The 288,358-nt window shown below is 39.8% G+C and overlaps 4 protein-coding genes across 10 annotated transcripts in view; 1 reads left to right on the forward strand and 3 right to left on the reverse strand.

The window, feature by feature from the left end:
• Nucleotides 1-5,027: 5,027 nt before the first annotated feature.
• Nucleotides 5,028-11,061, reverse strand: RIPPLY1 (ripply transcriptional repressor 1). Its single transcript, XM_071220256.1, is given in 6 exon segments — nucleotides 5,028-5,193; nucleotides 5,750-5,813; nucleotides 6,419-6,495; nucleotides 7,419-7,575; nucleotides 10,474-10,600; nucleotides 10,933-11,061. Coding segments are annotated over 6 exon segments (720 nt in total).
• Nucleotides 11,062-44,134: 33,073 nt separating this feature from the next.
• CLDN2 (claudin 2) lies at nucleotides 44,135-47,752 on the forward strand. 3 transcript variants are annotated; one of them, XM_053917362.2, is made up of 3 exons: nucleotides 44,135-44,258; nucleotides 46,202-47,069; nucleotides 47,457-47,752. In XM_053917362.2, the coding sequence occupies exons 2-3, from the start codon at nucleotides 46,384-46,386 to the stop codon at nucleotides 47,494-47,496; spliced, it is 726 nt and encodes a 241-aa protein (XP_053773337.1). In that variant the 5' UTR covers nucleotides 44,135-44,258; nucleotides 46,202-46,383; the 3' UTR covers nucleotides 47,497-47,752. The 3 variants fall into 3 exon arrangements, with proteins under 3 accessions (XP_053773337.1, XP_053773339.1, XP_053773338.1); XM_053917363.2 differs by having other exon boundaries at nucleotides 44,149-44,254; XM_053917364.2 differs by having other exon boundaries at nucleotides 46,202-47,752.
• A 10,909-nt stretch (nucleotides 47,753-58,661) lies between these two features.
• Nucleotides 58,662-137,859, reverse strand: MORC4 (MORC family CW-type zinc finger 4). 2 transcript variants are annotated; one of them, XM_053917235.2, is made up of 19 exons: nucleotides 137,481-137,859; nucleotides 137,291-137,363; nucleotides 131,171-131,303; nucleotides 120,647-120,865; nucleotides 119,782-119,928; nucleotides 119,451-119,558; nucleotides 117,084-117,216; nucleotides 116,635-116,763; nucleotides 114,463-114,582; nucleotides 112,954-113,054; nucleotides 101,365-101,463; nucleotides 100,861-100,929; nucleotides 98,415-98,543; nucleotides 86,659-86,727; nucleotides 86,200-86,251; nucleotides 84,640-84,815; nucleotides 63,927-64,620; nucleotides 63,318-63,601; nucleotides 58,662-63,005 (listed from the first exon to the last, which is right to left on the reverse strand). In XM_053917235.2, the coding sequence occupies exons 1-19, from the start codon at nucleotides 137,580-137,582 to the stop codon at nucleotides 62,852-62,854; spliced, it is 2,991 nt and encodes a 996-aa protein (XP_053773210.1). In that variant the 5' UTR covers nucleotides 137,583-137,859; the 3' UTR covers nucleotides 58,662-62,851. The 2 variants fall into 2 exon arrangements, with proteins under 2 accessions (XP_053773210.1, XP_053773211.1); XM_053917236.1 differs by lacking the exons at nucleotides 120,647-120,865; nucleotides 131,171-131,303; nucleotides 137,291-137,363; nucleotides 137,481-137,859 and having other exon boundaries at nucleotides 119,782-119,948.
• Nucleotides 137,860-282,603: 144,744 nt separating this feature from the next.
• Nucleotides 282,604-288,358, reverse strand: part of RBM41 (RNA binding motif protein 41) — a 219,495-nt gene continuing 213,740 nt past the window's right edge. For all 4 annotated transcript variants that reach the window (XM_045188491.2, XM_053917412.1, XM_024551598.3 and 1 more), the window contains one exon: nucleotides 282,604-287,866. In XM_045188491.2, coding sequence (XP_045044426.2) covers nucleotides 287,700-287,866 — 167 coding nt within the window. In that variant the 3' untranslated portion in view covers nucleotides 282,604-287,699. The remainder of the gene's footprint in view (nucleotides 287,867-288,358) is intronic.

Genomic DNA, 288,358 nt, shown 5'->3' on the forward strand with positions numbered 1-288,358 from the left:
AACCTCTGACACACTTCCCTCCAGCCAAAACTGCAACATTTTCTCTCCTGCCTTCCAAGATATTTAATTGTTCAATAAGCCCTGTGGATTTCACCTCCTGAAAGCACTGGGCTCTGGAATCAGTTGAACCTGAATCCTGTCTTGTCTTTTATCATTGGTGTAACCTAGGCCAAGTGCTAGCATCTCTCAACTCATGGCTCAGTCATTTTATGCATTGTGTGACCTAGAGAAAATTTCTTAACCTAGCTAAACCTCAGTTTCCTCATCTATAAAATGAAGACAATACTAGTACTTTTGTCTCAAGATTTGTGGAGGATTAAATGAGGAATACAGGTAAAGTGTCTCACACTTAGAAAGTGTTACAGAGGATCTTTGGCAAGGTTTTTATAAAACCCCCCAAAACCACGGTTTCTGTATCTGTAGCTATTCCTCAGGGTTGTTACATTAAAGGAGTTAATCCATGTAAGGTACCTACACATGCATCCAAGTCTGTAGTAAGAATTTGATAATTATCAGCTATTATAACTCTTATTCTCCTAGTCACCATGTTGCCTAGTCTCTGGACAGGGAAAGCCCCCTCTTCCACCTTAGTGGGTGTTACCACCTCTAACCCTCCTACCCCAACTGTGCCTGTGTGGTTATCCAGTGGGCAATTTGTCTTCTGTCCTCCCCAGTCCTCTGTTTTAAAAATAGTAGCCCACACTCACTGTTCTGTCTTCTCACGGGCCTGGTGTTAGTTAGTGTGTTCTTGGTTTACCGCCAGCTGGAAAGTCTTGTAGCAACCTTCAGGCAAGCACACAAACCCAGGTACAAAAACCTTACTAACTCTTATTTTTCTCATTCATAAATTGACATAATAATTGTGCCTTTCTTCTAGGATTTTTGTGGTTGTAGTACATAGAGGATCCCAGCTGTATTATGAGTAGCAAGTGTCTGGCAAAGAGTATTGTAGCTACCACTTACTGATCACTCAGGTTTTTGTACTTGGGTTTGTGTACTTGCCTGGAGGTTGCCACAAGTCTTACCAGCTGGGAGTAAACCAAAAACACAAAAACCAACACCAGGCTCCTGATAGGCCAAGACAGTGAACTCAGGCCACCTAACAACCATGTCTGGGAAGAGGTTTGGTAACCAATTTGCAACAGGGACCAGGGGTGGAAGGAGACAAACTTCCCACTAGATAACCACAAAGGCACAGTTGGGGGCAGGAATGAGCAGTGGGGGTTGGTACCAACCACTGGGGTAGATGATAGGGCTTTTCTTGCCCAGAGACAGAGAATAGGCAAATTTTAATGAGCATATGTAGTGTGTGTGTGTGTGTGTGTGTGTGTGTGTGAGAGAGAGAGAGAGAGAGAGAGAGAGAGAGAGAGAGAGAGAGAGATAATAAGGGACTACAGAGGTGGTAGTGAGAGCGTTGAGAACAGAGAGCTGACCTTAACACCAAAAGGGAGTGGGCCTATCAACAGAGCCAGCAGGTGACAGTTATGGGATTTGAACCTAGGTGCTTCTGCCTCCAAAGCCCATGCTCTTAATCATTACAATATTAATTCCTGGAACAGAGTAGGTGCTCAATAAATACTTGATTAATGAAAGAATTTGTATTGCTGTCTTTTTCTGGAAAGTGTTCTCCCTCCATCTCTAGCTGGGTGCATCCTTCAAGGTCCAGTTCAAATGCAGCCTCATGCTCAACTGATTTGCCCTCTCTCTGTTGCCATAGGGTGGGGTACACAGGAGGCATCAGTGCTGGGGTAGGGAAGTATGGGACACTAAGATGGGCTAGTTAGGGTGGAGCTGGAGGAAGGACTATGGGTTTTGCACAGAGATTTTTCTCCTGAGTTTCTGCACTGTTTTTGAAGTTGTTATAAGAACTGGATACACCCAGCACAAAGTAACTCATACTGGGCTCTGATTAGTCAGAACAGTGAATTCCAATTACTTAGCAACCACATGTGCAGGGGAGGACTGGAGCAATTTTTGAGCTATGAAATGCTGGGAGCTTAGGACCTAAAACAAAGATTTTAAACAGAACACTGAACATGTTAAAATATTAATCCCCATTAGACTTCAAATCAATCTTATTTTAACCCTTGGGACAATGGCTTTCAAATAATCCTCCCCACAATCTACGGATCCTTGCAGTGCCTCAAGGAAGAGGGTAGAGAGACATAGTACACAAGAGAGAGGACACCATGGTGGGAATTCTGTGCCCCCCATTGTGGCTTCCACCAAGACATCTCCAGCTCTATTTAGTTTCTGTATTGGGCTTCTGCATTCAATGCAAAAGAAGGGTGATTCTGCAAAACACAGAAAACAAGTTTTGAAATCTCTGTCCCAAGAAACTACATTTGGCCTCTGTTTTGTGGTTTCTTTTTTAATGAGGGACAAACACTGCTTTGACTAGTAAATCATCAAGTGCCAGGGAGCTCAGGTGGAGATAAGTGACAAATCAGTCATTTGTTGAGTAAACCAGTCATTAACTGACTTGAGCCTGTAAGTTCATTTCTGTTATGAAATTAATAAAAAAACCCTACTACAACTATGACTACAACCAGTTATTGAGTGTTTTATTAAGTGCCTGGGGCTATACTAGGTACTTTACATTAAATTCCCACACCAACCCTGAGAAGAAGTATCATTATTTTCCCCATTTTACAGATGAGACTGGGGCTCAGAATGGATAAGTAACTTGTCCAAGGTCATACAGCTCGCACATGGTAGATTCTACTTTACTTATAAGCACAAACAGAATGGATTTACAAGTGGGATTATAGCAGTCTAAATTCAACTGCTTCACAGTATTAAGGAACAAGGTTAAATTTTGACCAATAGATGGCATCAGTGTGTGTTTGGTTGCTTGCTCAAGGCTGAGTCCAATTCAGGGAAGTTCCTGTGGGGCTGAGAACTGAAGTAGCCAGTCACAAGTTGATCAAAGAGGGAAATAAAGATGGCCAGCATTTTGTTCTTGAATCAGATGGTGTTACTTTGTCTTGTTTGTAGCTAAGCAAAGATATGGGAAGCCAGCAAGGTGGGGGAGGAGGGCAGGGACAGAGGCGGTTCTGCCAAGAACTGCTGTAAGACCTGAGAATCTTTGTTTCTTCAACATTTCCTGAATGCCTGCTTTGTGCCTGGCAGTGTGCTGTGCAATGAAGTCATGTCTAGATATCAAACAGCCCCATCTTATTGCGTAAAAGGGGGGCAAATGCTATGGTGAGGGAGGCACTGAATGTAATGGGGGCACCCAACCTGGACTCAGGGGTCTGGGAGGCTGCTCACAGGAGATGTGTCTGAGATAGTCTTCTTGTATGAATGGGAGTTTATCAGACATGTAAAGGTGGAAGAGCACGCCATACAGGGATTTAAAACTACAGAGGTGTTAGAAAGCATGACACATTCAAGGACAAGTAGAGTTAGCTTTAAGTATTGAGAGATGAATCTGAAGAGTCAGGCGAGTGAAGAGGAATAAGAGGTACAAACTTCCAGTTATAAAATAAGCCACAGCATATAGTGTACAGCATAAGGAAAATAGTCAATAATATCACATTAACTTTGTATGGTGTCAGATGGTACTAGACTTATTGGGGCAATCACATTATAAGGTAGATAAATGAGAAATCACTATTTTGTACACCTGAAAATAATATAATATTGTATATCAACTATATTTTAATAAAAACACATTTAAAAAAAGGAGAGCCAGTCAACAACCGAAAAATGGACAGCTTGGGATATCAACCTAAGGGCTTTATTTGTGAATATAGGAGTAGAGAAGCCATAGAGTTTCAAGAGGATATATGATTTAAGAGAAAAGGATAAATTCAACTGCTGGCGAGGTAATGAATAACCGCAGTAGGGCTTTAAGCAGGGGACACAACATGATCTGATCTGGCGGCCACTGTGGAGGATGAATTTCAGAGGAATATGCTGGAGGCATGAAAATTAGTCGATGAGTATTTGGGGCAGGGGTAAGGCATGAAGTCCTGAGCTGTGGAAGTAAAACTGATAGGCCTGACTAGCCCCCCGAAGCTCCCCTCCCCTTATGCACACACTCACTTCCAAGGCTACACTAAGGCTGCACCTCTCACCCCTGACCCCAACCCATAGCCCCACTACCAATTTTGAAGCTACACTTTGGAGCCTTTTTGCCCCCTTTGCAAAGTGTCTTTGAAGTATAATCTAGCCTGATTTCACAAGTTGACAAAGAGGACTGGCCTTGTGCTGGGCATCTGGACCTATATCCCCATCTGTAAACTGACCTCAGATAGAGCAATTTATTGGCCTTGAGCTGGTCTCTGACCCTGTGCACATGGCTTCACAGCATGGACAGAGTTCAGTTAAGAAATCAGAACAGTTCCAGGAAAAAGGCAAACATCATCTAGTTTATCTTTCTCCTGATTCATCTCATGCCAACAGAGACCCCAGTGGATGGCAGCTAGAATGAAGGGAGGTCCCCAAAGCAAGCTGATTCTCTAGAATCCCCTCCTCTTGTTGCAAAGCTCATCAAAAAAGTATCCCAACTTCACTTGGATCTGGTGTTAGTAACCCTGAAGCCAGAAGTCAGTTTTTCCATGGCAAAATAGGACTATGTGGCCACCTGGAAGGCTGAAGAGTCACAGAGCCCTGAAGAGTGACTGTTCCCCTCTACATGGACCTGCTTTGTCCTGATTTACTTCCTGGGGGCTTCAGAAAGCAGGTCTTCCTCCCCTAGAGCTCTTAGGATGCTCCAACTGTCAACACAATAACAACCCAAACAATGAGAAGCCAGAGGCCTAGGCTGACAGTCCAGTTGGATATAGCCAGGGTAAGCTACTGACTCAAAGACCCAACTTTCAATCCAGAGAACTGTGCCTGGAGATTCCTGGCTAATTGATGCTGTGGAGCCTTGCCAGGCATATGGAACCCTAATCAGACTTTGGCTCAGTTTGGACAGGTCAGGAATGGGGACGGAGGATGAGCTATGATTCTGTGTGGTGCTGACCCTGGTATCCTCACACACCCTTCCAGCCTCTTTTTATCTCCCTCCTTTTTTCCTACTTTTCTTCCTCCTCTTCCTCTTATTCTTCTTCCTCATCCTCCTCTTCTTTACTATCTGAGTCTTCATATAGATTGATGGTTGCCCGGACAGGTAAGTTCTTCAGTAAAAATTCCCAATAACCATACAGGTAGTCAAAGGAGTGAGATTTGGGCCAGAAAAGCCTGTGGACAGAGAAGAAACATTGCCCCTAACTTAGACAGGTCTTATATGTGCAGAAGGGTCAGTAGGACCACTAAAGAAGATAGCCCCTAAACTCCTTGACTTATCTGCGGTAATTGTCTGAGAAAGGAAGAAAGAGAACTTTGTAATAAAAATTTTTTGAATTGCTACAAAAGGGTCCCAGGCAGGAAGGTAGCATGGCAGGCTTATAACAGTGAGGAGCCCCAACCCCAGCATGTGTCAATTCAGATACTGATCCCATCCCCATCTCAGAAGGCCTCTAGCCAACAATTCTCTAGATTTCTGCTGTGTCCCCCACCTCCTACTAAATCTTCTTTCACTAACCAGTCCATAGGGGCTGATTCTTAGCGGATTATTACAATGCCTCCAGGGAAGGCAACCTTGGCAAAGTCCCTAATCTCTCTGGACTTCAGTTTTCTGGTCTATGAAAGAGTGATCACAGCAGTGCCTCCCTCCTCCTGCTTCACAAGGCTGTTATGAGGATTTAAAGAGCTAATGAACCTATGTCAAGTTCTGAGTTTGGTGCCAGAAGCTTACCTGACAGGATAATGAAACTTGGAGTCAGCTTTGGTGACCTCAGCATTTGTTTCCCCACCAGTGGTCCGTTCAAAGCAAAAGCTAGCATGTGGCCCAAAGCACATGGCCAAATAACTGCCTTCTCTGTATCAGCAGTCAGACGCCTGTAGATAAGATAATCTAGAAAGAGACCTTAGACACCTCTGGGGGCCAGCCTCTGCCCCCACCACCCCAAAAGGGGTCTGTTCTGGTTATGGTTGAAAAACAAATGGACAGAGTCCTGGGGGTTCTTCACTTTCCTGCCCCTGTTCTAACACCCATTTGGAGACTGTCCAGAGAACAGAGTTCTACTGGAGCAGCAAAGATGTGGGGTTGGGGGTGGGGAAGAACACTGGGGCTAGGTGCCAGGAGACCAGGATTCTAGCAGTAGCTCTAACATAGCCTAGTTTTAGGGCCTGCTCAAACCCTCCTCTACTCTGGGTCTCAGTCTCTTTATCTTTACATTTCACAGAAAACTCAGGTCTGCCTTCCTCCTAGAGCTGTTGTGAGAATCAAATGTGAGCAAGGATGTGAAGATGGTTTCCTAAAACTGAAGCCCTGGACTGAGGTCAGGGGTTCTCTGGAAAGGGACCTGGTCAGTGTGAACACACATGGCTGCATGTGAATATATATAACAGGGCCTCAAACTCACCAAATCCACAAATTTCCTCACCTGCCTTGGGGGATCACTTGAAGAACACAGCCAGGGCCTACAAAGACAAGCCCCTCTAGGACATAGAGGAGAGATCCATCAGTGTAGGAAGGAGACTGGAATGTGGACCACCTGAGATAACAAAGTCTTCCAAAAACACTTGGCTTGGATGCCATGTACTTCCAGAAGCCTTTCCTAAGGACCCTAAGCCCAGATCAGGACAGATGCCTCTCCTCTCTGCTTTAACAATGTTATCATTGCTCTTATCACAGTTTTGTAATTGTTTACTTGCCTTTGATCTTCTTAAGGGCAGATTTATGTTTCGTCATATCTGGATGCCCAACACCTAGCACAATGCCTAGTACACAGAAGCATTTCAGTAAATATCTGTTGAACTCCTTAAATGTTTGGAGGAATGAATAAAGGTTGGGTGGAGAATATCTTGCCCGCTACCTCCTGCTCCAAGAAGCAAAGGTCAGACTCTTACTATCTTCCTGGGCTGGAGAAAGTGGCCAGAAATATTCCTGGACCAACTCCTTCCCCAATAGACTTCCAGAAGTGGGGGAAACACAAGTGGAAATCTTATAGTGTGATCAGGAAAGAGATAGTCCTCCGGTCAAAGGCCTCTTGGAACTTTGATGCTCTTTCCCCCCTCTGTCACTCAGTCATGTTCAACCTAGGCTTCATGGCATTCTCCTGGGTACCTCTCACTGGACTGAGCAACTTTGCCCATGAGGGCCTGGCTGCTGAGCTTTTAGCTTCGGCAATGCCCATATCCCCAGATCTCCTCCTGTCACCCAGAGGGATTAGGTGAAAAGTCAGTTGAGATATTCCAGCCCAAGATGTGGAAGGGACAGTTTCTGAGGGCTATGGGGCCTTTAAAGGGAAAGGTCTTTACCATCACAGAGAACAGGACATCTTGGACATCTCATTTCCCTTCCTTTCCCAGGAAACCCACTAAACCAGACTTGAGCTTGCCAAAGACCAAGTTTCACTTACCTTTCACTCCCATGTACTTCTTGTCCAGGGAAGGAAAAGGGTGATGGGCTTAACAGGCCAGGGAGTGCCAGGAAGGCCTGTGGTAGAGCTGGAGCCACATTTAGGGTCAGGTGTTGGACAGGGGCAGCCACAGGGAGTGGGAACAGAAGGATCCATCCTTAGGCTGTCAAGACCAGGCAAGCTGTGAGGGCTCCTATTTTTCAGAATCGGCTGTACCCTTGGCTCTTCCTGGGAGACCCTCTGTAAGACCTGCCTGTTCTCATAAATTATTCATGGAAGTATAGAGGTGGGGGGGGCGGCTTGGGAGGAGTGAAGATTTAAGAAAGGTGTTCAAGGAAGAAGAGCTGGGTTCCTGGGTGTGAAATCTCTTCCAGTTCAATAAACAGAGAATCAGTGGCGGGGGGGGGGGGTATCTTTAACCTCCAAGTCAGAAAGGAAAACACAGAAGGGGCAAATCACACACCATTTGTGTGAATTCCCCAGGCACTAGCAGGAGGAGCGAAAAGTGGAAAGCTCACTAGTACCTGAAACCACAGAAAGGAGTCAGGCACAGCGGGCTGGACAGACATTTACCACAGCTCATTTCCAACAAGAATGACAGCTGACTTGGCTAAGGAGAATGAAGAGCTTGCCCATTATTTCAGCTCAAACCCAAAATATATTTGCCATGCAGGACTGATATAGGGTGACTGCCATTAATCATGCACCTGGGTTAGGGAAAAATGAGGTTCTAGGTGGAGCAGGTCTAGTTGCCTGTGGGGAAACCTCAAGTCTTCTTTCAACGCCTTCCCCTTTACTAGTCAGTTCATTTGCAAAAGAGCCTGAATCCCCTTTCTGGCCTCAGCAGTAAGTGGTTCAGTAAGGGATCTAAGGGAATGCAGGCAACATTGTCAGGGCTTCCAGGTCAGATTATAAATCTTCTAACTACAAAAAGTGTCTCATGGAAGATTACAAAAACTCCCAGTCCAGGAGCCAGGGTACTGAGGGAGGCAGAGTTTTGCTCAGCGGCTAAACTGCCAAAGTACCATCCCTGGCCCCAGGGCTTCACTTCCTCACATGTGAGAGGAGGCTGTGATCCCAGTGGTCCCAGAAGGCCCTGCAGCCTGAACACTGTGACAGGAGCTGGGTAAATGGGAACTGACCCCAGGCAAGCCCAGAGGCTTGAGCACAGTCCTTGGCCTTAGCCAGTCCTCTGGGCTTTTGACAAAAAGCTTCCAGTTACAACTACTGGCAGGCTCCTTATGCATTAAAAGTCTTGAAAATATTCTTCCTGACCTCAGTGTCCAACACCAGTGTTAATATAGCTTCTTCGATGTTCATCACAGTTGGCTTTGTAATGGTCAAAAATTAGAAACAACCTCAAATGTCCAATAATAGGAAATTGTTAGATTAATTAGGTTAAGTCCTTGCAACCAATACTTATCAGGCACTCACAATCATGTTCTAGGAAGTATAATTAAAAGAAAATGAAAAAAAGATCAGATGCTAACATAGGACAAATAATTTGATTCGAGGGTTCCTCTTTTCTCTGTTCACTTACCCCACTTCAAATTCCAGCTCCACTGTGTTCTTTACAGCAAAGAAAAATTGGAAACAACCTAAACATCTCATTTTAGAAACCTGGTTAAATAAATAAATCAAACGGTTATAAAATTTTGTGTTAAAATTGGCTTGGTAGGAGATTGGGGGAGAGCTAATGTACTGAAGAGTGAAAAAAGAAGCCTCTACAATATAACTTAGAGGAGAATCACATTTTGGTAAGAAAAACATAGAATATACAGTATGCAGGGGGAATAAAAAAGACTGGTTAAAAGAAGAGGAATGTCACAGTGGTTGGTTCTGGGAGTACAATTATGGTACATCTTTACTTCCTTCTTTATGTTTTCCTGAATTCTCTGAAAAGTTCCACAAGACCTGATATTATTTGGGTAATAAAAAGTAATGACACATAAAAATAAAAAGAAAGAAACACTTATTCACAGAGAGGAGAAAATTCTTGGGGAAATGGCAGCCATTTACAAATATCTGAGGATTAGACAGCAATGCGATTACACTTGATCTGTGTGACTTCAAAGCATAGGGAAGAGGCCCAGAAGTGGAAACTACCGGGAGAAACATTTTGGCTCAATCAAAGGAAAATTTTCTAATCCAGCCACCACTTAACCCAAGGACCTGGCACTGTATTGGCCCTTAATAAACAGAAGTTTATTACATGTGGTGAAATGGGATAAACTCTCTGTCCCTGAACTGTGTAAGTGCATAGTGGATCCTGGATCCTTGATCCTGGAGAGGAATATCTCTGGGGAGAAAATGAGGGCTGCTGGATCCCAAGTTTCTATTAGTCTCTGAGAGTTGAACCTCCAGAATTAACCTCCAGAAGATGAGAATTTGCTTGCACTGTATCACTGACTCAAATGAAGAGGGAGGCTGAGAGAGGAAGCCAGGTTGAAGAGATTGGGCTGAAAGACAGGCAAATGAGGGGAAAGCAACAGACCTATTGTCACACCCTGGGAACTTTTTGACCTCTAGGTGGCCATGGTCTCTGAAAATAGGCAGGAGGGAGAGGAACAGGGAGAAGAAGTTAACATTACTCCTGAGCCAAGGGCTCATGCCCAACCAGGCTTTCCCATGTCACCTCCCACCTTGAATTTGTTTTCATTCAGCCAGTCATTCATGACGGGATGTCCACAAACTTCACTCCCCTGAGCAAACAGTCCTCAAGTTTCCCCTCACACCAGCTCCCCAGCATGCTTTCCTGGAGCCCAGGCAGCCTTCACACCTGTCTCCAAGGCCCTTTGTTCTCCCTACACACCTGCTCTGTCTTGCTACTTTCCATGAATTGCCTCAGCTACATTCAGCTTGTAGGAGGTGAACTCACTGGCATCTCTTGTTGGCCTCCCTAGCCTAAAGGATTTAAGGCCTGCAAATGTTGCTGGGCATAAGTGGGGCCCTTTCCACTTAGCAAAGAACTGGAGTAAGGTGGCTTACAGGGTGGTAGGAAAGGTCTGGGACAACCAAAGTAAAGAACTTCTTGTCAGGGCAATTATGATCCTACCTGTTTCCTCTAACAGCCTATAAAGCTTCTGGGTTTTATCAGTGATTGCTTTGCCAAATCCTTCTATGAGGGCTGGGTATCTCTTCTGGGACAGATTCTGCTGGTCATTTCCTAGCCAGGGAATGGACTAGAAACAAAAATGAGCTGCAGACCCTGTCACAAGGTGCTTACAGCCTATGGAAGGAGAGAAAACCCGCACGGGGGAAGAGAGACTCAGTCAACCTCAGCCGGGCCCCAGCATGCCTCAGCTACCTTTGAGCATGTTCCCTTGTCACATCCCCAGCTCCAGCAGTTATGTTTCCCTGGGCCATATTCCAGGCTTTCTTCAGCTCCTTACCATGTTCCTGTCCCACCCCCTCCCTGCATAGAGCAACCTCTCTGCCCACTTCCTTGAGAAAACAGAGGCCTTCAAGCATGAATTACCTCAGTGCCCTGCCCCACCCCCCAAAATTGGCCTACCTTTCCAACTTCCTTCTGCTCCGGCCCTCCCTTCTCAGGGGACAAGGTACCCCTCTTGTTAAAGGATAATCTCTTCCCCTGGGCCTTGGCATCATCCACCCTTTTTGTCTGGGCCCTTTGTTCAGACATTATGCCCCTTCTCTTCAGGAAAGTTCAGCTTTTTTATACTAGCTCTTTTCTCTTCTGATTATAAACTGCGTGTTTCTCTTTTTTCACAAAACAAACACCTTCCCCCTCAGATACGTTTTCTTGCTTGCATAACTTGCTCTTTTTCTCTCCCTGAATCTCTTTCTCTCTCCCCTCCTCTCTCCTTCCTTCTCTCTTTTCCTTCCTTTACCCTCAAATTTGTTGAAAGGAGGGTCTAAACCTTAAGCTACCAGTTTTCCCAACTTCTCATTCACAGCTCAACCTACTGCAATTTGGCCCCAGCCCCATCTTCCTAGTGAAAGGGCACTACCAAAGGCCACCAATGACCTCCTAATTGCCAAATTCAGTGATCTCTTTGAACTCTGGGTAGCAAGAGACACTGTTGGCCAAGTCCTCATTTCTGAAATTCTCCTTCTTCTCTGGGCCTCCATGATAAATCTCTCCTGTTTTTTCTCCTAATTCTGGAACCCTGCCTCTCGATCTCATTTGCTGACCTCCCTTCCTCTGCCCATTCCTCAAATCTGTGGTTCTCAATTGTAGTAATGTTTTCAATAGCTCACAGCAAAATGGAAAAAACATCAAATGTAGAGTTTTTCAATAATCTAAATTTATTCAATTATAAAGGACTGCCCTTAATTCTGAAATTATGCCCTCCCCATTTTTTGGTGGCAAAATATTCTCTTTTTTTTAAATAATGGCAATGGCAGATGTTACCTTATTTCTTTAATTTCAAAATAAAATGTTAGTTTATCTATGTCAGTCTCATGAACATGTATTGAATATAAAATATTGAGAATTATGTTTCCAACCTGAAATTCTTCCTATAGGTATCTCAGACTCATTACAAAATGGAATCATTTCTTCCCCGTGCAAACCTCCTCTGTACCTGCATTGGTAACCAGCACATTGGACCAGCTATTTAAGCTAAAAACCTTAACCACTAAACCCCATTGGTTGTAGTCTTCACCATTTCTTACATCTGTCAACTTTGTGCTTTCCATTATCCCAGTTGTTTCTTCTATTATGGCCTCATCTGTTCTCTCTCACCTGGATGCCTGAAACAGCTTCCAGATAGGTTCCCCCAGCCTTGATGTAGCCTTTCTGATCCATCCTCACAGCCACCTCAGTGATCTTTTAAAAAAGTAAACATAGTCCTCCTGTACTTAAAATCTTCCAGTGAGTCCTAATTGCCTATAGGAAATATCCAAAGTCCTTTGTGAGGCAATTGAAGCCTTTTGCTGCCTAAGCCCAGCTTGCCTCTCTAGTTTTTTTCCTCCAATGCCCTCCACACGTCCTCCACTGCAGCTACCCTTGACTTGACCTGCACTCTGTAAACAGGCCATGGCTTTTCACCTGAAATCTTTTCAGGATTTAGGGCCTTTGAAAGTCTTAAGCCCACACTGTATAGGGCTTATCACAGAGAATGCTGTAGGTCATGACTAATAGCAGGGCTAAAAGTCAATTTAGTGGGTCACGACCAGCATTCATTTAACAAAATGAATGAACAGTGAATAGAGGAATCAATCACATGTGGTAAGGGCACATATTGTTCTGTAAAACCTTTGTTTTAGTCATATATCTAGATCTAGATTTAAATATACATTAAAGCATGTATTAAGACATGCTGTAAAATCTTTTTTTTTTATTTTATAAGAATTTATTTGAGCCAAACTGATAACATATGCCAAGGAGCAAGGTCTCAAATGCTCTTAAAATATATTTTTTACTGTGGGTTCCATCTGCAAAATTTGACTGCTGTAAGGGGACTAGATGTTATTTTGTGAATCATTTAGTCAGTGCTGTTCATGTCACAGTCCTTGCTGTTAAAATGGGTCTAGTTTCACTGGAGAGTGTAACAGAGGTCAGGAAAGTGGGTAATGCCAGGGAGACCTCATGGAGGAGGGGGTGACTGAGCTGAGTTGGACTTAAGTAGGCAGTGGGAAAGGGAAATGCAATCTTGGCAGGGAAAACTGGCACAGAAGCAGTAAGAGGAGAGAACATTTGTTAAACATTTATGTACTGGGCACTGTTCTAAGCATTTTGCATGGATTAATTTCTCTCACAAACAATCCTCTGAGGAAGATATTATTACAAGCTTCATTTTATACATGAGATTAAGATACTTGCCCAAGGTCACAGAGTTAAAACTGACAAGGTTGGGATTTGAACTCAGGTAGTCTCTCTGTTCTCAATCACTGCACTACACTGTACTGCACTGCCATTTGAGGCCAGTGAGAAGGGTGGGGTTCTTCAGGGAATAGTGCGAGCCTAGGCCAGTAGGAAACAGTTGGAGAAGGCTCTCAAATGCCAGATTGAAAGCCCCAGAACAGGTTCTGCTCTCACCTTGCAAAAGGAGATATTATTCTTTCCCTCCATCCTCTACCTTTTAAGCCAGAGCCTCTGTGGTTGGGGGCAGGAGGCCTAACAGGCCAGTATGGGGGCCAGGTGGAGGCAAGAAGCAATCCAGGATCTGCTCTGAGAAAGGAGGAAAGGGGAAATATCTCTCCCCCACCCAAGCCTGTCCCTAAAACAGAAATAGCAAATGGTGATGGGGATCTCTGATCTCAAATCCAAATGTCCCAAATGTGCTAAGACTTGGACCCAGCCCTTTGAGTTCTTGGGATAGGGGATCTCCTCTGGAGAACAGTCTGTTGCTGGGTCATCTTTCCTCCTGCACCCTCTGACTCTTGGCCTACCATTTGAGTCAGGGGTGTGGCCAGTATGGTATGGGACCCTCTTGGCAGAGTTCCTCGCAGCTCCCCATTTGCTCCTCATTTGGATGGCAGGAGCCTAGAAAAACAGAGCTCTGAGGAAGCAGGAGGTATGGGAGGGAGGGTGCCTGAGAAGGTCACTGCTAGCCAGGCTCTTTCCCTGACCCATTTAATCCAGTCAGCCTCATCCCTGGCTCCTTGAGCTAGCCTCTCCAGCCCCTCATCTCTGACTCAGCTTCCTTACTCAGCCTGACCTGAGCCATGGGAAGACACAGTGATGATGAGTTTTCAGTACCTTCTCTTCTCTTTTTGGTCTTGGCATCCTACTGATCCTGCCTAAGTGAAAAATAGATGCTGATAATTACTGGCAGCCATCTTCCTGGGAGGTAGATACTGACAAACTAGTAAGAATAACCACCACCACAACAAAAATAAGTAACATTAATTGATTGCTTACAATATGCCAGGCACTGTGCTAAACACTTTATTATTTCATTTATTCTTATGAACATGCTATGAGGTGGGTACTATTATTGCTCACATTTAAAGAGGAGCAGAAAGCCCTGGGCGAGTAGCTCAGTTCATAGAGCACCATTCTGACATGCCAAGGTTGCGGGTATGATCTCCAGTCAGGGCACAGACAGAAAGCAACCAATGAATGCATAAACAAGTGGAACAACATATTTCTCTCTCTCTCTTTCTCTCAAATCAGTAAATAAAAATTAAAAACAATAAAGATGACCAGGAATCTAAGGCACAGCCAGATTAAGTGATTTATCAATTAACTACTGAGTAACAGATCTGAGATTTGAATTCAGTGTTTTAATTCAACACTATGAGATTTTAGAATACAGTTGTGTGAATGAAGGGTATGGTCCATTTAGCAATTCTTCCAGGTGTCTGTCTCACTTAGGGGCCCGTGTGCTGCTGCAAAGTTAGGCAGATTGCAGAAGGGGCCAATAGAAATGGGCAACTGGTGCCACAACCTGAGCAAGTCTCTACCATAGCCATCACCAGTGGTCTGGGGTTGGCCCTCATCTGTCAATGGCACTGCCTCCCGACTATAAAATAGAGGCAGCCGCATTGCTTTCAGTGCTTCCTTCACGACAGCTCTTGACTCTGCCCTCACTAGCCATTGTGATAGAGTGGTTTAGCTACCAGTCTTCCTCAGATCCTTATCAAATGTCTATATTTCTGCAGGAGACCTGAAAGTGAAAAAGCTTGGGTTCTAAAAATGAACCTGGGTGTGTGTCCGAGTTTCAACACTTCTTTGTGTGGCCTGGGGCAAATGACTTAACCTCTCATTTCTTAGTTTTAGGAACTAAGGAACCTCTCATTTCCTCATTCCTCACAGGGTTGCAGTGAAGATTTAATGAAAAACTGTAATGAAAGATCATTCAGGCTGACACATACTTAATAATCAACGTGGCTGTTATCATTATTATAATTGTTCCTTTTTTCTCACTCCATCATGGGTTATTCAGAGCAGAGGCTTTAGAAACACTCCTGGGTTGCAATCTCTCCTGGGTAGTTTACCATCCAGGTGACCTTGGGTAAGTGACCTAATTTTTCTGAGCCTCAATTTTTGGGGAATAAAAACAATAGTACTCATCTCACAGGGCTGGAGAGGACATGAAATTAAATACTGTAGGTAATGTTATTAGTTCTTTTAGTTCCATATGCTTTCAGGTGTTTTCCACATATTTGGCCAGATTTGGCTTCCTACAACACAGCTTCCAGTCTCTTCACACATCTGCATTGGCAAACTCATGGCTGACAGAATAAGTCAGGCATTCACAATTGTCCCTGTATCTTCAGCTTTACCTCCAACTCCACCACGCTATACTCTCTCACTTGTCAGGCTTGTTATTACACTGGTCTTGCACATGATCATCTCCACCACCCTGCCTAGGTCTGTAATGCCTTCTGTCTCCCCCATGATTCAAATTCTACCTCTCCTTCCCAGGTCTTCCTTAAACCCACACTTACTCCAGGAAGCCTCCAAGATGTGTTAATATCTGCCTTCTTCCATAGCCAGTTCATCAGCTCCCTTTTCAGAAGTGAAGCAAGCCTCTCTATTGAAGTGAATAGGGAAGGGACTGCGGCTTTATCATCCCTCCTCTTTCCCATTAACACCTGACACAGGCCTGGGTACATAGTAGCTGTTCATTCCATGTAAATAGAATGCCATTTGACACAGAGTAGTTGGTCCAAGAAGACTAACATGATTCAGTCTGGCAGAACCTTTCGGCATTATGGTAGGATGGCAAAAGGTCATGGACCAAGATGGAATTCTCTGTTAGTGTTTTGGACTTGCAATATAGAGCATCCAAGACCCTATGATGGGGAGATTTGGAGGGTAGTTGTTGACCTGGCTGGGATAGATCAGGAGCAAGGCAAGTCAGAGGTAGGAAAGGGCACAGCAGAAGTCCCCAGGCGGGGTGAGGAAAGACATCTGGAAATTCTCTCCTCTTTATTCCCAGCTGCCTCTTCTATTGATAGGACATTTCTTTATTTTTTAAGTATATTTTATTGATTATGCTATTAGAGTTGTCCCATTTCCTGCCCCTCTTATTCCCCTCCACTCTGCACTCCCCTCTCACCAGCATTCCCCCCACCTTAGTTCATGTCCATGAGTCATACATATAACTTCTTTAACTTCTCCATTTCCTATACTATTCTTACACCCCCATCTATTTTGTGCCTACCAATTATGCTTCTTATTCCCTGTACCTTTCCCCCCATTCTCCCCTCTCCCCCTCCCCACTGATAACCCTCCATGTGATCTCCATTTCTGTGATTCTCTTCCTGTTCTAGTTGTTTGCTTAGTTTTTGTTTTTGTTTTTTAGATTCATTTGTTGATAGTTGTGAGTTTGTGATTTTACTTTAGTAGATTTGATCTTCTACTTCTTAGATAAGTCCCTTTAACATTTCATATAATAAGGGCTTGGTGATGATAAACTTCTTTAACTTCACCTTCTAAGCATGATTAAATTTTCATCTCCACCCTTCCACGTTCCTCCCCTTCCAGTCTTGGCCGAGACCAGCAGCCTTAAAAGTGTGGTCCAAAAGACCCCTGGGAGCCTGTAAGATTCATTCAGGGGTTCAGTCAAAACTACTTTTGTGATACTACTAAGACATTATATGCCATTTTCACTGCACTGGCACTTGTATTCAGGAAGCAAAAACAATAATGGGTAAAAGTGCTGGCACCTTAGCATGGATCAAGGCTGTGTACAAATCTTTGTTATTTCTTTTATTTTTCATGTTATTTCTTCATCAGCAATGTATACCCCATAGAAGAAATATTAGTTTTATTTTAAGAATGTCTTCATGAGCCCTGGCCGGGCATCTCAGTTAGTTAGAGCATCATCCCAATACACCAACGTTGCAGGTTCAATGTTCAGTCAGGGCACATACAAGACTCAACCAATGAAGGCATCAATAAATGGAACAATTATCGCTTCTCGGCCTTTTGGCTAAGATCAAGTGTAATAAGTGGAACAATGAAATGATCTCTCTCTCTCTCTCTGCCTCTCTCTCTACTCTCTCTCATCAATATTTTTTTAAAAATGTCTTGAAAAGCGACCCTTTGAATGTGTCTTTTCAATAATCTGTGTGATAAAAATAGGATGTATAAAGCACTTCTGCATACTAAAATATGATGTTTGCATAAGGAAAAGCACTTGTGCAATTGAATTGTAAGCTAAACTAGCCATTTTTAATGGAACACTTTGGTTGTGGGGTTTTTTTTTGGAACACTTTGTTTTTAATTAAAAGAACGAATAACAGACAAACTATTGTTATTCAGACTTCAGTATTTGGTCAGCATTTTGTTGAAAATGAATAGTGATCATTTTATGTCAAGGACAATGACTGATAGTGTTGGTTGTCAATGATAGAATTTAAGCTTTCAAGTAAGAAAGTGGAATTTTGGAAAACCTGCATCAGCCATTGTGTGCTTGAAAGTTTCTCAACACTCGGAAGACATTTCTGCCATAGCTGGTGTGGCTCAGTGGATTGAGTGCCAGGCTGTGAACCAAAGGGTCACTGGTTCTATTCCTAGTCTAGGGCACATGCCTGGGTTGCTGGCTATGCCCCCAGTAGGGGGCACATGAAAGGCAACCACACATTGATGTTTCTCTTCCTCTCTTTCTCCCTCCCTTCCCCTCTCTAAAAATAAATCTTTAAAAAAAATAAACATTTTTGATAAGAGTAGTAGTGATATTATTAATGAATGTAGTTTTTGACATTTTATAATCATGAAATGAGTCATCAATTGGAAGATCTATATAACTTCTCTGGCCAATATTTTCCAAATGACTAATGCATGATGTTACAAAATCATGTATGGATAATAAATAGATCCATTCAAAGTGCAACATAGACCAATGGATTTCAATGTCACAGAGGACTAAAGGTTCATTGATATGGTTTCAACATTGCAAGTAAACATTAAGAAACCACCACTTCTGGAGTTTAGGTATGGTACCAAAGAAGAATATCAACAGTGTATTAGTTTTCTATTGCTGCCATAAAAAATTACTACAGACTTAACAACCTTAACACAACACCCATTTATTATTTCACAGTTCTGTAGGTCAGAAGTCCAGCTGGGTTCACCTTTGTCCTCTGTTTAGGATCTCAGAAGGCTGAAGTCAAGTTGTCATCTGGACTGGGCTTTTATCTGGAGACTCTGATGGGGGAAATATTCTTCCAAACTCACTCAGAATGTTTAAAAAAATCCAGATCTTCAAGTTGTAGGTCTGAAGTCCCATTGCCTTTCTGGCTGGCATTCAAAGGCCACTATCTACTCCTAGAGGCTGCCCACATTCCTTCTCATGTGGCCCCTTCCATTTTCAAACCATCAATGGCAAGTTGAATACTTCTCACACTTTGAAACTCTGACTTCCTTTGTTGCCACCAGACAGAGAAAGCACTCTGCTTTGAAAGGACTCACATGATTAGATTAGGCCCACCTGGATAATTTCTCTTTTCCAAGTAATTAACATAATCATGCAAATGATAAACATCTCTCAAAAGAGAATTTATATACAAGGCAGTCATTTGTGCATCATTCTTAAAACTCTGCCTAAAGAAAGCTAACAAATAACCCTCTTCTTTAACCACATTTATTTGTGAGGCTGAATTATCTTCATATACTTTAATAAAAAAACATATTTCAACAGATTGAATGCAAGAGAAGATATGAGAATCCAACTGCCTTTTATTCAGCCACACTTTAAAGAGATTTGAAAAATGTAACACAATGCCACTTTTCTTGCTATATTTTCAATTTTGGAAAGTAGTTTATTTTTATTTTTTAAAGATTTTATTTATTTCCCATTCCGGCCAAGATGGAGGCATAAGTAGAAACGCTTAGGTTCCTTGTACAACCAAAAGAAGGATAATAACCAATCTAAAAACAATAAACAACCAGAAGTGCCAGAAAATCCAACTGCACGGAACTCCCACAACCAAGGAGTTAAAAAAAAAAACACTCACTGAGACTGGTAGGTGGGACAGAGAGGGCCAGCCAAACAGAAAGGACGTGCACGGCAAGGCAGTGGACCACCCAGGTGAGATGGGGCTGGCTGAACAGGAAATGAAAGACTCAAAGATACCTGTAAACTACTGTGGGGGTTGCCAAGGTGGGAGAAACTGACAACCTAACATGATAGAGTTCGTTGGAAAGTGGGGCTGGAGTGGAACAATCGAGCCAAATCGTTCCCTTTCTGAACCCTCCCCCACAGACAGCACCACAAAGGTGGTTGCTTGGCCCTGGTGAATACCCAAGGCCCTGCCCCCTTACAACATAACAGATGCACTGAGACAGGGAAATATGGCCCAAATGAAAGAACCCATCAAAACTCCAGAAAAAGAGCCAAGTAATGAGGAGATAGCCAACCTATCAGTTGCACAGTTCAAAACACTGCTAATCAGGATGTTCACAGAACTGATTGAGCTTGGTCAAAAACTGAAGGAACAAATGAAAGCTACCCAATGTGAAATAATGCAAAATATACAGGGAAACTGTGAAGGGAAGGAAACCAGGACACGAATCAATGATTTGGAACAAAAGGAAGAAACAAACATCCAACTGGAACAGAATGAAGAAACAAGAATTCAAAAAAATGAAGAGAGGCTTAGGAACCTCTGGGACAACTTTAAACGTTCCAATATCCAAATCATAGAGGTGCCAGGAGGAGAAGAACAAGAGCAAGAAGTTGAAAACTTATTTGAACAAATAATGAAGGAAAACTTCCCCAATGTGGTGCAGGAAATAGACTTCCAAGAAGTCCAGGAAGCCCAAAGAGTACCAAAGAAATTGGACCCAAAGAGGAACACACCAAGGCACATTATCATTAAATTACCCAACATGAAAGATAAAGAATCTTAAAAGCAGCAAGAGGAAAGGAGAGAGTTACCCACAAAGGAATGCCCATAAGACTATCAGCTGATTTTGTTACAGAACAGACCTGGTGGGGGAAAGTTATATATACTATTACTGAATGGATCCACCCTTGTGTTCCGGGAGTCCCCCACCCCATACTAGGTTTGCCTTGCCAGCCACCAGGGAAAAGACATCTCTCAATGTCAGAGATTGGTGAAAAGAAAAGGGATTATTTATTTAAAGAGTTATACAAAATTAAGAGTAATAATCTAATGTCTTCATTGAGATCCCAATGTCCTTTAGAATACCCACAAATGCACAGTCCTTCCTTACCCCTCTGCCCAGTGGGGATACCATATCTCAGAAAAAGAAATAGAAGTCCATGGTTCTTCTCTGCCCAAGCCTCGTGTTCCCAAAAAGACGCTGCATGGCTGCCACGCCTGGGTTTAAATCCCATCACCAATCTTCCTCTGCCGCACCATTTCCAACTCCTCCCACCATTGGCCACAACTGCCAGCATTCCCTTATTTTTCCAGGTTTACTGGGCTGCGAAAGTAAGTCCCAGCAGGTGTGGCCCTGTGGTGTGGAGCCAATCATCTCCAAGCTCTTATGCAGGTGCTGTAACCAGGGGCAGTTGCCTCCCAACTACATCCTGGGTGGAAGTCACTCCCACCTCCCTGACTCAAAGCATGGCCACAGCTATTTAACATATCTATGAAACCAGTTAAAGGCTATAGATATGTTAAACGACCATTCTAGAGGTTATCTGCAAAACTGTTGCTATGCAAAACAGCTCTCAATGGACCTGCTCCATGTGTCCCATCCCCCAGCTCAGACTTGTGGGGGTGAGGACATCCTATATATTTTTTTTTCTAATATTTCTTGGACACCGAGGTCTGGACCCCATTACAAATCCCTGTTGGGGGCCCCCTCTTGGCTGCATCTTGTTACAATTTCTCAAAAGAAACCTTATAGGCAAGAAGGGGCTGCAAAGAAGTATTTGAAGTCATGAAAGGTAAGGACCTACATCCAAGATTACTCTATCCAGCAAAGCTATTATTTAGAATGGAAGGGCAGATAAAGTGCTTCCCAGATAAGGTCAAGTTAAAGAAGTTCATCATCACTAAGTCCTTATTACATGAAATGTTAAATGCACTTATCTAAGAAATTGAAGAAGATCAAAAACTATGAACAGTAAAATGACAACAAACTCACAACTATCAACAAGTGAACCTAAAAAAATGAAAAGAAAAACTAAGCAAACAATTAGAACAGGAACAGAATCAGAGAAATGAACATTTATGGAGGGTTTTCAGTGAGGAGGGAGAGGGGAAGAATGAGGGGAAAGGTAGAGGGAATAAGAAGCATAATTGGTAGGTATAAAATAGACAGGGAAAAGTAAAGAACAGTATAGGAAACAGAAGTCAAAGAACTTATATGTACAACCCATGGACATTAGCTAAGGGAGGGGAGAATGCTGGAGTATTGGGGAGTGCAGGGTGGCAGGGATAAAGAGGAAAAATTGCAAAAACTGTAATAGCATAATCAATAAAACATACTTTAAAAATATTTTATTTATTTTTAGAGAGAGGGGAAGGGAAGGAGAAAGAGAGGGAGAGAAATGTCAATGCATTGTTGCCTCTCACACACCCCCCACTGGGGACCTGGCCCGCCACCCAGGCATGTGCCCATACTTGGAATTGAACTGGCAACCCTTTGGTTCGCAGGCCCACGCTCAATCCACAAAGCCACACCAACCACGGCAGAAAATAGTCATTTAAAAAAAATATGTTATTTATTTTAACATGCAATAGGTTTTTCATTGTGATTTTAAATTTAAAAATAGGTTTTTAATTTATCAAGAGATCAAAGATGGTGGAGGAATAAGTAGAAGCTACACTAACCTCCTCCCAGGACCAATCTGGAATTACAACTAAATTGTAGAGAAAGCATCCTGAATAACCAACTAAACACTAGCTGGAGAGAAGCCTTATAGCCATGGATAGACAGAAGAAACCAACTTCACCACAATGTGACTGGTAGGGAATGTGGAGGAAGAACAAGAGGGCTGGCTGGGCTCCCACAGATGGCAGCTGAAGATCCAAAGGGATATTTCAGCAGCTGGAGGACAAGCATAGAGTCTAAACCCCAAGCTGGGCTCCCCAGCCTACAGCACCAGAGTTGTAAAGGAGCCAAGATAATATCCAGCTCTGAAAAGCAGCAGGGTTTTTGTCTGCTTGAGAGAGACTGCTGGAGACACAGAGAGCCTCTTAAAGGGCCAATGCACAAGATTTCATTTGTAGCCACTTATCCTGGGCTCTGACAGAGGGAGGGCAGAGTGGATGAGAGACATTTGAGGAGAGTCTGGGATTGGTGGCTCTGGGGGGAGAAGTGAAGGAACAGCTGTCAGCATCCCTGTGCAGAATCATTTCCCATACCGCAGGAGCCATTTTTCTCAGGCACAGCACTCCTCTCCAAGTATCATCAGCCTAAGGGGAAGCAAGACCATAGCCCACAGCGATTACTCTGCCCCACCCTGTGGTGCTTAAGCCAAGACTCGCTTGCAGCTTGATTAGCTTAACTGCTGATTGGTTTAACAGCTGATTAGTTTAACTACTAAGGCAGAAAACACAAACAAGCAGCCAAAATGGGAAGACAAAGAAACACACCCCAAATGAAAGAAAAAGAGAATTCTCCAGAAGAATTAGATGAAATGGAGGCAAGCAATTTATCAGATAGATAGTTTATAATAATGATTATAAGCATACTCAAAAGCATGAAAAAAGACATAGAAACCATAAAAAAGGACCAGTCAGAAATAAAGAATGCAATATCTGAAATAAATAACACACTGGAAGGCATAAACAGTAGGTTAGATGAAGCAGAGGATCGCATCAGTGATTTGGAAGACAAGGCAGAAAAAGACACCCAGGCAGAGCAGGAAAAAAAAAAAAAATTAAATGAGAACTTAAGAAATATTTTGGACAACATGAAGTGTAACAGCATCTGCATCATGGGGATACCAGAAAGAGAAGAGAGTGAGCAAGGGATCTACAATGTATTTGAAGAAATAATGACTGAAAACCTCCCTTATCTTGTAAAGGAAAAAGACATACAAGTCCAGGAAGCTCAGAGAGTCCCAAACAAGTTAGACCCAAAGAGACCTACACCAAGACACATTATAATCAAAATGACAAGGCTTAAGAACAAGGACAGATTCCTAAAAGCAACAAGAGAAAAGCAGGTATTTACCTATAAGGGAGCACCAATTAGACTGTCATCTGATTACTCAACAGAAACATTTCAGGCCAGAAGGTAGTGGTGTGAAATATTCAAGGTGAAGAAAAGCGAGGACATACAACCAATGGTACTTTACCCAGCAAGGCTATAATTTAAAATCAAAGGAGAAATAAGGAGTTTCCCAGAAAGGAAAAAGCTAAAGGAGTTTGTTAACACCAACCCAGTATTGCAACAAATGTTAAAGAGCTTGCTTCAAGAAGAAGAAAAGAAGAAAGAAAAAAAACAGATGAAAATAGTCTAACATTAAAATGGCACTAAATGCCCATTTTTACCATGCATAATGCACACATTTTTTGCCCAAATTTTTGAGGGAAAAATAAGGATGCACATTATACATGGGTAGCATAATTTCTGTATCTATATAAATGTTTTTAATTCTTTTATTTATACTTATGCATTAAAAGTGTAATTCTAGAAAGAAATAACAATATCTGTATGCAAAATAATACCCTGGGAGATGGTAATTGGTTTTATTTCTAAATATAAATGAATAAAAAATTGAATTAAAAATTAAAATTATTTTTTTTCCTGAATGTTTGGACCAAAGTATGGTTTGTATCTATCAATAATCATCTTACATGTAAATGTCTTAAATGTTCCAACCAAAAGACATAAGGTAGCTGAATGCAAAACAAAACAAGACCTACATATATGCTGCCTCCAAGAGACCCACCTCAGATAGAAAGATACACACCAACTAAAAGTAAATGGATGGAAAAATATATTTCATGCAAATGGAAAAGAATTAAAAAGCTGGAGTAACAGTACTTATACCCAACAAAATAGACTTTAAAACCAAGACTATAGTAAGAGGCAAGGAAACATACTACATAATGATAAAGGGAGCAACACGACAAGAGGATAAAACCCTAGTAAATATTTACACAACCAACATAGAACCACATAAGTATGTAAAGCAAATCTTGATGGACATAAAGGGAGAGAACAACGGAAACACAGTCATAATCAGGGATTTTAACACCCCATTGACTTCAATGGATAGATCTTCCAGGCAGAAAAGCAACAAGGAAACAGCGGTCTTAAATCAATTTAATTGATGTCTTCAGAGCATTTCATCCCAGAGTAGCAGAATATACATTTTTCTCAAGTGCATCTGGAACATTTTCTAGGATAGACCACATGTTAGGACACAAGTCTCAATAAATTTAAGAAGATTGATATCAAGCATCTTCTCTGACCACAATGCTGTGAAACTAGAAATCAGTCACAAGTAGAACACTGAAAAACACACAAAGACATGGAAGCTAAATAAGATATTATTAAGCAATGAATGTGTCAAGAACAAGATCAAGGAAGAAATCAAAAGATACCTTGAAACAACAATCCAAAATCTGTGGAACAGTGGGAAAGCAATCCTACGAGGGAAATTCATAGCATTATAGGCCAATATCAAAAAACAAGAAAAAACTCAAATAAAAAAATCTAACTTCACACTTACAGGTACTTGAAAAAGAACAACAAACAAAGCCCAGAGCAAGTAGAAGGAGGGAAATAATAAAGATCAGAGCAGAAATAAACAAAATAACTGAACTAACAAGGAAAATGGGGGCAGGCTCATATATGGAGAGCAGATGACAGCTAGTGGTGGAGGGAGGTGAGCAGTGGATGGATTGAGCAAAGAGGAAAAAGGATTCATGGACATGGACAACACTGTGGTGATTGCTGTGGGGAGGGGGTATAGGGGATTAAAAGGTAATGTTAAAAAATACAATAAAGATTAAATTAAAAAGAAATTAAGAGAAAGGAAACAAAATAAATGCATAAATTTATCAATATTTATTTCCAACATGTTAAATATCAATAGATATAACCCACAAAAATGAAAGTTCTTTGGAATATTCCATTATTTTTATTTTATTTTTTATTTTAACTAATACTTTTATTTATTTATTTATTTATAAGTATATATACATGCCATTTTAATATTCTGTGTGACAAAATGTGGAAGAACACATAAAATTCATTCTTTTAGGTGCATAGTTCCATGAAACTTGACAAACACAGAGTTATACAACAATTATTACAGTACCAACACCCAGAATAATTCCCTGTGCCACGCCGCTGTTGACAATCTCTTCCACTATCCCCCAAACCTGGCAGCTACTAAATTGTTCTCCATCCCTGTAGTTTTGCCATTTCAAGGATATCATGTAAATGGAATCATACAGTTATCAGCCTTTTGAATCTGGCTTTACTCAGCATAATATATTTGAGCTTCATCCATGTAGTGGTCTGTCTCAATAGTACATTTGCTTTTATGGCTGAGTAGTATTCCATTATAAAGATGTGCCACAGTTTGTTTATCCATTCACTAGTTAAAGGATATTAGGCTGTTTCCTAAGTATTTTTTTTCTCAATAAATCACTCTTTTTATTAGTTGAATACAAAATGAAAATGAACAAAGACAAAATAGAAGCCCTAAATGTTCTGCCATAAGAAAACTACATTTGTTGTCCACAGTCAAACTTCACAGCTTTCTAGAATCTCAAACCTGTTACATTTGTACTTCTGAAGGAATTTTATCCCCAACTGGAAGGCCAAGATTTTATGAAGCTATGGATAAGAAATGCTACCATATTCTTGAGAACCTGCACCTTGAGCAAGTCACTTCACCACTGATGAATATACTACTTCCTAGGATGACTTGTTTCTTTGTTAGTTAAACAAAATATGGCCAGAACTGTGGAATGTATATGTTTTCCCTATCACATGTTTGCACATATGATCATCAACTAAGTCAATTTTCTCACAGGGAGTGACAGGAAGGTGTAGGAGGAAGGGTTCAGAGCCTCAAGGGTCTGAATCCTGAAGAGGTCACTTGCTAGCTGGGCATCTTTGGGCAAGTTACTTAACTATTCTTTATTTGTTTTGTCACCTCTGAAAAATTTTTAAAAGTGTAAAATGGTCCTAAGACCACAAATTTTAAGAGATGATGATAACAGAGGTGTCATGTTTACTTGGGAAATCATTACATGGAGGAAAGAGCTATATGTTGGAGGTAGGGTTGAAAAGATTTACACCAGATGAGATGGGGTGTTGAGGGTCAGAGAAAAGAGTGAAATTAAGTATAACTCGGGTTTCTGGCTCTAACAACTGGTTTTGACCAATGGAGGATTGGTTTTAGTTCCCAGGGAACTAAGGATATAATTTTGGACATGGTTGAGTTTGAGCTGCTTTGAGCTATACAAACGGAGAGGCCAGTATATAGGGGTCTAAATTTCAGAGAAGTCTGGGCTGGAAATGATAATTTGGATGTCATTAGAGTATACAAGATAATTGAAACCATGAGAGATAAGTGAGACTTTCTTTTTTATTTTTTTTTAAATTTTTATTGTTATTCAATTACAGTTGTATGCCTTTTCTCCCCATCCCTCCACCCCACCCCAGGTGAACCCACCTCCCTCCCCCACCTCCACCCTCCCCCTTGGTTTTGTCCATGTGTCCTTTATAGTAGTTCCTGTAATCCCCTCTTCCCACTGTCCCCGCCCCCCCACCCCCCCCGCCCTGGCTATTGTTAGATTGTTCTTAACTTCAATGTCTCTGGTTATATTTTGTTTGCTTTTTTCTTCTATTGATTATGTTCCAGTTAAAGGTGAGATCATATGGTATTTGTCCCTCACCTCCTGGCTTATTTCACTTAGCATAATGCTCTCCAGTTTCATCCATGCTGTTGCAAAGGGTATAAGCTCCTTCTTTCTCTCTGCTGCGTAGAATTCCATTGTGTAAATATACCATGGTTTTTGGATCCACTCGTTTGCTGATGGGCACTTAGGTTGCTTCCAGTACTTGGCTATTGTAAATTGTGCTGCTATGAACATTGGGGTGCACAGGTTCTTTTGGATTGGTGTTTCAGTGTTCTTAGGGTATAATCCCAGCAGCGGAATTGCTGGGTCAAAGGGCAGTTCCATTTTTAGTTTTCTGAGGAAATTCCATATTGTTTTCCACAGTGGCCTCACCAGTCTGCATTCCCACCAACAGTGCACTAGGGTTCCCTTTTCTCCGCCCTAAAGGAAAGAGACTTTCAAGAGTAGGAATGCACAGTAAGAAGGGAAGCAGACCTAGGTCAGGTTCCTGAAAACATCTATATTTAAGGATCTAGCAGAGGAGGAGGAGTCAATGAAGAAGTAGCTGGAGAGATAGGAAGAACATGAGGGGAAAGTTGTATCACAGAGGCCAAGAGAAGAAAACATTTCAAGAAGGGCAAAGTTATCAAGAGCACTGAATGTTGCAATAGAGGTCAAAGAATTTAACGACTGAAAAGTGGCTATTGGATTTGGTGACAAGGGGTCTTTTTTAACCTTGATGAGAACTTCATGGTTTGGTGGAATGGTGGGGATGGAATGTCACTAATCCTCTCTCTGCCTTAGACCGTAACTCCTCCCATAACTCTTTCACCCCTGCTTGTTTGCTCCTAGACTCTTATTTCTCCTAGATTCCTCTTTTCACAGCACTGTTTCCTCCTTCTCCCTTAAGACTTTGCTTTATAGAGACTTCTTTTAGATTTTCTTCCTCAAAGACTCCTCTCCTACCTCCTCTGCTGCTCTCTTCCTTAACCCATCTCTACCCAGACCCTCATTTTCCTCCCTGTATTTTCTTACTTCTCTCTCCTCTCCTTAACTAGATACTACTTTTCTTTTCTTCTTTCAGACCCCTTTCCATTCCCCCACCTATCCAGGCTCTCTGTATCTCATCTGGGGTCCCAGCAGATTACTAAGGAGACTCTCAGGTGGAACACTGAGGAGTTGTAGTCTTTGGCATGATTCCACCAGGATCTGACAGTGCCAACTCATAGGAAACAGAGTTTTAGAACCTAGTCCTTGAATGATTGCCAGTCTGATAAGCACATACTGCCAACACAGTACCCTTGTCCGCCCTGGCATCTGCTCCTAAAATTCTGCCTTTTCCTATTTTCAATTGCATAGTGTCAATGTAAACTGATAAGATGCCCCTCTATTACAAATTCTATCTTGCACTCAACCAGCATATTTTGTTTCTCAAAATGCTTTCATATTCATTAACCCAACCTTGGGAAGTCAGCTGGGTGAAGCCTAGAGAAAGAGGATATGAAGATTTGCCCCAGGTCACACAGTTGGTTAGAGGATTAACTTGCTATCCCTCTCACCCATTCAGTCTTGCTGGCTTTCATGCCCAAAGAATCCCCAGACCTGAGCTCAGGAGAGGCTTCCTTTTTTAGCTTGTCCCAGCCTACAAAGCAGTAGCACCCTGAGAGTACTGCCAGGTGTCAGTACGCCATTTGCAACTGCAAGACCGTTATGGGCCACCTTGTGAAAGACTATATTTTCTGATTTGCTTCACTGAATTCACACAGGGCAACAAATCTGACTGATTGCTTCAAAAACAGAGTAGAGAATAATGATTAAGATCCATCTCCAGAGTTGGCCAGGTTTGGTGCCCAGTCCTGACTTTGCAGCAGCTCAGTTAGACAATATATAGAAAAACCTGAGTACAGTGCCTGACACCTAGAAAGTGTCCAATGAATAGTAGCCACTAGTCTTATCATTTTAAAGTACATTTTATTGATTATGCTATTACAGTTGTCCCAATGTTTCCCATTTTGCCCCCTCCACCAAGTTCCCCCTTCCCTCCAGGAATACCCACTGCCTTAGTTCATGAGCATGTGTTTTGTATATAAGCATTTTGGCTTCTTCATTTCCTATACTATTCTTAACATCCCCTTGTCTATTTTGTACCTACCAATTATGCTTCTTATTCCCCATACCTTTTCTTCCATTCTACCCCCACACCCTCCCAGCTGATAGCCCTCCAAACAGTCTCCATATCTATTATTCTATTCCTGTTTTAGTTGTTTGCTTAGTTTGTTTTTGTTTTTATTTTTTAGATTCAGTTGTTGATAGTTGTCAGTTTGTTGTAAATATAATGTTCATAGTTGCAACCTTCTTTTTCCTAAATAACTCCCTTTAACATTTCATATAATAAGGGCTTGGTGATAATGAGCTCCTTTAGCTTTACTTTGGAAAACATTTTATCTGTCCTTCAATTCTAAATGATAGTTTTGTTTTGCTGGATAGAGTAATCTTGGATGTAGGTCCTACCCTTTCATGACTTGGAATACTTCTGTCCAGCCGCTTCTTGCCTGTAAGGTTTCTTTTGAGAAATCAGCTGATAGTTTTATGGGAACTCTTTTGTAGGTAACTCTCTGCCTTTCTCTTGCTGCTTTTAAGATTCTCTCTTTATCTTTAATCTTTTATATTTTAATTATGATGTGTCTTGGTGTGGACCTCTTTGGGTCCAACTTGTTTGGGACTCTCTGTGCTTACTGGCCTTGTTATGTCCATTTCCTTTGCCAAATTAGGGAAATTTTCTTTCATTACTTTTTTTTCAAATAAGTTTTCAATTTCTTGCTCTTCCTCTTCTCCTTCTGGCAACCCTATGAATAAGATGTTTGCCCTTTTACAGATGTCCCAGAGTTGTCTTAAACCCTCCTTGTTGTTTTTTTTTTTTTTTTTTGAATTCTTGTTTCTTCATTTTGTTCTGGTTAAATGTATTTATTCCTTATGTTCCAGATCATTTATCTGAATCCCAGCTTCCTTCCCTTCACTGTTGGTTTCCTGTGGATTTTTCTTTATTTCCCTTAGTAGAGCTTTCATTTCTTCCCTTATGCCTTTGTCATATTCAGTGAGATCTCTGAGCATTCTGACCACCAGTGTTTTGAACTCTGAGTCTGATAGGTTGGCTATCTCCACATCACTTAGTTCTTTTTCTGAGGTTTTGTTCTGTTCCTTCATTTGGGCCATATTACTTTGTTTCCTGATTTTGGCAGCCTCCCTGTGTCTGTGTACTAGGTAGAGCTGCTCTGATTCTATTTTAGCACATTTGTTAGGTCATATGGGGCGGAGCCTTGGGTATTCACCAGGGTGGGTAAATGTGACTCCATGTTGGGGAGGGATTGAAGAGGGGGGACAATGCCACAGCTGGCTGACTTATGGGGGCCTTGCCTGGTCCTCGCCCCATTTCCAGTCACTTCATCTACTTCCGTGTGCGACTGGCATATTTTTGGCTGCTGTCCTTGTTGTTGTTCCCAGGGTGGGTGGGTTTGCATACATTCTGGGCTCTCTGGCAGTGTCTTCTGCTGCCCCAACCCCCACTTGATTTACAGCCAGAAGTTAAGAGGCTTTCTTTCCTGGTTCTGGAGCCCTGGGCTGTGTGGTCTGGCCTGGGGCTAGGCTGCTCACTCACAAGTTGTCTCCCTAATTTTTATCCACCACATGTGAATGTGGGGCTGCCCATTCTGCTGGCTGCAGTCACCTCACCACTTCTCTGTCCCCGGCTCTACATTTCTGCCCCTCCTACCTGTCTGGATGAATACAGGTTCTTTAAATCCTTGGTTGTCATACTTCCATGCAGTTCTGGGTGTTTTTCTGGGTGATTTTCTGGCAGTTCTTGGTGTTTTTCATTTTTAAGTTAGTTGTGTTCCTTCTTATAGTTGTGCAGTGAGGCAAGATATGTCTACCTATGCCTCCATCTTGACCGGAAATCCTAGTCTTCTCATTTTTATGGAGGAATCCTTGGGAGGAAGTCAGTGTGGTACATTGGAAAGTTTACTGAACCAGACATCATTAGGCTGAGATTCGAGGTCTAACTATTATTACTCAACTAGGGATGCTGGGTAGCTCATTCATTTAATCTCACAGCGCCTAAGTTTTCTCATCTGGAAATACTAATAGCTGCCCTACTTATGTAATATGTTGTTTTGCCTTTAAAACATGCATCTTTTTTGTCCTAGCTATTCTATTCCTAGGAATTTGTCAGTATTATGTGAAAAGATTCTAGTTTATAATACTGAAAATGGAAATAAACAAAAATGTCTAATAGTTAATGGTTAAATAAATTATATTACTATATAATAGAATGCAATGCAGCCATAAGAGAATGATCCAAATTTCTTTTTTTAATTGACATAGAAATAGGACTATGTCAATGGACCATGTCAATATCATATCATTACATTATTTAGAAATGATAGGTTACAAAATTACAGGATATAATGTGATTCAATTTTGTAAAAAATATTTCTATTCATGTCTTTTACAGTACATCAAAATGTTAACAATGATTGACATTATACCTGTAGCTGGTGATGTTATCAAGACCTCTATTTTCTTCTTCAAACTTTATTTTCTGAATACTTTGCATTAATATTTAGTACATTTTTAATCAGAAAAAAACAGGAAATCTTTTTTTTCCCATTTGGAGAGGAAAGAATCTTTGTACTTCACTACAGAGACCTTGTGGAAGACTGAAATAATATAGAGAATGGTACTCCTGTGTGTGGTACAAAGGGGAGACCCATGGTTTTCACAGATACCTCTGTCCCACCTTGTAGGGACCTGCTCTTTGAACCCACCTGCAGTAAATATGTTTGCCCTTGTATCTTGGGGTGAACCTTAGGAGTGCGGTAGAGCCAGGGGCTTGTTGAAAAACATATCTGGGTGGAAGAGTCTGCAGGCTATAGGCAGCACATGGTTGCTTGGGTACCAGCTCACTGACTGTGTTATGAGGCTTACTTCCTGCTGGGCTATAAGGCCACTAGCCAGGAACACCTAATGGGCACAAGAGAACACCATCCTCTCCCTATTCCCAAAGCTGAAATGTTCCAAATTCCTCCTTGGGCTAAACTTCTCCCCCCCAAAGCCTCTCCTGGGCTCACAGAGGTCACCACACAAAAGCCCAGCTGGAGTTTTTGACAGGAAAAATACAAAACTCACCAAACTTTTTTTAAGTACCTCAATCTTCTACAGCCTCCAAGGGTTTAATTCTGATCTGTAATAAGTCTCTGATCCAAGACTGAAATTGGCAGATGGATTTTGCAAAGCTGTTGGTAACAATTAGAAATCCTTTATCACCTCAGCCTGGGGCCCCTTGCACCTTGCTCCCTTCCTTCAGATTCTCTTAAGGATTCTCTCCAGGGTCATCCGTCTCCTCCAAGTCTCTGCAAAAGAACTGCTTTGTAAGTGTCTCAATTCTGATTTATTTGCTGCCTTTTAAGCTCATTTATTGGCCTCTTGCTTCCTAGTTGCTGTGATTTTGGCCCATGGTGCAGTCTCACTGGACCGCTTTGGGTTTCTGAGGGATGGGCACAAGAGGGAAAATTCAGGTAGTACATGGGTTGGCAGTATTTGTTTCCTCAAGGCTACCAGAAAGTATCAAGTCTTTGAAACTACAGAACTAGAAGAAGCACTCTCCAAATCAGATAATATTTTCTGAATGGTGCTTTTGAGGGCAAAAGGACTAAGATAAAAGGACGGGAAGAAGGGAGCTACAGTTTACCCCTCTGTATAACTTGGGAGGTGGCTAAGGATGATTGGAAAGAGTGCTCCCTCATAGCCTAGATCAGTGCCTTCCTCAGCATGAAGGTTCAGGGAGTCAGCAGGAGAGGGAATTTGAGTGAAGTCATAGTCTCCCCTTCAAGTCCTTAAATAACTCTCCCCCACTGGTCTAAAAGTCTGTCATTAGAAATTCCTTCTTTGAAGGAAATCCCACCATTTATGAGAGCACAGATGGACCTGGAGCACATTATGCCAAATGAAATAAGCCAATCAGAGACAAATACTGTATGATCTCACTTATAGGTGAAATCTGAAAAGAAATGAGCTCACAGATACAGAGAATGCATTGGTGGCTGCCAGAGGAAGGAGTGGAGTAGGAGTGGGTAGCTGAAATGAATGAAGGCAGACAAAAGGTAAAAACTTCCACTTATAAGTTACATAAGTCCTTGGGATGTAATGTACAGTGATGGAGACTATAGTTAACAATACTGTATTGTATATTTGCAAGTTACCAAGATGGTAGATCTTAAAATTTCTTTTTTTAATATATTTTATTAATTATGCTATTACAGTTGTCCCATTTTACCCCCTTCACTACCCTCTGCCCTACACGCCCCTTCCCACCCACATTCCGCCCCTTTAGTTCATGTCCATGGGTCATACTTATAAGTTCTTTGGCTTCTACATTTCCTATACTATTCTTACCCTCCCCCAGTCTATTTTCTACCTGCCATTTATGCTACTTATTCTCTGTACCTTTCCCCCCTCTCTCCCCCTCCCACTCCCATGTTGATAACCCTCCATGTAGTCTCTATTTCTGTGATTCTGTTTCTGTTCTAATTGTTTGCTTAGTTTGTTTTTGTTTTCGTTTTAGGTGTGGCTGTTAATAACTGTGAGTTTGCTGTCATTTTACTGTTCATATTTTTTATCATCTTTTTCTTAGATAAATCCCTTTAACATTTCATATAATAAGGGCTTGATGATGATGAACTCCTTGAACTTGACCTTATCTGAGAAGCACTTTATCTGCCCTTCCATTCTAAATGAAAACTTTTCTGGATACAGTTATCTTGGATGTAGGTCCTTGCCTTTCATGACTTTGAATACTTCTTTCCAGCCCCTTCTTGCCTGTAAGGTCTCTTTGGAGAAATCAGCTTACAGCCTTATGGGAACTCCTTTGTAGGTAACTGTCTCCTTTTCTCTTGCTGGTTGTAAGATGCTCTCCTTATCTTTAATCTTGTTTAATGTAATTATGATGTGCCTTGGTGTGTGCTTCCTTGGGTCCAACTTCTTTGGGACTTTCTGAGCTTCGTGGACTTCTTGGAAGTCTATTTCCTTTGCCCGATTGGGGAAGTTCTCCTTCATTATTTTTTTCAAATAAGATTTCAATTTCTTTCTCTTCCTCTTCTCCTTCTGGTACCCCTATAATTCAGATGTTGGAACATTTCAAGATGTCCTGGAGGTTCCTAAGCTTCTCCTCATTTTTTTGAATTCTTGTTTCTTCATTCTTTTCTGCTTGGATGTTTCTTTCTTCCTTCTGGTCCACATTGTTGATTTGAGTCCCAGTTTCCTTCCCATCACTATTGGTTCCCTGCACATTTTCCTTTATTTCACTTACAATAGCCTTCATCTTTTCATATAATTTGCGACCAAATTCAACCAATTCTGTGAGCATCCTGATTACCAGTGTTTTGAACTGTGCATCTGATAGGTTGGCTATGTCTTCGTCGCTTAGTTGTATTTTTTCTGGAGCTTTGATCTGTTCTTCCATTTGGGCCTTTTTTTTTTTTTTTTTGTCTTGGCGTGCCTGTTATGTAAAGGGGCAGAGCCTTAGGTATTCACCAGGGCAGGGCAACCCACATCCCTGCGCTGTGATGCTGTTTGAGGGGAAGGGTTCTGAGAGGGAACAATGGCACTTGCTCCGCCCTCTGCCATCTTTCAGTCACTTCCCCCGCTAACCACAAGCAAAGTGAGCCCTTCTGGTGCTGATTCCCGTGTGGGTGGGTTTGTGTATGTTCTGGGACCCTATGGGTCTCTCCAACGAACTCTCCTGTGAGGCTGGGAGTTTCTCCTGCTGCCGCCTCAACCCCCACAGGTGTTTTCAATCAGTGGTTTGAGGCTTTATTTCCCTGTGCTGGAGCCCTAGGGCTGCGTGGTCTGTTTCACTTCCCCTTTGTTCCTCCCGGTTTATCTGAATGTGGGACCACCAAGTCCACCAGCCGCTGCCTTGCTGGGCAGCTGCAGCCTCGCCTGCCCCACTCCACAATCTTCTGCCTTGCTGGGTCTGCCAGCTGCCATTTTGCCCACCCCGGTCCTTACAGCCACAGCCTTGAAGTGAGTCCTCTCCAGTGAGCTGCCAGTCTTCGCCCTCCTACTGGTCTGGATGAATGTGTCTTCTTTAACTCCTTGGTTGTTGGACTTCCATACGGTTCGATGTTCTGTCAGTTCTGGTTGTTTTTTGTTTTTAAATTGTTGTTTTCCTTTTGGTTGTGCGAGGAGGCACAGTGTGTCTACCTATGCCTCCATCTTTGGATCTTAAAATTTCTTATCATGAGAAAAAAAATGTAACTATGTGGTGATGGGTGTTAACTAAACTTACTGTGGTGATTATTTTGCAATGTGTACCTAGATCAAATCATGTCCTACACCTAAAACTAATACAATGTTTTATGTCAATTGTATCTCAATAAAAACAAAAGAAATTCCTTCTTTGGATAGACATTATTCTCTTCAAGTATCTTCTTTGAAAACAGATTTTGAAACAAAACATTAACAGTATTTTAGCTGGGGAGATTGTAGATGATGTTTGTTCCCTGATTTCTTCCTTTCTGAATGTTCTAGCTTTCAAAAATGAAAGTGCTTTACTTTGATGATCAGGAGAATATTAAACTTACTTTTATTTATTTATTTATTTTGATTGAATCTTCATTGTATTTTTCCATTTTTCATTTAGCCCCGTTATACTCCATCCCTACCATTCACCACAGTGTTGTCCATGTCCATGAGTCCTTTTTCCTTTATGCTCAATCCCTCCACCCCTAATCTCCCCCATAGCTATCATCCTGCTTGCCATCTATGCGTTTATCCCCATTTTCCTTGTTAGTTCAGTTTGTTTATTAGATTCCACATATGAATGAAATCATATGGTATTTGTCTTTCTCTGACTGGCTTATTTCACTTAGCATTATGTTCTCCAGGTCTATCCATACTGTTGCAAAGGGTAAAAATTTTTTATGGGCAAGTAGTATTCCATTGTGTAAATGTCCCATAGTTGTTCTATCCACTCATCTACTGATGATATACTTAGGCTACTTCCATATGTTGGCGATTTTAAGTAATGTTGCAATGAACATAGGAGTGCTTATGTTCTTTAGAATTAGTGTTTTGGATTCGTTTGGTTATATTCCTAGAAGTGGGAATGCTGAGTCAAAAGGCAGACTCATTTTTTAATTTTCTGAGGTATATCCATACTGTTTTCCACAGTGGGTGCACCAGTCTGCATTCCCACCAACAGTGCAAAAGGGTTTCACTTTCTCCACATCTTCACCAGCACTTGTTTGTTGATTTATTGATGATAGCCTTTTTGATAGGGGTGAAATGATATCTCATTGTGGTTTTAATTTGCATTTATCTGATGGTTAGTTATGTTGAGCCTCTTTTCTTATGACTATTGGCCATCTGTATGTCCTCTTTGGAGAAGTGTCATTTAAGGTCCTTTGCCCATTTTTTACTTGGGTTGTTTGTTTCTTTGTTTTTGAGTTTGGTAAATTCTTTATAAATTTTGGATATTCACCCCTTATCTTATGTGTCAGCAAATATCTTCTTCCATCCTGTGGGCTGTCGTTTTATTTTGTTTATGATTTCCTTTGCTGTGCAAAAACTTTTTAGTTTGATGAAGTCACATTTATTTTTTTTTCTTTTATTTCCCTTGCCTGGGGAGATATATCTGATAAAAAATTCCTATGAGTACTGTCCGAGATTTGGCTGCCTATGTATTATTCTAGGATTTTTATGGTTTCAGGTCTAACATTTAAGTATTTGACCCATTTTGAATTTATTGTTCTACGTGGTGTAAGAAGGTGATCTAGTTTCATTTTTCTTCACATATCGGTCCAATTTTCCCATCATCGTTTATTGAGTATACTATCTTTATCCAATTGTATATTCTTGCTTCCTCTGGGGGAACAAGACGAGGATGCCTGCTTTCACCACTCTTATTCAACATAATACTGGGAGTCCTAGCCACAGCAATCAGAGAAGAAGAAGAAATAAAAAGCATCCAAATTGGAAAGAAAGAAGTAAAACTGTCATTATTTGCAGAGGATATGATACTGTACATAGAGAACCCCAAAGATTTCACCAAGAAACTACTAGAACTGATAAATGAATTCAGCAAAGTAGCCAGATACAAAGTTAATATCTAGAAATTAATTGCATTTTTATATGCCAATAATGAACTAACAGAAAGAGAAATTGAGAAAAACAATACTAGTGACAATTACTTCAAAAAGAACAAAATACCTAGGAATAAACCTAACCAAGGATGTAAAAGACCTGTAGTTGGAAAATTACAAGACACTGAAGGATAAAATACAAGAAAATACAAATAGGTGGAAGCACACTGTGTTCATGGATTGGAAGAATTAACATCATTAATATGTCCATGCTACCCAAAGCAATCTGTACATTCAATGGAATTCTTCCCAAGTTTCCAATGATATATTTCACACAACTAGAAAAAGTATTTCAAAAACTTATATGGAACCACAAAAGCACCCCCACACCCTGCAGCAGCAGCAATCCTGAGAAAGAATAACAAAGTTATTCTTTTGCTGTGCAAAAGAATAACTTTGTGTGAGGAACCTATGTGTGAGGAATCATGCTACTTAATATGAAACTTTACTATAAGACTATAGTAATCAAAACAGCATGGTGCTGGCATAAAAACAGACACATAGATCAGTAGAACAGAATAGAGAGCCTAGAAATAAACTCACACCTTTATAGTCAATTAATATTTGACAGAGGAAAAATTAAACTTACTTTTAAAGCATTTAGAAATTCTCTCAATCCAGTTGCAGTTCCCTGAGCTGTCACTAATCAATTGATACAGAAGGAAAGGTGAACTGTTCCAAGGACAAACTTTCTACAAGGTAGGGCTTCAAAGGAATGACTTCACTTACTACAGCCCTCAGCACCTGGGGTTGTGGTGCAAAGAGGAGAGCAAGTGTCTCAGATTCTAGTGATGGGTTATGAGATAAAGGGATGGAAATAGGAGGCTGACTGGCAGAAGAGGTTTGTGGTGGCTTCCATTACCCCCAAAATGCCACATAAGGTCTTTCCTTGAGTGTGGACACCCACCTGTCCTGTCCCACTCAGTCTTATAAAGGTGCTCCCAAAGAATGGGTTTCATTCAGAAGACTCTTGGGAAAGATATGGGAGGACTATTGGAGCAAGTGTCCAGGAAATAAGTGGTTAATTTAGAAACTGCTAAATGAAGCCTTCTTGCCCAACTTTTGGGCCATGAAAAGTGTGAGTCCTATGTCCAGAAAACAAATTCAGCTGGCAAGGCTTAGAGTTCTCTGTTACTCCAAAGTAGCCAGGTCTTGACTTCTAGGAGGATTCCTCACAGAGAGGAGTTTCTTTTAGAGCTGCCTGCTTCTACTAACAGCTGTTCAGTCTTTTATATTTGTCAAAGTGGCTTCCTGTCCCCATTAACTTACTTGAGACTCAAAATCTTGGAGATGAACACATTAGGGCCTGGAGATGTTAGGGGAATTCCTAAACACGTTCTAGAAAGAACCAAAACACACACATTTTAGTGTGACTTTCACTCTATCCTTTATGTCATCAATATGCTTAGAATACAGTTAACCATTTGTTGAGGACCTACTATCTGCTATGACCATACTGAGAAGCAGGTGTCATTCTCATTTTACAGATGAGTAAACTAAAGTGTGAAAAATTGAAGTGACTCTAGCAAGGCCATACAGCTAGAGAGTGCAGAGGCAATACCAAATCCTTGCCTGACTCCAAAGCACAGGCTCTTTTCCTGCCACACCATACTGTCTATCTTGGAGCCAATTAGTCTCAGCTTCATTCTTTTGACAGACTCATAGATAGAGAGCAGGATGACAGCTACTGTTGGGGGGAGGGTAAGCGGTGGAGGGATTGAACAAAAAGGGTAAAGGACTCATGGACATGGACAACAGTGTGGTGATTGTTAGGGGCGGGTATAAGGGGACTAAAAGGTATTAGAAAAAAATACAATAAAGATTATATAAAATACCTACCCCCCCCCCAAAAAAAAAGAAAGAGAATAGCCCTGACTGCTGTGGCTCAGTGGATTGAGTGCCTGCCTCTGAACCAAAGGGTTGCAGGATTGATTCCCAGTCAAGACACATGCCTAGGTTGCACCCCAGGTCCCCATTAAGGGGCGTGCTAAAGGCAACCATACATTGATGTTAATCTTCCTTTCTTTCACCTTCCCTTCCCCCTCTCTAAAAATAAATAAATAAAATCTTTTAAAAAAAAGAACAAAAATGCTCAAGCCAGCTCACAATAATAGAAATTTCCAAGGTGTTTTGATTCTCAGGCCAGTACTCTTTCTCTAAACTGTCTACTACTTATCACAAAAACAGAAATAGAATCTAGCCAGGACCACCACCCAGTCACTTGCCATTTTGTCCATCCCTGCCTTCCTGGACATGGTTGAAAGCTGACCTGCATTGGACCATTTCTCCCAATTGAATAAGCTTCAATAACTTGTTCTTCCTCCTTCCCAGCTATGCTAAGTCAGACTCTTTGGAGATTCCAAACCTTACTGATGGTATTTTTGACTCGGCCCTCCTCCCTGTGACAAACCACTTTCATACTTCAACTGAATCAAGATTGGGTCTGGGGAGATAATCTCTTGTTGGGGACACTGTTGAATTCCATGGAAAACTCAAACTGGGCTCTTCTGCCACCATCTCAAAAGGGCTGAAGCAGGAACTGCTTCTCTGAGAGGCAGGAAGTCTTTCCCCCAAAGAATTCAAAGTAGCTCACCAACATGCAAAGCCCAGACATAGATAGGAAGTACAAAGAAAAAGTATTTAACCCAGCCTGGGTAGGAAGAGGGGTCCAAGGAATGTTTCAAACAGAGGAGTCTTGAAGAATGGCTAGCAATTAGTCAGACAAAATGTGGGTGGTAGAATAGCATGCTTAGGGGCTTGGAGACAAAGAGAAAAGACAAATTCAAAGAAATACATGTATTCAGGTATGGCCAGAGTGTGTGTGAGTGAGTGTGTGTGTGTGTGTGTGTGTGTGTGTGTGTGGCTTGAAGCTGGGAGGAAAAGCAGGGGTCAAAAAACAGAGGGCTTTCCTGGCCTCCTGGGCTAGTAAGTTTTAACTTCATCCTGAAACCAAACAAGAGATACTGAAGCATTTTTAAGCATAACAAAGCGGTGGGGTAGCGCTTATGATTTACATTTTAGAAAGGTCCTTGACTAGTGCATGGATAATTGATTACAGAAGCAGGGCAAAAGTGCAATTACAGAGACCAATTTGAGGTGCCTATGAGATTTCCAAATGGACAAGAGATAATAGTTGCATCATTTGAACTAAAGTTTAGCCAATGGAAATGGGGGAAAAAGTGGATTTATTCAGGATGTATTTTGACAGTAGATATGATAGGACTTCAGAAATGACTATATGTCAAAAAGAAGTGAGGAATCAAGGATGACTGGCTTGGGTTATTGAATGAGTGATGGTCCCATTGAAATAAAGAACTCTATGTGAGGGTTTGGGGGTACATAGAGAAGAGGGCAGATGATTTCAGCTTTGCAATTATTGAGTTTGAAGTGCCATTAAAACATTCAGATGGGGTCATTCCATTCCAAGTGCAGATTAATATATAAATCTTGAGTTCAGGAGTGAGATCTGTGCTAGAGGTCTAGACTTAGAAGTCATTGCCATAGAGACAGAGTGGTTGAGGTCACCTATGGAGAATACGAAGAATAAAAATTCTAGAAGTCTCAATAAAACCTTGGGTGGAATAGTCAGACTTATAAAATGGGCAGAAGAATAAGAACTTATAAAGGACAATCATTTTGAGGGGCAGGGAAAACTGGGAGTGGTGTTACAGAAAGCAAGGGAGAAGACGGTTTTAGGAAGACGGACAAGGTGAGATGAGAGAGATATGAAAATTGGATTTTGGGATAAGAAAATTGTTGGTAATCTTAGTGAGAATAATTTCAATGCAGGGCTAATGGCAAAAGCAAGACTGCAAAGGGTTGAGAAGTGAGTGGGAGAGGGAAGTAGTAGAGACATCAATATTAACTGGCTTGCTTAAGAATCTTGGCTGCAAAGAGAATGCTCTGGATAAGGTAATACCTGCAAAGGGTAAATGGAGAGTGGCTCAAAAAGAGTGAGTATTTGAAGTAGTCACCTGGAGATGCTCGCCAGGGAGATGCAGAAGGACTTCCAGGCAGCACTGAAGGCCCAATGGGATGCACAGTCGAGATCGGGAATTGTGCCCCATTTAGCAATAAGAAAACCAATGCCTGGAAAGGACTTGCACAGGGTCATAGCTGGTAAGTGACAGAGCTGAGATTCAAACTAGATCTCCCTTCCCACCTCCTATCAAATGTTTACCTGCCTCTGCTCTGTACTACTGTGCATCAACATCAACATTGTCATATCCATCATAGATGAATGCCATTAACTATCAACTGTGTGCCCAATATTGCAGAGGCACAACAAGTTTAATACATGGCTTCCTCCCTCAAATTGTTTAGAGTTTGGTTGAAGAGACAAGATATTCAACAAGTTGTATATACAACACATAAAATGGTGAAACTTTTTTGTTTTTCTCTGTCTCTCTTTTTGTCTGTATCTATCTCTTTGTCTCTCTGTCACCACTCTGGGGGTTCTAAGGCACCTGAGATATAGAGATGAATAAGACACAGTCCTTGGCTTCAAGTAGCTCACAGAGTAGTAGGGAAGAATAAGGATTTCAACAAGAAATTTAAACAATTTCCTCATCTGTATAATAGGGATTTTGGTACCACAAAACGTCACTGTGATATTAATTGAGTTAACACTTGTGAAGTGCTTATAATGGTCACACAGGAAACACTACATAAGTGCTACTATTATGCTTATTACTATGATGGAGGTAAGTAAACAAATGATGTTGTAAGAAGATGGAGGAGGGACACTTGATCCTGGCTAAACAGTAAGAGACATCTCAGCTAAATGCTAAAGCATGAGAAGGCACTAAACAGAAGGAGAAGAATGCTGGGCATGCTGCATAGAAGGAACAGCCTGGGTTCAGGTTTGTAAGCAAAAGACAACATGATCTGATTGAAGAACTGAAAGTAATTTAGTTCAGCGAGAGCATAGAGTAAGAGGAGGAGAATGACAAGAGATGAATCTTGAGAGGTCATACAATACAAATAAGTTTGAACTTTATTCTTTACATGGTGGGAAGCCACTGGAATGTTTTATGTAGAGTATTGACTTGATCACATTAATGTATTGAAAGATCACCTTAGCAACAGCATGGAGTATGGATTGGAGGAGGCAAGATTGAAAATAAAACTAGTTAGGAAGTCCAGGGCATGAAGAAATCCTGTACTGAGAAAGAAGCAATGGGTATGGAGAGGTAGATCCTTGGATTTAAGGTGTAGTCAAGAGGTAGAATTGGTGAGATAGTGACAATACAAAGTGAGGGGTAAGTGTGAGAGAAGTGTAAAGAATGACTCCCAGGATTTTGGTCCAGCACAAGGAGATGGATAGAGATATTCTCTGTGCATGGGGAACCCAGGAAAGAACTATTTGGGGAGGGGTGCAATGGGGGAGATGATGATTTCCCTTTTAAACACATTGAATTTGAGCCCCAGCTTATGTGGCTCAGGGGACTGAGGCTGGCCTGCCAACCAAAGGGTCACTTGTTCAATTCCCAGTCAGGGCACATGCCTGGGTTGCAGACCAGGTCCCCAGTAGGGAGCATGCAAGAGGCAACCACACATTGATGTTTCTCTCCCTCTCTTTCTCCTTACCTTACCTTCTCTCTAAAAATAGAAAAAATAAAATCTTTTTTAAAAATCTTAAAAAAAATAAACACGTTGAATTTGAGGTGTCTATGAGATTTCCAAATGGACATTTTAAATAGGTAATTTTTGGCAGTCTTGAAGCTCAGGGGGAAAGTTTATGCTGGAAATACAGATTGGGGAATGCCAGTAAATGGGTGTGAGATTAAGTCATGGGGGTGCATAAGTGTGCTCAGGGACGAAGTGTTGATTGAGAAAAGGGATGGGCGTCTGAAGAAAATTCACATTTGAGAGATAGGTAAGGTAAGAAGAAATTTTGAAGAGGGCTAAAATGAAATAGCCACATTATGGTGGGTTGAAAAGTTAGTGGGCAGGAGGGTCTTGTAAGGGATGGGAGGAAGGATATGTCTTTGACCCTTAGTGTCTTGAACCCTGACAAGAGTAGGGGCTCCTTGAACACTGCAAAATCATGGACAGCTCTCAGAATCTAAGGGATTTACTTAGATGTTTTCCACTTACAAAATTCCTCTATTCAGTTTCCCTTTCCTCTGTCTACCCTAATAGGGAGTATCAGGGCTCCATCCAGGCCCTAGAATAACCTTTGTTCCAGAGTTGTCCCACATCATCTGAGATGTCAAGGGTTGCTGTGGCCATCTATTTGAAGAGCAGATGGGAAATGTCTGGGTGTATTTTATATGCAGGAGGCTTTACATTAGCCTGTGGAAGGGGATTTCGGCAGGTCCTGGAGGTCCTGAACTATTTTTTTTTAATATATTTATTGATTATGCTATTACAGTTGTCCCATTCCCCCCCCCACTCCACTCCATCCTGCCCACCCCCTCCGTCCCACATTCCCCCCCCCATACTTATAAGTATGTCCATGGGTCATACTTATAAGTTCTTTGGCTTCTACATTTCCTACACTATTCTTACCCTTCCCCTGTCTATTTTCCACCTAACATTTATGCTACTTATTCTCTGTACCTTTCCCCCCCTCTCCCCCTCCCACTCCCCTATTGATAACCCTTCGTGTGATCTCCATTTCTGTGGTTCTGTTCCGGTTCTAGTTGTTTGCCTAGTTTGCTCTTGTTTTTGTTTTAGGTGTGGTCATTAATAACTGTGAGTTTGCTGTCATTTTTACTGTTCATAGTTTTTATCTTATTTTTCTTAGGTAACTCCCTTTAACACTTCATATAATAAGGGCTTGGTGATGATGAACTCCTTGAACTTGACCTTATCTGAGAAGCACTTTATCTGCCCTTCCATTCTAAATGATAGCTTTGCTGGATACAGTAATCTTGGATGTAGGCCCTTGCCTTTCATGACTTGGAACACTTCTTGCCAGCCCCTTCTTGCCTGTAAGGTCTCTTTGGAGAAATCAGCTGACAGTCTTATGGGAACTCCTTTGTAGGTAACCGTGTCCTTTTCTCTTGCTGCTTCTAAGATTCTCTCCTTCTGTTTCATCTTGGCTAATGTAATTATGATGTGCCTTGGTGTGTTCCTCCTTGGGTCCAGCTTCTTTGGGACTCTCTGAGCTTCCTGGACTTCCTGGAAGTCTATTTCCTTTGCCAAATGAGGGAAGTTCTCTTTCATTATTTGTTCAAATAAGTTTTCAATTTTTTGTTCTTCCTCTTCTCCTTCTGGCACCCCTATAATTCAGATGTTGGAACATTTCAAGATGTCCTGGAGGTTCCTAAGCCTCTCCTCATTTTTCTGAATTCTTGTTTCTTCATTCTTTTCTGGTTGGATGTTGTTTTCTTCCTTCTGGTCCACACCATTGATTTGAGTCCCAGTTTCCTTTGCATCACTATTGGTTCCCTATACATTTTCCTTTGTTTCTCTTAGCATAGGCTTCATTTTTTCATCTGGTTTTCGACCAAATTCAACCAATTCTGTGAGTGTCTTGATAACCAGTGTTTTGAACTGTGCATCCAGTAGGTTGGCTATGTCTGTCGCTTAGTTGTATTTTTTCTGGAGCTGTGAAGTGTTCTGTCATTTGGGCCTTTTTTTTTTTTTTTTTGGTTTTGGCGTGTCTGTTACTCAAAGGGGCAGAGCCTTAGGTGTTCACCCGGCACAGGGTAATGCTGGTCGCTGTGCTCTGACTGTATGTGGGGGAGGGGCCAAGAGGGAGCAATGGCGCCCGCTCCCCTCTCCACCGGATCTCAATCTTTCACTCTGCTGCCCACAATCAAACTGGACCCCTCTGGTGATAGTTCCCGAGTGGGTGGGCTTGTGCACACTCTAGGCCCCTGTGGGTCTCTCCAAGGACCTCTCGTGTGAGGCTGGTAGTCTCTCCTGCTGCCGCTCCAACCCCCATGGGCGCTTTCACTCAGAGGTTTGAGGCTTTATTTCCCTGCACTGGAGCCCTGGGTTGCTCGGCCTGCTTTGCTCCCCGCCGTTCCCGGTTTATCTGTGTGCTCATGTGGGGCCATGGGGTACTACCTGCCGCTCTGCCTGCCCTGTTCTCCACCACTCTGAGTCCGGCCCTCTCGGTTTATCTGCACGAATTTGGGGCCGCAGGGTCTGCTAGTGGTCACACTGCCTACCCCGGTTCATCCCACACTCCGCCAGTCTCGGTCCCGCCACAGCCACGTGAGTGAGTCCTCTCCACCCCGGCTGCCTGTCTCCACCCCTCCTACTGGTCTGGATGAATGTTTATTTTTTATTTCCTTGGTGTCGGACTTCCTTGCCGTTTGATTTTTCTGTCAGTTCTGGTTGTGCGAGAAGGCTCAGTGTATCTACCTACGCCACCATCTTGGTTCTCTGGTCCTGAACTCTTAAAAGTATAGACAGAAGACCTTGTCTTCTACCTGCCCCTACCTGCCCCTACCTGCCCTGGAGTAGATTTTCACCATGGGCAGGGACCCAGAGCTAAGCCAATGCTTTCTAGGCCCTTGAAGATTCAAGAGGCCTCTAATAACCTGTAGTCCAAGGCTATATCCTAGGACCCGTTCCTACTGATCAATCTCCTGGAGTTTGGCCTCAGTCTGCAACCGAGGGGCCCTGTGGCACTGTTGCTGGGTAATGTGTTAAACAGAAGGCCTTGGAGATGGAACTGTTCCAGTCAACATCCTAACCTGGAATTAACATGGCCACCACAACTCCCACTGCCATCACTACCTTCTCAGAAAGCAGCCACCTGTCTGGTCCCTGATTTTGTCTGGCTGCCAGTCTAAGTCATGTGCCTTCGTGGGAGGTGATGAAGTTTTGGCTTCACTTTCAAAGTTTTGTGTTTTTTTTTTCCCTTTCTCGTGTGTTATTTCTAAAGATAACAAAGGTCAAAAGGCACCCAGCATTTTCTGGTTTCTCATAACCTTCTGGTCAATATTTAATCTGGTTTATGGATTTTTTTAGGTCTTCTAGATGCCTTCTTGAGCCTGCTTGTGGCCATTCACAGACACTTGTAAGGAGGAGAGAAGTCAGTGTATAAGAGACACTCTGAAATGAGGAAATAGAGGCTGGGATTCAAGGAGCAAGATCTGCAGCTGGAACACAAGAGAGCAAGCCCTGAAGACAATTCTACTGAGAGGTCTGACATGGCCTCTCTTGGCATCCAACTTATAGGCTATATCCTGGGCCTTCTGGGGCTGTTGGGAACCTTGGTGGCCATGCTGCTTCCCAGCTGGCGAACAAGTTCTTATGTCGGTGCCAGCATTGTGACAGCAGTTGGCTTCTCCAAAGGCCTCTGGATGGAGTGTGCCACACACAGCACAGGCATCACCCAGTGTGACATCTACAGCACCCTTCTAGGCCTGCCCCCCGACATCCAGGCTGCACAGGCCATGATGGTGACGTCCAGTGCAATCTCTTCTTTGGCTTGCATTATCTCTGTGGTGGGCATGAGATGCACAGTCTTCTGCCAGGATTCCAGAGCCAAGGACAGAGTGGCGATAGTGGGTGGAGTCTTCTTCATCCTTGGAGGTCTCCTGAGTTTCATTCCTGTTGCCTGGAATCTTCATGGGATCCTACGGGAATTCTACTCTCCACTGGTGCCTGACAGTATGAAATTTGAAATTGGAGAGGCTCTTTACCTGGGCATTATTTCCTCCCTGTTCTCCCTGGTAGCTGGAGTCATCCTCTGCTTTTCTTGCTTACCCCAGGGAAATCGCTCCAACTACTTTGATGCCTACCAGGCTCAGCCCCTCACTACTACTAGGAGCTCTCCAAGACCTGGTCAACCACCCAAAGTCAAGAATGAGTTTAACTCCTACAGCCTGACAGGGTATGTGTGAAGAACCAGGGGCCAGAGCTGGGGGTGGTGGTGGCTGGGTCTGTGGAAACCAGTTGACAGCTCTGCCAGGGCCACAGGTGAGGGACATTCCTACTGGATCATGTCAGAAGGTGCTGCTGAGGATAGACTGACTTTGGCCATGGGATCAAGAAAAGGCAAAAATGGGTGCTGGTGTGAAAGTGTCCAGGTTGAACTGTCAAAAGGCATGCCAACCAGCCTTTCCACTTCCTTCACCTTGGTCTCCTACCCCAGACTCTGAGTCCCCCAACCCTCAACTCCAAACCCATTCCCCTACTCTAGGCCAGACTCCACAAACTCCTGTCTTCCCTTTGCTTTACCTGTCAATGCATCCATAAACTCACTAATTACATCCCACAGGCTGACCCTTTCTGCGATCAAAGACCCTCCCTCTGGCTGAGGTTGGCTCTCAGTTCATCGCTGGGAGTTGGTGGAAGGAGGAGCAGTGGCTTTTATGAAGATGGCTCTAACCTCCTTCTCAAGCTTCCCGCCAAATAAACTGATTAGCCACTAATGGGCCCTGAAGCTTCCATCCCACTCTTGTTATGATTCCACAGTGTCTAGACTGATTTGTGCGTGAACAGAAATAGAGCCATCCCGCTGTACTGAGGGAACAGAGAGCAACTGGATGTAGGATAAGAGGGAGGGAAGGTAGCTGAGGACCCAAAAATACTGCCTAGAGCACTGCCTAGAGCAATTTGCAGAATTCCCTCACACTTGTGGATTAGGGATCTATCCCACAGGTAGAGGGAAGCACAAGGAAAGAAGATATGATGGAAAACTCCAGGTAGCAGCAGACTCTTACTCCACTGAGGAACTGCCTCAGAAGCTGCAGCTCGAACTTTCACTAAAGTTCTTGCCTCCCTCTGGCGCATTTGACTTGGCCTCCTGCTAAACAACAAGGCTAATGGTCCTACACAATGGTTTCTTTAGGAATGGGAAACTAGCTTTTCAAGAGATGGCCCTTGGCTGGGAGATGACAGTGTGGGAGCTGTGGGGGACTGCAAAAGATATCACTCCTTGATGATGCTGCCCAAGAAAGAATAAGAAGCTTTGTATCTAAGAAGCTGAGTGGACATGTGTGGTGCTCCAGTAAGTGTTTCTATTGGGCCAGAGAGAGTCAGACCCCTAGAGAGTCTTTGAGCATAATAGAAAATCAGCCCAAAGGCTGAGATTAGGCCCCTAGGAGTCTACCACAGAGCACACTATAGAACCTCTGAAAGACCATAGCACAGGTGGGCCTCCTGTCACCCTTCATATTCCCCTACATCCTTCACTAGACATTCCAAAGTTGCTAAAAGGCATCCAAAGGCTTCCACATGGAATAATCATGCCCAAGGTGTTTTGGCCATGATCTGAGCGATAGCTGAGCAGCTGCCTGGGATTACAGGTGAGGTGGGAAAGTACAGAATAGTCCCCAGGCAGATAGTTCCAGTTCCAAGACCTGAAAATGCTCCATTTCCTCTGGGGTGGGGGTGGGGGTTAGAGTCATAACAAACCAAAGACATTTTTCCCTCACCAGCCTAAGCATGACCAACTTCTGACAAACTCCAGAACACCTCCTCAAACCTCAGTGTCAACAGAAGGGGACCATTGATTGTCTCTAGTGTACCTTGCATGTTTTCTACTTCCTTGCCTATGTTTAAGGTGTTCTTCCAAACTGGAAAGCCTTATCCCTTTTGCCAAGTTTTCCTCATGTTTGAACAACTTGTTCAGCACCACCTCCTTCAATGAGCCTCCTATGGCCACTCCATCCCCCTCCTACTCCTCCTTTAATGTACAGATCACTTCTTTAATGCTTATCATTCATAATTTTGATGCATAGTTATATTTTCATGTGTGAATATCTGATTTTACAAGTACATTGTGAACTTTTGAGGGGTAGGGACCATATCTTAAACCTCTATGTATCCTCAAGACTTACAGATAAAGACATTCTGTAAGAGTGCTTGACATGTGGTAGATGATCAATAAACATTTGTTGATTGAATAACTGTTTTATTCATTCAAGGGGTCCCATACAAGGCAGGTATGATGGAGAGAATTGGGCTAAGGAGAGGATAGGATGGAAACTGGTCTTTCTTCCCACTGGGTGGATAGAAAATTCTAGACTTTTCTGAAGATATTAAGAAAGTAACTGAATACAATAAAAAAATTTAAAAAAAGAAAGTAAGACCCCCTCTTCCCCAGTGAAACTTTAATCTGTTCATTTTGCCCAAGGCTCCTCCTTTTCACAATAATTGCTTCATTTAAGTTCTTTACTAAATTTGCTATATGTTTATTCCTTTAATTCTCTGAATTGCTGTTGTAAGAAAGGTGAAATAGATCTGATAATCTCCATTTGGCAGATGGGAAAACTAAGGCCCACATACTTAATGAGGTTTTTCCAGGGTCATGCAGCTGGTGTTAGTGCACCAGTCTCCTGACTCCCAAAATAGGACTCTGCTGATCCAACAATATTTACAGACAGTTGGAAGCACCTGCCACAGAACCCCAAGCTGCCCAAGGGAAACAACTTATGGCCAGCAAGATAACACTGGGGACATGTAGGTTCTCCTGGTCTCCTGTGAGGGGGATCTTAGTATACCACATAGTACTGTCCCTCCTGCTATGCTGGCCTGGACCCAACTAACTGTCCCATCAGGAGAGATGTGAAGTTTGTATTTGAATAAGTCACAATACCTCAATTCCAATTTCCCTAACTCTAGAGGTTTGGGAGTTTGGGAAGCCAATGATTTGGCCCTGTTCCAAACTCACTTGGAATTAACAAAGCCCAATTCATGAAGATAGTACCTGTGTCAACACTGACCATAATGGGGCCTCACAGGATTTACCTTACCCAGCCCCTGAAACTAGTGGACCTAAGCACCCAGTAGCCTGTAATATAGGAACTACTATCATTGCACTCCTGAAGTGGGCCTTCTTTGGTGTAGAGGCTAGGACCCTAACATCCAAGCCTATTTAGAAGGAATGGCTGCAGGTAGGAAGAAGCATAGAGAGAGGGGGCTCTATGAATACAAGTTTAATAAGAGGTCAGGTCTCTGGTCTGGCACCAAGAACCTCAGTGCCCTTTTGGGGGGCCATTGGAGGTTAGAAGATGGGGTTGCCTTACTGACTCTGCTATGCTTGAGTGGGCAGCAGTCCGGTATGGGCTCTGATGCTTCACCACCTGCACCCAAAGCACTTTCAGGTCCACCAATTTCATTGCATGCTCCAAATACCCCAATGAAACAGGTTTTTTACAGGAAACAAAATGTAAGCCCAGAGAGGTAACTTCCCTAAAGTCACAGGTCAGAGGCTTAGAAACCTCCCCCAGGGTCTGAGACTCTGTGTAGAACGTATAAGAGCACCTATTGCTCTTCAAGTTCCTGCAGCCCTCTGCCTGTGTGTGCTACTGGAATCTAAGGACCTTTGAGGGGAACAGGGCACAGACTTTCCCTTCATCTTAGGAAGAGGCTGATCTGGGAAGCCCTCCTTTCTTTCTTTTTTTTTTTTAAAGATTTTATTTATTTTATTTTTAGAAAGAGGGAAAGGAAGGGAGAAAGAGAGAGAGAGAAACACCAATGTGCAGTTGCCTCTTGTTCGCCCTCTACTGGGGACCTGGCCGGCAACCCAGGCATGTTCCATGACTAGGAATTGAACAAGCGACCCTTTGGTTGGCAGGCCGGCACTCAATCCACTGAGCCACACCAGCCAAGGTCCCCCCTTTCTTAAAAAAAAAATGAGTTTATTTGAGCTAAACTGATGAGATATGCCAGGAGCAAGATATCAAGTGCTGTTCCTCTTTCCCTTTAAAAAAAAAAAACCAGTACAAAGCTGTTCTGTGTGTGGTTTTTTTTCTTTTTTTTTCACTTATCATGTGATGAGTTCACAAGGAATGGGTTCCAGCAGCTCAGGCTCCCTCCCATTGGTTCTCACCAAGTATGCTTTTCTGGGAGGAGAAGGCTGACTGTTCAGTTGAACCCAGGTACATTTCTCTTCATCTTCCTTCTTTTTCTGATCATTTTCCTTCACACGTCTCAGGAAGCTATCTCAGCTCTGGCCCTCCTTAACTTGTTTATTCAGAGCAGTGTCCACTGCATGCTGGTCAACATTATAGACTCTTCCAGCTTTGCCGTGGTAACATTGTGGGGCATTCCTTTTTGAACAGTGTCCATTCCCTTGATGTCTATACTGCCACATTTCTTTTTTTTTTTACTTTATTGTTGTTCAATTACAGTTGTCTGCATTCTTCCCCCACCACTCCCCCCTACCCCAGCCAAATCCACCTCCCTCCCTTACTTCCACCCTCCCCCTTGGTTTTGTCCATGTGTCCCTTATAGTATTTCCTGAAAACCCTTCTCCCCACTGTCCCCTCCCCCTCTCCCCTCTGGCTATTGTTAGATTGTTCTTAATTTCAATGTCTCTGGTTATATTCTGCTTGCTTGTTTGTTTTGTTGATTAGGGTACAATTAAAAGTGAGGTCTTATGGCATATCTCTTTCATGGCCCAGCTTGTTTCACTTAGCATAATGCTGTCCAGTTCTATCCATGTTGTCACAAAGGGTAGGAGCTCCTTCTTTCCCTATACTGTGTTGTATTCCATTGTGTAAATGTACCATAGTTTTTTGATCCACTCATTTACTGATGGGCACTTAGGTTGCTTCCAGCACTTAACTATTGTAAATTGTGCTGCTATGAACATTGGGGTGCATAGGTTCTTTTGGATTGGTGTTTCAGGGTTCTTAGGGTATAATCCCAGCAGTGGAATTTCTGGGTCAAAAGGCAGTTCCATTTTTAGTTTTCTGAGGAAATTCCACAGTGGCTGCACCAGCCTGCTTTTCCACCACCAGTGCACTAGGGTTCCCTTTTCTCCACAGCCTCTCCAACACTTGTTTGTTGGTTTGTTTATGATGGCCATTCTGACTGGTGTGAAGTAGTGTCTCATTGTGGTTTTAATTTGCATCTCTCTGATGGCTAGTGATGCTGAGCATCTTTTCCTATGTCTCTGGGCCCTCTGTATGTCTTCCTTGGAGAAGTGTCTCTTCAAGTCTTTTGCCCATTTCTTAATTTTTTTTTTTGTCTTCCTGGAGTAGAGACGTGTGAGTTCTTTATATATTTTGGAGATCAGGCCCTTGTCTGAGGTATCATTGGCAAATATGTTTTCCCATATAGTTGGTTCTTTTTTCATTTTAATGCTGTTTTCTCTAGCCATGTATACTGCCACATTTCTTCTAGATTCATATGTACATAGCCAAAGGGACAACACCATGTTTTCTCAAAGGCCTAAAACACATATTGCAAATGCCTCTACTGTTTCCCTTTGTGTTAGTCACCTTGGTGAATTACTGGAAGATAGTGGTTCTAGAAAAAAGAAGCTTTCTCCTTCCTTTTAACCTGGGAGGATTCTATGGAAGGAGTTAAAAATTTATCCTCAACTAGAGAAACTAGTATAGATCCAACAAAGAGCAACTGGTTGATCAAGAAAAACCTTTGACTGGTTTTCCCTTTGGCTTGTTGAGTAAGAAAAGCTTTGATCTAAATAATTTGTTAGAAATCTCCTTGAGTCTGGGTCCATGTTGAACAGCTTTCAGCTTAACCCCATTGCCTTGCATCATAAAATAATTTAGATTAGCCATAGACCAAGGGGATAGTGAAGGCCATTGTGTTTATGCTTCAGCCTAATGGCTGTGACCCTTGCACAAGGAGAGATGTTTCTGCCCTCCTTCATTCCTTTGATAATAGGGTGATTCATGTTTTTTCTTCATTGGGGCTCTGGTGACCCATGGCTATGGGATCATTAATGAAGAGGTGGAGGCTAAAACTGGTTTCTTGGTGGAAAGATAAGTTTCAACTTTTTGTGAGACCTTTACCCAGCCAGTTAAACATCCATTCAACCAGCTTTCTAGCCAGCCAGTCCACCCCAACTGAACTGTTAGTTTGTGTCAGGCAGTGTGTGCTTTGAGGGCTACAGGGGTGAACAAGGGTAGGCTGTGCCTTACGGGGGCTGATAGTTGACCTAGGGAAGATAAGACATGCATACCTAAGTGTGGTCTGAAGCACAATATAGTCTGTCTTGTAAGAAGAGGAAAGTGCTATAAATTGGGGTGTTAGGGGCTAGTTTTAAAAGGTTTGCTTTGAGGTCCCCTCAAAACCCAATTCATGAGAAAAGAGGCTGAAGCACTATTTGAGCTTCTAAGGGAAGAATGATCAAAAGAAAATGCTTTTCCAATTGAAATACCATAAGAAATAGTGAAATAGGGTAGACAGCAGTGCTAAGGAAGAAATAGGGAGACACTACTCAGTTAATCCAGAACACCTCTGTATTTACCTCACAAGATCCCTAAATGGCTCTAATGGAGAGAGTGACCCTGAGGCTCAGCCTTTTCCCCCTCATTTCCTTTTCTTGGGCAGGTCTACAGAAATTCCTGGAGGGAGCAGAGATAGTGTCCATCCAACTAAGCTGAGACATTTTGGCTCTGGACCAGAGGAGAAACATGGTGTGGGAGAAGGGGCCCTGTGGTAAAGGAAGGTAAATGAAGACTTACAGAGTCAACAGTTACCTCCCACTTAGTCCTAGGCCATGGACAGGTGATTTTTTTTTGTGTCTTCGGCTGCCCACTCTGGGACATAGAGGTCCCAGGCTGGGAATTGCCTGTGTTCCTCCTCAGCTGGCTGAAGTCTGGCCTACACCCAGCCTGGTGTCCCTGCCCAGGCAGGTTCTAGCTTTCATGAGAAATTCTGTTATCTTAACAGGGGTGGAGGGGGTAGGGGTGAGGGAGGGATGTGGGATCTTTAAACAGGAAGTCCAGCAAATTACCTCTCTCTTTTGCCTGAAGTGGTGGCTCACTGCGTGCTATGATGTGATCACTAATAAAATATTAACAGGCTGTTATCAGGCACAGCAATACAGAAGGTGTAATCTGACCACCCGCCTCCACTCACACAACCTACCACTTTACTTGGAATTTCAGCTCAGGAACTATTCTTTAACTCTTGATTACCATTCCCTGTTCTGTGCCTAATTGCTCCACAAAACAAGTCTTAGGGCTGGACAAAGCAGAAAGTCACCATATAAGGGCAACTCATCAGGTTCTGCTTTCTTGTTATCCATAAGGTCCCATTCTTCTACGATAGCACCCTTACCACTTGTCAAAGTCATTTCCTAGGAGAGCTTTGAAGAATTTTCTATTTACAAACATGGTCTTGTGCAGATAGATAACACTGACAAAACCAAATGTTTTCAAAGAGATATTAGAAAGTATAATGGGATGTGAAATTAGATGCCAAATAAGTGTGAGTACTGTGGCAAGCAACCTAGCATTTCAGTGGTTAACTCCTTTTCTCCAATAGCACTTTCAGAGTCTGTAATATTTGATAAAGTTCTGTTGGTCTGCTCAGGAGAAAGACCAGTCAAACCAAAAAAGCCAAAGAGAAGATGCTCCTTGTAGCCTTTCATTTTAATGTATTTCTGAAATTACATAATGGGATGCAAGAGGGTGTATCAGCATCCCCCACAAAAGATATCTGATGATATTGTGAAGACCTTACTCCCTTGAGTTAAAGGCACTGAATGCCTTGGTGAAAAGGTAAGTATATTTTATGGGAAGAGAAACACATTCAGACAAGTTAGCCATCAGAACCAGAATTTGCACTAGTTTCTTGGTTTAGTCTTAAAACCAGCCAGAATGAGAAGATGAGACCAATGCATTTAAAATAAAGAACACTGGTGGGGTGGAGGGATGGGGAGAAAATGCAAACAATAGTAACTGAATTAAAATTAAAAAAAATAAAAAAATAAAATAAAATAAAAAACACTGATTCAGAGACAATGGTTACTGGAATTTGGGGGAGCAGGAGACTTCCATGAGTAACATATGCACTCTTCAACTAAATGATTCAACACTTCTAGGAATAGAGACAAAGTAGAAACAAAAACAAAACAAACAAACAAAAAGCAGACAGGATGAGAAAGGTGGTGCCATCTTCCTCTTGGCAATTCCAGAGGCAGCTCATGTGGTTAATTTTACTCATCTGCATGTAATAATAAACCAGTAGGTTCTCAAGTGTCATTCTCTAAGAGACTTGCCTAACTCAGCACTCTTGGGTGGGGATTGTGGCTTGGTGGGGGGGGGGTGCAAAGAAGCTAGTGAGAACACTACAAGGCAGAGGCCAACAAGTCCAAGACTTCCTGATGGCTGTTTTGATATGAGGAAAGCTGCCAAGTGACAGCCCTGAGTGAAAAATCCGGTCAAGAGGAAATGAATGTCTATGTTGTGTGGATAGATATTTGTTACATAAGTGGACAATTTCTTGATCATGAGGGCATTTAAACATGGTGTGGGATTGTAGAAATTTCTTCCTTGGAAACTCAGTGTGGAGAAAAGCCAACCCTAGTGCACTGTCGCTGGGAATGCAGACTGGTGCAGCCACTGTGGAAAACACAATGGAGTTTCCTCAGAAAACTAAAAATGGAACTGCCTTTTGACCCAGTGATCCCACTTTGGGGCATATACCCTAAGAATCCTGAAACACCAATTCCAAAGAATATATGCACCCAAATGTTCATAGCAGCACAATTTACAATAGCCAAGTGTGGAAACAGCCCAAGTGCCCATTAGTAGATGAGTGGATTAAAAAAAAAAAAAAAGCTGTGGTACATTTAGCATTTTCTTATCAAAAGGAAGAAGAAGCGGAGACTAATCAGCTCCAAGATGGGCAGTATGGTGTGGCAGGAAACTGGGCTTTGGAACCAGGCAAGGATTTGGTTTTGGCTCTGCACTCTCTAACTGTATAGACTTGGGAGTGTCACTTCAATTCTTACACTTTAGTTTGCTCATCTGTAAAATGAGAATGACACCTACTTCTCGGTGTGGTCATGGGAGATAGTAGGTCCTGGTTAACTGTATTCTAAGCATATTGGTGACCTGATTAAAGGGTATTGTCAAAGTGATTCCAAAATGTGTGTGTCTTTAAAGATTGGGGGCAAATGATGAAGTATATTTTCTACCAACAGATCTGAATCTACACAAGCAAAGGGATATTCATTCCCAGGCCAAAACTTCTCAATATTCTTCCCAAATGTCCAAGTACTTTGAAGACATTGAATGGGCTTCTATCTTTCAGATTCCATTAACAGAAGCCAGGAGAAGAGCCGACTCCAGAAACTGGAGAGGAAAGGGATGGTCAAGGCTCTTTGACCTTTGTTCAGATCTGTGAAAATCTGAGGTGAAAAACAACCATGATCAATAATGAGATCCCACTACTAGAGAAAAGCATAGCCCAAGGAAACTGCAAAATGGGGTTAATTTTCCAAACTCAGAGACAATTGGGAAGATTTGAACAGCCACTTCCTAATTCACAGCCTACAAAGCTCCATTGTTCAACAAATTTAGCATAACCTTCCTCTTGCTGGCATTCCCAAGCCCTTGGTCCACTCTCTTCTTTATGGTCCAATTTGAATAATTCACTATTCCTCATACCCTTCCCCTCCAACTAGTCTTGTGACTTTTCTTACACTATTGCCTACACCTAGAAAAGTCTCCCCACACACCTCCACCTTCCCAGTCCTTACAAGTTTCCATAGCCCAACTGGAAGATCAGGCCTTTGGGGAACACTTTCTCACCTCCTGCCCAAAGTCATTTTGCCTGCCCCTGTGGACTCAATGGGAAGATGAATGGAATGTGTTGGCACATAGAAGGAATCTAAAACAGTTGAACTGTTATTATATAAAAGTGGGTTTGGGATTTATGGTGATACACATGAAAACTTTGGGCTTGGGGATGGAGGCAAGTAAGAAAACACATTTCTCCTGCAGATTTTATTTTCCATTACAAAAGTCACTTAATGATTAAAGCTTTTAAAAAAAATGTTTTTCTGGTTTTATTTAATTTTTTAACTTTTAAAAATTGTTGTTCAAGTACAGTTATCTCCATTTTCACACCACCACTCTCCCCCCACAACCCCAGCCATCCCCACTTCCCACCCTTGATCCTACCTCCTTTTGGTTTTCCATGTGTCCTTTATAGGTGTTCCTGAAAACCTTTCCCCCATTTTTCCCCATTATCCCCTTCCACCTCCCCTCTAGTTACTATTAGTTTGTTCTTAAATTCAATGAATGACTAAACCTTTAATATACACTCAAACTATTTAAGGCAGTTCTTTCAAATTATCTAGTTTATAAACTAAACATCTGCCCTAACTTTTGATTCAGTAAGGATGGTTCCTGCATGTCCTCTCTAAGGTAAGTCCTGAGTTAGGAATGCCCTTGTCATCAAGCAAAATTTTTCTTTTGACTTAACCTAAGCTCACCCCCTGAAGCTTTCCTGAGCATACCTCCACACTTTAATACTGTACTAATTCATAGCACAACACTCTGAAACACATTCTACCTGGACATGGCCCTTGGGAACTGAGAGCCTGACAATTAAGCCTCTGCCTCTAATTGTTACCCAAATTATTTGCAATCACTAGACACGGGCAAACAAATCTTCCTGTTCCCTGGATCCAAAAAGTATCTGACCTACTCCTCTACTAGGTACCAGTTTGTTCATCTAACAAGCATGTACTGCCTTCCTAACATGTGCCAGGAACTTATTTCCTTGAAGCTTGTTCTATCCATTCTTTGCTTGTGGATAGTTCCTCTTTCTTCTCTTGAAATGAACTGTCACTGCTCTTGGAAAAAGTGAACAAGACTCCTCAGAAATTTTTTTCTCCTTTTACTTTTTACTGTCAAGATCTGGTCTTTATAGACTTCTTCTGATTATATTCTGTAATTAACAACATTTCAAAATTGTATGTTAAAGAGCTTCCTTTTGCTGTGGCTGGCTGGTGTGGCTCAGTGGCTTGAGTGCCAGGCTGTGAAGCAGAGTTGCCGGTTCGATTCCCAGTGAGGGCACATGCATGGGTTGCTAGGTCCCCAGTAGGGGGTGTGCAAGAGGCAACCACACATTGATGTTTCTCTCCCTCCCTTCTTTTCTCTCTATAAATAAATAAAATCTTTTTTAGAAAGAGCTTCCGTTTGATGATATTCAGAATATGTGTGGTACAATACAGTGTACAGATGAAGTGTTGTAGAATTGTGCACCTGAAACGTGTATAATTTTGTTAACCAGTGTCACCTGATAAATGCAATAAAGAAAAAGAATATCTGTGGTAAAGAAAACTGATATTCCCTTTCTCCTTTGGTAGCCTTTTAAATTATTCAAAGCAAAGTTCAGCTAAATAGAGACACTAGGCAACTCCAGCTCATGCTGATTGTTCCCCCATAACTTGTAGAACTTATTGTCTCATTCTTTCATTTTCAGAATTTAATGTCCAGGATTGCTATCTACCATACTCATACTGAATGTATCCAATCCCTTTTATGAGTGAGGCACTGTTTTAGGCTCCTGAGGAAGATGGAGATATGAACAAAATAGTCCCCACCACTAAAATTATTCATTGATTACCTACTATATACCAGGTACATTTTTATGCTCAGGGATACAGTGATTGGCAAAAACAGGCTTGACCTTTCCTCTCATGAAACTTATTAGTAAAAGAGGCTGCCAGACACCACGTGTGCTGTGTTCACCACTGTATATCATATAGTAGGTAGCCCATAAATATTTGTTGAATGATTGAAAGTAAACAGCCAAATATATAACTGTAAATTGTGAAAAGTGCTATGAATTAAATACAATGGGAAATAATGATAGAATTGGGTAGAAGGAAAAATAAAAGGTTGCCAGGAAGACCTGAGAAAGTTGACACTTACAATAAAACCTGAAGGATGAGGAGTAGCTAGCCATGTCAAGACTGGAGATATGACCACTATAGGAGAGGGAACAGTATGGATAAAGAGTCTGAGGTAAGTGCCTGACATGTTTCAGTGTTAAGACCATAATCAGCAAGGGGAAAAGTGAGATACGAAGTGCTGTAAGAGAAAAAGGATAAGTAGGCAGGGGTCTTGTAGGGTATTGTAAGGAGTATAGATTTTACCCTAAGTGCAACAGGAAGTCATTGAAGGGCTGTAAGTAGGGAGCCACATGATCTGACTTGCATTTTTAAAATCACTCTTGCTAAAATGGTAAGGCAATTGTGGGAACAAGAATGCAAGCAAGCAAGGACACCAGTTAGGAGTTGCAATTACCCATGCGAGATGATGGTATTTTGGACTAAGGCAGCTATGATAAAAGTGAGTGAAGTTATACTTTGGAGTTAGAATTGACAGACTGGACATGGAAGACTAGAGAAGAGGAAAATTAAGGATGACTTTCAGGTTTCTAGCTAATGTGACTAGGTGGGTGAAGGTGTCATTTTTTTAAATGAGGAAAATTGAAGGAACAGTGCTTGGGGGGTGTCGCTATTTATTTTTAATGTTTTATTTGAGGTGCCTGTGAGACATGTAAGTGTAAATGTCAAGTAGGCAGCTGAATATGTGAATCTGGAGTTTTCGAATAGGGAAGACAGGACAAGGAAGCTTGTGATAAGAGCCTTATAAATGACACAAAACTTACATATTCAAGGAAAATGTCAGGTCTGGCTTGGTTAATCAGAAGACTTTTCAGGAAAAATAAGTCAACATGTGAGCCAAAAGAAATAGGATAAAGGAGAACATTCCAGGCAAAGGGAATGGAATAGCAAAGGTAAGGTAGAGATGGCAAAAATCTTAAGGCAGTTCAGAAATTGAAAAAATAGTTAATTTTGGATGGAACATGGTTGGTTTGAAATATTGAAAGATGAGTGTAGAGAGCATGGTTGAAGCCAGATCAGAATTTGTAATGCACTTTATGGGCACCTGAGAGCACTAGCAAGTCTTTGAGCTGAGGCATAAGCTGATGAGATTATTAAAAGCAATTTTGTGATAGTGAGTAGGGTGGATTGAAAGAGTAAGAACAGGAGGCAAGGGAGGCCGGTTAAGAATCTATTTCAATGATCAAAACATGAGATATTGGGAACCTAAATGTTGATGGCGGAAGTGGAAAGTTAAAGGGCAAATGCCAGAGACATTTGAAAGGAGAATTATGATTGTTAACCTTACAAGATAGACAGGAGGAGGTGCCCACTTTTTTCTTCTCAATGTCTTTTGCCTCCACACTGTTTCATAGGTTCTGGAAAGACTGAGTGACACTTTTCAATTTCTCCACCATGGCATTTAACATTGGTTAAAGGGACCTCATCTGGTATGATTTCATTGTAAATGAGTAACAAAGAGGTAGCTCTGGTATTGTAGTAAATAGCCTCACACAGGTCACTGTTGCTGGAAGAAGCAATATGGGGTTGGGACTAGGAAATGGACTGAAAGTAAGCACTGTACAGATGAGTTAAAATTTTCCACCTCTCTTTTTAAAGCCCAATTGTCTATACTCCTTCCCACTCTGCTCACTCACTCATCCACACCTCTCTCTCTTCTCTCACTCTCTTATACACACACACGCTGAACTTTGAATTCTCTGAATTTCTCCTACACCACCCTCTCATCCATAGTGTCCATATCTGTGCGAAGCCCCACCTTCTCACAGCCCCCATCTGAAAACATGTGTCACAGACAGAATGGCTGAATGTGCTCCTCTCCTTCTCTGAGTAATATTTAGACAACTGGGCCCTCAACATCAATAGTCCAAATGTCTGACATAAGAAATAATCATGTGGCAGGCTACAGCTGCAATGAGGGAAAGGTAAGGGGGCAGGGGATATTTTAAAGTACTTATTCTAATGGTGAAGGCTGGCTCTGGCCTCCCACTATTCCTTGCAGTCTCACTGGAATATCCATGATGGGTTTCCTTTCAAAGGAGATAAAATAAGTTTGTGAGAATCTTCTGAAGTGACTGCAGAAGAGACACAGAACAAATACCCAAAACATTCCTCTGGACTAGCTAATCCTTTTGTGATTGCTTGATCCCATTTCCCTTTTATTATTTCTCCTTTATTTTATAGTTTTCACTGTTGCTGGTTTTTATGTGTTCAATGTTCAATGTCTTTTGAAGAGTATCTTGAACTCTTTGGACAACATGTGCTATAAATACAATAAAGCAATGAATAAACAAACTGTCTACTTTTACAAGAGTGTAAGTTTTACCATTTTTGATAATATGAGATCTACCCCTCACTCAGCACTAGCCTGAAGAGTAGGTAGGTGGTATATTGTGAGGAATATCAAATAGATCTCCATGCTCTAAAATAGCTTCCCCACCGCCTGAAATCCCAGTTTGGTGATACATTATTTTTATTTTTTAATTTGGGCCTTGAAGATTTCTTTTCCAAGAATTCCTTATTAAAGTGCAAAAACCACAGAGGGAGGTGAGTAGATGGGTCATGATTTAACCTTAGTTCTCTTTACATTAACTCATCATTCTTACTAAACACATTTTTCACATTCCAGCTTTTTCCGTGCCTTTGCCCATGCTATTCTTCCAGAAGTAATGCAAAATAAACAAATTATAAATATAAAATCAACTTATAGTTTCACACAGTCTCTCATTTGATATCTAAATCCAAGCCTACTCATTCTTTTAAAAATGATTTATTTTTTCCAATGTAAGAATGACAGATTTTTATAGAAAATTTGAAAAAGGCAAGAAGATAGCAAGAAGAAAAAAAAATATTAACCATAGTCCTACCACCTAGAGAACAACTGTTTTGAAATGTGGTCCTGCTTGTTCTTTAAACAAACCTTAGTTTACCTCCCATTTCTGATATGACGCCTTCCTTGAACTTCCTCCTCCAGACCTTCCCTACCATGCTTGCACTACTCTCTTTTACAAGTTAATTTGGTGCATGTCTTGTGTTTCCAACTATATTCTTAGATCCTTGAAGGCTGAACCCTTGGGTTATACTTCTTAATTTCTCCCAGAACACCTGGTATTCAGTTGGCCAAAAAGTCCATTTAGTTTTTTCTGTAAAATAAAAGACACATTTCTCATTTTCACCAATAACTTTATTGATTTGGGTATTTTTAGTATGTCAGCTATCTCTGCCATGGTATAACGTTGATTGTTCTCAATTAATGTCTAGATTTGATGGCTGGTCTCCAACTAGTTTACCCGACCATGGAGCAAAAAATCTCCAGCACTAAACTTCACAAACCACTTTTGACACGTTTGATAAATCATAGCATCTTCTCCATATACTGGACAAATCTTTTTTTGCATTTCAGTTATGTTTTTACATTTATTGAAGTAATAAAGCATAACATGCCAAAAATATTGTGTATTTTCTTCCATCTTCAATATTAAAATGGCTATATAAAAATTCAACAATTTTGGTTAAGTTTTTTTTTTAAAGAACGCTGATATGACACCTGTCATAATACAATCTAACAAACTTGTTTGAAATGAAGTCAAAGTCAACTAAATACTATTAGAGACATCTTACAGAAAAAAAAAAAAACTTTTTGGCCAACCCAATACTTTGGATCCGATATTTGTTGACTGATTTAACCTAAATGAATACAACCCATTTCAGAAAGGATATAAAAAAGGCCAAGTATCTAAGTCATGAAAGCTAAGGCTTTCAGGTCACCTGGTTTTGTGACTATTGCATTTCTGTTGCTGGAACTCGCCTATTGAACTAGTCTCTTTCCTCACGCCAAACTGAGTAAGAAGCAGACTGATTAAGACCCAGGATTTACTCAAAGATTCTCTATATAAGGCGTAAAGGTGAGAGAGAGCATGAGGAAAAGTGGGGGAGGGAAAAAGGGAGGGGGGAAATGAGAGAGATGAGAAGAGAGGAGAAGAAGGGAGAGAAGAGAAAGGGAGAAAAGAGAAGGGTGGATAGAGTATATGGTCTAGTGCTCAATCCAGTATGTGATTTGCCTCCAGCACCGTATACAGGATCCCATCCACTTGTTCTGAGTCAAACCCGATCTCACGAAGCTCCAAGTGAGGGAGGACAGAAGTAAGGAGATAGCTGACGTGGATACGCAGCCTCGCAAGCTTTGCCAAAGCCCTGTATGATGGAGTGAGGGGGCAGGAGAAGAGATGACATGAAGTCATTAGCCAACAGAACAAAATGAAAGTCCTTAAAAATGGGCCTACATTTCTCAACAATTATGTTTCCATTAGCTACAAAGAAAGAAGAAAGCACAGTGCCACCAAGCACAGGGAGATTGGCTGCAGCTCTCTAAGAAGTAATTCCTCAATCCTTGGTGGCTTATGAATTGATTCAGACTTCCTCCCTTATCTATGGCCAGTAACTGGGGTCCTAAGAGATGCTTCCCATTAGCACTCACAAGCTGATAACTAAACCCTAGTAATTAACCTTTCTAGGTCATCTCCCTCTGGGGTCCTGTAGGAGACCTGAGCCTTCTGCAGCACTTCCAGGTGCATCTCTGTCTCCTTTAGTTTCTCTTTTAGTTCTTGCTTTTCTTCTTTGGTTCTTTCCAGCTCAGCTTTCAGAATCTGGAATTCAGCTTGGCGATAGCCCATGTGTTTCTTGCTCCAATACAAGCCTTCTGTTTCCTGTGTACTGTAGGTCACCAATTCATGTTGGACTTTCTTGAATTCAGAATGCCAGTGATTCCTCTCCTGTTCCAACTCCTCCACCTGCATTCGAAGAAATATAAATTCAATGACTACATGCTATGAAAGTGGCAAAAATTATCCCTAATATATTCCAAGTGGCAAAAATTGTCCCTGATACATTCACTTGGCGATTCCTCTGCACACATTCCTTGACTTACAAACTTTTCTTATCCCAAAATATGGGAGGGAAGCCCATTAGGGTTCACCTAATTTGGAACATACCACAGAATGATTCAGTAACTTATCTTGTTTAAAGACTTCAGAACATGAAATCATCAGAATTCTAACTCTCTGCTCCCTTGGTTACAATGACCTCTTACTCCTAGTGGTAAGGTGCTGCCCTAACCTTTTGCTGGAACAAATTCCTTTCAGCCAGAACACGTTCCAATTTTTCTGTGGTTCTTTTCAGTTCTTCTAGCTGTCTTTGGTTCTTCATCTTTGGCATGCGACAACTTCCACTCTCCTCATAGCCTCTTCCTTTCTCCTCAGGGGCTACAGCAGGGGTTATAGAAGAGGCCACAGAAGGGTAAGGCACCGGGTTCCAGGATTCCATTGCTTTTCTTCTCTCGGCAAGCTCCTCTCGGTTAAAAGGGATCAGCTGAATGGGAGCTCCTGAATCTCGGACACCTTTTGCAACACCAACAACAGCTACAAAAAGTCCCTTGTTTACTTCTTCCTTGTTTATATTTGTTCTGCCTCTGTTAGATTCTTCTGCTACCAATCTTGGCATCTGATCTTCTAATTCTTCAGGGAGCAGGGACCCCTGGTGTTGTTCTTGGGCCCCTGAATACAGAACTGAAACCCCCCTACTTTGACTGGTATTCTTGTTTGCTTCTGGGTACTCTGGGGAAAGGTATGGTGGTGTGCTTCTCTCAGAACTGGATTTATCATGGCTGTTCTCCCCTTCTGGGTAAGCAACAGCTGCGTCTACCTTCCTGTAAGAGCCAGACATGGAATAATCTAGAGGAGGTGTTGTCATCTCATTCTGGAGCTTTCTTCGTTTCTCCATAGGTTCCTCACCAAGGATCCATTTGTACTTACTGTAAGAAGAGGAGGAAATTAAATTTTAAGCTGTCAAAATATAGACCACCTATAATCTCTTATCCTTATAATCTTCATCCTATAGAACCCCTCTTCAAATTTCCCATACAAAAAACTGACTCTAGCTGTTATCCATAGCTCACTTCAAGTTAGGAATACAACTTTACCCCCAGATCCCTACTCTTTCACTTATGTAGTTTGCTGAGATAGCAATTGGTCTTAAGGGAGAAAGGAAACCAAAAGGTATAAAGAGTCAGCATCTGGATATAGCAGGACCAGGTTGACCTCGGTCAGAATTCTGAAAATAAGATTGAAATCAGCCAGACTTAGAAGTTTCAGAAATTCAAGTCAAGGAAGAAAAACAAAAAATATATACATTCAAAATCCCCTAATATGAGAACGGGGGGGAAAGGGGTCATAAAAAGCCTAGCAGAATATGTAGAAGAGAACTGAGTCTGCTCATTAAATTTAAAGTGTCACCAAAGCCTTCCAGTATCAAAGACTTATGCACATTTTTTATACTGTAATGAACACCACACAATTCTTTTACCAGTCAACTAGATTATGGCTATTGCCCATTATTCATTTGTAAAAGATAATTAAAACACAAGGCCCTGGTCATAAACAAAGAAACTGAAACAGCCAATTCAAGTCATTACCCACTGTGGCAAAAACAAAAACAAAAATAAAAACAAAACAAAAACAAATCCCATCTACTGGGATAGATAGGCATTCCCGCAGTTTTTAAAGAAAGTCCAGGACAATGACCTCGGTCACCTTCAGTTTCTGGTTGCTAAATGCACAAAAGTTTGAAGGGACAAACAAAACAACTGTCACCAGTTAAATCCATAGGCAATTTTTTAATCATGCAGTAGGATGAGACCCTCATTTTTATCATTACAACTATTCTGCCATCTCTGCAGAAACCCAAGAAATTTCAAGGTAAAGATTGCTTTCCAAATCTTGTGAAGGTCTTTCTTCAATTTTAATATAAGCCTTTACAAATATAATTTTCCCTCTGAGCATTTATTTAGCTTCATCCCATAAGTTTTTAAAATTATTTTATTGTTGTTCAATTACAGTTGTCTGCATTTACCCCTCACCACTCCTCCCACCCCAGCCATCCCCCCTCCCTCCCTTGCTTCCACCCCCCCTTGGATTTGCCCATGTGTCCTTTATAGTTGTTTCTGAAAACCCTTCCCCCCTCCCCCCATTGTGCCCTCCCACCTCCCCTCAGGTTATTGCCAGATTTTTGGATATTTTGTTTTCATTTGTATCTTCTCAAGATATTTTTAAATTTCCCTTGTGTTTTCATCCTTTACTTACTTGTTATTTTGGAGTGTGTTGTTTAATTTCTACATATTTGTGAATTTTCAAATTTTCTTCTGTCATTGATTTCTAACTTAATTCCTTTACATTTGAAGAACATCCTTTGCATAATATCAGTCAGCCCTTTCAATTTATTTAGGTTTGTTTTATGGCATAACATATGCTCTATCCTGGAGAATATTCCATGTGCACTTGAAAAGAATATATATCGTATTGCTTGAGGGTGAAGTATCCTGTATATGTCCTCTTCATTTTCTGAAGATACTTTTACTGCATTTAAGATTCTTGGTTGAAATCAATAAATGTAATGTAATACACCATATAAACAAAGTGAAGGATAAGAAATACCTGATCATATCAATAGATGCAGAGAAAGCATTTGATAAAATCCACCACCCATTTATGACAAAAATGCTCAGCAAAGTGGGAAGAGAGGGAACACACCTAAACATAATAAAGACAATATATGACAAACCTACTGCCAGCATCATACTTAAAAAGCAAAAACTACAAGTGTTCTCTTTAATATCGGGAACAAGACAGGGATGTCTGCTTTCACCCGTCTTACTCAACATTGTACTGGAAGCCATAGCCACAGCAATAAGACAAGAATAAGAACTAAAAGGCATCCAAATTGAAAAGAAAGAAGTAAAACTGTCATTATTGACATGATACTGTACATAGAGAACCCTAAATATTCCACCAAGTATCTACTACAACTGGTAAATGGATTCAGTAAAATAGCAGGATACAAAATTAATATCCAGAAATCAGTTAAATTTTTATATACCAATAATGAACTATCAGAAAGGGAGATTAAGAAAACAATCTCAATCACAATTGCTTCAAAAATAATAAAATACCTAGGAATAAATCTAACCAAGGATATAAAAGACATGTACTTGGAAAATTATAACACGCTGAAGAGAAGAAATTGAAGAAGATACAAATAAGTGGAAGCATATATTATGTTCATGAATAGGAAGAATTAACATCATTAAAATGTCCATACTACCCAAAGCAATCTATAGATTCAATACAATTCCTGTCAAGATTCCAATGATGTATTTCACAAGACTAGAACAAATATTTTAAAAATCTTTATGGAACCTAAAAAGGCCCCGATTAGTAACAGCAATTTTGAGAAAGAAGAAAAAGTTGGACAAATACCATATGATCTCACCTTTAACTGGAACATAATCAATAGAAGAAAAAAGCAAACAAAATATAACCAGAGACATTGAAGTTAAGAACAATCTAACAATAGCCAGGGGGGAGTGGGGTGGGGACAGTGGGAAGAGGGGATTACAGGAACTACTATAAAGGACACATGGACAAAATCAAGGGGGAGGGTGGAGGTGGGGGAGGGAGGTGGGTTCAGCTGGGGTGGGGTGGAGGGATGGGGAGAAAAGGCATACAACTGTAAATGAATAACAATAAAATTTTTTTTAAAAATTGGAGGAATCACCCTATCTAGTATCAAACTATACTATAAAGCCATAGTAATCAAAACACCATGGTACTGGCATAAAAGCAGACATATAGTTCAATGGTCAGAATAGAGAGCCCAGAAATAGACCCATTCCTTCATTGTCAATTAATATTTGACAGAGAAAACAAGCACATACAATGGACTAAAGATAGTTTATTCAATAAATGGTGTTGGGAAAATTGGACAGTACATGTATGGAAAAAAAAAAAAAACTAAACCACTTTCCACCACCACTCACAAGAATAAATGCAAAATGGATTAAAGACTTAAATGTCAGATTGAAAACCATAAAAAAACACAGGCAGTAAAATCTTGGGCATTGCTTGTAGCAATATTTTTTTCTGATATATCTCCTTGGCAAGGGAAACAAAAGAAAAAATAAACAAATGGGACTAAATTAAACTAAAGTTTTTGCACAGCAAAAGAAAACAATAAAATAAAAAGACAACCCATGGAATAGGAGAACATATTTGCCAATACATCTGTAAAGTGGTTAATATCCAAAATTTATGAAGTACTTACAAAATTCAACACTCCAAAAACAAACAACCCAATTAAAAAATGGGCAAGTGACCTGAATAGACACTTCTCCAAAAAGGACATACAGATGGCCAGTAGACATAGGAAAAGGTGCTCAATGTCACTAATCATCAGAGAAATGGAAAGTAAAACCACAGTGAGATATCACCTGACACCAGTCAGAATGACTATCACATCAATAAATCAACAAACAAGTTGTGGTGAAGATGTGCAAAAAGGGGAACCATTTTTGCTCTGTTGGTGGGAATGCAGATTGGTACAGCCAGTGTGGAAAACAGTATGGAGTTACTCCAAAAAATTAAAAATGAACTGGTTTATGAGTCAGCAATTCTATTTCTGGGAATTTGTCTTAAGAAATCTGAAACACTAACTTGAAGGGATACAAGCAGCCCTATATTCATTGCAGCATTATTTACAATAGCCAAGTTTTGGAAGTAGCCCAAGTATCCATCAGTAGATGAGTAGATAAAACAACTATGGAACATTTACACAATGGAATATTACTCAACTATGAAAAAGAAGAAAATTTTACCTTTTGTGACAGCATGGATGGACCTGGCAACCATTATGTTAAGTGACATAAACCAGTCAGAGAAAGACAAATACCATATGATTTCATTCATATGTAGAATCTAATGAAACAAACTGAACTAATAAGCAAAGTAGAGGCAGACTCATACATGGAGAGCAGGCTGAGAGCTCTGGGTGGGGCAATTAGGGGGTGAAGGGATCAAGCAAAAACAAAAAAGGACTCATGGACAAGGACAGCAATGTGGTGATTGCGAGGGGTGAAGAGGGGAATAAAGGGGATAAAAGCAATAAAAAGTTAAAATAAATAAAAATTAATATAAAGGACTCTTGGTTGACAATCTTTCTTTCAGTACTTTGATTGTCATCATACTGCCTTTTAGTCCCCATTGCTTTTGAGGAGAAGTGTGGTATTATTCTTAGTAGGATTCTCTTGTATATGAGTTGTTTTTTTTTTTCTCTCTCTCTGCTTTTAAGATTTTCTTTTTGCTTTTGATGAGGTCTCATATGTTTATTCTTTCCTTTATGTCCCTTGCTTTAGGGGACGTGTCTCTGAGGATGTTGCTGTGTGGAATGTCTGAGATTTTCCTGGCAATGTTTTCCTCTAGGACTTTTATGGTGTTACGACTTATATTGAAGTCTTTTATCCACCTTGAATTTATTTTTGTGTATGGTGTAAGGTGGTGATCGAGTTTCACTTTTTTGCACGTAGCTGTCCAGATCTCCCAACACCATTTGCTGAAGAGGCTGTTTTTGCTCCATTTTATGCTCCTGCCTCCTTTGTCAAATATTAATTGACCGTAAAGACTTGGGTTTATTTCTGGATTCTCTGTTCTGTGCCATTGGTCTATGTGCCTGTTTTTATGCCAGTACCAGGCTGTTTTGATTAGGGTGCCCTTGTAATACAGTTTGATATCAGGTATTGAGATCCCTCCTGCTTTGTTCTTCTTTGTCAAAATTGCTGCAGCTATTCAGGGTCCGTTATGGTTCCATATGAATTTCTGAAATGTTTGTTCTATATCTGTGAAATATGTCATGGGTACTCTAATAGGGATTGCATTGAATCTATAAATTGCTTTGGGTAGTATGGCCATTTTCATGATGCTAATTCTTCCATAAGCCAGGCAGTGAGGGACAAATACCATATGATCTCACCTTTAACTGGAACATAATCAACAGAAGAAAAAAAGCAAACAAAATATAACCGGAGACATTGAAGTTAAGAACAATCTAACAATAGCCGGAGGGGAGTGGGGAAGGGATAGTGAGGAGAAGGGTTTTCAGGAACTACTATAAACGACACATTGACAAAACCAAAGGGGAGGGTCAAGTAAGGGAGGGAGGTGGGTTTGGCTGGGGTGGGGTAGACAGGTGGGGAGAAAATACAGACAACTGTAATTGAACAACAATAAAATAATTTAAAAATTAAAAAAAAGATTTTCTCTTTGCCTTCAGCCTTCAATATTTTCACTATGATGACACATCTGGCTGTGAATCTCTTTGTAAGCCCTGTTTTGAGTTTTTGACCTTGTTGAATGTGTAGATTGTTTTTTAATCAAATTTGGGATTTTTCTGCCATTATTTCTTTGAATATTTCTCTACTCCTTTTCCTCTTTCTCTTCTCCTTTTTGTATTCCTAATTTGCATATGTTGGAGCACTTAATGATGTCCCATATTTGTTTGAGATTCTGTCCATTTTTTTCATTCTTTTTTCTCTCTGTTCTTTTTTAAAAAATTTAAAGATTTTATTTATTTTATTTTTAGAGAGAACAGAAGGGAGGAAGAAAGAGAGGGAGAGAAACATCAATGTGTGGTTGCCTCTTGCATGCCGCCAACCAGGGACCTGGCCCACAACTCAGGCATGTGCCCTGACTGGGAATCGAACCAGTGACCCTTTGCTTTGAAGTCTTCATCTGCTAAATGCAACATCAGGGTCTCTTCAGGAGCAGTTCCTATTGCCTGCTTTAAAAAAAAAAAAATCCCTATGTACAGGTCACATTTTCCTGTTTCTTTGCATGTCTCAAAATTTTTTGGTTGACAAGTGGATATTTTAGATGATATAGTATAGTAACTCTGTACATTGTTTCCATTTCCCTAAATGGTTGATTTATTTGCTTGGTTGTTTATTTACTGACTTGGTTGAACTGACTCCATGAAATCTATTTCTCCTGCAGTATCCTGGTCAGATTTCTTCTGGATTTTTATCTTTTACCTGGAGACCTAGGAGTCACCCCTGGTTCAGCATAGGCCACTTATTGGTCAAAGGTTTAGCCTAAGCCCTGTTAGCTAGTTAGAATTTTACCCTTATCACTGTATGTGTGTGTGGCTTAGAGGCTGCTATTACAGTTAAAGAAATGTATGTTTCTACCCCACATTCAGCCATATAGTAGTAGTTTGGCTTTTCCCTCTGCAATCACTGCTGAGAAGGCACAGCTTTGAGCATGCACACAGTTTTCCAGATTGCCAAGGGTATGTGTAATTTTATTTTCAGCCTGGCTTGCCAGGAGTTACCCCTGCGTCAGAGTACCTTACTGTTCAGCCAGTGGTTGTTTAGAGGTTGTGCTTAAGGTCCTACTGCCACTGAGGCTCCTGCTCTTTGTTGTTTGATCTGTGTGAGGTTTGGGGACTGCTTTCAAGTCCATTATATTCCCTGGTCTGAGAGAGTGTAGCCTTGCGCTTCTGCATGGCCTTCCTAACCCCCAGGGTTGACTATGACCAAGAGAGCTCTTCTTGACTATGTTATTTCATTGGTTCTCTCTGTTACCAAACATCTGATTACCAGACTATTTTGCTTGTTGTAACTTGTATTGTGGAGCTATGAGTACCCCCTTAGTAGTTCCCCACCAAGATTTCCCTTATTCTTGACAATGCCCTTAGGAATGGGATTCTCCATGATCTGTTACAGATAAAGTTAGTTCTTTCAGGTAGAGCTAAGGAGTTCATCTTTAAGGCCTGCCTCTCACCCTAAGGAAGAGGTGGGGGGGCAGGGAAATTGGCCCACTTCTCTAAGAGTAAAAACTTTTAAAAAATGTATTGGTTTTAATGAGAGAGGGAGAAAGGAAGGAGCGAGAGAGAGAGAAACATCAATTTGTTGTTCCACTTATTCATTGGTTGACTCTTGTATGTGCCCTCACCAAGAATCAAACCCTTAACCTTGGTGTATCGGGATGACTCTCTAACCAACTGTGCTACCTGGCCAGGGCAAGAGCGAAACCCTTTTTTATGAATAGGTGCTCAGATGGTTTCTGGTTTGCTACTTCTGGCATGAACCTATACCATAGAGACGAGCTGGGGCTAGAGCAAAAGGAGTCCAGTATTGTCACCGTGCCTTCCCTAAGTGGTGCTTTCACCCTGACTTGGGGCTGGATGGAGGAAGAGAAAACTGGCCTAGGAGAAGAGAGACCCAGTCTTCTTGAGTCTGTCTGGAATAGAGCTTCTACAAGATGGAACTGGGGGATATGATAAATGTTAGAGGCCTGCCTCTCCCAGGTGAAACCATAGCTGTAAACTAGGAACTAGGGGAAGACAGAGGCCCAACTTCTTGATCACACCTACCTGGATTAGAGGTCCCTGAGTATTTTTCATAAAACACAGTTTGGAGGAGGATAGGAGTGGGCTAAATGCCAAAGACTCTTGCTGTTCTTTCTGAGATTTAATAAATGTTTCTTCATTTTCTGCATGCCCCTAGCACAATTTCCAAGAACTCAGAGTGATTAGTTTGTTTTCGTTTAATAACTTTTTCCAGTTAAATGGTTATTTGTTGGTGAAGGTGCACACTACACTCATTTCTCCATTCTGGAAATCTCTCTCAAAGAATATATTTTAAAATGTTCAGACTGGCCCCTAAATCAACTTATTCATTAGAAAAATTGTTCTTTTATTTCTACCTCATATTTCTTGTTTTAAATATTCATTTAAACACACTAGAATGTTTCTGCTTTTCTTCCACCATTACAATGTAATTTGGATTTTTTTTGTTATCCTCTTAAACATGAACTAGACTTTTACATATAACTTACTCAAAGTCTCTCTAAATATCTAAATAAATTACAACCACCAATACTCTCCTTTGTCCATATGCTTATGCCTACTTTAGACCTTAGTTTGCACTACTCATATGAAACCTAGCATGTATTGGGGATACTTACATATAAAACTTTGACTACCATAAGCTCCTTTACTTTGATTCCATCACTGTCTTAGAATGCTGTCTTTCACACAGTAAGTACTCAAATATATGTAGAATGAGTGATCACAAAGAATGGTTTCCTTTAAAAGAAGTAAGTTGTTTTTCCCTGAATGCTTATGCCTATTTCATACTGGCTGAATCTATCTATTATCTATTGCAAGTGCTCCCCTGCCCTTGTTAGATTTATGAGACTCATAAAACTGTTTCCAACGACACCTCAGGAGGCCTTATTAGGTCATATAACCTACCTTACTGGAAATTTTAAAACCTTTCTTGGATAGTGTAGGCTTTATTTTATCTAGAGTTACAGACTTGTACTACATGACCCAAAGCCCCTTTTATCACCTTCAGGGTTTTATAATAACAAACGAAAACTCTGTAGCCCTTGACTCAACTGATAATTACATTAACATTGTTTTATCAGAAAACTCTGTATATTTCACTGAACTCTTGAGCACTTTCATTTTCCCTTATAAACAGGCAGACTCCTTCCAGTCAATATGAATCCTTCTATATATGTAGTTTGAAATGACCTTACATAAAACATATGACATCAGTAGCAACATCAATTATCAGGTATCTTTTTCTCTTGAGAGAAAATTATTCTCAAATTCAATCTACAAATGCAGAGTCAAAGTACTTTACCTGTCTTCTACAGACAAACCCAACTCTTGGCACAGCAGTTCCACAAAGACTCATATAGAAATTGGAAAATAAAAATGGAACTGACTTTTGACCCAGCAATTCCACTGCTAGGATTATACCCTAAGCATCCTGAAAGACCAATTCAAAAGAACCTTTGCACCCCGATGTTTACAGCAGTGCTATTTACAACAGCCAAGTGCTGTAAACAGCCTAAATGCCCATCAGTAAATGACTGAACAAAAAAACTGTGGGGCATTTATGCAATGGAATACTATGCAGCAGAAAGAAAGAAGGAGCTCCTACCTGTTGTGAAAGTTTGGATGGAACTGGAGACTATTACACTAAGTGAAATAAGCCAGTTTGTGAAAGACAAATGCCATATGATCTCATTTATAAAAGGAATCTAATGAACAAAATAAATTGAGAAAAACAGAACCAGAGACCTGGAAACAGGAAACAGGAAACACACTGATAGCTGCTAGAAGAAAGGGGGGAGGGGAGAATTGTGGAGAAAAGGGGAAGGGATTAGTCAAAGAACATACATGAAAGACCCATGGGCACAGACAACAACGGGGGGATTGACTATGCATATGGGGGGTATGTTGGGTGCAAGGGGTGAAGGGGGAAAATGGAACAACTGTAATAACATAAACAAGAATAAAAAAATAAAGAAATATTTTTTTAAAAAACTGCTAAAAAAGAAAGAAATCTCTATAAAGACTGATAAAGTATGCCACCCAATGGATGTATTGACATACTGCACTCATAAAATACACATGCATTTGTAATCTCCTTCAGGTTACCAAAAGTTAGTATAGAGTAATGAAAGAAACACTGATGAAAAAGGAAAATTGGTCACATTGGGGGAAAGTACAGCCTTCAACAGCCATGATACCTTGGTACTCCAGTGGCAATTCTGACACATGACCACCTCAAGGAGACTAAGGTAGAAAAGTAATAATGTGCTTCAAAAACATACAGCACTAGGGAGGTGGGAGTGGGTAGGGCAGAGGAGAGTAATGGGGGGATAATAGGGACAACTGTAATGGAACAACAATAAAAAAACACACAGAACTTTACTATACAATGTTCCCAACCTACAATGGGAGCTGGAAAACTATAGATGGGAACAGAGTAGAATTACGTTCAAGCTCCCGATATTGACTAGACTATATTTATTACCTACCCCCCTGCTATACAGTTCTATCTTAGAAATTGCTCCTACAAAATGACTCAAATTCAATCATTAGTTATTGAGTACCTCTAAATATTTGCATACAATTTCTCATTTAATTCCTTTAGAGCTTAATTAGTTTTGCTCCTAATGGTTTACTTCCTCTTGAGACTTTTTGTTCATGTTCAGGGGGGTCATGGGGTTCTTCCAATATCTACAGGGCTTAATTTGGAAGAATCACTGAATAGGGAACTTGCACACATGTAGAGATGTTTGTCTAGATGAGAAGCCGAAAAGACCCACCTAAGAAGCAAGAAACAAGGAAAAGTATTAGTAACATTGGGGAAAAAAACAGGAGTCCTTTTTACCATATCATGTATTCACTGCATCTATCCTTAGTTAAGAAGGTATCCAAAGTGAAGAGGGTCAATTGAAAGTTCAACCCACCACGTAATTAATAGTCACAGTATTGATGATTGTAGAAGTTTCTATTATTAGAGAACAGATTTACCTGCCCTAAGGCTTGGCTCTGCAAGAAGTGAGAAGCATAACATAGAGGAGAAAGCAAGTCTTATTCAAGAGTTATGAGCTCCATCCAGTCTCATGTCACTATAGGAGCACTCATATCTTTCAGTGGTTCAAATATTCCTGATATTTAAGAAAAAGAAAAGACCACCCTGGCTGGCATTGCTCAGTGGATTGAGTGCGGCCTGCGGAAGGAGAGGTCATTAGTTAGGTTCCTGGCGAGGGCACATGCTTGGGTTGCAGGCTGGGTTCCTGATTGGGGGCGTGCAAGAGGCAACCAGTTGATGTTTCTCTCTCTCTCTCTTTCTCTCTCCCTTCCCCTCTCTCTAAAAATAAATAAATAAAATCTTTAAAAAATGTATGTACCTTCCTGTTATAAAGACTAACAAAATAATATTGATGAGGAACTAGAAGATGAACAAGTAAACCTGAAAAATAAAGTTATACTAATAATTTACTCTAGGAAACAATGAACTACAAGGCTTAAAGACACGAACTTTTTAAAAACATGTATTTTATTGATTATGCTATTACAGTTGTCTCATTTTTTTCTCCCCTTTATTCCCATCTGCCCTGCACCATCCTCTGCACCAGCATCCTCCCCCTTAGTTCATGTCCATGGGCCATACATATAAGTTCTTTGGCGTCTCCATTTCCTATACTATTCTTAACCTCTCCTGTCTATTTTGTACCTACCATTTACGCTTCTTATTCTCTGTACCTTTTCCCCCATTCTTCCCACTCCGCCTCCACACTGATAACCCACCATGTAATCTCCGTTTCTGTGATTCTGTTCCTTTTCTAGTTGTTTGCTTAGTTTGCTTTTGTTTCTGTTTTGTTTTGTTTTTTTTTTTTTTTAGGTTTGGTTGTTGATAGTTGTGAGTTTGTTGTCTTACTGTTCATATTTTTGATCATCTTCTTTTCCTTAAGTCCTTTTAACATTTCATATAATAACAGCTTGGTGAAGATGAACTCCTTTAACTTGACCTTATCTGGGAAGCACTTTATCTGCCCTTCCATTCTAAATGATGCTTTGCTGGATAGAGCAAGCTTGGATGTAGGTCCTTGCCTTTCATGACTTGGAATACTTTTTGCCAGTCCCTTCTTGCCTGTAAGGTCTCTTTGGAGAAATCAGCTGCTAGTATTATGGGAACTACTTTGTAGGTAACTGTGTTCTTTTCTCTTGCTGCTTTTAAGATTCTCTCCTTATCTTTAATCTTGTTTAATGTAATTATGATGTGCCTTGGTGTGTGCTTCCTTGGGTCCAACTTCTTTGGGACTCTCTGAGCTTCCTGGCCTTCCTGGAAGTCTATTTCCTTTGCCAGATTGGGGAAGTTCTCCTGCATTATTTTTTCAAATAAGTTTTCAATTTCTTACTCTTCCTATTCCCCTTCTGGCACCCCTACAATTTGGATGTTGGAACGTTTAAAGTTGTTCTGGAGGTTCCTAAGCCTCTCCTCATTTTTTTTTTTTTTTGAATTGTTTCTTCATTCTGTTCTGGTTGACTGTTCATTTCTTCCTTCTGCTCCAAATCTATGATTTGAGTCCCGGTTTCCTTCCCTTTACTGTTGGTTCTCTGTTATTTTTCTTTATTTCACTTTTTATAGCCTTCACTTTTTCCTCTATTTTGTGACCATACTTAACCATTTCTGTGAGCATCCTGATCACCAGTGTTTTGAACTCTGCATCTGATAGGTTGGCTATCTCTTCATTATTTAGTTCTATTTTTGGAGCTTTGATCTGTTCTTTCATTTGGGCCATATTTTCTGTTTTGGCATGTCTGTTACACTGTATGGGGCAGAGCCTTAGGTATTTACCAGGGTGGGCCAACCCACATTGCTGTTTTGTGGTACTGTATGTGGGGGAGGGGTCCAAGCAGGAACAATGCCACTTGCTGAGCTCACCAACTTCCACTTGCTTCCCCTTCTACTCATAAGTAAATTGAGCCCTTCTGGTGCTAATTGCCGGGCGGGTAGGTTTGTGTAAATTCTAGGACCCTGTGGGTCTCTCCAACAACCTCTTCTGTGAGGCTGGGAGTTTCTCCTGCAGCATAACCCCTACAGGTGTTTACAGCCAGAGGTTTTGAGGTTTTATTTTCCCACACTGGAACCCTATGTTGGGCTGTCTCTCTTGCTCACAGGTTGTTCCTATCGGTTTAGCCGAACGCAAATGTGGGACGGCCCTGTCCACCTACTACTGCCTCTCTGCCCTAGCTGCCCGTCTCTGTCCCCACACCAGTCTGAATGAATGTTTCTTCTTTAACTCCTTGGTTGTTGGATATCCATAGAGTTGGATTAATTCTGGTTATTTTTTGTTGTTAAATTTGTTGTTGTCCTTCTTTTGGTTGTACAAGGAGTCAAAGTGTATCTACCTATGACTCCATCTTGGCTGGCAGTCCTAAAGGCATAAACCTCTAATGGCTATTTTTATATGTGGCCAAAATGTGCTAGGCCTTTAAAAACGTAGAATGATGGAGAAGATGGCGGCGAGATAGGTGGGAGCAGAGTCCACTTCCCCTCAGCACCAGTGAAACACCTAGCTGATCTGAGGAACAGAGCTAACAGCGAACAGTACTCCAGCATATATGAAGATCGTAGACCAAAGATAGAGGACACTGAAAGATCTGATGGTAAGAAGAGTGCTTAAGGACAATAAGGTCCCTGGGACAAGCTCAGGGACCAGGGCGGCAGAAGCCCCCAGCCCGGGCACAGGGTCTGCTGCAGAATTCTTGAGAGAGAGCCAGGCTGGGCTGGGTGAGAGGCCAGGTGCTTGTTTGGACCAGGGGGGCTTCAATAGGAAGAATTTCTCGAAAAGCAAAAGAGAAAATAGAGGCACTCAGCGGCTAGTGACAGAACTCTCTACAACAGCCGCAGCTTTTGGAGCCCCACCCCCCTCAGCCCCTGGACTGTGAAGGCGGGATAAGCATCCCCAGCACAGATCTGAAGCCCGGTTGTGTGCACCCAGATCAGCGGACTGGGCGCCTACAACTGAAACTCCCGGCAGGAGCACACCCTGATAAGCAGCCCGGCTCCCTGCGAGCACAGACACAAAAGGCCTAGGTGGGCACACACCTCCATCAGTGGCCTGGGGGCCCACACATGAAACCCCGGCTGGGCGCCCACACCTGAAATCTTGGAAGGGTGCGCACCCAGATCAGTGTTTGTCCCACAGGCCCAAGCTGCGGCTCTGCTGCGCAACCCCATCAACTGCCTGGCTGCCCAAGGGTAACCACACCTAAAACCAATGGTTCTAAACAAATCCCACCTAGGCCCTGTGCACAGAGCCCTGCAGGGCCTACTAGCTCTCTAGGAGGATGGCAAAACGCCCAGCAGAGGGGAGCTGCACGGATAGGGGAGACTGCAGTCCTTGGAAAGAGTTGACCCAGTAGGGGGCAAAACTACCCTGTAAGAGCACCAAGACCCCTAGCATCTAAGACAGCAAAGGGCAAGAAGGGGGAGTGTGAGTTGCCCTTAACTGGTGCAACTCAAGGACAGCACAACTGGTGAACTAAAGGCATAGTGTGGAGCAAAAGGACCCTGAGGAACTGAACTGGAGGCTGAACAACAGCAAAGAGTGTGGCTCAGGAAGGGAGAAAAAAGAAACCAATCCCTCCAACCACCCCCTCCCGTTTCACAGACAGGAAGACCAGCAGAACTAACCTGACTGGTTTAAAGCCAGCAGAAGATGTTTTTTTCGTCTCCTTTCCCCCTAAATTCCTTCTGCTTTTCTGTCCTTTTTTTTTTATTCCTTCTTCCTTCCATCCTTTACCATTTTTATTCCTTCTTCCTGCCTTCTTTTATTTATGTTTTTGTTTTAATTTTTGTTAAAATTCCTTCTTATCTTTCCTCCAATCTTTTTTTATCCCTTCTTCCTTTCTTCCTTCCTTCCTTCCATTCCTTTTCTATTCCCTTTTTCCCTCCTTCCCTTCTCCTTTTTTTCTCTCTTTTTTTTCCTTGTTTCTCCTTTTCCCACAATAAAACCTGGTGAGACAATAAAACCTGGAGCACTGAAAAGACCAGAGTTAGACCGTGATAGACTCAGAAAAGTCAGCTCAAGACCAGTGAGCACAGGAGATTAAGGAGACGGCACCACAGAATCCCACTGGCATTCTACCATAGAAGTTCATACCATAAACCCAGGGAGTCAGAACAGATCAATTTAAGAAGCAGAGGCTAAAAAGAAGAGTTTCACAAACTATGGGAAGACAAAGAAACAACCCCCAAATGAAAGGAAAGGAGGAAGCCTCAGAAAGAATGCTAACTGAAAAAGAGGCAAGTCAACTATCAGATTCTGAGTTCAAAGCAGTGGTTATCAGGAAGGTCACTGAGCTCACAGAGAACTACCAGAAACTACAGGGAAACTACAATGAACTCACTGCAAACTATATCAACATGAAAAAGGAAATAGAAACTATCAACAAGAGTCAGTGGAAATGAAGAATACAATTTCTGAACTGAAGAACACAACAGAAGGAATGAAAAGCAGACTTGATGAAGCAGAGGATCGGATCAGCGAGCTGGAGGACAAAGTAGAAAAAAAAACACTCAGAATGAGCAAGAAAAGAGACTCAGAAAGGATGAAGAGGGATTAAGGGAAATGCAGGAAAACATGAAACATAACAATATCCATATAATAGGAATACCAGAAGGAGAAGAAGAGCAAGGGATAGAAAAACTATTTGAAAAAGTTATGATGGAAAATTTCCCTAATCTGAGGAGAGAAAAAGTCACCCAAATCCAGCAAACACAAAGAGTCCCAAGCAAGAGGAACTCAAAGAGGCCCACTGGAAGACACATAATCATTAAAATGTCAAAATTCCAAGACAAAGAGAGGATCTTAAAGGCACCAAGGGAGAAAGAGGAAGTAACATACAAGGGAGCCCCAATAAGGTTAGCAACTGACTTCTCAATGGAATAACTCCAAGGGAAGAGAATGGCAAAAAATATTCCAAGTAATGAGAACCAGAGGCCTGCAACCAAGACTACTTTACCCAGCAAGGCTCTCAATCAAGATAGAAGGCCAAATAAAGAATTTCCCAGGCAAAAGAAGTCCAAAAGAATACACTTCCACCAAACCATCTCTGCAAGAGATGCTAAAGGGACTGCTTTAACGAAAGGAAGGAAAAGAGAAAGAGAGAGCAACACAATTAAGAAAAAATGGCAACGAATAACTACCTATCGATAATAACCTTAAATGTAAATGGATTAAATGCTCCAATCAAAAGACATAGAATAGCTGAATGGATAAGAAAACATGACCCACACATATGCTGCCTACAAGAGACCCGCCTCAGGACAAAACACGAAAGTGAAGGGCTGGAAACAAACTTTCTAAGCAAAAGGACAGGAAAAAAAAGCAGGGGTAGTAACACTCATATCAGACAAAATAGACTTCCAAAGAAGGGCCATAAAGAGAGATCCAGAAGGTCACTTCATAATACTCAGAGGAAGAATCCACAAAGAAGACATAAACATTGTAAATATATATGCACCCAACATAGGAGCACCCAAATACATAAAGAAAATATTGGAGGACTTGAAGAAAGATATTGATAGCAACACAATTACAGTAGGGGACTTTAACACCCCACTATCAGAAATGGACAAATCTTCCAAACAAAATATCAACAAGGATATTGTGTCACTTAACAATACCCTAGATGAAATGGACTTAACTGATATATAGAGAGAGTTTTTCATCCCAAAGAAGAAAAATACACATTATTTTCAAGTGTACATGTAACATTTTCAAAGATAGACCACATGATAGGACACAAAGCAAGCCTCAACAAATTCAAGAAAATTGAAATCATACGAAGCATTTTCTCTGACCACAAGGGACTGAAACTAGAAACCAACCCCAAAGGAAAAAAACCAAAACACTCCAATTCATGCAGACTGAATAGCATGCTATTAAACAATGAATGGGTCAAGAACGATATTAGGGAAGAAATCAAAAACTCTCTGGAAACAAATGAAAATGAACTCACAACAACCCAAAACCTATGGGACACAGCAAAGGCAGTCCTGAGAGGGAAGTTCATAGCAATACAGGCCTACCTTAAAAAGACAGACAACAAAGAGAGCCCAGAGCAAGTAGAAGGAAGGAAATAACCAAGATCAGAACAGAGTTAAATGACATAGAAACTAAAAGCACAATTCTAAGGATCAATGAATCCAGGAGCTGGTTCTTTGAAAAGATAAACAAAATCGACAAGCCTCTAAGTAGGCTCATCAAAAAAAAAAAGAGAGAGGATCCAAATTAACACAATTAGAAATGAGAGAGTTAAGATTACAACTGATACCACAGAAATACAAAGGATTGTAAGAAATTACTATGAAGAACTGTATGCCAAGAAATTTGAACACCTAGGTGAAATGGACACATTTCTAGAAAAATATAATCTTCCAAAACTGAATGAAGAAGCAGAAAACCTGAACAGACCAATAACAGCAGACGAAATTGAAGCAGTCATCAAAAAACTCCCAACACACAAAATCCCTGGACCTGATGGTTTGACAGGAGAATTCTACAAAGCATTTAAGGAAGAGCTAACCCCTATCCTTCACAGTCTATTAGAAAAAATCCAAACTGATGGAAGACTCCCAAGCTCTTTTTATGAAGCCAGCATCATCCTAATCCCAAAACTAGATAAAGACACAACGAAGAAAGAAAACTTCAGGCCAATATTGCTGATGAACATAGATGCTAAAATACTCAACAAAATATTAGCAAACCGCATAGAAATACAATAAAAAGATCATCCAACATGACCAAGTGGGATTCATCCCAGGGATGCAAGGATGGTACAATATTTGTAAATCAATATATATAATACATCACTTCAATAACTGCAAAGACAAAAATCACATGATCATATCAATAGATGCGGAAAAAGCATTTGATAAGATACAGCACCCATTTCTGATAAAAACACTCAGCAAAGTGGGAATAAAGGGAGCATTCCTCAACATCATAAAGGCCATATATGAGAGACCTACAGCCAACATCATACTCAATGGATAAAAATTTAGAGCTTTCCCACTAAGATCAGGAACAAGACAAGGATGCCCTCTCTCACCACTCCCATTCAACATAGTATTGGAAGTCCTAGCCACAGCAATTGGACAAGAAAAATAAAGAAAAGGCATCCAAATTGGTAAGGAAAAAATGAAACTGTCACTGCTTGCAGATGACATGATAATGTACATGGAATATCCTATAGACTCCACCAAAATACTACTCGACCTAATAAATGAATTTGGCAAAACAGCTGGATACAAAGTCAATACTCAGAAATCAAAGGCATTCCTGTATACCAACAACGAAACTGCAGAACAGAAATCAGGAAAAAAAATCCCATTTGATATAGCAACAAGAAAAATAAAGTACCTAGGAATAAACCTAACCAAGGATGTTAAAGATCTGTTCTCAGAAAACTACACAACAATGAAGAAAGAAATTAAGGAAGACACAAACAAATGGAAGCATGTACCATGCTCATGGATTGGAAGAATTAACATCATCAAAATGGCCATACTACCCAAATCAATTTATAGATTCAATGCAATCCCTATTAGAGTACCCATGACATATTTCACAGATATAGAACAAACATTTCAGAAATTCTTATGGAACCATAAACGACCCTGAATAGCTGCAGCAATTTTGAGAAAGAAGAATAAAGCAGGAGGGATCACAATACCTGATATCATACTGTATTAGAAGGCCACTGTAATCAAAACAGCCTTGGTACTGGCATAAAAACAGGCACATAGACCAGTGGAACAGAACAGAGAGCCCAGAAATAAACTCAAGTCTTTATGGTCAATTAATATTTGACAAAGGAGGCAGGAGCATAAAATGGAGCAAAAACAGCCTCTTCAACAGATGGTGTTGGGAAATCTGGACAGCTACGTGCAAAAAAAAGAAACCCGATCACCAACTTACACCATATACAAAAATAAACTCAAGATGGATAAAATAATTAAATATAAGTTGGAACACCATAAATGTCCTGGAGGAAAACATTGGCAGAAAAATATCAGACATTCCAAGCATCAACATCCTCACAGACATGTCCCCTAAAGCAAGGGACATAAAGGAAAGAATAAACAAATGGGTCCTCATCAAAATAAAAAGCTTCTGCATGGGTAAGTAAAACAGCAGTAAATTACGAAGAGAACCAACAGTATGGGAAAACATATTTGCCAATGATACCTCAGACAAGGGCCTGATCTCCAAAATACATAAAGAGCTCACACGACTCCACTCCAGGAAGACAAACAACCCAATTAAAAGATGGGCAAAGGACTTAAACAGACACTTCTCCAAGGAAGACATACAGAGGGCCCAAAGACATATGAAAAGATGCTCGGCATCACTAGCCATCAGAGAGATGCAAATCAAAAGCACAATGAGGTACCATCTCACAACGATCAGAGTGGCCAACATAAACAAATTCACAAACAAATGTTGGAGAGGATTTGGAGAAAAGGGAACCCTACTGCACTGTTGGTGGGAATGCAGACTGGTGAGGCCACTGTGGAAAACAGTATGGAATTTCCTGAGAAAACTAAAAATGGAACTGCCCTTTGACCCAGCAATTCTGCTGCTGGGATTATACGCTAAAAACCCTGAAACACCAATCCAAAAGAATCTATGCACCCCAATGTTCATAGCAGCACAATTTACAATAGCCAAGTAGTGGAAGCAACCGAAGTGCCCATCATCAAATGAGTGGATCCAAAAACTATGGTATATTTACACAAGGGAATTCTATGCAGCAGAGAGAAAGAAGGAGCTTATACCCTTTGCAACAGCATGGATGAAACTGGAGAGCCTTATGCTAAGTGAAATAAGCCAGGAGGTGAGGGACAAATACCATATGATCTCACCTTTAACTGGAACATAATAAATAGAAGAAAAAAGGAAACAAAATATAACCAGAGACATTGAATTTCAGAACAATCTAACAATAGACAGGGCGGAGTGGGGAGGGGACAGTGAGGAGAGGGGATTACAGGAACTACTATAAAGGACACATGGACAAATTCAAGGGGGATGGTGGAGGTGGGGGAGGTAGATATGTTCAGCTGGGGTGGGGTGGAGGGATTGGAACAAAAGGCACACAATTGTAATTGATTAACAATAAAAATTTTTTAAAAATGTGCTAGGCCTGTGGTAACCCACAGGGCTTCAATGTTCCTAAACTTAAGGAAAGAAACAATGCTTATCTCCGTAACTTTACCTTACTTTTGAATATCACATGCTTTTCAAAGAGTGTTCATGTCTATTATTTCATTTGCACAATTCCCTACATAATGTGTATATATAATATATAAAAAAGCATTTATCAAATGATCACCCCAAAAAAGTAAATTAAAAGGACAGACAGATTTGAAATAGTAGTTATAATGTTGCATAATTGGGGGTACATGCAACATAGAATTCTCTCAACCCAAAATGGTATTTATCCTTCTGAATTTCATGCTATACCTTAGTAAAAACATAAACACGATAACCATACCAACTTTCTTTACAGGAAAACAAGTCCTGAGGCTTATTATTGAAGAGAGACTATGTTTCTTACCCACCTGGAAAACTGAAAAACACTGGAATCCAGAGGCTTAAGTTGAAAAACAGGTGTTTTGCTTTCTTCTCCAACAGATGGAAGCCGGCTAGGGCTATCAATGTCCTCATATCCAATTGTTTTATTATTTAATTCATCCATATCTTGAATAGTAGGGATATTGAGTGGGTTAGTGAATACCTAGCAAAGAAAAATATGATGTATAAAAATCCCAATTTCAAACTAAATACCAAAGGATGTGTTATCCTTCTGACGCTAGGAAAGAACACTTGACCAAAGAAAAAGGAACTGTTTCATACACAAAACAATTAGCATACAGTAATGTACACTAGAAAATGGAACCCAGGCACATTCAATTATAACCTTATCAGTTGGAGGCCAACACACCTTCCCAACTCACTTATTGCATTCTAGAGTCATCCCACCCACAACATAAACCCAGGCCCCCTAGTCAGTGTCTAATTCTCTCTTGTGATCCAGTTAAGGCTGGATTTTCACTCTTCTTAGATCTGTGATGGGGGTACAGATGGAAGGAAGAAGCATTGCAGCAATGTGTCGGTGCTGGTTTTGGAAAAATGCATGCAAGACATTAACACTTATTCATAGTGCACGCACACAGAGACATGCATCTGGCATCTTGGGGGGCAGCCAGCTTATGAAAATAGTATGAATGACGAAGATGAAGGAATATAAAGGATAGGTAAACTGAATGAGGACAGGGCAGTATCAGGACATCTCCCAATCTCTAGATCAGACTATTAAGCCAAGACAGTAGGGCATAAAACCTGAATATTCATATACCTGGGTCTCAGTAGACTGTCAAAAGAAGAATTAGTATTAAATTGCCTCTATCCTCACCAGTCTGACCTAACCTGACTGAGTGGGTGGAAGGTGAATCTAACATGCGACTAGCAGATATCTCAGAGAAAGAGGATCAACAGGAAAATCATGCAGAAAGGCAAGGTTGTGGGGGAGAGAGATATGGGTGCTATGGTGGCTGTCAGGAAAGAAGTGTCCCTGAAAGGACGGCCAACCTTATTGCACCCTTCAGCGTCCGGAGCTGGGCAACCATGTCCGAGAGACAGTGCTCCTGAAAATTCAAAACAGCAGAGTCTTTATAAAGCCAGCCAGCCTGAAAGCAGGGATGGGGGAAGGGTACAAAGAACCACCCCTTCTTCCCAAAAGGAAGGAGGAATAATCACCCCTGCCTACTCCTGGCAGAAAGAAAACTGAGGAAAATCAGACACTCAACAGAAGCAGCCTATATGAGAATGGAACATAACCCTGAACATTCTGTTAGACTGAATGTGACATAAACACTGTTCAGAATCAGTACTCAATCCAAATCTGGGAAATAAATGATTTGGCTCTTCTGATTTTGGTGATCTGAACATCAGCAACAACAGATTAAAGAAAAATCAAAAGATCAAATGAAAAAAAATACCAGCAGAATAAATGGTTCATTATTTCTATGCAGCTTTCAAGACTGCTGCTTCCTTCAGCCTATATCCTCTGTTAGGGAAAATTTTGTGTGAGAAAAGGAAGAGAGAGAACCGTCTCTCACCTGGTGGTTCTCATTTTCCATTGGCACCTTCTTCTTCTCAACAGTTTGATCTCTAGAAGATAAAAGTGCTATTTAGTTCAGTCATGAAGTTCCTCAGTCTAAAATGGATTACCAATTGTAGATTTAGGTTTTGATATTCTTTCCAAATTAGAAATAGTGTGGGCCTCACTGAGTTCAAGGTAAGGTTGCCTTCCTAAACTCTGCCACTAAACAGAAATTCCAGTTGCCCCATCGAAAGAGACAGGGGGAGAGGAGGAGAAAGACTAAAGATAATTACTAGTTGAGAAACTCAGGAGATTATTAGAAGGAATAAAGAACTTGGGGAACAGAGAGGTGAGGAAGGAAATCATTAAAAACCAAAAAATAAAAAAATCATCCTTTTCAGACCTCCCTGCTCTATTAGGAAGGGTCAGCCTCCTCTACTGTATGACACAGAACACCACTCTAGGTATACTCAACTGTTTCTTAGCTTTGTTCAAGTACAGGTCTTCATCAGTGAGTTCTTGTTCTTCTGGAACAGAGCATCTCCTGCAGTATAGAGAAGAAATCATGTTTTGGAAACTAAATGTGTCCTTTGCTTTTACCCTTTCCTTTCTCACAACTGTGACAAGGCAGCTTAATAACCCTCTAACCTTATAAAGCTCAGATCCAACCACATTACAAAACCTCTGTGTAGGTTAATGAGTGGCAATTCTTATTTCAAGGCATAGCATCATCTAATTATTTGGGGGGTACATATCACTTGTCTCCCAAGACATTCGAAGTACTTGACAGCTACAACATTCACATTATGGCGGACAGCACAAAGCATAACTTCTAGTCCTACACAGTGAAGTTCAAGAAATGACAGACTTGCTTGAGACTCCACACAGAGAGAATATTGCTCTTGCCTCTCATTTACTAAGAAAGTAATTCCCAAGATGCAGTCTAGAAGCATGAGAATTCCTAAACCAGGTAAAGATGCCTGAAGAAGAAAATGAAAGGCTATGATAGAAAGCAGCAATAAGGAAATAGGAGCTTCCATTATTAAAAGAACAGAGGAGAGACTAGCAAAGAGAAGAAAAAGGAGGATTCTACAAATGAAAAGATATACATATATTTACTAAATGTAAAGCATGAGGAAGAGAATTTTGGAGGAGTAAAAACTGAAAGCAGTACTAGAAAAAGCATTCAATGGTCCAAAGAAATCCTAGAAACAAATAAAAATTACCAATAACTGGAAACCCTATGCTATACCCATTTTATAGGGTGGCAAAGTATCCTGGAGGCTATGTTTCCTGAACTAAGTGTAAATCCATAGGAGAGCAGGATTCAAGAAAGGAGACTTAAGGCACTCAGTCCCATATTCTAATCACAATCCCAGTTGCTCTCCATAGAGAGATGCTTAGGCACAGCTGGAGAATATGAAGGCATGCTTCCTCATTACAGACCTAGACTTTTATTTATTTATTTATTTATTTAAATATATTTAGTGATTATGCTATTACAGTTGTCCCATTTCACCCCCCTCACTCCACTCCATCCTGCCCACCCCCTCCCTCCCACATTCCCCCCCTATACTTCATGTCTATGGGTTATACTTTAAGTTCTTTGGCTTCTAAATTTCCTACACTATTCTTACCCTCCCCCTGTCTATTTTCTACCTGCCATTCATGCTACTTATTCTCTGTACCTTTCCCCCCTCTCTTCCCCTGCCAATCCCCTATTGACAACCCTCCATGTGATCTCCATTTCTGTGATTCTGTTCCTGTTCGAGTTGTTTGCCTAGTTTGCTTTTGTTTTTGTTTTAGGTGTGGTTGTTAATAACTGTGAGTTTGCTGTCATTTTACTGTTCATATTTTTTATCCTCTTTTTCTTAGATAAGTCCCTTTAACATTTCATATAATAAGGGCTTGGTGATGATGAAATCCTTTAACTTGACCTTATCTGAGAAGCACTTTATCTTTCCTTCCATTCTAAATGATAGCTTTGCTGGATAGAGCAATCTTGGATGTAGGTCCTTGCCTTTCAGGACTTGGAATACTTCTTGCCAGCCCCTTCTTGCCCGTAAGGTCTCTTTGGAGAAATCAGCTGACAGTCTTATGGGAACTCCTTTGTAGGTAACTGTGTCCTTTTCTCTTGCTGCTTCTAAGATTCTCTCCTTCTGTGTAATCTTGGGTAATGTAATGATGATGTGCCTTGGTGTGTTCCTCCTTGGGTCCAGCTTCTTTGGGACTCTCTGAGCTTCCTGGACTTCCTGGAAGTCTATTTCCTTTGCCAGACTGGGGAAGTTCTCCTTCATTATTTGTTCAAATAAGTTTTCAATTTTCTGTTCTTCCTCTTCTCCTTCTGGTACCCCTATAATTCGGATGTTGGAACATTTCAAGATGTCCTGGAGGTTCCTAAGCCTCTCCCCATTTTTCCGAATTCTTGTTTCTTCATTCTTTTCTGGTTGGATGTTTCTTTCTTCCTTCTAGTCCACATCACTGATTTGAGTCCCAGTTTCCTTTGCCTCACTATTGGTTCCCTCTACATTTTCCTTTGTCTCTCTTAGCGTAGCCTTCATTTTTTCATTTAGTTTTCGACCAAATTCAACCAATTCTGTGAGCTTCTTGATTACCAGTGTTTTGAACTGTGCATCCAGTAGGTTGGCTATCTGTTCGCTGCTTAGTTGAATTATTTCTGGAGCTTTGAAGTGTTCTGTCATTTGGGCCATTTTTTGTTTTTTTGTCTTGGTGCTTCTGTTACTTAAAGGGGCAGAGCTTTAGGTGTTCCCCAGGGCGGGGTAACACTGGTCACTGGGCTGTGATGCTCTACGTGGGGGAGGGGCCGAGAGGGAGCAATGGCGCCTGCTCCATTCTCTGCTGGATTTCAGTCACTACCTCTGCTACCCACAATCAGATTGGGCCCCGTTGGTGCTGATTCCCGAGTGGGTGGGCTTGTGCACGCTCTAGGCCCCTGTGGGTCTCTCCAACGACCTCTCCTGTGAGGCTGCGAGTTTCTCCTGCCGCCCCAACCCCCACAGGTGTTTTCACTCAGAGGTTTGAGGCTTTATTTCCCCGAGCTGGAGCCCTGGGTTACGAGGTCTGCTTTGCTCCTCGCCGTTTGTCCAGTTATCTATGAGCGATGGGTCCGGGGGGGTCTGCTACCCGCTGCTCTGCCTGCCCCATTCTCTGCCACTCTGAGTCCGGCCCTCTCCGTTTATCTGCGTGACTGTGGGGTCTGCTAGTGGTCAGACTGCCTGCCCCATTCGTCCCACACTCTGCCAGTCTAGGTCCCGCCATGGCAACTCGAGTCCTCTCTGCCCAGGCTGCCCGTCGCTGCCCCTCCTACTGGTCTGGATGAATGTTTATTTTTTATCTCCTTGGTGTCGGACCCCCTTGCCGTTCGATTTTCTGTCAGTTCTGGTTGTGCGAGGAGGCGCAGTGTGTCTCCCTACGCCGCCATCTTGGTTCTCCAGACCTAGACTTTCTTTACTTAATTTCCTCCATTTAAAACATTTTTTTCTAAAACAACATACTCTGTTTTAGTACCTTTTTTCTTTTTCTATATCTTGAGCGTACTCTTATTAAAGCTGGGAACAGTGAAATGAAGGAAGTACTTGGGATAGAAGAAACAACTGGAGAGATCCTAGGTGGGGCGGCTTTGACTTAATGGAAAGTCAGAGAAAAAGAGAGCCCTGGAGACAGGCTCAGGGGCTTAGCCCAGGATGAGCTGTCACTGCCCATTGCTCCCCTGGTTGCAAGTTTCATGGGAACCCTCAGAGTTTAGGAGATGCATGCCTGACAGGGAAGAATGGCCTTGGCTGTGTTCCTGGGAGTGAGAGCACCTAGTATTTTTTTTTCTATCAGCATTTGTCCTGAGGAGAAAAGGAATTGCATCTCCACTGAAATGAAGCAAACTGAGTTATTATTTTAAATCTATGTGACTACTGAACGAAATAAAAAAAATATCTGATAAATTGAAATGAATGCCCATGGACATGCCAGGAACTATCTAGATGTTCAATGCTACAAGGAACATACAGTGCATTAAGAAGACAAACATGTAGGGGGAGTTGGAAGATGGCAGTGAGGTAGGTGGGAGCTTAACCCACTTGCTCATGTACCCAACTGGGACTCCTAGCTGATCTTCTGAAGAACAGAGTGAACAGCAAACAGAATCCCAGCCTCTATGAAGTTTGGAGGCGAAAAATGGAAGAGGACTTTAAAAAACAGATGGTAAGGAAAGTTTGTAGGCAGACGGGAAAGTCACCAGGCTCTGTTCCTAGGACTGCAGTCTGGTGGCTATGGCCTCAGTCCCTGCTGCTATAGGACTTTTGGAGGAGAGCCGGGTCAGTGATCCTAAATTTGCAGCTCCCTCCTCCCCCAGAGCAAGGAAGCCAGTCCCGCCTAGGAGAAACCTGGATGCTTGAAGTTGCTGTGAGGATAAAGATGCAGTGGGAGACACACAGCCAGGGGCGTTCCCCACCCTGGACCCTGGTCACTAGCTTGGACAGTACCAGAGAAATTGGGGAGCAGGGAGACACCTAGAGATGAGAGAAACATTGGGCTGTGACTGACCATGACCCAGAGAGTCTCAGAGTTCAGATGGACAGTGGGTGCAGGGCAGCACTCTGAGGGCTTGGGCTGGAGGCTGGGCACCTGTGAATATTGCAGTCCAGACTGAGCCCCCATTCTTGAAAAACCACAGGAAAGGAAAAGAGCGAAGCCCAGCCACACTCTGCCCGCCCATAGAAAAAATGAAGACACAGAACTTGCTTGGCAGGTTTAACATCAGCAGGAGGCTTTTTTTCCCCCTCTGAGTGTGAGACAATAAGACCTGGAGCTGTGAAAGGACCAAAGAACCAAAGACAGAACCAGAGAGACATCAGAAAGCTAATGCCAAATGGGAAACTGAGACAAATTTCACTTTGCTATCCTACAGAACTTGCATATTATTTTTCATTTTTATTATTATTTTTTAGTTATTTTATTTATTTTATTATTTTTTTATTTCTCTTCTTTCTGTTAGTTTTCTTCATTTTGTTTGTTTAATTGCATTGTTTGACTGGTATTGTTTGTTCTCTCTTTCTCATTACATTTTAATCTTTCTTCTTTCATTTTACTTGTATTCCAATAACACACTACTCTTGGTCTTTTACTTTCTATTCTATTCTTTTTATTCAGATCATATATTTCTTGTCATATTATTGTTGTTCCTATAATTTTGTAAATAATTGTTGCTCCATATTATTGTAAATCCTACACAGCACTCCCTGGTCTTGGCCCATTTCACTGTCTTCCTGAACTTTACTACTGTTGTGGTTAACTTTATGCTCTCACACATTACGCCTAGTTCCTATCCCTTACTCTCACTATATCTCACCATCTAACCACTCACAAGTGCCCTGTTTTCTGGATTCAGCTCATATCCTTTCTCCCTTCTAATAAGTGTCTTATCTCTTTTTCAACCTTTTAAAAATATTTTATTTATTTTTTAGAGAGGGGAAGGGAGGCAGAGAGAGGGAGAGAAACATCAGTGTGTGGTTTCCTCTTGCACGTCCCCTACTAGGGACCAGGCCCGCAACCCAGGCATGTGCCCTAGATTTGGAATCAAAATGGCGAACCTTTGATTTGTAGGCTGGCACTCAATCTACTGAGCCACACTAGCCAGGGCTTCTTTTTCCCTTTTTATAAAGAGTGGCTAGGTGGGTGAAATATCACAGTAATCACTGTACTTCACCAAAGGATCTCCTAACTGTTCTCTACTCATTGGTACTGTAAATCCCATATAACACTCTCCTGCTATCTTATTCCATTTCACCTTCCCCCTGCCACTGATCACACACATAATAAGGTGAGAGTTATGAACACCAATAAACTTGCTGGAGGTGAGAATCCCCCAACAAAGGAACCACCAACAGGTAAAACTCAAGTACAACAAGAGAGCCCATATACACAAAAGAAAGGACAACCCTAGAGTATCCAGACAAGGAGATCAAAGAGACCACAACACTGAGTCCCATAGAACTCCTACCATAGAAGTTCCTACAAAGACAGCTAGCAAAGCAGAGCATCAGGAAGCACTGAAACAAACAAAAACAGCCACCTAAAATGGGGAGACAAAGAAAGAACTTGCAATCAAAAGGAATGGAAGACTCCCCACTAAAAGAGGTAAATAACATAGAGGCAAGCAAACTATCAGATAGAATTCAAAAGAGTGGTTATAAGGATTCTCAAGAAACTCACATTCAACTACAAGGACTGAGTGAGAACTACAGTAGTATGAAAAAGGAAATAGAGCATTATGCTAAGTCAAATAAGACAGGCGGTGAGGGACAAATACCATATGATCTCACCTTTAATTGGAATATAATCAACAAAATAAAAAACAAACAAAATATAACCAGAGACATTTAAATTAAGAAGAATCTAACAATATCCAGAGGGGAGGGGGGAGGGGAGAGTGGGAAGGAGGGTTTTCAGGAACTACTATAAAGGACACATGGACAAAACCAAGGGGGAGGGTGGAAGCAAGGGTGGGAGGTGGGTTTGGCTGGGGTGGGAGGTAAGTGGTGGGGGGGAAGTGATGGGGACAAAATGCAGACAACTGTAATTCAACAACAATAAAGTAATTTTTAAAAAAGAAAGAAAAAGGAAATAGAAACTATAAACAAGAACCAGGCCCTGCTAGTGTGGCTGAGTGGATTGAGCTCCAACCTGAAAACAAAAGGGTTCTGGTTCAATTCCCAGTCAGGGCACATGCCTGGGTTGTAGGCCAGGTCCCTAGTAGGTGATGTGCAAGAGGCAACCACACATTGATTCGTCTCTGTCATTCTTTCTCCCTCCCTCCCCCTCTGTCTAAAAATAAATAAGGAAAACATTTAAAAAAAAAAAAAAACAAATAACCAGGAAGAAATAAAGAATACAATTTCTGAAATAAAAAAACACACCAGAAGGAATTACAAGCTGGCTGGATGAAGCAGAGGAACAAATTAGTGAGCTGGAAGACAAGGTAGAAACACGCAGGTAGAGCAGCTGCAGGAAAAAAGACTAAAAAAAAAAATATGAAGATAGTTTAAGGGAACTGCAAGACAACACAAAATGTAACAACATTCGAATCATAGGAATATCAGAAGGAGAAGAAAAGGAGCAAGGGATAGAAAACCTCTTTAACAAAATAATGATGGAAAACTTTCCAAACTTGGAGAGGGGAAAAAATATGCAAGTTCAGGAAGCACACTGGGTCCCAATCAGGGAAACTGAAAGCAGTCTACTCCAAGATGCATCATAATTAAAATGCCAAGTTTTAAAGACCAAGAGAGAATCTTAAAAGCAGCAATGGAAAACAAGAAGTAACATACAATGGAGCTCCAATAAGGCTACTAGCAGTTTTCTCAACATACAAACTACAGGCCAGGAGAGAATGGCAAAAAATATTCCCAGTTATGAAAATCACAGGCATGCAACAAAGAGTACTCTACCCAGTGAGGCTCTGAATTAAAATGGAAGGCAAAATAAGGAGTTTCCCAGACAAAAGAAGGCTGAAAGAATACACCTCCATGAAACCAGCACTGCAAGACATGCTAAAGGGACTGCTATAAGAAGAGGAAGGAGAAGAGTGAGGAAGAGAGGAACACAGGTACAAAGTGGGAAAATGAATAAATACCTATCAAGAATAACCTTAAATGAAAATGGATTAAATGTTCCAATCAAAAGACACAGAGTAGCTGAATGGATAAGAAAACATGTCCAACAAATATGCTGCCTCCAAGACACCTACCTCAGAACAGAAGACCTACACAGACTGAAAGTGAAGGGTTGGAAAAAATAATCCAAGCAAATGGACAGAGAGGGAAAAAAAGCCAGAGTGGCAATACTTATATCAGACAAAATAGACTTCAAAACAAAAGCCATAAAAAGAGACACTGAAGGACACTTCATTATACTCAAGAGAAGAATCCATCAAGAAGAAATAAACACAGTAAACATGTATGCACCCAACATAGGAGCACCCAAATATGTAAAGAAAATCTTGGAGGACTTCAAGAAGGATATAGACAGCAACACACTTATAGTAAGGGATTTTACCACCCCACTGTCAAAGATGGATAGTTTTTTCAAACAAAATATCAACAAGGATGCTGCAGCACTGAACAGCGCCCGAGATCAAATGCACTTAACTGATACATATATAGAAGCTTTCATCCCAAAGAAGCAAAATACACATTGTTTTCAAATGCACATGGAACATTTTCAAAGAGAGACCACTTAATAGGAAGCAAAACAAGTCTCAACAAATTTAAGAAAACTGAAATCATATTAAGCATTTTCTCGGACCACAAGGGTTTGTAACTGGAAACCAACCTTAAGGAAAAAACTCAAAAACACTCCAATTCATGGAGATTGAATATCATGCTATTAAACAATGAATGGGTTATCAATGACATCAAGGAAGAAAGCAAAATGTATCCAGAAACAAATGAAAATGAACACACCACAGTCCAAAACTTATGGGACACAGCAAAGGCAGTCCTGAGAGGGAAGTTCATAGCTATACAGGCCTACATAAAACAGATAGAAGTATTTCAAATAACCTAACCCGACATCTACAAGAACTGGAGGAAAAACAAAAACAAAGCCCAGAGCAAGCAGAAGGAAGGAAATAACCAAGATCAGAGAAGAACTAAATGACATAGAGACGAAAACAACAACCCAAAGGACCAATAAATCCAGGTGTTGGTTCATTCAAAAGATAAACAAAATTCACAAGCCTTTAACCAGACTCATCAAGGAAAAAAAAAGAGAGAGGACCCAAATAAACAAAATCAGAAATGAAAGAGGAATAATTACAACTTATACCACAGAAATACAATGGATTGTAGGAAATTACTACGAACAACTGGGTGAAATTGACAAATTTCTAGAAAAATAAAATCTCACAAAACTGAATGAAGAAGAAGCAGAAAGCCTGAACAGACCAATAATAGATGATGAAATTGAAGCAGTTAACAAAAAACTCCTGGAACACAAAACCCCTGACAGTTTCACAGGAATATTTTACAAAACATTTAAGGAAGAGCTAATCCCTACACTTCTCAGACTATTCCAAAAAATCCAAGAAGAGGGGAGACTCCCAAACTCTTTTTATGAAGCCAGCATCATCCTAATCCCAAAACCAGATAAAGACACAACAAAGAAAGAAAACCACAGGCCAATATCGCTGATGAAGATAGATGCTAAAATCCTCAGCAAAATATTGGCAAAAGGCATTCAGCAATACATTTTAAAAAATCATACACCATGACTAAGTGGGATTCATCCCCAGAATGCAAGGGTGGTAGAACATTTGTAAATCAATAAACATAATACATCACGTAAACAAAAGGAAAGACCAAAATCACATGATCATATCAATAGGTGAGAAAAAAGCATTTCATAAGTTACAGCACCCATTTATGATAAAAACATTCAGCAAAGTGGGAACAGAGGGAGCATTCCTCAACATAATAAAGGCCATATATGAGAGACCTGCAGCCAACATCATACTCAATGGACAAAAACTTAGAGCTTTCCCACAAAGATCAGGAACAAGACAAGGTTGTCCATTTTCACCACTTCTATTCAACATAGTATTGGAAATCCTAGCCACAGCAATCAGACAAGAAAAGGAAACAAAAGGCATCCAAATTGGAAAAGAGGAAACAAAACTGTCATTGTTCGCAGAATACATGATAGTGTACATGGAAAATCCTACAGACTCCACCAAAAAAATGACTTGACCTAATAAGTGAATTTTCCAAAACATCAGGGTTCAAACTCAATATTCAGAAATCAAACGCATTTTTATACAACAACAACAAAAGGTCAGAATCAGAAGTCACGAGAAATTACCCATTTGCTATTCCACCAAGAAAAATAAAGTACCTAGGAGTAAACCTAACCAAGGGGTGAAAGACCTGTATTCAGAAAACTACACAACAGTGAAGAAATTAAGGGAGACACAAATAAATGGCATCATATACCACATTCATGGATTGCAGGAATTAACATCATCAAAATGTCCATATTACCCAAAGCAATTTATAGATTCAACACAATCCCTATTAAATTACCAATGACATATTTCAAAGACACAGATCAAACCTTTCAAAAATTTATGTCGAACTGTAAATGACCCCAAATAGCTGCAGCAATTTTGAGAAAGAACATAACAGGAGGGATGACAATACCTGACATCAAACTATATTACAAGCCCACTGTAATCAAAACAGCCTGGTACTAGCATAAGAACAGACACATAGACCAATGGAACAGAACAGAGTCCAGAAATAAACCCAAGTCTCTATGGTCACTTAATATTCAACAAAGAGGGCAGAAGTATATAATGCAGTAAAAATAGCCTCTTCAACAAATGGTGTTGGGAGAGCCGGACAGCTACATGCAAAGAAATGAAACTCAACCACCAACTTACACCATACACAAAAATAAATTCAAGGTGGATAAAAGACTTAGATATAAGTCATAAGACCATAAAAGTCTTAGAGGAGAACATAGGCAGGAAAATCTCAGATATTCCACACAACAATATTTTTACTGATATGTCCCCTACAATAAGGGACATAAGGGAAAGAATACACGAAAGGGACCTCATGCAAAAAGCTTCTGCATGGCTAAAGAAAACACCATTAAAATGAAAAGAGAACCAATCATATGGGAAAGAATATTTGCAAATGATACTTTGGACAAGGGTTTGATCTCCAAAATATATAAAGAACTCACACATCTCCACTCCAGGAAGACAAAAAACCCAATTAAAAAATAGGCAAAGGACCTCAACAGGCACTTCTCCAAGGAGGACATACAGAGGGCCCAGATACATATGAAAAGATGCTCAGCATCACTAGCCATCAGAGAGATGCAAATTAAAACCACAATGAGATACCACTTCACACCGGTCAGAATGGCCATCATAAAGAAATCTACAAACAACAAGTGTTAGAGAGGATTTGGAGAAAAGGGAACCCTAGTGCACTGTTGGTGGAAAAGCAGGCTGGTGCAGCCACTGTGGAAAACAGTATGGAATTTCCTCAGAAATCTAAAAGTGGAACTGCCTTTTGAGCCAGTAATACCACTGTCAGGATTATATCCTAAGTATCCTGAAACACCAGTTCAAAAGAATCTGTGTTCCCCAATGTTTATAGCAACACAATTCACAATAGCCAAGTACTGTAAGCAACCTAAGTGCCCATCAGTAAATGAGTGGATAAAAAAACTGTGGTACATTTACACAATGGAATACTACACAGAAGAAAGAGAGAAGGAGCTCCTACCCTTCACAGCAGCATGGATGGAACTGGAGAGCATTATGCTGTGAAGTATTCCAGGTGGTGAAAGAAAAATACCATATGACCTCACCTATAAGTGGAACCTAATCAACAAAACAAATAAGCAAGCATAACACAACCAGACATTGAATAAGAATAAAGTGACAGTAACCAGAGAGGAGGGGGGAGAGGGATAATAAGGGATAATATGGGAAGGGCCATCAAGGAACATGTATAAATGACACATGGAGAAAGCCAAAGATGGTAGGTTTGAGGGTGGGAGGCAGGGATGGGTGGGGCATGGGGTGTGCTCTGGTGAAAATGGGAAAAAAAATAAGACAAACATGTAAACAAACATTTTATGTACAATAGGTACTACAAGAGATTCAGGCGTAGGAAGCATATGAAGACATCCATCAACTTGATCGAAGTGTAAACCTCTTGTTCTTGAATAGCTTACAATCTCTTGAAGAGCCCAAGTACATAGATATGACAAACATTGCAAAATTATAAGACATTATGTGAACAAATGTCAAGAATTAAATACCACAGGAACCCAGAGTAAAATACTGTAAATTATTGTCAACAGGAGAAGTATTACACTAAATACTTAAGCATCCCAGATGGATACGATTTAGATAGGCAGATGGAATGCATAAAATCATTATAAGCAAGTGGAATGACATTACCAAGTCATGGAGGAGGAAATAAGTATGGCATGTGTGGGGAATAGTGAAGCCTCAGGCTTCGCTAAAGCATAGGGTTTGTGTTGGCATAAATGAAAAATAAAGCTGGATGGGGAGGGCGGGATCAGTTGGCACACAGGCTGGAATGCCAGGCTGAAGAGTGTGGACTTGAGATGAAAAATGTTTTAGAATGTAGAGAGAAATCAGGAGAAATCTGGCACAATATTGGGTCCTACACTTACCTGTACTTTGGATGGGAATTATAGTAACAAAACCATCTTGCAGGTAATGTAGATGGATCAACCTTGCCAGGAAGCTTCCTCCATTTAAGACACTCATCGCACTGTACCCACGTCTGGTCAGGAATCTTCCTGAATGAAGGAAAACAGAAGTATTACTGTGTGTATCCCGGCTTTGTACTGTGTCTTACATTAGAAAGGCACACTGAAAAATGAAATAACATAATTTATATATGAAATATGTTATAACTATTATAGTCTAGGTGTCTAAAATGTATATATCTTGAACTTCACAGAAAAAAATGATAGAACTATGCCAGATATGGATATGAAAAGTACTAAAAAATATTAACATGGTGAACTCCCATTATTTATGGGGGTCAATAATATTTATCCCAGAATCTCTTGATCTAAGTAAGCAAGAGGATAATTTTAACTCTAAAATTAATTAACAAAAATTTTATATATGTGTGTGTATATATGGGTGTGTGTACATATATAATATATAATATATATCTCCAAGAAATTAAACCCAGAGAATCATTTTATTTGATTCTATGCAATCCTGTGACAAGTTTAAAATGCATTTGTGGGAGTCATTGAAGAATCATCATCAAAATTTCTCCCTCTCCTTTCCCCTACAGAATCCCTACTTTTTTCCTTTCAAAACCAGTCTTTGTGTATACTTTAATCAAAATTTTATTAGGTTGATATTCTCAAAGTTAATTTTAAAAAGTAATATAAATTTGATTAAATTTTATAACTAGAAATAGTGGCTCCAGCCCAACAATTGGGTTAAATTATTACAATAAACACTTCCAGAGTTCTAATCTTAACACACATACCCTCTCCTACTCCCCACACTTGCCCAGGAAGTGTAACCAGTCTCCTTCACCTTAAAGAAAATTTGTTTCTCTGTGAAAGAAGGTGGTCCATGTATAGTAGAAATAGTCAGCATCTAAGGTGTGAAAGAAGCGGGAAGGGGGAAGGCTGGAGAAAAGACACAGAAAGAGGGTAGAGGAGAACCTAGGACCAATTTGAAAAACATAATTTAGCCTCAGGCTGGTTTTGTGCGTTTCATTTATATTGCTCTTATACTAGACATATCAATAGAGTGATGTGATTTTTTATGTCTTATTTCAATATGTTTCTTATCTTTATAAATAGTGTTTTTTTCTAATTTTAATAGCAGTATCAGCTCATTATAGAAAAAAAGCTAGAAAATACAGAAATGTATAAAAAGAAATGACACTCATAATTCTACCACTCAAATACAATATCCTCTTCTTGTTTAAAACTGTTTTAACAAAGAGAATTCATACATATTTTTGAGTATACAGCTTCCTATCTCATAGCTCCAGGCTGCTCGAGCCTTGCAACCGCTAAGCTCTAAGCTCAGGCCTGACCTCTGGTGTCTATATATTTCTATATAGCCACGTTTTGTTCAGAGCCAGAGCAGCAAAAAGCAGTTTCAGCAGTAGTGGGAGGTGAGAGGAAAGGTCATATTAGCTTTGGTTTTACATGCACATGCACAGAGGAGTCTTTGGCAGAAGCATGTCAGTATTACCCTCTCGGGGACAAATATTAAAGACAGAACCTCCCTGCCTCCGATTACATGAAGACCCTAGTAGATACTTCTATCAAGGCAGACAGGAAAGGCTTTTTAGCTTGTGCTTGCAATAAATAAGTAGTTGAATGGGTTACACAATATTACCCTAATTGCATTGTTTCAGAAGAGCATCATGGATAAGAACTTGGGTTTTGGAGTCGAACTGCCTATATTTGAACCTTAGCTCTACCCCTTTATACCTGTCTAATCCTCAGCAAGTTACTTAAGCTCTCAGTGTATCACTGTCTACATTTGCAAAGAAGTAATAATCTCTATCTCATACAGTTGTTTGATGAACAAATACATGTAAATACAAGTAAAGAATTTAGAACAGTGCCTGGTACATAGGTAAGTAGTCAATAAAGAATAATCATTATTACAATTCTGCTTCCAGAAAGATTACATAACATACATATATACATTCCAGCAATATATGAACATCCGTTTTATTGCATTAATCATTGCTTATTTGAAAGGGCAAAAATTAGCATCTTATCTTAATTTTCATGTCTTTGAAAACCATGAAAGTTGGGCATGAATAAGGTATTTAGAATGAAATGGTGTTATTTATAAAGCAATTAGGTTACATTTGAAACAAAATTTTATATCATAGCTTTTCCTGATAATTTTCAGTAAAAATAAACACAGGTAGGTACCTACATCAAAATAAACTTTTAACACCCAAATCTTTGCCTTAATGATGGTGTAACTGACTGTATATGTGTATTACACATTCTATATTAATCCCCTCTTTATGTTCTTTTCCTGGCCTACTGAGGCAGTTCATCTTGATTCATGGTTCTGTGTGTTATTCCCTCTCTTAGATTTAATAAATTTTACCTTTTTTCTGGTATGCCAGGTTCTCTACTTCTGCTGTCAAATTCCATGGTACAGTTCCAACAATGTCCTCTAGGAATAAAGAGAAGGAAAGTTTGCTAACATATCTGAATACCTACTATATGCCAGGTGCTGTGCTAAAAATGTTATAACATCTAATTTATTATACTCAGAGAAGGGAAGTGACTTACCCAAACTCTCCCAACTATTAAGAAGCAGACCCAGATTTTCAACACAGGAGTACCTGATTTAAATGGCCATCGTGGTCTATATCATATTGCCTATAGGTAAACTGAACATACTAAATTCTTCATATTTATAATCCAAACCACACAAGTCTTAAACCAGAATGAAGAGGTCTAGAGAATGATAAAATTAGTACCTGTGATTTCCCAGTTTTAGTTAATTAAACTTCCTTATGTGAAAAGCACCATCTTATTCTTGTACTTTCCATTTGCTCTATGGACATTACCCCTAATACTTTTATATTCTATAATTACTACTCACGGTATTGTCCTGGCTATGGCTGAGGTCTCAAAATTCTCTTTGGAAGTCTTTTCCTTCCAATAAGCATTGAGCTTCTGGGCAAGGGCATTTATGGTCAAGCTGAAAGAAAAGAGCAAGAAGAAGCATGTCAATGGTGAGAATTTATTGAACAACTTTGTGACCTATGAGACGCTCCCATCTAAAAGAAGCCAACAATTTAGGTTTGAACAACTACACTTATAGCAACTAGGATGGGAATCCACTACCTTTCAAATTACATGTCAAAATGACAGAACGCTGAATAGTCACTTTGATTAAAAAGGTAAAATGGTCACAAGTCCTAAAAAGTACTGTGTTCTCCAAATTTTCAAGGCTTTTGGAATCATAGGGGATTGAGGAGTTGACATTAGAGAAATAAAAAAGGACTAAATTTCAGAGACAGGGAGAGCCAAACACTGATACATTATCTGATTGTCATGTGACTACATGTAAACTATTCAGGACCAAGCTCAAAGTCATAGGATCAAAACTACATCTTATCTACTACAAGTCAATCAAATACTAATTTTAAAATGTCCATACAGTTCCTCTTCATGCAAATACTGATCGGAGCAGTTACAGCACCAATGGGCAACAAAGTCCCCTTCAATCTTCTACTGCACAGCTGTTAGTGGAAGCTATATCCCAGTTCTGGCTGTTACTCTTTCTCCTTTATCTCTCTTCCCAAATTAACAACAGTAGACCCAGGATCAAAAAATATAATGTATATAAAGTCAAAACTGGAACTTTACTTTCAAAAACTGTCAATTTCTAATGACTCTTATTTAATTCTATGACCCAGGATTATAACTCCATGTACAACTGTACACACATGAAATACTACTAAATTAGTATACTTAAAATCCCCTGACTCTCTGGATCGTTTCCCAAGGATTTTATAGACTTCTCTCCAGAAGAGGAATTCTTCCTTACCCCCTACCCCTTACTCATATTAAATTAGATTCTGACTACACAGAGAAGATTATTATATATGAGCTCCCCTTTTCCCCTCCAATGAAGTAATATTCCTACCTCTATGTTTATATCTTTCCCTCAAGGCACAGATAAAGAACTATTCCTTGTTTTATCTTAATATTCTACTTTAAATCTACTTAGAAAATAAATTAGACAAGATTCTGGGGAGATGGTGAAGGAGAAAGCACCAAGAATTTTACTCTCTACCTGGACAGCTGCACTGACTGAACCTGTCTGACGTAACTATTTGGAACTGTGGAGTCTATTGAAGGATTGAAACTTCCAAGGGAAGGCTTGGATGGTAAATTGGCAAATTTTAGCTCTTAGCACACTAGTAGCTACCATCCTTACCCCAGCCCCGTGACAGGCAGCTGTCCTAAGAGCAGCCTGTAGGAGCCAGGGTGGGTTAAAAGAACTCTGCCCTTCAAATATCAGGGATCTGTGCTCTGATAGCTGTGTGCTGTTTCTGATCACAGGCTCATGTAATCCCCATGGTAACCACAAAGAAAAGAGCTATAAAATATGCACCAAAGGAAATGAGATTTAAATGTTTGATCATAAAAAATCAACTGAACACAGAAGAAGACAGTAATTCAGGAAATGAGGATCACATCACATCTATAAAGCGTATAGAAAACAAAAAGTAAAATAACAGAAGTACCCCTTTATCAGTAGTTACTTTACATGTAAATAGATTAAACTCTCCAAATAAAACACAGAGATTGGTGGAATGAATAAAAAAACATCATCCAAATATATGCTACCTACAGGAGACTAACTTTATTATTTTTATTTATTTCTTTTGTTGATTCCAGAGAAAGGGGAAAGGAGGAAGAGGAGAGAAACATTGATGTGAGAAACATTGATTGGTTGCCTCTTGCATGCATCCCAACTGGGGACTGAACCTGCAACCCAGGCATGTGCCCTGACCTGGAATCAAACCCCCAACATTTCGGTTTGTGGGATGACACCCAACCAACCGAGCCACACCAGCCAGGGCTACAACAGACTAATTTTAGATGCAAAGACATAAATAGGTAGAAAGTGAAAGGATGAAAAAGGATATTCCATGTAAATAATAACCCAAAGACTGCAAGGATGGCTATACTAATACATATTAGACAGAAGAAAGTAGTACCTCGCCTTATGTGTGGTTTTGCTTTCCACAGTTTTAGTTACCCACAGTCAAATGTGGTCCAAAAGTACTAAATGAAAAATTCCAGAAATAAACAATTTATAAGTTTTACATTGTGTACTGTTCTGAGTGGTGAGATGAAATCATGCACTGTCCAGCTCCATCCTACCAAGGACGTGAATCTTCCCTTTGTCCAGCATATCTATACTGTATGCGGAGTACAATAAGATATTTTGAAAGACACCACATCCATACAACTTTTATTATAGTATACTGTTATAATTGTTCTATTTTATTATTGTTAATCTCTTTATCTGCCTAATTTATAAATTAAACTTTATCATAGGTATGTATGTATAGGAAAAAAACAGTATTTATAGGGTTCTGTACTATTCATGGTTTCAGGCATCCATTGGGGGTTTTGGAACATATACCGTGGTTAATGGGGAACTACTGCAGACAGCATATCGTGATAGCTAAAACATGGAAGCAACCCAAATGTCTATTAATGGTTGAATGGAAAAGCAAAATGTAGTATCTATATACAATGAAATATTATTCAGTCTTAAAAAGGGATGGAAATTCTGATACATGCTTCAACATGGATGAAGCTTGAGAACATTATGCTCAGTGAAATAAGCCAGTCAGAACAAGGCAAACATTGTATGATTTAATTTATGTGAGGTATTTAGAATAGTCAAAATCACAGAAACAGAAAGTAGAGTGGTGGTTGCCAGGAGCTGGTGGGGGGCATGGGGAAGTATTGTTTAATGGGTATAGAGTTTGACTTTGCAAGATGAAAAGAGTTCTGGAGATGGATGGTGGTGACGGTTGCTTAACAATATGAATGTACATAATACCACTGAACTGCACACTTCTGAATAGTTAAGCCCTGACTGGTGTGGCTCAGTTGGTTGGGTATTGTCCTGCAAAGCAAAGGGTCTCCGGTTCAATTTCCAGTCAGGTACATGCCTGGGTTGCGGTTTTGGTCCCTGGTCAGGGTGTGTATGACAGGCAACCAATCAGTGTTTCTCTCTCACATCAATGTTTCTCTCCTTTCTCCCTCCCTTCCCTTCTCTCTAAAAATAAATACATAAAATCTGTGAAAAAAAAGAATGGTTAAGATGGTCATGTTATGTTTATTTTGCCACAACCAAAAAAAAATTGAAAAGAAGGAAGTAGGTGATGTGTGGTTGCCGGAGGTTTAAGAGACGGAGAAATGTGGAGTGACTGCTAATGAACAAGGGATTTATTTTGGGGGCTATGAAAATGTTTTGCAGTTAGATAGTGCTAATAGTTACACAACTTTGTGAATCACTAAAAACCACTGAAATGTACACTTTAAATTAGTGACCTTTAAGGTATGTGAGTTATATCTCAATATGATCTCACCTTTAACTGGAACATAATCAACAAAAGAAAAAAGCAAACAAAATACAACCAGAGACATTGAGGTTGGGAACAGTCTAGCAGTGGCCAGGGGGGAGTGGGGTGGGGACAGTGGGAAGAGGGGATTGCAGGAACTACTATAAAGGACACATGGACAAAATCGGGGGGGATGGTGGGGGAGGGAGGTGGGTTCAGCTGGGGTGGGGGGGAGGGAAGGGGAGAAAAGGCACACAACTGTAATTGAATAACAATAAAAATTTTAAAAAATAATAATAAAATAAAAATAAAAATAAATAAACCTCTGTTCTCATGTACTCAGGTAAAAGTTATTAAGATAAAATTTGCATAGTGTAAAAATCATCTTTTTAAGTGTGTAGTTCTGTCAGTTTTGACAACTGCATGTAGTCATGTAACCACCACTTCAATTAACAAACTGTTCGCATGTATTTTGAAACCCCATTCCTTCTGACAAAAACCCTGGCTTTACTCTACTATTCTATTAATCTCCTTCCTTTTACTTCCCTAATCCTGGTATGGATGTTCTATATACACTACATCATTTTCATTCTCTTGTCTTAATTCTGTGCAATCCAGTTTCTACCATTACCACTCCATGAAACTGCTCCTCGTTCCCAAACTCATTATTTTACTAATGATCCTGTCTACTAAATTTGAGAATTTAAAGTGATCGTTGATTTTTCCTTCTCCTTTATTTCCAACATCCCATTATCAATAAATTACCAAAATCTTCTGATCTTTTTTAATAGAATTTGCCATATATTTCATTTTACACAGCTACTTCTATTTCAGACCTTCACGTCACACCTAGATTACTCTAGTAACCTTTAGTCACTCCATCAATGCATCTTACACCCTGTCGCCATATTTATCAACTGACATAATCTGTGTAAAGCACTGTATAAACCATAAAGCTGTACATAAGTATAATATACACTTGACCCTTGAACAATGCGGGCTTCAACTGTGAAGGTCCACTTCAAACCCATATTGTTCAAAATCCATATATAAGTGGACCTATGAAGTTCAAACCTGCATTGTTCGAGGGCCAACTGTAATTTTGATCCATAGTTGGGAATGTTTATCTGGAGGGCCAACTTAAATTGTATGCAGGTTCTCAACTCCACGGGTGGTCTGGGCGTCTAACCCCCTCATAGTTCAAGTGTCAACTGTATTAGATTCTTAAGATAGCATTTCAGTCCCCTCCCTTATTTAAGAACACACAATGGATTCTTATTGCTTAAGGAATCCACCACTCTACCTTCTGTCCCTCTAACACAGAAGTACTCAAAACTTCTAGGTTCATGGCACCCTTAGCGTCTCAAGTTTTCATGGCCCTCTTAAGTGAAAATAAGTATGTACTAGTTCAATTTATTACATAGTCAGGTATAAACAATTTAGTAAGTATTTATCAATTAAAATTTAGAATCCATTTGAAAAAAATACACTTAAGTTAAAAAAAGATTTCTGTTTTATTCTTAACCACAATTATCTACTAATGGGATGTGTATGCCTGTTGGGTACTGTACTTCTCAAACCTTGGAATCAAACTGGACACAGGTTTCCTCATTTCTTAGTCATGTATTTTCATGTATTACTTGCTTTGTCCCACAGCAACTGCTCAAAGTCCAGATTCACAAACATATGGTGTAATCAAAAGAAATGCCACAGATTTCGGTACATGGAAGTTGGGGTGCTGCTATTACAAATACCTAAAAATGTGGACATTACTTTAGAACTGGGCAGTGGGCAGAGGGTGGAAGAATTTGAGGGCTCTGAAGGAAGTGAGGATCATGGAAGAAAAAAATACAAATTCCTGTAGATAATACCAAAATTATTGTGAACAGACTGTTAGTACAATTAAGGATGTTAAAGGTGTTGCTGATCAAGGCTCAGAAGGAAATGAGGAATATGTTATTGGAAATGTTGAGGAAAGGTGATCCTTGTTATACAGTGGCAGAAAGCTCAGCAGAATTGTGTCCTAGAGTTATACAGAAAGCAGAAGTTATAAGTGATGAAACATTTGGCTGAGATTTCCAAGAAAAGTGTTGAAAGTGTGGCCTGGTGTCTTCTTGCTGCTTATGTAAAATGTGAGAGGAAAGAGATAAACTTAGGGAATAATTACCATATTTTGCCATATATAATGAGCACTATTTTTGCCCAAATTTTTGAGGGAAAAATAAGGATGCGCATTATATATGGGTAGTACTAATTCTGTATCTATATAAATGCTTTTAATCCTTGTATTTATGTTTATGTGTTAAAAGTGCAATTCTAGAAAGCAGTAACAATATCTGTATGCAAAATAATACTGTGGAATACGATAATTGGTTTTGTTTCTAAATATAAATAAATAAATGAGTGAAAAAATTATAACAAAACATTTTTTTTCCTGAAAGTTTGGGCCAAAACTGTGGGAAGGCATTTTACAGGGGAGGGCATTATACACAGCAAAATATGGTGCTCAACAAAAAGCACCCAGGACTTAATGACTGCGGAAATTTTCAGCCTGTCCAGATTGTGAAAGATGCTAAAATTTTGAGATTCACTATCAGGAAAGCATGTTCTAGAGAAAAAGATGAGGCTGTAACAAGACAGCCTTTTGCTAATACCTCAGAAAGATCAAAGGGCCAGAGTATTCAGTCACACAAAAAGCTCTTTTTTAAAAGATTAAGCATGTAACTCAAATCTCCAGAGCAATCTCAGTGCAGCTAGGAATAAAAAATGGGATTATCTAGGAAAAACTTATCAGAAACCCCTCGTGTGATGGAGTGAACATACACAACATACACATGAGACCCACAAGGTTCTGGAGAATGACATACTAGCACGAAAACTGCTAGATCTGACTGAAAGGGATGAAGAGAGTATAAAATGAAAGAAGGCTATAGTCAGGAAACAGGCTGGTGAAACATATGAGCTGTAAATACATGCAACCCTTCATGAAAAATGAAAGATGATGCTGAGGGTGGAGCCATCAGCCCAGAAATCGAGCTGGTGGAGGCGAAAGCCTCAGAAGATTACTCCCAGGCCTTGAAATGTAATGGAGTTGGCTGGGCTAGATTTTGAAATTGCTTGGGACTGGAGATTCCTTTTTCCTTCAATTTTCTCCCCATTTGAACAATACCTATAACTGGTATCCTATGCCTGTCTCTCCATTGTGTTTTGGGAGCAAAATATGAAAATAAAAAAGACACGCTTATAGATGGAAAGGGATATTACTCCATGATGCACCAGATTCAGAGAATCACCCATACCCGATTTAGATGATGAGATTTTGGAATTTTGAGCAGATGACATTAAGATGGGAGTTTAGACTTTGAGTTGTAATAGTTGAGATTCTGGGGAATGTTGGCATGGGGTGTATTTTGCATGTGAGATATTAGGGGGTCAGAGGGTGAAATGTGATAGGCAGAATAATGGTCCTTCAATGACATTTAATCCCTGAAACCTATGAATATATTAGGTTACATAGAAAGAGGAAATTAAGATTACTGATGAAATCAAGGTTACTCATCAGCTGGCCTTAAAATGGAGAGATTATATAGAATTGCCATGTAATCACAAGGGTCCTTAAAAGTGGAAGAGTATGGCAGAGAGTCAAAATCACAGATATGATGATAGAAGCAAGGTCACTGGAGTCACACAATGTGAGAGAACTCAGCCTAACATTGCTGGCTTTGAAGATGGAGGAAGAGGGCTATGGGTCTAGAAGTGCCAGCAGCCTCAAGAAGCTGAAAAAGGCAAACAGATATATTCTCTTCTAACCTCCAGGAAGGAATGCAGCCTTGCCAACACCTTGATTTTAGCCCAATGGGATCTGTGTTGGACTTCCAACATACAGAACTCTGTCCAAGATAAAATTAGTGTTGTCTTAAGCCACTAAGTTTGTGGTAATTTGTTATGACAGCAATAGAAAACAATTTCTACTGTTTATAAACAGAAGTCAAATATCACTGCATTTCCCTCAAAAAATTAAAATATCTTATGGTTCCACTGTGAGTTCATTATGTATAGCTCGGCACATAGTTTGGGGAACTGTGGCTCCAGCACAGTCTTCAGCAAACTAGAGCCTGTGGCCTCAATCCAGGCCCCCGCCTGTTTTTGCCTATGGGCGCTTTCATACTACAGCAGGATTGAGCAGTTGTGACAGAGACCACGTGGCCTACAAAGCCTAAAATATTTACCTCCTGTCCCTTCACAGGAAAAGTTTGCCGTTGCATGATCTAAAATATGACCCTACTCTATCCATTTGCCTTTATTTCCCTCACTCCCAGTTACATCCTTTTACCCTTACTCCCCATATTTTCACCGTTCTGAACTCATGTCACTACCTTAACTCATGCTGTAATTCTATCCTGGAATTCCCTTCTCTCCCTTTTCTAAATCCTGTGTCCTTTAAGGCAAATCTTAAGTCATACATTCTACCCGAAACCTTCCCTATCTCTTTTCTCAGGACATTTTCCTATACCATACCGCTTAGGTTTTGACTGATCAAACAGCCATTTTATTACTGTCTAAATTGTTTCATGTAGGTGATAATACACTATTACATATGGACTATAAACTCCTCAAAGACAGGAACCGTACCTTGAATTTCCTTTTTTTTAATTACTTTATTGTTGTTCAATTACAGCTTTCTGCATTTTCTCCTCCCCATCTCCCCCCACCCCAGCCAAACCCACTTCTGTCCCTTGCTTCCACCCTCCCCACTGGTTTTATCCATGTGTCCTTTATAGTAATTCCTTCTTTTTAAAAAATTGTTGTTCAAGTACAGTTGTCTCTATTTTCACCCCACCACGGCCCCGCTCCCCACCCATCCCCACCCTCCTCCCACCAGCAAACCTATCCCCTATGGCTTTGTCCATGTGTCCTTGATGAACTTTCCCCTAATTCTTTAGAAAAATTCCACAAAGCCCAGCCACTGTGCCATGCAATAGTAAAGTACTCAATATGTGTTGACTGTACTTTTCAAAATCCTCACCTGAGGATATGTTTATTGATTTTAGAGAGACAGGAAGGAGAGAGAGGGAGAGAGAGAGATATAGACAGAGAGAGACGGAGAGAGAGAGGGAGAGAGAGAGAGGAACATTCATCCGCTGCCTCCCGAACACACCCCAACCATTGAGCGAACCTGCAACCTTTTAGTGCACTGGATGATGCTCCAACCAACTAACCCACCCAGACAGGGTCGATTGTACTTCTGAAGCTGGAATTTACTCTAATAATGTTGTAAGTTTGAGCCCTGATAGTTGCTGTTGAAATCTGATATCCATAACTGTTAAAACTGATATTATAGCTGATTTATTTGAAGACATTCCAGCAGTATGATGGCTGTTATCTCTGTTACTATTTGCAGTTCTCACATCTATCATACTCTTAGGATGAATTTGTGATAACAGCCAGCCTTCTTTAATGCTCCACTCAAATTTCCTTATTTTTTAAATGAACATCTTTTCATTTTATATAAAATATATTGAGTAAAAAAGGAAATTGATGCAAGAAATGGAACAGGAGTTATGTAAATTTTTATCCTCAAAAGATTCTATATGCAGAATAGTATACTAGTTTTCTGTTTTTAATAAAATGTGTAGCAGATTATTAAGCTACTTAAGCCAGAAATCCTATATGTTTAACTGAATAAACCTACTGGTGATGGACTATATCTGGATCCCCTGCAATCACTGAAAACTCATACTGAAACTAAACATCACAAACCAAGGGTCTAAAACCTCTAAAATTTAAAAGGTACATAGGGTCTGACACAGATAATATAAGAAATATGTGTAGTGCCCTGGCTGGGTTGCTCAGTTGTTGGAGCATGATCGCATACGCCAAAAGGTTGTGGGTTTGATTCCCTATCAGGGCACATACCTAGGTTGTGGGTTCAGTCCCTGGTCTGGCCACACACAGGAGGCAACAAACTTATGTTTCTCACATCGATGTTTCTCTCTCTCTCTCTCTCACATGTGCGTACACACACACATACACACACACTTTCTAAAATCAATAAATACATCCTTGGATGAGGATTACAAATTTTTTTTAAAAAGAAAGATGTTAAGTAATTTTTGATATCTTAACAGTTGGATTTCAAAAATCACAACTACTCACTTAATCACAAGAAAGTCACTATTCCTTTTACTCAAAAGAAATAAAATGACTTTGGCTCTGAGATACCAGTCAAATGGATGTCATTTCTAAACTTTCACTCTTAAGAGTCAAGTCCTAGTCAAAGATCTCCATGATATGCCAGACTCATACAAAAGACCATTTCACTTAAAACTGATGGCAGATAGTCACCATAGCCACTGAGTAGTCCTACTGACCAAGAACCAGTTACCCTAAAATTAATTTGTTTTGCCATCCAAATAGTGGTCTGATAGTCAAGCACTAATCCTAAAATTCTTATGGTTCCACATAAATCAAGGTACAACACTTATCTAATTTTTAACAGTTTGGGGCATGCACACACATACACAAAAAGGAGATTTGGGGAATTACTTTTCCTACATTCTAAAAAAAAAAAAACCCTGCTACTGAGACTTCGAGGAAAACAAACATGTCCTCATACCTTATTTCTCCATACTCCCAGAATACCACATGCTCTTTCATGTCCTTGTATATACTTCCCTTTGCCTAGAATGCCCTTCCCCTATATGTTCACCTAGAAAACTCCAATTTTTCCTTCAAATTTAAGCTCAAATATAATCTGTTTTTTGAAGCCTTCTTCAACTCCCATAGGACTATTTAAAGGTTCTTCTCATTTTGCATATATTCCCCCATTAAAGCAATTATTTTATAGGTATTTAACTTTCTTATTTGCATGTACTTCATCCTATTTGTTCATAGACATCAAGGATTCTTCTTTCATTATTATGCCCCTAGTACATGGCACACAGGAGATGTCTCAAAGTATATGATGAAAGAAGAAATGAATGACTCATTCCTTCCCCAACGTTTTAAAACAAACTATTATTATATCCTGGCTTCAACTACTCCTTTCTTGGTCTCCTTAAAATATCTTTGCTGGTTTGGCCTCAATGCCCAGTTCCTTTCTCAATCTCATCTATTTGTGTTACCTGTTAAACCTAGATGCTTCCATGAAAACACACATGTCTTTCCTGCTGCTCCAATAGTTTCCTCTCAATCTACTCACTGGCTTCAAGACAATGTTTTAGAACAAACTTCAAACTGCTGCTTTTCCCCTGAACATATTCAATAACTTCAGATCCACTCAACTCTTTTCAGTAGAATAAGCAGAACAGAAACAGAATCATAGATACAGAGAATGTTTTGAATGTTGCCAGATGGGAGGGGGGGTGAGAAAGGTGAAGTGATTAAGAAGGACAGATTGGTAGTTACAGGATAGTAATGCAGATGTAAAGTACAGCATCGGGAATAGAGTAGCCAAAGAACATACACGAATGGTCTGTGGACATGGGCAATGGTGCTGGCATTTCCTGAGGCAGTGGGGGGAGAGGGAAAAGGGTAGAGGGGACAAAGGGGGGAAACTGGGACAACTGTAATACAATAAACAATAAAATACAGTTTAAAAAACATAAAGTGAAAATCTAATGAACAAAATAAACTAAAACAAAATAGAAACAGACTCAGATGGAGAACAGACTGACATCTGTCAGAGGGGAGGGGCATTGGGGATGGGTGAAAAAGGTGAAGGCATTAAGCAAAAAAAGAAAAACCTCGTTGACTTGACTTTGGGTGAACACACAATACAATATATATGATGTATTTTTGTAAAAAAGATAATTTCAAGGTTCTTTGTTTCACCAGAGGTATTTTACTAAATGACTCTTATGTTCTTTACATAATTTTTAAAGGTAAGGTTTATCTCAGTTGAGCTCCATATATCATGTATCATTAAGGTTTAATACAAAAATCAAATCATTTTTTCTCTCATCCTGGAAAATAGATTTGAAGGAATTCTCAGTTAATTTATCTATCTGGGTTTTAGAGATGCTTTTAGAGGTTTCATAGAACAGAATCATACCTGAACAAACTATGAGAACTACGTCAGGTTGGGAATGACTCACCGGTACTCCTTCGTGTATTCAAAGTCTTGTTTGTTGTACGCAGGTTTTAAGAAATTGCACTCAATGACTCCAATTACTCCCACACCTTCTCCATGAGTTGGCTTAGAAAAAAATATTAATTTAAACACTCAAATTACTGTTGACTACCTGGAGGCATTTCCTTTTGATTGTGAACAATAACAGAAATATTACATAGCATTCATGGGCAAAGTAAGACCAGCAAGGTCTAGAGAAACACTCAGAATATACTTCAATAGACTGCAAATATTATGTTGAACTGGAACCTCTGGCAAATTCTAGGGCAAGATTTTCAAACTATGGTCTAAAGATATGCTAGGATTTTCCAGGGATTAATAGCCATCTCTGCTTCTCTCACACCACCTCCATTGTCCAGTGTTTTATATTCTGGGATTGCCATAAGATTTCATTTGAACAAAAGGTGAAACTGCTAAAAGAAATCAAAGCTATATACTACTGTTTTAGAGTACTGAAACCAAACTTCACCTCAAGATATTTTAAGGATGCTACATAATCATCACAATCTAATAAAATAAACAATTTATATATATATAGGCCACCAATCTACTAAAGTGAGTCAGATATGAAGGATTATTAATTACAAGTTGATACAAGATATTTTTACATTGAAAAATCTTTTTTTTAATTCTTTCATGAAAGGAACTAAGTCAAGGTGTAATTAGACTAGCACACAAACATGAGTTGCGTGGAGATGATATAACAAAGAAGATCAGCATAGGCTGAAAACTAGCTATCCTGGGTCTAATGTAAGTTTGTCCTACTATATCACATAAAGCACTTTATCATTTTTGTGCTTCACCAATCTTATCTGTAAAATAGCAATGAATGGAATACTTGTGGATATTTGCACTTTAAATTGTCATTAAAACATTAAACATGATGGTAATATTTGTATGGTTCAGTTTATAAAGTATTTTCACATAATTTATCCCATTTATTCCCTTACACGGCTCTGAGCCGTGTAAGCTCTAATGTAGGAAGAGCAGGTAAAATTATTACTGCTGTTCCCACTTTACAGGTAGGAAACTGAGCCTCAGAGAAAGTAAGTGACTTAGCCTAGGTTGCACAGCTTTTAAGTACAGAAGCCAGGAATCAAATCCTGGCCATCAACCACTAAATTTTATACATCTTTCACTATGCTTTATTGTCTCCCCAAGAAAATATAAAAAGCTACCATCAACACTAATAAACTTACACATGACAGAGTTGCTGGTGCTTTGATTCTCTTATTAACAGCTACCTAGAAAATCATGCAGTAAAGTTTCCATGTTGACTGACATCTATGGAGAATGACAAGTAGAGTCTTTCAACACAAGATGGTTCACTGGTAACATAGACTTCTAGGGTAAGATTTAACCACCGACATAAGATAGGAGAAAAATTCACTAATGACTTAATCCCCTTTGCAAAATTTAATCCTCTTCCTACTGTTTTCAGCCTTATGTGACAAAAAATCCATTAATCACTCACCTTCACCTGGCATCCCACCTTCTCAAAGGACTTTATGAGTCGATTGTTGTGATACATCATTACTCCAAATTGGTTATTATTCTTGCAAGAGAATCCGAAAGTTATTTTCACCTGCTTATTCTGAGAAGAAAATCATTAAGGAGACAAATGCCTGCAGCTTTGTCAGAAAAAAAATAATTTGCATTCTATTATACCAAAGAACATCCTATATAAATTGGAACAACCTTTCTAGAGGGCATTTGAAAAGCCTGTAGTAATAGCTTTACAAATATTCTCTTTTAAAAAATATTTTATTTATTTTTAGAGAGAAGGGAAGGGAGAGAGAAAGTGAGGGAGAGAAACATCAATGTGTGGTTGCCTCTCCTGCACCCCCTGCTGGGGACCCAGCTGCACCCCAGGCATGTGCCTTGACTGGAAATCGAACTGTCGACCCTTTGGTTCGCAGGCCGGTGCTCAGTCTCCTGAGCCACATCAGCCACCAAAAAAAAAAAGATTGTCAAATACTTTATTTCTATGGTATACTTTTAAAATTCTAAGTTATGGGGAGAGAGTACACTGGGGTAGGAGGTTCCTCAAATTACAGAGGACAAGAAGAGAGAAGAGGCCTTTGATAGCTGGGGAATAAACAAATCAGCGTCAGTGATCTTGTCCCTCAGTGACCTTGGAGGAAATGTTATTAGGAGTTTCATTTTACTCATCTCCATAGTGAATTTGTTTAGCCCAGATTCTATTAGAGAAGGTAACTAGTTTAATTAGAAGGACGGCTAAAAAGAGTTCAGGTACATATAGAATACGTATTTAGGAGTCACCCTGATAGAAACCCAGAAACCCATAAAAGATGGAAACTGGTGACAGAAATGTGGCATATTTGAAAAATATGCAGTTGGAAAATAATTCTTTAGACTGGCTCTGTTAAACCTGTGGCACCGATATCCTAACCTACATACAGTAATATAACTAATTTACCTACAGATGCTAACAGTACTATCCCTGGCCTTGTTAAATTGACCTTGTTTAAGGCTTAAAAAAACTTTCCTAATAGATAATGTATTGTTTCCAAAAGGAGAAAATCAAGCTGCTTAGAGTAACAACTACATAGCTTTTTACAAAAGGAAACAACAATTTCTAATTTTTGATCAGGGGAAGAAAGACAAAGCAAGATGAATAACACCTTTGATAAAGAGTATTTATCAACAAAAGAAAAAAGCAAACAAAATATAACCAGAGACATTGAAATTAAGAGCAATGTAACAATAGCCAGAGGGGAGTGGGGAGGGGATAGTGGGGAGAGGGGTTTACAGGAGCTACTATAAAGGACACAAGGACAAAATCAAGGGGGAGGATTGAGGTGGCAGAGGGAGGTGGGTTTGGCTGGGGTGGGGTGGAGGGATGGGGAGAAAATGCAGACAATTGTAACTGAATAACAATTAAAAAATTAATTTAAAAAAGAGTGTTTCTTAGTCCAAGAACTGGGCTTATTTACTAGAAAATAAATTGCAACGGCAATTCTTCATAATTGCTTATGAGTTCTCAGCTGCTCAAAGGCTTTTGTTGGTCCTAAGACCATTAACAAATATAGACTTAATTTCTATAATCTTAAGATTTTCTCAAGTATCTGAAATCCATTCCTAGTGTAATGGCAGATAGAAGTGAAAATGAGTACTTACTTCTCTGAGTGGCTGCCACTATAAGAAGTACCAGGAAATCCACACCAAACCTGTTGAAAATTTAATTTCCACTCTCCTAACTTCTATCAACATAAGTGTGGACTTGTCATGAGGAAAAGCATGCTATGTCCAAAAGATTATCAATTTCTAGACAACATTTTGCTTATTTCAATGTCATATGTAACAAAATTCCAATACAAACCAAATGGTGTGGACCTTAAAGCAGAGTCTCAAACCTGGCTACTCCTTAGAATCAGCTGAGAATTTAAAAATAAATAATATCTCTTATTTTAAAAAAAGAGATTTCAGAATCTACTGAACCAGAATGTCCAAAGTCTCAGGACCGTATTATTTTAATCATTTCCAAGTGGTTTCTAAAAAACATAAATAATAGTACATAGATCGGCATTTAAGAAACGCAAAGGAAAGGTTTTTGTTTTTCTGTGCCAATGTTGAAATCTGATCCTGAAATGAAGAGGTAAACTTCATGTAGTTGTAAGGATACTGTGAAAGTAGGTTTATATATATCATAGGCTACATTGGCCAGGCTCTTGGCAATCATCTGGGTAGTCACCTTCTTTTGACGCAGAAAAATTTTCATTCGTGGCTTCATATAGAGAATACCACAATATGCCTATGGAACAGGGAAGGGAAAGTTATTATACAATATTGCCAATTCTACTGACATCCCCTTAAAACACTGCTAACAACTGAGGTGTATTCTGGACAGAGATTTGGCTGTTTCCATGCCATGTTATACTATGTCAGCTACCACACTGAAGTGATACTAAATCTATTCGCTGAACTGTTTTGGTGGAGACAGTGAAAAAGAATCCTAACACAGGGCTGAAAGGTGGTCATTTTTATATAACTAAAATGAGATGTTATTATATAGATTTTCATTTTACAGGAATTCTTACCTCTCATTGTAGAAGCAAAACCACTTTTACTCACCCGTAAAGAATACTCTGTTTCTGGCAGTTCGGAGGTAACACCACCAGTCTCTTTTTCTTCTGTGCCAAAGTCTGATACCAGGATGTCATACTGATCTGTATCAAAGTCCAACTCAGACTTTCCATCTTTATTTCTGGGTAAAAGAGACAAGTACCAATCTAACAAAAACTGGTTCCAAAGGACAAAAATGCACTAGGAACCCAAGAGAAAAGAAACAATATGAGCCAAAACTCAGATATCTATTTCTTTCCCTGACTACAAGTACTAAACTACAAATTACTCAGTTTGAAGACCACACAGTATTAAGGGTATTTCAAGCCTAAACAAACCTATGTTTCACAGAGGTGGTAACGCCACATACGAAAGGGGGAAAAAAAAAGGATGGTGTGTTTAAGTGATCTGATAAGTCAAATGCCTGTCAGCTGTCCTTGAAGTAGGACCTTATAATAGATCCCAACTTTCTGGGTACTGTTGGGTAGGTCATTTTCCCTAACTGAATAAACAGATGAATCAAAGCCTACTTCTAATTTCAGCAATTATGGAAGGACTAATGAAATACCGAGATTTCCCCAGATCTTATTTCTTAGAAAGAAAAAAAGGTTATTATAGAAATAGCATATATTTGCTATTTTTATAGAGTATTATTTATGGAATAATCATTTAAATATTATAGTAATCATATTCTTTTCACAAGGAATTTTCTTCTCATAATCCTTTTGGGACACTTAGCTGTGGTCCATTCCCAGACCATGGGTTATACCACTGACAACAGCCAGGGAAAAAAGCCAAGAGCCATCTTTGTTTCCTGATGGGTTATGGAGAAAACATGTATGAGAACAACAGTTTCCAAAATTTGTCCCGTGGAACAGCAGTCCCCCAAAATACTCTTAAATAGGAAGGAAGAGAGGAAGGAAGGAAGCAAGCAAGGAAGGAAGGGAGAGACAGAGGGATGGAGGGAAGAAAGGTAGGTTGGTTGCATGAGTGAATAAAATTGAAAAACAATTCCAGGCCCCCAGAGCCACCTCAAAGATCTAGTGATACCTTTCTCAGACTTCAGGCTTTGCAAGATCAGAGCTGCTGTGATGGAAATGTAGCTCCTTCTTCAAGGCTGGACCAGAGCCATTATGGTATGTAGCTTTTATAAAGGCCACATCACTATAATAGTATATTCTGGATTTTCCAGGATAATCCTGATTCTTGCTGCCCCACCCCACTCAAACACATACACTGAGGAGGTTTCCTGTCTTTGCCCCTTACCATTCACTATCCAAGGAAAAGAGGACTGAAGAAAATTTTTTTGAAATTGGGTAATACTGCATATTATATTTCTCTTTTGCATATTTTCATGCATACTGAAATAACATTAGCATATTAAAGCCTCTGAGAAGTGCTGCAATAAAGGAACATGGCAAACTTTGTTTAAGCCAGCTTTTCCTGAACTTATGTGAACACGGAATCCTTTATTTACATAACACTTACTACTATATAATTGAAAAACAATGTACAAAGAAAAAAGCCTACTTAATGTGTTTAAATCACTGCAAATACCTCAGGAAAATGATCCTTTATAAGATAAATAATATTATTTGAGGTTTTCCCAATAGGACAAAGATCTAAATTATCAATGTGTGAAAAAACCTCCTTACTTTTTTTTTTCTTTTTAGTTCAAAGTACTTTCTATACAAACCAGCATGGTTTTTATGTAAGTTTAGCCCACCTAAAACCTGAGGTGAAATTCCTCACTTAAAGAGAAAAAGAATAAATATACTTCACACTCTGTTCTATTAAACATAAAAACACCACCTCTGTTTTATATGGAAGGCTTTTAGGTTTTAGTGGACACTTAAATATATCCCATTTGATATAACTAGATTAAACAAATCATGTATTCTAGATTACTTCTAGATTGTTTTGTTAGTGTTCAACACATGACCTGAAGCTGGCCTCATTACAGTTCAAATTTATCTACTTCAAAGGTTTTCCTATTTCTAACTCAGTTACTCTAAAGCACTAATACAGAGGTCCTTAGTTTCAAAGATAATGCCATGCTTTGTTACCTTAATGTCTCCTTTTCAAACTTTATTTTCATTGTCAAATAAGTTAAATAACTATCACTTACCTATCTCAAAACAGTGTCCATGAATATAAAATAGATATTTATAATGGATTCTAAAGATTTTAGAATAACATTGAAATGTTTCGATTGTTTATGGCAATAGCCTCAGGATATTCATGTTTCCACCTTATCAAGCTCCACATTTTGCTAATAAGAACCACTATCTCACCCTGGCTGGATGGCTCAGTTGGTTGGAGTGTCATCCCATACACCAAAAGGTTGTGGGTTCGATCCCCGGTCAGGGCACATACCTAGGTTGCGGGTTCGATCCCCAGTCGGGGCGCGTATGGGAAACAACCGATCGATGTTTCTCTCTCACATCGATGGTTCTCTCTCTTTCTTTCTCCCTTCCTCTCTCTCTAAAATCAATAAAAATATCCTTGGGTGAGGATTAAAAAAAACTTTTTTAAAAAAGAACCACTATCTCAAACAGAGCTGTGGCTGTAAGAAAGTTAAAAAGTACGCAATGAGATACAAATATCTATCAAAATTTAACTATTCTGCATCTCTAGAGATTTATTAAAATATACTTTATCATACTACCTTTGCTTAACAGAATCTATCACCCTTGAAGTACTTTACCTGCGGATATTCCAAATAATAACACGAGTGCCTTTTTTGCCTGGGATGGCATCAAACTGAGACAGGAGGTCATTTTCACTGTTGAAAATCGAATAGTTCAAGATGGCTTCTAGGCTGGGCAAGGAATCCTCAGTAATAATCATTTTTTGTAAAACCAAATATAGTCAAAGAAAAAATAACATTTTAAGAGAATGCTACTAGTTAGGAAGATCTGCCTTTGGAGTTGCATGTTTAGATAAAAATAGACAGAGAGATAGAAAACATGGGCATTACTGCTACAGAAGAAAGGAAAAGGCAAAATGAAAACAGGTTGTAGAGAAAAACACAAAAATCAGTTACCCCGGCAGAATATAGTTTCAAAGATACAATGTAAAAACAAGACAGTTCTATATTTGAAAAGTAGTTCAAAGGCTGAACTTTTAGACTCTTTGGAAGCAATGAGTTCAAACTTTATTGCTATACTCTGTGGGTGATGACCTGTTATCTAACAGAAATAATAGCTTGTCCAGGAATAGGGAAGTAAATGATTCTGCAATCAGATAAACTGATGAATAGTATGTTTCTAGGAGTGAGATATAAATGGAGCTACCCTTCGGGGGAAAATAAAAGAGGAGGTACTTCACTAAGGGAGTGGCAATGGGGGAGAGATACAGATCAGTAACATAAAAATGACATTTTCTATACAACAAAAACATTTCTAAGTTTCTGTCAATAGTCCACTTATATTTTAAAAAATGTTTAATGGGAAATTCAAGTTAAATTTCAGACAGTTGAATTGATAGCTGGATTTGACCTGAAAAGGTTTCTATCAAAACATCAAATTAGATTAATTTTTAACCAACATTCTCCATTTCCAGAAAGGATATTGTTTTGCTGGTTGAATGGAACAATTGGTACAATAATTGCCTGGGCCTGGACATATTCCAGGTAGGTCTGTGACAGGAGTCCAACAGTGAGGGTACCCCCATTCTTAGTGAAGACAAGAGCGTCCTTTCCTAGTCGCATGGAGCCTGACTTGAAACCATTACCAAAGACCCCGATAGGACACTGGCTCTTCTTTATTACTTTGTCTGTAAATCCAAAGCTGTAATTACACAAGGAAAAGGAAATCAGAAAAAAAATGAAACCAGAAAGGTACAAAGCATCCTAAGATAGGTGGCAGGCAGAATGTGTAGCTACTAATGAATTAACACTTGTAAAAAGTCCCATCTTTTTTCTCTTTTGATATTTCTGGCGCAAACTATTAAGTTAAAAACACAGGAAATTACTATGGGATAATGGGACTGATTTTCCCATGTGGTTTGTGTGTAGATAAACACTTCCAATATAATAGACTCACATTTTATAAATGCAAAGGTGGCTTCTTTTCACTAACACAAACATCTGGAAAAGACCATGGGTAGCTACCTTTTTTCTGGAGAAAATGGCTCTAATTGCTAACAGCGAGGTTAGGGTAGGCTGAACAGAGTGGCATCTGAGTGCACTGCACTGACGGTTCCAAAAGTACCAGACAGCTGCACTGGTCAGAGGCACGAGACCAGGCATCTCCAAACCTGGTTATATCACCTTGTAGAAATCTGAGTCAGAGGTTATATATCTTAGCAATTTCAACTCTCCACTCGAAAGATAACCTTTCCAATTCTTACCCTCTGCTCCATCTGCTGGAACAGTTCATTGGAATGTAGCCAAGGGATAAAAATAGGTAGTTCTGCCTCTGAATATCAGCAAACAGCTGCAGTATAGTCTCTCTTATTCTGTTAAGGGCATTTCACTGAGTCACCCCAACAATCTTTGTAGCCCCTTATGGCCAGCTCAGTCTGCGGGCCAGATCCTTTCCCTTTAAAATATACTCCATTTAGACATGCAACAAAATAATAGAACAAAAAATTAAAGATATTAAATTGAGAAAATGATGATTATCTTCCTCATATATCTTCCCTCACCACAAATAAAACTAATTTTAAGGATTATTTCTCTCCAGATTGACTAAGTTTACGATGTTGTCTACCATTCATTCAGTAAATATTTACTAAGTACCTACTATGTGCCACGCATTGTGCTAAATACTGGAGACAAAACTGTTGATAAAAAAGATATGATCCTTGCCCTTGTGGTTTACAGTCTAAGGGAAGTTTTCCTATATCACAGATTAGATGCTTCTCCAACATCACTGAAATAGACACTCTGTGTGCCATGTCTGGACAGTGTGGCCTTGGCTCTTACACGTCTGAGCAGGATTCACTTGTCTGGTTTCCACTTCTGGAAGGCTGTGGCTTGTGTTTATTTCCTAAGAAGGAATACTACCTTTCAATTTTCTATTTCAAAGTGTTATACAATAATACTGTTAAGTCCTTCTAGAGTAGACAAGTTACAAGAGCTTTGTGCATCCTACAAGTAAATCTAACCACAAAGAAAAGTAATTTCTAGGGCAGTAGTACCTTTTAAAATCCCCAAAGAATGTTTCATTTCTGCTGTCTATGGCCCTTAGTATTCCAGGAAATAAACTTAGAGAAGTTAGCAAGGTTCAGGCATTTCTATTCCTCTCACAAAAACATTGGCTAGAAAAGATGCAGTCATTATGAGGATTGAATTATATACTGTATGTACAATATATTATAAAGTAGTATTCAAACTTGAATTTTAAACTAACTCTAGAAGTCACTCTGAGAATTCTCAGGTGCTATCACCTAGCTTTACCTCAGAATTAATATCACATCTAAAACTCAGGGCTCTTTATAAATAGTAACATACTATATTAAATGAATCTATATGGTTATTGGAACTTAAACCTTCTCTTATGTTACAAAAAGCTTTAATTAGGTGGTTAAGGGGAAGTAGTGAAAGTAGAGAGATTATATCGTACTCTCTTAATTTCCTAGCTATTCCTGCCTTTTCTGCCATCTATCATCTTTTTTCCCCTTTGTGAGTATAAACCCTGATTGTGTTACTTAGTTTTAGAAAACCAAATGACTACACGAGGTTGAGAAAGTAAGTAGTGGGGCAGGGACAGAACTAGAAATAGAAAAGGATAGAAATAACGAGAAGAGAGAATTTGGAAGCTTCTGGATATCGTTGTTATGTTCAACTTAATTTTTCCTATGTGTTCTTTTTTAAAATTTTTCTTTATTGTTGCTCAAATACAGTTGTCTCCAATTTCACCCCACCCACCATTCCCCTCCACCCGACCCATCCCCATATCCCACCCTTGATCCTACCCCAGTTGGCTTTATCCATGTGTCCTTTATACATGTTCTCCTTGATGGACCTTCACCTATTATCCCCTATTATCCCCCATTATCCCTCTCCCCCCACCCCTCTGGTTACTGTCAATTTGTTCTTTATTTCATCACCTCTGGTTATTTTTTGCTTGCTTGTTTGTTTTGTTGATTAGGTCCCACTTATAGGTGAGATCACATGGTATTTCTCTTTCAGTATCTACTTTAGTTCACTTAGCATAATGCTCTCCAGTTCCATCCATGTTGTTGCGAAGGGTAGGAGCTCCTTCTTTCTCTCTGCTGCGTAGAATTCCACTGTGTAAATGTACCACAGTTTTTTGACCCACTCATTTCCTGATGGGTACTTAGGGTGCTTCCAGCACTCAGTTATTGTAAATTTTGCTGCTATGAACATTGGGGTGCATAGGTTCTTTTGAATTAGTGTTTCAGGGTTCTTAGGGTATAATCCCAGCAGTGGAATTGCTGGGTCAAAAGGCAGTTCCATTTATTAGTTTTCTGAGGAAATGCCACACTGTTTTCCACAGTGGCTGCACCAGTCTGCACTTAATAGTTCCATGTTAGGTATTCTACTTAACTGAACATTGCAGCATGGATGCCAGATACAAATCAAATTACCTAAAATAAAAGCCCTCACAATAAATAATACAATTGTAGGATGAATTTTGTATAGCTCAGTATGGTTCACTCATTTCCCATGGAGATAGCTTGGCTTAGATAGGTGGTTTCTCTTCAGTAAGTCCTATTCTATCCCCTCGTGTAAGAGACAACAGTGTTTACACATCAAGAGGGTTTGGATACCAGCTCTTTGAGTGGAATCCAGGAAGACAGCAGCTTGCTTGTGAGTTTATTAAAATATCAAGATTCTAGAATATAGAGAGGTGAATTTAAATTGGGACTCTGAACAATGAAACAAACCTTAGCAAATCCATGGACAAAAACGGGAGGGCACTGCTGTTTCCTAGATATACTGGTGATGTAACATGCAATATGAAAAAATGAAAGACTGCTAAGCATATGCTATCCTCTGGCTGTTCTTTTAGAAAGGACCTACTAAGAAATGCACTTCTGAGCAGAGTTTGCAAATACCTTCAATCCATGGATCTGAGGCTAATCCTTGACCTCTGAAAGAAGAGGTTTTCCACCTTGCTGAAAAAAGGCAGCTGAATATATAGACTAGCTGGTTCACACATTAACCTGTAGAAGCTAAAGAGAATTGTGAACCTTAAAGAAAGTCAATGATAGGCTTATCCTTTTTAATTTGATTTTCATGAGATTCTTCATTTATGGGAGAGACTGTTGCTGCAATTACATAACTATTTTATTAGCCTGAAAAGAGGAAGATTAGCATGAAGAGGTAGAAATGTGGGAAGGATTATAAGAAATGTTACAAATCAGTGAACTTCCGGCCAAGATGGAGACATAGGTAGACACACTGTGCCTCCTCGCACAACCAAAAGAAGGACAACAACAAAGTTACAAACAAAAAACAACCATAACTGCCAGAAAATTGAACTATATGGAAGTCTGACAACCAAGGAGTAAAAGAAGAAACATTCATCCAGACCGGTAGAAGGGGCAGAAACAGGCAGCCGGGTCAGAGAGGACTCACGACAAGGCGGCGGCTGGAGGGTGGGAGGTCCCACATTTGTGTGTGGATAAACCGGGAGGAACAACTGTGGAGCAAGACAGACTGTACAATCCAGGGTTCCAGCATTGGGAAATAAAACCTCAAAACCTCGGACTGAAAAAACCTGTGGGGGTGGCAGCAGTGGGAGAAACTTCAAGCCTCACAGGAAAGTTCGTTGGAGAGACCCACAGGGTCTTAGAATGTACGCAAACCCACCCACCCACCTGAGAATCACCAGAAGGGCCCAATTCAACTGTGGGTAGCCAGGGAGGTGACTGAAATCTGGCGAGAACTGAACAAGCTGCATTGTTCCCTCTTGGACCCCTCCCACACATACAGCGCCAACATGCAGCAAAGTGGGTTGCCCCACCCCGGCGAACATGTAAGGCTCTATCCCTTACATTGTAACAGGTGTATCAACACAAAAATATATGGTCCAAATGAAAGAACAGATCAAAACTCCAGAAAAAATGCAGGTAAGAGATGAAGAGATAGCCAACCTATCAGATGCACATTTCAAAACACTGGTAATCACGATGCTCACAGAATAGGTTGAGTATGCTCACAAAATAGAGGAAAAAGTGAAGCTTATGAAAGTGAAATAAACAAAATATAAATAAACAAAATGTATAGGGAACCAACAGTGAAGGGAAGGAAACCGGAACTCAAATCAATGGTTTGGACCAGAAGGAAGAAATAAACATTCAACCAGACCAGAAAGAAGAAACAAGAATTCAAAAAAATGAGGAGAGGTTTAGGAATCTTTGGGACAACTGTAAAAGTTGAAAGGCTGCCAGAAGGAGAACAACAAGAGCAAGAAGTTGAAAACTTATTTGAACACATAATAAAGGAAAACTTCCCCAATCTGGTGAAGGAAATAGACTTCCAGAGAGTCCAGGAAGCTCATAGAATCCCAAAGAAGTTGGACCCAAGGAAGCACACACCAAAGCACATCCTAATTACATTAACCAAGATTAAAGATAAGGAGAGAATCTTAAAAGCAGCAAGAGAAAAGGAGACAGTTACCTACAAAGGACTTCCCATAATACTAGCAGATGATTTCTCAAAAGAAACCTTACAGGCAAGAAGGGGCTGGCAAGAAGTATTCCAAGTCATGAAAGGCAAGGACCTACATCCAAGATTACTGTATCCAGCAAAGCTCTAATTTAGAGTGGAAGGGCAGATAAAATGCTTCCCAGATAAGGTCAAGTTAAAGGAGTTCATCATCACCAAGCCCTTATTATATGAAATGTTAAAGGGACTTATCCAGAAAAAGATCAAAATATGAACCGTAAAATGACAACAAATTCAAAACTATCAACAACCGAATCTGAAAACAAAAACAAAGACTAAAACAAACTAAGCAAATAACTAGAACAGGAACAGAATCACAGAAATGGAGACCACATGGAGGGTTATCAGTAGGGTGGGGGAGGGGAGAGAACAGGTAAAACGTACAGCGAATAAGAAGCATAAATGGCAGGTACAAAGTAGACAGGGTGAGGTTAAGAATAGTAAAAGAGGGGAACCAAGATGGCGGTGTAGGGAGACACACTGCGCCTCCTCGCACAACCAGAACTGAGAGAAAATCAAACGGCAAGGGGGTCCCACACCAAGGAAATACAAAATAAACATTCATCCAGACCAGTAGGAGGGGCGGAGACGGGCACCGGGGTGGAGAGGACTCACGTTGCCCTGGCGGGACTGAGACTGGCGGAGTGTGGGACAAACGGGGCAGGCAGTCCCAGCACTGGCAGACCCTGCGGCCCCACATTTGCACAGATAAACCCAGAGGGCCGGACTCAGAGTGGCGGAGAGCAGGGAAGGCAGAGCAGTGGGCAGCACCCCGGGGCCCCACACTCGCACACAGATAAACCGGGTGAACGGCAGGGAGAGAAGCAGACCATGCAACCCAGGGCTCCAGCTCCGGGAAATAAAGCCTCAAACCTCTGATTGAAAGCACCCATGGGGGTTGGGGCAGCAGCAGGAGAGACTCCCAGCCTCACAGGAAAGGTCCTTCGAGAGACCCACAGGGGCCTAGAGTGTGCACAGGCCCACCCACTGGGGAACCTGCACCAGAGGGGCCCAGTTTGATTGTGGGTATCGGAGTGAAAGACTGAAATCCGGAGGAGAGTGAGGCGGGTGCCATTGCTCCCTCTCGGCCCCTCCCCCACGTACAGCGTCACAGCACAGCCACTGGCGGTACCCCGCCCCAAGACAAAAAAAAAAAAAAAAAATGGCCCAAATGACAGAACACTTCAAAGCTCCAGAAAAAATACAACTAAGCGACGAAGAGATAGCCAACCTATCGGATGCACAGTTCAAAACACTGGTAATCAAGATGCTCACAGACTTGGTTGAATCTATTCGAAAACCAGATGAAAAAATGAAGCCTATGCTAAGAGAAACAAAGGAAAATGTACAGGGAACCAATAGTGAGGCGAAGGAAACTGGGACTCAAATCAATGGTGTGGACCAGAAGGAAGAAACAAACATCCAACCAGAAAAGAATGAAGAAACAAGAACTTGGAACAATGAGGAGAGGCTTAGGAACCCCCAGGACATCTTGAAACGTTCCAACATCTGAATTATAGGGATGCCAGAAGGAGAAGAGGAAGAACAAAAAATTGAAAACTTATTTGAACAAATAATGAAGGAGAACTTCCCCGATCTGGCAAAGGAAATAGACTTCTGGGAAGTCCAGGAAGCTCAGAGAGTCCCAAAGAAGCCTGACCCAAGGAGGAACATACCAAGGCACATCATAATTACATTACCCAAGATTAAACTCAAGGACCTACATCCAAGATTACTGTATCCAGCAAAGCTATCATTTAGAATGGAAGGGCAGATAAAGTGCTTCTCAGATAAGGTCATGTTAAAGAAGTTCATCATCACCAAGCCCTTATTATATGAAATGTTAAAGGGAGTTACCTAAGAAAAAGAAGATAAAAAATAGGAACAGTAAAAATGACAGCAAACTCACAGTTATTAACGACCACACCTAAAACAAAAACAAGAGCAAACTAGGCAAACAACTAGAACAGGAACAGAACCATAGAGATGGAGATCATATGGAGGGTTGTCAATAGGGGAGTGGGAGGGGGAGAGGGGGGGAAAGGTACAGAGAATAAGTAGCATAGATGATAGGTGGAAAATAGACAGGGGGAGGGTAAAAATAGTGTAGGAAATGTAGAAGCCAAAGAACTTATAAGTATGACCCATGGACATGAACTATAGGGGGGAATGTGGGAGGGAGGGGGTGGGCAGGATTGAGTGGAGTGGGGGGGGGAAATGGGACAACTGTAATAGCATAATCAATAAATATATTTAAAAAAAGAATTAAAAAAAAAAGAATAGTAAAAGAAATGTAGAAACCAAGTAAGTTATATGTATAACCCATGGACATGAACTAAGGTGGGGAAAGCAGGTGAGAGGGGCAGTACAGCGCAGAGGGGAATAAAGGGGGGAAAATGGGCAACTGTAATAGTATAATCAATAAAATATATTTAAAAGAAAAAAAAAGCTGCAAACGGGCATGCCCAGAACAGACGTTAGTAACGGGGCGGGACATAGTGAGAGAGCTAGTAGGAGCAGTGACATTGAGGAGTGGAATGGTACCTGAATAAGGATGGTACTGAGAAGGGTCTGAGATTTTCTTGGATTTGCTCCCCAAAATCCTTTTCCAGGTATAGAAATGCTCCTTTTTGTTATGTTAGCGACATAAGTTAGTCAGAACAAGACAAATACCATATGATTTCACTTATATCTGGAATCTAAAGAACAAAATAAACAAAGAAAATTGAAACACTTATAGAAAGAGAGAACACAGTGATGGTGGGGGGAGTGAAAAGGGTGAAGGGATTAAGAAATACAAATTGGTAGTCACAGTGGTATGAACTACAGCATAGAAAATATAGTCTATAACATTCAAACAAGTGTGTATGCTGGGTGCTGCGATTCGGTGGGAACACTGTAAAGTATATGATTGTCTAACCACTAAAACTAACACAAAATAATATTCAATGAAAAATACAATTAAAAAAATAATGAAAAATGTTACAAATCAAATAGAATTTCTGTAGGCTTAATAATTTTGCATAACCACCTCTAATATTTTTCCAAATATAAAAGTACTATGTCCCCAAGCCAATAAAAGAAAAATTAACATACTTAACAATAATTTGCAAAGGTACATCTAAAGTTCAATTATTTAAAAAAGAGCCTTGGCTAGTGGAGCTCCGTGGACTGAGTATGGACCTGTGAACCAAAGGGTCGCCAGTTCAATTCCCAGTCAGGGCACATGTCTGGGCTACGGGCCGTGTCCCCAGTAAGGGGGCATGTGAGAGGCAACCACACATTGATGTTTCTCTCCCTCTTTTTCTCCCTCTCTTCCCTTCTCTAAAAATAAACAAATTTTAAGAAATAAATAAAAAAAGAAATTGTGGTAAGTGGAATCCTTGGGTAGAAGTTACGATGGAATTAAATGATCTCTTCTAAATAAATGGGACCTTCTAACAGATTCAAGTTTGTTTTAAGATACAATCAGAAATAAAAGACAGCACTTATACATAAGCCAGGGGTAACTAAAATTCTCTAAAATTAATTTTTAAATATGAGGAACAATTTCCCAGCTCAGATTAGTGGGAGACATATTTGGCATGATAATACCAAAAAAAAAAAAAAAAATGCTATGTCTAAAGAGGCTTCTGCCTATTTAGCTCTGTTTTGTTCCTCAGGAAAGAAATGAAATTTTAAATGAATCATGCATATCATCCATATTTCAACCCAAACATCATTTCTTCAGGGAAGCTTTCTTGGAGTCCACAAATTAGAACAGATCCGTCCATTATATTCTCTCACAGAACCTGTACTTTTCCTTCATGGCAGTTACCACTAGGCGGGATAGCCTATTTAGCTGTATTAGTACTAGTCAATCCTTTTCTATATTTTTCACTAAACTGTCAGCCCCTTGAGAGCAAGAACCATGTCTGTTCGGTACTCCACTTTATCTCCAGTGACTTTCACACAGGCGTTCAGTAAAAGTATGTTGAATGAATCTGTAACAAAAATTGTTGCAATTATTTTGAAACCATCCTCCTTCTTTCTCATGCCTTGTAACTAACTATAAGGACCAACTTTCCAGACATACTTCAACAGGCAAAATGGAAAGTGGTAACATCTGCTGAGCCCACTATTTGACACCCACGTCACTGGTATAAGGTGTGGCTGGAAGGAGTCAGTAAGAAGGTAAGTGATTTAGAAAAAAACTAGTACATATAGAATTAGACATATACACATTTTGGTTCCATCGCATCTAAAGTTGTATTTACATTAATATAAAATATTAATTTTAGGAGATAAAAGTTAAAAGATAGGGCCAGCTCTCTAAGTTCACCAACATACTGGCCACATTCTTGTATCACTTCTGGACACTGTCCTCAAACATTCTTCTAATTATGAAGGTACACAAGGTACATAGACTGCTGAGTGGTAAAACATAACCAAATTTATAATTAGTTATGCCTGTTTCATTTCATTTATTTGATGGATCAAAGGGATTTTCCTACAAACAGGGTTACAGAATTAGAATACCTACAAAGAGAAATACAACAAAATGAATGTTTTCTATTTCGATAGTTTGAAGCCCCTTCCCTCCTCCATTGAAACCCTCCATTGTTACTCATCCTTCACACACTAGCTCAGGAAGCCACATGGAAAGCAATCAATCTCATCTGCTAAAAAAGGAAGAGAAGGAAAGAGTTAAGAAAATACTCATCTTTCACTGAATGACATGTGAATACAATGAAGTACAAACTTACATTCTCAACTACAAACCTTTTCAAGTAATTAGATGAATTGCTATATCACCAGCCTCAGCAGCTGGAAAAGATAATTTCCTGACTTTGAAATTCTACTGCAAAACCTTCAAAGATTGCATGTATAAATGTCTTCTATTTATCTTTCACAGGGCTTGATTATACCAACGCACATTCATAGTTCTAATCCAAACATCATCCCAATTCCAATGCTTCTAATCTAAGAGTAAATTTAGGTGAATATAAATTAGAGAAGGTCTCAGACCAGTGATGGCCTTCACATCCTTACACTTGCTCTTCTCTTTGCCTGAACTCTCATCCCTTGCCCCCTATTCCTTTACCTTGCTAAATTCTACTACTCACCCCTAGATCTCAGTTTAAATATCACTTCACCTATGACGCTTTTCCTAACCTCCTGGAATAGATTGGGTTCCCCTGCTAACTTGTCCCATTGCATTCTATACTTTCCTATCATTATATTTATCATTTTCATTATGATTACTGCTTAACTGTCTGAATTGCCAGCTAGGCTGTACATTCTGTGAGGGCAAAAAGTGTCTATTTTAGAACCAGTACCATGGCACATAATAGATGCTCAATAAATATTTGTTGAATGAAGAAAGGGAAAGTAAAATATTAAAGAAAATCATTAAGCCTTAACTACTGTTCATGAACTCAAGACAAGAGACAAAGAATGAAGACATTTTTACCTGAGCATTCGGTGTAATTTATGAGGCGTCATTCCACATCCATCATCAGTAAAGGTCAAACAAAATTTGTCCTTGACCTCCTCAACATCTATAAAGACCGTCCTGGCAGACACATCTGGATCTACAGCATTATCTGCAAAATGTAGAAATCTGTGATATTATATCTCTTTTTCTAATATTCTATTAAAATCTCTTGTTCAATGCCCCTAAGACATAGAAAATGTCCTTTATTCCCTTCACACGGATGTCCCAGAAGGAGATCAGGAAGCCTTAATGGCAGTGCATATACTAGGACATAGGGAACAATAGATATGATGGCAGATGCGGTTACAAGCTGATTTTAATGCCTGATCTGCAAAGTGCTTTTCTCCCTTCAATCTTCAAGGTCTATGAGAAAAAATAACTCTTTCTGTATACAAAGCATTTTGCTCTGTTTTCATCTTACTACTTCCTGTCTTTTAGCCACTTTACTGCTCATAAACACAAACAGTAAATGGTGGCTCTGGAGAAAAGCCGCCATACATCACAATTTTGGTACAAATAGATGCATATTACACACATTACAGTTTGCTTGTGAAAAATTTATTTTCTACTTTTTTTACATCCTCCCCTGTTAAAGAACACAGTACCCTGGCTGGTGAGGCTCCATGGATTGGGCATCAATCAGCCTGCAAACCAAAGGGTTGCCAGTTCGATTCCCAGTCAGGGTACATGCCTGGGTGGTGGGCCAAGTCCCCATTTGGGGGGGTGTGAGAAGCAACCAACTGATGTTTTTCTTGCACATGGATGTTTGTCTCTCTCTTTCTCCCTCCCTTACCCTCTAAAAATAAAAAAGAAAATTAAAGAACACAGGTATTATCACCATCCATGTTTATAGCCTAGGAGGCATTAAAAGAGTTAGTTAGAGGTTAAAATCAGAACACTGAATTGCCTGTTTAGATCCCAGTGATGGTAACAAGCTTGCTTAGAAAGAGTGATTCTGCCTAGGTATTCTGTAATAGTCTTAAAGTTGAGGCTGTCCAACCCTCATTAAATGGAGAACACAGAATTAAAGTAGAAAAAAATATAGAGCGGATGTTTCACAGTTCCTCCTGAGTTAGTTTTTCATAATAGGTTAATTATTTGACTCTAAATACAGTAAATATAACCATATTCTAACACATGCACCATGTTCACAACTCTAGGGGGAGCTTTTGTCTACTGGCCACATATTTTTGCCACAGATGCCAGTTTACACAATTGTCAGTCACTGATACATGTGGTGCAACTGTCTCATTACCACTCAGTGGCCTGAGTGGGAGGGCAATTCGTGCCATCTGTCGGATAGGTTCCTTAAGCACTCCTGTCTCTACTAATTCCTTAGTCAAGACTGAGACCTTCCCTTCCACCCATTTCCCTTTCCTTAGCACCCTATACTGCTTTACTGATACCATGTGGCTAGCTATATACTGGCCCCATTACCACTATTCAAATTGTGGGATTTCTCCACTGGGAACATCCCTAACAAGCAAGAGAAGTATTACACATATTCAAAACATCAATTTTTACAATACAATTAACAGTATAGGTTATAACCACTTGGATGTGTGAAATGTCCACCAAATAAAACAAGACACAGATTAATATCAAGGGCCACAATGATGTTGCCAAAATCAGTGATAAAACTGTCACAGATTGTACCCTGAAAGAGTCATAACAGCTGTATGGCATCACTGATAGTCTCAGAAGGGGGTTAAAGGGTCTGATGGAGTCAATCTTTAAGGACTTAATGACTCCAAAACCCTGTGTTATGTGGCAGATCAAGTGGGCCAAATTTGGCAGGAATTATAAATTTGATGTACAAGAGTGGCTTTATTAGAAATGCATGTTTCACTCTGTATAAGAGGCAGCAGTTGTTTTTTTTTTTTTTCACTGACAGAAGGATTCAGCATTTTGAAGTTGCCTACATTGTTTCAAGAAACTTCTTGACAAGCAGGCCTTGAATTGTTTTAGGACCTATCAGTCACTCCTGCTGGCAGAAAGCCAGGGCCATTGAGAATGATACCTTTAACTTGTCAACCAACAGGACATCATGTGTACTTTAAAAACTTTGCATATAGAGAAGTTTTTTCTAACACTTGAATATTCATGATTCAAACATGTAACATATCAATTCCAATTCCGTGTTCACACAGCAGTGCATTCAATGAATCAGCTTGCAGCCCTTTCTAAAATCATTTTTACTTTTTTTCCTTTACTGTAAATTTTGCCCAAACTTTACCAAATACTTCTTTATAGGAACACACCAAAGAGTTTTCAATAGAGGCACTTTAGGAGTTACAAGGTAGCTACCAGGAGCAGCTAGATATTTTATCTCCTTGGCTGGAAGCTGACAGAGTAGGAGAGGAGGGAGCATGCAAGAGGCCAGAGTCAAGTTGGAGCAGCAGGGAAGAGATCAGTGAGGCAGTCACAGTAGTTAAATTCAGCTTTGTACTTACTTTCAGTTTTAAGTGGCCTTTCACTTGGCTTCAACAAATGAAATAATAATAATAAAGCACCAATCTTATGGCTGATTTCAATCCTATCTCTTGCTGCTTAATCTTCCAAAAATTTATGCTGCCAGATCCCAGGGAATCTATTTTCTCCCATGGCCCAACCCACCCAGCCTCATGAACAGGTAGGACAATGAGAGAATTCCTACTCCTCTCCTCTTACCCACTACTTAGGCAAGAGCTGCACTAGCAGATCTTGAGATGTCTTTATCCCTTAATCTGGCCCACACAATCCCATGTGCTACCAGACCCCAAGGAGTCTCATCTCTTCTAACCTGGCCCATTCTACCCTTAGTGGGAGGACAGTATCTTTACCTCTCCTTACCTACCACTTAGGCAAGAGCATGAAAAACCAGACTGCAGGCAATATACCTTATTCCCTAACCTGGTCCATCTGTTCCCTGATCTTCTAAAAAAAAAACATTGTAACTGAAGCCTCATTCCTCATCAGAACCTGGAAGGTAATGAGAAACTGTCCCATGACAGCCTCCCTCAAGAGACAGACTGGTGAGTGGGGAGGCGGCTTTTTTTTTTATTTTTAAAAACTGAATTGGCTCTGGCTGATGTGGCTCAGTGGATTGAGTGCTGGCCTGAGAACCACAGGGATGCCTGTTCAATTCCCAGCCAGGGCACATGCCTGAGTTGCAGGCCAGGTCCCCAGTAGAGGGCGCACGAGAAGCAACCACACATTGGTATTTCTCTCCCTCCCTCTCTCTAAAAATAAATAAATAAAATCCTTTAAAAGAACTGAGTTGATTGGGGTGACATTGGTTAATAAAAATATATAGGTTTCAGGTATACAATTCTGTAACACATCATCTGTGCACTGTACTGTGTGTTGAACAGCCCAAGTCAAGTCTTCTTCCATACCCATTTATCCCCCCTGGGGAGATGGCTTTGAGGTAGTGCTTCACAAGTCTCCCATCCTATCCTGTCCCAGAAGGGTGGCCTACATGGATTCCCAAAATTACCAGGGCTAAGCTGCTGCCCTACAGAAATCTTGCAAGTATCTAAAAGTATTTTTCTCATCTAAAATTCAGGTCATCATCTTCTGACATAATCTATTCTTCCTCCTCTAATCATACACACACACACACACACACACACAGAGTATCAGAATTCAAATGACCAAAAGTTTGAAATTCAGAAGTCATTTTTTTATTTCTCCCTCTCTCTTATCCTATACATCCCTAAGCTCTCTCAGGTCTTGCTATTTCTATTCCCATTGTCATCTTCTTAGTTTACAGAGTTTATTCCCTTATCTGGATTATTGTGATGAACTCCTCAGCAGTCTTTTAAAGTCATGTCTCTCTCATCGCCAATCCATCTTACACACCGCTGCGAGACTAACTCCTGAAGTAGAACTCACATCATGACATTCTCCTGCTCCAAAAACTTCAGACTAAAAGGCCAAATATCCAAGCCTCCCAGTCACATCCTGGTCCCACTGGGCCTTTCTAACCTCATCTTCTACTTGGTACTTGGAGTAAAAAAGACCTGGATCTGCCATCTACTACACATGTAGCTCAGGTAACCTTGGAAACATCAATTAAATGCTCTGAGCCTCTGTATCCCCATCTGAGGGATGAGAACAACAACAACAATAATACTATTTACCTCAAAGGGTAAAGTTAAAAATGTATTTGTGAAAGTTCTTTGTAAACTTTGTAAGAATCTAGAGTTTGGACTAATTTTGAACTTCACACAATTGTTAAACTCAACTACTCAGTGTTCTTCATGCCTTTGTTCATACAGTTGTTACTTTTGCCCGCGATGCCCTCCCCTGCCCACACCCGTATCCACATGTCCTAATCCTTCAAATCTCAGGTCAAAAGTCGTGCTTACAAAGTTCTTCCTAACCCTCCTCTTCCTGGTAAGCTGGAAGTCATCCCTCTCTCAACTTCCAAAGCAATCAATGTGTATATCTTTACTGATACATCACTTTTTATTTCCTTGTTACACAAATCATAAACGTTTTGTACCTATTTTATCTCCCTTACTAGAGGAATACGTTTTTATACCTACCATGGTGGCCTTGCCCACAGTGAGTACTCAATAAATATCAAATGGGTGATACACTAGAAAATTAATGCACAGGTGGAGAAAACTATTGAAGGAAAACCTACAATGAAACTTTTGGATTACCAGTTAACACTTTGTTCTCCCTTTTCCCTGTTATTAATATGACCACAAATAGTTGCGATTTGGTTTTAAAATCTCTGTGTTTGTATATATGTGTGTAGACATGTGTGTGTGTGTATATAAAATACTCATAAAAATTTGTACTCATGTGGGACATCTTAGGCCAGGCTTAGCTTAAGTTAATGCTTTAAAATAAGTCGTATGCATAGAGGATTACAAATCACCCATAAAGTTTAGTACACAGTAGATACAGATGGCTTTGCACAGCTTCACTGTGAGATGAGCTGAGTGAAAAACACATTTGTCTCCCATTCTCCACTAAGCAATTGTTACTTTCTCCTCTCTTTTTTCTTTTTTTGATTTGAATGCACATAGATCTTTTTCCACTGTGCAGTTTCACTCAACACATGGTGCAAAACTTTAAAGATACAGTCCCTGTTCTCTAGGATTCAGAATGTGTCAGTGTCATTTTTCCCCCCTCACGTTGTAAGCATTGTGTTTTATGGTCAAAGTAATCATCAAAGTTCCCTGTCACCCTTCCAAATAACTCTCCTGACCATCTCCTCCTGCTGTCCATTGACTTCTTGCCCAAGACAACTCACACTGCATGGCCACAGCGATTGCTTAATTAGGAACTGGGGCTCATTTGGGGAGCTCTGAAACCAAACCTTGTCCCATAAATATCTCTCCCTCCTCCTTTAAGTATTTTTGTAATATTTATAGTGTGCTCTGTACGCTGCTACATTTTATCCAGGAATGCTTTTCTTCGCTTTCCACACAGTATTTAAGCACGCTACTATAAAAGCTGGTGTACTTGCTTTCAAGGGATCAACTGGAAATGCTTTAAAAGCAAACGTGGATGGAACGAGAGGAGAGGTTAAGTGCTCAGTATTCATTCCAGCGGCGTGAGGGCGCTCGCGGACCACGTACCCGGCCCTCCGCAGTTGCAGGGAGCCAAGTGCACTCGTGTCATCTCTTAAGAGATGTCCCATCATTCCCAGATTCTCTGGTCCCCAAAGTGAAAGAACTCCGTTTTCCAGACTTTTCCTCATGACCCTAGTGTGTTCACTACAATGCCTGTTTGGTAGCTTGGCGTCTTTAGTCGGTAGCCAGTCCCTGTGGAGCCCAGCTGCCTAGGGGCCCCATGTCTTTTCGATTATTAACTAAGCTATCCTAAAGTGACTGGGACATCACGAGGCAGCGAGAAAAACCTCCCAGGGGTCCTAACTCTTTGGACACACCTCGTGTCCTCAACTTTACTCGCGGAACCTCGTCCCTGGTTACAGAGCCGTCCGCCTCCTCCGCCTGCGGAAAGGGGCACAGTCCCGACGCCCCCACTCCAGCCCCGGCCCACCCTGCGCGGCTCCGCACATTCCTCTCGCGTCTGCGGCACCACGTCGGCACCACTGCCCCGGGCAATCGCGGCCGGGCCGCCCCCGGCACTCACCTAGCAGCTCCGCGATGGCACTGAAGGGTCGCGTGTGGCTGCTGGAGTTGCTCTGGAGGTAGCGGGGGCTCATCTGGGGGCGAGAGAAGGTCCCGTCCCGCGTGAGCCCTCGTCCCGCCGGGCCCTCCCCGCGCAACCCCCGCATCCCCGGGGCCCGCGCGTGCGTCAGCCCCCTGGGGTCCCTGCCTACCGTGCTCAGACGGATGCCGAACGCCTGAGGGCCGCTGCCCGGCCGGGCCAGCCCGCTGCTTGGCGCGCCAGGGCCCGCAGGGGCCCTTCGGTACAGAAGCATTTTTTTGGCCGCCACGATACTCGGTTTCTGTCTCCGGACTACTAGCCGGGCCGGGCCGTCCTGGGCTGGAGCTCACTCTCTCCCACCCGCAGCTGGCCGCGGCCGTCCCGGGCCGGCCCCCCGACTCCCACCCTCAGCTGGCGGGGGCGGGGCGCGCTCCAGCCACCTGTCCCAGGCGGGAGGGGTGAGGCCAGCAAAGCTGAGCCGCGGCCCCGCCCTGTTAGCACCTCTCCAGACCCACGGTTTGCCCGGCGTCCTCTGCGCCGTACAGAAATATGGCGACCTCCTGACAGCCGCTCCTGGATCCCCGCCCCTAATTAATTCTTGGCGTTTGCTATAGGCCAGAACGCTGCGCGGGAAAGCGTGGGGGGAGGGGGGCCAGTGCGTGGGGAGGGGCGGGAATGAGGGAAGGGGGCGAGCGGAGGGACACGGAGGAGGGATTTCTGGAACAGAGTCTCAGTTGATCTGCGTGACTCAGGGGCAGGATAAGACTAGTCTTACGAGTTCTAAAGACCACAGCCCCTTGTGCTATCTAGGTAGGTAACAGGCTTGCATGATGGGAAAGTATTCTGACTACTCTGGCTCTCAAATGCCTCTGGAAACACCCAGAACTTTCTAGAAGGCAATGAGCAAATCGTCTTCAAAGGTTACAAGCCTGGAGATAGGCTGTTCATAAAATGAGAAGTTGGAATGCACTTAAATACCCCAACATAGGGATTGTTTAAGTTACAGAATGAATATTGATGTGGAAAATTTTCATGAAGGAATGAAGAGGTTACAACATACTGTGTAATGTGATACCTTTTTATTTGTAAATAAAGTATTGGAAAAACAAGAATACATACATATGCATGAGTACACACACACACAGCCACACATACAGTCACACACACTGAGAAACATTTGAAATGATGTATTCCAAGATAACCTCTCCAGACCTGGAATTCTGATTTTTTCCCCTTATTTCTTATTTGTACTTTCTAAATTTTATACTATTAAACACACACTGTTTGATTTTAGAAAAAAAGGTTCTTTTTTAAAAAAATTTTAACAAAACCAAGGGGGAGGGTGGAGGTGGGGGAGGGAGGTGGGTTCACCTGGGGTGGGGTGGAGGGATGGGGAGAAAAGGCACACAACTGTAATTGAATAACAATAAAAAAAAATTCTTATCTAAAAAAAAAAATTTAACACAACAAAATGTCCCCTGATATAGATGAACCATAATTTGACCATTCCCATATGATAATTCCTGTTGTTTTCAACTTTTATTTAATAATAGAAAAACCATTGCTTCAGACATCCTCCTGTACAGATCATTAATTACTGGTACTGTTATTTCTACAGAGTATTGCTGTATCTAATATCATGTTTTCTCTTAATAAATGCTTAATTCTATACTTAATAAATTCTGGGAGGATATCTGGCCCCCTCCCCAGAAACGGTCAGAATTAGATGGTACTCATCTGACCTAACCAATCTTTTTTTTGCCAATGTTTTGAATAAAAATAGTTTCCTTATTATTGTAATTTGCATTTCTCCAACTACCAGGAAAGCTGAATGTCGCTCAAATGTTATTGTATATTTGTATTTTTTTCTTTTTGTTTAAATATTTTTATTGTTGTTCAAGTACAGTTTTCGGGCTTTTCCCCCCACCCTCCCCACCAAACCAGCCCTACCCACCTCCTTCTGTTTCCAAACCCCCTTGTTATTGTCCATGTGTCCTTTATAGTTCTTTCAGTAAACCCTTCACCCTTTTCCTCCATTATCCACCCCCACCTCTCCTCTGCTCACTGTCAGGCTGTTCTCAATTTCAATGTCTTTGGCTATACGTTGATTGCTAGTTCGTTTTGTTGATTAGGTTCCTGCTCATGGTGAGATCATATGGTATTTGTCTTTCACCACCTGCCTTATTTCACTTAGCATAAACCTCTTCAGTTCCATCCATGCTGCCGCAAAGGGTAGGAGCTCCTTCTTTCCTTCTGCTGCATAGAAATCCATTGTGTAAATGTACCATAGTTTTTGATCCACACATTTACAGATGGGCACTTGGGTTGCTTCCAGCACTTGGCTATCAGAAATTGTGCTGCTATGGACATTGGGGTGCATAGGTTCTTTTGGATTGGTGTTGCAGGGTTCTTAGAATACAATCCCAGAGGTGGAATTGTCGGGTCAAATCGCAGTTCCATTTTTAGTTTTCTGAGGAAATTCCATACTGTTTTCCACAGTGATTGCACCAATCTGCTTTCCCACCAAAAGTGCACTAGGGTTCCCTTTACTCCACGACCTCGCCAGCACTTATTGTTCGTTGCTTTCTCTATGATGGCCATTCTCACTGGTGTGAAGTGGTATCTCACTGTGGTTGTAATTTGCATCTCTCTGATGGCTAGCAATACTGACCATCCTTTCTTATGTCTCAGGAGCCTCTGTATGACCTCCTTGGAGAAGTGTCTATTCAAGTCCTTTGCCCATTTTTTAATTGGGTTGCTTGTCTTTTTAGAGTGTAGTCATGTGAGTTCTTCATATACTATGGAGATCAAACCCTTCTCTGACACATCATTGGCAAATATATTTTCCCATACAGTGGGTTCTCTTCATTTTAATGCTGTTTTCTTTACCTGTGCAGAAGATTTTTTATTTTGATGAGATCCCATTTGTTTATTATTCCCTTCATGTCCATTGCTCTAGGGGACATATCAGTGAAAATATTGCTGCATGGAATATGTGAGATTTTCCTGCCTATGTTCTCCACTATGACTTTAATAGTGTCATGATTTATATTTAAATCTTTTATCCACCTTGAATTTATTTTTGTATATGGTGTAAGTTGGTGTTCGAGTCTCGTGTTTTGCATATAGCTGTCCAGCTCTGCCAACTCCATTTGTTGAAGAGGCTATTTTTACTCCATTTTATGCTTCTGCCCCCTTTGTCAAATATTAATTGACTGGACACACTTGGGTTTATTTCTGGGCTCTCTATTCTGTTCCATTGGTCTATGTGTCTGTTCTTATGCCAGTACCAGGCTGTTTTGATTACAGTGGCATTGTAATACATTTTGATATCAGGTATTGTGATCCCCCCTACTTTGCTATTCTTTCTCAAAACTGCTGCAGCTATTCAGGGTCATTTATGGTTCCATATAAATTTTTGAAGTGTTTGTTCTATATCTGTGAAATGTTTCATAGGTACTTTAATGGGGATTGCATTGAATCTATAAATGGCTTTGGGTAGTATGGCCATTTTGATGATGTTAATTCTTCCAATCCATGAGCATGGTACATGCTTCCATTTGTTTGTGTCTTCCTTAATTTCTTTCTTCAGTGTTGTGTAGTTTTCTGAGTACAGGTCTTTTACCTCCTTGGTTAGGTTGATTCCTAGGTACTTGATTTTTCTAGTTGCTATATCAAATGGGATTTTTTTCCTGATTTCTGTTTCTGCAGTTTCGTCGTTGGTATACAGGAATGCCTTTGATTTCTTAGTATTGACTTTGTATCCAGCTGTTTTGCCAAATTCATTTATTAGGTCGAGTAGTTTTTTGGTGGAGTCTATAGGATTTTCCATGTCATCTGCAAACAGTGAAAGTTTAATTTCCTCCATTCCAGTTTGGATGCCTTTTCTTTCTTTTTCTTGTCCAATTGCTGTGGCTAGGACTTCCAATACTATGTTGAATAGGAGTGGTGAGAGAGGGCATCCTTCTCTTGTTCCTGATCTTAGTGGGAAAACTAAGTTTTTGTCCATTGAGTATGATGTTGGCTGCAGGTCTCTCATATATGGCCTGTATTATTTTGAGGAATGCACCCTCTTATTCCCTTAGTTGAGGGTTTTTATCATAAATAGGTGCTGTACCTTATCAAATGCTTTTTCACCATCTATTGATATGATCAAGTGGTTTTTGTCTTTGCTTTTGTTTATGTGGTGTATTATGTTTATTGATTTACAAATATTGTACCATCCTTGCATCCCTGGGATGAATCCCACTTGATCATGGTGTATGATCTTTTTAATGTATTGCTGGATGCGGCTTGCCAATATTTTGTTGAGGATTTTATCAGCTATGTTCATCAAAGATATTAGCCTGAATTTTTCTTTCTTTGTTATGTCTTTATCTGGTTTTGGGATTTAGATGATGTTGGCTTCGTAAAACGAGTTTGGGCGTCTTCCATCTTCTTGAATTTTTTGAAATAATCTGTGGAGGATGAGGGTTAGCTCATCCTTACATGTTCTGTAGAATTCTCCTGTGAAACCATCTGGTCCAGGGCTTTTGTGTGTCGGAATCTTTTTGATTACTGTTTAAATTTTATCAAGCGTTACTGGTCTGTTCCGGCTTTGTGCTTCTTCCTCATTGAGTTTTGAAAGCTTATATTTTTCTAGAAATTTGTCCATTTCATCTAGGTTTTCAAATTTTCTGGCATACAGGTCTTCATAGTAATTTCTTACAATCCTTTGTATCTCGCTGGTATCCATTGTAGTCTCTCCTCTTTCATTTCTGATTGTGTTTATTTGGGTCCTCTCTCTTTTTTTCTTGATGAGCCTACTTAAGGGCTTGTCGATTTTGTTTCTCTTTTCAAAGAACCAGCTCCTGGATTCATTGATCCTTAGAATTGTGCTTTTAGTCTCTATGTCATTTAAGTCTGCTCTTCTCTTGGTTATTTCCTTCCTTCTGCTTGCTCTGGGCTGTCTTTGTTGTTGTTCCTCGAGTTCTTGTAGGTATATGGTTAGGTTGTTTATTTGAGCTGTTTCGATTCTTTTTAGGTAGGCCTGTATCGCTATAAACTTCCCTCTCAGGACTGCCTTTGCTGTGTCCCATAGGTTTTGGATTGTTGTGAGTTCATTTTTGTTTGTTTCCAGGAACTTTTTGATTTCTTCTCTGATCTCATTTTTCACCCATTCATTGTTTAATAGCATGCTATTCAATCTCCATGTTTTTGAGTGCTTTGGGGTTTTTTCCTTGAGGTTTGTTTCTAGTTTCAGTCCCTTATGGTCCGCGAAAATGCTTGAAATGATTTCAATTTTCTTGAATTTGTTGAGGCTTCTTTTGTGTCCTATCATGTGGTCCATCTTTGAAAATGTTCCATGTGCATTTGAAAAGCATGTGTATTTTGCTTCTTTGGGATGAAAGGCTCTATATATATCAGTTAAGTCCATTTCATACAAGTCCTTGTTCAATGCCACAATATCTTTGTTGATATTTTGTTTAGAAGATCAGCCCATCTTTGACAGTGGGGTATTAAAATCCCCTACTATAATTGTGTTGCTGTCAATATCTTTCTTGAAGTGCTCCAAGATTTTCTTTATGTATTTGGGTGCTTCCATGTTGGGTGCATATATATATATACAATGTTTATGTCTTCTTGGTGGATTCTTCCTTTGAGTATTATGAAGTGACCTTCTGGGTCTCTCTTTATGGCCCTTCTTTGGAAGTCTATTTTGTCTGATATGAGTATTGCTACCCCTGCTTCTTTTTTCCTGTCCATTTGCTTGTAATATTTGTTTCCAGCCCTTCACTTTCAGTCTGTGTAGGTCTTCTGTCCTGAGGTGGGTCTCTTGTAGGCAGCATATGTGTGGGTCATGCTTTCTTATCCATTCAGCTGTTCTATGTCTTTTGATTGGAGCATTTATTCCATTTACATTTATGGTTATTATTGATAGATATTTATTCAGTACCGATTCTTTGTACCTGTGTTCTTCCCTCTGTCTCTCTTTTCCTTCCTTTCCTTATAGCAGCCCCTTCAGCATCTCTTGCAGAGCTGGTTTGGTGGAGGTATATTCTATTAGACTTCTTTTGTCTGGGAAACTCCTTATTTGGCCTTCTATCTTGATTGAGAGCTGTGCTGGGTAAAGTAGTCTTGGTTGCAGGCCTCTGGTTCTCATCACTTGGAATATTTTTTGCCATTCTCTTCTGGCTTGGAGCATTTCCATTGAGAAGTCAGTTGCTAACCTTATCGAGGCTCTCCTGTATGTTACTTCCTTTTTTTCCCTTACTGCCTTTAAGATCCTCTCTTTGCCTTGGAATTTTGCCATTTTAATTATGATGTGTCTTGCAGTGGGCCTCTTTGGGTTCCTCTTGATTGGGACTCTCTGTGTTTCCTGGATTTGTGTGACTTTTTCTCTCAACAAATTAGGGAAATTTTTCCATCATTACTTTTTCAAACAGGTTTTCTATCCCTTGCTCTTCCTCTTCTCCTTCTGGTATCCCCATTATATGGATATTATTGCGTTTCATGTTTTCCTGCATTTCCCTTAACCCCTCCTCATTCTTTCTGATCCTCTTTTTCTTTTCTTGTTCATTCTGGGTGTTTTTTTCTACCTTGTCCTCCATTTTGCTGATCCAGTCCTCTGCTTCATCAAGCCTGCTTTTGATTCCTTCTACTGTGTTCTTCCATTCAGAAATTATATTCTTCATTTCCTCTTGGCCTTTGTTGATAGTTTCTACTTCCTTTTTCATGTTGATATAGTTTGCAGTGAGTTCATTGTAGTTTCACTGTAGTTTTTGGTAATTGTGTGTGAGCTCATTAAGCTTCCTCATAACCAATTCCTTGAACTCAGAATCTGATAGTGGACTTCCCTTTTTTCATTTAGCATTTTTTTCTGAGACTTCCCCCTTTCCTTTCATTTGGCAATTGTTTCTTTGTCTTCCCATTGTTTGTGAGATTCTTCCTGTTAGCCTCTGCTTCTTAAGTTGCTCTGTTCTGACCCCCTGAGTTTTTGGTGTACACTTCTGTGGTAAAATACCTGTGAGATTTTGCCTCCTTGATGTCCTGATCTTACTGATCCTAGGCTGTGGTTTCTGTTGGCTCTGTGTATGTCTTTGGTTTTTGGTTCTTGGTGGGTCTTTCTTTGGTGGGTCTTTCCCACCAGCTGGTTATCTGAGGGTCAGTCTGTCCCCCACCTCTTGTCTTCTGTTGTGCAGGTGCGGGCAGGTTGTGTTGGAGCTGGTTCTTCCGTGTGTACAAAGTTTTGAGGCTTGTCTCTTGCTCTTGTTCAATTGTTTGTTCTCACTATTTAGTTGTATCTCCAGATAGGTCCTGGGTTGAGTTAGTGTGACTTCCACTCCCTCCTTCACCTTCTTCTGTTGTTATCTGTTGTTGATTCCTTTGTTGGTGGGTTTCCTCTTCCAGGAGGAATCCTGGTGTTCCCAGCTGCTACCCACTCTTTTTTTATGGTAGGCCTTCTCTGGGCTACGGGTGTGCGTGCAGAGCGTTCCTTGAGTCGCACTCTCCCTGGTTCCTGTCATCTCAGTTCACTCCGAGATGAGGTGCAGACACTCCAAATTCGCTGGTCACCCTGCCCCGGGTAGTGCCTGCAGTCTCAGCTCCCTCTGAGATGAGGTGCACACAGCCCCAGGTCAATGCCCGACTGGCGAGTGGCCGGGTGGAGAGCAGACTGGAACTGTTGCTGCAAAGGAATTCCCCAAAGTGCCCCAGAGGGTCTTTTTCTTTTTGGGAAAAATCCTCCTGCTAGATCCCGTGGCACCCTCCATAGGAGGAAGGGCCTGAACTCTCACACAGCCCACCTCTCCAGCTCGGCCCGGGGCTGTCCAGGTCAGGATCGCATGCAGCCCAACTTTCAACTCCCCTGGCCAGCACCTGCTGTGTCTCCCTGGGTTTTCCACTTCGTCCTTATTCCCCTCCCTGCGACTTCAGGCAACCAGGTCTCTCATAGTGTTGCTCAGGCCTTGTTTGGCAGCAGAGGGGGCCGTTAACCTGGCTCTCTCCCAGGAGTCCTGTGGCAGGCCCCGCACAGGGCAGGCGTGGGGCTGCAGCCGCCCTGGTCCCCGCGTTGGTCCCAGGGACCTTTTTGTCTTGAAGCAATCCCCTTACCTTCTGTTTTCTCAGTGTCCTCTGTACTTTTTGGTCTCCTATCTTCATAAACGCTGGGCTGCTTTTGGCTGTTCGCTTTGTTTCTCAGTGGAGTGGGTAGGTGTTTCACCCAGGTGCAGGGGGAAGTTAACTCGGCTCCCACCTATCTCGCCGCCATCTTCTCTCTGTTCTCCTCCCTTTTCTTAAAGCAGACCCTTCAGCATCTCTTGCAGAGCTGGTTTGGTGGATGTATATTCTTTTAGACTTCTTTTGTCTGGGAAGCTCCTTATTTGGCCTTCCATTTTAATTGAGAGCCTTGCTGGGTAGAGTAATCTTGGTTGCAGGCCCCTGGCTTTCATTACTTGGAATATTTCTTGCCATTCCCTTCTGGCTTGGAGCATTACCATTGAGAAATCAGATGCTAGCCTTATGGGGGCTCCCTTCTTTGTTACTTCCTTTTTCTTCCTTCCTTTCTTCCTTGCCTTTAAGATTCTCTCTATGTCTTGGAATTTTGACATTTTAATTATGATGTTTCTTGAAGTGGGCCTCTTTGGGTTCCTTTGATTGGGACTCTCTGTGTTTCCTGGATATGTGTGAATTTTTCTCTCATCAAATTAAGGAAGTTTTCCATGATTAATTTTTCAAACAGGTTTTCTATCCTTTGCTCTTCTTCTTCTCCTTCTGGTATCCCTATTATAAGGATATTGTTATGTTTCATGTTGTCTTGCAGTTCCCTTACCACATGTTCATTCTTTCTGAGCCTCTTTTCCTTTTCTTGCTCTATATGGGAGCTTTTTTCTTCTTGTTTCCAACTCGCTGATTTGATCCTCTGCTTCCTCTGGCCTGCTTGTAATTCCTGCTAATATATTTTTTTCTTTCTGAGATTTTATTGTTCATCTCTTCCTGGTTTTTATTTGTAGTTTCTATTTCCTTTTTCATGCTGATGTAGTTCTCTCTCAGTTCCTTGTAGTTGTCTGTGAGCTCCTTGAGCATCATTATAACCATTAATTTGAATTCTATATCTGATAGTTTGTTTACCTCCATTTTGTTTAGCTCTTTTAGTGGGGAGCCTTCCATTCCTTTTGATTGTATGTTCTTTTTTTTGTCTCCCCATTTTAATGGACTCTTTTTGTTTGTTTCTGGACTTCCTGATGTTTCACTTTGTTAGCTGTCTTTGTAGAGTGAACTTCTATGGTAAGAATTCTATGAGATTCAGTGTTGTGGCCTCTGATATCTTTGACTGGATGCTCTAGGTTTGCCCTTTCTTCTGTTTGTGTGGGCTCTGTTGTTCTACTTGGGTTTGTACCTTTTGGTGGTTCCTTTATTGGTGGTTTTTCTCCTCCAGCAGGTATACTGATGTTCACAGATCCCTCCTGTTCTTGTATGTGATCAGTGGCAGGGGGTAGGCAAAATGGATTAAGACAGCAAGAGTATTTTATGGGACTTAAAGTTCCAGCAAGTAGAGAAGTGATAGGAGATTATTTGGATAAGTATAGCGTTCACTGTGATATTTCACCCAATTAGCCACTTTTTATAAAAGGTGAAAGAGAGATATGACTCTTGTTAGAGGGGAGGATGATTGTGAGTTGAATCCAGAAAACAGAGCACTTGTGCAAGGTTAGGTGATGAGATATAGTGAGAGTAAAGGATAGAAAACAGGCCTAGTGTGAGAGAGAATAGAGTTAAACACAACAATAATAATGCTCAGGATTAAAATGAAGTGGGCTAAGATCATGGAGGGTTGCTGTGTAGTATGTACAATTTTATGGAATAACAATAATTTACAATAATACTGGAACAACAATAATATGACAAGAAATATATGATTTGGATAACCAGAATAGAAATTACCCAATCAAGAGTTGTGTGTTGTTAGAACACGGGTGAAATGAAAGAAGGAAAATTAAAATACAATACAGAGAGAATAAGTAATACCAGTCAAGCAATGCAATTAAACAGTGAAATAAAATGAGAAAAATTAAACATAAAGGAAGAGAAATAAAAAAATACTGATAAAAGTGGTAAAAAATAATTGTAAGATAATAATAATACACATACACAATAAAATGCCAGCTCTGTGGGATACCAAAGTGACATTTGTCTGTTTCTCAGTTTTGGGGGTTAGCATTGTGCTCCCCCTTTCAATCTGTCTCTGGACCCTTTGTAACTCTGCATCTTATCATCTCACATGGAAGAAAAAAAAGGGGGGGCTGAAAGAGGAGCTAAATAGAAAAGAAAAAAAGATATTAATAAGCCTCCTGCTGATTTTAAACCTGTTCAGCGAGTTCTGCTGGTCTTCCTAGATGCCACAGGAAGAGGGGGCTGGGCTTCAGTTTTCTCCATTCCTTTGGTTCTGAGAGTTTAGGTCCCACTATTCACAGTTCCCAGCCTCCGGCCCATGTCTTTTGTGAGCTGCCAGGCTCAAATCAGCCACTCAGCTGCTCACAGTGTGAGTCAATCTTCAGCACGGAGCTGGAGACAAGCGGGGCACACGGTTATCCTCTACTACTGTCTCTGGGCGTGCAATGCAAGACTACTAGGGTGTACAGTTCCCCTTTGCCACTCACTCTGGGTGCACACAGCTGAAATCTCCCTCGGGTAGCGCTAGCCACTGCTGGAGAGTTCCTTACAAAGCAGCTGCCTGCTGTTCTTACCAGCGCACACGGCTTTTCACACAGCCCCACTTTTCAACCAGTCCAGACACTATCCAAGTCAGGGTCTGACAGGGCCCAACTCCTCCCTTCTCAAGGTGTCATCCGGCACCCCAATTTCTCTGGTGCCAGCATCCACAGTCCCAGCGGATGTGTCATGCCTATGTGTGTCTCCCACTTCATCTCTACTTCCCCCAGTGACATCCAGCATCCAGGTCCCTCCTGGTGCCAGGCTGCCCTCCCTGCTCTGGTAGGGGAGGGAGCTGGTGCTCTAACACTCCTCCCTGTATCCTGCAGCAGGTGCTGGGCCTGGGGCCCCAGAAGCCTAGGTCCCTGCACAGATCCCAGGGACTTTACAGTCCCAGCACCCTCTCTTCACTGTCTGTTTTTCAATGTCCTCTGCAGGGTTTTTGTTTTTTTTTTTTTTGCCTCCAAACTTCATATAAGCTGGGATTCTGTTGGTTGTTCACTCTGTTCCTTGGAAGATCGGCTAGGTGTTCCAAATGGGCACAGGGAGAACTGGGCTCCACTCCCACCTACCTTGCTGCCATCTTCCCGTCCTTCTGTATATTTGTATCTCTTCTGTAAGCACCTGTTTATATCCTTTGAGCATACCCCCCTATGGGTCCTTTGCATTTATCATTTTGGGGGGATATCTTTAATTTTTTTAAATGCACAGAGAATGATATGGCAAATCTTCAAATACTTATTACTTAGATTCAAAAATTGTCAAGACTTTACCATACCTGCTTTATATATTATTTTATTTCTGTAAACAAATTTTAAAGCAAATCTCAAGTGTCATGACATTTTATCCTATACACTTCAGTGTCCTGTGAAAATATCAAAATTATCTAAAAATGTAACCACATTGCCACTTTCACAGTAAACAAAATTCATAAAAATGATTTGATGTCCTTTAATACCCAGTCCATATTCTGATTTCCACAGTTATCTCAAAAATATATTTTTACATTTGGTTTATTTAAATCTAGATCTAAACATGATGCACATATTGCACTTGGTTATGTGTCTTCAATCTACTTTAATCTAAAACAGTCACTTTTTTTCAAACTATTGAGTTATTGAAGAAACCAAGTCACTCCTACTGTTGAATGCCTGCATTCTTATTTGTCTGTTTGAGCCTTTGTGTTGTCACTTAGCTTGTTCTTTTTGTTAGGGGAATAAGTGTAACTTAACTATAAATTATAAAGTCTTCATTAGACTCCAGTGCATTTTTAAAAAACAGGAGTGCTCATAGATGGTGCTGTATATTTCCTATTGCATCACATTAGAAGTTACATACTGTTCAACACTTAGTGATGTTCAGATTGATCAGTTGGCTCCTGTGGAGGTGGCTCCAGTGAGGTAGCTTGAATGTTCCACTACAGGGATACCTCAGAGATATTGCGCCAGCAACCCCAATAAAATGAATATTGCAATAAATTGGGTTACATGAATTTATTGGTTTCCCAGTGCATGCATGTACAAGTTATGTTTACATTATACCATAGTCTATTAAGCATGCAATAACACACGTATGTATTTTAAAAACAATGTACATGCTTTAATTTAAAAGCAGTTTACTACCCTGGCTGGTGTAGCTCAGTGGATTGAGCATGGGCTGTGAACTAAAGGGTCTCCGGTTCAATTCCCAGTCAGGGCACATGCCTGGGTTGCAGGCCAGGTCCCCAGTAGGGGCTGTGCAAGAAGCAACCACACATTGATGTTTCTCTCCCTCTCTTTCTCCTTCCCTTCCCCCTCTCTAAAAGTAAATAAATAAAATCTTTTTTAAAAAGTAGTTTACTGCTAAAATATGTTAACCATCATCTGTGACTTAATCATCTAAGTCATAATCTTTTTGCTGGTGAAGGATCTTGCCTTGATGTTGACTGATCAGGGTGGTGGTTGATGAAGGCTGGGGTAGCTGTGGCAGTTTCTTAAAACAATATTAAGTTTGCTGCATCAATTAACTCTTCCTTTCTAGAACGATTTCTTGGTGGCATTAGATACTCTTTGATAGCATTCTACCCACAGTAGAACATTTCTCAAATTTGGAGTTTATCCTCTCAACCCTGGAGCTGTTTTATCAACTAAGTTTATGTAATACTCTAAATCCTGTGCTGTCATTTCAATAATCTTCACAGCATCTTCACCAGGAGTAGATTGCATCTCAAGAAACCACTGTCTTTACTCCAGGAGAAGTAACTCCTCATCTGTTAAAGTTTATCTTAAGGTTGCAGCAATTCAGTCACATTTTCAGGCTCCACTTCTAGTTCTAGTTCTCCTGCCATTTCCACCACGTATGCAGTTAACTCCTCCAGTGAAGTTTGAACCCCTCAAAGTCATCCATGAGCACTGCAATCAACTTCTTATGAACTCCAGTTAATGTTGGTATTTTGACCTCTTCTCCACGAATCACAGATGTTCTTAATGGCATGTAGAATGGTGAACCCTCTACAGAATGTTTTCATTTTACTTTGCCCAGATCAACCAGAGGAATCACCATCTACGGAAGCTATAGCCTTATAAAATATTTCTTAAACAATAAGACTTGAGAGTCAAATTTACTCTTGATACACAGGCTGCACAATGGATGTAGTGTTAGTAGTCATGAAAACAACATTATTCTCATTGTGCATCAACATCGGAGCTCTCAGGTGACCAGTTGCATTATCAATGAGCAGTAATATTTTGAAAGGCATTTTTTTCCTGAACAATGAGCTTAAAATATTCAGTAAACCATGTTGTATACAAATGTGTTGTCACCCAGGCTTTGTTGTTCCATTTATAGAGCATAGGCAGAGTAGATTAAGGATCATTCTTAAGGACCCTGAGATTTTTGGAATGGGAAATGAGCATTGGATTCAACTTAAAGTTACCAGCTTCACTAGTCCCTAACAAGAGATTCAGCCTGTCCTTTGAAGCTTTGAAACCAGGCATTGACTACTCTCTAGTTACAAAAGTCCTAGACAGCATCTTCTTTCAACCTAAAGCTGTTTTTTCTACCATTCAGGGATGTCAAACTCATTTTCACCGGGGGCCATATCAGCCTTGTGGTTGTCTTCAAAGGACCGAATGTAATTTCAACTCCTTAACAGTTAATGAGTAGTTACATTTATACAGTCCTAAAATTATTTTGGCCCTTTGAAGGCAACTACGAGGCTGATGCGGCCACTGGTGAAAATGAGTTTGACATCCCTGTCTACATTGAAAACCTATTCAGTGCAGCAACCTTCATTAATTATCCTATTTAGATCTTCTGAATAACTTGCTGCAGCTTCTCTTAATACATTAGCACTGCTGCCTCACTTTGCACTTTTATGTTATGGACAAGGCTTCTTTCTTTAAACCTCATGAACCAACTTCTGTTAGCTTCAAACTTCTGCAGTTTCCTCACCTCTCTCAGCCTTCATAGAATTGAAGAGAGTTAGGACCTTGCTTTGGATTAGGCTTTGGCTTAAAGGAATGTTGTGGCTGGTTTGATCTTCTATCCAGACCACTAACACTTTCTCTATATCAGCAATAAGGCTGCTTCACTTTCTAATCATTTGTGTGTTCACAGGAGTAGCAGTTTTAATTTCCTTCAAGAACTTGTCCTTTGCATTCATAAGTTGACTAATGGTTTGGTACAAGAGGCCTAGCTTTTGGCCTATCTTGACTTTCAATATGCCTTCCTCACTAAGCTTAATCATGCCTACCTAGCTTTTGATTTAGAGTGAGAGACATGCAACTCTTTCTTTTACTTGCATACCTACAGGTCATTGTAGGGTATTAGTTGGCCTAATTTTAATATCTCATAGAATAGTGAAGCTGTTGGAGAGAAAGAGAATGGCCAGTCAGTGGAGCACTCAGAACACACACAACATTTATCAATTAAGTTCTCTATCTTTTATGGGCATGGTTGGTGGCACTCCAAAGTAATTACAATAGTAATATCAAAGATCACTAATCATAGATCACTATAACAAATGCTGTTACTACTACTACTACTACTACTACTAATAATAATAATAATAATAATAATAAAGTTTGAAATGTGAAAATCAACAAAATATGACATAGAGATGAAGTGAGCAAATGCTGTTGTAAAAATGGCACCTATAGACTTGCTCAAGGCAGAGTTGCCACAAATCTTCAAATTGTAAAAAGATGCAATGGTTGTGGATAAAGTGAAGCACAATAAAACAAAGCATGCATGCATAAAGTTCCCTATCCACCTTTTATTTCATCAAATGATAACTGTCTGAAAAATATTTGTTGCAAAATGATGATAGTCTAATCCCATAGTTTCTTGTAACCTAATTATTAATTAGATCCTTCCATATAGAACTTAGCCTCCTCAACCATGGTTATATGATTACTCTGAAATATAATTTGTATAGAAATTGTAGGATAAACCATTAATTCTTTACTTTTAATAGAAAAATTTTAGATTAAAGAGTTGGTGCCTGTAGTGGATACTATGATGTTCCAGTCCATTTCCCATTTCAATGAAGAACTTTTTGGCTGAGCTGATGAGAGACTGTTGGCAAGCTACCTTCAGGGATTGCCTCAGGTACAGAGAGTTGCCTCACTCAAAGTCACCCAAGTGTTTGGGCAGCAGTGACTAGCCAAAAAAAGGTGTATAAACCATCTCGGACCATCTTAAGACAATTCTAAAGGGTGAATCATGTCTCTCTGTGGGGTTGGCTGAAGCTACTGTTCAGCCTACAGTGCAGCTCAACTTCCCCATCTGCCTATGCCTGCTTCCTTTCATAGGGGTTAATCTAAAAGGCACCTCTTAATAAGCATCCTGCACACTACATTCTGTCTTGGAGTCAGCTTCCTGGGGAACTCAAATCATAACACTTGAAATTGAGAGTTATTCAAGAAATCTATCACTTTGATGGAATTTAGGAACTAGGTCACTCACTGCACAATTGGCAATGAGGACCACATCACAGAAGGTAGGAGGAGCACAGGTAGCTCTCTGCCACAACGTGGCAGTCCTATTATTGTTAAGATTGTCACCATCCTAATTCACTACTAGGGAGGTATACTGGTAGTTGGGGACAGGGAACTGGTGTGATGTATCAGGTGCTTGAGAAATATGGGGAAAAGAGTAACTATAAGACAAATAGAATGTGTCCTTATTGAACTCCAATGGAGACAGGTTTGCTATGCCAAAATTATGATGCTTCCTGGGAAAGAATAGGATATTGACACATGGTTTGGGGATATCTAGATTGCTGCCGCCAAAATCTTGATTCCCTATATTTCCCTGAATCCTCTGAGCCTAAAGAATTGACCTGATTTCTTTATTGAGAGTACTGTCCCTCGTCCCCCTGCCAACACCTCTTGCTTGGAGATGATGCAGGGCTTCTCCCCCACAAGATAATATGTGTGCTCACTTCCCCTCCTGGCCAGTAGACCTATAACAAGGGTCAAGGCACAGCATGAACATGCTAGGCGTGATAAGAAGGGAAAATTACTCTACCCCCAAGGAATTGCAAGACTGAGCCAGCATGGATTGGCAAGAACTTCAGGAGTTCACATGAAATTGGGTTCTGAAAGTACTTGATCAAGGGAGCTGGACTATAAAGTTGGATAAAGGGAAGTTTATCAATGTGTGAACACTCTGCTGGAATATAAGTTTTAACACCTGGCAAGGACCACAAAAAACTGTGCAAATTCACTACTAGGATGGCTCCTAGTAGTATAGAAAAAGTGATGATCCATTCCAAATGAGGATAAAATGCCAGCAGTGAAAGAAGGAATGAAAATATTCAGAAGTGAACATACTAGAGTGGATATACTAAACAAAACTGGAAAACTCAAACAGAAAGTCACAGGATACACCACTTACCAAGAATGAGAAACAGGCGGTAAGAGGGACGCCAGTACAACTAAAAAATTCAGCAGTGGCTTTACTCTGTAGATTAGGCCTGACAGTGGAAAAGGCCATCACAGAACTAGGCTCATGATAGCAGTGGAAATTGTAGGGTTCTGAAAAGATAAGAGATTGTATGGCTGAGTATAACCATCAAAACTCAGGTAGATGTAATTATCATAAGGAGTGGCACAGATGCAGTTGTGGAAATGGAAAATAGAACATGGCATTCCCAGAGGACAAATAAATGTCCATTCAGTGATGTTTTAACCAGAAGCCTTATGTCTAGGTCAAACATGCATAATCTTCCCAGCAGAGTGAACCAAAGCAAATTCTTCTTAGCATAGCACATTTTGAGAGCCTTGCCTGGCCTTTGCTCTTATTTGACTCAAGACCTAGAACTTCTAAAATTACCCTTTTACTCCCTTCTTGTAAGGTGTGTGGTCCATCTGTCTCACACACTTTGGGGCTCTGTGAATGCTACACAAAGTATTTGGCAGGTTTACCACTAAGGGACTTTGCAGTATAAACAAAAGCTTTGTTTCCTTCCAAAGTATTTGGCCTCCTGATTGGAATCTAGGATCAGAGGCCTCCTTTCAGCTCCTCTCCAGCTCCCCAAGACAGAGAAGCTATCCTGAGGGGCCAAGGGAGTGGCTGAAAAGCTAGGGTTTTGCCTCCTCCACTCCTTGCAGCTGCTGTGCACCAGTAAAAAAGGTGGCAAATGACTGCATACACACTCCATCTCTGTGGATACATAGGGCCATAAAAAGGCAATAAGATAAGGTTCTACATACTTCACCACCAAACAGGGCAGCAGCAGTAGCCGGCATGTTGTGAGGGAGGACTCCAGTGAACAGAGCCTGTCAGTGGGCACAATACAGGTACCAATTGTAAAACCATGGGTCTTACTTTAAAATGAGGATCAGGGAAATGCTTCAGTAGAATGTGGGGTGGTGGTGGTTGTGGTGGTGGAGACTTGTGTATGCGTGTACACGTGTGTGCCGGGGAAAAGGTGTCTTTTAGAATCCCTAGGAATCCTCTCTGTCTTGGGCAGGCCAGCCTCACTCTGATACATATCTTTGGGTCCCTAGCCCTGAGCCGTCTATATGATCTTTTTCATTTCAGCCTGAGGTCCAGGCTGAGTTCCTCTAGCCTCTGTCCCATGCAAATGGAGGAGCCTGGAGGAGCCATAGAGGCACCTGACATTTCTTCCTGTAACAAGAAGCTCCATTGTTCAACACACTTATACTCATTAACATGCAAAGTACTCCCCCAGAGTAGGAGGGATATTTCTCCTAGCAGTCTCTAAGGTCACTTGTTCCAAGTTTCCACATAGATGTGGCAGAGAGAGAGCCTAAGAGGAATCAGTGTGGGAGGTCAGCCAAGTATGGCAGAAAGGTCAAGAGTCAGAAGAAATGAGTTCCTGTCCTGACTCCATTGAATTAGCCTGTGACCTTGGGGAAGTATTACAAGCCATCTTTCCAGGGAAACAGTGTGAAACAGCTTTGTCGGCAAGAGGATTCTTGGGGAGCACTCTTAGAATCAATACCTGCACAGGGTGAAGAAAGCAGGACTGGGCACAGGAAGAAATTGAACTGTGATGCAGCCACAACAAACACTCCCACAGGGAGCTCTGGGGACAGTGTGGCCCCTCACAGTTTTCCTAAACTGTGGTGAAGGGGCCAGGGGGATACATAAGGTGTATGCCCCTTGCACTGACCAGTCCCCTGGGGTGGGTACACAACCTTGGGCATGGTGGTTCTCTTCAGCATAAGGCCATTCCTGGAGAGGGGCTCAGCTGTACACGGCCCATCACCAACACACCCTACAGCTGGGGAAATGAGGGCTTTAGCACTAAAGGGGAGGGGTGGAGTTGGGCAGTGCCCCACAGCATCCTTTCAGCATTCTTCTTGCCCTCTCCTGGCTCTAGCTTTCTCATCTGTCAGAAGAGAGACAACGATGAGCTATAGGATCCCTTCCAGCTCAGGGGCTTTATGATTTCGCCAGCCTATATCTCTCCTCTTACCACCACCTCCTTTTCTCTTAGGCTACACCTTATGTATCCCCCTGCCCCTTCTTAACATTTTGTAGCGACTCCTCATTGACTATCATAAAGCACAAATTCCTTAGGTGACTTTCAAGGCCCTGCACAACGGAGTTGTGATCTAACCCTTTAGTCTTAAAAGGTTTTCTTAGGCTCCGCCGAGGATAAATGCCAATCAGCCACAAAATTAGGCAGTACACAGCTATTTGGGGTTTGCACTCTCGGACAAAATTCTCTGGTCCACAGAGCAGGCGGAAGAAGTTGCGCCATGCAGGGAACATGTGTGTGTGTGGGGGGTGGTTAAGCACCAAATTCTGATTGGCTCCCATCCAGGGCTAGGGATTGGTCTCCTGGAACAAAGCCGCGATCCATTATTGGTGGTTCCCCTGAGCTCTGGCTGTCAGTCAGATATCCCCACACATCCTGATATTTTGACATCCTTGATAGGATAAGGGGCAGGCTTAGGTTGCCAGGTGGATATCCCCCACCCATCCTGATATTCTGACATCTTTGACAGGATAAGGGGCGGGCTTAGATTGCCAGGCAGATATCCCCACCCACCCTGTCAAGCCTCCTTCCTCATTACTTACTCTCCATGGTGAAAATTTGGTTACTATTTGTTTCCCTGAAAACACTGTCTCTCATTTCCTCTGCTCTTTCAATAGCATGTATATCCTTTAGGCATTCATGAGCAGGGTATAGTGGAAAGGGCTTCAAAAGTAGACCTGAAATGATACCTATCCCAGACCCAGCTTTGTTTGTTACTTTAACCAGATCAGTTAAATTCTCTGAGGCTCATTTTCCTTATTTCAAAAAAATGGGGATGTTATTTATTATTGATATGTTTGTCATATGGCTGTTGTGAGAAGCAAATGAGGTAACATGTATAAAGGGCCTAGTGTGAAGTGTAACAGAGTTCAGTCCTCAGTAAATGTTAGTTCTCTTCCTTCTTTCCTTTGTTGAAATAGCTGAGCCTAAATAATAGCATCCAATGATTAGTTTCAAATATATTTTAAATGAATAAATGCTGCATATAATTTGGTAGTTTTCTCATCAATCCTGAAGTCAACAGAAATCTAGTGACATAGAATTTTTAGCCTGCTGTCACATAAATTCCCAGTCTCTATTCAGGCTGCTCCCTGGTCTGTCTCTTTCTTGGCAGCCAAGGCCTCTCTGCCTCAGTCATAAGACCTTAAGAACAAGAGCCAGGATGGTGGCGTGGGTGGACACACTGCGCCTCCTCACACAACCTGAACTGACAAAATCGAATGGCAAGGGGGTCCAACACCAAGGCAATAAAAAATAAACATTCATCCAGACGAGTAGGAGGGGCAGAGACGGGCACCAGGGTGGAGAGGACTCACGTGGCTGTGGCGGGACTGAGACTGGCGGAGTGTGGGACGAACTGCGGGGCAGTCCAAGCACTGGCAGACCCTGCGGCCCCACATTCGCTCATAGATAAACCGGACAAACCAACCAGACGAATGGCGGGGAGCGAAGCAGACCACAACCCAGGGCTCCAGCTCGGGGAAGTGAAGCCTCAAGCCTCTGATTGAAAACGCCCGTGGGGGTTAGGGCAGCAGAGGGAGAGACTCCCAGCCTACAGGAGAGGTCCTCGGAGAGACCCACAGGGGCCTGGAGTGTGCGTGGGCCTGCCCAATCGGGAACCGGCACCAGAGGGGCCCAGTTTGATTGTGGGTGTCCCAGTGAAGGATTGAAGGATTGAAGTCCAGAGGAGAGTAAAGCGGGTGCCATTGCTCCCTCTCAGCCCCTCCCCCACGTACAGCGTCACAGCGCAGCAACCAGCGTTACCCCAACCCGTTGAACACCTAAGGCTCCACCCCTTAAAGTAACAGACGCAACAAGACAAAAAAAAAAAAAAAAAAAATGGCCCAAATGACAGAACACTTCAAAGCTCCAGAAAAAATACAACTAAGCGAGGAAGAGATAGCCAACCTATCGGATGCACAGTTCAAAACACTGGTTATCAAGATGCTCACAGCCTTGGTTGAATCTGTTCGAAAACCAGATGAAAAAATGAAGCCTATCCTAAGAGAAACAAAGGAAAATGTACAGGGAACCAATAGTGATGAGAAGGAAACTGGGACTCAAATCAATGGTGTGGACCAGAAGGAAGAAAGAAACATCCAATCAGAAAAGAATGAAGAAACAAGAACTTGGAAAAATGAGGAGAGGCTTAGGAACCTCCAGGACATCTTGAAATGTTCCAACATCTGAATTATAGGGGTGCCAGAAGGAGAAGAGGAAAAACAAAAAATTGAAAACTTATTTGAACAAATAATGAAGGAGAACTTCCCTAATCTAGCAAAGGAAATAGACTTCCAGGAAGTCCAGGAAGGTCAGAGAGTCCCAAAGAAGCTGGACCCAAGGAGGAACACACCAAGGCACATCATAATTACATTACCCAAGATTAAATGCAAGGACCTACATCCAAGATTACTGTATACAGCAAAGCTATCATTTAGAATGGAAGGAAAGATAAAGTGCTTCTCAGATAAGGTCAAGTTAAAGAAGTTCATCATCACCAAGCCCTTATTATATGAAATGTTAAAGGGAGTTACCTAAGAGAAAGAAGATCAAAAATAGGAACAGTAAAAATGACAGCAAACTCACAGTTATTAACGACCACACCTAAAACAAAAACAAGAGCAAACTAGGCAAACAACTAGAACAGGAACAGAACCATAGAGATGGAGATCATATGGAGGGTTGTCAATAGGGGAGTGGGAGGGGGAGAGGGGGGGAAGGTACAGAGAATAAGTAACATAGATGATAGGTGGAAAATAGACAGGGGGAGGGTAAAAATAGTGTAGGAAATGTAGAAGCCAAAGAACTTATAAGTATGACCCATGGACATGAACTATAGGGGGGGAATGTGGGAGGGAGGGGGTGGGCAGAATGGAGTGGAGTGAGGGGGGGGAATGGGACAACTGTAATAGCATAATCAATAAATATATATTTTAAAAAAAAGAACTTAAGAACACAGAAGTTTTTTTTATTCTCTTGACCAAGAGGCATCAGTCAGCATTACCAGGGAACTTACCGGGAACTCACATTCTTAGCCACCACCATCCAAGACTGCTGAGCAGAAGCTGTGGGGGTGGACCCAGCAGTCTGCGTTTTACCAAGCACCCCTGCCCCAGGTGGTTCTGGTGAAAGCTTAGTTTGATAACTACCTCTGCTCTATAGCATGGGGCTATAACATTTGGGCCATGTGCCTAGTGCCCCAGGTTTTATTGGTACTTCAGTTCTCTCTATCACCCAAGAAGTGGGAGGTATGACATCAGGGATTTGATGACTCCATTGCAGACTGGGCCTTTGACAAAAGGTCCAGGGTGTAACTTGTCTCTTTGGCCACAGTAAGAACCCCAGGATTGGGTTGTTGGGTTATTCCCAAGGCCCAGTTTCACTTAGGTCACAAGGTGCACTCCCTGCCTCTGGGCAAGTTCTCCCAGGAACAGAGACTCCTGACCTTCAAGTATACTTGGCACAGCCCCTAAAGCAGTGGTTTTCAAAGTGTGGCCCCCAGAACAATATCATCAGTACCTCATGTTAGAGATAAAAATTCTCAGGCCCCAACCCAGACCTATAGGTGATTTTGACTCTGGTTCAACTTTGAGAACAACTGACCTATACTTTACAAACTAGTTTAACTTAATTTGTTTTTCCAACCTCCTCATTCTCTGGCTACTTCTTCCTCTAACACAGAGAACATAAAAAGGAACACAAAAACATATTGACGGAGAGGATATATAAAACTCTGTTTCCTAATTCGAAGGAACTCCTTTCCACTTTACTCTTTGGGTTATCTGTTCCTTCCAGCCATTTTGAATAGGATCCATGGTTGATCTAACTTGATTTGCATGTGGTACTTATTTGTCCAATGGCTTGTTGCTGCTGGGAAAAGCTTAAACACACACACACACACACACACACACAACCCCAGAACATTTGGAATACAATATTAATAAGCACCTTGAACAGAGATTTAGTTTCATTACAGTCATTGACATGGTGTGTTTTACAGCTCTGATTTTAATTCCAGTTGTGAAGACTTGGGGAATGCAAACAGATTTCAGAAAATTAATAAAGAAAATAGAGAGCAGAGATTGGGGAGATATACTGTCCAAATGGCAGATCAATTAAATTTCTAAACATATTTAGAGATCTAAATTAGCCAGGCAGTTTCACAGCAAGAGGAACAGGGGAATGCTGGAAGCATCATTAATCTGTGGGGCCCTCACCAGGGCGGGAGGGGACTGGGGATCAGCATTCTGGCTGAGGGTCTGGATAGGAGACCAGGGATGCAGAGGAGCTCTGTGGTAGAAGCCCAGAGAGCATATCTAGGGCTCAGGCCTAAGGTCCACGATCACATGGACAACTAAAGGACTTCCCAGCCTGAGTGATGGTTCCATAAAAGGTTTGCAGGGAGAGGAGATGACCCTCACCCTGTGTACCCGACAGTCTGAGATAGATATCAGGAACAAAGTGTTAAATGAACCTCCTAGTCTTATTCCCAGCACCCCAACCAGGCCTGCATGCAGCTCGCTCCCTTTACCCAACTTGCCTCCAGCTCAAAGACAGGCAAAAGACCTTCCTAGAGAAAGCAACTCTTCCTTCTGGGCTTTGTTGGCTTTTAAATGAACTTCCTCCGTCTTTCTGTTCTTAGGGTCTTATCAGGGAGGGGTCTGAGTGAACCTGCCTGGGGCTGGCATATTGCTTAGCACAGAGCATGTGTGATCCATGATTTCCATTTTTCCACTGTGACTCTGGGCAGCCTGCCTCCTCCTGGTTACAAACTGACAAGAATTCCAGAGCACCTCAGGGGAAAGAGGAGGAAGCTACAGCTACCTAGGGGGACAGGAAGTGGAGAACCTATGGCAGGTGAGTTCCAGACCAAGGAGGAGTGTGCTGTTAGCTTACCAAAAGCTGACTCTCCTGGGGATTGCTCTTGGTACCAACTGGCCACGGGGTCATTCTTCAGCTGTGAGTCAAGAAGGTGTGTTTCCTGGTTACAGGGGGTTCAGAGGGAGGAAGGCACCTACTCACAAAGGACTAGATGAGTAGCTTGTTAGCTTACCCAGGTGGGGCTAGTCCAGGTGTGTATATTTGTTTTGGGGTGGAGCTACTTGAATGGCATGATACATGGGTTACATGCATTTGTCAAAATCATCAAATGGCACTCTTAAGATTTGTAAATTTCATTATTTGAAAAATTTGTCTAAAATAATAACTATAAGCAAACACAGATCTCTAATGATATGCATACTGAATTATTTCAATGATGTCAGCAACTTACTTTGAAATGCATAAAAATTAGGTGGTATGATATACAGGTAGAAGGATGGATAAATATGTGATAAAATAAACATAGCAAACTGTAAAATTTAGAATATAGTTGGTGTCTATATGAGGGTTAGCTGTATTATACTTTCAATTTTTTTGTAAGTTAGAACATTTTTCCATAATGGAATAGTGGGAAAAATAATATTGTATTTGGCAGGGAACTGTAGAAATTAGTGTTATTCTTAATGATCTAAGCATGCAGGGGTGTTAGATCCTTCCGTATCTATATTTAATTCATTAATCTGATCCCTGGAAAAAAAGCAGATAGATCTTGGTAAATGACAGAGTATTGTAAACTCAGCCAAGTAGTGGTCCTAACTTCTGTCACTATGTTAGAGGTGATATATTTGCTAGAGCAAGTTGACATAGGCGCAGGTATATGGTATGCTTCCATTAATTTGGTGAATGTGTTCTCTTCCATACTATTCAGAAAAGAGGACCAGAAAACCTTCAGATCTATATGGGACAGACAAAAATATACATTTTTAGGTTTTTTTCAGGGCTATTATATCTCTCTTAATCTCTGTCATAATATAGTATGGAGAGATCTTAATATCCCACAGAACATTGCATTAATCCATTATATGAAAGAAATCATGCTAATAAGACTGGATGAACAAAAAGTGGCTTGCACATTGGTGACCTTGGTGATATATGATCACCCACCACACGTGAGATAAACCCTGTCATGATCCAGGGGCTTTGCACATCAATTCATTTCTTAAGTGTCTATTGTTTAGGGGCACATTAATTTCATCCAAGGTAAAGGACAAACTGTTGCACTTGGCACCTCTCACCACAAAGAAAGAAAGAACAACTCCTGGTAGGCCTGTTCTGGTTCTAGAGGCAGTATATTCTTCACTTGGGGATCCTGCTCTGACCCATATACTGGATGATGTAAAAACTGATGCTTTGAGTGAAATCAAAGCAGGGAGCGCACTGCAGCAGGTGTATAGTACAGTACAACCCTGCTACTTGGGCCATATGGACACAGTGTCCTATGGTATGAAAAGTAGTAATAATGAAAAAACATGCTCTGTGGAGTTTTTGGCAAATCCCATAGGGTAATCACAATGCAGATCCTTGGTATTTTAGAGCCAGGACATGCCATCTTCAGAGGGAAATTATATATCCTCACAATATAACTCCCATCATGCTACTTCTTCTTGGTAGAAATGGAGCAAGCTGCTCGCAGGACACCAGGTGAACAGGAGGCCAAAACTGCTCATCATGAACTGGGTTCTGTCAGACCCACCAAATCTTAAGGTCAAATGGGCATAACAATAAGCTCTCATAAGGAGCTGATAAATCCAACACAAATAGGACCAGAGGACACAAGTAGCTATATGAGCAGGTTTCCCAGACTCCCATGTCATCCACCACTATTTCACGAGCATTTCTTCCTATGCTTACATTTATGGTATATGAGAGCTGACCTTGTGACTAACTGACAAAGAAGGGAAAAGCCTGAGCTTGTTACATGGATGGATTGCCATGGTGCATGGGTGTAAGCTGAAAATGAATGACAGCTGCACTACAGTCCCATTTTTGATTGCCTTGAAAGAAAGTGATGAGAAACAACTCTAAAGGACCATTCTAGTTAAGACTATCTTTGGGCCTGCATGACAGCTCTACTTCTACCTCTGCCCACTCCTGCTTCCTGCCTCTTCCTTCCCTAGGTGGTGATCCAAAGGTTAATTAATTAACATGCTGCTTACTAACACCATCTCAAGAGTCTGCATCTTACCACAAAAGTGTCCCTTTTTTTTTTTTACTTTTTCACCTTTTTTCTTTTCTCATTTCTTCTTTTGTAAGACATCTTTGTATATTAGGAATATTAACCTTCTGTTATATGTGCTGCAGATATTTTGTCCTAGTGTCTCTTTTGCCTTAGCTATGCTTATAGTGTCTTTTGCACAACAAATGGTTTGGATGTTTTGTAATTGAATGTTTATCCTTCCCTACACCTAACCAAAAGATAACCACTTTGGTGTGTACTATATACCAAAAGGTGTATACTCCAAAGGGCCACAATAATTTTAGGACTGTATAAATGTAACTACTCCTTAACTGTTAAGGAGTTGAAATTACATTTGGCCCTTTGAAGGCAACCACAAGGCTGATATGGCCCCTGGTGAAAATGAGTTTGGCACCCCTAGTGTATAGGTATAAACTTGAAAGGATATCCTTGGTATATTTTTAAGAGATAAAAGCAAGCTGCAGAATAATATATGAAGCAGTATTTATCAAACTTTTCTAATTTAGGACTCACTAAACTTCTTTGAAAGCTCAGATTCAATAAACTTAGTGTACGGCCAAGGAATCTGTATTTTAAAAACAAACACTCAGGATGATTCTATGATCATATTCTTTTGGGTATAAAATATCACCCCATTTTTGTAAAGAAAAAAAGTAAGGGGATGAGAAAGTCTCCACATGTGTGTGTGCCTGTATATACTATATAGGCATAGAGAAAAGTATGTAAGGATACATCAAATTAATATAGTTTTTCCCAGTGAATAGAACCAGAAGAAATGAAGAAATAATATATTTCCTTATATTCTTCTGTTATTCTTATTACAATGGGCATGAATCACTTTTGACATTTTAAGAAATCTGGTAAATTTTAAAGCCATTTTCAAATTGCCTTTTTTTTTTTTCCTTAAAGGAATAAGATGAAGAAGAAAAAGAAGCATTCAGAAGAGTTGTCGTAATTCTTGGCTAAGCTTTCCTTGCAAGCTCCACCACAGCATCAGGAATTTCCTATTAGAGCAGCTAAACCTGGCCAGTGGTGGATGTGGTTTATACCTACATGATCATGAAATAGTTAATAGAGTTTCTATGTTTTTAAAATTTTGATTCACACCAAAACTAGTTTATACAGGTTGAGTAACAGCTGCTGTTGCAATTATGTCTAATGGAAGGTTTTGATTCACACCAAAAACACTTACATGTGTTTTGAGTGGCTAAAAGTTCTGGTTTCCTTAGGAACTAACTATACAAGTCTCCCCTGGAGACTCTGAAATCATCTTTCTTACTTTTGCCTGATTCACTGCCTTGGAAACATTCAAAACACATTGAGGTCTGCTTCTAGGCACAGGGCCTTTGAGACTTGCTTGTCCCTTTTATTTAGAAAAATGTTTTTTTTTCTGATTTTACAAGTAATTACATGTTCACTGTAGGAAATTTTAAAAAGACAGAAAAGTATAAAAGAAACAGAAGAATCACTCTTAACTCTACCACTCAGAGACAACAACCACTGTTAACCTTGTAGCATTATTACTTTCCAAATTTGTTTCCATGTATCTTTTACATAGTTGAGCTCATCTTGGGCATATAATTTCATATACTGCTTTTTAACTTTTTATTGTTTATGCTGTTACAATTGTTCATGCTTTTTCTCCCTTTCCCCACCTCCTTTCAGCTCCACCCACCCCTCCCCACACCAATCCCCATATTGTCGTTTGTGCCCATGGGTGGTGCATAAATGTTCTTTGGTTAATTCCTTCACAATTTTTCACCCTATCCCCCACCGCCTCCTTCCCAGCAGCTGTCAGTCTGTTTAATGTATTAAAGTTTCTGTTACTATTTTGTTCATTAGTTTATTGTGTTCATTAGGTTCCACATATAAGTGAGATCATGTGGTATTTGTCTTTCACTGATTGCCTTAATTCATTTAGCATAATTTTCTCCAGGTCCACCCATGCTGTTGCAAAATGTAAGAGTTTCCTTACTTTTACTGCTGCGTACTATTCCATTATGTAAATGTACCAAAGCTTTTTCATCCACTGATTTATGGGGACTTAAGCTGTTTTCAGATCTTGGCTATTATACATAGCACTGCTATAAACATAGGGGGTGTATATATTTTTTGTATTCATGTTTTGGGATCCATAGGGTACATTCCCAGAAGTGGAATCTCTGGGTCAAAGGGAGTTACATTTTTAATTTTTAAAAGATACTCCATACTGTTTCCCACACCAGACTGCATTCCCACCAACAGTGCACTAGGGTTCCCTTTTCTCCACAACCTCTCCAGCACTTGTTGTTTGTTGATTTGATAATGATGGCCATTCTGACACATGTAAAGTGATATCTCATCAAGGTTTTAATTTGCATGTCTCTGATGGTTACTGATTTTTAGCATTTTTTCATATGTCTATGGGCACTCTCTATGTCCTCTTTGGAGATGTGTCTATTCAGGTCTTTTGCCCATTTCTTAATTAGGTTGTTTTTCTTCCTGGCATTGAGTTGTATTAGTTCTTTGTATTTTGGAGATTAAACCCTTGTCAGATGTATCATTGGTGAAAATGTTCTCCCATACAGTGGGTTCCCTGTTCATCTTGCTGATGTTTTCTTTAAGCTATACAAAAGCTTTTTAATTTGATGTAGTCCCATTAGTTTATTTTATGCTTTGTTTCCAGTGCTTTAAGAGACATATTGGCAAAAATATTTCTATGTTGAATATCTGAGATTTTACTACCTATCTTTTCTTCTAGGATTTTTACACTTTTGTGACTTACATTTAAGTATTTTATCCATTTTGAGTTTATTTTTGTGTATGGTGTAATTTGGTGGTCTAGTTTAATTTTTTTGCATGTACCAGTCCAGTTTTCCCAACACCATTTATTAAAGAGACTGTTTTTGTTCCATTGTATGCTCTTACCACCTCTGTTAAATATTAATGGCTTATACAGGCATGGCTTTATTTCTGGGCTGTCTGTTCTGTACCATTGATCTATGTGTCTGTTTTTGTGCCAGTACCAGGCTGTTTTTATTAGAGTGGCATTATAGTATAGTTTGATATCAGGAGTTGTGATACCTCCAGGTTTGTTCTTCTTTTGCAAGATAGCAGACAGTACTTGGTCTTTATTGGTTCCATATAAATTTTTGGAATATTTATTCTAGTTCTGTGAAGTATACCATTGGTATTTTAATGCTTTGGGTATAATGGCCATTTTAATTACATTAATTTTGTAAATCTGTGAACATGGTATATGCTTTCACTTATTTCTATCTTCTTCTGTTTCTTTCTTCAGTGGCCTGTAATTTTCAGAGTATAGGTCTTTTACCTCCTTGGTTAAATTTATTCTGAGGTACCTTATTTTTTTTGTTGCAATAGTTAATGGAAGTGTTTTCTTAGTTTCTATCTCTGATAATTCATTATTGGTGTATAAAAAACCCATAGGTCTCTGGGTGTTAATTTTGTATCCTGCTACTTTGTTGAATTCATTTATTAGGTCTAGTAGCTTTATGGTGGAATCTTCAGGATTTTCTATGTACATTATCATGTTGTCTGCAAATAATGACAGCTTTATTTCCTCCTTTCCAATTTGGATGCCTTTTATTTCTTCTTCTTGTCGGTTCACTGTGGCTTGGACTTCCAGAACTATGTTGAATAACAGTGGTGAAAGCAGATCACATACTGCTTTTATCACATAATATGATAAAATAAGCAATTTCCAACAAACCATGTTTTTATAAGATTCCATTTATATCCATACACTCTGGTTTGTTTTATTATTCCCTTTTTATTCAACATTTGAGGTGTTTCTATTGTTTTGCTATTTTAAGTAACATGGAATCTTGTATCTTTATAAATAAAACCATCTAAATTTGAAACCATTGCCCATTTCTAATGTTGATGATGGTGTTGCTTAACTTCTGTACTCTAGTAAAGTACACAGAACTTTTCACTTTGTATTCATAACAGTGAATTCCAGGATACTTTAAGACTATCAACTGAAAAATGACTCTCCTGGAAAGAAGGGACAAAGAGATAAATGAAATAATAGTTTCAGGGACAGAAAGGACAAATATGTTACCTTAAAACCCAAATATATGGAAACTCATAAAACAGCGACAACAATGGTATCATTTATGTTCAGCCCAAACTCTTATGTGTCTATTTCTGCATTGTGTCTTGTTCTTATCTGAAGTGTTAGGTCAAAAACTTTTCCATTCTGTTTGTTCTGGCAGAACTCTTTTAAAGGAAAGGCTAAAAAACACCTTGTCCAGTTGAACTGTGCATTACTAGTTGAGCTAATGCCATAAAAGAAATTGCACTAAAACTAGAATAGTTTTTAAAAATCATGCTGGCAATTTAATTAGGGCTAAAGACCGGTGATGTTTGGAAAGATATTTTTTCATTCTAATTTCCGATGCGTTCAAACCTTTCTCAAAAACAACACCCTTGTTGCTTTAAAATACTCCAGAAAAAAAAGTGTGGGTGTGTGAAAATATAGATGAAACTATGTTCACTGCAGCATTATTTATAATACCCAAGATCAGGAAACAATCCAAGTACCCATCAATAGGTGAGTGGATAAAAAAGCTGCGGTACATTTACACAACAGAGTACTACTCAACCATAAAAAAGAAGGAAATCTTACCTTTTACAATAGCATGGATGAACCAGGAGAATATTATGCTAAGTGAAATCAGCCAGTCAGAGAAAGACAGATACTATATGATCTCACTTATGTGTGGAATCTAATGAACAAAATAAACTGATGAACAAAATAGAAAAAGAGGGCATGGATACATGGGACAGACTGACAGCTGGATTGGGGTCTGTATGAAAGAAGGTGAAGGGATTAACACACACACATATATAACATATACATATAGACAACAGTGTAGTGATACTCAGAGGGAAAAGAGGATGAGGATAGGTTGAGGTGGGAAAAGGGAGGATAAATGAAGATGGAAAGAGACTTTGCTTTGGGTGATGGGTGCACAATGCAGTGTGTAGATGATGTTTTGATGAGTTGTTCACTTGAAACCTGTATGGTTTCATGGTCTGTTCCAGCCACATGGACAAAGCCTTGTCTTGGAGTTGTCTGTGACATGCAGCCACTTTTTGATGCTGGCTTCCGGAGCACAACCATTTATTCTACCCAGTTTGTTCAAGTCTGGGTTTCTCCCAAGTGGGAAACCACACACTCGCACTCCCCCAAGTTGGGATCTGGCCTGCATCCCAGGCATGTGCCCTGCCTGGGAATCGAACTGGCAACCATTTGACTTGCAGGCTGGCCCCAATCCACTGAGCCACACCAGCCAGGGCTTAATAAAGATTCCTTTTTTAAAAAATTTATTTATTTATTTTTATTCAGTTAAAATTGTCTGCATTTTCTCCCCTTCCCTCCACCCCACCCCAGCCACTGCCACCTCACTCCTCCACCTCTACACTCCCCCTTGATTTTGTCCTTATGTCCTTTATAGTAGCTACTATAGACCCCTCTCCTCACTATCCCCTCCCCACTCCCCTCTGGCTATTGTTACAATGTTCTTAATTTCAATGTCTCTAGTTATATTTTGTTTGCTTTTTTCTTCTGTTGATTATGTTCCAGTTAAAGGTGAGATCATATGGTATTTGTCCCTCACCACCTGGCTTATTTCACTAAACATACTGCTCTCCAGTTCCATCCATGCCATTGCAAAGGGTATAAGCTCCTTCTTCCTCTCTGCTGCGTAGAATTCCATTGTGTAAATGTACCACAGTTTTTTGATCCACTCATTTGCTGATGGGCACTTAGGTTGCTTCCAGTACTTGGCTATTGTAAATTGTGCTGCTATGAACATTGGGGTGCATAGGTTCTTTTGGATTGGTGTTTCAGGGTTCTTAGGGTATAATCCCAGCAGCGGAATTGCTGGGTCAAAGGGCAGTTCCATTTTTAGTTTTCTGAGGAAATCCCATACTGTTTTCCACAGTGGCCACACCAGTCTGCAAGCCCACCAACAGTGCACTAGGGTTCCCTTTTCTCCGCATCCTCTCGAACATTTCTTTGTTGATTTGTTTATGTTGGCCACTCTAACCGGTGTGAGATGGTACCTCATTGTGGTTTTAATTTGCATCTCTCTGATGGCTAGTGATGCTGAGCATCTTTTCATATGTCTCTGGGCCCTCTGTAAGTCTGCCTTGGAGAAGTGTCTGTTCAAGTCCTTTGCCAATTTTTTATTGGGTTGTTTGTCTTCCTGGAGTGCAGTCCTGTGAGTTCTTTATATATTTTGGAGATCAGGCCCTTGTCTGAGGTATCATTGGCAAATATGTTTTCCCATACTGTTGGTTCTCTTTGTATTTTAATGCTGTTTTCTTAGCCATGCAGAAGCTTTTTATTTTGATGAGGTCCCATTTGTTTATTCTTTCCTTTATGTCCCTTGCTTTAGGGGACATGTCTGTGAGGATGTTGCTGCGTGGAATGTCTGAAATTTTCCTGCCAATGTTTTCCTCTAGGACCTTTATGATGTTACCACTTATATTTAAGTCTTTTATTCATCTTGAATTTATTTTTGTGTATGGTGTAAGTTGGTGATCGAGTTTCATTTTTTTGCATGTAGCTGTCCAGATCTCCCAACACCATTTGTAAAAGAGGATATTTTTGCTCCATTTCATGCTCCTGCCTCTCTTGTCAAATATTAATTTACCATAAAGACTTGGGTTTATTTCTGGGCTCTCTACTCAGCTCCATTAGTCCATGTGTCTGTTCTTATGCCAGTAGCAGGCTGTTTTGAGTAGAGTGCCCTTGTAATACAGTTTGATATTGGGTATTGTGATCCCTCCTGCTTTGTTCTTCTTTCTCAAAATTGCTGCAGCTATTCAGGGTCGTTTATGGTTCCATATAAATTTCTGAAATGTTTGTTCTATATCTGTGAAATATCTCATGGGTACTCTAATAGGGATTGCATTGAATCTATAAATCGCTTTGGGTAGTATGGCCATTTTGATGATATTAATTCTTCCAATCCTGGGGAATGGTACATGCTTCAATTTGTTTGTGTCTTCCTTAATTTCTTTCTTCAGTGTTGTGTAGTTTTCTGAGTATAGGTCTTTTACCTCCTTGGTTAGGTTTGTTCCTAGGTACTTGATTTTTCTTGTTGCTTTATCAAATGGGATTTTTTTCCTGATTTCTGTTTCAGCAGTTTCATTGTTGGTATACAGGTATGCCTTGATTTCTGAGTACTGACTTTGTACCCAGCTGTTTTGCCAAATTCATTTATTAGGTCAAGTAGTTTTTTTGTGAAGCATATAGGATTTTCCATGCAGGAGCATAAAATGAGAAAAATAGCCTCTTCAACAAATGGTGTGGGGAGATCTGGACAGGTACGTGCAAAAAATGAAACTTGATCACCAACTTACACCATACACAAAAATAAATTCAAGATGAATAAAAGACTTAAATATAAGTCGTAACACCATAAAAGTCTTAGAGGAAAACATTAGCAAGAAAATCTCAGTTATTCCACGCAGCAACATCCTCACAGACATGTCCCCTAAAGCAAGGGACATAAAGGAAAGAATAAACAAATGGGACCTCATCAAAATGAAAATCTTCTGCATGGCTAAGAAAACAGCATTAAAATACAAAGAGAACCAACAGTATGGGAAAACATATTTGCCAATGATACCTCACACAAGGGCCTGATCTCCAAAATATATAAAGAACTCACAGGACTGCACTCCAGGAAGACAAACAACCCAATAAAAAATTGGCAAAGGACTTGAACAGACACTTCTCCAAGGCAGACTTACAGAGGGCCCAGAGACATATGAAAAGATGCTCAGCATCATTAGCCATCAGAGAGATGCAAATTCAAACCACAATGAGGTACCATCTCACACCAGTCAGGGTGGCCAACATGAACAAATCCTCAAACAATTGTCGGAGAGGATGCGGAGAAAAGGGAACCCTAGTGCACTGTTGGTGGGAATGCAGACTGGTGAGGCCACTGTGGAAATCAGTATGGAATTTCCTCAGAAAACTAAAAATGGAACTGCCCTTTGACCCAGCAATTCCGCTGCTGGGATTATACCCTAAGAACCCTGAAACTCCAATCCAAAAGAACCTATGCACCCCAATGTTCATAGCAGCACAATTTACAATAGCCAAGTACTGGAAGCAACCTAAGTGCCCATCAGCAAACGAGTGGATCCAAAACCTATGGTATATTTACACAATGGAATTCTGCACAGCAGAGAGAAAGAAGGAGCTTCTACCCTTTGCAACAGCATGGATGGAACTGGAGAGCATTATGCTAAGTGAAATAAGCCAGGCAGTGAGGGGCAAATACCATAAGATCTCACCTTTAACTGGAACATAGTGAATAGAAGAAAAAAGCAAATAAAATATAACCAGAGACTTTGAAGTTAAGAACAATCTAATAATAGCCAGGGGGGAATGGGGTGGGGACAGTGGGAAGAGGGGATTACAGGAACTACTATAAAGGACACATGGACAAAATCAAGGGGGAGGGTGGAGGTGGTAGAGGGAGATGGGTTCAGCTGGGGTGGGATGGAGGGATGGGGAGAAAAGGCATACAACTGTAATTGAATAACAATAAAAATTTTTAAAAAATTTAAAAAAATTGATAAAGAACGTGAATTGACAGTTCTTCAAAGAGGACATTCAGATGGCCTACAGACATATGAAAAGATGCTCAACGTCACTAATCATCAGAGAAATGCAAATGAAAACCACAATAAGATATCATCGCATACCTGTCAGAATGGCTATCATCAATAAATCAACAAACAGCAAGTGCTGGCAAAGATATAGAGAAAGGGGATCTCTTTTGCACTGTTGGGAATGTAGATTGCTACACCCCCTTAGAAAGCAGTATGGAGAAACCTGAAAAAATTAAAAATAGATTTGCCTTTTTCCCAGTGATCCCACTTTTGGGACTATATCAAGGAACCAAAAACACTAATTTGAAAGAACATAAGCATCCCTGTGTTCATTGTAGCTTTATTTATAATTGCCAAGATACAGAAACAGCCCAAGTGTCCTTCAAAGACAAGTGAATAAAACAACTATATTTACACAATGGGATACTACTCAGCCATAAAAAGGAAGAAATTTTACGATTTGCAACAGTATGTACAGACATGGAGAACATTATGCTAAGTGAAATAAGCCAGTCAGAAAAAGACAGATATGGTATGATTTCACTCATATGTGGAATCTAATGAACAAACTGAACTCGTAAGGAAAATGGGGACAGACTTATAAATGGAGAGCATAATGACAGGTGAGGGGGGAGGTGATGGGGTGAAGGGATTGAGCAAAAAGGAAAAAGGGCCCATGGACATGGACAACAGTGTGGTGATTGCTGAGGGCAGGGGAAGGAGTATACGATGACTAAATGGTAATGGAAAAATAACATAAAGATTAAAATAAGCCAGGCGGTGAGGGACAAATACCATATGATCTCACCTTTAACTGGAACATAATCAATAGAAGAAAAAAGCAAACAAAATATAACCAGAGACATTGAAATTAAGAACAATCTAACAATAGCCATGGGGGAGTGGGGTGGGGACAGTGGGAAGAGGGGATTACAGGAACTACTATAAAGGACACATGGACAAAACCAAAGGGGAGGGTGGAGGTGGGGGAGGGAGGTGGGTTCAGCTGGGGTGGGGTGGAGGGATGGGGAGAAAATGCATACAACTGTAATTGAATAACAATAAAAATTAAAAAAACAAAAAACAAAAAAAATAAATGGGATATATTGCATAAACAAAATGAAAGATAAAAATCACCTAATCAAATCAATAGATGCAGAAAAATCATTTGATATAATCCAGCACCGGCTTATGATAAAAACTTTCAGCAAAATGGGAATAGAGGGATCACACCTCAACATCAAAAAGGCTATATACAAAAAACTTATAGCCAATGTCACAATCAATAGGCAAAAACTAAAAGTGGTTTCCTTAAGATCAGGAACAAGACAGAAATGTCAGCTTTCACAACTCTTATTCAACATAGTACTAGAAGTCCTAGCCACAGTGATCAGACAAGAAGAAATAAAAGGCATCCAAACTGTAAAAGAGAAAGTAAAAATGCCATTATTTACAGATGACATCATATTATACATAGAAAATCCTATTGGCTCCACCAAAGAAACTACTGTAGCTAGTAAATGAATTTGGCAAAGTAGCAGGATACAAAATCAACACTCAGAAGTTGATATTTATATACACCAGGCATTTATATACACCATTTTCCCTTTATACCTGTGTTCCTCTCTCTCTATATATATTTCTTCTTCTTAACACAGTACCTTTAACACCTCTTGTAATGCTGATTTGGTAGTAATGGACACTTTTAGCCTTTTTTTGTGTGTGTGTAGAAAGCTCTTTATTTCATCTTCAATTTTAAATAACAGCCTTTCTGGATAGAGTAGTCTTGGTTGCAGGTCCTTCCTTTTCATTACTTGGAATACTTCAGGCAAATCACCTCTGGCCAGAAGTGTTTCTGTTGAGAAATCAGCTGACAGTCATCTGGGAACTCCATGGTAGGTACCTAACTATTCCTCTCTTGCTGCCTTTAGGATTCTCTCTTTGTCTTTAAATTTTGTCATTTTAATTATGGTGTGTCTTGTTGTGAGTCTTTTGGGGTTTGTCATGATTGGGACTCTCTGCTCTTCTTGAACTTGTGTGACTTTTTCCTTCACCAGGATAGGGAAGTTTTTCATCATTATTTCTTCTAACAGATTTTTTAAAAAACACTTGCTCACTCTCTTTTCCTTCTGGTACCCCTATGATGCAGATATTATTACAATTTATATCGTCCCAAATTCCACTTAAGCTATCATCATTATTTTTAAGTTTTTTTCTTATTTTCTCTGATTCGGTGTTTTTTCTACCTTGTCTGCCAAATCACTGATTCAATCCTCTGCTTTGTCTAGCCTGCTTTTAATACTTCTAGTGTATTCTTCGTTATAGATATTGCATCCTTCATTTCCAACTGGTTCTTATTCATAGTTTCTATGTCCTTTTTCATGCTGATGTAGTTCCCATTAACTTCCTTACAGTTCTCACTAAGTTCCTTGAGCATCCTTAAAACCATTACTTTGAACTCTATGTCTGATAAATTGCTTGCCTCAATACTTTTTATCTCTTTCTCTGGGCATTCCTCCTTTTCTTTCATTTGGGGGTGGTTTCTTTGTCTCCCCATTTTAGCTGATTCTTTTTTTTTGTTTCTACATTAGGCTTAGAACTTCTTTACTCCCTGACTTCATGGGTGGCCTTATGAGGTAGAAGCCCTGTGGGACCCAGTGATGCAGTGTCTTTATTCCTCTGAGATGGATGTTCTAGGAGTGTCCCTTGTGTGTGTTATGTGGGCTCTCCTTTTATATTCGGGTCTTGATTGTTGTTGGCCTGTTTGTTGGTTGGATCTCTTCTATAGCTGATTGAAAGGCTCAACCCCAATTACATTTTGTACATTGTTGTATAGGTGCTGACAGAACAAAACAACAACAACAACAACAACAAAACAAAATAAAAGCAAGGAAACCATCCCAACAACAAAAGTAAAATCAATAATGAAAGAGCAGTGGTTTGTCTCGCTCCTCAGTTTTTCCTCCCAGTTTACCCATATGCAAGTGTGGGACCACTTAGCCTCCAGTCACCACCTTGCCATGTCTTCCCCCAAATTTACCTGCTGATCGCTGAAGATTCAGCATGAACTCTATCAGAGCAAGCAGGCTGCCCATCCCACTTTTTGGCTCTAGCTGCTCCATATCCAGGTCAGATGCCTGATGTTGCTAGAATGACCATATTACTGTTTAGAGGACCAAGATGGGAGTTGTGAACAACAGTATACCTGCTGGAAGAGGAAACCCACCAATGAAGGAAACACCACCAGATAACAACGGAACAGGGTGAAGGAGACAGTGGAAGCCACACTAACCTCCACCCAGGACCGATCTGGAAATACAAATAAATGGTGGAGAAATTACCCTGAACAAACAACTGAACAATAGTGAGAGAGAAGTCTCAAAACCTTGTACACGGAGAAGAATCAGCTTCAACACAACCTGTCCACACCTGCACAAGACAATACAAGATGTGGTGGACGGAATGACCCTCAGTTAAGCAGCTAGAGGGAAGGACCGACTAAAGAAAGACCCAACAACAATCAAAACCCAAGACATACAGAGAGCAAACATAAATGACAGCCCAAGACCAGTGAGCTCAGGAACTCACGGAGACTGCACCACTGAATTTCACAGGTCTTTGACCATAGAAATTCATACCATAAATACAGGGAGTCAGAACACATCAATTTAAGAAGCAGAGGCTAACAAGAAGAGTCTCACAAACAATGGGAAGACAAAGAAAAAAATCCCCAAATGAAAAGAAAGGAGGAAGCCTCAGAAATAATGCTAAATGAAATAGAGGCAAGTCAACTATCAGATATTGAATTCAAAGAAATGGTTATAAGGAAGCTCAAACAGCTCACAGAGAATTACCAGAAATTACAGGGAAACTACAATGAACTCACTGCAAACTATATCAACATGACAAAAGAAATAGAAACGATCAACAAGGGCCAAAGGAAACGAAGAATACAATTTCAGAATTGAAGAACACAGTACAAGGAATCAAAAGCAGGCTAGATGAAGCAGAGGATCAGATCAGCCACCTGCAGGGCAAGGAAAAGAAAACACCCAGAAAGAGCAAGAAAAGGAAAAGGGGCTCAGAAAGAATGAAAAAGGGCTAAGGCAAATGCAGGACAACATGAAATGTAATAATATCCATATAACGGGGATACCAGAAACAGAAGAACAAGAGATAGAAAACCTGTTTGAAAAAGTAATGATGGAAAATTTCCCTAATTTGATGAGAGAAAAAATCACACAAATCCAGGAAACACAGAGTGTCCAAAACTTGAGGAACCTAAAAAGGCCCACTGCAAGACACATAATAATTAAAATGGAAAAATTCCAAGAAAAAGACAGAATCGTAAAGACAGCAAGGGAGAAAAAGGAAGTAACATACAAGGGAGCCCCAATAGGACTAGCAGCTGACTTCTCAATGGAAACGCTTCAAGCCAGAAGGGAATGGCAAGAAATATTCCAAGTAATGAAAACCAAGGGTGTGCAACCAAGACTACTCTACCCAGCAAGATACCATCTCACACCTGTCAGAATGGCTATCAACAATACATCAAAAAACAAATGCTGGCAAGCATGTGGAGAAAAGGGGCCTCTTTTGCACTGTTGGTGGGAATGTAGACTGGTGCAGACACTGTGGAAAACAGTATGGAATTTCCTCAGAAAAGAAAGAATGGAACTGTCTTTTGACCCAATAATTGCACTGCTGGGATTATATCCTAAGAACCCTGAAACACCAATCCAAAAGAACCTATGCACCCCAATGTCCATAGCAGCACAACTTACAATAACAAAGTGGTGGAAGCATCCTAAGTGCCCATCAGTAAATGAGTGGATCAAAAAATTATGGTACATTTACACAATGGAATTCTATGCAGCAGAGCGAAAGAAGGAGCTCCTACCCTTTGCGACAACATGGTTGGAACTGGAGAGCATTATGCTTTATGAAAGAAGCCAGGTGGTGAGGGACAAATACCATATGATCTCACCTTTAAGTGGAACATAATCAACAAAAGAAAAAAGCAAACAAAATATAACCATAAACTTTCAAATTAAGAACAATCTGACAGTAACCAGAGGGGAGGGTGGAGGTGACAAAGGGGGTAAGGGTTTTCAGGAACTACTCTAAAGGACACATAGACAAAATCAAGGGGGAGGGTGGAAGCAAAGGTGGGACATGGGTTTGCCTGGGGTTTGGGGGAGTGGTAGGAGGAAAATGCAGACAACTGTAATTGAACAACAGTAAATTAAATTAATAGTAATAATAATAATATAGCAAAGAATAATAAAAGAGGAAATAGAAATAGAACAGTAAGAAAAAAAAAAGAATATGCGAAGTCCAAAGGGTAAAAAAAAATGATTTTAATAGGACAGAAGGAAGAGAAACAATAAGAGTAAGGAATAAAAAGGAAAATGGCAATAAAAAGGAAACAAACAGAAAGGTTTAAAAAAATAAGAAAAGGAAAAAGGAGGACAAATAGAGGAAAAAGGGAAAGAGTAAAATAAGAGATATGAAAGAAAAAATAAAAATAGAAGAAAAGGAAAAAATAACAAAAAGGCTACACAAATTTTAAAATCATGTAAATGATGAAAAAGAACAATGTGGAATTTGTCTCACCAGAGCTTAGTGCTTGTCTGCTTGGATTTCCCTTTGGATATGGGTCCTATGTTTGAAGCTGGTGTAAGCCAATGTCAGATGCTTTCCACAGATAACCCTTTGCAGCCTGTTCCAAGAAACAAGCAATCTACAGTTTGTAGCTGTCTCACCTGGGCTTGGTTGCAAGTGAGGTGGGCCAAGCTGCACTGCAAGGCAGGCTTTTATCACCACTGGGTCTAGAGGTAGGTCAGTAAAACTCCCAAGGCACGAAGGGATCTTCCTCTGCCTGCCTCTGCCTTACTGGCCTACTGTCAGTCTTAGTCCCTGACCCGACTGTTTCTGAGAGGGCTTCTGACAGAATTGGGAGGATGAGACCCCTGGATCTCCTGGGGAGGGTTGCCATTCAGACTTCAGGGAAGATAGTGGGTGTGTTCCCCTGCCCCTGAGCCACATATCTGAAAAAGAATATGAGTCTGAGTCTGTCCTAGATTATTTCCCTAAACTTGGCAGGGGAGAGCCCCTAGTAGGGAAGTGGGTGGGGCCTCCAGAGCCCAGAGTTGGGGTCTGCCAGAAACCAGGAAGGTGTTTCTAAGGATCTCCTGTGAGGGGGGGAAGTACCATTCCAGTTCTCAAGAATGTGTAAGTAATGGCCACACCTTAATGCCAGTCTCTAACACACCTGAGTCTGCCTAAGTTGCTGTCTTTTCAGCAAGGGTTAAGATGCATGGTGGGAGGAAAAAAGTTGTAGTGTGGTCAAGCAGGATTCCAGAGTGTGGGTGAGCAGGATTCCAGAGGGTGGGGTGATTTTTTTCCCCTGAGAGGGGCTTGCTCTTCTCAAGAAAAATGGCTGCTGCAGTATCAGGATTACAGGGATACTGGCACAGGGATCCCATCAGCTGCTCCCCCATGTCTCTCCCCAATGCTTGCCACTCCAGATTCTCCTCAGGCAACTCCAGTATGCACTGCCCTCCCTTCACTGGAGCCCAAGGTGAGTGTCTGTGAATGAATAACCTGTGTGTCTCCCTCAAGCTCCGTTTCTCCCCAGCAAACAGAAACCCTGCTGCCTTTAACCACTGGATGCTATGTGGGTGGCTGATCCCAGCTCGGGCCATCCATGCCTTGGGAGCCCAATCTGGGGTCCAGGCTTCACTCCTCCCAGGGGGAAGCTCCCATAGCCATGCCATAACTTTGGCCTGCTTCCCATGGGAGCAGGGCTGGACCTGTTCACGTCCCTGCCCTTTCTACCAGTGTCAAGGTGGTTTCTGCTGGTCTTTTGTTAAAAGTCTCTTCCAAAGGTAGTATTCAGTTTGTTATTTCAGGTGGCTGATCCCCTCTTTAGTTTTATTTCCAGTTTGGTTCTGGGAGAAGGTGTGAGAAAGATCCTTCAACTCTGCTGCCATCTTGCACCCCACCCATTTCCCCTCCTCCTCCTCCTCCTCCTCCTCCTCCTTCCTCTTCTTCTTCTCCTTCTCCTTCTCCTTCTCTTTCTCCTTCTTCTTCTAATGATTGAGGGAGAAAGAGGAGGGAAACATCAATGGTGGGTGCCGCTTCAACTCCCCCTACTGGGAGCCCAGCCTGCAACTCAGGCATGTGCCCGACTGGGAACCTAACCAGTAATTGTTTGGTTCGCAGGCTGGCATGCAATCCACTGAGCCATACCAGCCAGGGCCCTTCTTGCCTAACATTTGTTAGTATAAAGTGTTTTCATTCTAACTTAACATGCCTAAACTCACTGTTCTTAGTGTGCTCAAAGGGTTTCCATACGGAAGAGTATAGGATCTAATGATATCATAATCTCTGCTTTGTATGGCAGAGACTCATTCCATTGGAAATTATTATATATTAAGGGTGTATCACAAACATGACATACATTATAGCAAATATATTTGGGTCTAAGCTCTGAGAATATACTGAGGATTCTTTAAGGAAAAATGGCTCTTTTTATTTTGAGACAGCTTACTTTCCAACAAAATATGCAGCTTTGTGAGGCATACACAGGTCTACTGGTAGAGAAAAGCACTCTTCCCTGGCCATCTACTATAGTCAGCCTAACCTGTTGATCAACCAAGAGAGAGGTCCTCACCAAATTACCTGGAAATCTAATGACCTAATAGTTTGTATTCCTAATTGACATGACCTAAATGTCACATCCAGATGTCAATTATGACACTGTTCAAGCACTTGTCTCATTCCTATCATACCAACATGAGCTGCTTTTATTATTTTGTGAAGTTTTAAAATTAAATTTATTGGAGAGATATTGGTTAATAAAATTATACAGGTTTTATGTGTACAATTAAATGATATACTGTCTGTATATCGCATTGTGTGCCCACCACTAAAGTCAAATTTTCTTCCATCACCATATATTTGACCCCTTTTAACCTTTAACCCCAATCCCATTCCCTCTGGTAACCACCAAACTATTGTCTATGTGCACGAATTTTTGTTTGTTTGTGGCTTACACTTTTATATCTCATATATGAATGAAATCATGTGGTTCTTGACATTTTCTGTCTGATTTATTCCATACTACTTAGTCATAAGAAAAGACAAAATACTGCCATTTGCAATAATATGGATTGAGAATATCATTCTAAGAGAAATTTTGTGAGCTTTTCATCTTGATTTCTCCTTCAGTTTCCCATTTAAAAACACATAAATCAATAGAATGTGTTCATTAATTTTATTTGTGTTTTTCTTTTTTTCTGTATTATTAATGTCACAATTCCTGAAGTTGAGAACCAATAGGCACTGCATTATTGAAAACTGCTCAAACTTTTATTTGGTTAAAAATCATAGTCATTTAGGATTCCATCTCATCTGATACAGAAATTACAGAGAAGATTCCTAAGTGGTTGACTCTATGACAGGCCTATATGGGAAGTCAAAGAGGGTAAGTGAGCAATGGTGAAGCAATTGCTGTAGATTTTTTTAAAGGGGTGGAAACAAGGTTTGAAGATTTCATTTCTAAAACCTGTAATTCAGGTGAGTACCATTTTATTTTTTTTTAAATTTTTATTGTTATTCAATTACAGTTGTACGCCTTTTCTCCCCATCCCTCCATCCCACCCCAGCTGAACCCACCTCCCTCCCCCACCTCCACCCTCCCCCTTGGTTTTGTCCATGTGTCCTTTATAGTAGTTCCTGTAATCCCCTCTTCCCACTGTCCCCGCCCCCCTCCCCCCTGCCCCTGCCCTGGCTATTGTTAGATTGTTCTTAACTTCAATGTCTCTGGTTATATTTTGTTTTCTTTTTTCTTTTGTTGATTATGTTGAGTACCATTTTAAATCCTGTTTAATAGCATGTCATCTGCCAGAAGTATGAATGCCTTTGGAGACAGGGTTCCTAATGCATAAATGGACTCAAGGTTTATGATCAGAAGGACACTCAGTGCTTCAGTGTGGAATATCTTATCTCAGTAAGGATCATTTGATTGTAACCAAGGAACCAAGACTCAATCCAGCTAGTTGTGGAAGGAAAGTGGCTGGCTATAAAGATACATGTGAAGTCAAGCTTCAATTCCCATCCTTTGTGGGTGAGGCTTGAAGTAAAGGGCTTAGAATTTCTGATCTTGAGATCCCTATAACTCTCTCAAACCCAAATCTGTTCTTCATTTCCAGCATCCATTGTGTCTGAACCTATGTCTCTTACTTAAGAGTCTGTTTACCATCTGACCTTACTGTACTTTTGTGAGCCTCTGTCTCAGCTTACCTTCTGTCCATAAAGGGAACTGACCTTAATAAGGGAATTTGCTCTGCTCCAAAGGCCTGTGGTTCTGTGCAACATCTATGAATGGAACACAGCCAGGTTCCCAGAGGAACTGTCTCTATTTAGTGTCTAAATGTCAAAAAGCCTAGCAATTCAGTCTAAGATGTTCATGAGAAGCTGATGGAGTTGGTAAACAGACAGGAACACATGGAGGTGGTCTGAGGAAGAATTTGGAAACAAGGGCTTTGTGTTCCAATCCTGGATCTTCTTGACCTATTTTATACTTAATCTAAAAGTGTAACAAGAATAATAGTAACACTTACTATATGTACTAATAGTTAAAGAACATTTCCCACAATCTGGCACATAAAAAGTATCCAGAACTGTGGAGTAGCACTTATGCTTGTGTATAGCTACGGCCACAAAACAAGAAGGACGTCTTTCAAATTAAGATCACCAACTTCCTGTTCTTCCTTTTTACTTCATAGTTAGTACCAGGAATCTACTTAGAATTCAGTCACTTACATACATGTAATTATAGATCATTTCCCATCATTATTGTTTACTTTAGCCTTGTGTTTTCATGGAATTCAAGATGTTGTTTTTTTCACAACAAAATGTGAAGCTTTTCCCATACCCTTTGGAAGACTGTGTTGAAGGCCTTAAAATTGACCTTGAACCCAAGGAAAACAGCCTGTGGTGGTGGTTTGTATGTGACCCAAACTAGATATCCTAGGCAATGGGACACCCATTTTTTAAATATATTTTATTGATTATGTTTACAGTTGTACCATGTTCTTCCCCTTTATTCCCCTCTTCCCTGTACTCCCCTTCCACCCTCATCCCCCCCCCCTTAGCTCATGTCCATGGGTCATACATATAAGTTCTTTGGCTTCTCCATTTCCCATACTATTCTTACCCTCCCCCTGTCTATTTTGTACCTACCATTTATGCTTCTTATTCCCTGTACTTTTCCCCAACTCTCCCCTCTCTCCCTGCCCATAATAATGCTCCATGTGATCTCCAGTTCTTTGGCTCTGTTCCTGTTCTAGTTGTTTGCTTAGTTTGTCTTTGTTTTTATTTGTTTAGGCTCGGTTGTTGATAGTTGTTTGTTGTCATTTTACTCTTCATACTTTTAAGTATATTTTATTGATTATGCTATTACACTTTTCCCAATTTTCTCCCTTTATCCCCCTTCTGCCCTGCACCCCCCAACCCTCTAGCATTCCACCCCCCTTAGTTCATGTTCATGGGTTCTACATAAGAGTTCTTTGAGTTCTCTGTTTCCTGTACCATTCTTTACCTTTCCCCATCTATTTTATGCCTACCAATTATGCTTCTTATTCTCTGTACATTTCCCCCCTATTCTTCCCCTCCTTCTTCCCACTGAAAACCCTCCATGTGATGTCCATTTCACAGATTCTGTTCCTCTTCTAGTTGTTTGCTTTCATTGTTGCTTTTGTTTTTAGGTTCAGTTGTTGCTACTTGTGAGTTTGTTGTCATTTCATTGTTCATAGTTTTTTATCTTCTTCAATTTCTTAGATAAGTGCATTTAACATTTCATATAATAAGGGCTTGGTGATGATGAAATCCTTTAACTTGGCCTTTTCTGGGAAGGACTTTATCTGCCCTTCCATTCTAAATGATAGCTTTGCTGGATAGAGTAATCTTGGATGTAGGTCCTTGCTTTCATGACTTTGAATACTTCTTTCCAGCCCCTTCTTGCCTGTAAGGTTTCTTTTGAGAAATCAGCTGATAGTATTATGGGCACTCCTTTGTAGGTAACTCCTTTCCTCTTGCTGCTTTTAAGATTCTCTCTTTATCTTTAATCTTGGGTAATTTAATGATGATATACCTTAGTGTGTTCCTCTTTGGGTCCAGTTTCTTTGGGACTCTCTGGCCTTCCTGGACTTCTTGGAAGTCTATTTCCTTCACCACATTGGGGAAATGTTCCTTCATTATTTGTTCAAATAAGTTTTCAATTGTTTGCTCTTGTTCTCCTTCTGGTACCCCTATGATTCTGATGTTAGAGCGTTTAAAGTCATCCCAGAGTTTCCTAAGACTCTCCTCATTTTTTTGAATTTCTCTTTCTTCATTCTAATACGTTGGATGTTTATTTCTTCCTTTTGTTCCAAATCATTGATTTGAGTCCTGGTTTCTTTCCTTTTACTGTTGGTTTCCTGTATATTTTGCTTTATTTCACTTTGGGTAGCTTTCATTTGTTCTTTCATTTTTCGACCAAACTCAATCAGTTCTGTGAGCATCTTGATTACCAGTGTTTTGAATTCCACATCACGTAGGTTGGCTGTCTCCTCATCACTTAGCTCTTTTTCTGGAGTTTCCTCCGTTCTTTCATTTGGGCCATATTTCTTTGTCTTGGCACATCTGTCTGGTTGGTCTGGTTGACTGTTTCTTTAATTACTTGGTTGTCAGAGTTCCATGCAGTTTGATATTCTGGCACTTCTGGTTGTTTATTGTTTTTAGATTGGTTGTTATCCTCCTTTTGGTTGTTACAGGAAGCCAAGGGTTTCTACCTACACATCTGTCTTGGCTGGACCTCCACCTTCTCCCATATATTTTTTTTTCCTTTTTCTTAGATAAGTACCTTTAACATTTCATATAATAAGGGCTTAGTGAACTCCTTTAAATTGACCTTACCTGGGAAGCACTATTTATCTATCCTTCCATTCTAAATGATAGCTTTGCTGGATAGAGTAATCTTGGATGTAGGTCCTTACTTTTCATGACTTTGAATACTTCTTTCTAGCCCTTTCTTGCCTGTAAGGTTTCTTTGGAGAAATCAGCTGATAGTTTTATGGGAACTCCTTTGTAGGTAACTCCTTTCCTCTTGCTGCTTTTAAGATTCTCTCTTTATCTTTAATCTTGGGTAACTTAATGATGAATTGCCTTGATGTGTTCTTCTTTGAGTCCAACTTCTTTGGGACTCTCTGGGCTTAGTGGACTTCCTGGAAGTCTATTTCCTTGGCCAGATTGGGGAAGTTCTCCTGCATTATTTTTTTCAAATAGGTTTCAATTTCTTGCTCTTCTTCTTCTCCTTCTGGTACCCCTATGATTCGGATGTTGGAACATTTAACACTGTCCTGGAGGTTCCTAAGCCTCTCCTCATTTTTTAAAATTCTTGTTTCTGCATTCTGCTCTGGTTGAATGTTTATTTCTTCCTTCTGCTCCAAACCATTGATTTGAGTCCCGGTGTCCTTCCTGTCACTGTTGGTTCCCTGTGCATTTTCTTTTATTTCACTTTTCATAGCCTTTACTTTTTCCTCTATTTTGTAACCATACTCAACCATTTCTGTGAGCATCCTGACTACCAATGTTTTGAACTGTTCATCTGATAGATTGGCTATCTCTTCATCACTTAGTTGTATTTTTCTGGAGCTTTGATCTGTTCCTTCTTTTGGGCCATATTTTTATGTCTTGGTGTGCCTGTTATGGTATAAGGTATGGAGCCTTAGGTATTTGCCAGGGCAGAGCAACCCTAGTTGCTGCATTGTGGTGCTGTACGTGAGGGAATGGTCCAAGAGGGAACAGTGCCGCTCGCTCTGTTCTCGCTGGCTTTCAGTCACTTCCTCCACTACCCACAAGCAAATTAGACCCTTCTGGTGCTGATTCCCAAGTTGGTGGGTTTGTGTACATCCTAGGACCCTGTGGGTCTCTCCAATGAACTCTCCTGTGAGGCTGGGAGTTTCTTGTACCACTGCAACCCCCACATATTTTTTCAGTCAGAGGTTTTGAGGCTTTATTTCCCCATTCTGGAACCCTTGGTTGAGCAGTCTGTCTCACTCCACTGTTTTTCCTCCCAGTTTATCTGCACATGAATGTGGAAGTGCCCGACCTGCCAGCCACCACCTCGCCCACCCAGATCCTCCATCTGACGCCTAGCTTTGCATCCTTTCCACCCCAGTTGCCTGTCTCTGCCCCTCCTACCAGTCTGGATGAATGTTTCCTAACCTCCTTTTTTGTCAGATTTCCATACAGTTCAATTTTCTGGCAGTTCTGGTTATTTTTTATTTTTGAATTTGTTATTTTCCTTCTTTTGGCTGTGTGAAGAGGCACACCGTATCTACCTATGCTTCTATCTTGGCTGGAAGTCCTTGCACCCTTTCTTCCACGTGCCAACATCTTAGTCCCATTCACAAACAATTCCACTAATTACTACAACTTTAATCAGATTTTTATGTTGATGAAATCATAAAGCTTCAGTTAATAGAGATATAGGTAAGTTGTGGATCTCCTTGAACTTTTTGTATGTCTGAGCACAATTTTTAACCTTATTTCTATTGTTGATACTAACACAGATATCCCCATTTTCCCCCTGAGAGCAATTTTTAGTTGAGATTCAAATAAACAAAATTCACTATTTTAATGTGTACAAAGTTTTTAGTATATTCACAATGTTGCGAAATCATCACCAGTATCTAAATTAAGAACATTTCTATCTTTCCAAAAAGAAACTTTTACCTGTTAGCAGTCATTCCCAATTCCTACTCCCCTCATTCCCTAGAAACCATTCATTTACTGTCTGTCCTTAGGGATTTACCTAGTCTGGACATTTTATATAAATGTAATCATACAACATGTAGTCTTTTGTATCTGGGTTCTTTCATTTAGCATACTGCTTTCAAGGTTAATCTATGCTGCAGTATGTATCAATACTGCAATCACTTTTATGGCTGAATAATATTCCATTGTTCAAAGGTAGCACATTTTGCTACCCATTCACCAGCTGATGAACATTTGGAGTCTTTCCACTTTATAGCTATGATAAATATTGCTTAATTTTTTGTGAATACAGTGTATTATTCTTCCTCTGGTATTGTGAAAGTAGGCTGTTATTTTCAAGGCTACGCTGAGCTGGATGGTGAGGCATGGGTGTACAATAACGTAAAACACCAGAAAACTTGCTGTTCTTTCTGAGAATCAGCTGTTTTTCTTGCATAAGTGCTTCTCATCCTGCTGAAAGCCTTTCGTTAGTTTTGAGATTTCCTAAAAGGTCAATTCTAATAGTTTTTGGTAGCTTTTCATTATTTTTTTGAAGGGGAAAATCCTGGTGTTCCATTTTATGCTGACATCCAACATCAAGCATTAAATAAAAATAATTCCCATATTCCTGAGGAAGATTTGGTGATTGGACAAGTTAAAGAAATCAATTTTTTTTTTTGTCTTCAGGATGCAAAAGCTCTAAGTACTATAGTCCTTTTTCCTGTAGTGATGGTATAAGCCCACAGAGAACAATCTTTATCAGCTGGCATAAAACACCTGAAAAGGATAATAAATATGACTAGCACGAGAAACCCCAAAGCTCAACTTTGAGCAGGAAGAAGGTGCGCCGGCCACTTACTCCAGAACATAGGCTATTACTGGGACCTGGCTGAATCTAAGTCTCTGAGGAAACTACTGAGTCTTAGAGTTGGCAACATTAATGAATGAATTTTAAGCAAAGAACTAATGACATGGCATCAAGTCAGACATGTAAAGCCACATAGCAACTCCGGGGGAATGATAAAGTGTACATTTTGGACCTTTGCTCACATCAATAGTATCCACAGAATGTATCTGAAATCAGCACTTGGCTGAGAATGTATAAAACTAAAAATGTTCCTTAGTTTTGGGGGGGGGGGTTCCGGTTTTGTTGTTGATAGTTGTGAGTTTGTTGTCATTTTGCTGTTCACATTTTTGATGTTCTTTTTCTTAGGTCAGTCCTTCAACATTTCATATAATAAGGGCTTGGTGATAATGAACTCCTTTAACTTGACCTTATCTGAGAAGCACTTTATCTGTGCTTCCATTCTAAATGATAGCTTTGCTACATAGAGTAATCTAAGTTGTAGATACAGAATCACAGAAATGGAGTTCACATGGAGGGTTATCAGCGGGGAGGGGGGTGGGGGGGAATGGAGGAAATGGTACAGGGAATAAGAAGCATAATTGGTGGGCACACAATAGACAGGGGGAGGTTAAGAATAGTATAGGAAATAGAGAAGTCAAAGAACTTATATGTATGACCCATGGACATGAACTAAGGGAGGAAATGCTGGAGGGAGACGGGGAAGGGCAGAGCGGAGATAAAGGGGAGGAAAAAATGGGTCAAATGTAATACCATAATCAATAAAATATACTTTAAAAAACCTCAAAATGTTAAGGGGATTTCTGTGGGATATATTGAGCTAAATTTAAGGACCAGGGGCCCAAAGTTCTTCTTGGCTCTTCTTCAGGTTCTCTGAAAGTGAAGTAAGCAAACAGAAACTATAGGAAAAACCAGAAAGCTGTTGAAGTATATTGCATGGTTTTGGGCAGCTGATGCACTGAACATGGGGTTGGCATTCGACCTGTAGTGACAATATAACCGAGCAAGCCACTTGACCTAACAGTACTCAGTATTTAAGTAGTCTTCAGTTTTTTGTTTTTAAACTTTATTTTTTTTTTAAGTTCTTTTTTTTTTTTTTATTGTTATGCAATTACAGTTGTATGCCTTTTCTCCCCATCCCTCTACCCCACCCTTGGTTTTGTCCATGTGTCCTTTATAGTAGTTCCTGTAATACCCTCTTCCCACTATCTATTTAATTACAGTTGTATGCCTTTTCTCCCCTTCCCTCCCCCCACCCCAGCTGAACCCACCTCCCTCCACCACCCCCACCATCCCCCCGATTTTGTCCATGTGTCCTTTATAATAGTTCCTGCAATCCCCTCTTCCCACTATCCCCACCCCACTCCCCCCTGGCCACTGCTAGACTGTTCCCAACCTCAATGTCTCTGGTTGTATTTTGTTTGCTTTTTTCTTCTATTGATTATGTTCCAGTTAAGGGTGAGATCATATGGTATTTGTCCCTCACTGCCTGGCTTATTTCACTTAGCATAAAGCTCTCCAGTTCCATCCATGCTGTTGCAAAGGGTATAAGCTCCTTCTTTCTCTCTGCTGCGTAGAATTCCATTGTGTAAATACACCATAGTTCTTGGATCCATTCGTTTGCTGATGGGCACTTAGGTTGCTTCCAGTACTTGGCTATTGTAAATTGTGCTGCTATGAACATTGGGGTGCATAGGTTCTTTTGGATTGGTGTTTCAGGGTTCTTAGGGTATAATCCCAGCAGCGGAATTGCTGGGTCAAAGGGCACTTCCATTTTTAGTTTTCTGAGGTAATTCCATACTGTTTTCCACAGTGGCCTCACCAGTCTGCATTCCCACCAACAGTGCACGAGGGTTCCCTTTTCTCCGCATCCTCTCCAACATTTCTTTCTGGATTTGTTTATGTTGGCCACTCTGATTGGTGTGAGATGGTACCTCATTGTGGTTTTAATTTGTATCTCTCTGATGGCTAGTGATGCTGAGCATCTTTCCATATGTCTCTGGGCCCTCTGTACGTCTTCCTTGGAGAAGTGTCTGTTCAAGTCCTTTGCCCATTTTTTAATTAGGTTGTTTGTCTTCCTGGAGTGGAGTCGTGTGAGTTCTTTATATATTTTGGAGATCAGGCCCTTGTCTGAGGTATCATTGGCAAATATGTTTTCCCATACTGTTGGTTCTCTTTGTAATTTGGTGCTGTTTTCTTTAGCCTTGCAGAAGCTTCTAATTTTGATGAGGTCCCATTTGTTTATTCTTTCCTTTATGTCCCTTGCTTTAGGGGACATGTCTGTGAGGATGTTGCTGCGAGGAATGTCTGAGATTTTCCTGCCTGTACACCAAGAACGAAACTGCAGAAACAGAAATCAGGAAAAAAATCCCATTTGATATAGCAACAAGAAAAATCAAGTACGTAGGAATCATCCTAACCCATGAGGTAAAAGACCTCTACTCAGAAAACTACACAACATTGAAGAAAGAAATTAAGGAAGACACAAAAAAATGGAAGCATGTACCATGCTCATGGATTGGAGGAATTAACATCATCAAAATGGCCATACTACCCAAAGCGATTTATAGATTCAATTCAATCCCTATTAGAGTACCCATGACATATTTCACAGATATAGAATGAACATTTCAGAAATTTATATGGAACCATAAACGACCCTAAGGATCAATGAATCCAGGAGCTGGTTCTTTGAAAAAATAAACAAAATCGACAAGCCTTTAAGTAGGCTCATCAAGAAAAAAAGAGAGAGGATCCAAATAAACACAATTAGAAATGAAAGAGGAGAGATTACGACTGATACCACAGAAATACAAATGATTGTAAGAAATTACTATGAAGAACTGTATGCCAAGAAATTTGAAAACCTAGATGAAATGGACACATTTCTAGAAAAATATAATCTTCCGAAACTGAATGAAGAAGAAGCAGAAATCCTGAACAGACCAATAACAGAGGACAAAATTGAAGCAGTCATCAAAAAACTCCCAACACACAAAAGCCCTGGACCAGATGGTTTGACAGGAGAATTCTACAAAGCATTTAAGGAAGAGCTAACCCCTATCCTTCACAGACTATTCGAAAAAATCCAAACTGATGGAATACTCCCAAACTCTTTTTATGAAGCCAGCATCATCCTAATCCCAAAACCAGATAAAGACGCAACGAAGAAAGAAAACTTCAGGCCAATATCTCTGATGAACATAGATGCTAAAATTCTCCACAAAATATTGGCAAACAGCATCCAGCAATACATTAAAAAGATCATCCACCATGACCAAGTGGGATTCATCCCAGGGATGCAAGGATGGTACAATATTTGCAAATCAATAAACATAATACATCACATCAACAACAGCAAAGACAAAAATCACATGATCATATCAATATATGCAGAAAAAGCATTTGATAAGGTACAGCACCCATTTCCGATAAAAACACTCAGCAAAGTGGGAATAAAGGGAGCATTCCTCAACATAATAAAGGCCATATATGAGATACCTACAGTCAACATCATACTCAATGGACAAAAACTTAGAGCTTTCCCACTAAGATCAGGAACAAGATAAGGATGCCCTCTCTCACCACTCCTATTCAACATAGTATTGGAAGTCCTAGACACAGCAATCAGACAAGAAAAAGCAATAAAAGTCATCCAAATTGGAAAGGAGGAAATGAAACTGTCACTGTTTGTAGATGACATGATAGTGTACATGGAAAATCCTATAGACTCCACCAAAAAACTACTCGACCTAATAAATGAATTTGGCAAAACAGCTGGATACAAAGTCAATACTCAGAAATCAAGGGCATTCCTGTACACCAACAATGAAACTGTTTTTAAACTTTAGAATCAACCCTTAGACAGAGCATGAATGACCTGACCTGGTTGCAGAACAGAATACAATTTTATTAATTTTGCCAAGACAATAGGTGAAGGGTAGCAGCAGGTAGGAGAGAGTGAAGGAACACCTTGAGTGTCAATATCTTTATTTCAAAGAGTGGGAGTTAATTGATACTGTTAAGAAAAATTTAGATAAGGAATTTGAATACATTATGTATAAAGAAAAACATAATGAAACATTACCATTAAGAATAGGGTTAGTGACTTATATCACCATCGTTTATAAACTCAATAATATAATTATATCATAATATGTAAAATGAATAAATTGAAAAATGAAAGAATAGATTTAAAATTAAGTTACAAAATAGACACTAGATGAAGTAAAAATAAAAGTAATAACTAGGTTGTGGAGCTGGGGTTGTAGAGTGATGGCTACTTTTTAAAAAAAATTTTATTGTTATTCAATTACAGTTGTCTGCCTTTTCTCCCCATGCTACTTTCTTAACTCTGAATAAAATGTAGTAATATGTTGTAAAAATGAATAAAACAGAAAGGCTTACAGTGGAAAAGACACCCACTTCTAGCTATTTATTTTACCAGTGATATTTTGATAATTTATAAAATAAATTAAAAATACAAAATTAAAATAATCAATAGGATTAAATAAAAATTGTATATTTACACAGTAAAGATACCATATGTTAATGGAATTGAGTAATATACAACTACATCCAAAACATGGATGACTCTCTGAAACAATGTTCAGTCAAAGAAACCAGACACAAAAAAGCACAACTTGTATTATTCCACTTATGTAAAGTACAGGAGCAAGCAAAACCCATCTATACTGCTAGAAGCCAGAAAAGTCATTATTCTTGGGGGCAGGTAAGGACAGAAAAGAGCACAAAAAAGGGATTCTATGTATGGGATGTTCTGTTTCATGATCTGGTTGCCAAGTTACCAGATGCATTGTTGATTGGGCACACAATAGTTATGCTTATTTTTGTATGTATGTTATACATTAATAAAAACTTGATAATAATAACAATGATAAGAATAAGAATAACAGATAATACTTAAATGATGCTTAATATGTACCAGGTATTGTTCTAAGTGATTTTACACTCATTAATTCATACAGATCTTTCTAGACATACCCATTGACACCCATTCTTTGCTCTCACCATTCTCTTTCCCTGGAATGCTTCTAACCTCATCTTCACATGGGTGGCTCCTTCCTGCCACTCAGCTCTAAGCTCAGTCTCAACCACACTGCTCTATTTTAATTTATTAAAACCTATCATAACTAGAAAATTTTCCTTTTCATTTACTTGTTGATAGTTTGCTGCCTATCCCAATTAGAATATAAGAAGCTCCATGAATACGAGGATCTTATCTCTCTTCCTCACTTCTGTATTTCAGAGCCTAGAACAATACCTGTACCTAGTAGAGGTATTGTTCAATAAACATGCTCAATAAACATTTACTGAATGAATGACTCTATGAGCAATCAGATTTCCTATCTAGTTCCCCTTAATGCATTCTCCATATTGGAGCCAGAGCGATCCATCTAAAGTACAATTTTGATCAAAAAACAAAACATAAAAAATTAAAAATAAAGCACAATTTTGAGCATGATCATCCCCTCCTGGTGGGGGGAGAAAATGCAGACAACTGTAATTGAACAATAAAGTAATTTAAAAAAAAAAAGAAGTACTAAGAAAGGTAAAGAGAGACATACTTTGAAAAACAATCTCAAAACTTCTTCCCCAAAAACGTCTTCTCAAAAACTTCTTCTTATACCTGCTTTAAAGGTATAATACCAAGTATTTACTATGGCTTTATTCATATATTTTATTTGGTAATTTATTGAGTCTCATCTTTCTTCATCTTTCTCCTCCCAGAATAGCTCAGCCATGCTAAACTAGGTTTACTTGCCCTAACACACTAAGTCTCACTCATCTTCAACTGTGTGAGCCTGGTGTTCTTTCTGTTTAGGATGTTCTTATCTTGCTTTTCCTTTACCTCACCTGATTAACTGTTCAGCCTGATGACTTTATTTTAAACATCACTGCCTCTGATAAACATCCATAATCCAGGCATGGCAGGAACTTCTTCTATATACTCCCAGAGAATCCTCGAATGTCATGCACAATGCTCGGGTGAACACCAGGAATAGACGCACAGTTCCCTCTTCTACTGACATCTTGGGTAGAACTGCACAAGGGCCAGAGATAGTGGACATATTGGGTCTGTGCTCCAGGAGAGGGACCAGGCCCAGTTGCTCTCCCTTTTCATAGAGCAAGTGAGAGAGCAGCCTTGTCGAAGAGTAAAAAGAACTGGAGTTTTCTTACCAAATGATCTGAGCTTTGGTATCAGTTTTCCTGAGAGTTGTTGGTGATATCAGCTTCTTAGTAGCAGAAGGCCTTGGGGAAAATTGAAGTCATATGCAACCCCTTTCAGTAAGAGGAGAGGGATCCCATATAGCTCATCTCCAGGCAATCCTGAGATGATTCCTAGTGTCATTCATCTCGCTGTTATTTTATTAATTATCATACTAGGTTAAAATTGGGTGTTTACTTCATCTCTCCAAATAGTCTTAGTGACTTTTGAGGCCAGGGACTCTGTTTTATTGGCCATTGTTTCCCCATCACCAGTGGGGTTTTACATATTTTGGTTTGCTTGAATGAATCATTGAATGATTGACAAACTTTCTGAAATTACACTTGGAAGGAGCTGTCAGATTACTTTATTTAATAGGCCCTTCCTATTTACATCTATGTTAATGTTTGAGCCTTTAAAAGAATACCCTGGTGGTTGAAAAATTTCCCCAGGAGCCAAATGAGAAAATCTCAAAGCTGGCAGAATTCCTTGATGTTTTCAAGGTGGAGAATCATGTTTTCCTGACTCTTTGCTCTGTGTGTGTATGTGTGTGTGTATCCATCCATCATTCTTCACTGGCTTCACTCAGATCACAGAGAATGGGAAAGCACTTATATTGGAACTTGAATTGACAGCATATCAGAAGGCTTAACAATGCAACAAAATCTCCCTAAAGAATAGATTGAAGCATTATTCTTAACAGCTGTTTTTCTAGAAGATTGTTGAATACATTATAAAGCCATAGCAACAGAAGAACTATTTGTTTAGTATAGCAGTAGTCTTTTGAATAGTCCCTCACTTATTGCTGTAAAAGCTTTACCCAGGCCTATTTACCCCTTTTCTGTTCTAATAGAACAGAAAAACACTCCCCCCAAAGTAATGTAATGACATAGTCCTTTTGTCTATGCATTGCTTTGACTCCCACATGGTTTTCTCCTGGTTATGTTTTAAACCTAGGAGTCCCCCAAGGACCTAACAGTTACTTCAAGGGCTACTTATGGTAACAGAAAATGTAGATCCACAGTAATACTTGGAGTTTATTCAATTGCAGTGAGGAATATCATGGAATTACACAACAGGAAAAGTAGGCAGGTGGATATTAAGGCCCACCTGAAAGAAATATCCCATTTGCAAATTAGCTATTGGGGCCTACCGTACTTCATCTCAATCCAGAACTTAAGAAAGGACATTTTATTTTGGAAATATATGTATTAATCATTGCAAATAGGTGGATGAGATCAAATTGCCAAATAATAAATATCCCATAAAGAAATGCCTCTAAACAGGTAATGATGTCTCAAATTACCTCTCCTTGGACTGTGATTCAATAAATATCTAAATATGTCATCTAGAGACACATGCAGAAAATATCAAAATAGAACATGACTAATGCATGATGTGATATCTGCCTTGCCACATATATGTACACCTGCCATTGAACTGGAGTTACAGAATGTGGTATAAGGCAGGAATATACCTCTTACTCTAAGATATGTGTAAGGAAGGAAGACTAGGAGTAACTTGCATAAATAAATGTTAAGGATTAGTTATACTTGATCTAGGTCTTTGTAAACAATATTCTGCAGCAAGACATGCATAGTACTTAAGCACCACAGTGACAAATCATTTTCAGCACAAAAGTTAGCTTACATGCATCTCTTTCAAACTAAACCTTGTTTGGAAAAGGCTGAATTCTTCAGGGAGAGGCCACTAATTTCTTAGTTTTACCATTGAGAAATGGTAATGAGCCGTACTTTTTCTTACCATTGCTGTACACAAGTTTTGAGGGCTTTCCTTCTATGATTTACCCATAAATAATCAGAGAAACTCAGATATCTGACTTGGAATACATACATGTATATTTTTACTTAAAAAATGTTGGACCTTCAATGGATTAAGGTCATTTTTCTCACCACCAGAGAATTCTGGAACTTTAAAATGAAATAAACATTCTCTTTTCTGGCTTATAACAGAGGTAACTTATGTACTAATTTAATGTTTACCCTGCCATCCATACACAATGATTACTTAACAAGGAAAACACAGTCAAACAGATAAATAAGTGACCCCGATCATATTTGGGTCTTGAAAAGTTGTTTGCCTTGGTGAACCTGGCATTCCTTAGTAGTAAGTCGTCACCTGAATCCCTTTTATCCTACACTTAATAGGGTGTATAATTTCAAGTATAATCAGCCATAGTTATTTGTGTGTACTTTATCACCAATTTTTCAGAGGTGTTTTAGCTTTTTCCTAAAGAGGGAAGCATGGAGCTCAAGAATATTTGCTTTTTATAAAGTACCTTTTTCTCTTCCCAATAGACATTGCTTTTTTCTGACTTGGCACTCTCTCTTTCGTCACATTATGATCTTACTCTGTAAACTTCCCCTAATATTTCCATGATCATACTATGTGATTTTTATACCTTACGACAACCTTGAATCCAGAATTGTCCTCCTTGAGATCCTCTTTCCTACTTTCCAAGCACATAATGAACTACTATCATCAAATGGTCTTGGTTTCTTCTTTTTACTTCTTTTGACACGTTTTCAATTCCAGTTTATTTGTATCAATTAATCTTGTAATTAAAACCCTCATTCTTCAAAATTATAGCCTCTGTACTCCCTGAAACGTACATTTTTTCCTATCCTTTGAAAGCAATTCTCCTGCTCAGTAAGACATGTATCGTTCCTGAATTTCTTCAGTCCCTCAAAATTGCTTTCAGTTCCACCATTTGAAAGATATAAGGACTGATAATATCATATCTTTCACAACAATTGCAAGATGGGGGCCTCTAAGGGGAAAGGGCCACTTTTAAGTAGGTTCATTTTTTCAATGATAAAAGGGTTATAGTATTATTAAATATGGTTGGAATAGGAGTTGGGAAGATGGCGGCAACATAGGTGGGAGCGGAGTCCACTTCCCCGCAACGCCAGGGAAATACCTAGCTGATCTGAGGAGCAGAGCGAACAGCCAACAGTATTCCAGCATATATGAAGATCAGAGACCAAAGATAGAGGACATTGAAAGATCTGAAGGTAAGAAGAGTGCTTAAGGACAATAAGGTCCCCGGGACCCCGGACCTCGCGGTACAAGGGCGGCAGAAGCGCCAGCCCAGGCGCAGGGGCTGCTGCAGGAGTCTTGGGAGAGGGCCAGGCTGAGCTGTGAGCAGCCAGGTGCTTGATTGGACCAGGGGGGCTTGAATAGGAGGAATTTCTCAAAAAGAAAAAGAAAATAGAGACACTCAGGGGCTAGTTAGAGAACTCTCAGCAGCAGCCCAGGCCCCTGGCGCCCCTCCCCCCTCCGCCCCTGGACTGCTAGCTCGGGATAAGCAGCCCCGGAGCCACGGCGCTCACCTGAGGTCCGGTCGCGTGCGTGCGCAGATTAGCGAACGGGGGCCCATACCTGAAACCCCGGAGGGGCGCCCACACCTGAAACCTCCAAGATCATTGGGAGCAGAGGCTAGCTGCTCCACCCACAGGCCCAAAACCTCGGAACCCAGTGCCGAGTGATTCAGTCCCAGGGCGGCCCCAACCGCCCAAGAGACTCAAGCCCAGGGCGGCTGGATCAGGCCCCCAAGCACAGGGCCTCTGGCTCCGCGGGCTGCGCGCTCACCAAGCGCAGGCCGGCTGGATGCGCGTTTTCCAAGCAAAAAGACGCTGGCAAGCGTCCTAACCCCAAGGCGGCTGAATACGCCGCCTGTGCGCCAGCGTCCCAAGCCTGGGCTGCTCTATCGGCCCGCTGCGTGCCCCGAGCACAAAGCAGCTTGAGAGCTTCACAGACCCAAAGCGGCTGGAGCCCACTGCTGCGTGCACAGGCGTCACAGGCCAAAGCGGCTGGAGCCTCCTCTAGCACGTCCCAAGAACAAAGCTGCTGGATTGGCTGATCAACCGCCAGATTGCCTGCCAGGGACCACACCTACAACGCCTACCTAACACTTGTGCACCCTGCAGGGCCTACTAGCTCTCTAGGACAAAGGCAGAACACCCAGCAGAGGGGAGCTGCAGTGATGGGAGAGTCTGCAGGCTGAACAACAGCGAAGAGTGTGACCCAGGAAGGCAGAAAAGTGAAACCAATCCTTCCAACCAACCCCTCCCGTTGCACAGACACAACACCAGCAGAACTAACCTGACCGGTTTAAAGACAGCAGAAGATTTTTTTTTTTCCTTTCCCCCTCAATTCCTTCTTCCTCTCTCTTTTTTTTTTCTTCATTCCTTCTTCCTCCCATCCTTTACCTTTTTTATGTCTTCTTCCTGCCTTCTTTTATCTATTTCTATGTTTTAATTTTTGTTAAAATTCCTTCTTATCGTCCCTCCAATCTTTCTTTATTCCTTCTTCCCTCCTTCCTTCCTTTCCTCCTTTTCTATTTCCTTTTTCCCTCCTTCCCATCTTTGTTTTTTTTTTTTTCTTTTCTTTCTCCCCCCCTTTCTCTTTCTCCCACAGGTGAGACAACAAAACCTGGAGTGCTGAAAAGACTAGAGTTAGACCATGTTAAACACATAAACGTCAGCTCAAGACCAGTGAGCACAGGAGATTAAGGAGACAGCACCACCGAATCCCATTGGCATTCTACCATAGAAGTTCATATCATAAACCCAGGGAGTCAGAATAGAGCAATTTAAGAAGCAGAGGCCAAGAAGAAGAGCCTCACAAACAATGGGAAGACAAAGAAACAATTCACAAATGAAAGGAAAGGAGGAAGTCTCAGAAAGAATGCTAACTGAAAAAGAGGCAAGTCAACTATCAGATACTGAGTTCAAAGCAATGGTCATCAGGAAGCTCACTGAGCTCTCTGAGCTCAAAGAGAACTACCAGAAACTACAAGGAAACTACAATGAACTCACTGCAAACTATATCAACATGAAAAAGGAAATAGAAACTATCAACAAGAGCCAAGAGGAAATGAAGAATACAATTTCTGAATTGAAGAACACAGTAGAAGGAATAAAAAGCAGACTTGATGAAGCAGAGGATCGGATCAGCGAGCTGGAGGACAAAGTAGAAAAAAACACCCAGAAAGAGCAAGAAAAGGAAAAGAGGCTCAGAAAGAATGAAGAGGCAATAAGGGAAATGAAGGACGACATGAAACGTAACAATATCCGTATAATAGGAATACCAGAAGGAGAAGAAGAAGAGCAAGGGATAGAAAACCTGTTTGAAACAGTAATGATGGAAAATTTCCCTAATCTGAGGAGAGAAAAAGTCACCCAAATCCAGGAATCACAGAGAGTCCCAAGCAAGAGGAACCCAAAGAGACCGACTGCAAGACACATCATAATTAAAATGGCAAATTTCCAAGACAAAGAGAGGATCTTAAAGGCAGCAAAGAAGAAAAAGGAAGTAACATACAAGGGAGCCCCAATAAGGTTAGCAACTGACTTCTCAATGGGAATGGCAAAAAATATTCCAAGTAATGAGAACCAGAGGACTGCAACCAAGACTACTTTACCCAGCAAGGCTCTCAATCAAGATAGAAGACCAAATAAAGAGTTTCCCAGACAAAAGAAGTCTAAAAGAATACAGCTCCACCAAACCAGCTCTGCAAGAGATGCTAAAGGGACTGCTTTAAGGAAAGGAAGGAAAAGAGAAAGACAGAGGAACACTGGTAGGAAATAATGGCAAAGAGTAACTACCTATCGATAATAACCTTAAAGGTAAATGGATTAAATGCTCCAATCAAAAGACATAGAACAGCTGAATGGATAAGAAAACATGACCCACACATATGCTGCCTACAAGAGACCCATCTCAGGACAAAAGACTTACACAGACTGAAAGTGAAGGGCTGGAAACAAATTTTCCAAGCAAACGGACAGGAAAAAAAAGCAGGGGTAGCAATACTCATATCAGACAAAATAGACTTCCAAAAAAGGGCCACAAAGAGAGACCCAGAAGGTCACTTCATAATACTCAAAGGAAGAATCCACCAAGAAGACATAAACATTGTAAATATATATGCACCCAACATAGGAGTACCCAAATACATAAAGAAAATCTTGGAGGATTTCAAGAAAGATATTGACAGCAACACAATTATAGTAGGGGATTTTAACACCCCACTATCAAAAATGGACAGGTCTTCCAAACAAAAGATCAACAAAGATATTGTGTCACTTAACAATACCCTAGAGGAAATGGACTTAACTGATATATACAGAGCTTTTCATCCCAAAGAAGCAAAATATACATTCTTTTCAAGTGTCCATGGAACTTTTTCAAAGATAGACCACATGATAGGACACAAAGCAAGCCTCAACAAATTCAAGAAAATTGAAATCATATCAAGCATCTTCTCTGACCACAAGGGTCTAAAACTAGAAACCAACCCCAAGGGTAAAACCCCAAAACACTCAAAATCATGGAGACTGAATAACATGCTATTAAACAATGAATGGGTCTAGAACGAGATTAGGGAAGAAATCAAAAACTCTCTGGAAACAAATGAAAACGAACTCAAAACAACCCAAAACCTATGGGACACAGCAAAGGCAGTCCTGAGAGGGAAGTTCATAGCAATACAGGCCTACCTTAAGAAGTTAGAAACAGTTCAAACAAACAACCTAACCCTATGCCTACAAGAACTGGAGGAACAACAACAAAGACAGCCCAGAGCAAGCAGAAGGAAGGAAATAACCAAGATCAGAGCAGAATTAAATGACATAGAGACTAAAAGTACAATTGTAAGGATCAATTAATCCAGGAGCTGGTTCTTTGAAAAGATAAACAAAATCGACAAGCCTTTAAGTAGGCTCATCAAGAAGAAAAGAGAGAGGATCCAAATAAACAGAATTAGAAATGAAAGTGGAGAGATTACAACTGATACCACAGAAATACAAAGGATCGTAAGAAATTACTATGAAGAACTGTATGCTAAGAAATTTGAAAACCTAGGTGAAATGGACACATTTCTAGACAAATATAATCTTCCAAAACTGAATGAAGAAGAAGCAGAAAACCTGAACACACCAATATCAGCAAAGGAAATTGAAGCAGTCATCAAAAAACTCCCATCACACAAAAGCCCTGGACCAGATGGTTTCACAGGAGATTTCTACAAAGCATTTGAGGAAGAGCTAACCCCTATCCTTCACAGACTATTCGAAAAAATCCAAACTGATGGAAGACTCCCAAACTCTTTTTATGAAGCCAACATCATCCTAATCCCAAAACCAGATAAAGACGCAACGAAGAAAGAAAACTTCAGGCCAATATCGCTGATGAACATAGACGCTAAAATTCTCAACAAAATATTAGCAAAGCGCATCCAGCAATATATTAAAAAGATCATCCACCGTGACCAAGTGGGATTCATCCCAGGGATGCAAGGATGGTACAATATTTGCAAATCAATAAACATAATACATCACATCAACAACAGCAAAGACAAAAATCACATGATCATATCAATAAATGCAGAAAAAGCGTTCGATAAGATACAGCACCCATTTCTGATAAAAGCACTCAGCAAAGTGGGAATAAAGGGAGCAGTCCTCAACATAATTAAGGCCATATATGAGAGACCTACAGCCAACATCACACTCAATGGACAAAAACTTAGAGCTTTCCCACTAAGATCAGGAACAAGACAAGGAGGCCCTCTCCATAGTATTGGAAGTCCTAGCCACAGCAATTAGTCAAGAAAAAGCAATAAAATGCGTCCAATTGGAAAGGAGGAAATGAAACTGTCACTGTTTGCAGATGACATGATAGTGTACATGGAAAACCCTATAGACTCCACTCAAAAACTACACGACCCAATCAATGAATTTGGCAAAACAGCTGGATGCAGAGTCAATACCCAGAAATCAAAGGCATTCCTGTACACCAACAATGAAACTGCATAAACAGAAATCAGGAAAAAAATCCCATTTGATATAGCAACAAGAAAAATAAAGTACCTAGGAATAAACCTAACCAAGGAGGTAAAAGACCTGTACTCAGAAAACTACACAACACTGAAGAAAGAAATTAAGGAAGATACAAACAAATGGAAGCATGTACCATATTCACGGATTGGAACAATTAACATTATCAAAATGGCCATACTACCCAAAGCCATTTATAGATTCAATGCAATCCCTATTAGAGTACCCATGACATATTTCACAGATATAGAACAAACATTGCAGAAATTCATATGGAACCACAAACGACCCCGAATAGCTGCAGCAATTTTGAGAAAGAAGAACAAAGCAGGAGGGATCACAATACCTGATATCAAACTGTATTACAAGGCCACTGTAATCAAAACAGCCTGGTACTGACATAAAAACAGGCACATAGACCAATCGAACAGAATAGAGAGCCCAGAAATAAACTCAAGTCTATACAATCAATTAATATTTGACAAAGGAGGCAGGAGCATAAAATGGAGCAAAAACAGCCTCTTCAACAGATGGTGTTGGGAGATCTGGACAGCTACGTGCAAAAAAATGAAACTCGATCACCAACTTATGCCATACACGAAAATAAACTCAAGATGGATAAAAGACTTAAATATAAGCTGTAACACCATAAAAGTCCTTGAGGAAAACATTGGCAGGAAAATCTCAGACATTCCACGCAGCAACATCCTCACAGACACATCCCCTAAAGCAAGGGACATAAAGGAAAGAATAAACAAATGGGACCTCATCAAAATAAAAAGCTTCTGCATGGCTAAAGAAAACAGCACCAAATTACAAAGAGAACCAACAGTATGGGAAAACATATTTACCAATGATACCTCAGACAAGGGCCTGATCTCCAAAATATATAAAGAACTCACACGACTCCACTCCAGGAAGACAAACAACCCAATTAAAAAATGGGCAAAGGACTTGAACAGACACTTCTCCAAGGAAGACATACAGAGGGCCCAGAGACATATGAAAAGATGCTCAGCATCACTAGCCATCAGAGAGATGCAAATTAAAACCACAATGAGGTATCATCTCACACCAGTCAGAATGGCCAACATGAACAAATCCACAAACAAATTTTGGAGAGGATGCGGAGAAAAGGGAACCCTCGTGCACTGTTGGTGGGAATGCAGACTGGTGAGGCCACTGTGGAAAACAGTATGGAATTTCCTCAGAAAACTAAAAATGGAACTGCCCTTTGACCCAGTAATTCCGCTGCTGGGATTATACCCTAAGAACACTGAAACACCAATCCAAAAGAATCTGTGCACCCCAATATTCATAGCAGCACAATTTACAATAGCCAAGTACTGGAAGCAACCGAAGTGCCCATCAGCAAACGTGTGGATCCAAAAACAATGGTATATTTACACAATGGAATTCTACGCAGCAGAGAGAAAGAAGGAGCTTATACCCTTTGCAACAGCATGGATGAAACTGGAGAGCATTATGCTAAGTGAAATAAGCCAGGAAGTTGGGGACAAATACCATATGATCTCACCTTTAAGTGGAACATAAGCAATAGAAGAAAAAAGCAAACCAAATATAACCAGAGACATTGAAGTTAAGAACAATCTAACAATAGCCATGGCAGGGGTGGGGGGTGGGGGCGGGGACAGTGGGTAGAGGGGATTACAGGAACTACTATATAGGACACATGGACAAAACCAAGGGGGAGGTTGGAGAGGGGGGAGGGAGGTGGGTTCACCTGGGGTGGGGTGGAGGGATTGGGAGAAAAGGCATACAACTGTAATTGAATAACAATAAAAAAAATATATGGTTGGAATAATGACAGTAGCCACAAGTACATCACAGAATCCCCATGGGTACCCCTTGCTTTCATTCCAGGACCACCAGTACATCCCCTAAACAAATGCAAGCCCATACACATAGACTTACTAAAATTACATTTCTGGTAGGAAAATTTTCTTTCCTTCTCATTTATTTTTGTCCTCTTTTGGGGGCCTTGAGACAGTAACACATGAACAGAAAACTGTCAGCAATATCCAAATGAAGCTCTGTTTATTTCACAGACTTCTAAGAACCTAAATCAGCACGTAAAGTTATTTTTGGTGGGGAATACAAGAATGGAAATGTAGGAAGTTAGACCAAAACTTAAGAAGATCCCCTGTATCAGACAAAATAGACTTGAAAACAAGTACCATAACAAAAGGCAAAGAAAAACATTACCTAATGCTAAATGGCTTGATCCAACAACAATATAAACCTTGTAAATATTTACGCACTCCTCATGGGAGCAACTAAATATGTAAGGCAAATCTTGATGGACATAAGAGACTGACAATACAATCACTGTAGGCAATTTTAACACCTCATTGACATCAATGAATAAATTTCTAGACAGAAAATCAACAAGAAAATGGTGGCCTTAAATGACACACTAAATCAGATAGACTTAATTAATATTGTCAAGGCATTTCACCCCATAAAATCAGAATATACATTGTTTTCAAGTGCACATGGAACATTTTCTAGGATAGACCACAGGTTAGGGCACAAAACAAGTCTCAAAAAATTTAAGTAGATTAAAATCATATCAAGCATTTTCTCTGATCATAATAGTATAAAACTGGAAATCAATCACAAGAAAAATACCTGAAAAAAACAAAAAGATGGAAGAAAAATAACATGTTACTAAATAATAACTAAGTTAACAACGAAATAAAAAGATACCGTGAAACAAGTGAAAATGAGAACACAACAAATCAAAATTTGTGAGACACAGGGAAAGAAATCCTAAGAGGGAAATTCACAACATTACAGGCCTATCCAAGAGACAAAAAAAAGCTCAAATATACATTTACACATAAAGGAAGGTGAAAAAGAACAACAAACAAACCAAAAAAGAAGTAAAAAAAAGGAAATAATAAGGATCAGAGCAGAAATAAATGAAATAGAGTCTAAAAAACAATGCAAAAGATCAGTGAAACCAAGGGCTGATTCTTTGAAAAGATAAACAAGATGGACAAGCCTTTAACAAAACTCATCAAGAGAAAAAAAGAGAGGACCTAAATAAATAAAATCAGAAATGAAAGAAGAGAAGTAATAACTGACTCCAAGAAATACAAAGGGTTGTAAGAAAATATTTTGAACAACTATATGCCAACAAGTTGGACAAACTGTATGAAAAGTATAAATTCCTAAAAACATAGTCATCCAAAACTGAATCAAAGAGATCCAAGATGGCAGCAGAGTAGGTGGAAGCTACACTAACCTCCTTCCAGGACCAAATTGAAATTACAACTAAATAATTTAAAAAATCATCCTGAATGACCAAATGAAGACAAGCTGGAGAGAAACTATATAACCAAGGACTTACAGAAGATACCACATCAAGATTAGTAGGAAGTGTGGAGGTGCAAGAGGGCTGACTGAGATCCTCTGGATCGTTGCTGAAGAGCCAGATGCATATCTCAGGTGTGGGGACATTCCCCTGGAGAAGTATGGGTTTAAACCCCAAGCTGGGCAACCCAACCTAAAGCACCAGAACCAGGAAAGGTGCACATGTAACATCTGCCATGAAAAGCAGAGATATTTCTGTCTCTCAGGGAGAGACAACTAAATATGCAGCCATCCCCTTAAAGGTCCAACACACAACATTTTGTTTGTAGCCACATACCTTGGGCTCTGGAAGATGGAGAGCAGAGTGGACTAGAGCTGCATGAGGAGTCTGGGGTTGGTGGTTCTGGGGAGACAGCTGAAGAATCAGTGCCAGGATCCCTGTGCTCAGTCATTCCCCATACTGCAGAAGCCATTTTTCTTGGGCAAAGCACTCCCCTCCATGTGGCATCAGCCTGGGGGAAAGCAATAGCCCCACACACAAGAATCCCTCTCCCACAACCATGTGGAACTAAAGCCCTGCTGAGGAGTAGAGCTAGAAACAATTTCATTGACTAAGCCTAAGAGGCAGCCTGCAGGTGGAGTGCATCCCCGGGTGCTTTGAAAGTTTTGCTGAACCAACCCTGGTAAAAACTGGCCTTGATGTGCAGCTTGGTCCTTTCCACATGGACTCAGGCCTAGCAGAAAGAACCACAAGCTGTGGATTGCTGACACTACCAAACAGGTTGTCCAGGGCCAGTCACAGGCAGCATCTTACACACGTATGAGCCAGAGTCTTTGCAAGTCTACCTAATACATAGAAACAAACACAAAGAGGCAGTAATAATAGGGAGACAAAGAAATAGGCCCCAAATGAAAGAACAAGAGAATTCTCTAGAAAAGGACTTTAAATAAATAAATGCAAGCAATTTATCAAATATAGAGTTCCAAATAATGATTATAAGGATGATCAAGAGCATGAAAACAGACATATACACCATAAAAAACAACCAGTCAGAAATAAAAATGCAATATATGAAATAAATAATACACTGGAAGGAATAAACAGTTAGCTGGATGAAGCAGAGCATAGAATCAGTGATTTATAAGACAAGATAGAAAAAAACACCAAAGCAGAGCAACAAAAAGGAAAAAGAATTTTAAAAAATGTGGAGAATTCAAAAAAATTTTGGGACAACATGAAGCATAACAACATTCATATCATGGGAATACCAGGAGAGGAGAGTAAGCAAGGGATTGAGAACCTATTTGACGAAATAATGATATAAAACTTCCCTAACCGGGTGAAGGAAAAACACACAGAAGTTCAGGAACCATAGAGAGTCCAAAACAAATGGACCCAAAGTGTCCTACAATAAGACATATCATAATTAAAATAGCAAAGCTTAAAGACAAGGAGAGAATCTTAAAATCCACAAGAGAAAGTCAGTCAGTTACCTAAAAAGGAGATCACATAAGACTGGCATCTCATTTCTCAAAAGAAACATTTCAGGCCAGAAGGGAGTGGCAGGAAATAATCAAAGTGATGAGAAGCAATGACTTATAACCAAAGCTGCTTAACACAAGGCTATTATTTAAAATTGAAGGAGAAACATAGAGCTTTGAATACAATAAAAAGCTAAAAGAGTTTGCCACCACCAAACCAGTATTGCACCAAATGTTAAGGGTATTGCTTGGAGGAGGAGGAGGAGGAGGAGGAGAAGGAGTAAGAAGAAGAATGAGGAGGAAGAGGAGAGGGGGGAGAGGAATAAGAGGAGAAGGAGAAGGAAAAGAGAAGAAAAATTAAAAATCAGAGGAACATACTTAATAAAATAAAACCACAATAAATATGTGTCTATCAATAATCACTTTAAATATAAATGACTTAAAACCCCAATCAAAAGACATGGGTAGCTAATTGGATAGTAAAAGGGATGGAAAAAGGTATTTCATGAAAATGGAAAGGGAAAAATACCCCAAGTAGCAATATTTATATTGACAAAATGGACTTTAAAACCAAGTCTATAGTGAGAGACAAAAAAGGATACAACATAATGGTAAAGGGAACCACATAATATAATCCTAGTAAAGAGAATATAATCCTAGTAAATATTTATGCACCTAGCATAGGAGCAACTAAAAATGTAAAGCAAAACTTTTCTCTCTCTCCCTTTTATTGTTGTTCAAGTACAGTTTTCTGCCTTTCTTCCCCTCCTCTCCCCACAACACCATCCCTCCCCACCACCTTCCCCAGTTTCCACCGCTTCCTTGTTATTGTCCATGTGTCCTTTATATTTGTTCCTGTAAACCCTTCACCCTTTTCCCCCATTATTCTCTCCCCTCGCCCCTCTGGTCACTGTCAGCCTGTTCTCAATTTCAATGTCTTTGGTTATATTTTGATTTCTTGTTTGTTTTGTTGATCAGGTTCCAGTTAAAGGTGAGATCATATGGTATTTGTATTCCACCACCTGGCTTATTTCACTTAGCATAATGCTCTCCAGTTCCATCCATGTTGTTGCAAAGGGTAGGAGCTCCTTCCTTCTACTGCACAGAATCCCATTGTGTAAATGTACCGCAGTTTTTTTGACCCATTTATTTACTGATGGGCATTTAGGTTATTTCCAGCACTTGACTATTGAAATTGTGCTGCTATGAACATTGGGGTGCATAAATTCTTTTGGATTGGTGTTTCAGGTTTCTTAGGATATAATCCTAGCAGTGGAATTGCCAGGTCAAAAGATAGTTCCATTTTTAGTTTTCTGAGGAAATTCCATACTGTTTTCCAAAGTGGTTGCACCAGTCTGTAATCCCACCAACTGTGCAGTAGGGTTCCCTTTTCTCCACATCCTCTCCAACACTTGTTGTTTGTTGCTTTGTTTATGATGGCCATTCTCACCAGTGTGAAGTAGAATCACATTGTGGTTTTAATTTGCATTACTCTGATGGCTAGCGATACTGAACACCTTTTCACATGTCTCTGAGTCCTCTGTATGTCCTCCTTGGAGAAGTGTCTGTTCATGTCCTCTAGCCATTTTTTAATTGGGTTGCTTGCCTTTTTAGAGTGCAGTCATGTGGGTTCTTTATATATTTTTGACATCAAACTCTTGTCTGAGTTTGATGTTTTGGCAAATATGTTTTCCCATAAGGTTGGTTCTCTTTTCATTTTAATGCTGTTTTCTTTAGCCATGCAGAAGTTTTTTATTTTGATTAGATACCATTTGTTTATTCTTTCCTTTATGTCCCTTGCTCTAGGGGACATATCAGTGAAAACATTGCTCTGTGGAATATCTGAGATTTTCCTGCCAATGTTCTCCTCTGGGACTTTTATGGTGTCACCACCTATATTTAAGTCTTTTATCCACCTTGAATTTATTTTTGTATATGGTATAAGTTGGTGATCAAGTTTATATTTTTTGCACATAACTGTCCAGCTCTGACAACACCATTTCTTGAGGAGGCTATCTTTGCTCCATTTTATGCTTCTGCCCCCTTTGTTCAATATTAATTGGCCATAGAGACTTGGGTTTATTTCTGGGCTCTCTACTCAGTTCCATTAGTCCATGTGTCTACTCTTATGCCAGTACCAGGCTGTTTTGATTAGAGTGCCCTTGTAATACAGTTTGATATTGGGTATTGTGATCCCTCCTGCTTTGTTCTTCTTTCTCAAAATTGCTGCAGCTATTCAGGGTTGTTTATGGTTCCATATAAATTTCTGAAATGTTTGTTCTATATCTGTGAAATATGTCATGGGTACTTTAAAAGGGATTGCATTGAATCTCTAAAATGCTTTCGGTAATATGGACATTTTGATGAAGTTAATTCTTCTAATCCATGAACATGTTACATGCTTCCATTTGTTTGTGTCTTCCTTAATTTCCTTCTTCAATGTTGTGTAGTTTTCTGAGTATAGGTGTTTTACCTCCTTGGTTAGGTTTATTCCTAGGTATTTTATTTTTCTTGTTGCTCTATCAAATGGGATTTTTATTCTGATTTCTGTTTCTGATATTTCATTGTTGGTATAAAAAATGCCTTTGATTTCTGAATACTGACTTTATATCCCACTGTTTTGCAAAATTCATTTATTAGGTCGAGCAGGTTTTTGGTGGCAACTATATGATTTTCTAGGTACACTGTCATGTTACCTGCAAATAATGACAGCTTTATTTCCTCTTTTCCAATTTGGATGCCTTTTATTTCTTTTTCTTGTCTGATTGCTATGGCTAGGACTAACAATACTATGTTGAATGGAAGTGGTGAAATTGGACAACCTTGTCTTTTTCCTGATCTTAGTGGGAAAGCTTTAAGTTTTTGCCCATTGAGTATGATATTGGCTGTAGGTCTCTCATATATGGCCTTTATTATGTTGAAGAATGCTCCCTCTATTCCCACTTTGCTGAGTGTTTTTATCATAAATGGGTGTTATACGTTATCAAATGTTTTTCCTCATGTATTGCTATGATCATGTGATTTTTGTGTATGCTTTTGTTTATGTGATGTATTACATTTATTGATTTGTGAATATTGTACCATCCTTGCACCCCTGGGGTGAATCCCACTTGGTGTATGATCTTTTTAATGTATTACTGGATGCAGTTTGCCAATATTTTCTTGAGGATTTTAGTGTCTATATTCATTAGCAATATTGGCCTGAAGTTTTCTTTGTTTTGTCTTTATTTGGTTTTAGGATTAGGATGATGGTGGCTTCATAAAAAGAATTTGGGAGTCTTCCCTCTTGGATTTTTTGGAATAACCTGAGAAGGGTAAGGGTTAGCTCTTCCTTAAATGTTTTTCAAATACTCCTGTGAAACTGTCTGGTCCAGGGCTTTTGTGCGTTGGGGGTTTTTTGATTACTGCTTCAATTTCGTCTGCTGTTATTGGCCTGTTCAGGCTTTCTGCTTCTTCTTCATTCACTTTTGTGAGATTATATTTTTCTAGAAAATTGTCCTGTTCACCCAGGTTTTCAAATTTCTTGGCTTACAGTTGTCCATAGTAATTTCTTACAATCCATTGTATTTCTGTGGTATCAGTTGTAATTATTCCTCTTTCATTTCTGATTTGGATTATTTGGTTCCTCTCTCTTTTTTTCTTGATGAGCCTTCTTAAAGGCTTGTCGATTTTGTTTATCTTTTCAAGGAACCAGCTACTGGATTTATTGATCCTTAGAATTGTGCTTTTTATCTCTATGACATTTCATTCTGTTGTGATCTTGGTTATTTCCTTCCTTCTACTTGCTTTGGGCTATATTTGTTGTTGTTTCTTGAGTTTTTGTAGGCGTAGGGTTAGATTGCTTATTTGAAATGTTTTTATACTTTTTAGGCAGGACTGTATCGCTATGAACTTCCCTTTCAGGACTGGTTTTTCTGTTTCTCATAAGTTTTGAATTGGTGTGAGTTCATTTTCATTTGTTTCCAGAAACTTTTTTATTTCTTCTTTGATCTCATTCTTGACCTAGTCATTGTTTAGTAGCATGCTATTCTATTTCCATGAGTTTGAGTGTTTGGGGTTTTTTTTCCTTGAGGTTGGTTTTTAATTTCAGTCCCTTGTGGTTGGAGAAAATGCTTGATATGATTTCAATTTTCTTGAATTTTTTTGAGGCTTGCTTTGTGTCCTATCATATGGTCTACCTTTGAAAATGTCTATGTGTATTTGAAAAGAATGTGTATTTTGCTTCCTTAGGATAAAAGGCTCTATATAGATAAGTTAAGTTCATTTGATCTAGGATATTGTTCAATGCCTCAGTATCTTTGTTAATATTTTGTTTCTAATGTCTATCCATTTTTGGTAGTGGGGTGTTGAAATCCTCTACTGTAATTGTGTTGCTGTCAATATCTTTCTTGATGTCCTCCAAAATTTTCTTTATGTATTTGGGTACTCTTATGATGGTTGCATATATATTCACAATGTTTATATCTTCTTAATGGATTCTCTCCCGCAGTATCATGAAGTGACCTTCTGGGTCTCTTTTTATGGATCTTTTTTTGAAGTCTATTTTGTCTGATATGAGTATTGCTACCCCAGCATTTTTTCCTGTACATTTGCTTGGAATATTTGTTTCAAGCCCTTCACTTTCAGTCTGTGTAAGTCTTTTGTTCTGAGGGGGGTCTGCTGTAGTCAGCATATGTGTTGGTCATATTTTGTTATCCATTCAGCTGCTCTATGTCTTTTGATTGGAGCATTTAATCCATTTACATTTAAGGTTATTATTCGTAGGTATTTATTCATTTTTCTCCCTTTGTACCTGAGTTCCTCTCTTTCTCACTCTTCTCCTTCCTCTACTTATAGTAGTACCTTTAGCATATCTTGGAGTGCTAGTTTAGTGGAGGTGTATTCTTCAGCCTTCTTTTGTCTGGGAAACTCCTTATTTCGCCTTCCTTTTTAATTGATATCCTCGCTGGGTAGAGTAGTCTTGGTGCCAGGCCTTTGCTTTTCATTACCTGTAGTATTTCTTGCCATTCTCTCCTGGAGTGGAGTGTTTCTGTTGAGAAATCAGCTGCTAGCCTTATCGGAGCCCCTTTGTTTGTTACTTCTTGTTTCTCCCTTGGTTCTTTTAAGATTCTCTCTTTGTCTTTAAAACTTGGCATTTTGATTGTGATATGTCTTGGAGTAGGCTTCTTTGTGTTCATCTTGATTGGGATTCTCTGTTTCTCCTGAAGTTGCAAGTTTTTTGTTTTGTTTTGTTTTGTTTTTTCTTTCCAGGCTTGGAAAGTTTTCTGTCAATATTTTGTCAAACACATTTCTATCCCTTGATCCTTTTCTTCTCCTTCTGGTATTCCTGTGACTCAAATGTTGTGTTTCATGTTATCTTGGAGCTCCCTTAAGCTATCTTCATATATTTTTTAGTCCTTTTTCCTGCAGCTGCTCTACCTGGGTGTTTCTTTCTACCTTGTCTTCCAGCTCACAAATTTGGTCCTGTGCTTCATCCAGCCTGCTTGTAATTCTTTCTAGCGTGTTTTTATTTCAGAAATTATGTTTTTCATTTCTTCCTCTTTTGTTTATAGTTTCTATTTCCTTTTTCACCATTGTAGTTCTCACTCAGTTCCTCGTAGTTGTCTGTCAGTTCCTTGAGCATCCTTATAACCATTACTTTGAATTCTATATCTGATAGTTTGCTTACCTCCATTTCGTTTAGCTCTTTTAGTGGGGAGTCTTTCATTCTTTTTGATTGCAGGGTTTTTTTTGCCTCCTCACTTTAGGTGCATTTTTTTGTTTGTTTGTTTCTGTGCTTCCTGATGCTCTGCTTTGCTAGCTGTCTTTGTCAGGTGACCTTCTATCGTAGGAGTTCTATGGGATTCAGTGGTGTGGTCTCTTTGATCTCCTTGTCTGGATGCTCTAGGGTTGCCCTTTCTTTTGTTTGTGTGGGCTCTCTTGTTCCAGGTGGGTTTTTACCTGTTGGTGGTTCCTTTGTTGGTGGGTTCTCTCTTCCAGCAGGTATATCGGTGTTCACAGCTCCCACCTACTCTTGTATGTGATCATTTGCAGGCAGAAGGCAAATGGATTTAGAGAGCTGGAGAGTATTCTATGGTACTTAAAGTAGCAACACATAGAGAAGAGATAGAAGATCCTTTGGATAAGCACAGCATTAACTGTGATATTTCAAACAACTAGCCACTTTTTATAAAAGGTAAAAAAGTGATAAGACTCTTCTTAGAGGGGGGAAGTATTATGAGCTGAATCCAGAAAACAGAGTGCTTTTGGGAGGTCAGATGATGATATATAGTGATAGTAAAGGATAGAAAGTAGGCATAGTGTGCAAGAGAACAGAGTTAACTAAAACAGTAATAATGTTCCAGAAGAGAGTGAAATTGGCTAAGATCCAGGAGGGGTGCTGTGTAGTATTTGCAATTATATGGAACAACAATTATTTACAATAACACTGGAACAACAACAATATAACAAGAAATATATTATCTGAATAACAAGAATAGGAAGTACCCAATCAAGAGTAGTGTGATATTGGAATACAAGTGAAGTAAAAGTAGGAAAATTAAAATACAATGTGAAAGAGAGAACAAGGAAAACCAGTCATGTAATTCAATTAAACAAACAAGTAAAATGAAGAAAACTAAACAGAAAGAAGAGAAATAAAAAAATACTAGTGAAATAAAAGAAGTAAAAATAATGAAAAAATAATAATAATACAAGTGAACAATAACATGCAAGTTCTCTAGAATAGCAAAGTGAAATTGTCTCAGTTTCTCGGTTGTTGGAGTTAGCCTTGTGTTCCCTCTTGGGCTCTGTTTCCAGACATTTCACAGCTCCAAGTCTTATTGTCTCACCTGGGCAAAAAAAGAAGCCTCCTGCTGACTTTAAACCTGCCAAGCAAGTTTTGCCGGTCTTTCTGGGTGCTGAAGGCTGAGGTGGGCTGGGCTTTGCTTTTCTCCCTTCCCATGATTTTGCAAGGATGGGGGCCAGGTCTGGACTGCAATATTTAGAGTTGTCCAGGCTCTAGCCCAGGTCCTCCATGCACTGCCAGGCCCCCACTGTCCATCTGCACCACGCCGGTGCCTTTAATCCACCAGTTGTGCCTCTGTGAGGTGCACTAATTAGGAGCAACTCACACCCCACCTTCTCCCTCTTTGCTGGCCTAGGTGCTGGGCACTTGCAAAGTCTCTTCAGGGTAGTTCAGCTCCCCCACTGAATTAAGTCTTTCCGGGGACTGCTAACTCCTTGAGCCCTGCTGCCCTCCTCTGAAAGGTCGATGTGGGGTGCCTCCTCCTTTCTCTTTGCCAGCCAACTGTGGCACAAGCCAGCTATGGTAAGGGGCAGCCACAGCATGAGTATTCCTTAAACAGTGACTGGGAGTCCTTTGCTTTGAGTAAAATCCTCTTGTTTAAGCGTGCCCTTCTTAACAAGTGCTTGGCTTTTCACACAGCCCAACTTTCTCACCAGACCGGTGACTGTCTGGGTTAGGGTCTGACACAGCCCAACTCTTCTCCCTTCTCCAGGTGTCACCTGGCTCCCCAATTTCTCTGGTAATGACCTAGCCCTTGTGCACAGTCCCAGTGGGTGAACACTACCTTTGTGCATCTTTTACTTTGTCTTTATTTCCCCCAGCAACTTCAAGCATCCAGGTCCATCCTGATGCTGCTCTGTCCTCCCTGTTTGGTAGGGGAGGAAGCTGTTGATTTGGCTCTCATCCAAGGATCATATGGCAGGTGCCTGGCTGGGGGCCACAGTGGCCTTGGTCCCTGCAGTGGTCTCAGGGACCTTACCATCGCAACACAATTTCCTTACCATCTGTTTTCAATGTCCTCTACAATTCTGGCCTCTAAACTTCATATAAGCTGGGATTCTGTTGGCTGTTCACTCTGTTCCTCAGAAGGCTGGCTAGGTGTTCTACCTGTGCTCAGGGGGAAGTTGGCACCACTCCCACCTACTTTGCCACCATCTTCTGCCCTGATTTGGGTATTTTGAGTATGTTGGCTATCTCCTGCATGGTATAACATTGATTTCTCTCAATTAACTTCCCCATTTGATTGCTATCAAATTCAACTGTTCTACCAGACTGTGGAACACCGTTCAGCAAGAAATCTCCAGCACGAAACTTTGCAAACTACTTTTGAGATGTTCAATCAGTCATAGTGACTTCTCCATACACTGCAAAAACCTTATTTTGCATTTCAGTTGCATTTCTTCCTTTCTTGAAATAATAAAGCATAATATGCTGATAATGGTATGTATTTTCCTCCATCTTCAATGTTAAAATGACTACATAATAACTCACCAATTTTGATGTTTATGAAATGCATGCTACTATGACAGCTGTCATAATACAATCTAATAAAATTGTTTTGAATTAAGTTAAAGACAAGTAAGTGCTACCAGAGCCATCTTATGGCAAAAAATAAATGAACCGTTTGTTCTACCAAATATTACCAAACTGGATCCACATTACATTAAAAAGATCATACTCCATGATCAAATGGGATTCTTCCTGGAGAGGTATGATAGGTACAATTTTCACAAACCAATAAATGTGATATACTATGCAATCAAAATGAAGGATAAAAACCACATGATCATATCAATAGATGCAGAAAAAGCATTTGATAAAATCCAGCACCCATTTATGATAAAACATGTTCAACAATGTGGGGATACAGGGAACATACCTCAACATAATAAAACCATATATGAGAAACCCACAACCAACATCATAGCCAAAAACTACAAGTGTTCTCCTAAAGAATGGGAACAAGACTGCTTTCACCACTCTTACTTAACTTAGTACTGAAAGTACTAGCTAAAATAATCATACAAGAAGAAATAAAATATATCTAAATTGTTATTTACAGATCACAGGATACTGTATATAGAGAACCCTGATTCCACCAAAAAAAAATACTAGAGTTTATAAATCAATTCAGTAAAGTAACAGGATACAAACTAAATATCCAGAAATCAGTTGCATTTTTATACACCAATAATGAACTACCAGAAAAGGAAACTAAGAAAGCAATCCCATTTAAAATTGCATAATGACATAGCTTGGAATAAATTCAACCAAAGATGTAAAAGAGGTTTAGTTGGAAAATTATAAAACACTGTAGAGAGCAATTGAAGAAGATACAAATAAGTGGAAGCACATACCATGTTCATGGGTAGAGAAAATTAACAGCATTAAAAATGTCCATACTACCAACAGCAATCAACAGATTTAATGCAATTTCTATCAAGATACCAATGGCATGTTTCATATATCTGCAACAAATATTCTAAAAATGTATATAAAACCACAAAAGATCCCAAATAACAACAGTCACCTTGAGAAAGAAGAATAAAGTTGAAGGAATCTCACTACATACTATCAAACATTACTACAAGGCCATAGTAATTTTAAAAAAGCATGGCACTGGCATAAAAACAGAAAGATCAATGAAACAGAATAGAAAGCCCAGAAATTAACTCACACCTTTATAATCAATTAATATTTGACAAAGGAGGCAGAAACATACAATGGGCTAATATAGTTTATTCAATAAATTATGTTGGGAAAATTACAGATACATGAAAAAATGAAACTAGACCACCTTCTTATGCCATACACCACAATAAACTCAAAGTAAAATAAAATACTTAATTATTAGACTTGAAACCATAGAAATCCTAGAAGAAAACATGGGTAGTGAAATCTTGGACATTTCCCCTAGCAACATATTTTTCTGATATATTTCACCAGGTAAGGAAAACAAGAGAAATAATACATAAATGGGACTACATGAAAATAAAATGGTTTTTGCACAGCAAAAAAATAAAAAATAAAAAAATGAAAAGACAGCCTACTGAATGGGAGAACATATTCACCATTGATACATCTAATAAGAGGTTAATACCAAAAATTTATAAATGACTTAGAGAACTGAACACCAAGAAAAGAAACAATTCAACTATAAGGGACACATGGACAAAATCAAGGGGGAGGGTGGAGGTGGGGGAGGGAGGTGGGGTTGGCTGGGGTGGGGTGGAGGGATGGGGAGAAAAGGCAGACAACTGTAATTGAATAACAATAAAAATTTTTTAAAAAGAGAGAGAGAGAGCAAAAGGCCTAAATAGACACTTCTCCAAAGAAGAAATTCAGATGGCCAGTAGACATATGAAAAGATGCTCAACACCACTAATCATCAGAGAAATGCAAATTAAAACCACAATGAGATATCATTTCACCCTTGTCAGAGTGGCTATCATCAATAAATCAACAAACAAGAAGTGTTGAAGAGGATGTGGAGAAAAGGGAACATTTTGCACCGTTCGTGTGAATGCAGATTGGTGCAGCCACTATGGAAAGCAGTATGGAGTTACCTCAAAAAATTAAATATTGAACTGACTTAGTGATACAACTTCTGAGTTGTATCAGAAATTGTATCACTAAATTGTATCACATACAACTGTATGACACAGTGATACAACTTCTGAGAATTTACCCAAAGAAACCCAAATCAACAATTCAAGAGAATACATGCAACCCTATGCTCATTGCAACATTATTTACAATTGCCAAGATTTGGAGGCAGTCCTAGTGTCCATCAGTCGATAAGTGGATAAAGCAGTTATGGGACATTTACGCAATGGAATTCTACTTGGCCATAAAAAGAAAGAATATTTTACCCTTTGCAACAGTATTAATGGGCCTGGAGAACATTATACTATGTGAAATAAGCCAGTCATAGAAAGACAATTGCCATATGATTTCACTTATATGTGGAATCTAAAAAATACCCTTAATTAACAAGCTAGATAGAGAGCTGGTTGACTACTCTTGGGGTGAAGGTGGGTGTGGATTGATTGAGCATAAAATAAAAAAAGAGAAAGAAGCCATGGACATGGAAAACAGTGTGGTGATTGTGGGAGGGCGGGGCATGGGTGGAGGTTGCAGAGGGAATGGTGGATAAATGGTAATGAAAAATGCAATAAAAATAAAACAAAATAAAATAATTTTTTAAAAGAAAAAACTGAATGAGAAAGATGTAGAAACTCTGGATACATATATTGCAATGAATGAAATAGAAGTAGTGTTCAAAAAGCTTTCAATGAATAAAAGTCCTGGACTAGATGGCTTTACAGTTGAATTTTACCAAACATTTAAGAATATCTGTCCTTTTCAAACTATTCCAAAAAAAAAATTCAAGAGGAGAAAAAAATTCCAAGGTCTCTTCACAAATCCAGCATTATCCTAATTCCATAACCAAATAAAGACAGTACAAAGAAAGAAAATTATAGGTCAATATACCTGATAAACATGGATGTTAAAATTTCAACAAAATATTAGCAAACCAGATCCGGCAATATATTAAAAAGGTCATACACAATGATCAAGTGAGCTTTTTTCCTTGGGTCCAATGTTGGTAAAATATTCACAAATCATTAAATGTGATACACCACATAAATACAATGAAGGATAAAAATCACATGGTAATATCAATAGATGAAGAAAAAGCATTTTGTAATATCCAGCATCCATTCAAAATAAAAACTTTCAGCAAAGTAGGAATAGATAGAATGTACCTCAACATAAAAAAGGCCATATATTACAAACTCACAGCCAAAATTGTGTGTGGGGTGGGGAGCCCTGCCAAGAGAGCTGCCCCATCCGCCGTGGATGGAAATAAGTCTACCAAGACATGATCTGCTTGGGGAGGAAAGGTGGCTGATCTCTCAAAGTAGAAAGGTCAGGAGCCTGTTCCTCAATGGGATTTTATTGTGTTCAATTTGCACAGGAATGCAGGTAAAGCTTGTCAATCATTAATGATCATACAATAGATAACATTCAAAGAACTATGAGGGCTTATTCTGAGTCAGCATTAGTTAGCTAAAGGGCTATAAAATTTTAGGGAAACAAACTCATTCTATGCTTGGACCCTTATTATTTAAATTGAGGGTATTAGCAAAGCAGTTTTCACAGGATATTATACATTCTTTCTTAGGTCTGATTGCCCCAGGGAACCTGCCCTTTCCAGTACAGGGACGCACCCACCTCCAGCATTGTCTCAGATTTAAGTCAGGCAGGGGAAGTAAGGCAGCCAAGAGATTAGGAGACTTCTTGTAGACAGAATGAGGACTCAGGCAATGTCAAAGCTGAGGGGTGAGGGTCCATCATCTCCTTTTTCTATAGCCCCCCAAGTCCTTCCCTGATGGCCCCATCATGATTGTGCCTGTCTTAGGTCGCACCTCCCTTGAGGAATCTTACCCATCATTGGCTGAGTAAGATTACCAGTCATCCACCCAGGGCCAAGCAGGGTGAAGTAAAAGGGGGCAGAGTTGGTGCCCCTGCCAGGGAGATAAGCTTTGTCTCCTTAGTGGTTTATGGTCCCAAGGTCTTTTTACTCAGCCTTAGCCATGGGGGGTTACAGTTTCTGAACCAGAAGGCAGCACAGTTCCCAACACATCATACTCAATGGGCAAACACTAAAATTATTTCCCTTAAGATCAAGAACAAGACAGGTATATCAAGGAAAAATAAATAACTCCCAGTCAAGATGGTGGCATACGTAAATGCAGTATATGTCTCCTCCCATAGCCACACTGAAATTACAACTAAACTACAGAACAATCATCATTCAGAAGCACCTGAAATCAGCCAAATGGAAGTCCTAGAACTAGGACTATAAAGAAGCTACATCAAGACTGGTAGGAGGGGCAGAGATGTGCAAGGGGCTTGTCTCATACCCACATGTGGCAGGTCAGGAGGGATACCTCAGCTTGGAGGTCTCATGTGAGGAGTGAGGACTCCCAGCCACACATCAGGCCCCTCAGCCCAGGCTCTAGTTCCAGGAAGAGAAATCCCATAACTTCTTGCTGTGAAAACCAGCAGGGATTGAGGCTGAGTTAGACGGGGCTTTTGGAGTTCCAGGAATTCCTCTTAAAGGGCTTGTGCAGACTTACTCAAAACCACACCCTCTGAGTTCCAGCACTGGGGCAGTAGCTCAAAATGCTCCAGGGACATACATGATGATCTAAAATTTCTGGCATCATGGTGAGAGCTGGAATGGGCAGATTTCTCCCAGACATTAGTGCTGGCAGAGACCATTGTTTCTTTGCTGAGCTGTCCCCACATAGAGCTGGCAGGGAGGCACCATATGTGAAAGTCCATCAACCTGGTTATCACTGTTCACCCCATCCTGGTGATTCTCTGAGTACCTGCCCCACCCAAATTGCAGGCCCACCCCAGTTGTGTCCAGTGACATTTCCATACAAATGGCCTGTCTTGGTTCAGACATTAAACTTTCCTAAAATCTCTCAAATAAGCATCATGTGTCCTCGGCATGACCCCTACCTTTTTGCCCAGTGGCCCAATGCCTGGCACTAGCTGCAGCCAAGCTTGGTTCACAGCTTGGCCTTATGAGGGTACCTCCAACCTTAGAAGAGGTAGCAGCCATCTACAGACCTTTCTGTATCTCATGCTGGGTGGCTGAGAAAAATACAAGCAGTAGTTGAATTTGGCCTGCACCTTCCAAGAAGCCACAGAGCCAGCACACCTGGTGGAAAGCTTCAGACTGTGTCAAAGCACCACCCAACCACCTCCACAAGTGACACACTCAAGGGGCCAGATCAGTAAACATCAGAGTCCCACTGAATTAAATACTGCTCCATAGAGTGGGCCCCTAGACCGCTTATCCTTCAAGGTGGTCATAAAGAGTCCTGACAACTGATCAGCCTGGGAATAAATCCCTCCTAGTGATGTGCCAGCAACAATCAATGCTCAATTACAACAGGAGTGTGTACACAGCCTACTAGGTGAGGCTCACTTGAAGTGCCCAGTTCAGATGATTGGGGAAACTGGGCTACTGGGGTAGAAACAGTAACAAACATCTCAGATTGCTTAATAGCTCAGGCAGGGTGTCCTAGGCAAAACATGTGGGGGCTGACCTTAGCTTGCACCACCAAGGAAACCCCAGGGCAAGTGCACCCAGTGGACAGCTACAGACCACGTTGGAGCACCGCTACCCTGCCCTGCACAGCTGATCCTCTATCTATTGAGGGGCAGAAGTTGATGGTAAGGGGTCACAGCCAATACTTGCAGCTGACTTGCCTGGGTAAATTCCTCCCATTGGTCTGCCAACAGCAACCAAGCCTCAACTACAAGAGGAAGGTGTACTCAGCTCACATGAAGGGTGCACCTTGATAGAGAGGCTGTGCCACTGGACCCTACAGGACACCTAATACATTAGATCACTCTCCCAAGCCCAGGAGATGTAGCAGCTCTACCTAATACACACAAACAAACACAGGAGGCTACCAAAATGAGGAGACAAAGAAACATGTCACAAATCAAAGAACAGAACAAAACTCCAGAAAAAGAGCTAAATGAAATAAAGGTAAACAACATAATAGATGCAGAATTCAAAACACTGGTTCTAAGGATACTCAATAAATTTATGGGAAGAGTAGATGAACTCATTTTCATGTATCTATTCAAAATATGAATTGATCTCATGTTCAACCTTCATAATTTACTTACAAAGATGAAAAAATTCTAAAAATATGTGATTAACAGAGCGAAAATACAACCCTCAGAATGGGAGACAATATTTGCTAATCATATATAAAAGAATTAATATCCAGACTGTTTAGAGAACTCAAGAAAACAAATAAAGTGATTAAATATTAGGCAAAGTACTTGAATAGATATTAATCAAAGAAGATATACAAATGGCCCATAAGCAAATGGAAAGATGCTCAATATCACTAATCATTGTGGAAATACAAATTGAAACTATAATGATCTACCACCTCACACTCTGAGACGACTACTATTTTTTTTTAAACAGAAAATAGCAAATATTGGTGATAAATTGAACTACTTTGTGTACTGTTGGAACTAATGTAAAATGAAAATACAGTGGTAACAATGACTATCATCAGTAAATCTGCAAACAACAAGTTTTGGTAAGGAAGTGGAGAAAAGGAAACCCTTGTGCACTGTTGGTGGGAATGCACACTGGTGCAGCCACTGTGGAAAACAGTATGGAGTTGGCTCAAAAAAAGTGAAAAATGGAACTGCCTTATGACCCAGTAATTCTACTTCTGGGAATATATTCAAAGAAACCTGAAACACTGATTTGAAAAAATGTACATATGCACTCCTATGTTCATTGCAGCCAAGATTTGGAAGCAACCCAAACCAGGAGATGAGTGGATAAAAATGCTGTGGTACATTTACACAATGGAATACTACTCAACCTCTTTTTTTAAAAAAAGGAAAATCTTACCCTTTGTAACAGAATGGATGGACCTGGAGAGCATTATGCTAAGAGAAATAAGTCAGTCAGAGAAAGACAAATACCATATGATTTCACTTATATGTGGAATCTAAATGAATGAAACAAATAAACAAAAACAATAGTAGCAGACACACAGATACAGAAAACAGACTGACAGCTGTTAGAGGGACAGTGGGTTGGGGGTCTAGGTGAATAATGTGAAGGGACTGAGCAAAAAACAAACCCCTTATAGACACAGTGAACAATATGGTGATTACTAGAGGGAAAGGGTGGTGGGAAGAGCTAGGAAGGGGTAACCAGGAGGATAAATGGGGATGAAAGGAGACTTGGGTTTGGATGGTGAATACACAATGCAATATACAGATGATGTATTATAGAGTTGTACACCTGAAACCTATATAATTTTATTAACCAATGTCGCCACGAATAAATTCAATAAAAACTTTTTAAAAAGTTCTCCTGGAAGTAGAGGAGATGGAAGTAGATGGAGGAGAAAGATAGGACTCCGAAATGTCTATTGGTGAAAATTTTTGAAGTATTTGATGATTTGATGGAAAAAAATAAAACAAAGTTGATCTCATCCCCTGACTCTGTGCATGAGTGATTGGCTATCAATAAAATCTGATTCTTTGTAATGACCTTCCTTCAACCTTCCCAGATGCTATCCCAGATAGCATCTTAAAAAGGTGCTATAGATTCTTTACCAAAGATATTGGGTGACCAGGGAAAGAGTTTATATCCATCATCTCTATGAAACTTCATAAAAATAATTATCAAACACTCTGATTTTCAATGAATTATTCTAACTGGTTAGCAATTCTTCTTTGAATGTCACATAAACTATGTCTCAAGATTATCCCAATTACCCATAGATACCCAACTTTTATGTTCTGCTTGGCACTCCACTTAGCTAAACAAGTCTAGTGTTCAATCAAAAAGCAACAATGAACTCTTAGAAGCCATACCAATGAGAATCTTTCTCTCATCCTACCAGCTTTTTAAAGTATTTTGTCCAAGAAAAATTATTACCATATAAGTTACACATCATTTTATTGAAATATTACTGTAGTGGTAGGCCACTTATATACATTTATAATATTTACATGTTCAGATTTAGTAGAGGATGTCAATGGCTTTCCAAAATCTACATTTTATAACCATCATTATATGACAGTTTGTGTTGCTCCCTATCCCCTTCATTTGCTATTGTCACTTTAATTTCTGATATTCTGGTAAGTGTGTAGTGGTATATCACTGAGGATTTTTTGAAAGAAAAGAACAAAACTTTATTGATGGAAAGAACAATAAAAGGATTTGACTGAATACAAAGGTAAACTAAGTTCCAAGATATAAAGACAATATTGTGAAGATCTAATTCCCTACATATGACTTCCGACCAAGATGGAGGCACAGGTAGATACACTGTGCCTCCTTGCACAACCAAAAGAAGGGTAACAACAAATTTAAAAACAAAAAACAACCACAACTGCCAGAAAATTGAACTGTCTGGAAGTCTGATAACCAAGGAGTTAAGGAGGAAATATTTGTCCAGACCAGTAGGACAAACAGAGATGGGCACCCAGACAGACAGGACTCATGGCAAGGCGGCAACTGGAGGACCAGGGTGGGCAAGGTGGCAGCTGGCAGAGGGAGTGGTACCACATTTGCATGCTGATAAGCCAGGAGGAACAACTGGGGAGTGAGACAGACCGAACAACCCACTGTTCCAGTGTGGGGAAATAAAGCCTCAAAACCTCTGATTGAAAAAACCTGTGGGAAGAAACTCCTAGTCTCACAGGATGGTTTGATGGAGAGACCCACAGGATGCCAGAATGAACACAAAACCATCCACCTGAGAATCAGCACCAGAAGGGCACATTTTGCTTGTGAGTAGTGGTGAAGTGACTGAAGGCTTGTGGAGAGATGAGCAAGCCAAATTGTTCCCTCTCAGAACACTCCACAACATATAGTGCCACAGGCAGCAAAGTGAGTTGCTCTACCCTGGTGAATACATAAATTTCTGCCCCTTACTATGTAACAGGTGTGCCAAGACAAAAAAAAAAAGTGGCCCAAATGAAAGAACAGATCAAAACTCCAGAAAATATACAACTAAGTGATGAAGCGATAGCCAACCTATCAGATGCACAGTTTAAAACACTGGTAATTGGGGTGCTCACAGAATTGGTTGAGTATGGTCACAAAGTAGAGGAAATAGTGAAGACTATGCAAAGTGAAATAAGTACAGGGAACCAACAGTGACCAGAAGGAAACCAAGATCACATCAACGGCTTGGACCAGAAAGAAGAAATAAACATTCAAACAGAACAAAATGAAGAACCAAGAATTCAAAAAAAAAAAAAAACAACAAAAAAAAAAAAAACGGAGAGGCTTATGAAACTCCAGGACAACCTTAAACATTCCAACATCCAAATCATAGGGGTGCCAGAAGGAGAAGAGGAAGAGCAAGAAATTGAAAACATATTTGAACAAATAATGCAGGTAAAATTCCCCAATATGGCCAAGGAAATAGACTTCGAGGAAGTCCAAGAAGCTCAGAATCCCGAAGAAGCTGGACCCAAGGAAGCACACACCAAGGCACACCAAAACTACATTAGCCAAGATTAAAGATAAGGAGAGAATCTTCAAAGCAGCAAGAGAAAAGGAGACAGTTACCTACAAAGGAGTTCCCATAAGACTCTCAGCTCATTTGTCCAAAAACCTTACAGTCAAGAAGTGACTGGAAAGAAGTATTCAAAGTCATGAAAGGCAAGGACCTACATCCAAGATGACTGTATCCAGCAAAGCTATCATTTAGAATGGAAGGGCAGATAAGGTGCTTCCCAGATAAGGTGAAGTTAAAGGAATTCATCATCACCCAGCCCTTATTATATGAAATGTTAAAGGGACTTATCTAAGAAAATGAAGATCAAAATATGAACAGTAAAATGACAATAAACTCACAACTATCACCAACCTAAAAAAGAAAATAACAAAAAACGAACTAGACAAACAACAGGAACAGGAACAGAATCACAGAAATGGAGTTAAAATGGAGAGTTATCAGCAGGGTAAGGGAGGGGGGAGAATGGGAGAAAGGACACAGAGAATAAGTACCATAAATTGTAGGTAGAAAATAGACAGGGAGAGGATAAGAATAGTATAGGAATTGGAGAAGCCAAAGAACTTATATGTAACCCATGGACATGAACTAAGGTGGGAAAATGTGGGTGGGAGGGTGTGTGCCAGGCAGAGGGGGATAAAGTGGAGAAATGGGACAACTGTAATACCATAATTAATAAAATATATATATTTTAAAAATTTTTATTGTTATTCAATTACACTTGTATGCCTCTTCTCCCAATCCCTCCACCCCACCCCAGCTGAACCCACTGCCCACCCCCATTTCCCCCCTCCACCTTGATTTTGTCCATGTGTCCTTTATAGTAGTTCCTGTAATCCCCTCTTCCCACTGTCCCCACCCCACTGCCCCCTGGCTATTGTTAGATTGTTCTTAATTTCAATGTCTCTGGTAATATTTTGTTTGCTTTTTTCTTCTATTGATTATGTTCCAGTTAAAGGTGAGATCATATGGCATTTGTCCCTCACCTCCTGGCTTATTTCACTTAGCATAATGCTCTCCAGTTCCATCCATGCTGTTGCAAAGGGTATAAGCTACTTCTTTCTCTCTGCTGCATAGAATTCTATTGTGTAAATATACCATAGTTTTTGGATCCACTCCTTTGCTGATGGGCACTTAGGTTGCTTCCAGTACTTGGCTATTGTAAACTGTGCTGCTATGAACATTGGGGTGCACAGGTTCTTTTGGATTAGTGTTTCAGGGTTCTTCAGGTATAATCCCAGCAGCGGAATTGCTGGATCATAGGGCAGTTCCATTTTTGGTTTTCTGAGGAAATTCCATACTGTTTTCCACAGTGGCCGCACAAGTCTGAATTCCCACCAACAGTGCACTAGGGTTGCCTTTTCTCCACATCCTCTCCAACATTTGTTTGTGGATTTGTTTATGTTGGCCACTCTGACTGGTGTGAGATGGTACCTCATTGTGGTTTTAATTTGCATCTCTCTGATGGCTAGTGATGCTGAGCATCTTTCCATATGTCTCTGGACCCTCTGTATACCTTCCTTGAGGAAGTGTCTGTTCAATTCCTTTGCCCATTTTTTAATTGGGTTGTTTGTCTTCCTGGAGTGGAGTCATGTGAGTTCTTTATATAATTTGGCGATCAGGCCCTTGTCTGAGGTATCATTGGCAAATATGTTTTCCCATGTTGTTGCTTCTCTTTTCATTTTAATGCTGTTTTCTTTAGCCATGCAGAAGCTTTTTATTTTGATGAGGTCCCATTTGTTTATTCTTTCCTTTATGTCCCTTGCTTTAGGGGAGTTGTCTGTGAGGATGTTGCTGCGTAGAATGTCTGAGATTTTCCTGCCAATGTTTTCCTCAAGGATTTTAATGGTGTTACAACTTATATTTAAGTCTTTTATCCATCTTGAGTTTATTTTTGTGTATGGCGTAAGTTGGTGATCGAGTTTCATTTTTTTGACATAGCTATCCAGATCTCCCAACACCATCTGTTGAAGAGGCTGTTTTTGCTCCATTTTATGCTCCTGCCTCCTTTGTCAAATATTTATTGACCGTAAAGGCTTGAGTTTATTTCTGGGCTCTCTGTTCTGTTCCATTGGTCTATGTGCCTGTTTTTATGCCAGTACCAGGCTGTTTTGATTACAGTGGCCTTGTAATACAGTTTGATATCAGGTATTGTGATCCCTCCTGCTTTGTTCTTCTTTCTCAAATTGTTGCAGCTATTCAAGGTCGTTATGGTTCCATATAAATTTCTGAAATGATTGTTCTATATCTGTGAAATATGTCATAGATACACTAATATGGATTACATTGAATCTATAAATGGCTTTGGGTAGTATGGCCATTTTGATGATGTTAATTCTTCCAATCCATGAGCATGGTACATGCTTCCATTTGTTTGTGTCTTCCTTAATTTCTTTCTTCAGTGTTGTGTAGTTTTCTGAGTACAGGTCTTTTACCTCCTTGGTTAGGTTTATTCCTAGGTACTTGATTTTTCTACTTGCTATGTCAAATGGGATTTTTTTTCCTGATTTCTGTTTCTGCAGTTTCATTGTTGGTATACAGGTATGCCTTTGATTTCTGAGTATTGACTTTGTATCCAGCTGTTTTGCCAAATTCATTTATTAGGTCGAGTAGTTTTTTGGTGGAGTCTATAGGATTTTCCATGTACACTATCATGTCATCTGCAAACAGTGACAGTTTCATTTCCTCCTTTCCAATTTGAATGCTTTTGATTTCTTTTTCTTGTCTGATTGCTGTGGCTAGGACTTCCAATACTATGTTGAATAGGAGTGGTGAGAGAGGGCATCCTTGTCTTGTTCGTGATCTTAGTGGGAAAACTCTCAGTTTTTGCCCATTGAATGTGATGTTGGCTGTAGGTCTCTCATATATGGCCTTTATTATGTTGAGGAATGATCCCTTTATTCCCACTTTGCTGAGTGTTTTTATCAGAAATGGGTGCTGTACCTTATCAAATGCTTTTCCTGCATTTATTGATATGATCATGTGATATTTGTCTTTGCTGTTGTTGATGTGATGTATTATGTTTATTGATTTGTGAATATTGTACCATCCTTGCATCCCTGGGATGAATCCCACTTGGTCATGGTGTATGATCTTTTTAATGTATTGCTGGATGCTGTTTGCCAATATTTTGTGGAGAATTTTAGCATCTATGTTCATCAGAGATGTTGGCCTGAAGTTTTCTTTCTTCGTTGGTTCATTATCTGGTTTTGGGATTAGGATGATGCTGACTTCATAAAAAGACTTGGGGAGTATTCCATCAGTTTGAACTTTTTTCGAATAGTATGTGGAGGATGGGGGTTAGCTCTTCCTTAAATGCTTTGTAGAATTCTCCTGTGAAACCATCTGGTCCAGGGCTTTTGCGTGTTGGGAGTTTTTTGATGACTGCTTCAATTTTGTCAGCTGTCATTGGTGTGTTCAGGTTTTCTGCTTCTTCTTCATTCAGTTTTGGAAGATTATATTTGTCTAGAAATGTGTCCATTTCACCTAGGTTTTCAAATTTCTTGGCATACAGTTCTTCGTAGTAATTTCTTACAATCCTTTGTATTTCTGTGGCATCAGTTGTCAACTCTCCTCTTTCATTTGTAATTGTGTTTATTTGGATCCTCTCTCTTTTTTTCTTGATGAGCCTACTTAAAGCCTTTTCAATTTTGTTTATCTTTTCAAAGAATCAGCTCCTGGATTCATTGATCCTTTGAATTGTGCTCTTAGTCTCTATGTCATTTAACTCTGCTCTGATCTTGGTTATTTCCTTCCTTCTGCGTGCTCTGGGCTGTCTTTGTTGTTGCTCCTACAGTTCTTTTAGGCGTAGGGTGAAGTTGTTTGTTTGAAATGTTTCTATCTTTTTAATGTAGGCCTGTATTGCTATGAACTTCCGTCTCGGGACTGCCTTTGATGTGTCCCATAGGTTTTGGGTTGTTGTGAGTTCATTTTCATTTGTTTCCAGAGAGTTTTTGATTTCTTCCCTAATCTCGTTCTTGACCCATTCATTGTTTAATAGCATGCTATTCAGTCTCCATGATTTTGAGTGTTTTGGGTTTTTTCCTTTGGGGTTGGTTTCTAGTTTCAGACCCTTGTGGTCAGAGAAAATGGTCGATATGTTTTCAATTTTCTTGAATTTGTCGAGGCTTGCTTTGTGTCCTATCATGTGGTCTATCTTTGAAACAGTTCCATGTACACTTGAAAAGAATGTGTATTTTGCTTGTTTGGGATGAAAAGCTCTATATATATCAGTTAAGTCCATTTCCTCTAGGGTATTGTTAAGTGACACAATATCCTTGTTGATATTTTGTCTGGAAGACCTGTCCATTTTTGATAGTGGGGTGTTAAAGTCCCCTACTGTAATTGTGTTGCTATCAATATCTTTCTTGGAGTCCTCCAAGAGTTTCTTTATGTATTTGGGTGCTCCTATGTTGGGTGCATATATATTTACAATGTTTATGTCTTCTTCGTGGATTCTTCCTTTGAGTATTATGAAGTGACTTTCTGGGTCTCTCTTTATGGCCCTTCTTTGGAAGTCTATTTTGTCTGATATGAGTATTGCTACCCCTGCTCTTTTTTCCTGTCCCTTTGCTTGGAAAATTTGTTTCCAGCCCTTCACTTTCAGTCTGTGTAAGTCTTTTCTCCTGTGGTGCGTCTCTTTTAGGCAGCATATGTGTGGGTCATGTTTTCTTATCCATTCAGCTATTCTATGTCTTTTGATTGTAGCATTTAGTCCATTTACATTTCCAGTTATTATCAATAGGTAGTTATTCATTGCCATTTTTTCCTACCTGTGTTCCTCTCTCTTTTTCTTTTCCTTCCTTTCCTTAATGCAGTCCCTTTAGCATCTCTTGCAGAGCTGATTTGGTGGAAGTGTATTCTTTTAGACTTCTCTTGTCTGGGAAACTCTTTATTTGGCCTTCTATCTTTATTGAGATCTTTGCTCGGTATAGTAGTCTTGGTTGCAGGCCTCTGGTTCTCATTGCTTGGAATATTTTTTGCCATTCTCTTCTGGCTTGGAGCATTTCCATTTGCTAATCATTTGAGAAGTCATTTGCTAATCATTTGCTAACCTTATTGGGGCTCCCTTGTATGTTACTTCCTGTTTCCCTGTTGCAACCTTTAAGATCCTCTCTCTGTCTTGGAATTTTCCCATTTTAATTATGATGTGACGTGCAGTGGGCCTCTTTGGTGTCCTCTTGCTTGGGACTGTCTGTGTTTCCTGGATTTGGGTGACTTTTTCTTTCATCAGATTAGGGACATTTTCCATGATTACTTTTTGAAACACATTTTCTATCCCTTGTTCTTCTCCTTCTGGTATCCCTAGTATATGGATATTATTACGTTTCATGTTGTTCTGAATTTCCCTTAACCCCTCTTCATTCTTTCTGAACCTCTTTTCCTTTTCTTGCTCTTTCTGGGTGTTTTGTTCTACTTTGTCCTCCAGCTCGCTGATCCGATCCTCTGCTTCATCAAGTCTGCTTTTCATTCCTTCTACTGTGGTCTTTAATTCAGAAATTGTATTCTTCATTTCCTCTTGGCCATTGTTGATAGTTTCTATTTCCTTTTTCATGTTGATATAGATTGCAGTGAGTTAATTGTAGTTTCCCTGTAGTTTCTGGTAGTTCTCTGTGAGCTCAGAGAGCTCAGTGAGCTTCCTGATAACCATTGCCTTGAACTTAGTATCTGATAGTTGAGTTGCCTCTTTTTCAGGTAGCATTCTTTCTGAGGCTTCCTCCTTTCCTTTCATTTTGGATTGTTTCCTTTGTCTTCCCATTGTTTGTGAGACTCTTCTTGTTAGCCTGTGCTTCTTAAATGATGTATTCTGGCTCCCTGTGTTTAAGGTATGAACTTCTATCGTAGAATGCCAATGGGATTCGGTGGTGCTGTGTCCTTAATCTCCTGTGCTCACTGGTCTTGAGCTGATGTTTATGGGTGTAACAGGGTCTAACTCTGTTCTTTTCAGTACTCCAAGTTTTCTTGTCTCACCTGTGGGAAAAAGAGGAAGGAGGGCAAAAAAAAAAAAAAAAAAAGAAGGGAAGGAGGGAAAAAGGGAATAGAAAAGGAAAAGTAGGAGGGAAGAAGGAATAAAGAAAGATTGGAGACAAGATAAGAAGGAATTTTAACAATAATTAAAACAACAGAATAAATAAAAGAAGGCAGGAAGAAGGATTAAAAAGGTAAAGTATGGAAGGAAGAAGGAATAAAAAAAAGAAAGAAGGACAGAAAAGAAGAAGGAATTCAGGGGGAAAGGATGAAAGAAAAAAAGAAAAAAAAAGTTGTCTGGTGGCTTTAAACCGGTCAGGTTAGTTCTGTTGGTCTTCCTGTCTGTGGAACAGGAGGGGGTGGTTGGAAGGATTGTTTTCACTTTTCTCCCTTCCTGAGCCACAGTCTTCACTCTAGTTCAGCCTCCAGTCCATTTCCTCCAGTTCCCTCTGCTCCCCACTAGGCCTTTAGTTCACCAGCTGTGCTGTCCTTGAGTTGCACCAATTTGGGGCAACTCACATTCCACCTTCTTGCTCTTTCCTGTGTTAGATGCTAGGGGCTCTGGGTGCTGCTATGGGGTAGTTCAGCCCCCTACTGGGTCGAGTCTTTCCGGGGAATGCAGTCTCCCCGAGCCCTGCAGCTCCCCTCTGCTGGGCGTTCTGCCTTCCTCCTAGAGAGTGAGTAGGCCCTGCAGGGTTCTGTGTGCAGGGACTAGGTAGGAGTTTTTCAGAACCGGTGCTTTTGGGTGTGGTTGCCTGCAGGCGGCCAGGCCGTTGATCGGATTGTGTGTCCGATCTCGGCTTTGGTCCTGGGTTGTCTGCCAATCCCCTGTTTTAGGTCTGTGCGCAGGGTCAGCCAGCCACTGATCTGGTTGCGCAACCACCCGAGGTTTCAGGTGTGGGAGCCCAGACGGGGTTTTCGGTGTGCCCGCCCACCCAGGAGCTTTTTGTCTGTGCGCCCAGGCAGCGCGGCCACTTATCAGGTTGCAGGCCCACCTGGGGTTTCAGGTGTGGGCCCCAGGACACTGATTGGGGTATGCGTCCACTGGGGCACTTTAGTTCTGGTGCCCAGGCAGCCTGGCTGCTTATCAGGGCACGCGCTCGCCGGGAGTTTCAGTTGTGGGCCCCCAGTCCACTAATCTGGGTGCACGCCAGCGGGGTTCAGGTGAGCGCTGGGGCTGCTTTTCAGAGTTCACAGTCCACGGGCTGAGGGGGGAGAGGCGCCAGAGGCAGGGGCTGCTGCAGAGAGTTCTCTAGCTGCCCAGTGCCTCTATTTTCTTTTCCTTTGAGAAATTCTTCCTATTCAAGCTACCCTGGTCCAAACAAGCACCTGGCTGCTCACACAGCCCAGCCTGGCTCTCTCCCAAGAATCCTGCAGCAGACCCTGTGCCTGGGCTGGGGCTTCAGCCACCCTGTTCCCCCCGCTGGTCCCCGGGACCTTATTGTCCTTAAGCACTCTTCTTACCGTCTGATCTTTCAATGTCCTCTATCTTTGGTCTCCGATCTTCATATATGCTGGGATACTGTTGGCTGTTCGCTCTGCTCCTCAGATCATCTAAGTATTTCACTGGCATTGAGGGGAAGTGGACTCTGCTCCCATCTATCTTGCTGCCATCTTCTGGGAATCCCTAGACTATATTCTATAGCTTGATTTGTCAACCCTTTTGAAAATACCAAATTATCTTTATTTATGTTTTATTTTGCCCTGCTATATGGTAGTGTGAATCAATCAGCTTTGCTTTTCTTTAGGATTGTTTTGGCTTTCCTTGGTTCTTTGCACTGCTTTACAAATTTTAGTGTCCACCTGTCATTTTCCACCAAAACAAAAAGAAGTAGAAGAAAATATGAAGAGATTTTGATTTATTAGATTGTATCCATCAGTCATTTTTGAGAGAACTGACATTTTTATAATATTGAGTCTTCCAGTCCATAAACTTAACAAATAACACTATTTGTTTCTGCCTCAACTTTTTAAAAGTAATATTTTGTAGTTTCCTGTTTAGAGGTCTTATTAGATTAACTCCTAGGTATTGTATGGTATTGTAATAGTATCTTTAACTTTTTTAAATCTTCACCCGAGGATATATTTGTTGATTTTACAGAGAGATTCAGGGAGAGAGACATTGATTTGAGAGAGAAGCATCGATTGGTTGCCACCTGTACATGCCCTAACTAGGGATCAAACCCGTAACCTAGGTATATGCCCTGACCAGGAATCAAACTCATAACCCTCTGGTGTAATGGGACAATGCTCTAGTAACTGAAACACCTGTGGTATCTTTTTTAAAATTTTAATTTAAAATTGTTTGTTGATAGTATAGTGAAATAAAATTGATTTTTGCACATTGACTTTTACCAGAGTTTGAAAAAAATTATTAATTACAATACTTATTTGTACATTCTTTTGTCTTTCTACATACATATTCATGTAGTCAGTATTTTTTTTTCATGAATATGTGTGAGTATCTGTATGTAATAGAAATGTTTGGTGGAAGACTGAAGCAATGGAATGCCTCACATGTGAGTACAATTCCCAATCTATCATTTGTGGTTTCCACTGAGGATCTACTCTGTTCTTCCCCCTCTGTTCCAGATCTTAATTGTCTACATCTGCTGCCTGTAAACGTACTCAGAAATGCATCACCATTGACACCACTTATAGTGTCAAGTATGTCTGTTTCTAGATACTTCTAAAATGCCTAATTTTGGTGGTATCAGACCTTTACTAGGTCCTGTAAAGAGACAAAAGAAAGGATCTTCCTACTTTGTGTTACATTGTGTTGCCTGTGTTCTAAATCTGATTTTTCTGTGTCCAGAATTTGAGACTTTCTTGAATGCTTCCTGCAGTTTCTAGCTTACTCATCCATCTCTAACCACAAGATGTCACTCAATCCACAGGGCTGGGGCAACATATATCATCACCTCTATCCTCTTCATCTCTTTTGGTTCCTCTCTGCAGAACTAACAACTACAACAAAAACAGCCAACCTTTCATAGTTTACGTTGGAGGCAAATGGATACTGGTATGTGGAGGGTGGAAAATGTGTAGAGAAATTGCACTGTTTGCAGCCAACTTAGATTTGCATTGTAATTTCATAATCATAAAGTATTTGAGGTCTCTTGATTTAATTGAGCTCTCTTAGAATGGTATGAGAGGTGGGGTTGTGGGAACAAATACACAGAAACTAGGATAATAGAAGGGGGCTATTTATATGATTCAGAAGTATAACTGTAAATAGACTAAAGAGGCTGGGACTCTTTCAGCATAATAACTCATAGGAGTTAGGTTCTAATGCCAGACTAATGGGGGTAGAATTCCTTAATCTCATCCTTAATCCACATGAATTTAAAGTTCTTCAAATCTCTCATAAAAAACAGGATGGAACAAATGACAAACAACCTGGGTCAAAGACTGAAGTAAACAAAATGTAGGACCTCAGAAAAGGAAAGCCAGAGTTTTAAGAGCAGGAGAGGCTTGTAGAGGAATGAGGGAAGAGATAGTGATTCCAAAGAGAGAATAGGTCTCCTAGGAGGAAGGTGACTACATACAGGCTCCATGAAGTAAGACAAAGGTTCAGTACACCTGTAGTGGAGCAGGCAGAATGAGGTGTATAGGGTAAAATAGCTACTTCCAATTCTCCCACAAGGGGAATCCTCTCCTGCACATTCTTCTGGATTCTGGGCATGTGGCTGATTGGCTAATAGTAAGATTTATTGTTTTCAGCAATGCATTTTATCCTCTCCATTTGGGTATTTGGAACACAGTAAGGAGGCTACACATATAAACTCCAAGAGTATTTAGCTTTAAATGACTTCCAGGGAAGTTTCTGTGTTAGCAACATTTGTTATTGAATTCAGACAGTAGGTTTCACATTTGACTCTGATGCCCCAAATCATCTTTAACCCCAAACTAGATCCTGTGTCTACAGTTCCTTCCTTCTACACATGGCTAATGACATCATGTAAAATTCTAAAACAGAGTTGGAGGGAAGATGGCGGCTAGATAGGTGGGAGCAGAGTCCACTTCCCTTGGGCACCAGTGAAATGCCTAGCTGATCTGAGGAACAGAGCGAACAGCCAACGGTATTCCAGCATATATGAAGATCGGAGACCAAAGATAGAGGATGTTGAAAGATCCGATGGTGGGAGAACCAAGATAGTGGCGTAGGTAGACACACTGCACCTCCTCGCACAACCAGAACTGACAGAAAATCGAACGACTAGGAAGCCCGACACCAAGGAGATAAAAAATAAACATTCATCCAGACCCATAGGAGGGGCAGAGACAGCAGCCGGGGCGAAGAGGACTCGCGTGGCCATGGCGGGACCCAGACTGGCAGAGTGTGGGACAAACAGGACAGGCAGTCCGACCACTAGCAGACCCTGTGGCCCCACATTCCTGCACAGATAAACTGACAGGGCCGGACTCAGAGTGGCAGAGAACAGGGCAGACAGAGCGGCAGGTAGCACCCCGCGGCCTCACATTAGTGCATAGATAAACCAGACGAATGGCGGGGAGCGAAGGAGACCACGTAACCCAGAGCTCCAGTGTGGGAAACAAAGCCACAAACCTCTGAGTGTAAACACCCATTGGGGTTGGGGCGGTAGCAGGAGAAACTCCCAGCCTCACAGGAGAGGTCGTTGGAGAGACCCACAGGGGCCTAGAGCGTGCACAAGCCCACCCCCTCAGGAACCAGCACCAAAGGGGAGCAATTTGATTGTGGGTAGCAGAGGGAGTGGTTGAAATCCAGTGGAGAGTGGAGCGGGCGCCATTGCTCCCTCTCGGCCCCTTCCCCACACATAGCATCACAGTGCAGCAACCAGCATTATCCCGCCCTTGGGAACACCTAAAGCTCCGCCCCTTTACGTAACAGAAGCACCAAGACCAAAAAAAAAAAAAAAAAAAAAAAAAGGCCCAAATGACAGAACACTTCAAAGCTCCAGAAATAATTCAACTAAGCAGCGAACAGATAGCCAACCTATCAGATGCACAGTTCAAAACACTGGTAATCAAGAAGCTCACAGAATTGGTTGAATTTGGTCGAAAACTAAATGAAAAAATGAAGGCTATGCTACGAGAGACAAAGGAAAATGTACAGGGGACCAATAGTGAGGCGAAGGAAACTGGGACTCAAATCAACGGTGTGGACCAGAAGGAAGAAAGAAACATCCGACCAGAAAAGAATGAAGAAACAAGAATTCAAAAAAATGAGGAGAGGCTTAGGAACCTCCAGGACATCTTGAAACGTTCCAACATCCGAATTATAGGGGTGCCAGAAGGAGAAGAGGAAGAACAAAAAATTGAAAACTTATTTGAACAAATAATGAAGGAGAACTTCCCTCATCTGGCAAAGGAAATAGACTTCCAGGAAGTCCAGGAAGCTCAGAGAGTCCCAAAGAAGCTGGACTCAAGGAGGAACACACCAAGGCACATCATAATTACATTACCCAAGATTAAAGATAAGGAGAGAATCTTAGAAGCAGCAAGAGAAAAGGACACAGTCACCTACAAAGGAGTTCCCATAAGACTGTCAACTGATTTCTCAAAAGAGACCTTACCAGCAAGAAGGGGCTGGAAAGAAGTATTCCAAGTCATGAAAGACAAGGGCCTACATCCAAGATTACTGTATCCAGCAAAGCTTTCATTTAGAATGGAAGGGCAGATAAAGTGCTTCTCAGATAAGGTCAAGTTAAAGGAGTTCATCATCACCAAGCCCTTATTATATGAAATGTTAAAGGGATTTATCTAAGAAAAAGAAGATAAAAACTATGAACAGTATAAATGACAGCAAACTCACAGTTATTAACAACCACACCTAAAACAAAAACAAAAGCAAACTAAGCCAACAACTAGAACAGGAACAGAACCACAGAAATGGAGATCACACGGAGGGTTATCAACAGGAGAGTGGGAGGGGGAGTGGGGGGAAAGGTACAGAGAATAAGTAGCATAAATGATAGGTGGAAAATAGACAGGGGGAGGGTAAGAATAGTGTAGGAAATGTAGAAGCCAAAGAACTTACAAGTATGACACATGGACATGAACTATAGGGGGGGAATGTGGGAGGGAGGGGGTGGGCAGGATGGAGTGGAGTGAGGGGAGGGAAATGGGACAACTGTAATAGCATAATCAATAAATATATTTTAAAAAAAGAAATCAGAATAATTCCAAGTAAACAACAGGCTTATCTGAAGAAATCAGAATAATCCCAAGTAAACACCTGAACATTACATCTTAAAGAATTAGAAAAAAAGAACAAAAGCAATCTGAAGTCAACAGAAGGAAGGAATTAATACAAATTAGAGCAGAATTGAATGAAATAGAACATGAAAAGACAAAAAAAGTATACCCAAAATTAATACAACAAAGACCTGGTTCTTTGAAAAGATTAATAAAGTAAACAAACCCCTGGCTAGACTCACTAAGAAAAAGAAAAGACTATAAAACCAAAATCATTAATGAAAAAGGTCGTTATTGCAGATGTCACAGATATACAAATGATAGTACTAGAATACTATGAAAGACTATATGCCACCAAATTCAATAAACCTAGAAGAAATGGTTAAGTTTCTAGAAATGTATAACCTTCCTAGACTGAATCATGGAACCTAATCAACAACAACAACAACAACAACAACAACAGCAAAAACACAAGGGAACAAAATAGAACCAGAGACATGGAAATAAAGAACAAACTAACAGTGACCAGAGGGGATGGGGGAGAGGCGTATTGGGGGGAAGGAGAACGGTCAAGTCAATGAACATGTATAAAGGACCCATGGACAAAAATAACAGGGAAGAGGTTGGAAGGTGGTGGAGAGGTCGGGCACAGGAGAGTAATGGGGAGAATGGGGACAACTGTAGTTGAACAACTATAAAAAAGTTAATTAGAAAATATAGAAAAAGAATTGGAAAGTCTAAATTGACTAATTAGCAGTGAAGAGTTTGAAACAACCAGAGCAGGGAAACCAGTATTGCCTAGGAGAGACCTGGATGCTCAAAGTCGCTGATGGAATAAAGACACAGTGGGAGACACACAGCAGGGGTCATTCCCCAGCTTGTTCTGTGGTCACTGGCTCCACAGTACCAGAGAAATCAGAGAGCAGGGAGACACCTGGAGATGGGAGAAGAGTTGGGCCACGACTGACTGTGATCCAGAGTCTCAGGGCTGGTCAGAGAGTTGGGCTTTGTGAAAAGCCTGACACTTGTTAAAAACAACAGCCTGAAGCCAATGGAAACTTATTAAAAAAAAAAAAAAAGGTGCAGGCCTGCTGTGCAAGGACCTCTCCCTCCCAGTAGCCAGACCAGTGAAGAGGGAGGAAGAGGGGCTCCTCATGGACTGATCAAAGTGGAGCAGCAGGGGCTCAGAGGGGTAGCAGTGCCCAGGGAGACTTAATTTAATAGGGGAACTAAACTGCTTGGAAAGGACTTTGAGAGTGCACAGCACCCAGGCCAGCAAAGAGGGAAGAAGAAGGGTGCAGGTCGTGCCTAATATGGGGCAGATGGACAGTGGGAGCCACACAGCTCTCATTAAGGCTTGGGCTGGAGGCTAGGCAACTGTGAATACTGCAGCCCAGACCTAGCTCCCATCCTCATAGAACCACAGGAAAGGAAAAAAGCAAAGCCCAGCCCCCCTCTGCCTGCAGCAGCCAGGAGGACCAGCAGAATTGTATTTGAGGGTTTAAAGTCAGCATGAAGCTTTTTTTTTCTCTCCAAGTGTGAGACAATAAGACCTGGAGCTGTGAAAGGACTAAAGAACCAAAGACAGAATGAGAGAGAGATCAGAAGGCTAACACCAAATGGGAAACAGACAAATTTCACTTTGCTATCCTACAGAACTTGCATTTTATTTTTTATTTTTTATTTTTATTTCTTTTATTTTATCATTTTTATTTTTTATTTCTCTTCTTTCTGTTTAGTTTTCTTCATTTTTGTTTGTTTGTTTAATTGCATTGTTTAACTGGTTTTCTTTGTTCTCCCTTTCACACATTTTTAAAAATTTTTCTTCTCTCACTTCACTTGTATTCCTATAACATGCTACTCTTGGTCTTTCATTTTCTATTCTTTTAATTCAGATCATATATTTACTGTCATATTATTGTTGTTCCTATATTTTTGTAACTAATTTTTATTCCATATTATTGCAAATCCTACACAGCACCCGTCCCGAGTCTTGACCCATTTCACTGTCTTCATAAACTTTATTACTGTTGTGGTTAATTCTCTTCTATTGCACATTACACCAAGTTTCTATCCCTTGCTCTCACAATATTTCACCATCTAACCTCACACAAATGCTCTGCTTTCTGAATTCAGCTCACATTATTTCTCCCCTCCAATAAGAGTCTTATTTCTTTCTCACCTTTTATAAAAAGTGGTTAGTTGGGAGAAATATCTCAGTTATTCTCTGAAGGATCTCCTATCTGTTCTCTACTGATTGTTACCTTAAATTCAATAGAACACTCTCCCTCTGTCATATTCTATTTTGCCTTCACCCTACCACTGATCACATACAAGATAAGGTAGGAGTTGTGAACTCCAGCAAACCTGCTAGAATAGACAACCCAACAACAAAGGAACCTCCAACAGGTGAAACCCAAGCACAACAAGAGAGCCCATAAAAACAAAAGAAAGGGCAACCCTAGAGCATCCAGACAAGGAGATAAAAGAGACCACAGCACTGAATCCCATAGAACTCCTACCATAGAGGTTCACCCTACAAAGACAGCTAGCAAAGTAGAGCATCAGGAATCATAGAAACTAACAAAAAAAGTCACCTAAAATGGAGAGACAAAGAAAGAACCCAAAATTGAAAGGAATGGGAGACTCCCCAGTAAAAGAGCTAAGTGAAATGGAAGTAAGCAAACTATCAGATATAGAATTGAAAAGAATGGTTATAAGGATGCCCAAGGTACTCACAGACAAGTACAGGGAACTGAGTGAGAACTACAACAGTATGAAAAAGGAAATAGAAACAATAAACAAGAAACAGGAAGAAATGAAGAATACAATTTCTGAAATAAAAAACACCCTAGAAGGAATTATAACCAGGTTGGATGAAACAGAGGAACAAATCAGTGAGCTGGAAGAAAAGGTAGAAAGAAACACACAGGTAGAGCAGTTGCACAAAAAAAAAAAAAAAAAAAAATGAAGATAGCTTAAAGGAACTGCAAGATAACATGAAACAAAACAACATTCAAATCATAGGAACACCAGAAGGAGAAGAAAAGGAGCAAGGAATAGAAACTGTGTTTGAAAAAATAATAACAGAAAACTTCCCAAACCTGGAGAGAAGAAAAGCCATGCAAGTTCAGGAAGCACAGAGGGTCCCAATCAAGATGAACCCAAAAAGGCTTACTGCAAGACACATCATAATTAAAATACCAGGTTTTAAAGAAAAAGAGAGAATCTTAAAAGCACCAAGGGAGAAACAAGAAGAAACATACAAATGAACTCCAATTAGGCTAGCAGCTGACTTCTCCACAGAAACACTACAAGCCAGGAGAGAATGGCAAAAATATTTCAAAGGATGAAAAGCAAAGTCCTCCAACCAAGACTACTCTACCTAGCCAGGATCCCAATTAAAATGAAAGGTGAAATAAGGAGCTTCCCAGAAAAGGAAGGATGAAAGAATACACCTCCATGAAAGCAGCACTACAAGATATGCTAAAGGGACTGCTTTGAGAGGGGAAGAAAAAGAGTGAGAGAAAGAGGAAAACAAATACAAAGGGGGAAAAATGAACAAGTACCTATCAATAATAACCTTAAATGTTAATGGTTTAAATGCTCCAATCAAAAGACACAAAGTAGCTGAATAGGCAAGAAAACATGATCCACACATATGCTTCCTACAAGAGACCCACCTCAGAAAAAAAGACTTACACAGACTGAAAGTGAATGGTTGGAAAAAATTATTCCAAGCAGATGGACAGGAAAAAAAAAACAACCCTGGTGTAGCAATACTTATATCAGACAAAATATACTTCAAAACAAAAGCCATGAAAAGAGACACTGAAGGACACTTCATAATACTTGACAAAGAATCCATCAAGAAGACTTAAACATTGCAAAAATATATGCATGTAACATAGGAGTACCCAAATACATAAGGAAAATCTTGGAGGACTTCAAGAAGGATATAGACAGCAACACACATATACTAGGGGATTTTAACACCCCACTGACAAAAATGGATAGATCTTCCAAATAAAATATCAACAAGGATATTGAAGCATTGAACAATGCCTTAGATCAAATGACTTAACAAATATATATAAACTTTCATCCCAAAGAAGGAAAGTACACATTCTTTTCAAATGCACATGGAACATTTTCAAAGATAGACCACATAGTAGGACACAAAATAAGCCCAAACAAATTCAAGAAAATTGAAATCATATCAAGACTTTACTGGGACCACAAGGGCCTGAAACTGGAAACCAACCTCAAGGAAAAACTCAAAAACACTCAAATTCATGGAGATTGAGTATGCTATTAAGCAATGAATGGGTTAATAATGACATTAAGGAAGAAATAAAAAAGTTATTGGAAACAAATGAAAATGAAAAAACAACCATCCAAAACTTATGGGACACAGCAAAGGCAGTCCTGAGAGGGAAGTTCATTGCTATCCAGCCCTAACTGAAAAAGACAGAAATATTTCAAATAACCTAACCCTACATCTACAAGAACTGGAGGAAAAACAAAAACAAAGCCCAGAGCAAGCAGAAGGAAGGAAATAACCAAGGTCAGAGAAGAACTAAATGACATAGAGATGAAAACAACAACCCAAAGGACCAATAAATCCAGGAGCTGGTTCTTTTAAAAAATAAGCAAAATCCACAAGCTGTTAAGCAGACTCATCAAGAAAAAAAAAAAAAACAGAGAGGACACAAATAAACACAATCAGAAATGAAAGGGGAGAGATTACAAATGATACCAGAGAAATCCAAAGGATTGTAATCAGCACAAACAACTATATACCAAGAAATATGAAAACCTGAGTGAAATGGACAAATTCCTAGAAAAATATAATTTCCTAAAACTGAAAGAAGCAGAAAGCCTTAACATGCCCATTACAGCTGATGTAATAGAAGAAGTAATCAAAAAACTGTTGGTACAGAAAAGCCATGGACTGCATGGTTTCAAATGAGAATTTTGCAAAACATTTAAGGAAGAGCTAACCCCTACCCTTCTCAAACTATTCCAAAATATACAATAATAAGGAAGACTCCCAAATCTTTTTATGAAGCTAGCATCATACTAATTCCAAAATCAGATAAAGACACAATGAAGAAAGAAAACTACAGGCCAATTTCACTGCTGAATATAGTCGCTAAAATCCTCAACAAAATATTGGCAAACCGCATCCAACAATACGTTAAAAAGATCATACACCATGATCAAGTGGGATTCATCCTAGGGAAGCAAGGATGGTACAACACTCACAAAACAATAAACACAATAAATCACAAAAACAAGAGGAAAGACAAAAATCACATGATCATATCAATACATGAGGAAAAAGCATTTGATAAGGTATGGTACCCATTTATGATAAAAACACTCAGCAAAGTGGGAATAGAGGGAGCATTCCGCAAAATAACAAAGGCCATATTTGAGAGACTTACAGCCAACATCATACTCAAAGGGCAAAAATTAAAATCTTTCCCACTAAGATCAGGAACAAGACAAGGATGCCCTCTCTCACCACTCCTATTCAACATAGTATTGGAAGTCCTAGCCACAGCAATCAGACAAGAAAAAGAAATCAAAAGCATTCAAATTGGAAAGGAGGAAGTAAAACTGTCATTATTTGCAGATGACATGAGAGTGTACATAGAAAATCCGATAGACGCCACCAGAAATCTACTCGACCTAATAAATGAATTTGGCAAAACAGCTGGATACAAAGTCAATACTCAGAAATCAAAGGCATTCCTGATTACCAACAATGAAACTGCAGAAACAGAAATCAGGGAAAAAAAAAACCCATTTGATATAGCAACAAGAAAAATCAAGTACCTAGGAATAAACCTAACCAAGGAGGTAAAAGACCTGTACTCAGAAAACTACACAACACTGAAGAAAGAAATTAAGGAAGACACAAACAAATGGAAGCATGTACCATGCTCATGGATTGGAAGAATTAACATCATCAAAATGGCCATACTACCCAAAGCCATTTATAGATTCAATGCAATCCCTATTAGAGTACCCATGACATATTTCACAGATATAGAAGAAACATTTCAGAAATTTATATGGAACCATGAACAACCCCAAATAGCTGCAGCAATTTTGAGGAAGAAGAACAAAGCAGGAGGGATCACAATACCTGATATCAAACTGTATTACAAGGCCACTGTAATCAAAACAGCCTGATACTGGCATAAAAACAGGCACATAGACCAATGGAACAGAACAGAGAGCCCAGAAATAAACTCAAGTCTATATGGTCAATTAATATTTGACAAAGGAGGCAGGAGCATAAAATGGAGCAAAAACAGCCTCTTCAACAGATGGTGTTGGGAGATCTGGACAGCTATGTGCAAAAAAAATGAAACTCGATCACCAACTTACGCCATACACAATAATAAACTCAAGATGGATAAAAGACTTAAATATAAGTCGTGACACCATTAAATTCCTAGAGGAGAACAAAGGCAGGAAAATCTCAGATATTCCATGCAGTAGTGGTTTTACCAATATATGCCCTAGAGCAAGGGACATAAAGGAAAGAATAAACAAATGTGACCTCTTCAAAATATAAAGCTTCTTTATGGCTAAAGAAAACTGCATTAAAATGAAAAGAGAATCAATCATACAGGAAAACATATTTGCAAATGATACCTCAGTCATGGGTTTGATTTCCAAAACATATAAAGAACTCACATGGCTCCACCCCAGAAGACAAACAACCCAAATAAAAAATGGTCAAAAGACATGAACATGCACTTCTCCAAAGAGGACATACAGAGGGCCCAGAGACATATGAAAAGATGCTCAGCATCACTAGCCATCAGAGAGATGCAAATTAAAACCATAATGAGATACTACTTCACACTGGTGAAAATGGCGATCATAAACAAATCAACAAACAAGTACTGGAGAAGTTATGGAGAAAAGGGAACTGTAGTGCATTGTTGGTGGTAATGCAGACTGGTGCAGCCACTGTGGAAAAAATGGAACTGCCTTTTGACTCAGCAATCCCACTGCTGGGATTATACCCCAAGAGCCCTGAAACACCAATTCAAAAGATCTTATGCACCTCAATTTTCATAGCACCACAATTTACAATAGCTAAGTGCTAGAAGCAACTGAAGTGCCCTTCCATAAATCATTGGATCAAAAACTGGTACACTTATACAGTGGAGTACTATGCAGCAGAAAGAAGGAAGGAGCTCCTAAGCTTTGCAACAGCATGGATGGAACTGAAGAGCATTATGATAAGTGAAATAAGCCAGTCAGAGAAAGACTAATACCACATGATCCCACATATAAGTGGAACCTAATTAACAAAACAAACTAGTAAGCAAAATATAACAAGAGAGATTTAAATAAAGAATAAACTCATAGTAACCAGAGAGGAAGAGGGAGAAGGATAATAGGAGATAATAGGGGAAAGGTCATCAAGGAACATGTATAAAAGACACATGCATAATGCTAAATGGGGTAAGTTTGATGGTGAAGGGTGGGGATGGGTGGGGCCGTGGGCATGGTGGGCTGAAACTGGAGACAGCTATACTTGAACAATAAAATAAAGAAAGAAATTAAGAAAGAGAAAAAAAAAAAAGAAGTGAAAAACCTAAATAGATTAATCAGCAGTGAAGGATTTGAAACAACTATCAAAAACCTCCCAAAATATAAAAATCCAGGGCATGATTGCTTCACTGGTGAGTTCTACCAAACATTCAAAGAAGATTTAATATTTGTCTTTCTCAAACTCTTTTAAAAATTGAAAAGGAAATACTTCCTCACACATTTCATGAGGCAAACGTAACCGTGATACCACAACCTGACAAGGATAAAACAAAAAGTGAAATCTAAAGTCTAATATCTCTAATGAATACAGATTAAAAAAAATCCTAATCAAAACATTAGCAAACTGAATAAATCAGTAAATTAAAAACATAATACATCATGATCAAGTTGGGTTCATTTTAGGGGCACATGGATGGTTCCACATATGCATATTGATCAATGTAATACGCTACATTGACAGAAGAAAGGATACAAATCATATAATCTAATCAATAGATGCACTTGATAAGGTACAGCATCCATTTATGATTAAAACACTCAATAAAATAGATATAAAAGGAAAATATTTCAACATAATAAAGGCCATATATGATAAACCTTCAGCCAGTATCATAGTGATGAAAAACTGAAAACTTTTCTTCTAAATTCAGGAACAAGATGAGGACACTCACTCTCACCACTCTTATTGAACATAGTTCTCGAAGGCCTAGACAGAGCAATAAAGCAAAAGGAAGAAATAAAAGGCATCCAAATTGGAAAGGAAGAAGTAATACTGTCACACCTTTTGCAGACAAGATGATTGTGTACATAGAAAACTCTAAAGACTCCACCAAAAAACCTTTACAAACAATAAACACATTCAGTAAAATTACAGGATACAAAATCAATGTACAAAAATCTACTGCAAAACAACTATGGAGCATTTACACTATGGAATACTACTCAGCCATAAAAAATAAGAAAATTCTACCCTTTGTGACAGTATGAATGGACCTGGAGAACATTAGCTAAGTGAAATAAGACAGTCAGAGAAAGAGAAATACCATATGATTTCACTTATTTGTTGAATTTAATGAACAAACTGATCTAACAAGTAAAATGCAGACAGAGTCATAGATGGAGAGCAGAATGACAGCTAAGGGGGGGAAGGTTAGAGGGCAGAGGGATTGAGCAAAAGGGTAAAAGGATTCATGGACATGGACAAAGGTAGAGTGATTGGGGGGGCATGTGTAAGAGGACTAAAAGATAATGGAAAAATACAATAATTTTTTTAAATAAAATAAAAATAACTCTTTAAAAAAAATCCATAGCTTTCCTATTCACTAACAACGAAACATCTGAAAAAGAAATGAGAAAAACAATTTATTTTGCCATTGCAACCCAAAGTACCTATACCTATTGAAAAGAATAAAATACCTATAGATAAACTTAAGGGATGTGTAAGATCTATATACTTAAAAGTATAAAGTGTTATTAAAAGAGTCTGAAAAAGACACAAGGAAATGGAAAGATATTCTGTTTTCATGGATTGGAAGAATCAACATAGTTAAAATATCTGTATTACCCAATGTAATATACAGATTTAATAGAATCCCCATCAATATCCCAATGTCATTTTTTAAAAGAACCAGAACAAGAAAATTGTCAGATTTGCATGGAACCACAAAAGACCCCAAATACCCAAAGCAATCTTAAGAAAAAAGAATGAAACTGGAGGTATCACACACACTACCTGACTTCAAATTATGCTACTGAACTATGATAGTGAAAACAGCATGGTATTCGCACAAAGAAAAAAAAATAACCCAAAACACATAGATCACTGGCACAGGTTGAGAGCCCAGAAATAAAACCACATGCATATGGGCAGATAATCTTTGACAAAGGAGCCAAAAACACACAATGTATAAATGAAAGCCTCTTTAATAAATAGTTGTGGGAAAATTGGAAAACCACATGCAAAAGAATGAAACTAGATTACAGTTTGTCCACATGTACAAAAATTAATTCAAAATGGATCAATGACCTAAATATAAGATCTGAAACAATAAGTTACACAGAAGAAAATGTAGGCGCTAAACTTACAGATCTTGGTCGTAGAGAAAATTTTATGAATTTGACCCCAAAGGCAAGGGAAGTAAAAGCAAAAATAAATGAATGGAGTATAGCAAACTAAAAAGTTTCTGCACAGAATAAGAACCAACAACAAAACAAATAGGCAACCAACCAAATGGGAGATAATATTTCAAACAGCAGCTGTGACAAAGGGCTGATATCTAAAATACGTAAAATTAAGAACTCATAAAATTGAACACCAAATGAATAATCTGATTAAAAAATGGGCAAAGGACCTGAACAGGCACCTTTTGCAAGAAGACATACAAATGGCCAATTGATATATGAAAAGATGTTCAACTTCACTAGCTATTAGGGACATGCAAATAAAAACTACCACGAGATACCCCCTCATACCTTTTAGAATGGCTATTATCAACAAGACAGGTAATAAGTGTTGGAGAGGTTGTGGAGAAAAGAGAACACTCATTCACTGCTGGTGGGAATGTTGACTTATACATTCACTATGGAAGACAGTCTTGTAATTCCTCAAAAAGTTAAGAATAGAATTACCATATGACCCAGCAATTGCTCCCCTGAATATCTAACTGAAAAACTCAAAAATATGTATATGCAAAGATATATGCATCTCTATGTTCATTGCAGTGTTATTTACAGTGGCCAAGACATGAAAACAACTAAAGTGTCCTGTATCAAGGACTGATAAAGATATGGTACATACATACAATGGAATACTACTCAGCCATAAGAAAATACTGCCATTTGCAACAACATGGATGGACCTTGAGAATATTGTGCTAAGTGAAATAAGTCCATCTGAAAAATTTAACCATATGATTTTATTCATATGTGGGATATAAAACTAATTCTCATGGACACAGCAGTGTGGTGGTTACCAGAAGGAAGGGGGTGGGTGGTAAAAGGGGATGGGTGGTGGAAGGCGGCAGAGAGGGCTTAATATATGATGATGGAAGATAGCTTGACTTTGTGTGGTGGGCACATAGTGCAATATACAGATCTTGTATCATAGAAATGCACACTTGAAAACTTTATGATCCTATTAACCAATTTAACCACTGCAATTAATTAAAAATTTTTTAAAATGGGCAAAGACTTGAACAGATTTCACTAACACAATATATAGTTGGGTGATGTAGACGTTATAGAATTAGAAAATGGTGATGGTTGCACAACTTTATGAACATACTAAAAATCACTGAATTATGTACTTAAAAGGGAAACCTTTATGTTATGTGAATTGTATAGCAATTAAAAAAGAAATGACACTTTATTTCTGTGGTCTTTTTCACCAAACTCCAGTCTAATCATGAGAAGAACATCTGAAAAACAAAGTTGAGGGACATTCTACAAAATATATGACCAATACTCTTCAAAATTGTCAAGGTTAATGAAAACAAGGAAAGTCTAGGAAACTATCACAACCAAGAGAAACCAAAGAAGACATGGTAACTAAATATAAAGTGTACCCTGCAAGGGATACTGGAGCAGCAAAAGGGCATTACACAAAAGCTAAAGAAATCTGAATAAATTGTAAACTTAATATATCAACATTGGTTCATTAATTGTATCATATGTACCAAACTAATGTAAGATGTTAAAAACAAGGAAAACTAGCTGTGGGGCATATGGGACCTCTTTGTACTATTTTTGAATTTTTCTGTAAATCTAAATATAGTTCAAAATTTAAAAGCTGATTAAACTGTTAAAAAATGGTGGGAGAAGTAGGTGGACTCCATTTGTTTTTAGTTTAAATAAAATTTAAAATGTAACAAATAAAATTAAAATCACAATAGGAAGAAAACCAACAATTAAATTATATAAATGGGCAAAAAACTTGTATAAACACTTCACCAAAGAGGATATATAAATGACAACTAAGTACATGAGAAGATGCTCAGCATCATTAGTCCTTAAGGGAATGAAAATTAAAATCACAATGAAGAAACAAATACCATATGATCTCACCTATAAGTGGAACCTAATCAACAAAACAAACAAGCAAGCAAAATAGAACCAGAGACATTGAAATAAAGAACAAACTGACAGTAACCAGAGGGGAGGTTGGGAGGGGATAATGGGAGAAAATAGGAGAAGGGCCATCAGGGAACATGTGTAAAGGACACATGGACAAAGCCAAAGGGGTTAGGTTCAAGGGTGGGAGGCAGGGATGGGTTGGGTGAGGGGTTGGTGAGGTGAAGATGGAAACAACTGTACTTGAACAACAATAAAAAAATAAGGTAAAATAAAAAATAATTGGAATTTTTTTAAAAAAGCATCTCCAGCCTTAAACCCTAAGCAAATACCCCTTTCCCCACACTTCTAAGTAGGAAGAGCTATACAGCAGTTCCCTCCTTACATGAGGTGAATATGATCCCAAGTGGATGTCTGAAACTGCATATAGTACCAAACCTTATATAAACTGCTTTTTTCCTATATGTACATAGCTTTTCTCTTAAAGGAAGCACTTTATGGTTTCTCTTTGGCACATCTGAATTGCCAGCATCACTACTCTTGTGCTTTGGGATCATAATTAAATAAAATAAGGGCTACTTGAACTCAAGCACTGCAATACCTTAACAGTCGATCTGATAACCCAGCTGGCTGCTAAGTGATTAATAGACTGGTAGTGCACACAGTGTGGAGATGTTGGACAAAGGGGTGATTCACACCTTGGGTGGGACGAAGCCAGATGGCATGAGCTTTCATCAATGCTACTCAGAATGGCACTCAATTTAAAATTTATGAGTCATTTATTTTTGGAACTTTCCATTTAAATTTTCAGACCATGGTTAAATGCAGATAACTGAAACTGTGGAAAGGGAAACTGCGTTAAGGGGGAGAGTACTGTATTTTGAACATCTCTGTGGCTATCAACACTCCCAAATACCAGCTTGTGAGTTTTCGAATATTTAGTCTTTCTAATTGAAGCTTTACTTTCTCTGGATATTATGAATTACTTTGTTTTTAATCCTCTTCCTTCTTGTTTCTATATCTGTTGTATGTCATTCTTACTATATCTTGGTAGGATGTCCCAGTCAGAGTTTATATGCTTCTTCCCTTGGTCCTGGTGTAGGGTTCCCTAAATACATCCTCAGTTCTTTATACCTCATGATCCACAAGAGGCTAAATTGTTTTCTCCACTATCTGCCCCAATAACAGGTCCCATTTTTCATGTGAGATGACTAGGCTTTGGGCTGTAAAAGTGTCTTCATACCCAAGGAAACTGAGCATTTCAAATAACATCTGTCCCTTCCTCTCTAGGCAAAGATTCAGTCTTTTTAACAATGTAGAGTCTTATAGAGTACCCTTAAAAATTTCTTGCCATTTACTCTGCTCTCCCCCTTTCCTTTTCTAATTCCTCTTATGACTTCCAGAATAATACCTTCAGGAAATGTGAGTAAGGCCATATTCACATATTCTTCCTTCATGAATAATTATCAGTCACTATATATTTGCTGGCTAAATGAATGTGTGAATTCAGGGAAATGTAGCTGTTATATATTAAGTGAAAAATATAGTTATAAGACATGCATAATAGTATATTTTCTCTGTGAAAAATGCCATATATATTGGAATTTGCCTAGATGCATAGAAGTCTGGAATTATACACACAAAAAAACTTTTAATAATGGTTTATCTTTGGAGAAGTTTTAAAGATTATAGACTTTTTACACTTCCTTCCTTCTTTCTTTAGTTGCTTCTTTCTTTTCTATCACAGTCACATATTACATTTTTAAATAAGCTTCTTTAATTTGGAATAATTTTAGATTTACAGAAAAGTTGTTAAAATATTACACCATTTCAGTTGAACTTAATGTCATCATCATACATTAATGTGGCACATTTGTCAAAACTCAGCTGGTAATGAAGCTAGTAATGATATCATTACCAGCCTCAGAGTTTAATCATATTTTACCAGTCTTTCCATTAATTCTATTTTTCATTTCCAGGATCCAGTCCAGGATATCACATTGTATTTAGTTGTCATGTCACCCTAGTTTGCTCTGTTCTGTGACAGTTTCTGTTTTTAAAGATTTTATTTATTTATTTTTAGAGAAAGGGGGAGGGAGGCAGAGAGGGAGAGAAACACCAATGTGTGGTTGCCTCTCGCGTGCCCCCTACTGGGGACCTGGCCCACAGCCCAGGCTTGTGCCCTGACTGGGAATTGAACCAGCAACCCTTTGGTTTGCAGTGAATCCACTGCGCCACACCAGCCAGGGCCCAGGTTCTGTTTTTGTTTTTAATGACCTTGAGAGATTTACTGGTCAGATATTTTGTAGAATGTCCCTCAGTTTGTGTTTGTGTGATATTTTTATCATGATTGGATGATGGCTATGATTTTTGTAAAAAAAAAATACCATTGAAATGATGTCGTTTTGCATTATGTCAGCATATTGGAAGTAATGATATCAACATGACTTATGTCTGCTGATGTTAACCTTGGTCACCTGGTTAAATGGTGTTTCAATTTATTATTTTTCCCTTTCTGATATGTATTTGGTTTGTAATAAAATAACTAATAACATTTTTAAAGTAGAGAAAATGATTCCAAGGACCAAATGGATCCCCACAGATTCATTGTATCCCAACCTCTCCAGAGTATTTTCCAGAGGACTCAGGCACTGAAAATGTTATCTTCCAGAGAATAGAGGAATATGACTTACTGGGAATTTCTTTTTTTATTTACTTTTCTGATGAAATTAAACATCACTCATATCATTCCTGTATTCCTCTAAGGAATATAGGACTTGTTTTGCTGAAGCAGTTTGAGTAGTAATGGAATAAGAAAGTTTCCATTTTGTTTTATAGTAATCTAAAAAGGGATAATTTTAACTTGATTCTTGAAAATAGCTTAAAGTGTTCTATTAGGATCCTTGACTACAGCTGTGCTGAATGCACCTTTCCACATATGGTATGGTATCATAAAATGTTTTTTTGTTCCCTTCACAACTAGAATGACATAACAAGGCCTCATTCTGGTTGAAGTTTAAATTTAAATAATTAATACCTTTGTGGGGAAATTGTCATGCTTAGCTAAAGGAATATAGAAAAGTGGCATTTTTCCTTGGGTACTATAATCCTTTAATCTCGATCACAAAGTGAAATGGTGTGTGTTTCCTCCCTCCACAAATACTGTATAGTATTTAAAAGCATAATCTTGTTCTGGATACATTATTCACTATATGCGTAGTCCCTTGATGCTTCTGTAACTTAGATTCCTCATCTGCAAAAATTAGAATTTAAAAAAAAGTATGTTTTTTTTTAACTCCACAGAATGAGGAATAGTGGCTTCCATTTGAATGGACTCTTTTATAATTATGAAATGTGCTTCTTTATCTCCAGTAATACTTCTTGCATTAAAGAGTACTTTGTCTGACATTAATATAACCATGACAACTTTGTTGTTACCGTTAGTGTTTGCATGGTATATTTTCCACCCTTTAATTTTCAGTTTATCTGTATCCTTGTATATAAAATGTCCCTTTGAAATGGCATTTAGTTCATTGATATTATTGTAATTAATGATATAGTTGACTTTAGGCTTACAATTTTGCTGTTGTGTTCATTTATACATTTTTATGTCTCATTTGTCCATTCTTCATATTCCTCTTTTCCTTCCTTATTTTGGATTAATAAGCTTCTCATGATTACTACTCCATTTTGACTCCTCAATTAGCATTTTGTTTAAACCATTTTCTAATGTTTTTTTAAAGATTTTATTTTTAGAGAGAGGGGAAGGGAAGGAGTAAGAGAGGGAGAGAACTATCGATGTGTGGTTGCGTCTCACGTACCCCCTACTGGGGACCTGGGCCACAACCCAGGCATGTGCCCTGATTGGGAATCAAACTGGTGACCCTTTGGTTTTCAGTCTATGCTCAATCCACTAAGCTACACCATCCAGGGCCATTTTCTAATGTTTTAAGAGGTTATTCTAGAGCAGTATCTCTCAAGTGTATGTGATTTTTGTACCCAGGGAACACTTGGCAATGTCTGGAGATATTTTTGGTTTCAGTACCATAAAAATGATCTGTCCTCTTCATATCTTATCATCATATTGGAAATACATAATATTAAAATGACTTATCTCTGCTGATGTTAATTGTTGAAGTTTCAGGGGAGTGCTAGTGGCATCTAATGGGTAGCAGTTAGGGATACTGTTAAACATCTTGCAATACACAAGAAAGACCTCCACAAGAGTTATCAAGTTCAAAAGTCATTAGTGTCAGAGTCTAGAGGGCTAGAGGTTACATCATGCATCCTGAATTTGTTATAGTCTACCAAAAATACTTTACCACTTCAAGGTAAATGCAAAAATTATTCAAAAGTAAAGCTCCATTTTTCTGCTTCCATTCTTGGTGATATTATCATATATTTCACTCCTACAATATTATAACACCACAAGGCAATGATATTATTAATTTAAATAATAAATAAGCTTTTATGTTGACCTACATATGTACTTTTTTGGTGCTCTTCTTTCCTTTCTGCAGTTATGTTCTTCAGACTAGTATTTTCTTCAGCCTTAAGGAATGTATTTTCTACAGGACAGTTCTTCTGGAAAGGCATTCTCACAATTCATGTTTGTCCCAAAACATTTCCTTTTTGTTGTTTTTTAAGTATATTTTATTGATTATGCTATTATAGTTTTCACAATTTTCCCCCTTTATCCCCTCTCCACCCTGCACCCCACAACCCTCCAGCATTCCCCCCCTCCCTGCTTAGTTAATGTCCATGGATGTACATATAAGTTCTTTGACTTCTCTGTTTCCTATACCATTCTTAACCTCTCCCCCTCTATTTTATGCCTACTTATTATGCTTCTTATTCCCTATACCTTCCCCCCTATTCTCCCCTTCCCCTTCCCCACTGAAAATCTTCCATGTGATGTCCATTTCTCTAATTCTGTTCCTGTTCCAGTTGTTTGCTTAGTTTTTGTTTTGTTTTTGTCTTTTAGGTTCAGTAGTTGATAGTTATGAGTTTGTTGTTATTTTACTGTTCATAGTTTTTTATCTTCTATTTCTTAGATAAGTCCCTTTAACATTTCTTATAATAAGCACTTGGTAATGATGAACCCCTTCAACTTTACCTTATCTTGAAAACACTTTATTTGCCCTTCCATTCTAAATGATAGCTTTGCTGGATAGAGTAATCTTGGATGTAGGACCTTGCCTTTCATGACTCTGAATACTTCTTTCCAGCCCATTCTTGCCTGTAAGGTTTCTTTTGAGAAATCAGCTGATAGTCATATAGGAACTCTTTGTAGGTAACTTTCTCCTTTTCTCTTGCTGCTTTTAAGATTCTCTCTTTATCTTTAATCTTGGGTAACTTAATTGTGATGTGCCTTGGTGTGTTCCTCCTTTGGTCCAATTTCTTTGGGTCTCTCTGGGCTTCCTGGACTTCCTGGAAGTCTATTTCCTTTGCCAGATTGGGGAAGTTTTACTTCATTATTTGTTCAAATACGATTTCAATTTCTTGCTCTTGTTCTTCTTCTGTAACCCCTATGATTCTGAGGTTAGAGCGTTTAAAGTCGTCCCAGAGTTTCCTAAGCCTCTCCTCATTTTTTAAAATTCTTGTTTCTTCATTCTTTTCTGGTTGGATGTTTATTTCTTCCTTTTATTCCAAATTGTTGATTTGAGTCCTGGTTTCCTTCCCTTTACTGTTGGTTCCCTGTATATTTTGCTTTATTTCACTTCAGGTAGCCTTCATTTGTTCCTTCATTTTGCAGCCCAGCTCATTTCTGTGAGCATCCTGATTACTTGTGTTTTGAACTCTGCATCAGATAGGCTGGCTATCTCCTTGTCACTTAACTCTTTTTTCTGTAGTTTTGATCTGTTCTTTCATTTGGCCCGTATTTCTTTTTTAAAAAATATTTTATTTATTTTATTTTTAGACAGAGGGGAAGGGAGGGAGAAAGAGAGGGAGAAAAACATCAATGTATGGTTACCTTCTTTGTGCCCCCATTGGGGACCTGGCCTGCAATCTTAGCATGTGCCCTGACTGGGAATTGAACCTGTGATCCTTTGGTTCGCAGTCAATCCACTGAGCCACACCAGCCAAGGCTGGGACACATTTCTTTGTCTTGGTGCAAATGTTATGTTGTAAGAGGGTGGGGCCTTACGTATTCACCAGGGCGAGGTGATCCTCTTTGCCGTGTTGTGGCATTATCTGTGCAGGAGGGATCAGAGAGGGAACAATGAGGCTGGCTTGTTCTGCTCTAGACCCACTTTCCAATGAATTCTCTGGTGTGAGACTGGGAGTTTCTCCCACCATGGCAATCCTCACAGCAGTTTACAGCTAGTTTTGAGTCTTCAGTTTCCTGTTCAGCCAGCCCTGCATTGCCTGCATAGTCCACTGTATTGCGGTGTGTCATGTCTGCACCACTCCACCCCTCCTACCGAACTGGGTGAATGTTTCTTTAACTCCTTGGTTGTCCGAGTTCCATGCAGTTTGATTTTTTGGCACTTCTGGTTGTTTATTGTTTTTAGATTGGTTGTTATCCTTCTTTTCTTTGTTGTGCTAGAACGCAAAGTGTTTCTACCTGTGCCTCCATCTTGGCCAGAACTCTTCAAAAAGGTCTTGTATTAAATAAAGGCATTGCATCCAGTGGAGTACATAGCACATCTTCAGGTAAGCAAACAGTAGATGTTTATTACTACCACAGGGGAGGTCCACATCTTCCCTCTCTGGGACGCATCTCGTTCTGACTCATCCTTCTCCCAGTCCACACCCTTCCTGCACCCTTGACCCCAAGACTCCCAGGACTGCAAGCATGGGAGCCCCAGCCCCATGCCACTCCCTCCCAAAGACCCACACCAGCCTTCCTTCCTCGCCCAGACCCCAAAACATTTTAATTGCACCTTTATTTTTTAATTTTTATTTTACTGTTGTTCTATTACAGGTGTTACAGTTCCCCTCCCCCACTGCTCTCCACTGTCACACCCTCTCTCTGCTCCCACAGTACATCTCCACACTGTTTTCTTTGTCCATAGTTCATTCATGTATGTTCTTTGACTAGTCCCCCTTCTTTCCACCATTATGCCATTCCTTTCTCCCCTCTGGTCACTGTCAGTTTGTTCCTTATTGCCATGCCTCTGGTTCTAGTTTGCTCATTTGTTTGTTTTCTTCATTAGGTTCCTGTTATAGGTGAGAACATATGGTATATATCTTTTGTCACCTGGCTTATTTCACTTAGCATAATCCTCTCCAGTTCCCCCTATGCTGTCCTGAAAGATAGGAATTCCTTCTTTCTTTCTGCTGTGTAGTATTCCATTGTGTAAATGTACCGCAGGGTTTTTTTTTTCTTTTTTTTAAAATTTATTTATTTGGAAGGGAAGGAGAAAGAGAGGGAGAGAAACATCAGTGTGGTTGCCTCTCATGCTCCCCCTACTGGGGGCCCAACCTGGCCCACAGCCCAGGAGTGTGCCCTGACTGGGAATCGAACCAGCGACCCTTTCGTTTGTAGGCCGGCACTCAATCCACTGAGCCACACCAGCCAGGTAAATGTACCACAGGTTTTTGATCCACTCATTTACTGATGTGTACTGAGGCTGTTTAAAGTACGTGGCTATTGTAAATTGTGCTGCTATGAATATTGGGGTACATAGGTTCTTTTGGATTGGTGTTTCAGGGTTCTTAGGATATAATCCCAGCAGTGGAATTTCTGGGTCAAAAGGCACTTCCATTTGTAGTTTTTTTAGGAAATTCCATACTGTTTTCCACAGTGGCTGAGCCAGTCTGCATTCCCATGAACAGTGCAATAGCATTCCCTTTCCTCCATATCCTTGCCAGCATTTGTTGTTTGGTGATTTGTTAATGATGGCCATTCTGACCACTGTGAAGTGGTATCTCATTATGGTTTTAATTTGCATCTCTGATGACTAGTGATGCTGAGCATCTTTTCATATGCCTATGGGGCCTCTGTATGTCCTCCTTGGTGAGGTATCAGTTCAGGTCCTTTGTCTATTTTTTAATTAGATTGTTTGACTTCCTGGAGTGGAGTCCTGTGAGTTCTTTATATATTTTTGAGATGAAACCCTTGTCAGAGGTATCATTTGAAAATATGTTTTCCCATATGGTTGGCTCTCTTTTCATTTTAATGCTGTTTTCTTTAGCCATGCAGAAGCTTTTTATTTTGATGAGGTCCCATTTGTTCATTCTTTTCTTTATGTCCCTTTTTCTAGGGGACATATCACTGAAAATACTGCTGAGTTGAATATCTGAGATTTTCCTGCCTATATTCTCCTCTAGGACTTTTATGATGTCACAACTTATATTTAAGTCTCTTATCCACCTTGAATTTATTTTTGTGTATGGTATAAGTTGGTAATTGAGTTTCATTTTTTTGCATGTAGCTGTCCAGACCTCCCAACACCATCTGTTGAAGAGGCTATTTTTACTCGATTTTATGCTCCCGCACCCTTTATCAAGTATTAATTAACTGTACAGACCTGGGTTAATTTCTGGGCTCTTTATTCCATTCCATTGATCTATATTTTGTTCTATTGATCTATATGACTGTTTTGATTACAGTAGCCTTGTAATGTAGTTTGACATCATATATTGTGATCCCTCCTACTTTGTTCTTCTTTCTAAAGATTGCTGAGCCTATTTGGAATCCTTTATAGTTCCATATCAATTTTTGAAATAATTGTTCATTGGAATTTTAATAAGGATTGCATTGAATCTATAGATTGCTTCGGGTAGTATGGACATTTTAGTGATGTGAATTCTTTTAACCTATGAACATTGTATATGCTTCCATTTATTTGTGTCTTCCTCAATTTATTTTTCCAGTGTTCTGTAGTTTTCTGAATACAGTTCTTTTACATCCTTGGTTAAGTTTATTCCTAAGTACTTTATTTTTCTTGTTGCTATAACAATTGGGATATTTTTTCCTGATTTCTGTTTCTGATATTTCATTGTTGGCGTACAGAAATGCCTTTGATTTCTGAATATTTACTTTGTATCCCACTATTTTGACAAATTCACTTATTAGGTCTAGTTGTTTTTTGGTGGAGCCTTATAGAGTTTCTATATCCATTATCATGTCATCTGAAAACAATGACAATTTTACTTCTTCCTTTTCAGTTTGGATGCCTTTTATTTCTTTTTCTTGTCTGATCACTATGGCTAGAACTTCTAATACTATGTTGAATGAAAGTGGTGAAAGCGGACATCCTTGTCTTGTTCCTGATCTTAGGGGGAAAGGTTTTAGTTTTTGCTCATTAAGTATGATGTTAGCTATAGGTTTCTTGTATATGGCTTTTATCATGTTGAGGTATGCTGCCTCCACTCCCACTTTGCTGGGTGTTTTTATCTTAAATGGGTGCTGTTTCTTATCAAATGCTTCTTCCACATCTATTGATATGATCGTGTGATGTTTGTCTTTCTTTTAGTTTATGTGATGCATTATGTTTATTTATTTGCAAATATTGTACCAGCCTTGTATCACTGGGTTAATCCCACTGAATTGCAATGTATGATCTTAATATATGGATGGTACCAGATTGCCAATATTTTGTTGAGGACTTTAGTGTCTATGTTCATCAGTGTTTTTGGCCTGTAGTTTTTTTAATTCTCTCTTTACCTGGTTTTGGAATTAAGATAATGCTGGCCCCATAAAAATAGTTTGGGAGCCTCCCTGTTCTTGAATATTCTGGAATAGTTTGAGGATAGGAGTTAGCTGTTCTGTAAATGTTTGGTAAAATTAGCATCTGAAGCCATCTGGTCCAGGGATTTTTTGTACTGAGAGTCTTTTCACTACTGCTTCAATTTCACTAGCTGTTATTACTATGTTCAGAATTTCTGCTTCCTCTTGACTCAGTTTTGGAAGAGTATATGTTTCTAGAAATTTGTTCATTTCACCAAGGTTTTCAAATTTCTTGCCATGTAGGTGTTCATAGTAATTTCTAATAATCCTTTGTATTTCTGTGGTATTGGTAGTAATTTTTCCTCTTTAGTTTCTGATTTTATTTATTTGAGTCCTCTCTCTTTTATTTCATGATGAGTCTGCTTAAAGCTTGTCAATTTTGTTTATCTTCTCAACGAATGAACTCCTGGATTTATTGATCCTTTGGATTGTTCTTTTAGTGTCTATGTCATTTAGTTTTGCTCTGATATTGATTATTTCCTTCTTTCTTCTCGCTCTGGGCTTTGTTTGTTGTTGTTCCTCTAGTTCTTGTAGATGTAGGGTTACATTGCTTATGTGAAATATTTCTATCTTTTTTTAGGTAAGCCTGTATTGCTACAAACCTCCCTCTCAGGACTGCCTGCAATGTGTCCCATAGATTTTGGGTTGTTGTGTGTTCATTTTTGTTGTTTTTTTTCTCCAGAAACCTTTTGATTTCTTACTTGATCTTTTCATTAACCCTTTCATTATTTAATAGCATGTTGTTGAGTCTCCATGTATTTGAATATTTTTGAGTTTTTTCCTTGAGGTTGATTTCTAGTTTCAAGCTATTGTGATCCATGAAAATGATTGATATAATTTAAATTTTCTTGAATTTTTTGAGGCTTCTTTTGTGTCCTACCATGTGGCCTATCTTTGAAAATATTCCATGTGCACTTGAAAAGAATGTATAATTTGCTTCTTTGGGGTGAGAAGTTATATATATATAAATTAATTACACTTTATCTCGAGTGGTGTTCAATGCCACAAAAATCCTTGTTGATTCTTTGTGTGGAAGATCTACCCATTGTTGACAATTTGGTGTAAAAATCCTCTAAGATGAATGTGTTGCTGTTGATATCTTTCTCGAAGTCCTGCAAAAATTTTTCTTATATATTTTTGTGCTCCTATTTGGGGTGCATATATATTTACAAGGGTTACACCTTCTTGATGGATTAATCCCTTTAGTCTTATGAAGTGCCTCCTTTGTCTCTTTTTATGGCCTTTATTCTGAAATCTATTTTGCCTGATATAAGTATTGCTGCCCCAGTTTTGTTTTCATGTCTATTTGCTCAGAATATTTGTTCCATTCCTTCACTTTCAGGCTGTGTAGATCTTCTGTTCTGAGGTGGGCCTCTTGTATACAACACATATACAGGTCATGTTTTCTTATCCATTCAGCTACCCTATGTGTTTTGATTGGGACAATTATTCCATTTACATTTAAGGTTATTATTGATAAGTATTTATTTGTTGCCATTTTTCTCCCATTGTATCTGTGTTCCTCTCTCTCTCACTCTTTTTCTTTATCTTCTTAAAACAGTCCCTTTAGCATCACTTGCGATGCTGGTTTGGTTGGGGTGCATTCTTTTACCCTCTCTTGTTTGGGAAATTCCTTATTTTACCTTCCATTTTAAATGATGAACCTTGCTGGGTACAGTCATTTTGGTTGCAGGCCTTTGCTCTTCATTACTTGGAATATTTCTTCCCATTGCCACCTGGCTTATAGTGTTTCTGTTGAGAAATCAGCTTACATCAGAGCTCCCTTGTATGTTACTAGCTGTTTCTCTCTTGCTGCCTTGAAGATTCTCTCTTCTGTGTTTAAATATTGCAATTTTAATTATGAAGAGTTTTGTAGTGGGTCTCTTTAGGTTCACCTTGATTGGAACTCTCTGTGCTTGCTGGATTTGTGTGACTTTTTCTCTCATCACATTAGGGAAGTTTTCTGTCATAACTTTTTCAAACATGTTTTCTATCCCTTGCTCCTCTTCTTCTCCTTCTGGCTTCCCTATGATATGGATATTACTATGTTTCATGTTGTCCTCCTTCTCCCTTAAACCTTCTTCATTCTTTCTGAGTCTCTTCATTTGTTGCTTTGTCTCTGTGTTTTTCTCTACCTTGTCCTCCAGCTCACTGATTTGATCCTCTGCTTCATCTAGTGTGCTTTTAGTTCCTTCTATTGTGTTCTTCATTTCAGATATTGTATACTTCATTTCCTCCTGGGTCTTATTGACAGTTTCTGTGTCTTTTTTTATGGTGGTGTAGTTCACAATTAAGTTACTTCTAGCTTCCCTGGAGTTCTTTGTAATTCTCAGTGAGCTCCTTGGACATCCTTATAACCATTATTTTGAGCTCAGTATCTGATAGTTTCCTTCCCTCAATTTCTTTTAGCAGTCTTTCTGGGGATTCCTCCTTTCATTTTGATTGGGGGTTGTTTCTTTTTCTCCCTATTTTAGGTGACTCTTCTTGTTTGTTTATGTATATTAGATTGATCTGCTTTGACTCCCTGTCTTCATACTATGATCATCTGTAGTAGGATACCTGTGGGACTCAGTGGTGCAATCTCCTTGATCACATAACTTGATGCTCGTGTGCTACTGTTTATGCCTTTTATGTGGGCTCTCTGGTTGTGATTGGGTTTTGGTTGTTGTTGAGTCATTCTTTGGTGTGTCCTTCACTGTAGCTGGCTGACTGAGAGTCACACCGCCTGTCATGTCTTGTATGTTATTGTACATGTGCTGTCAGAACAAAACCAAATAGCCTAGGAAACAAACCTACACCCACAAAAATAAACCCCTACCCACAACCATACTATCAATAATAATTGAACCAATAGTAAAAAGGTGTGAAGAGATTAAGACTACTATAAAAAAGAAAAAAAATGAGATGACTAACTGAAATAAAAATGATTTTGAGAGACTAGAGGGAGGAGAAATAAGAGTAGAGTATATAAGCAATGTAAAGAGAGAGAGAAAATATAATTTACATCATAAATAAAAAAGGTATGGAAGAATGCAAAATGGAGTAAGAGAAGGGAAGCCATAGAGTATTAGCTTTAAATGATTTTTTAAAAATTTTATTGTTATTCAATTACAGTTGTATGCCTTTTCTCCCCATCCATCCACCCCACCCCAGCTGAACCCACCTCCCTCCCCCACCTCAACCCTCCCCCTTGATTTTTTCCATGTGTCCTTTTTCAACAGTCTTTTTAAATGTGAACACTGTAACTGATGGCATTGCATGCAATAGCAAATATTACTTTCTCTGGATACCTTATTTGTATTGTTTTGACATGATTTTCATTCCCTTTGGGTAATGAAATGAATCCCACCATGAAGTGAAATTTCTGGGTCATGTTGAAAGTGTGTGTTTCATTTGATTAAAAACTGCTGAACTGTTTTCCAAAGTGGTTGCACAATTTTGCATTCCCACCAGAAATGTATGAGAGTTTCAGTTGTTCCACGTCTTTGCCAGTACGATATTGTCAGCCATTCTGACTCACTTTAGCTATCGCGCTGGCTATGTATAATGCCTCCTCATTGTGGTTTTACTTTGTATTCCATGATGACCAACGATGTTGAACATTGCTTCAGGTACGAATTGGAAATGTGTTATTTCTTTTTGGTTAAGAGTTTGTTCATATTCTCTGTCTACTTTTTGAAAATTTATTTTATATTATTATTCAATTACAGTTGTATGCCTTTTCTCCCCTTCCCTCCCCCCACCCCGGCTTAAACCACCTCCCTCCCCCACCCCCACCATCCCCCCCGATTTTGTCCATGTGTCCTTTATAATAGTTCCTAAAATCCCCTCTTCCCACTGTCCCCACCTCACTCCCCCCTGGCCACTGCTAGACAGTTCCCCCCCTCAATGTCTCTGGTGGTATTTTGTTTGCTTTTTTCTTTTGTTGATTATGTTCCAGTTAAAGGTGAGATCATATGTATTTGTCCTTCACCGCCTGGCTTATTTGGCTTATAGCATAATGCTCTCCAGTTTCATCCATGCTGTTGCAAAGGGTATAAGCTCCTTCTTTCTCTCTGCTGCGTAGAATTCCATTGTGTAAATGTACCATAGTTTTTGGATCCACTCGTTTGCTGATGGGCACTTCGGTTGCTTCCAGTACTTGGCTATTGTAAATTGTGCTGCTATGAACATTGGGGTGCACAGGTTCTTTTGGATTGGTGTTTCAGGGTTCTTAGGGTATAATCCCAGCAGCGGAAATGCTGGTTGAAAGGGAAGTTCCATTTTTAGTTTTCAGAGGAAATTCCATACTGTTTTCCACAGTGGCCTCACCAGTCTGCATTCCCACCAACAGTGCACTAGGGTTCCCTTTTCCCCGCATCCTCTCCAACATTTGTTTGTGGATTTGTTTATGCTGGCCACTCTGACTGGTGTGAGATGGTACCTCATTGTGATTTTAATTTGCATCTCTCTGATGGCTAGTGATGCTGAGCATCTTTTCATATGTCTCTGGGCCCTCAGTATGTCTTCCCTGGAGAAGTGTCTGTTCAAGTCCTTTGCCCATTTTTTAATTGGGTTGTTTGTCTTCCTGGAGTGGAGTCGTGTGAGTTCTTTATTTATTTTGGAGATCAGGTCCTTGTCTGAGGTATCATTAGCAAATATGTTTTCCCATACTGTTGGTTCTCTTTGTAATTTGCTGCTATTTTCCTTAGCCTTGCAGAAGCTTTTTCTTTTGATGAGGTCCCATTTGTTTATTCTTTCCTTTATGTCCCTTGCTTTAGGGGACATGTCTGTGAGGATGTTGCTGCGTGGAATGTCTGAGATTTTCCTGCCAATGTTTTCCTCAAGGACTTTTATGGTGTTAGAACTTATATTTAAGTCTTTTATCCATCTTGAGTTCATTTTTGTGTGTGGCGTAAGTTGGTGATCAAGTTTCCTTTTTTTGCATGTAGCTGTCCAGATCTCCCAACACCATCTGTTGAAGAGGCTGTTTTTGCTCCATTTTATGCTCCTGCCTCCTTTGTCAAATATTAATTGACTGTAAAGACTTGAGTTTATTTCTGGGCTCTCTGTTCTGTTCCATTGGTCTATGTGCCTGTTTTTATGCCAGTACCAGGCTGTTTTGATTACAGTGGCCTTGTAATACAGTTTGATATCAGGTATTAAACACATTTGATTAAAAACTGCTGAACTGTTTTCCAAAGTGGTTGCACAATTTTGCATTCCCACCAGAAATGTATGAGAGTTTCGGCTTTGGACATTGAGGGGGGGAACTGTCTAGCAGTGGCCAGGGGGGAGTGAGGTGGGGACAGTGGGAAGAGGGGATTGCAGGAACTATTATAAAGGACACATGGACAAAATCGGGGGGGATGGTGGGGGTGGGGGAGGGAGGTGGTTTAAGCCGGGGTGGGGGGAGGGAAGGGGAGAAAAGGCATACAACTGTAATATCCTTCCTGCTTTGTTCTTCTTCCTCAAAATTGCTTCAGCTATTCGGGGTCGTTTATGGTTCCATATAAATTTCTGAAATGTTCGTTCTATATCTGTGAAATATGTCATGGGTACTATAATAGGGATAGCTTTGAATCTATAAATTGCTTTGGGTAGTATGGCCATTTTGATGATGTTAATTCTTCCAATCCATGAGCATGGTACATGCTTCCATTTGTTTGTGTCTTCCTTAATTTCTTTCCTTAATGTTGTGTAGTTTTCTGAGTACAGGTCTTTTACCTCCTTGGTTAGGTTTATTCCTAGGTACTTTATTTTTCTTGTTGCTATATCAAATGGGATTATTTTCCTGATTTCTGTTTCTGCAGTTTCGTTGTTGGTGTACAGGAATGCCTTTGATTTCTGTGTATTGACTTTGTATCCAGCTGTTTTGCCAAATTCATTTATTAGGTCGAGTAGTTTTTTGGTGGAGTCTATAGGATTTTCCATGTACACTATCATGTCATTTGCAAACAGTGACATTTTCATTTCCTCCTTTCCAATTTGGATGCCTTTTATTTCTTTTTCTTGTCTGATTGCTGTGTCTAGGACTTCCAATACTATGCTGAATAGGAGTGGTGAGAAAGGGCGTCCTTGTCTTGTTCCTGATCTTAGTGGGAAAGCTCTAAGTTTTTGTCCACTGAGTATGATGTTGGCTGTAGGTCTCTCATATATGGTCTTTATTATGTTGAGGAATGCTCCCTCTATTCCCACTTTGCTGAGTGTTTTTATCAGAAATGGGTGCTGTACCTTTTCAAATGCTTTTTCCTCATCTATTGATATGATCATGTGATTTTTGTCTTTGCTGTTGTTGATGTGATGTATCATGTTTATTGATTTGCGAATATTGTACCATCCTTGCATCCCTGGGATGAATCCCACTTGGTCATGGTGGATGATCTTTTTAATGTATTGCTGGATGCCATTTGCCAATATTTTGTTGAGAATTTTAGCATCTATGTTCATCAGAGATATTGGCCTGAAGTTTTCTTTCTTCGTTGTGTCTTTGTCTGGTTTTGGGATTAGGATGATGCTGGCTTCATAAAAAGAGTTTGGGAGTCTTCCATCAGTTTGAATTTTTTCGAATAGTCTGTGGAGAATAGGGGTTATCTCCCCCTTAAATGATTTGTAGAATTCTCCTGTAAAACCATCTGGTCCAGGGCTTTTGTTTGTTGGGAATTTTTTGATGACTGCTTCAATTTCCTCTGCTGTTATTGGTCTGTTAAGGTTTTCTGCTTCTTCTTCATTCAGTTTTGGAAGATTCTATTTTTCTAGAAATGTGTCCATTTCACCTAGGTTTTCAAATTTCTTGGCATACAGTTCTTCATAGTAATTTCTTACAATCCTTTGTATTTCTATGGTATCAGTTGTAATCTCTGCTCTTTCATTTCTAATTGTGTTTATTTGGATCCTCTCTCTTTTCTTCTTGATGAGCCTACTTAAAGGCTTGTCGATTTTGTTTATCTTTTCAAAGAACCAGCTCCTGGATTCATTGATCCTTAGAATTGTGCTTTTAGTCTCTATGTCATTTAGTTCTGCTCTTATCTTGGTTATTTCCTTCCTTTTGCTTGCTCTGGGCTGTCTTTGTTGTTGTTCCTTGATTTCTTATAGGTGTAGGGTTAGGTCGTTTCTTTGAAATGTTTCCATCTTCTTAAGGTAGGCCTGTATTGCTATGAACTTCCCTCTCAGGACTGCCTTTGCTGTGTCCCATCGGTTTTGGGTTGTTGTGAGTTCATTTTCATTTGTTTCCAGAAAGTTTTTTATTTCTTCCCTGATCTCGTTCTTGACACATTCATTGTTTAATAGCATGCTATGCAGTCTCCATGATTTTGGGTGTTTTGCGTTTTGTCCTTTGAGGTTGGTTTCTAGTTTCAGCCCCTTGAGGTCTGAGAAAATGCTTGATATGATTTCAATTTTCTTGAATTTGTTGAGGCTTGCTTTGTGTCTTATCATGTGGTCTATCTTTGAGAAAGTTCCATGGACACTTGAACAGAATGTGTATTTTGCTTGTTTGGGATGAAAAGCTCTATATATATCAGTTAAGTCCATTTCCTCTAGGGTATTGTTAAGTGACACAATATCCTTCTTGATATTTTGTCTGGAAGACCTGTCCATTTTTGATAGTGGGGTGTTCAAGTCCCCTAGTATAATTGTGTTGCTGTCAATATCTTTCTTGAAGTCCTCCAAGAGTTTCTTAATGTATTTGGGTGCTCCTATGTTGGATGCATATATATTTACAATGTTTATGTCTTCTTGGTGGATTCTTCCTTTGAGTATTATGAAGTGACCTTCTGGGTCTCTCTTTATGGCCCTTCTTTGGAAGTCTATTTTGTCTGATATGAGTATTGCTACCCCTGCTTTTTTTTTCCTGTCCGTTTGCTTGGATAATTTGTTTCCAGCACTTCACTTTCAGGCTGTATAAATCTTTTGTCCTGAGATGTGTCTCTTTTAGGCAGCATATGTGTGGGTCATGTTTTCTTATCCATTCAGCTACTCTATGTCTTTTGATTGGAGCATTTAATCCATTTACGTTTAAGGTTATTATCGATAGGAAGTTTTTCATTGCCTTTAATCCTACCTGTGTTCCTCTGTCTTTCTCTTTTCCTTCCATTCCTTAAAGCAGTCCCTTTGGCATCTCTTGCAGAGCTGGTTTGGTGGAAGTGTATTCTTTTAGACTTCTTTTGTCTGGGAAACTCTTTATTTGGCCTTCTATCTTGATTGAGAGCCTTGCTGGGTAAAGTAGCCTTGGTTGCAGGCCTCTGGTTCTCATTACTTGGAATATTTTTTGCCATTCTCTTCTGGCTTGGAGTGTTTCCATTGAGAAGTCAGTTGCTAACCTTATTGGGGCTCCCTTGTACGTTACTTCCTTTTTCTCCCTTGCTGCTTTTAAGATCCTCTCTTTGTCTTGGAAATTTGCCATTTTAATAATGATGTTTCTTGCAGTGGGTCTATTTGGGTTCCTCTTGCTTGGGACTCTCTGTGATTCCTGGATTTGGGTGACTTTTTCTCTCCTCAGATTAGGGAAATTTTCCATCATTACTTTTTCAAACAGGTTTTCTATCCCTTGCTCTTCTTCTTCTCCTTCTGGTATTCCTATTATACGGATATTGTTACGTTTTATGTTGTTCTGCATTTCCCTTATTGCCTCTTCATTCTTTCTGAGTCTCTTTTCCTTTTCTTGCTCTTTCTGGGTGTTTTTTTCTACTTTGTCCTCCAGCTCACTGATCCGATCTTCTGCTTCATCAAGTCTGCTTTTCATTCCTTCTACTGTGTTCTTCAATTCAGAAATTGTATTCTTCATTTCCTCTTGGCTCTTGTTGATAGTTTCTATTTCCTTTTTCATGTTGATATAGTTTGCAGTGAGTTCATTGTAGTTTCCCTGTAGTTTCTGTAGTTCTCTTTGAGCTCAGAGAGCTCAGTGAGCTTCCTGATAACCATCGCTTTGAACTCAGTATCTGATAGTTGACTTGCCTCTTTTTCAGTTAGCATTCTTTCTGAGAATTCCTCCTTTCCTTTCATTTGGGAATTGTTTCTTTGTCTTCCCATTGTTTGTGAGACTCTTCTTGTTGGCCTCTGCTTCTTAAATTGCTCTATTCTGACTCCCTGGGTTTATGGTATGAACTTCTATGGTAGAATGACAATGGGATTCAGTGGTGCTGTCTCCTTAATTTCCTGTGCTCACTTGTCTTGAGCTGACGTTTAGGGGTTTAACAGGGTCTAACTCTAGTCTTTTCAGCACTCCAGGTTTTGTTGTCTCACCTGTGTGAAAAAGAGAAAGGGGGGAAGAAAGAAAAGAAAAAAAAAGAAGGGAAGGAGGGAAAAAGGAAATAGAAAAGCAGGAAAGGAAGGAAGGAGGGAAGAAGGAATAAAAGGAAGGAAGGAGGGAAGAAGGAATAAAGAAAGATCGGAGGCACGATAAGAAGGAATTTTAATAAAAATTAAAACATAGAAATAGATAAAAGAAGGCAGGAAGAAGACATAAAAAAGGTAAAGGATGGGAGGAAGAAGGAATGAAAAAAAAAAAAGAAAGGAAGAAGGAAGTTAGGGGGAAAGGAGGAAAGGAAAAGAAATCATCTTCTGCTGGCTTTAAACCGGTCAGGGTATTTCTGCTGGTTGTCCTGTCAGTGCAACGGGAGGGGGTGATTGGAAGGATTGGTTTCACTTTTCTCCCTTCCTGGGCCACACTCTTCGCTGTTGTTCAGCCTGCAGTCTCCCCTAACCCTGCAGCTCCCCTCTGCTGGGTGTTCTGCCTTTGTCCTAGAGAGCTAGTAGGCCCTGCAGGGCTCTGTGTGCAGGTGTTAGGTAGGCGTTGCAGGTGTGGTCCCTGGCAGGCAATCAGGCTGTTGATCAGCCAATCCAGCAGTTTTGTGCTTGGGACAAGTGCAAGAGGCTTTGTGCTTGGAACGCGGGCAGCCAGCCGGCTTTGTGCCTGGGAAGCGTGCAGCCCTCCGATCCAGCAGCTTTGTGCTTGGGAGGCCGATCCAGCTGCCCTGGGCTTGAGTCTCTCTGGCGGGCGGGGCCACCCTGGGACTGAATCACGGGGCACTGGGGTCCGAGGTTTTGGGCCTGTGGGTGGAGCAGCTAGCCTCTGCTCCAGATGCTCTCCCACCTGAGGTTTCAGGTGTGGGCGCCCCTCCGGCGTTTCATGTGTGGGCCCCCTGTTCGCTAATCTGCGTGCACGCAACCGGGCCTCAGGTGAGCGCTGGGCCTCAGGTGAGCGCTGGGGCTCCGGGGCTGCTTATCCCGCACTCGCAGTCCAGGGGCGGAGGGGGGAGGGGCGCCAGGGGCCGTGGCTGCTGCCGAGAATTCTCTAACTAGCCCCTGAGTTCCTCTATTTTCTTTTTCTTTTTGAGAAATTCCTCCTATTCAAGCCCCCCTGGTCCAAACAAGTACCTGGCTGCTCAAAGCTCAGCCTGGCCCTCTCCCAAGACTCCTGCAGCAGCCCCTGCGCCTGGGCTGGTGATTCTGCCGCCCTTGTACCGCACGGGTCTTGGTCCCGGGGACCTTATTGTCCTTAAGCACTCTTCTTACCGTCAGATCTTTCAATGTCCTCTATCTTTGGTCTCTGATCTTCATATATGCTGGAATACTGTTGGCTGTTCGCTCTGCTCCTCAGATCAGCCAGGTATTTCCCTGGTGTTGAGGGGAAGTGGACTGTGCTCCCACCTATGATGCCGCCATCTTCCCGTCTCCTAAATGATTTTTTAAAATATAGTGAAAAAATAGGAACTGAGTTGGAGAAAAAGATCCACCCCAGCAACATCAAAAACAAATGAGCAAAGATTAGTATAGGTTGGATGGGAATAAGATGGAAAAAATAAAGAAAATCTTAAGAGATGTCTAGACGAAAGAAAAGTGATTTTGAGAGGGTAGAGTGAGAAGGAATACTATGAGTGAGGAATGAAAACCAGGCTAACACAGGGAAAAATTGAAATTTAAAACAAAAATACTGAAAGGGCAGGAGGAAGGGAAAAATTGAGTAGGAGATGCGAATGGTAAAATTTGAGATTTGAAAACACAAAAATAATGGAGATCTAGAAATAAAATTGAAGAAATGCAACAACAACCACTGTATCCAGAACCAACAAGCAAAGCTCGATCAAGGTGGAGAGAGAATATAGGTATTTAAGAACAGGAAAAAAATGTGAGATGACTAATGACAAGAAAAATGTTTTGGAGTGGGGAGAGATACTAAGATTTGAGAATAGAAACAAGTTGTAGCTAGAGATAAAATAAAATTTAAAACAAAAATAAGAAGAGGAAGGAAGGTAAAACGGAATAAGAGAAGGGAGGAGCAAAGTATGAGGTTTGAAATAAACTATAATATAAATGCTAGTGACCTAATAGGCACAAACTTGTAGGAAAAAAAAATGAATGTTTAACAAACTATGCAAGACAAAAAGTAATGCAAATCGTGAAGAAAACTGTGGTGGAATTCTTCTCAGTAGAATCCAGTGTTTCCCACTGTCTTCTCTTTCTGGATCTGCCCCTGGTAATGTCAGATGGTGTCCCAGTCTGGCCTTAGGCAGCCTGTTTGAGGCTGCAAGTGATCCACAGTCTGTGGCTGTCTCCTTCAAATTTGGCTGGACCCCACTGTTCTGCCCTGGGTTTCCATCAGCCCTGGGTCCAGGATTGGTTCTTTTAATGACCTGAGAGGACTACCAGTACCTTGTACACCTGCCTCCACACGGGGCCTCTGGTGAGATCAGGTGGGTGGGAATCCTGGGTCACCCATGAGGGGCAATAGTCAGTCTTCAGAGAGGATGATGGGAGTATTTCCCTCTCCTCTTGCCACATGTCTTGGTTTGTCCCAGATTCTTTCCAATAATGTATGGCTTTTGTTGAATTTGCTGACCATTTCCTGTAAGGGGCCAATTTGTGTAAAAGAGGCAGCTGTTTCCTGCATGGTGCAGGCAGCAGCTCTGTCTGGATGCTGAATGTGGTTGAGGCCCTAAACCCTCTTTGTTGCACTTGTCTCTATTCTCTCTACTCTACTGGGATTAGTGGATCAGGACTCAAGGATCAGTGTAGCTTGTAGTGTCTGCTTAAGGGCCCTTTCAGAGCTTTTTCTTATTTTCCCTGTGGGAATATGCCCAGCAGGATGTTCCTGAAACTGGCCTCACTGATCTGCAGAGCCTATAATCCTGCAGGTGGGGTTGGGCTCTCCTGTCTGTGAGGGAAGCTGGCTGGCTACAGCAAATCTCAAGCATTCAGTTTTGGCCTTCCAGTCCCCAGTCTGCTGCTCTCTTGCGTGAGGATCAGACCCAGATTCTCCACTCTGAACAGCCCTCTTCTCATCCGTGGGACCCACGACCCTTTAATGTGACTCTATTCCTCTGAGTAATCTGTTTGCAGAGCTGCTACACCCACATGCACGTGAATGGGAGTGCAGGGTCCCTGCCAAGTTTTGGGTCTCGCTGCTGCTCCCCTTTAAAAGAGCTTCTGTATGCCCCACACAGTGCAGCACCAAGCCCTGGGTGCTTGTTCTCCTCATGCTCCCTCTCCGCAGAAACCACAGAGTTTCTCACAATTAGGGCTGGCCACCTCCTGTCAGAACCTCCAACAGTTTTAGATAACGTTTCTCTCTGGATCTTTCCTGGATGGCGTTGGGAAGAGCCCTTCAACTATACTATAACACAGGGTGATGATGCGGTGCTGTCCCTGCTCCTTCCAGAGATTTTCAGAATTGGGAGGACCTGCTCCCATTGTGCTGTTTCTGGAGTCTGCACCTCGCCAGCTGTCTCTCTCTGTCACTGGTGTTCACAGCTCCTGCCCCAATCCATAGTCACCCTTGCTCTGCACTGCCAAAAGGGGTAGTTTGGGCCACAGTGGCAGCAGTTACTCCTCTTGGATAGCCAGGGCCACCTACTCCTGTGTACCCTGCAGGCAGGTAGGCTCTCACCCACCCATTCCCATGCACTCCACGCACTCTCGTCTGCACATGTGCTCCCTCACTTACACTCTCACTCACTCTCTGCTGGATTTTTGAGTTGAACACTCCGTGGTTAGGCTGCAAGATCAGTCTGGGTCTGGGAGCAAGTGGGTGGAGTTCCCAGCTACTTGCAGCCATCTTAGATCTCCTCTCCCCTTCGTATTTCAAGAAAATTCCCTTGAGGATAGAATTATAGAGTAGCAATTTTCTTTTATAGTATTTTAGAGATGTGTTTACACTATATCTTGGCATCCATGAAGTGTGTTGTGTTGAAAGGTATGTTGTTAGTCTTATTTTTGCTTCTGTGAAGACATTTTGCCTTTTTCACCCTCCAGCTGCTTTTAGGTTTTTCCCTTTATCCTTGGTTCATGCCTAGGACTATGGATTATGGACTATGCATCCTTGGATTATGACATGCCTAGGTACAAACATCAAATTAATCACTTTAAAGCATAAACTTCAGTGGCATTTAGTATATACTCACAATGTTGTGCAACCACCACTTCCTATTTCAAAATATGTTCATCACTCATAAATAAAACTCTATACCCATTAATCACTCACTGCTTATTGTTCCCTCCTCCTAGACCCTGACAACCACCAATTTTACTTCTGTCTCTATGGCTTTATTTCTTCCAGATATTTCACATGAGTATAAACAAACAATATATGACCATTTGTGTCAGGCTTCTTTTAATTAGCATAATGTTTTGAGGTACAACCACACTGTAGCATGTATGCCTACATCCAGCATCTGGATCACCAGAAAGTGTTCTTCTACTAACTGTTTTTCTTCTCATTTATAGCTTCCATTTTCCTGCATTTTTATGTCTCATACTTTTTTGTATGCTGAATATTGTGCATAATGTGACCACAGATCAAGATGCCAATATATTTCTTTCCTCCCAGAGAGGTAATGGTCTTCCCATTGCCAAGAAAATGAGTGAGGAGCTTCTGGCCAAGATGGAGGTGTAGGTAGATACATTTTGCTTCCTCACACAACCAAAAGAAGGACAACAAATTTAAAAACAAAAAATAAACAGAACAGCCAGAACATTAATCTATATGGAAGTCTAACAACCAAGGTGTTAAAGGAGGAACTCTCATCCAGACCAGTGGGAGAGGTGGAGGTGGGCAGCCAAGGTGGAGAGGACTCATGGCAAGGCAGCAACTAGAGGACCTGGGAAGGCAAGGTGGAAGCTGGCAGAATGGACAGTTCCACATTTGCGTACAGATAAATGGGGAGGAACAACAGGGGAGCAAGACAGACTGCATAACCCAGGGTTCCAGTGGGGGGAAATAAAGACTCAAAACCTCTGACAGAAAACCTGCAGCGGTTGAGGCAGCAGGGGAAACTCCCAGCATCACAGGAGAGTTCATTGGAGAGACCCACAGGGTCCTAGGGCATACACAAAACCACCCACCTGGGAATCAACACTAGAAGAGCCAGATTTGCTTGTGGGTAGCAGAGGAACTGACTAAAAACTGGCTGAGAGCCCAGCAAGCAGCATTGCCTCCTCTTGGACCCCTCCGCCACATAAAGTGCCACAACGCCCTGGTGAATACCTAAGGCTCTGCCCCTTACTACATAACAGGCATGCCAAGACAAAAAAATATGGCCTGAATAAAAGAACAGATCGAAGCTCTGGAAAAAATACAACTAGGTGATGAAGAGATAGCCAACCTATCAGATGCACAGTTCAAAACATTGGCAATCAGGATGCTCACAGACTTGGTTGAATATGGTCGCAAATTAGAGGAAAATGTGAAGGCTATGCAAAGTGAAATAAAAGTGAGTGATCATGGAACCAACAGTGAAGAGAAGGAAACTGGGACTCATATCAACAGTGTGGACCAGAAGGGAGAAATAAACATTCAACCAAAACAGAATGAAGAAAGAAGAATTCAAAAAAAAAATGAGCAGAGGTTTAGGCACCTCTGGGACAACTGTAAAAGTTCAAACATCTGAATCATAGGGGTGCCAGAAGGAGAAGAAGAGCAAGAAATTGAAAGCTTATTTGAAGAAACAATGAAGGGGAACTTCCCCAATCTGGCAAAGGAAATAGACTTCCAGGAAGTCCAGGAAGCTGAGAGAGTCCCAAAGTTGGACCCAAGGAAGCACACACCAAGGTACATCATAATTACATTAGCCAAGATTAAAGATAAGGAGAGAATCTTAAAAGCAGCAAGGGAAAAGGAGACAGTTACCTACAGAGGAGTTCCCATAAGACTTTCAGCTGATTTCTTCAAAGAAACCATGAAGGCAAGAAGGAGCTGGAAAGTCATGAAAGGCAAGGACCTACATCCAAGAGTACTCTATCAAGCAAAGCTATCATTTAGAATGGAAGAGCAGATAAAGTGCTTCCCAGATAAGGTGAAGTTAAAGGAGTTAATCATCACCAAGCCCTTAGTATATGAAATGTTAAAGGGACTTATCTAAGAAAAAGAAGAAGATCAAAAATACAAACAGTAAAATGACAACAAACTCACAGTTACCAACAATCAAACATAAAAAACAAAAACAAAAACAAAACCAGAAATGAACTAAGCAAACAACTAGAACAGGAACAGAATCAGAGAAATGGAGATCACATGGAGGGTTATCAGTGGGGAGGGGAGGGGGAGAGAGGAGGGAAGGTACAGAGAATAAGTAGCATAAATGGTAGGTAGAAAATAGACCGGTAGGGTGAGAATAGTATAGGAAATGTAGAAGCCAAAGAACTTATATGTATGACTCATGGACATGTAGTAAGGTGGGGGGATGCTGGTGGGAGGGGGTTACAGGAAGGAGGGGAACAAAGGGGAGAAAAAATGGGGCAACTGTAATAGCATCATCAATAAAATATATTAAAAAAAGAAAATGAGGAAGTTGCTAATAATCTCAAACCAATTAGGAATTAAACTGGATTGGTTCCTGGTTGTGCCTATATACTTCCATTCAGTTCTAAGTAAAAGTCTCAAGGGAAAAATTTGAAAGCAGAACTTTACTTTTTTATAGAGGACCTTTCTCTGTCCAGACTTTGCTATAAACTGGAGCCAAAAAGTAAAACAAAAATGCTAATCTTTGTATACTGGGTCAAAGTTGAGCCACTTCTTCAATGCTTAGCTGGTGCATTGATAGCTCTGCCTTAGCCTTTGTTTCCCATTTGCATGAAGGCTAAAGGTCAGACAAAGGTGAAAACTTAGGGTCTGTGAAGTATTTTCTGAGCATGTGTTTAGCACTGAGGATGAACATATTTTTCTAGATCCCTCAATATATGCAGAAGCTTTTCAAAGTTATTCTTTTTCTCATGTATCTACTTCCCAAGCCTCTTCCAAGTCTTTTCGGTTTGTCTGCTAATTTTACTGTCTGTTCACCTTTACCTCAAATATCTGCAGCTACTTTATGCTTTTAAATGCTTTCAAAAATCGCCACCTTCCCTGGCTGGTGTAGCTCAGTAGATTGAGTGCGGGCCTGCAAACAAAAGGGTCACTGGTTCAGTTCCCAGTCAGGGCACATGCCTGGGTTGCAGGCCAGTTCCTCAGTAGAGGGCATGCAAGAGGCAACCACACATTGATGTTTCTCTCCCTCTCTTTCTCCTTTCCCTCTCTCTAAAAATAAATAAAAAATATTTTTAAAAATCTCCACCCAACATAAAATTCAAAGTGAGATGCCATCTCACACACTTATTAGTTTGGCTTCTACTTAAAAAAAGAAAGAAAGAAAGAAAAATGTATTGTCAAGGAAGTAGAGAAACTGGAACCGTAGTATGATGTTAGTGGGAATGTGGAATGGTATAGCCACGGTAGAAAATATTTTGTTGGTTTCTCAAAAAATATTAAAAGTGTATTACTCTACAATTCATGTCATTCCTCTTTGGGGAATATGCCCACCATAATTTCAAGCAGTTCCCAGAAGAGATTTTTGTACACTTATGTTCACAGCAACCTTATTTACAATAGCTAAAACGTGGAAGCAATGCAAGCATCCTTTGATGGATGAATGGATAGGAATAATATGGTATACACATACAGTGGAATATTATTCAGCCTTTAGAAAGGAAGGGAATTCTGACATATGCTAAAAAATGGATGAAGCTTGGGACATTATGTTAAATGAAATAATCCAGTCACAAAAAGTCAAATACTGTATGATTCCACTGATATGAGGTACTTATAGTAGTCAAATTCATAGAGGTGGAAGGTAGATTGGTGGTTGCTAGGGGTTGGGTGGAGGGGGGGTATTGAGAATTATAAAACTATAATCTTGCAAGATAAAGAGCTCTGGACATTGATGGTAGTGATGGTACCACAACAACATGAATGTAATTAATACCACTTAACTGTACACTTAAAATGGTTAAGATGATAGATTTTATGTTATGTGTATTTTACCACAGTAAAAAAAAAATGGGAAAAACTAGCTGTCCAGGAGTCCACTTCAGTCTTGAGATGAGTTTGTGGTGAGAGGACAAAACAAAGTCAAGTGTCTGAACTGATCCCTTAGGGAGCAACCAGGCAGGTCAAACAGAAAATGGTAACTCCTTGAGAACAAGTCTGTATGCTCCATTTGGCACCAGTAAGATGGCCATTCCATGACTGTCACTGAGCTGTTGATTGGAGGATGGTAGGCAGTAAAGTATTCCATAACACTCTCTTACTGAAACTCAGCAGCCCTTTCGTTCATCAAGCAGAGACCTGGTTATTCTAAGTTTTTTAAAATTAGATTTCATGCAGGAACTATTATAAAGGACACATGGACAAAATCAGGGGGGAGGGGGAGGTGGGGGAGGGAGGTGGGTTCAGCTGGGGTGGGGTGGAGGGATGGGGAGATAAGGCATACAACTGTAATCGAATAACAATAAAAATTTTTAAAAATTAGATTTCAGAGTTCTAATAAAGTTAATTCTGACAGGTTTTGCTAGCTTAATCATTGCATTAGTTGAGAGAGAAACCTTTGACTTTCCCCACTTCTCCATTTTCAGTGACAGCATTCTCACGAGTTTGCCTTTCTTTGTAACTAATATGGAAAGTTATTAAAGGGTTTTCAGCCAACTCATTACAGGACAAATTTTATATTTTTAAAAGATTCTTCTCTATTCAACCTGTAAACTGGATTGTAAAGAGGCAAGAGTGGAAGAAAGGACATCATCAGGAAGCTTCTGTAGTAGTCAGTCCAATTATGGATTGTTCTAGGGTAGATTGAATTAGTAGTAAAGTTGTAGAAAAATGTATGATTCCTGGTATATTTTTGGAGATTACCACTAGGTAATCTGCAGGATTGGTTATAGATAGATGAAGAAAGTGAGAGGAAGAGAGTAATGAAGAACAATTAGAAATAGGATAGTGGTGCCATTTGCTGATGAGGGAAAGATTAGAAAAATGATGGGTTGGGGGAAGTAGATATTCAAGTCTTCTATTTTGAACATAATTCATTTGAGATGTATTTAGACATTCAGGAGCTCTGTTAGGGAGTCAGTTAGATATAGGAATCTGGAGCTCAATAGAAAAGTCTGAGCTAGAAGTCAACAGTAGATTTAGTAGTCATAAGTCTATAGGTAGTAAAGTCATGAAACTAGATGGGAGCTTTAAGAGAGATAGTAAAATCAGGAAAAAAATCAGACTAGGGAGGGAGCCCGAGGGTGCTATAACATTGAAAGAATCAGGGAAGAAGCCATAAAGGAGATTAAGACTTCATCTGTGAAGTAGGAAGAAGAGCAAAACTATGGTGGTAAAGAAGCAAGAGACTAGAGTGTTTTGAGAAATAAAAGAGTGGTAAACAGAATTGAATGTAGCTGAACAGTTGAGATATATGAGGACAGAGAAATTACCATTGTTTTGGCAAGGTGGGTATGGGGGACTGTTACCGAAGACTTTGTGAAGAGGAGTGCCTTAGTGAAGCAGATTTAGAAGGGAAGACAATGACAATAGAGAACTTTAATTTTTCTGTGAAGAAGAGAGAAATAGAGCAATAGCTTGATGAGAATATAAGGTAATGAAGTTTTTTTTTAATAAACAGGACATTCTAGAACATGTTTATGTGCTGATGGAAATGACAGATTGGTGATGCAGAGAGTAAAATTGCATATGTTAAGTCCTTGAGAAATCAGGGGACTGGAATCCAAAGTACAAATGATATGGATGGCCTTTGATAGGAGAAAGGATACTTCATCCATTAAAATAATAATTTAACACTTATTGAGCTCTTACTATGTACCAGGTAATATTCAAAACACCTTACATGTATCCGTTAAATATTCACAACAGTCCTGTGAGGCATATGCTGTTATTGCTCTCATCCACATTAAAAATGAAAAGAAAAAAACCCCAAGGGATAGCAAGTTTAAAAAACTTACTCAAGTTCATACAGCTAGTAAATGGTAGAGTCAGGATTTGAACACTGAGAGTATGGCATTAGATCCCATATCTTCAACCACTCATGATGTGTCTGGTAAACACAGGAAGGCAGAATGTAGGCACAAATGTAAATAGATGGTAGATTTGGTGATAAAAAGATGAAGTTCTCATCTGATTGCTTTTATTTTCTCAGGGAAATATGAAGCAAGGTCCTCATCAATATCTACAGATCTGTCCCGTTACTTTTTTAAATTAAATATATTGGGATGGCATCAGTTAATAAAATTATATAGGTTTCAATTGTACAATATAACACATCATCTGTATATTGTATTGTATGTTCACTATCTCAAGTTAAGTCTCCTTCTATCACCATTTATCCTCGCTTTATCCTCTCCTACCTTCCCCCCGCCCCCTTTTGCTCTGGTAATTATGATACTCTTGTCTTTATATAAGGTTTTTTCTTAATTCCTTCACATTCTTCACCTAGCCCTGCAATTGTCCTCCAATTTCACAGCTGTCAACCTACTCTCTCTGAGTCTATTTTGTTAATTAAATTCCACATATGAACGAAATCATGAGGTCTCCCTGGAAAAAGTCCAGCTATTGTTAATATAACGAGAATGGTTTGCATGACATCAATGTAACTTAGCAGCCAAGGAGAATAGACTGGAATGTGCATGTGTCACTGGAATGATCACTTCATGGTACTAGTCAGTGGGGGCAGTGGATGCCATTGAGAGCATGTGTACTGTGTGGCCATCACATTCAAAATGACTGAGTGCGTAGAGCAATGAATCTGCATCAGATTTTGCATTAAGCATGAACATTCCTCCAACGATACCACTGGGATGATTCAGAAGGTCCCAGTTATGCACAACTGGTGATTGGCAGCTTCATCATGACAAGGCACCTGCTCATGCCTCACATCTTGTGCAGAGTTTTTTTGGCAAACCATCAAATCACCCAGGTGACTCAGCCCTGCTACAGCCCAGATTTGGTGCCCTGTGACTTCTGATTTTCCCAAAACAAATCACTTTTGAAAGGGAAGAGCTTTCAGACCACCTATAAGATTTGGGAAAATACAACGGTGCAGCTAATGGTGACTGGAAGAACCGTGTGAGGTCCCAAGGTGCCTACTTTGAAGGGGACTGAGGCATCACTGTCCCGTGTACAGTTTCTTTTATCTTCTTCAATAAATGTCTCTATTTTTCATATTACATGGCTGGATACCTTCTGGACAGACCTTGTATGGTATTTGTCTTTCTCTTATTTTTTTTTTTAGCATAATGCTCTCCAGGTCCATTCATGCAGTCACAAGGTCCTAATGTGAACATCTTTTATTGTATGGTTGTACCACAATTTAATTATTTAACTAACCAGTCCCTATTGATTAACTTTTTCCCCCAGGCTTTTCCTATTACAATGTTGTAATGAATATTCCTATGTATATTTATTTGAGTTTAAGTATTTCTATACAATAGATTTCTGGAAGTAGATTTTGCAGACTTTACAATTAAATTTTTAATAGATATGGCCAAATTTTTCTCCCAAAAAGTTATCCATATTTATAATCCCATCCAATGTGTCTATTTTCCATACTTTTGGAAACACTTGGTGTTATCAACCTTTATATTTGACATTCTGACATGTTATAAAAAGATAACAACTAGTGCGCAGATCTTGGTTTCTAAATACCATTTTTTCCAATAAAAAGAACTAGCGCTGCACATAGAATGGTTGATTCTAGCACTGGAGTAGAGAAAATTCAAGATGATTCTGGAAGACCTTGTGGTGCTAGAAAATAAGTAGACAAAAATAAAACATCAAAATTACACAGAATTTCCTAAAGGGCAAAGGTGGAACAATTTCAGCAACAGAATAATAATGAAATTAGGTTATATGTCATAGAATAAACATATATTAGTCCATGCTGATATAAGTAAATGAGTAAATAAATGGGCAGGTGGGACATCTTCCTTACAGAATTCCAGTTAACATAGGAGAAATGAAAGAAATAGAAAATCACAAGTAGGTAAACACCACAGTAGTAACGGTCAGAATCAAGAACCATTGATGAATGCTAAAATTAGTAGGGAAACGTATGATGAGAGACAGAATACTTGAATGGCCTCAATGTATCTTTCTATAGTGAAGAGGTATAGCAGATACAACCTTAACCAAGAGATAGCCAAGGTTAATTAACATCACCAGTATTAAGATATAAAAACAAGTACCTCCTGATACAATGCACTAAAAAGGACATTACTTCTGTGGTATTCTTACCAAAAATGCATAACCTCAATCTGATCACAGAAAAACATCAGACTAATCCCAATTTTGGACATTATACAAAATAACAGACCAGTACTCTTCAAAATTGCCAAGGTAATCAAAGACAAAGAATGAGAACTGTCACAGATAGGAATGGAATAGGGATACATGATATCAAAATGCAATGTGAGATCCCGAATATGATCTTATAAGGATCTAACTGCAATACTGTACACTTGAAACAAATATAAATATTGAATGTAAACTGTAGTTGAAAAAAATTAAAAGAATTAAAGAACCCTGGTTTTGGGTTCATAAAAGGACATTGGTGGGACAAGTGGAAAAATCAAATAAGTTCCATAAAATAGTTACCACTGCATTATCAATATTATTTTCCTGGTTTTGATAATTGTACTCTTATGTAGGATGCTAACATTAGGGGAAATTGGGTGAAGGATATATGGAAACTCTTTTACTATTTTTGTGACTTTTAAGAGTGCTCATTGTCCTAATGTGTATTACTACTCTGAGCATTTTCTTAGCTTATCAGTCATTTACATTTCAGTTTCTACAAATATTTATCTATTTTAATTGGATTGACTTTAATACACTAAGAAAATTGTATACATTTTATGTTAAGAAATTATGTGTACCAAATTATTTTCCTGTTTCTGTTGATATTTTTAATGGTAGGTTTGTGTGTGTATGTGTATATAGGATGATTTTAACTGACAATCTCTGCTGTCCTGTGGGCAGAAAATAAGGAAGGACAGACAAGTTGTTTTAAGTATTCTACAAAAATCAAGACCACAAAATAGAAACTTTATAGAAATGACTTTGAGAAACTTTTTCTTTCCTCCATTAAAAATTACATTTATTTGAAAATTCACATACAGTAAAATTAACCATTTTTGTTGTACAATTACAGAAGTTTTGACAAATGCAAACACTCAGGCAAGTATAATCAAGATACAGAAAATTCTGTTATTAAAACAAATTCCTGTACTACCATTTTGTCATCAGTATGCCATTTTTGACCCCGACAGCCACTGATTTGTTCTGTTCCTATAGTTTTCTTTTTCAGAATACCACATATGCAGAATCAAACTGTAAGTAGCATTTTGAGCTTGCCTTCTCTTAGCAAAATGCATTTCAGGTTCAGTCAAGTTGTTGCATGTGTCATTGTTCATTACAGTTTTTATTGCTGAGTAGGATTCCATGAATATACTACAGTTTATCTATGCACCAGTTGAAGGTCGTCATTCATTTTAATTTTCCTCTATTATTGGTGGTCATAGGTCCAGAAAAGGGCAGAGGTAAGGTTTTCCACTCAGCAGGAAGAAATTCCTTCTGAGAAGTCTAGGTTAGAAGTATGCCCCTCGGTAACATGTGCAAGAGGTTATAACAGGATAACTTCTTGTTCCTTAAACTATATTTAAAATTGGAGACTTAATCCTAAGTGAGCAGTATATCAAAAGAATGAATTTGTCCTGAGTATAGTTAGGTGATATCCTCAGCCCAGGCTTGATATATGGTCTGGGAGCCGTCATTGGCAGAGTATTAAAAAAAAAAAAAAAACTTTTTAAAATTAAATGCTGAACAAAGTAAAAAAAAAAAAAACAAACAAAAAAACCACATCAAACTATGCAACTTTAAAATTTTCTGCCCATCCAATCCCAACTCTAAAATGTTTACAATTTGGTATGTATATTTCCCAGATTTTCCCTAAATTTATTTAGAAATATATACATATACTATATATACACAAATGTTTTTGTTTACAAAAAATGTATTGATATTACACAGTTGACCTTTGAACAATGAGGGAGTTAGGGGCACTGCTATCCCATATTTGGAAATCCACACATAAGTTTTGACACCTCAAAAACTTAGTTGCCTCTTGATATCCATGAAGGAGTGGTTCCAGCACCCCCTGCAAATCTAAAATCCATAGATGCTCAATAAAATCAAATCAAATCTGTTGATGTTCAAGTTCTGTATATAAAACAGTGTAGACCAATACATAGTCAGCCCTGTTTCCATGGAGTCCCAACCACAGATCAAAACATTACAGGTATTTATTGAAAAAAAATCCATGAATGGACCTGCATAGTTGAAACCCATGTTGTTTAAGGATCAACTGTACATATTACTTGCTTTTTAACTTAATATAAAATCCTGGACGCCAAACAGTTCAGAATGTATTCATACATATATCCCATTATTTTAATGGCTGTACACTAAATGGATATTCCATTATTTATTCAACCATTCTGGTACTGATGGACATTTGGGTTGTATTGAATTTCTTTTATCACTTTGAGATATAATTCACACACCATAAAATTTACCCATTTAAAGTTGATTGTAGAATATTCAGAGTTGTACAATCATGACCACAATCAATTTTAGAATATTTTCATCAACCTCTAAAGAAATCTCATACTCTTCAGGTATCACCCTCAGTCTTAAGCAATCACTAATCTACTTTCTCTGTATTGGCCAATTCTAGATACTTCATATAAATGGAATCATGTAATATATAGTCTTTTGTGACTTATATCATTTATCATGTTTGCAAGTTTTTTACACATTGTAGCATCTATCAGAAGTGTTCCCTCCTCTTACTTTTTGGAAGACTTTGTGAATAATCTGTATCAATTCTTTTTTTCTTTATTTATGGGTAAGCTATACCATTCTTATTTTTTTATTGAATATATTTGACATACAGCATTGTGTAAATTTAAGTTGTACAATGTGTTAATTTGATATTTACATATTGTAATATGATCGCCCTTGCAGTGATATTTAGCACCTCTATCATATTACATAATTATCCTTTCTTTTTAGTGGTTGACATAATTTTTAGTGTCTTAGCAAGTCTGATGATTGTAGTACAGTACTGTTGTCAATTCTCATTATACTGTGCTTTGGCTCTTTATTTCATCTCAAGATGCTGTATTGTTGCAAGTTTGTACCCTTAACAACAATCTCATCCCACCTCTCCATGCCATTTTTCTTGTACACAGAACCCTCTGAGGGATTCTTACCTTCCTCAGAATGAAATCACATTCCAGCTCTTTAAAGTGACACAAAAATCCTGCATCATCTCCCAAACCCACCTTCTTTTTCTTTTTTTAAAATATACTTATTGATTATGCTATTACAGCTGTCCCATTCCCCCTCCTTCACTCCACTACATCCTGCATACCCCCTCCCTTCCATATTCCCCCCCTATAGTTCATGTCCATGGGTCACACTTATAAATTGTTCGGCTTCTACATTTCCTATACTATTCTTAACCCCCCCCCCCCGCATCTATTTTCTACCTACCATTTATGCTACTTATTCTCTGTACCTTTTTCTCCGCTCTCCCCCTCCCACTCCCCTGTTGATAACCCCCCGTGTGATTTCCATTTCTGTGGTTCTGTTCTGTTCTAGTTGTTTGCTTAGTTTGCTTTTGTTTTAGGTGTGATTGTTAATAACTGTGAGTTCGCTGTCACTTTTATTGTTCATATTTTTTATCTTCTTTTTCTTAGATAAATCCCTTTCACATTTCATATAATAAGGGCTTCGTGATGAGGAACTCCTTAAACTTGACCTTATCTGAGAAGCACTTTATCTGCCCTTCCATTCTAAATGATAGCTTTGCTGGATACAGTAATCTTGGATGTAGGCCCTTGCCTTTCATGACTTGGAATACTTCTTTCCGGCCCCTTCTCGCCTATAAAGTCTCTTTTGAGAAATCAGCTGACAGTCTTATGGGAACTCATTTGTAGGTAACTGTGTCCTTTTCTCTTGCTGCTTCTAAGATTCTCTCCTTATCTTTAATCTTGGGTAATGTAATGATGATGTGCCTTGGTGTGTTCCTCCTTGGGTCCAGCTTCTTTGGGACTCTCTGAGCTTCCTGGACTTCTGAGAAGTCTATTTCCTTTGCCAGATTAGGGAAGTTCTCCTTCATCATGTTTTCAAATAAGTTTTCAATTTTTTGTTCTTCCTCTTCTCCTTCTGGCACCCCTATAATTCGGATGTTGAAACATTTAAAGATGTCCTGGAAGTTCCTAAGCCTCTCCTCATTTTTTTGAATTCTTGTTTCTTCATTCTTTTCTGATTGGATGTTCCTTTCTTTCTTCTGGTCCACACTGTTGATGTGAGTCCCAGTTTCCTTCCCATCACTATTGGTTCCCTGTACATTGTCCTTTCTTTCTCTTAGCATAGCCTTCATTTTTTTTCATCTAATTTGCGACCAAATTCAACCAATTCTGTGAGCTTCCTGATTACTAGTGTTTTGAACTGTGCATCTGATAGGTTGGCTATCTCTTCATTGCTTAGTTGTATTTTTTCTGGAGCTTTGATCTGTTCTATCATTTGGGCCTTTTTTTTTTTTTTTTTTTTTTTTTTTTTTTTTTTTTTGTCTAGGCGTACCTGTTACTTAAAGGGGTGGAGCTTTAGGTGTTCCCCGGGGTGGGGTAATGCTGGTCACTGCGCTTTGACTCTGTGCTGTGACACTGTATTTGGGGGAGGGGCTGAGAAGGAGCAATGTTGCTTACTCCATTCTCTGCTGGATTTGTCACCCCCCCCCCCCCCCCGCTATCCACAATCAAATTGGGCCCCTGTGGTGCTGATTCCTGAGTGGATGGGCTTGTGCACGCTCTAGGCCCATATGGATCTCCCCAACAAACTCACCTGTGAGGCTGGGAGTTTCTCCTGCTGCCGCCTCAACCCCCATGGGTGTTTTCAATCAGAGGTTTGATGCTTTATTTCCCTGCGCTGGAGCCCTGGGTTGCGCAGTCTGCTTTGCTCCCCTGACGTTCCTCCCAGTTTATCTATGCGCGAATGTGGGGTCACAGGGTCTGCCAGCCACCTTGTGGGGTCTGCTAGCTGCAGCCTGGCCTGCCCCATTCCACAATCAGCCACCTTGCTGGGTCCGCCAGCCGCCACCTTGCCATGAGTCCTTTCTGCTCTGGCTGCCCATCTCCACCCCTCCTACTGGTCTGGGTGAGTGTTTCTTCTTTATCTCCTTGGTTGTCGGATTTCCATACAGTTCGATTTTCTGTCAGTTCTGGTTGTTTTTTGTTTTTAAATTGTTGTTGTCCTTCTTTTGGTTGTGCGAGGAGGCACAGTGTGTCTACCTATGCCTCCTTCTTGGCCGGAACTATATTAATTCTTTAATGTTTACTAGAATTCATTTGAGATGCCATTTGAGCCTCAGGTTTTCTTTGTGGGTATTTTAAAAAGTTACTAATTAACATCTTGTTACAGGTCTTTTCAGATTTTTTCATTGGTTTCAGTAGTTTGTGTATATTTCTTGGCATACAATTATCTATAGTGTTCCTTCAAATCCTTTTTATTTGTATAACATTGGTAATGACGTCCCTTCTTCATTTCTGAGTCTAGTAATTTGGGTTTTCATTTTTTCCTGGTCGATCTAGCAAAAGGTTTGTCACTTTTGTTGAGGTTTTTATAGACCCAATTTTGGTTTCATCGACATTGCTGTTTTGCTATTCTCCACATCATTCACTAAATTTTTTTCTTCCTTCTGCGTGCTCTAGGTTTACTTTGCTCTTTTTCCAGTGTCTTAAGGTATAAAGTGAGGTTACCAATATGTGGTCTTTTTAACATCATAGGCATTTGTAATTATAATTCTCTAAGTCTTGCTTTAGGTGCATTCTGTAAGTCTTAGTATGTTGTCTTCATTTTCATTCACCTAACAAGATTTCCTTATTTCCCTTGTGATATCTCCTTTAACTCATTGGTCATTTAAAATTGTGTTTAATTCACATTTGTGAGTTTTCCAACTTTTTTATTGATTTCTAGTTTTACTCCATGTAATCAGAGAACATTTTGCATAATTTCAGTCCACTTAAACTTGAGGTTTGTTTTATGGTATAACCTGAAGATATTTCATGTGCACTAGAGAAGAATGTGTATTCGGCTCTTGTGTATTCTATAGATCTCTTTAAGGTCTACATGATTTATAGCATTTTTCAAGTCCTTTAATTCATTGTTATTTTCTGTCTAGTTGTTCTACTATTGAAAATGTGGTATTAAATCCCCCAACTCTCATTGTAGACTTGAATATTTCCCCCTTTATTCAGTTCAGGTTTGATTCATGTATTTTGGTGCTTTGTTGTTAAGACTATATATTTACAATTTTTTAAGTCTTTCTGATGTATTTAATCTTTTATCATTATAATATGTCACTCTCTATCTCCAGTAACAGTCTTTGTTTCAAAATCATTTTGTCTGATACTATTAGTATGGCCACTCAAGCTTTCCTATAGCTGCCATTTGCCTGATATTTTTTCTATCTTTTTATCTTTAATCTGTTTGCACCTTTAATTTAAAGTATGACTCTGATAAATAGCATAGAGGTAAATCCTGTTTCCACCCCAGCCTGACAATCTCTGTCTTTTGATTGCATTGTTTAATCCATGAATATTTATTGTTATTATTCACATGGGTGTATTTAGGACTGTCATTTTACTGTTTTTCTTTTTTAAAGATTTTATTTATTTATTTTCAGACCAGAGGGTTGGGAGGGAGAAAGAGAGGGAGAGAAACACCAATGTGTGGTCACCTATGTAAGCCCCCTACTGGGGATCTGGCCTGCAACCCAGGCATATGCCCTGATTGGGAATTGAACCAGCAACCCATTAGTCAGAAGGCCAGCACTCAGTCTACTGAGCCAAACCAGCCAGGGCTGTTTGTTTTCTATATGTCTCAAGTTTTTCTTGTTTATGTTTCTCCATTCTTTTTGTATGGCTTTACATTAAAATTTTTCTATTGTGACACTTAAATCTGTTTAATATTTTCAGTTATTTCTTAGTTATTGCTCTAAAGGTTTACTATGCACATCTTAATTGAGTTGGCTTCAAATATATCATAATCCAAATGAGATATTAAAACCTTATTCCTATATAAACCTATTTTCTACTTCTTTATGATATTGTTAGATATATCTATGTTATAAACCCAACAATACACTGTAATAATTGAACATAGTTTTGTCTTTTAAAGAAGGTGAGAGAAGGGTAAGTATATTTTTATAGCTTTTTAATAACTTTATTTCCAATTTTTTGTTTTCTTCATTTGTTTCAGTGGATTTGAGTTACCATCTGGAGTCAGCTCTTTAAGTTTTGCTTCCATCCATGTCCTTTGTCCTGTTATTGGCAAATATATTACAGTTTCATATGTTATAGGCCCCAAAGTGCAACTATATACATACTGTTTTATAAAATCAATTTTTAAATCAATTAAAATAAAGGAAAATGCATTTAGACTGACTTTTATAATTACATAATTAACTTTACCCATGGTATATTTTTATATGTATAGATTCAAGTTACTGTCTGAGGTCACTTGCTTTACACCTGAAGAATTTCCTTTAATATTTCCTGTAAATCAGGTGTGCCAACAACCTATTCTTCCAGTTTTTGATTAGGTGGGGGATGTCTTTATTTAATCTTCATTTTTGAAAATTAGTTTTATTGGATGTCGGATTCTATATTGAGTTTTTTTTTCTTTGAGCACTTTGAATATGTCATCCCCCTGCCACGTCCATTATTTCTGATGAGAAATCAGCTATTAATCTTATTGGGGTTCCATTGAGAGTAATGGTTTATTTTTTTCATGTTGCTTCCAAACTTTCTGTCTTCATTTTAGCATTTTTATTATAATGTGGCTGTGGATTTCTTCTTGTTTACCATACTTGGGGTTCGCTGAAATTCTTGGGTGAGTAGATAATGTTTCTCATCAAATTTTAGATGTTTACAGCCATTATTTATTAGAATTTTTTTCTGCTTTCTTTCTCTTCTCTTTTTTCTGGTACTCCAATTACAAGTATGTTGGAGTACTTAATCCTGTGGAGGTTGTGGCAAATCTGAGAGATACAAACTCTTCTCTTAAATATTGTTACATATACCAGGTGCATAGGTTCAAGGTCATGACTAGCTGCATGTTTGTACGTGACTAATGCTAAACCATAGCCTTTAAGCCATTAGTTTGGTTATAACATGTTCTGTAAGATGTGTTACGTGCTATGCATCCAAAACGAGGTGCTTATCAAAATATTTTTGCCAGTGTTGTGAAAATTATGTACACCTTGAGCATAGCAATATTGTTTGCACTGACTGTTAGAAATGTTTGGCAAAGCCAACTATTAAAGATTCTGATTAATTAACATTACAGGCTTTTTTGGTTGTATTTTTAGCAATATTCATGTTTCTATTATCTGAAAAAAATTATTCTTTATGTTTTTATATTTCTTTAATTTCTAGATTGTAAATGAAAAAAATTAAAAATCATGTATTACATAAATATAATAAATGCAAATCTTGTTTTTAATTTTTTTCACATTTTAGCATTACTAGTAATGAATGTATTTCTTGGATACATGAGATGTGTGCTGTAATTTTTTTGACTGTGACTTCCACAGGGTTTAATGGTCTTATACTGTGTTCAGTTTTTCCTTCTTTTTTTCCCTGCTCTTTAATCTGGATAATACCATCTCATTGAATTCTCACTACCCAACAAGGTAAATAGTATTATTTTCATCATTTTATAGATGAGAAAACTGAGGTTCAGGTTCAGTGACTTGCCAAGGTCATGGAGTGATAAGTGTGGCTGTGAAATTCAAACACAGGTCTGAGTCCAAAGTTTGTAATTCCTTCTCAACATCTTATTGTCTTTCTATTCTTCAGCAACTATAAATAAACAACTGGGGTATTTGGGAGTGGCTGCCTCTCTTCTAGAAAACTCTTTCTTCCCATCTGCCCTTTAGTATTTTTTGCTACTATGTTGCTCTTAAGTGCATATACCTACTACCTAACATATATTAGATGCTTATCTGATGCTTATTGCTTTGAATTCAATGATTACTCGATGGCAGCTAGCTATAACTGACCAGGAGAACATCAATATTTACATCTAGATGCTTTCATTAGAAAAATATATGGCTTTTTGAAAGCACTGATAACTTAATGGGAAATATTCATTAAATATGTGTACTGACTTATGAAACTACTGTTCCTGCTGATAGTTCTCATTTAACAGTATTTGTTGATGTTTAGACCTGGTGTCCTGGTGATTTGTTTACTACATGAATACATTTAGGGACAAACAGGCTCTAATAAATAAATATTTCAACATTTAGGGTTAGTTCTGTATATAAGAGACAGTCTTGGAAACAATATTATCTTGAGGGACAAGTCTTTAAAACCACAGATAAACTATAAATATTTTGTTAAATCCTTGGAAATAATCCTTTATAATTTATCCCAAGAAAATGATACTCTTTGTACCATACACTTCAGACTCAGCATCTTGTCTGTCCTGTAGAGTCTTTGATTATAAAAAAGTGCTTTCTACCAATTTTTTCTAAAAGCTAAAGGGATTATCTTAATTAGATTTTTTCTCTTCAGTTTTTCTTCTTCAATTCCAAAGAAACTGCTGTCTATATAGAAATCCTAGATTGGAGATTCTGATGCAAGAAATACCTTCTGGGATCACAATGTATATATCTTCTAGCTACCACTAATTTCTGTAGTGCTTTCTGTAGTAGATGATATGAAAGACACAGCCTGGAGATCTGACTGTTGCTTTTTGTTCTTTCCAAATTCTATCACCAATATTTTCCCATGTAGTTTATATCCATTTACTAGATGAAATGCTTTCCATGCTATTTCCTTATCTAAAAAAAAGAGAAAAAATCAATTTACACAGGGTTTAATAATTCAATTCCATTACAAGCTTAGTTTATGTGTTTATTTATTTATTTATTTATTTGACTTGGAGTTAAATGTAGGGTATAAGGCCATATAACTATTTGATTTTATTATCTTTTCCATAACCTCAAATTTGTATAACTCAGCAAGATTGAACTCATGGCTAAGAATAATGAAAAGAAAACCTTAAAATAGGTGTTTGAGAGTGCCTCCTAATTTAAAGATATAGGTAAACAAGAATATAGATAGTGTGCTAAAGAAGGCTAACCTATAACTACTAATACACAAGTCTCTACCTTAGATAACAGATTATAGGTATCGTGAGAATAAAATCATTTTCAAAATGGGCAAAACAAATAAAAGAGGTTAGCATGGTATTAGGGACATTTTGCTCCTTTTTTTCTTTTGATAGGAGAGTGATTGTGTAAGCCCTCATTGAGATAAATAAGTGTAATAAT

This window comes from Desmodus rotundus, chromosome X (assembly GCF_022682495.2).
Source record: "Desmodus rotundus isolate HL8 chromosome X, HLdesRot8A.1, whole genome shotgun sequence".
Classification (NCBI taxonomy): Eukaryota; Metazoa; Chordata; class Mammalia; order Chiroptera; family Phyllostomidae; genus Desmodus; species Desmodus rotundus.

Excerpts from the sequence above, each read along its gene's own strand:
- CLDN2 (XM_053917362.2), top strand. The coding sequence starts at position 46,384 with ATGGCCTCTCTTGGCATCCAACTTATAGGCTATATCCTGGGCCTTCTG. Across the intron at positions 47,070-47,456 it reads AACTCCTACAGCCTGACAGG|GCTGACCCTTTCTGCGATCA; the intron begins GTATGTGTGAAG and ends TACATCCCACAG.
- MORC4 (XM_053917235.2), bottom strand. The coding sequence starts at position 137,582 with ATGCTTCTGTACCGAAGGGCCCCTGCGGGCCCTGGCGCGCCAAGCAGC. Across the intron at positions 119,929-120,646 it reads CCATTCAACCAGCAAAACAA|AAAAATGATTATTACTGAGG; the intron begins TATCCTTTCTGG and ends TTTGGTTTTACA. Across the intron at positions 98,544-100,860 it reads CCTGGCATACCAGAAAAAAG|GAAGATTCCTGACCAGACGT; the intron begins GTAAAATTTATT and ends TCCTTCATTCAG.